At 37.5% G+C, this 246036-nt stretch overlaps 2 protein-coding genes and 1 pseudogene across 3 annotated transcripts; 1 reads left to right on the top strand and 2 right to left on the bottom strand.

Annotated features, from left to right (window-relative positions):
* Positions 1 to 20589: 20589 nt before the first annotated feature.
* On the bottom strand, positions 20590 to 218314 carry LOC107531619 (regulating synaptic membrane exocytosis protein 1-like). Of its 2 annotated transcripts, XM_087817474.1 has the most exons (4): positions 218135 to 218314; positions 147603 to 147683; positions 51052 to 51265; positions 47990 to 48599 (listed from the first exon to the last, which is right to left on the bottom strand). In XM_087817474.1, the coding sequence occupies exons 1-4, from the start codon at positions 218296 to 218298 to the stop codon at positions 48540 to 48542; spliced, it is 519 nt and encodes a 172-aa protein (XP_087673600.1). In that variant the 5' UTR covers positions 218299 to 218314; the 3' UTR covers positions 47990 to 48539. The 2 variants fall into 2 exon arrangements, 1 of the variants encoding a protein (XP_087673600.1); XR_015714567.1 differs by lacking the exons at positions 47990 to 48599; positions 147603 to 147683; positions 218135 to 218314 and adding an exon at positions 20590 to 20670 and having other exon boundaries at positions 51052 to 51119.
* Positions 36452 to 38143, bottom strand: LOC107531618 (elongation factor 1-alpha 1 pseudogene; annotated as a pseudogene).
* Positions 170411 to 180638, top strand: LOC148093070 (zinc finger protein 578-like). Its single transcript, XM_087817213.1, is given in 4 exon segments — positions 170411 to 170540; positions 179827 to 179974; positions 180060 to 180201; positions 180492 to 180638. Coding segments are annotated over 4 exon segments (567 nt in total).
* Positions 218315 to 246036: the final 27722 nt, after the last annotated feature.

The raw sequence follows: 246036 nt of genomic DNA, 5'->3' as shown, positions 1-246036 counted from the left end.
CTAGTGTCCTTTCTCCTGCTGTGAGCTTATTTGTGGAGAGGGCTAAATAAAGGATTTTTATAACAACAGAACGGCCATTAGCTCATAGGATGATTTCTTAAAACATAACTCTTCTGCTTTTGTTCAGTACTATTAAAATCAATTAAATGAGAGTTTCTTATTACTATATCTTTGATTTGTGAAGAAAAAAATATTTTGTTTCTTCCTGAAGAAATATTTGAAATTAGGTTTCTTTGTAAATATTATATATTCTTTATTATATAAACTTTTAAAGGTATATTCCCTCTTCTTATTGCTGTATTTTCCTATCAGAGGCAAATATATATATGCTATAGGATTTTTTCCTTACTTCATGTGATATGGTACAACACTACCAAAGTGTGAAGAGCTATACCTTCCTTTCAGATGGGATGCATACTCCTACTTTATGAAATAAAAAGAAAGGAATTATATTTTTTCTCTACCATACTTAGTCTTTTCACTAAAACAAACAGGTACATGCAATTTTAATTTAAGCAAATTATTCTGCAGGTAATCATTACTTTTTTAGATTTTAATACAGAGAATATTGTAAATAGTAAAAAATAATGTATATGCATATATTCCACACTTCCTAAAGCAGATTCATATGCTTCAAAACAAATCTGAGAGGGGATGAGGGTGGGTAACCTTACAAGAGAACCAGCCACTTATAGAAATGGTCATGGAGTATATATGAAGGCTGACATCCTGGAAACTAAATTCCTAAATTACCAACCTAAGGCTTCCACTCCACCAAACTATTATTTTCAAATTAAACTTCAGTACTACAGATAAAACTAATCACAATCAAATGCCAATACTATTAATGTTGGAATTTTAATCACATAGACTACGCTGGAAATTAGTTTTATTTCTTCACAGTCCTAGTCATCGATGCCAAAAAAAAAAAAAAAGGTCTGATTTCAAATCACAAACCTTTTACAAGTACACTTTGAAGTAATAATCAATACTGTATTGAATTTCTAAGTTCCATATAATAACAGCATATTAAGGAAAGAACATCGAAATATTGTACAGCAACTGTATATATTATTTCTCAACTCTCCCCAAGTACTTTCAAATGTAGGAAAAAAATCTCTATCCATCTAAAGCTAATTCGTCTATGTATTTTCCTCTGCTGCTCCCAATCCTATTATAGAGAAACAAGGTACAGTTCCACATAAACAAATATACTGAGTAATTTTAAGTAATGACAATATCTAGATTATAAACTCTTGATGGGGTATAAATAAAGCATCTGATTCCCTATGGGGCTATAGACTGAAGACTGTCCAGGTGGAAATAACACACTGCTGCTGTATGGATCGGCTCTGTCTTCATGAGCCACGCTGCATTGTATTAATGTACTGGAACTTAAGAATGGATGGCAGAACTCTGGGCATAAGAGGGTAAATATATTGTCTTTCAGTCTCTATGTGTGTAAGTCCTATATCCTCTTAGTGAAATCAAGATTCTTAATCTTTAGAACCAGTAGCAGAAATGCAAGCTCAGGTTCAGTGTAGCTCTTCTAAGACATTTTCATGGACTGAACCCAATGGTTCACATGGGTCTCTTCACTGTTTTTCATTTCCCTTGTTAGGTCTTCAAAGGAGTTATACATAGGACTTTATTCTGTAATTTTTTGTAAGTTTCACTGATTCCTACAAACATGCATTCATAATTTATTTCTTCTGGCAAAAATTCTGAACAATGAATATACTAAGCACTAAGGTAAAAAGAAGAAAGAGATAGAACAGGTCTCTGCCTTGAAGGTTTAAATGCTATTGTTATCCCCATATTACAGATGAGGAAACTGAGGCTTAGATATGATATGTGACATATCTAGTCAGTGGCAAAAGGAGAATTTGATTGAAAAACTAAAAAAAAGTCACAGCTAATCTTGTTTTAGATCCCCACATCCTTAAGTATGGGAACTAACTTTTACCTAGTATTAAGTACAATATGGTTCATGACTGCAGCAAATGAATCTACACCAAGTAAAATGCACAGGATGCAGTAGGCTAAGGTCCTTCATAAGACTAGCCTAGCTCTGCCATGTCTTGACCTCAGAATAGCAGTTTATGAAAATGTTAAAGCACCACGAGGGTCATGACCTTAGGCACAGAGATCAGTTCCAATTACCTGCTTCTTACAAGGGCAAAACTTCTTCTCATTGCTCTGGGTTGTTTAACAAACCAAACTCCCAGACATTACAAGTCTTGAATCAACCAGATGTGTTACTGAAGTATTACTTCCCATACTTAGGGGTCTGGTTTTCTCATTTCACTTCTGGCGGTTGGAGATTTCTCTCAATTATCACATATTTTTATGCCATAAATATAAGAGTACAGGATTGTTATTGCTTTAAGGTATTCCTTTAACAAATGTCTTGTAATCAAAGAATTCAGCTGGCTTCTAATTTTTATATTACAAACACTACTATAATAAGAAATATTTTCCTATGTCCATCATAAAGTGTTTATTCTGCCAAGATACACTTTGAGATGCAATCATGTTTCATAAACTAAACACAAATCAGTAAGTTAGAGGTGAGGATTCTGGCTATTCATAAATCTGCAGTTTACTCATCATGGCCACAAACAATTTCTTAAGTGGTCTCAGCTCCAAACATCTGGACTGTGTTTGAGCAATTCCAATTACTATTCCAACTCCCTTACTCAATGAAAAATGTAAGGTTTTTGATGATGATGCTTAATTTACTTCACCGTTTCCCAAAGGGTCTTAATCTTGATCCTAACTCATTGTATCCCAAAGAAACTGTTCTCTGGAAGCTCCTGAAACCTAATTTAGAGTTTTGGGAGATTATACTAATCAAATTTTCAGCCCTTTCCTTCCTGATCACTCATCTCTCAGTTCTCCCAAAATTATTTTTTGTTTTTGTTTGTTGTTGATGTAATGGCAATTCTTCACTGTAATTCACACTATACTTTCTTCTGTGGATAACTGAATTTTTTCTTTCATTAAAATGTACACTAAGTTATTTAGTGGTAGTAATATTGTGGATTCCTTTTTATAGTTCAAATAATTAATTAATGTCAAATTACTAAAAATAATCAAAGAAACAGAATTCTGAGAACAGAAAACTAAGCTGTAATCACACAAGAAACAAAGTAAATAATTTCCTATCATCCAATCTATTGACTGATGTACGAAGGGATATACCAAGAATTAGAAGACAGGAAAAATTACCCTTTCTCAAACTCAGTTATCCTTAATGGTGCCTTTGGATACATCTTTTCTCCAAACTCAAAAACATGATTTATTGTTTCTTTTTTGTAATTAGTTCCACATGTTTAAAAAAAACAGAGAAACTTCCAACAGAGTATAACTTAATCTAAGAACTATATGTCTAGGTCTACAACTGTAAACTATCACTTTATAAAGTATAAAATAGGATATAAATACAAAAACAGATCTCCACTTAAACTTACAATCAATTTCCTTTGGGAAAAGACATAAACATGCAAACATTAAAAACAGAATTATATAGTTCAGGAGAACAATAGGGGAGGAAGCAAAATTTGGTCTTAGTTTTAAATCATGGCTGGAGATAGGGTAACATTTAAAGGGGTGGAACAGCAAATGTCAAATAATTGAGATGGAAAAATCTGTGGTATGCAGGGTATAAATACTAATCAGTCAAGAAGAGCAAAGTGTCAGTGAAGATAAGTCTGTGAAGATTATAAACTGGAGCTACACTGTGAGGTCTAAAGGGCTTGGCTGAAGTTTTGGATTTCATTTTCTATGAAATGACCCAATCTGTAAGAATTTTACCACTGACTCCACTGGAATGACCAAGTGTTATGACAGTGATAATTACTCATTTATATAATACTCTAGACTCTAAGAATTACTTTCTCATTGATTGTTTCAATGTAGGAATAATTTCCAGTTTCTGTTCCAGGCATTTGCAAGGTCAGAGTCTCCTGTTCCTCAATCCCTCCCTCGTTTGTCCCCCGCCCCTCAAGCACCACAGTCATCCTCTGCGGAATACATACCTGCCAGTCAGGCCCAAAATTAATTCAAAGTACCTGGGAGGAAATCCTAAAATATACCTGGATATATATATAACTCTTTATTCTGTCTCCAAAACAGAAGTTGAGTCATTGTGGAAAATAAGCTGAATCATTTTTCCAGTCAATTGTCCCCCATATAAATAAGCAACATTTTTATAGGACGCTAAGATGATGAAAAATAAAAATTCTCATGGAAGAACCAACACTTCATAATTTACAAAGGGTCGGGGCTGGAATTTGGAAAAGTCCTTGAAGACTATCAAGCTCTAGTTCATAACCTTGACTACACATTGGGGTTACCAGAAGAGATCTTTTAAAAAAAGAGAGAGAGAGAGAGATCTGCATTGACTAAATCAGAATCCCTTTTGGTGCTCCCCAGGGAATTCTAAAGTACATCCCAAGATGAGGATCACTGATGTAATCCATCCCTGCCATTCTGTTGCCCTTGGTAACTCAGCCATCGAAAGAGCTGGGATTAAAACCATTTCTTTGATCAGTAACTCCTGGGCTCTTGTTCTTCCACAGGTCCGTAAATTTAATGTTCCCAGAACAGTGTGTATCTCCAGCATATCTCACTGTTCATGCCAGTCTCTCTGACTAGACTGCCATGCCAATTCGTCCTGCCCAAATTCTATCCCAGCTCCAACATGAAACCAGTTTTCCTCCTAGTTCTTGTAACATGTATCATCTGTACACCCTATTTGGTATCAAAGAAATAAATATATATATTGAGCACTTGCTGTGTGTCAGGTACAAGGTACACAGAGCGATAACACATTATCTCATTTAATTTTCATAATTAATCCATGGGATATGTACAATTATTATTCCCAGTTCCTAAAACAATGAAACTTGAAGCTCACAGCAATTAAGAAACATTCCCAGTGTTTTCAGTCCCCGGCTGTGAATAAAACTATCTGTGTCATCATTATCTTGTATATCAATCTTCTTCATTAAGTAACTACTCAATAATATTCTTGGTGATCTTATTTTTCCATAGATGAAAAACCATGGAGACAAATGCCAAACAGTATTTATCATGTATGTATGCAAACATGTAGAGGCCTTGGGCTCTTTCCTCCTATGAATATTATAGTTATGAACTGACTATATCCCCCTGCCAAATTTACATGTTGAAGTCCTCACTCCAAGTACCTCCTAATGTGACCATATTTAGAGAATGGGTCTTTAAAGGGGTAATTAAATCAAAATGAGGTCATTAGGATGGCCCCTAATCCAAAATGACTGGTATCCTTATCAGAGGAAGAAATTTGAACACAAACAGAGGAAAGGCAATATGAAGACTCAGGGAGAAGACGGACATCTACAAGCCAAGAGAAAGGCCTGGAACATATCCTTACCTATGGCACTCAGAGAAAAAATTCAACCTTGCAAAAATCTCGAGGGTGGAGTTCTAGCCTCCAGGACTATGAGAAAGTAAATTTCTGTTGCTTAGGCCACCCAGTCTATGGTACCTTGTTATGGCAGCCTTAGGAAACTGATACAACTGTTGTCTCATCTCATACACACCAGACTCAGAATAAGTTTACTTGAATTAAAATTAGACCTGCCCTTTGGCATGGATCAGGTGCTTTTAAAAAGACCCAACTGCAGAAATTAAACTCAATAGGTAGACAAGACACTCAAAGAAGATGGCTATAGGCAATAGCTATTACTCAAGAACAGCAGTAGGCAACAGAGATACCCCACAAATATACGAAGAAGAATGATATGGAAAGTAAACCTGGATTCCAACACAGCAGCTGGCATTAGGGAAGTCGTTGTGTAGGGATCCAGCTTCTAATTCCTGGACAGGGATTGGTGAGGACACGGCAAAGTTTTAATTCTGAGGAACTTGGGTGACAGTACTGGACTCAGTCACAAGGATCCAGGGACATGAATCTAATAACCAAAATGAAGCACAAATCTGGGGCCTGGTCTCAGGACTACATTAGAAGCCAAATTGCTAGGATTGGGCTTAGACTGCAGACAGAACAAGTAGCAGGACTAAAACTAGCCCTCGGAGGGCCTGGCTGGAACAGGGGACAGGATGAGTCCCAAGCTCTCCCAGCTGCAAAGAGAAAATGACTCCAGGGGCAGGAAATCACGCAGAAATTAACACCCATAATGTCTCGTCTCTGTTCAACAGTGTGTGAAAGGGGATATTTTTGTTTGCTTCTGAAGTCTCTCCAAGGTCTAAGGTTCTGTTATTCTGTTAAATTGAACCAAAAGTAAGAACAACCTTTTCACTCACAGGATAAAATGGGTCAAAAACACTGCAGTGTGATTCTGCATTTTAAAAGGATACTGAAGAACTTACTGAGATAAAATAGGTGGCACTGAAATTTTCAATATTTTTCTAAATGCACTTTGAAGCATAATTGTTTCCCCTTAAAATGACCTTTAGTTATACATCCTCTAGAGCATTCTATATTAAAATTGTAAGCATATATTACATGTAAAATCACATGATTATTTTTGAAAAGGCAGCCGAGATTTTAATTTAGTTTCTCCTGATCCAAAAATAGGAATCTCTTTCAGATGTAACTTAATGACTAATATTTCTAGCTATGGATTAATTTGGGAGAAATATTATTGGATATAATCATGTTAGATGTACAGGCTTAATTTCTCTTCTTTTTATAGAACTACTTTTAATCATAACTCCTGTTTTAGAAAGAACATTTTTCAGTCGTTTACATATTAGGCAGAAATTGTAACTCTGAAAAAGTCAGCTTCTCACCATGATGATGTCCAAAATTTTCTTAATGCATATTCTTACAGATTAGGAATTAGCATGTTAGCTCAGACCCCCCCCACACACACACACACAGTCATTTGTGCCCTCTCAATCTCTTCCTAAGACTTAAACTGCACAGATGATTGAAACAGCTAATGTCCACTCCATGTCCATTGTAAGAAGTTAGTTCTCCAACTCCCTCTAAGGCATTTAAACTGAAGCAGCTGAGACCCTAAGTCATGCCTATTGCTGTCGTTTGAAAGGGAGAATTAAACTTACCTTTCCCTCAGCAATTCAAAACAGTCTCTCTTCTCTTTCATGCCTATTCTCATTTCTGTCCTTTGTAATACTGAACAAAATCAGGCCAGGTAGAACTGTTGGGCATTTGTGCTAAATGTCAACCTATCCAACTGCCAGTCCAGCAATCTCTTTCCTCTTCATAGATTAAGAGAGCAAATTAAAAAAGAAACTAGAGAAATTATTTGGTTAGAGGTTAAGAGCTGGAGATAGAGGTCTATAAGTTTGTCATCAGCCTCTGTGTGAAAAGGGACAAGGCAGAAGTGCACAAAAGGAAAAAGACAAAAGAAACTGGGTGGGCTCTTCTGAGAGAGCTACTCAGGGCAGGGACTATGTTTAAATCAATATATTCGCAAGGCCTGGGTACATGCCTGTTGTAGAGCAGGAACTCAATAAAGATTAGTGTGTAAAATGCGAAAGAGAAGCCGATGCTCTTACAGTTCCATACGGAACCATCGCTGTTTTGAGGTTCTGCGGCTAAAATGAGAGCTATGACAGGGCCCAGAAGACATCAAAATAAGTTACTTGCAAGTCAATAAAACGGATGTTAAATGGCAATTTTCTGTTTTCCTATTTTAATAGATATCAAATTAATGCATGCACATGGTGAAAACTAAAAGACTTGTGATGTAGCTCCAATAACTCATTTCACCTCATGTCCTTTTTGCCCACACTACCAATTCCACTTCCTAACCTTATTTGTAAATACTTAAGAAAATAGTTCTAATAGAAAGCACTCTAATTTTTAAATAATTTACCTTTATACATAGACTGGTTTATGTGGGATGTTATCCACTGGTTTCTAATTTTAAGATATTATCTATGGTTAAAACTGATAAAAGAAAGAGACTTCAGCTCACTTTATTTACATCCTTTGCTTTCTAATGCCAACAGTTGTATCTCTCTTTTACATTTCTATATTTAAATGCACTTGATGCTCTATTTATTGTCTTAAAATTTAAACGAGATATTTTAACTCTTAAACATTTTAAATGAGAATATTCATGTGCTTGCCTCCACATCTCCCAATCCTTTTATCCCCTAATAAGTCACTTTGCACTTATTTTGACATGAACAAAATATTTATATTCAATTGTGTAAACAAATACAACTGTTCAGTGTGGAAGGGTGTTTTTCTAAAAACCGAAAATCAGTAAGTGGCATTTACAATATTATTACATGTAAATATTCCAGAGCCTAGTAAAAACCAATCATGCTAAGAGGTTAAACTTCCTTTTCTAGAGATGAACTGCCTGGGTTCCTGTTCAGTCAGAAGCAGTTGTACCTAAGGTAACAGTCAACTGGGCTGTATTAACTAATGAAATAACATCACGTTTTTCTTTGCTTCATATTTGAACCATGGTTTTCCTTAAACGTTTTTTCTCCCCCTCCTTGTTTGACTGTTACTTTGTAGTGGTGAAAAAGTGAGACAGCTTTTCTTTCCCAGGTCAGTAATGGCATGTAACTTAGTCATTAGATATTTCTTGGAATCCATGGCGTTCTGATTAGTATAAAGATGCGCTTTTGGCGCCTCCTAGAAATGACCTTCAGCTTGAATCCGGACAGACTGCTCTCCGCACACAATGGCACTCAGGGATTTCTTGGCACTGCATTCCCAGCTTAGCGCCACTATTTCTTGTTTCTCATTTGCTCCACTTTCTTGGTCATTATTCTCAGTTTTCTTGAGTACAAACATCTTTAAATAATTTTCTCAGAAGAAGATTGCTAGGTAGATTTTCTGAGAACTTGGAGTTGACTGATGGTTATATGTGCATGGAATTATAGTTTTAAATGGTTTTGCCAGAACTCAGTGGTAGTCTAGAATCCATTGCTGATTAAGTGTAAAAGCCGTTTAACTCTTACTGTTTTGTATGTGACTTGGTTTATTTTTTAACGTCCAAAAGCTTGTATATTTTCCCCTTTTCTTGACATATTTAAGGGTGTTGAAATTCCTCTATGTTTCACAACTTTGAACTCTGGATTCATCCTCTGGGCATCCCCAGTATTACATAGGCTTCCTTATAGATCAGTTTCATAGTTGCCTCCTGGACACAAAGGAATTTACAGGCTTAATATTAGCTTTTATTTTAATGTCTCAGATTAGGTTATTTTACTTCCTGATTAGGCGAATCAACTCGTGGCTGTAGGCAAGTCTGTGATCTTGAGTCTAGTCACGTGGTCTTGCATTTTGCCCAAGTATCTCTGTGCAAGCGCTTCAGTGCTACAGGTTTTGGGTACACAAACTTTCCCTTTAAGCTTTGTCATTAACCTTAATAATTCAAAACCTATTTTACACAGAATATCTGTGTACTTAGATGGGAAAGGTGCCCTGAAAATGGGGTTAGGCATCTCAGGATATACCAAACTTGACCAAGAGCCAGCCTTTTGTTCTGGTTGTTTCTAAAGCACACTTCTGCTTTGGAATTCCCTCTTCTAGTAGCAATGTGTCTACTTATATACCTAGATCCTTTTTAGTTTATTCTGCTGGCATTCTTAATTTCATGGCCTCTGTTGTTCATTCAATTTAAGATTGAGCGCTGGGTGGGTCTGTGTGTGCAGCTGGTGAGAGTTTCCACGGCAGCCTTTTTTCTAGGCTGCTCTAGTGGCCTCTAAAGCTGTTTCTAACATCTGTGAACAAAAGGGGCCTGTGAGACAGTCGCCTTTGCTTGAGGATGAATAAGGTGTGGATGGGGCTCAGCATTACGCTGGTAAGGGTGGGGGTCCCAGAATGGGAAGCGCCTGGTCTGGGATCTCTGAGTTTTCTCATGCAGTTCACTGGATTTCTTCTTGATTTTAATCTGGGAATTATGTTTGGCTGCCTTTTCTGTGTGTAAGGGGGTAAAGAGAAAGAGGGAATGGTAAAAGTGTGTTGCAATTGCTCCATCAACAAACGCTGAACAAATCTGCCAATCTGAAGCTCTCCTTCTCATCTCCAGCTCCACAAATCTGCTCACTGAGCCTGAGTCCCTGTAAGGCACCTCATGGCAGGTGAACTTCTCCCCCACCACCTGACCCCCTTTGGTTTACTTGGCAAGTTCTTATGTCCAAAAGCAGGCTACTTTCCATCTTCTAAAGACATCTCATCCACTCAGCATTCACTTCCTTTTCTCTTCACTTTTATGGAGTCTCATGGGGTAAGAAAATAAATGTTCAGGCAGCCATTTGAAGAGATAGCCCTTCTAAGTTGCAATTGTTTTAAGGTAACAATTGTTTTAAGGTAACATGATTTTATCTTAGGGCATTCTGTCTATAAAGTCCCCAATAAGAGTCTTCTGGATAGCCAACAAAAAATGTCACAGGGCAGGAACCACGGCTCTCTCTTTATCCATTTATCTATCTATCATCTATCTGTCTGTCTATCTATCTATTATCTATCTATCATCTATCATCTATCAATCATCTATCTATCATCTATCTATATGTGTGTATTTATTTATTTAACCATTGTACCTCTAAGTCTAGCACAGTGTGCCTGGAATCTAAGAGGTTCTTATAGATATTTTGTTTAATATCATGTATATTATGCAATATTTATGTAATATCATGTATAGTTATAACACAAAAATAAATAAATGTCAACCAAATTTTTAAATCTCAAACCTGCAAGAAATAGGTTACGGGAAATAAGACTATCAAAAGGATATACTATGTATTCTTTGCTCTCAAGAAACAGAAGCAAATAAACAACTTCTGAGCAGAATTCAAAGTTCTGTGTGAATAATGAGCATTGTGCTTCTGGAGCCCCAAAAGGATACTCCCAATACTTTGAGTTTAACAACTAAGGAATAATATAAAGCATTTCCTGAACAACTTACCCTAGCCACGTGATTGTTGCAAGAGTTACCAACTCTTGTTGCTGATTCCCTAATGTTTAAATTGGCAGATACCCAAACTGAACAGTCAACAGTTCACATAGCCCACAGCCTACACCCTGGCCTCTGATACTGTCTTTGTCTCTAAGAGTAGAATTCACACCTGTTATTAAGGGTTCTCAGTCGCACTCTCAACCACTCATTTTTTGATACCCTTGAGGGTATTATTTCTTACCAGGAATCCAGATCATATACTCCTAAAAGCACTGCTAAGCACCACCTAACAGTAACAGTTACAAACAAGCCAGTTAGCCCTTGCTTTACAGGTGACCCTAAGAAGCCACTCATGGAGTTCTTTCAAAGTTCAAAGGCATATAATTTGTGTTTATCTTCTCAATTTCCACAAAGTTAGCAAGAAGAACAGGATTAAAAGTGAAGGATGTCCTGTAATCCAGAGCCAGACTCCTTCCAACTTGTTTTATCTGAGAATTTATACTTTAAGTTCCTTGTAATTTTAAGTGACTTACTCCCCTGCTCAAGTAACAATATTTCTATGTTTCTTCTTATAATTGGCAGCATTTCTTTCTCTCCTCCACATTGGCACCATCTTGTGTATTCTTTCTTTTCAGCCTAATTACTCACATCCTTGGGGGCACATACTAGCTCTTGCTGAATATGTGTTATGACTCACAATGAGTATGGAATCAGACAGAATTGAATCTCAAAATTATTTACAGTAACAACACATTAAGGAAGAAAACATGACTAGTGACATGGATAATTGAAGGGATGGAGCTGGTGTAACATGAGGAACTTACTGCCTCTGCACAATGTGAATTATATTACACATTTCACTTAAAATTCAACTGCTATCTTATAAGCAAGATTAAGTTCACTGTTTTTCTTCTGTATAGAAAGATTTATATTAGTTAATATTTGTAAGCTAAGAGACAAGAGATGCTCAATTTTTTCCAGTTGGCAAAAGCAATATGAACAGCATTCACGCTGAAAACATATGGTAGTTGACCTCAATTTTTAGATAAGCCCACCAGATAGAGCTCACTCTTAATCTATGTGTGGGTGTTGTGTGCGTGTGAGTTGAATTACACCATACTTAAAAGATTATATTCACTATAAATGCTGAGGTTGTCTTTCAGATGCCATTTGATAAGCTTATCTTTTTACTGAATGGTTGGACACATAGCAAAGTTATATCAATGTATTGTGAAGACACATCCCTTTGAGGCACTTTTTTTTTTTTTATGGTCAGCACTCACTATTACAGACACCTCCTATCCCTCCCCCTTAAACTGTATTTCATTGTGTAGTTATTCTTTATTGTTTATTTCTCTCAACACAATGTCAGCTACATGACAGCACAGAGCATATTCTTTTTGTAAGCCTCAGTTTATCTACCAAAAGTACTAAATGCATATTTGCTAATATACAAACCACCCTAGCATAATAATATGAATAAGAATAGTGTATATATATACACATATGTATATATATACATATATGTGTGTGTGTATATATATACATATGTCTTACAATCTGAATGTTTGTTTCCCCCCAAACACTCATAGGTTGAAATCCTGCCACCTAAAGATGATGGTATTAAAGGTGGGGCCTTTGGTAGGTGCTTGTATTTTGAGAGTGGAGCCTTCATAAATGAGATTAGTGCTCTTAGAAAAGAGACCCCACAGAGCTCCCTAGCCACTTCCACCATGTAAGGAAATATCATGAAGGTGCAAGCTATGAACAGCAAGAGGGCTTTCAACAGAACTTGACCATGCTGGCACCCTAATCTCGGACTTCCCAGCCGGCAGAATGGTGATAATAAATTTCTGTTGTTTGTAAGCTACCCAGTCTGTGGCATTTTGTTATAGCAATTTGAACAGACTAAGAGAGGGAGACATTGTGTTAAATGTTTAACCTATATGTGTAACTGATAAATTTTAAAAAAGATGCATGGGATATAGTAAAAATGCAATTTTAATTTCTGTCTCCCACTGCTCTTTAAGTTTTATTTTATGGGAATACTCTTCCAGTGACCCTGAAACACAACATAGCATCTACTCTCTCCTAAGAAATCTCTTACAAAATCATTCTTCCCCTTTGCACCCCACTGAGGACTAGAGGATATAAAAATGATTTTTAATGTTTTCTTTGTATATTATATATATGAGTGATTATCTCATGCTCATTGTGACATTAGATATCTATTGTATAGGAACCACAGGCAAAATCAATAGAGAAAGAATGCTTTAGCATCCACTTTATATGCATCATCTCATTCAAGCCACTCACAGTTTTATGAGACTTATGGAGGTTAAGTGGCTTCTGTATGGTCAAAGATGCTAACTGTCATCTTAGGTAATGGTGGGCTTTGGTAATAAAGTCATTAATAGATATTACAGATTGATTAAAACAAAGTATGCCCTTTTTAGCTAATGTTTCATTTTGTAAATGTTGATTTGAAATTGGTCAAAATGTTAGGACAGCTACTTTGGAGTAAATTCAAGCCATTTATTAAGGAGATTAATTATAAGTTAAGAGAAAACAGGCCATCTGTATCAGATAATGGTACATATGATGCCCTGGAGTTCCCAGATGAAGGGATTTAACCCCAAGTTCAGAGGTGTATATATCCCTAGTGGTCACCCAAGTTCCCAGAAAAATAATTCCCAAGGAGGGGAGACAATGTGCAGAGGCAGTAAGTTCCTCATGTTACACCAGCTCCATCCCTTCAATTATCCATGTCACTAGTCATGTTTTCTTCCATAATATGTTGTTCTGTAAATAATTTTGAGATTCAATCTGTCTGATTCTATACTCATTGTGAGTCATAACACATATTCAGTAAGAGCTAGTACTACAGTCCTTTCTTTAAGGAATGGGAAAAAATTATATCTACATATATCTAGATATACCTATCTAGATATGTATGTCAAGAGTTTTCTGCACACCAACTGAGCACATCCATTACTTAACACTTACTTTATTACTTCAGAGGGGGAAAATATGTATTTAGAAGAATATTTAGGCACAAAACGCAGCAAGAGTCTACTCAGCATCTGACTTTTAAAAAGCCCATAGAGCCCAGCCAGCCTGGCTCAGCAGTTGAACATAAACCTATGATCCAGGAGATCACAGTTCGATTCCCAGTCAGGGCACATGCCTGGGTTTCGGGCTCGATCCCCAGTAGGGGGCATGCAGGAGGCAGCTGATCAATGATTCTCTCATCATTGATGTTTCTATCTCTCTCCCTCTCCCTTTCCCTGAAATCAACAAAGACATATTATTTAAAAAATAATAAATAAATAAAGCCCATAGACAATATGCATAAACAGAGGCATACTGACTTACCATTCAAATATAAGTTATCAGAAGAATGACATTTTTATCAATATAGCATAGACATTTTCCTATTTCAAACTGAGTTAGAAACTCCATCATCTGTAATATCTATTAATGCCTTTAATACCAAACCCCACCATTGTCTAATTAAGACTATCTTTGAACCAACCATTATAATCTCCAGCACCCTGTGACCCTGCACAAGTTACCTAACCTCCATGTTATACATATACATATTTAATTATATCTATGTATGTTTTTATATATACATATACATATACATATATATACATATGATAAATATACATGTGTGTGTGTGTGTATACATATGTGGGGGAGAGAGAGAAACATTAGTGTGTAGTTTAGAGATAGAGAAGATCAGGAAGCAAAGTGATATTGGTATAAAATTTATAATACTTAGTACATAATTTAACAACCATAAAGCAAGTCAAAACTATGTTAATAGTCATCCCAAAATATAAGTTAATTAACAAACATACAAGGACCCCAGCAGTACAATGAGAACAATGACGCCTGACCATCAAACTTAGGACTAAGGCCAGTTTAAATCTGAGTGAACATTCAAAACAAATACATTTTTGTTTTTTTAATTTATTTTTATTTTTTCCATCACCATGTATCCTCTCTATGTCCTCTTCCGCCTCCACCCGCCCCCCTCCCCTACCTGCCTAAATTGAAGTATTTTCTAAACCAGTGTTATTTAAAGGAACTTTCTCTGAGGATCGCTCTTGAGTACTTGCAATGTGACTAGTGCAAGTGGGGAACAATTTCTTTTTTAAGTTTACGTAATTTTACTTAATTTAAATGTAAATAGCTACATGCAGCTATGGTATTGTAGAGGGAAGGTTTACACAGACAAAAAGGCAGCCTATCACTCAATGTTCCAAAATCTTTTGCAATGTAATAGGTAAAATGAACTCTGTATTCCAGTTACTGTAAATCCAAAGCACAATACATAACATCTTTATGATATAATCTTTGTGAAGAAATTTGTTTACAAATTGTGAGAAAGGCACTTGAAACTTGAAAATTGCTACCTCTGTGAGTGGAGTATTACACCACTGAAGTTTTTTTTAAAAGGTACACTTCCCTTTATCAGGCATAGTTTTGGTTTTCTAGAAAAGGAGCTATTTTTTCCCAGACAAATAAATCCGCCCCAAATTAATAACTTAAAAACATAAGACATTACTGAATTTTCCAGAATAATAGCACCAAAATCATTAAGAGCTCTTGTAACCCCAATATGGAACTTGCGGCTGTTTTAAAATCCCAGCAAAACCAAACAACAACAAAACACCAGAAAAGAAAACCTATTCGCTGCAATAGAAGCTGTGAGCTTTCCAAGCCATACTTTTTTCCTTTCCACTTTAATCGAGATATTTTCCTCCACCTTTACTGAGATACGACTGACATGTAGCTCTGGCTAAGTTTAAGGTACACCACACCACGGCTTGAATACCTAGACTGAGAAATGATTGCTACCACCACGTTGGTTAACATCCATCTCATCTAATTACAAAAAAAAAAAAAAGTTTTCCCTTGGGATGTGAACTTTTAGGATATACTCTTAGCAACTCTCCAACATACCGTCCAGCAGTGATAACTGTAGTCACCACACTGCAGGACAAGACCCCGTCCTCGCCTGGACAGCTGTCCCCCAGCTCAGCGGCCAGGCCCCTGCGCCCCGCCCACCCGCGCCCGCCGCCCGCCGCCCGCCCCGCGCGGCCCCGCCCCTCACCTTTCTCGCTGACGCTCTCGCTCTCCAGCTCCACGTCCTCGCAGCTCGTGTACTCCGGCGTGGACACGCCCTCCTCCTCCGAGCTGCTCACCGACATCTGCCGCTTCTTGCCGCCCCTCTTGGGCCGGTGCGGCTTGGGCGGGGACGGCCGCACGGACTCGGACTGGTCGGAGCTCAGCGAGTCGTTCCGCAGCATGGTCTCCACCTTCTCGCGCTTGGCCTTGCGGATGAGCACGGCCGAGCCGGGCTCCAGGCGGCTCTGCTTCCTGAGGGGCTCCTGCGCCTTGGGCTCCGGGGCGGGCGCGGGGACCGGCCCATGCCGGGGCGCCGGCGGGCTGTGGTTCGTAAGCGGCTTGGCGCCCGGCGCCCTGGCCTCCGCGGTCCTCTCGGCCGCGTAGGGCCGCGGCGAGTCGGGCTGCGGGGCCCTGGCGGCGGCCGGGGCGCGCTTGCCGGCCTTGCTGTCGGGCGGCGCGGCGCCCGCCTCGGTGTGCGGGAGCGACACGTCGCTGTGGCGCCGCTCGTGCCTCGCGCGGGACACCCGGGCGTGCATGCGCATCTGCTGCTCCTCGGGCTGCGGCTTCACCGGGTACCGCGCCAGGTTCGGGTCGCTGCGGTACCGCGTCTGGTACTCCTCGCTCCTCTGCTTCTCCTCCGCCGCCGCCTTGCCCTCCTGCCGTTTGTCCGGCAGGTCGGGGTAGTCCTGGGACCGCCCTTTCTCCAGCCGCCGGCTGTCCCGCCGCTCCCGCCGCTCCCGGTCTTCCGCGGGCCCCTCTGCGGGCTGCGCCGCGGCCTTGGGCGCGCGTTTCCGCAGCTCGCTCTTCGGGGCGCCTTTGCCGTTCTGCTCGGCGAGCCCCGGGGTCTTCTTCCTGAGATACACAAAGGAACGTCAGGGACAGCGGCGTGTGCAGCCCCGGGCGAAGGCCGGGCCTTCGTATCCTGATTGAAATCCTTTCAAACAATCACTTAAAGTCCATGTCTGATTAAAAAGCGGCATGATAAGGAACCAACTTAAACCTGTGTATCTGATTAGCCTTCGAAATAAGGCTCCTTCCATTACAGTCTGCTCAGGGACTTTAGAAATTGTTTGCACATTTAAAATTCTCTCTGTATTAACCAGACCGATACATTCATTCAATAAATGAATAAGTTGTATGCTCACCACTGCTTGAGAATCAAAGACTAAAAATGTTTTAGATGAAACTAATACAGGTAGTAATGTAGGAGAAAAAGAATATAAACATCAATTCAAAACAGATATATATACTTGATATATATTTGGACTGTATTTATTGGCAATCTTTTATTGTAACTGAAACTTTTAAAGAAATGTGAATACAAGTGGGTCCATTTCACAAATCCAATCTAATAGCATTTCTTTAATAGTAGGAACAAAAGTAATTTTAACGAGATGATGTACACCCAAACATCTTTTTAGGAAGTTGGTTAGGAAAAAAAATGCCTGAACCTTAACCTTTATTTTACCTTCCATTGGCCAAAATAATAGAAATGTTGAAAAATTTGAAATTAATACTCATTTTTCCTTCCCTCTCCCTCTCCCTAATTTCAGAACATAGTGCAAAAGAAAAAAACTGTTTTGTTTTCTACTTTTCTCTCTGTCCTGTTGAAGACACTGGCAAGATGAAAGGAAAGGGGTTTGGCGTTCTTTGAATCTTATAGATGTATCAATCATTCAGTTGCTCCTTGCAGCCCAGCCCTTCTCTGCACCTGATTTTGGAAAGGTCCAGCAACTATTCCAGAAGTTACAAAAAGTAGGTGGCTTGGCTAAGCATTCTCACACTGTATGATCTATGCAATTAGAAATGAAGACAACCTAAGGCTCTCTTTGGAATCCTGACTTCCACTGAGAGGGCTTTCCAGAAGGAGCATCGTTTGGCTAGAAGTCCCAAAGCAGAAGTAATAAACAAAAATCAAGGAAAAATACAACATGAGAAAAAGTAGGGCAAATTCCATTGTGGATTACCAAAGTAGTAATTGTTGAGATAGGTTAAGTATCCGCTTGAGGAGGGGCTAGCGATGCTGAAAAGAAAGAGCCAAGGGTTTCACGTGGCGTGGGAAAGCAAAAGGAAAACATGACAAATTCTGCTTCAGATTACATTGGGCCCTTGAAGTGAAAGGGATTTTCATCAGAAGGTGGAATGGCAAGGGTGGCATTGTAAGGGGTTTAATCGAATCCATATTAATCATTATCAAATAGAGTTTTCATAAGAGCATGATGATTGTACTGCAGTCATTTAATAGCTCATTAAGGCATAGTTGATCTCATTAGAAGCTTATATTGTGTTAATTTACTGTTCCTGAAATGCCGATAAATAATGCTTACCTTGCACAATTCATATGAGGCTTAAAGGAGACACCATCTGTGAAAATGCTTTATGAAAAGAGTATTATGAAAATGGAAGGAGTTCTCCAGTCTGATTCTTTGCTGTACTGACTTTTTCTCCCCTCTACCTTTAATTGTTCCATTTCCACTAGCTCCTGATGAGTGTGTAAAATATGATCAAGAATTCGTCAATAATTTAAAACAAACAAAATGCCATTTTTTCAATCTTGCTCCTCTCCCTGAAGTTGTCACCTGCCTCTCTTTTTCTTCTGATGCACTCTCAATGTCCTTGCTCTTAAGTATTTACATAATCAGCAAGTAATTTGTATAATCACAAGGACATTTGCCCCATCAATTGTCTTCAGATTTCATCTAAAAGTTAAAATTCTTTTCTCAGTCCTCATTTTTGAATTTTTTAAACTTTTTACCACATGTCATAAACAAGATTCGTATTTTCTCTTTAGAAACTTTATAGCACCAATTTGTTATTTAAAGATACCATTTTCTGACCAGTCCCAAATTGCATCTTTGATATATTTTTTTCTTAAAACACATCAGTTTGTCACTAAAAGCTATTAATTGTCTATTAATTGAGTTACCTCTGGTGTTCTTTCTGTTTTCTTTCCACATAGTTTATGTATACTCATTTTCTCTTCCTGTAATGTCCTCCTACCTACCTTACAACTCCTGGATACCCTATGAAACTTAATTCAGAATGCACTTCCTCTTTCCTGCAGCTACCAAAATACTATACGTATTTTCTAGTTTTGATTAAATGAACCTTCTGGTACAGTTCATTGCCCTAGGATATTGTGTGGTATCTTCCCTAGGATCTGTGAGATCGTGCCCTAATCGTCTTTATACTCTCTGATTCCTGGCACAGTGTTTGCTTATAGTAAATATACAATGGCTATTGGCTTGAATAATAGCTACATTTACTGAATGTTTACCATGTGCCAGCTTCTGAACACATGTTCTCATTTAATCCTGCCACAACCCCATAAGGTGGGTTGTTGTTACTAGTGTGGCAGAGTCAGAACTGGAATCTAGATCTGTTTAACTTTGAAGTCCTTGATTTTATTTATGGGCTTCTGTTTGAAAAAGGGGAGCAAAGGCCTTCCTTGGAGCCAAAAGCAGCCAAGCCTGCCCTTAACAATAGTCAGTCCCCCAAACTACCAAGGGTGTGAAGAAAAGGGCTATGTACTCCTTGTTAACATTGTCTCCCAGTGCAAAGCTTCCTGTCTAGTCATAAATACATTGTTTGAATGAATGAATGAATGAATCCATTGAAATAAATTATCTGATCATGTTAGCCCATGCTTAAAATCCTCAGTGGCCTTCCATTGTTCCTAGGATGAAATCTATAAAATTTAACCTGGCCAAAAGGCCCAGTGTGACCCAGGACCTGATAACCTCTGCTACTCACACTCTAGCCAGTGGGCATCCTTAGGTTTTTCCATCAGCCTTTTCTTCAGACCACATGCCCTTACATATACCTGGAACCCCCATCCCACTCTTCACCTGTTTAATTCCTAGTCACTTTTCAGAGCTGAGCATGAACGAAATGTCCTCAGAGAAGGCTTTGATAATGTACCCACACGCCCTCCACTGGGTCAGGTGCCCCCATCATATTCTCTCAGAGCATACTTTCAATTAAAGGACTAATTTTATAAGTGAATAAATGATCTAAAAGCTTTGCTGAATTCAAGGTTTGAAGTTAGTAGCCCAACTGGGTGACTTGTTTATATACGTGCATACTGACAGAGAAACTTCTCAACAAAGGCCTCCGAAGACATGATACATTCTAGAGATAAACAAAGCACCTCATGCCTGTTGTCACCTTCCATGTGGGGCCTGAGAAGTATCGCCTCCACACGTCTTTCTTAGTAACTGTTAAGTTCTTGAGAATGGGTTGTCAATACAAGACCTTGCCTTTTGCTTACAGAGTTAATGAACTATTACCTCTCTCTTGGAGGTTCACTTCTAGACCTGGATGCAGCCTGCTTCTGTTCTGGCCCCACGGCTTGCTGGGAGGGCTCAGCCCCTTTGCTCCTGTCTGGCTGTGCACTGGGAGGAGCCGTGTCCTGGGAGGAGGCAGCTGCTGTGCTCAGGGGAGTCTGAGACCGTGATCGCTCTTGGAGCCGTGCTTTCTTTTCTCTGGGTACCTCAGAACCAGCACCTGTAGCTGTGTCACTTAGGGTTCCATCCTGACTGGGCTGCTGAGGGCCACTTCCAAAGAACCAGGCCCCAGATTTGGTTAAGATTTCCTGTTGCTTTCGACATAAATTGCATACCCACATAACCTATTTGAAGAAGAGAGAACAGTATAAATTTTCTATGCCATTTGGAGATAATTTATTTTCATTGAACTAAAATATCTTTTAAGGAAGAAATGGTTGTCATTGTCATATTTATCCTTGTAAATTTCTTGTGAGAAATTTGCACAAGTCACAGTCAAGTATATGAAATCACAGTGCCTCTGGGTAACCTTTTCCTTGCCATTCTAACCCTATGATTCTGAGTTTCCTTTTACCATATATCCAAAACATTTAGTATGACTAACCCTGAAGTGTCATTTAAAATACAGTAACTAAAATGTTCTAAGAGGGTAGCTGAGTGATTAGAAAAATACTGTAAGGAGCTATAGAATTAGTATTTATGTACATAAAGTTCAGTATCTCAAAGGATTTAGAAGGTATCTGTTTTTTCAAAAATCATCCATTACTAAAGCCAATATTAAAATATGTTCTTATGGACAAAAAAACAATAAAAGGAGATGCAAAAAAAGGTCAAGCTGTGTATTTATTTTCTCTAGTTTATTAGTAGAAAACTAACCTCAAGTTTATTGTATGCTATTAAATATAATTTTCCACCCACATATTTACTAAATCAGTAAATCTGGGGCCGGGTTTATTCATATGTGACACTCTGATATAGTTTCCACCAGGAGAGCTGTTTTGGAAGAGTCACTTAGAAACACATCCACTGATAAATCATAAGGTGTATGACCACTTAAAATAAATATACATGCTCTCCTCCTGGTGACATTTAAAATGAATGTAATAATGAAGACAATGATGACAATAGAAATGATAATAACAGTGAACACCCAGCAGACACAGAGCTGAGACTGGTGCCTGCAGGCCCACGAGCCTTCTCTTTAAGTATCCCCAGTACCTCTACTTCGTGGTGAGTTCATCTTGCTACCCCAGCTGATTTCCTTTGAACATACTTTCATTTTTCTTTGTATTTAAGAAATGACACCCCCCCCCCCAGGAAAAAACTGATCACCAAACTCTAGGCTCTCATTTTCACAAACACGACTTCAGTCAACATTACTCAAAAATACCACATAAGGATGAATAAATCCTAGATACATTACATGAGAAACAATGAGTAAAAGAAGCTTTGTTTATTTGGCAAAAAGAAGAAAATGTACAACTGAAACATTCAGATGGACAGGAGGAAAATTATAACTGAAGCCATAAAATTTGATAAAAGCTAAAGTGAGACTATGAAAAATAGGGAGAAAAGTAATACATTTTTAACATAGAAAATATTTCAGATAAACTGCTAAAAATTGCTGCTTTTTGTAAGTGAGGAAACACAGATGAATACAGGGTGGGGCAAAAGTATGGAAAATAAGACAATGATTAATAAATAATAAAAAATAAACTGCGTTTCACGTACTCATAACTCTAAATCTAGTTTTGCCCCGCCCTATATGGAAAAACTAAGCCTTAAAGATATTTGCAAAAGATATTTAAGATTGTTAAAGCTTAATTCATTCCTCCACATTTCCTCAGATCACAAAATGAACTAGGTTCACAAAAGTAGTTAGGTAGACATAGTATCTACATACTCTTATAATCAATATCACAGAATTACCATCTGTTAAGATGTTAACAAGATGAGCAATGCATTACATAAGCCTATATCAAAATAAAGGATTTATGGAATTCATCTTCAGTTTCCAAATAAGGCTATATTATGCTCAATGTACAATCTCATTATGTCATAGATAAGGTCCCTCAGAAGTGCTGATGGGTTGTACGTGGACATATCAAAGATTGCATCTAGGGAGCAAAGAGGATACAGAGGGAACTTACCCCAACATAATAAAACCATATATGACAAGCCCACAGCTAACATCATACTTAATGGTGAGAAGGATGCCTACTCTTGCCACTTTTACTCAATATAGTATTAGAAGTTCTAGCCAGAACAGTTAGGCATGAAAAAGCACCCAAATTAGAAGGGAAGAAGTGTCACTGTTTGCAAATATAATGATATTGTATTAGAACTCCCTAAAGACCCTACTAAAAAGTTGTTAGAATAAACAAGATCAGTAAAGTTGCAGTATACAAAATAAATATACAAAAATCTGTTGCATACACTAATAAAAAACTATAAGAGAAAAATTAAAAAACATTTCCTTTACAATTGCATCAAAAAGAATAAAATACCTGGGGATAAATTTAACCAAGGAGGTGAACAATTGTGTACGCTGAAAACTATAGGAATTAATGAAAGAAACTGAAAATGATAAAATTAAATAGATATTTTCTGCTCATGGGTTGGAAAAACAAATATTGGTAAAATTTCCATACTATTCAACGCAATCTCAGATTCAATCCCTATTAAAATTCCAATGACCTTTTCAAAGAAATAGAACAAATAATTATTAAATTTGTATGAAACCCCAAAAGACCCCAAACAGCTAAAGTGATATTAAGAGAAAAAAACAAACAAAAACCCAACAATATTGGAGGTATCACACTCCCAGATTTCAAACTATATTACTAAGCTATAAAATCAAAACAGAATGTTACTGGCATAAAAACAGACACATAGTTCAACTGAACAGTATAGAGAGCTCAGAAATGACCAAGCATATGAAGCCCATTAATATACAACAAAGGAACCAAGAATATGCAATGGGGAAAGGACAATCTCTTCAATAATAAGTGTAGGAAAAACTGGAGAAACACATGCAAAAGAGGAAAATTTGACCACTATCTTCAACATGGATTATTGACTTGAATATAAAACCTGAAACCATAATAGTCTTGGAAGAAAACAAAGGCAGTTAGTTCCTTGCCATCAGTTTTAGTGATGATTTTTTAAAAAATCTGACACCAAAAGCAAAGGCAACAGAAGCAAAATTAATAAGTGGGGATACATCAAACTAAAAAGCTTCTGCATAGCAAAGGAAACCATCAACAAAGTGAAAGGCAACCCACTGAATGGGAGAAAGTATTTGCAAATCATATATCTCATAGGGGGTTACCATCCGAAGTATATAAAGAACTCATACAACTAAAAAAAAAAAGTGATTAAAAAAATGGGTAGTTGATCTCAATAGACATTTTTCCAAAGAAGACATACAGATGGCCAACAGGCACATGAAAAGATGCTCAACATCACTAATCATCAGGGAAATCCCACTCAAAACCACACACCTGTTAGAATGGCGGTTATCAAGAAGAAGAAATGTATTGGCAAAGATGTGGAGAAAAGAGAAGCCTTGTGCTTTGTTGGTGGGAGTGTAAATTGTTGCAGTGATTCTGGAAAATGGTATGGATGTTCCTCAAAAAATTAAAAATAGAACTGTCATAAGATCCAGCAAGTTCATTTCTGGGTATTTACTCGAAGAAAAAAAAACACTAAGTAAAGAAGATATATGCATCCCCTTGTTCAAAGCAGCATTCTTTACATTAGCTAAGATACAGAAACATCGTAACTGTACACTGGTAGATGAAAATGTGAGATGTGTATATATATGTGTGTATATATATGAGTGACAATGTGATATATCACATATCAACTGAACATCCACATGGTACAACAGGCAAAATTCTGTGTTCATCAATAAGGTTTCAAATGAATGCCTTTCTCTCCCTGCCTTCAGAATCATACTCTAAGCCCACAGAAGCTGTGAAGCGGTACACATTCTACATTCCACTGTTGGCAGCCTCTTGACTCCATCAAGTTTTCCTTCTCTCTGCAATTGGCCACTCTTCTCAAACACCAGCGCCATATGGTTGAGACTCTGTCAACCCAGTATTTTGCTTTTGAATCCCTTTTTGATGCCAGATCCCATGAAGCAATTAAAACTAATCATCTTTCCTGCACAACTATGAAGTTAAACAATTTTCTGTTTGGATATGCCTTATTAATTGAAACAGAAACAGGACTAACTCCACATTCCAGTTTCCTAAAATGTCTTTCTTCCTCCAAGAAACCATTGCCAACCAGATAGAAATTATATATCTTTCTACTCCTAGTTTTGAGCTAAACATTATATTCAAGAGCATTTTATGACTGTACATGCTAGAAAAAAACTGAAACATCTTTTATTTAAAAAAACAAAAATGAAAGAAAACATAGTAACACCAATCACCATTAACACTGTGTTGTAGACACAAGTTTATAGACCACAAACCAACATATCACAACTAACATAATCACAGTCATCAAAGAACTTGAAAAAATGGCTTGTTTAATAAAACTGTACCATGGAGAAAGCTTTTAGAATAAATTCTCCTATTACTAATAAATTAACATTGTCTTAGTTTTCACCATGTACTTCATTTTTGATCCCCCCCCTAACTCCATACATATTATTCCTGGAGGCGATGTTTACTGAAACTGTCATCTATTTTCAAGGTTTTGTAAAGTTTTTGTAAAGTGTTCTCCTGCTGTTTATTTCACACCTGCTAACATAATCCTTCCTTTCTGTTGCTCTGTTTAGTTACCTTGGAAATGATATCATAACATAGCAGAAACACCTGTCACTGCAAGATGATGCCTGCTTAATTTTAAGCTGGAGTTAACCTCATTCCTGTATATATATTGAAAAAATGTCATTTGACACAGGTTTCACACTGAGAAAGTCTGCAACCACTCATAAATATATATGTATTTTTTCCTTAGTATTGTATATGATCCAGATATAAGTTCTGATGGATTTTTGAAATAAATATGAATGGTTAAGGTTTCACACATTAAAGTCTGCAACCAGTCATAAAAAACACACAGTCTTTTCCTTATTACTGCATATGATCTGGAAATGAGTTCTGATGGACTTTTAGAATAAATACAAATGGTTATCTAGTTTTGTCAGGAAACGGAAAGATGCCATTTTATAGATGAGGAATCTACTCTCTAACCTGTTTAAAAAAACATACTGATTATTTTATTGTTTTGCTACTTTCTGTCAATCACTTTAAAATAACAAAATATCTCCGATTTTGATCCAAGGAATGACAAACGTGTTTTCATTAAAATGGTACAGTGAGGGGAAAAACAGTCTTTAGAGTTAGGCATACCTCATTTACTGCTTTTTGAAATACAGTAAGTCAGTCAATTTACCTTTCTAGGCTTAAGCTTCCTCCTCTGTAAATTGAGGACAATAATACTTAACTTGCTATTTTTTCTTTTTTTTTTTTTTGGCTGAAAGAGATAATTCCTGTAAAGCGGCTAGAACATGCTTGATATTTACAGGGAGGTTGAATTAATTTCCCCTCACATACTCAGTTTACAAGTATTAAAATAATGATCTCTTCTAAGACCAAAAAATTTAAGCCCCACTAACTAAGGCAAATGCAGAATTTCATAATTGGTTTAGAAGCATGGTATAAAATATTTTATCAAAAGAATGCAAATAATAAATATTTTTATTACCAGAATGTTAGAACTTGAAAGAAGTTTATAGGTCACCTAATTCAATACCCATCCCCTCCCAGGAAAGGAAACTGCATTTAAATCACTTGCCCACAGTGACATTTGATTAACAGCTCAACTGAGCTTAGAACAGACCACTTTAATCCAACTCTAGTGATTTAGCCTTTTTACCACCAGCCTCCTTTATGCCACTGCTCTGTTAAGCACATTAAATTCTGAAAAACACATATTTGAAATAACACCAAGGAATATTTTTCACTATCTTTAAATGCTTAGTTAAAAGCTTAGAGTGTCAGTATTTACCATTCCATGAGTTATTCAAATTGTGTGGTAAAGTTTAAATAACTTTATAAAATGTCAACAAATAATTAACTAGGACCCTCTTTATTTGAAGGAAATTTTGACTCCTTTGAATACTAAGCATACTGGCCACCATTCAAGACTATCATTCTTTGGGAAAATATAACATTTTATTGATATCTTTGCCTCAAAATACAGCCTCTAATTTACTAAGTGTAACAATAATGGTTTCTAAAACCTACTAGTCAATGACTTAAATACTCATAGCTTGGAAGTATATTTAAACCTTTTTGGGACAGAGGGAATTACGAAAATTAACAACCTAGAAAGCCCCTTGGGAGCTACTCTCTGTTAACAGCATGTTGATGGCTGCCAAGCACAGCTCACCTGCACTGTGTCATTGGTGCTGGGGGGGGGCGTGAGCATTTTATTTATGTTATTCCCAGCAGAGATCTCTTAGATCAGATCGCTTCTCAGTGAACCTCTAACCAAACTCCAAAACTGTGCTGTTCAACAGTTAACTTTACAACTGTTTCAAATAATTTGTTAAACTCTCTAATAGTGAAAAATGATCTATTCATGGACAATGTGCAGAATGGTCTATCAAAATATTGTTCGCAATGTTGGAATTCACATCCACCCCAGATTATAAGACATGTAAAACCTTCTGCTCATCAATTAGGTAAATTAGTAAATTATCAAGTTCTTTCTGCCATTCTGAGGAAGGAGAGGGAACACTGCCACCCTAAGGAATGATTCTTCTCTCTTTATTCCCAAATTTCTTTTTTTATCCCCTAAACCCTTGGGAGGACTACTTACTTTTACTAAAAAGGAGATCTTTTCCTATATATTACAATAGGAAAACAGTTATACTTTATATATTATGTAAATGTTGATGTCTCTTAAGGACAGAGGTACAAATATGAACTAAGATAGTCACTTAAGTTTTGATAACCTGGACACAGGAAATACTTTAGATGCTTTAATTTCTGATCTGAACACCTCTGGGCTGGGAGAGGTCCGATGGCATGAATACACATAACCACATAACCGGTGTCTGCTCTCCTGTGGAGAAGTGAGGGTGTCCTTTCTCATACACACAAACAAAACAAAAATAACCACTATCAGGAGCTTAAGGCATTAAGTTGTAAATATAATAATCACACCAGGTAGAAATATTAAGCCATAATATATCTTATATGTAATAGGAATTATTTCCTCTAACACTTCATCACTTCTGCCAGGCATATCATAACATATCCTTTAAAAATTCTAAATGTGCTGAATTACCTTAAACCGATGTGGTATCTAGATATCCTCCCTACAGACTGTCTGTCTCTGTTTATGCATGCTATCCACATTATTTCTGATTTCATTCGCTTACTACTAGGCAGATAGGATTACACATTAACTGGAACAATAGTGTTTCTTGTTGGGAATTATAAATTTAAGAACACTACTGTAAAGTGAAGAAAAACATTTTTAAAAAAAAGTTTTTGACAAAGTGATTTTTTTGAATCAACAGGAAAGGCTGAAGTCATTACTTTTTATTGTAGATCAGGGATTAGAACAGTTTGCTCAACCAATATAGCTCCACTTGGTCACAAATCAGATACCCATGAGAACGAGGAGTGTTTTTCCTCCCGTGTAACATAAACAAGGGAGGTTGTCTTTAGTCTGTTTGGACCAAAGCCATAGTTATCCCACAAAGTTAAACACAAAATAATTAACTTGTTTCCTTCATCCCTATTCATGGAACACCTTACCTTATCTAAAAGGAAGGTCTTCAATTTAATTTAAGTTTATACTGGTTTAGGTCATTTGAAGAATGTAACTCAAGACATGCTGTTGGATTAATTTGGAAAGGTGAGAGATTGATTTGTATTTGATCAATGATTTTTTAAATAACTAAATAAAACAATATACACATTAGGGACTCCCATACATACTTTTGGAGAAGGAAAAAAAACAGTAAAAATAAATAATTAAAAATAAAGATAAAGATTAAAATTACAATCGGAAATATTCCTTTCATATAATATCAGACAACTATTATAATCTAGTTCATTCATTTCCCATTCAACAAATATTATTCGGTGTCTATTCCGTGCCAGGTATTAATCAGGAAACAAGGCCCCATTATCATGAAGCTTATATTCTCGTGGGAAGGAGCAAACAGTAAAAGATGCACTGAGCATATACACCACGTTAGGCAGCGCTGTAAGAAACATTACTTGGAATAAAGGGCAGGGATGGGCAGGAGTGGTAGGTGGGGGGGCTCTTTTAGGAGTTTTCAGGAAGGGCATCTCTAATGAGGTGCCAACTGCCAAATAACCAGAGGCACAAACTGTGGGCCAAACTGATATATGAAAGAGCATTCTAGGGAAAGGAAACTGAAGTGCAAATGCCTTGCTTGGTGTGTTTGTGAACAGCAAAGGGGTCAGTGTGCCAGTCTCTCCCCATATGTATCCTTCTAATACTAGATAGATTAGATAGATGATGATGATGATAGATAGATAGATGATAGATAAATGATAGATAGATGGGTGGGTAGGTAGGTAGGTAGATAGATAGATAGATAGATAGATAGATAGATAGATAGATAGATAGATAGATAGATAGATAGATAGAGACAGATAGATATAGATGATAGATAGATGATAGATAGATAGATAGATAGATAGACAGATAGATAGATAGATAGATAGATAGATAGAGATAGACAGATAGATGATAGAAGATATATATACACACACATATATACACATACATATATAAAGAGAGAGTTTGGGTGTATGAATTTTTATTTCATTATTACAAAATATAGCACTGCAAATCCCTGGGATTTAAAAATATGAAAGTGGGATTGCTCATGGTAATTTCATTTTAAATGTTGATAGATGCTAATGAATTGCCTTTCAAAATAGGATGTACTCATTTACTTTCCCACTAGCAAAGCTTGAGAATGGCCATTTCTCAAAATCCCCAACACTACATTTCATACTTCTGAATTTTTGTCAATCTGATAGTGGAAACGTTATTTCATTCATATTATAGTTGATTTTCCTTAATGTACTTCTATGTTGCTTGTAATACGCTGCATGTGAATTCCTGTTTATATATCACTGGGTTGGGTTATACTTCTTTTGTTTTAAAGAGCGCATATTTGGCCATTTCTGTTTTGCCTCCTCTGACCTCAACCCAATCCTCTGATTTTAACCAACGTCCAACAGCAGACGTGCGTCTTCCTCAGCTTGCTCCTTGTTCATGTAAACACATGCAAGTCTGCCTTCAATACAGATAACTGTTTGATTTTAATTTACTTGAAAAGTCCAGAAAAGGCAATTTATAGAGACAGAAAGTAGATTAGTAGTTGCCTGGAGCTGGGTCAGGAATGAGGCTTAACTGAAATGCACAAGAGGAATCTCATCAGGGGGGTAAAAATGTTCTCAAACTGATTTATGGTGACGGTTGCAACACTCTAAAGTTACCAAGAATCATTGAAAAAAATTGTACACTTGAAAGAGATGTGTTTTAGATGTATATTTTATCTCAAGTATTTTTAAAAAAAGGAGATATCCATATTGCTCAGCAACTTGCTTTTTTAAAATAATAATATATCATGGATGTCTCTATAAGTTAGCAGATATAGTCTCAAAGTCTACCTTTTTTGTACTTTTTATATACATATACACATATGCACACAGATATGATTTTGCATTACTTAGACCACATATACTTTAATTTTTGCACACATCTTTGCAGCTTAATTTTAGCACAGAAGAGCAAAACAACAAAACTCTGAAAGCAAAACAAAACAATAAATGAAACACAGATTTAAGAAAAAAAAAATTTAATGAATTTAACAGATAAAATGTGAATATATTTAATACAAAAAGAGTGCTTACAAGAAAAACAAACCAACAGGAAAATGAGCAAAGGTGATTAATAAGCAATTCTCAGAAAATCAAATTCGAATGGCCTAAAACATATGAAATAATGAATGCATAAGCATAACAGAAGTCAAAGTAATACAAATAAATTACTAATGAAATGTTAACTTATGCATTACGCTGACAAGAATAAAAAAGCATTAACATTTATTATTGGTGAAAATGTGGGGAAATGACAATCTAATTTTTATTTCATTGTATGTAAACTTTTTCCTTTTTTTTTTGAATCCTTTTAGAATTTTTATCTTCATACTGATAGTAATAAAATTTCACCAAGGGATGTCTTTATGTAAGTCTTTTCAACCTGAAGATCCTAGTCTTTCAAGAATTTAGTCATATTTTTCTATATCTTCCAGTTTCTTTTTCCTATTTTCTAGAGCTCCTATTATTTGCCATTAGATTTTTCTTGAATAAGTATCTATGACTAACACTCCTAACATAATAGAAGATTTTATCTTCTGTTCACTCAGTGAAATGTCTTTATCTCACAGATCGATTTGGTCTTCTGCTCTTTTCATCGGTTCTGTTAACTTCTAAAAATTTTTTTGCAAATGTGCTTTATTTCCTAAATCATTCTTTTCCACTCATAGCCCCTTTCCCACAGCAAAATGTTTTTTTATTTATTATATTCAAATCTTCCTTTGAGTTTTATCACATCCTGTTTAATCATCTCTGCTCATTCTTTGGTGAATTTCTTCTGCCATTCTGCAGGTCGAGGGGTTATTCCTAAAAGTCCCCAACTTACACGCAGGACAGTTTCCTGTGAGCTCAGTGTAAGGGGGCGAGTGCATTGATTCAGTGGCTTTGTTCTCACCGCTTGAGCACATAACCGATGTGGAGAATGACCACGACCACCCACCCTTATGAAACACAAAAAGACATTTCTCAATTTTTACTATGAAAACAGAGTCGCCTGTTCTCTGATGGTGGAACAGTCTTGTGAATTTCCCTCAGATATCGATGCTTCTCTTCTCCTATCCATGGCAAGTTTCTACCAAGCTGCTTCAGGCTCTGATTGCCTCTTAGACCCTGACACCTATACTAAGCACCTTTTTCAAACGGGCAATTACATTTTCTTAGAGGTAGCCTTCAAGTTCTCACCTGTTCGTGCGTTAGCCTGGGACTTGGTCACGACGCTGCGGCCTTGTTTCCTTAAGGGCACATGGTCAGGAGTGGAGCGGGGAGCTGAGGTGAACTCAGGTGTCCTTGACGTTATGAATGATTTTCTTGACTAATAGCATTGATAGTTTTCCCCTTTTTATATTTATATTGGCTACCACTGAACATAATAATTTACTCTCTAGCTTTCATTTTGGTAGTCATTTTCTATTGCTCATGTTTGGGGCTGGCATATTGTTTGCTTTTGTTAATTAACTTTTGGGGGCTTTCTATCTTTGAATAGTATCTAAGAAGTTATGGTCTGCTAACCATACCTCTTTTTACATTTTGGCTGTGTTCTGAATTTCCTTGAATTTTATTTTCTCTTATTTGAAGAAAATTTTGGTAGCTAGGGAGGGGTTTGTATGTGTGTTCTGTTCACTATTTTGATCCAGTCTTCTGCATTATGTATTATTATTATAATTTTAACAAAAACTTTTTACTTCAACTAAATAAACTGACACCAAATGTCAGTTCTTCAAAGCCTTCCTTGATCTCCCCAAGTGAAGTTAATCAGTCTCTTTCTTTCTCCAGTTTTAGCGTACACAAAACATCCACAGCATTTATGACCCTTATTAGTATTAATTTATCTACCCATTAACTGTGTTGTCTTTGAGACTAGGGACATTGTGCAATTTTTTCTTTTTAAGAACCAAATTATTGAAGTCTAAGTGATCCAATTTCATTATTATCCCTACCAAATGTGCAGTGAAATACAAAATAAGTAGATAAGGCTATTATTTATTAGGAATTTATAAATGTGTATCATGTTAAGCATGTTATAAGTGTTAGTAGTCATCCCAAAAACACCCATAGTAGGAAATATCATACCACTTTGTGAGTGGGGAATTGAGACTCAATATGGTTAAGGAGATTATCCTAAGTCACAAAACTCATGAGTAGAGAAGCCAGGTTTTAATTCTGTTATACTTCTAAGCTCAGATTCTTAACTGTACTTTTCTGGATAGTAATATCAATATGCAATTTTAGGATCTTAAATTCCCAACCCAAAATCAATCTGTATAAGCCAATGCTGTAAGAGCAATGATAGAAAGTTATGTGCAATAGTGAGAATGGGGGACAAATTAAAGTGTATATATATGTACACATATCCGTGGATATATTTATGTATATACATGTATACATATATATCACAAGAAAAACTAAAAATATTATAGTGTATATTTGTTTTTCTGTGTGAAGGTAAGGCTTAATAATAACCTATAAAGTGCAACTGTAAACAACCAAAACCATAATGAATAAATTATATTGAACTACTGGATTTGTTCTGTTTTTGTACATTTCACTTTAAGTTTTTGCCATGTAGGATATAAATCTTTCCCAAATATATAACACACTTGCAATACTGGCAGATTAGCCAATATAATCATTACATTTATCATTTACTGAAGGCCTAACATAAACCAAACACTATATGCATATTATTGATATTTCTTATACTAACCCAGAAAAAAAGATATTACTAACTCCACTTTGCAAATGGGAAAACTGAGGCACTGCCAGTTGAAATAGCCTACCTGAAGCTATCCAGATAATGAATATGCAGCCAGCATCCGAGCCCAGGTCTGGCTAGCTCCATATCCTACCCTCTCTAACTATCTTCCATGCCCTTGGAGGATGGCAGAGGAGAGACCTGGATCTCTGTTACACTTGGTATCTTGCTAGGGAACTTGCCAACCTGTTTTACTTACTCCATCTAGGGAGACGGCTGCTATGACTGCTTCAGAGATGAGAAAACTTAGGTGCAGAAAGCTGAATGTCATCCACAGCCAACACGTAGAGGAGCTTGGATTTGAAACTACTCTGACTCCAAATTCCATGTTTTGTTCATTGTAAGAAGCAGCTATATTTGTTTGTGCTGCAACCAGTGAAAATGGTAGTCAAGTCCAATTGAGATGTACAGCCAAGCTGGACTATGCATGTCATAGAACGAGCCTGCCATATATTTTAAATTCTTTTGTCTGCTGAAGATACTTCTCACCAGGGAAACTGCTAAACTGGAGTAGGCTCCTTTTTCCTTTTAATTCAATTTTACAAACTTGAAGACTAATAATAAAATCCAGTTATGAGCTATGAAGAAGCTAAGAGCACACTAGGCTCTCTTATGAATTAATAGTATGGGTTTAATTGTTTGGACATAGTTAAATTATTTATGAAATTCCACACTATCTTTTTTGCCTACTTTCTGGTTCTTACTTGTTTTCAGAAGGGTGAAACTGATAGAAGGTTGAATTTTGGATGAATGCGACGTTACTACATTACTAAACCACACTTTGTGTTGAGGATATAATATGACAGTATACCACAAGGATCAGCGCTACTCGAAGTGTGGCTCGTGGGTAGGCATCATCGAAAAATTATTAGAAATGCAGATTTTAAGGCCCCATCCCTATACTTACTGTATTACATTTTCTGGGGGTAGGGCCTATAAATCTACATTTACCTCAGCCCCTCAAGTGATTTATTGCCAAGAATTTTCATAACAGCCTTCTCCAAGTGAAGCCTGGAGTAAGGCAAGCATGACCTTGAGTAATGGTGCTGTGACTCAGTTTCCTCATCTGGAGATAATGAAGTGGTCTAAGTGATTAAATAAAGCATACGCATGTATAATACACACAAAAGACATACACCCATGCACATCAGAGAACACTAAGTGCAACAATGCTATGTGCTCAATAAACATCTTCAAAAATGTCTGCCTCCATAATTGGTGATATTTTTAAATGATATGTTTTGCAAATTAACTCTCATGATATTATTGCTGTCACTCATGCTAATTTGGTCACTTTTATGCCATCCTCTTATTTCATCTTCATGGAGAAACTAGGCCACTTTCTACTCTGCTCAGTATAGGAGGGTTCTAACTCCCTTGATTTTTGAGAATAAAGATTGAACTTCTTGCCCAGCTGGGCATGGCTCAGAGGTTGAGCGTCAACCTAGGATCCAGGCGATCAGGGTTCAATTCCCGGTCAGGGCACATGCCTGGGTTGTGGGTTCGATCAATGACTCTCTCATCATTGATGTTTCTGTCTCTCTCTCTCCCTCTCCTTTCCTCTCTCTGAAATCAATAAAGATATTAAAAAAAAAATTAAAAAAAAAAAAAAGATTGAACTTCTTGCTAATCACAATATGTATTATCAACAGATGCTGGGGATAGGTCTCCATCCACTAAAAGAAAGTAACCAAGTAAAAAAATACACTAAAACACCGTAAGTAATTAATCAATGTCTGAGAAACTAAAATGATCAATTCCTATTTCCTTCTTAGAACACTTTCTCCTTTCTAAACCATCAAATTTCTTAGAAATAATAATGTGGAAATTTTCATATGTGGGAAAGTCCTTCAGGGTTATATTTTACTATTTTTGTCAATTTCCTTGTTTGGAAAGAAATATCTGGCCTTTTTACCTGTAAATATAGGCTTGTGAATATTCTATTCCATATCTAAATTTCAATCCTTTGTCCTTTTATACAACTTCCCAAATAATCTGTGAGACACAATTTTGCCATTACAAGATAAATGGTATAAGATATGTGTTCCAAAATATGCTTAAAACAATGTGTCATTTGTGGAAGGATAAATAATAAAATAATAAAAGCACTCAGATGAAAAAAAAAAGTACAGTGACAAAATCATGTTTATGCTGTTATAAGAGAATTTAGTGGATCAAACTGTACAATATCCCCAAAACACATGTCTCTAAGAAGATTATCCATCATTATGACCTACTTCCATAATCAGGCTCTACTTTGATATTTTACTTAAAAATTGAATGTGGAATACACACAATTTATGCTTAACTATTGCAGTAGTATTGATAAAATATTGATCTAAAAATAACCAAACCTCACAGCAAAGGAATAAACATATGAATAAAGTAAAATATCCTCTTTTTGGAAAATAAGGCTAGTGTACAAAATCATAAATGTAGAAAAAAGTAGCTGGGAATGGTGTAAACCACATAAAATAAATTTCATTCAAGTGTATTAAATAATATTATGCTAAGTGAAATAAGCCAGTGAGAAAAAGACAAGTATCACATGATCTCACTCATATGTGGAATCTAATGAACAAAATAAACTGATAAACAAAATAGATCTAGAGACATAGAGCATGGAACAGACTGAGACTCTAAGAGGGAAGGGGGGGAGCACGCAGCACGAGATTAACCAAAGAATTTGCATGCACATATGCATAACCCATGGACACAGACAAGTTTGGTGAAGGCCTGGGTGGGGGACAGGTGAGCGGTGGAGGGGGTCAACGGGGAAAAAAAGAGGACATGTGTAATACTTTCAACAATAAAGATAAAATTTTTTAAATGTAGCCTGGCAGGCATGGATCAGCGGTTGAGCATTGGCATAGGATCCAGGAGATTGGGGTTCAATTCCCGGTCAAGGCACATGCCGGGGTTGCGGGCTCGATCCCCAGTCAAGGGCATGCAGGAGGCAGCCAATCAATGACTCTCTCATCATTGATATTCTCTCTCTCTCTCTCCCCCACTTCCTCTCTCTGAAATCAATAAAGATATATTTTTTAAAAAATCTTTTTAATGTATATTAAATAATAAAGTTTCTGAACTCATCACCTAGCCAGAGAGTTTGGGCTACCACAAATAATCAACATACGCAAAGAAAAAATAATTTTAAATTCAAAATAAGCAGCAAGATGAAAGAAAAAAAATAGTTTTCTAGGATAACTGAAAAATATCTGAGGAATTCCTAATAATTGAAATCAAATGGTTGAAATAGCTTTTAATTCTAATTATTTTGCAAGACTCAAAACGATCTCTTCTTGAAATAATGTAGGTAGAAGAGAATGTGTGTAAAGGAAGAATCATCGAAGAGTCATCTATTATAATACCTGAACAGGAATTATAAGTAACAATCTAGTTCTGTAGTGTGAATGTCCAGGCTACATTTTGGTTTATTACAATTCCTGGATGCTTCCTTTTTTTTTTCTTCCTCATTAAAGTTTGTTTTAATGAGTCTCAAAATTCTGTGACAGATTTTTGGTCAAGTTGTTTCCATTAAAAAGTACTGATTTTAAAAACTAATAACTTTAAAACTGCCACACACAAAAAAAAACCCCAAATGGTCCACAAAACATTCTCCTTTCCTTCTGAAGGTTTTACGATGCATTGTAACCATTAACCAGTCTTCTACTATTAAACTTAAGTGGCCAATTGAGACAAACAGTTCTGAGACCGTTCTTCCACCACTGATTAAGACTGGGGTGGCAGGTATTGGGGGTAATGTTCATTTAGCCTTCTGAGCTTTCTGGGCAGACTTGGTGACTCTGTCAGCTCCAGCTGCCTTCTTGTCCACTGCTCTGATGACACCAACAGCAACGGTCTGTTTCATGTCACAAACAGTACAACGGCCCAGAGGAGGACAGTCAGAGAAGCTCTCAACACACATGGGCTTGCCGGGCACCATATCAATGATGGCAGCATCACCAGATTTCAAAAACTCTGGGCCATCTTCCAGGTTTTCCCCAGAACCACGATCAATCTTCTTCAGCTCAGCAAACCTGCAAGCACTGTGAGCTGTGTGACAGTCCAGCACAGGTGCACACCCAGCACTGATCTGGCCTGGATGGTTCAGGATAACCACCTGAGCCGTGAAGCCAGCAGTTTACATTGGTGGGTCATTTTTGCTGTCACCAGCCACATTGCCACGAGAGACATCTTCGACAGACACATTCTTGACATTGAAGCCCACATTGTCCCCAGGAAGAGCTTCACTCAAAGCTTCATGGTGCATTTCAACAGACTTGACTTCAGTTGTGACATTGACTGGAGCAAAGGTGACCACCATGCCGGGCTTGAGAACACCAGTCTCCATTCGGCCCACAGGGACAGCACCAATACCACCAATTCTGTAGACATCCTGGAGGGGCAGACGCAGGGGCTTGTCAGCTGGACGAGTTGGTGGTAGGATGCAATCCAGAGCTTCAAGCAGTGTGGTTCCACTGGCATTGCCATCTTTACGGGTGACCTTCCATGCCTTGAACCAAGGCATATTAGCACTTGGCTCCAGCATGTTGTCACCATTCCAACCAGAAATTGGCACAAATGCTACTGTGTCAGGGTTGTAGCCAATTTTCGTAATGTAGGTGCTGACTTCTTTAACAATTTCCTCGTATCTCTTTTGGCTGTAGGGTGGCTCAGTGGAATCCACTTGTTAACACCAACAATCAGTTGTTTCACACCCAGTGTGTAAGCCAGAAGGGCATGTTCACGGGTCTGCCCATTCTTGGAGTTACCTGCTTCAAATTCACCAACACCAGCAGCTACAATAAGGACAGCACAGTCAGCCTGAGATGTGCCTGTAATCACATTTTTTATGAAGTCTCTGTGTCCCGGGGCATCAATGATGGTCACATAATACTTGCTGGTCTCGAATTTCCACAGAAAGATATCAGTGGTGAGACTACACTTACATTCAGCTTTCAGTTTATCCAAGACCCAGGCATGCCTGAAGGAGCCCTTCCCCATCTCAGCTGCCTCCTTCTCAAATTTTTCGATGGTTCTTTTGTCGATCCCACCACATTTGTAGATCAGATGGCCAGTAGTGGTAGACTTGCTGTAATTTTCATGTCCAATGATGACAATGTTGATATGAGTCTTTTCCTTTCCCATTTTGGGTTTGAATTAGTGGTGGTTTTCAAGACACCTGTGTTCTGGTGGCAAACCCGTTGCGAAAAAAGCTCCTGGATGTTTCTTGCAGCTATATGGGTAGGCAGCCATAAAGTAATGGTTGGATGCAGTTACCATTTTACTACAGATATTAGAAGCTAATAGACATGAACTATCCAGTTTTTAGTAGTTTGCAATGAATGAAAGAAAAATAGATTAATCAATTTTAACAGAAAACCAGTCAAAGAAGGGTCCAAATGCATTAATGCTTGAATGCTCACCTAGCTCTCTCTGTTCAAAACCCAAGTCTTATCTGGCCTGCGTGGCTCAGTGGTTGAGCATTGTCCTAAGATCCAAGAGATCGCGGTTCGATTCTTGGTCAGGGCACATGCCTGGGTTTGTGGGATTGATCTCCAGTGCGGGGCTTGCAGGAGGCAGCCGATCAATGACTCTCTCATCATTGATGTTTCTATCTCTCTCTCCCTTTCCCTTCCTCTCTCTGAAATCAATAAAGATATATTAAAACAAACAAACAAAAAACTCCAAGTCTTAAAGCAAAAAAAAGCATGAATAAAAAAGACATACTTGTATGTTTTTCCAATACCAGAAATTTCTTACTATTTTTATCTATTAAATATCTCTGAGCAGTTGGTAATGTGTAATAATATTATTTCTACTTTTCAAGTAGAAAACTAAGTCCAGAGAAGCTGTCCCTTTTTTCCAAGACGTAAGGCTGCCACTCAAACCAAGACGACCCAACTTCCAGTGTGTCACTGTTACCATCACCCAGACATGGCCATTTCTTACATACAGTGAAAGTTACCTGCTCTCTTACATAAGGAATAGGCCATTGTGAATACAGGTTCACATGCTACTGAGGTAGTGATGGAATACTGTAATACTTCACAGATAATATCTAGATCGCTATAAATGGTTCTTTAACCACATCTGAACTTGCCGCAGGTAAGTTAACTTTAGCACAAGGAGGGTAAATATCCATAGGTGTCCTGGAGCCTGGTGAAGTGAACAGAGAATAAGGAAAGCTCTTCTGGAGAAATTTCAAACATGGAAGAAACACCTGTAAAATTCTTCAGTGGTAGTAATGAAATGGGAGAAATAAGTATGCTAAGGTACAGACCCTAAGGAGTTAACTTGATGTCGTGAAATGAGCAGGAATCATCACATGCAATGTGGGAATATTAAAAAATAACATTATACTCATAAAGGAAATTAAGACTTCAATAATATATATAGTACTAAGGTTTAGGAGGAAGGAATATTTACACATACACACACAAATCTTGCATTAATATAATCTGGTCAGTCAGTTCACTTCAAAAATACTTAAGGAGTAAAAATAATGATAATAGTATGGTGGAAAAAATTTATTAAGCTATTAATCTGTGATTTTTGTCCCCAGATTCCATTGCCATATTCAGACCAGGCTATTCTCTTTTTTCCATATCTATACCATAGCCAAATCTATACATTTACAGAGATTTGAGTAGTGTGACAGAGACCTTAAGACCCACAAAGCCTAAAGTATTTACTATGTGGCCCTTTACATAAAAAGTTGCTGACCCTTATAGAGTAGAAAAATTCTGGAAATTAAATAATTATCTAAAATGTAATTGTAATTCTGAAACAGTAAATAATGGAGTTATGAATTCTTGGAAGTGTATTCTGTTACATCAGTATGAACAGAACACAGTGAAGCTGTCCTCAGTCGGCTCCCAGTTTCCTTGGGTCTGACAATGATCCCTTGATCAAATTCTCATTCATCTGCCTTTTATGAAACCTTAGCCTAGACTCAGAATTACAGATTCTGATGTGACAACCCCTCTTCCAACATCTGCAATGACAGATCTTAATGATTACTGTTTATAACCTAACATGGATCCTCACAGTCTAAGCTAAGCAGTAAGGAGATTGGTCTTGGGTACCGCCCATTTTCTCTGTACAAGATTTGAAGCAGAGATAGTTCAAGTGAAATTGTCAGTCCTTAGAAGATGGGTTGGATTTGCTAATAAACCCAGGCTTTCTAGTATTCACTATAGTGCTCACCATTTTAGTCCAGATTGCCTCAATGATCATCTCAGCAATGACATAGGAAATTACATTAAGTAGGAATAGAAAAAAAAATTTATACAATTCCTAAGCAAAAATATACAGCAATTATATATTTACATTCTGTCATTAAGAATTACTCCTGCTAGTCATATTTTCTATTTCTAAAATATGTTTAACTATGAAATTTTTATTTGTATCACAATTGGAAATTAAATGTTTCTTAAGTAATATAATTTTAAGGTTTTCTGTGAATGCAAATTAAAAAATTGGATCCAAAATAAAGCATGTTAATACAAACAATTAAATATATGAATGATTTTCCAACTTCAGTGATAGAAAGTTAATTACATTTGTATGCTATAAATTAAATTACTATAATCACACAGTTGAATAAGGAATAGATTATATATTTGCTATAGGTAACTACTTCAGTAGAAGAGTTAACTACAGTTTTAGCTTTCTGAAATAAAATTAAAAAGAAATAACACTGAAAAGCATCATAAAAACATGCAATAATTTTTTACAGAAGAATACATTAGACTATAGAATACTATATTATGTTTTTTAATCATATATTTTTTAATGCATTAAACAAAAATCTAAGTGGGAAAAAATAGTCTTACAGAGTACTGAAAAGTCTGTATAAAGAGAGTCCCAAATGTTTGTAACAAATACAATCACTTTGTAAATCCAACTTGTTGTTTTCTATTTTAATTGGCTTATAAATGATGGAAAAATACAATGCATTATGTATTTGGGTCATATATTTCTAAAAATAAGCTCCTTCTTACAAAGAGTGAACTGAAAGAACAAATGAAATCAGTTTCTAATAATACCATCCTTCGTCAATAACATGTTATCTATTTTATGTAAGACCAAAAAAACCTCAGTGCCTATGAGTATTTGACTTTCAACAAAAATTTTGTGACTATCAAAAATACAAATTGAAGTAAATTAATTCACTTCAGTTAATAATAAAGAACCAACCAAGAAGTGTATTAATCATACATTAAGCATTCATGAAATGGAAACTAGATTGCTTACACATCTTGAATGAATGCTCCAAACATTAAAATCTATCAGTCCCATCCTTCATGAATATACTATTCACTACTGAGGCTGGTTCATATCTGGACTTGGTTAAGCAGAATAGCTTTTGGGGAGCCTCCTTTGATTCTCCCCAACTCAAGTATCTTCCAGAGTCTTGTGTGAGAAAGAAGGGGACCAAATATTCTTTCATACCATGTAATCTGAATAAAGTGGAAAAATAAAGCCAGATGTCACTGGTTCAATGAGACAATTCCATACAATACTAAGTACAGAGCTAATTATTTTGTTTTAGAAAAGAGAGATGCTAAAACGCAAAATTACACTTTAGAGTTTCAAACATGGGAATTTCAAAAAACTTAATTAAGGAATAAAAGGCACAGAGAAGTGCCATTAATTCATTCATTCAAAGTTCACAGAGTGCTGACTTTATTTATTTGCAGCATTGTGATAAATGCTTAGCAAAGCAAGAAAAGTAAACTGTGGTCCATGTCCCCCAAGTAATTAGAGCAAAGTGAAAGAATTAGAACATGTCCACAAATAAAATATGATTTAATATTTCTTTAAAATAATTGTTAACAGTAGAGACTGTTTATAACATGATAATTTATCTTGGAAAAATTACTTAATCACATAACCTTATTTTAAATGTCACAAGTTCTGAGGAAGGCACTCTGGATTTTCAACAACATCCTATCAGCATTTTAATGTATAGAAAATCTCTAAACTTCTCTGGCCATACTTTTAATCTCTACCAAAAAAAGAATTTTGCCTGCATTAAGTAACCTAACTTTCAGTATGGATACAATTCCATGAAATAATACAAGCTGGAAACTACTTTGCAAAAAATTTTAAAAGTGCTAGATTAATTTAAAGTGAATTATAAAAGTACATTTTTGATCTATCTGTACTTACTAAATTGTTCCAAGTCAAATTCTATTGCCCTCATTTTCTCTATCATAATGCCTTACTTCACCAATGTGAAAGATGCAGTTCAACAATGAGTTCACATATCCAAATGCTTTTGTTTTCAAAATAATTTCAAGATGAATTAGAAAACAATTACTTCAATTGTTCATTTGATGTTTGATATGGTAACATTTCATTAAATATCCCCATTTAAAAACATACTACATATTACATTATTTTGTGTTTATGTATCTTATAGTGCAGTGTAAAAAGATCAACAAGTGTCTGGCATAAAGCATTTATTTATATGGCACTAACCACTAATTTGAAATTACTATGTTCAAAGAATAAAGGAACTTATGACAACAATGTCTCATCAAATAAAAAAGATAAAGAGAAATAAATTATTTTAAAAATAAAATGATTCTGGAGTTGAAAAGTACAAAAACCGAAATTAAAAATTCACTAGAGGGCTTTAAATGTAGATTTGAACTAGCAGAAGAAGAAAAAAATCATTTAATATAAAGATAAATCAATACGACTATGTAATCTGATTAAAAGAGAATAAAGAATAAAGAAAATAAGCAGAGCCTAAGAGAAATGTAGGCCACTAGCATATATGTAATAGGAGTTGCCATGAGGAGAGAGAGAAACAGACACAAAAAACGTTTTAAGCAGTAGGGGCTGAAAACTTTCCAAATTTGATGGAAAACATTACATATCCAAGGAACTCAAAGAACCTAACAGGAATACATTGAGATCTATACTCAGGCACATACACATCATAGTAAATGTTGAAAGCCACAGGCAAAGAGAAATTCTTAAAAGTAGCCAGAGAGAATAAACTCATCATGTATAAGAGAATCTCAATAAGGTTAATAGCTGACTTACAGAAAAACAATGGACCAATGGATGTCAGAGGCTATGGGATAATATATTCAAAGGGCTAAATGAAGGGGGAAAAACTATCAAATAAGAATCTTATATCCAGCAAAACTATCTACCAAAAATGAAGGTGCAATAATGACATTCCCAGATAAGCAAAAGCTGACAGAATTCATTGCTAGAAGACTCATCTTAAAGAAATACCAAAGGACGTGGGGTGATGAACACATAATACAGTTTATAGATGAATGATGTGTTGTGAATTGTGCACCTGATAAGATAAAAGAAAAAAAGAAATACCAAATGAAGTTCTTAAGGCTGCAAGTGACACTAGATATTAGTATGAATTCAGATGAAAAAACAAAGAACTTTGATAAAGATAATTATACAGGTAATTTCATATAATTTCATATTTCTTCTCCTTTATTATCTTAATAATTTAAAAACAATTAATGTAATAGTACTGTTAATCTTGTAACACACAGAAATCAAATATATTTGATAAAATAATGGGATAAAGGTGGTGGATGGAAGCAGTTTATATTGGAGGAAGGAAATGGCACCAGAGGGTAATTTGAATCCACAAGTAGAAATGAGGAAAACCAAAAACTGTAAATAAGAACATTAATATAACAGACCTTATAAATATACACTTACTCTTATTTCTTTTCTTGTTTAAGATTGTCAAGCTAGAGTTTTTTAAAAAGATCTAAGTATGTACTGTCTATATGAGACTCACTTTAGATTCAAAGATAAAAATAGGATGAAATTAAGAGAATGGAAAAAGATATATCTGGCAAACAGCAACCACAAGAGAGCTGGAGTGGCTACACTACTCTCAGAGAAAATAGGCTTTGCTCATGACAAATATATTCCTCACTAGTGGCAGAAATAATAGGGAATCTATGTACTAATGAAATCTGTTGGACGGCAGACGTAAAGGATATATTGAAAATTGGGCAGCAGAAGACAGAAAATCTGATAGTCTTTACATATGTCTATTTGTTTGCACACTACCAAAAGTTCACATCCCTCAAGAAAATGTCCCGTGCACACTAAAAGAACATCCCTTTAAAGACTGGGCTACAGTTTCTGTGTTAACTTTGGTCCTAAGGCTGAATGGAAAACTGAAGCTGCAAGTTCTCTCTGCATGTGTAAAAAACAGTCTTTTCAATTGACAATACTTTGTGTGCACCCTAGGGATAGCTAGTCTAGACAGACAGATATTAGAGTCCAGCTTATCTTAAATTTAACAGAGCTCCTGTTCTGATTGATTTGTATAGATTAATAAGTACTTACATAATTCTAACATAAGGAAAATAAAGAATCCCCAGAGAAGAAAGAAACTGAACTTCTAATACTTTGAATACGCTTGCCTTTTAAGAACAATCTATTCTCAAGATATTGCTGACTTAGAAGCATTTTTATACAAGAACCTAAATCCACACAATCACAGAGATTCCTTGGAAATATCAAACTTTGGCTTAAAATTAGCTTTATAAAAAGCAAAACGAGGTACCATTTTATGTCACATGAAACATTGATGGCTATGGGGGGAAAAAGGCAGACAAATGTTGACAAGAATGTGGAGAAACAGAAACCCTCAAACATCACTATTCAGCTGATTGGGAAAACACTTTGTCAGGTCCTCAAAATGTTAACCATAGAGCTATTATATGACCCTGCAATCCCACTTCTTGCATATAAAGAGACGTTCACACACAAAAAAACCCAGAGTTTTACCATGGTTACATTTGTCGCTTTGTGAAAACTTCCTTACCTGCCTCAGCTCCCTTAGTGCTACTATGCATTCATACTTAACATTGGTTTGTGAAATGATAATTCCAGAAACAAAATTTTTAAAGTGTATTAAACAATGATTTGGGGGTGGGGGCAAAACCAGGACTATAAACTTCCTAGTGATTACTGAATATTAGCAAACATTTCCAGAATAGTAATGCTAAATGCAAGAGATTAAAATTCCATGTCCTTGAAAAACAGTGTAGCAAATTCCTAAAACAGATTTTGAATAAAAATTTACAACTTTCTGAATTACCTAACATAAAGTTTTTACAATTTGATGTTTTACTCCCCTCCAGGACAAGCACAACAAAATGAGAAGAGACACCTTGAGAAAGCTAAACCAGTAAATCGCTTAGAGAAAGGTCTCCCCTTGATCCACCTTAGCATTTCCATATTGACATTTTTATCTATATTTATAAACTTTCCTACTTAGGCCTATATTGTATTTCTGTGAAGACCCTTTGAGTATTTTTGCAGAGAAATTCATTGTCATAACATCTAGAAAAATAAAAAGAGAACCATGAAAATGGGTCTGACAAACTCTTAGAGCTGCTTTTCTCAAAAGAATGAAGGTGGAAAATTATGATGACATTCTTCATCATGCTGTGGACTAAACATGGGTAACAGCTGAGAAGATTTTTCATAATAAGAATAAAAATTTAATGCAATCATGCAAATCATTTAAAAATGGTTATGATTCTACTGACTTTCTTGTCTTTATCTAACCCTCACAAGAGAGAAAAAATATCATAATTTTGGTATTTAAGAGCAAAGTCTGGAAGGGTGAAAAAACTTTATGCTGTTAAGAATCAATCACCGGCCCAGCTGGCATGGCTCAGCGATTGAGCATTGACCTATGATCCCGGAGACTGAGGTTCGATTCCCGGTCAGGGCGCCTGCTTCAGCTGCGGGCTCGATCCCTAGTCGGGGGCGTGCAGGAGGCAGCTGATCAATGACCCTCTCATCATGATGCTTCTCTCTCTCTCTCCTTCCCTTTCCCTTCATCTCTCTGAAATCAATAAAGATATATTAAAAAAAAACCCAATCATCCCATAGATAACACCTTATAAGATTGCCAGTTACAAACTCAGCACTGTTCCATCTCACTCGACCCTTATCTTTTATGAGCTTTTTGCATAAAACTGCATTTGCTTCATCAACATATCAGTTAGCATGATTTCTAAAAACAAACAGCAATTAAAAGCCATGAGGAACCAGTTTAAAAAAAATCATGACTCATTAGTTACTATCTTGATATTAAAAATGTATCTTTTACACATATATAAAAGGTAGGTATGTACATCTTTCACATTTTGAAGGAATAAGAAAATTAGGTAAGTTTTTATTTTTCAGAGTGTCACTGACATTTATTACAAAATTGTAATAAAAAACTGACACTTTTTTTATAAAAATAAAGATTAACTAGAAATGCAGCAAGTTCATTTTAAGTTGCTGTAATCACAAATCAATCAACCTACCTCCTTCCAAAAATACTGATGATAATCAGTAAGGGATTGAATTTGGAGGATCCAATTCAGTTGGTTTACTAACAGCAAAGTGTTAATGTTATCAAAGGAGTTATCTAAATTCAATACTCTGCCACCAAATAAGTAAAAAAAAGGAAAAGGCAATTTAAACAGGCTGGGAAGAGTTTTGCAGTATCCCTAAAAATTTAGGCAGAGGAAAGGACTTTCAATGAAGTAAATGATCATAATTTTACCTGTGAGAGTGTGCACTTGTACAAAATAATCTCCTATTATAAGCTATTACATATGTCAAATGCAAAGTGATTCTTTATGATAGCCACTTTCTTTATAAGCAAGTAATCCCATCTTCCAAGATATTATCAGGTTTTACTTAGGCTAAAGGTGGTTTTAAAATAAAATACTGCCAGGATGAAAAATATGTGAGCAATAATACTTTTTGTTGGACTTAATAAAAGGAATATGTATATGTTCATTATGCTTAGATCATATCATATACACTAGTATTTTAGTCACCTTTATTCACCAATGTAAAACCAAGTAGAATTCAGTAGTTTTATATTGATCAAAAAGGAGATTGCTTTTAGAAAAGTGTCATTCACCCTTATTCTCTTCCCTTCCTACTCATACCAACACACACACATACACACACACACACACACACACACACACTTGTAAATTATAATTTCCCTACGAAAAATAAAAGAGCTCAGAGAAACAGGGAAAGAACCAGCAATCAAGTAATTTGTTTAATACTCAGTTAACACAAGTAAGATAGGAGCTGGCTTCAGTTTCCTTGGATGAGAAAGGCAATTCATTGAACTCAATAGGTTAAAAGGTTTGTAATGAAATTATGACATATGATAAACTACTAAAAATAAATGGTTGATATATGCATTCTAATCAAGAGAAGAAAATAATTAAAAGTGAATGTATTTTACAGGTCTTTCCACCCTATTTTTTTCTGAGAACCACAAAGTCCACCTGAATTCTTATTACAATGTCAGTAATCATAATAAGCACAAATAACCTACCATTACGGGAAGTGTTGTCAAGGGGACAATGAGTCTGGCCAGCCCTGCATGAGTAGCTGAAGTCTTAACACCAAGTGTACATAATGCCAGCATTATTATTTACCTAAACTTTTACTCTTTAAAGGAATTAAAAATTATTGCTTTTAAAGTAGACTCATCCAAATTAATAATATTCATGAAACCAAAGGTGTGACATTCTAGTTGTATTTCTTCTAACACAATATATTTTACATTAAAAAATAGCCCCCCAAATGACCTCATGTTACCACTAATGGTAAAGACAAACACATTTAGTAAACAAACTACCCTATATAATTTTCAACCTGATTTCTTTTTCACAGAAAACAACTGATGAACATGTACTAGCATCAAGTTTAAAAACACACTTAATGCTCAATTTAACGTCATGCTTGCTACTTATGTACTGCAGTACATCATTTAAACTTGAAAACAGTTGAATAAAAGCAGCTGAGTTGATATATTGAACCCAAAACACTCACTGTCTCAGTCTCATACTGGGTAACCAATGAGCTATGGAGAAATTGTAATTTACACCAAATGAAAGTGTATAGTGTGCACAGAAAAGACAGGCTGACTGAAGGTTCCGCTTGGATCCTATCTTCCTGAGCACAGCCTCTCTGGTTTTTATAGCTGATAGTGTTAAAAGTGATCTTTCACTCCCCTAGGGTATGATTCCTATGCACCAGGGAGAAGAAAAGAGGATGATATGGTTTAACATGACAACTCTGCTACTCGTGTTCTATAGAAAATTCATGTTTTTGAGCTCTTGATTTTAATTATATTCATTCTCTTCACTAAATCAGCTCATTCCATTGCTTCTGCAATAAAGTTTCAAATTCTCTGCCTCTGCGTCTACTGAGTGCTGAGTAAAGGTAGAGTCCCTTAGGCTTGATTGCTCCTGACAGCGTATGGAATCATCGCCAAAACTCAGAGAGCTTAGGGGACGTTTAAGTTCATAATTATTTAAATTCTATTAAACATCACCAGTCCCATGGGGTGAAACTGCCCAGGCTTTACCCATTAATATAAACTCTGTACTGTGTCTAGATGTGCATTTTGTCATTTTCCCCAAGAGAACTGGAAATGAGCTCTTCCTGGCGTATAATTGCTTTGTGCAATCCAGGGATTAACAAGACTAGGGGAGGCATGCACTTAACAAGCTCACGACATTATATGACAGGCGATAGGAAAGAAGTCATGGGTTCTAACCACTTTCTCCTCCTTTGGGGAAGCATCCAAGGAAGCAGAGCAGAGAGGGAAGAGAGAGGAAGAGAGAAACAAAAATAAGGCATATATTAATATGTGCGCTTTTAAGAAAGACAATCATATGTCACTCTAAAGTGTTTAAACACAGGTATATCGAAGGCTAAATGTTTACTCTTCCTTACAAATAATCATTGTTCAATCTTTCATTGGAAATGCACGTAAACGGACGCTACTATAGGTAAGATACAAAAGTTGGGTGCTATAAAATCTAAAAGTTTTAGAATTTGGATTATTACATATACATTTAAACAATTCTTCAGAAAGAAAGCTTAATTTGCTACCATATTTAGCCTACCTATTATTAAAAGATATATTAAGATGCATACAGTTTGTACAAAGTTTATCAAATTACTGCTAAAATATTTATAGTTATAAATTGAAAAAAATCTAAGAATGGGAAATTTTTGTAATAAGTAAAAGTGAAGAAAATACTTTAACTATTTTAACCATAAATTATTCCACAAGCAATATTTATTGGTAATATATATTTCAACATTTAACTGTCATACAAAAAAATGACTCTTTACGTTGTTTTGTCTTATGTTCAAGATTAAGTATTTTAAGTTGTGTTTTCTTTTATTTTGTTCTTTTGAATATTTTTTCCAAAATTAGATTCGGTTTAGTAGAGATAGATGAATTACATTAGGACAGAGTGTCTGCTCCAAAGCATTACCTGCTGGCTCAATGTTTTTGAACACCACTCTTTTTTAAACATGAGTTTAACCCTAGTAATTTTAATATATCAATGATTAACTATATTTCTATTAGTTTGCCTCAAACTTATAATAGGAAGTTAAACACATTCAGCTGCTACGGGCACTCAGACAGCGTTAACACTCAGCCGATTTGCACCCCAGAATATCATTCCCAGGTCTCGTTAGTGAGAATTCATTCTAAAACAGTATGCTTAAGAATACTAAAAAAGGGAAAATTAACAAATAGGTCTTGTGCACTTTTTAGGTGCCAGACACTATTTTAACCCAAGGTTGCTCTAGAAAGGCTTTAAGGTGGCATATGAAGATTAATTAAAACGAATAACTTTTAGAAGTACAAAGAGAATTATGTGGCCATAAGAATAAAACCTAAAAAGCTATGCATTTCATAAAGACCAAATTTAAACTTTTTTAGTTGAATTCTCATAACACAGAGGGTAATTAGTACTATCCAGTTCCATAGGTAAAGGAGTTATTGTTTGGAAAATATGATTATCTTCCCAAGGCCACAAAGATAACAGCAGGCTCACCTTAAAGTACAATTTCTATTTTACTGAATGTCTTAATTCCACTGAAAAATATTTTAGAATACCTAACTTATAACTCAAATACACTACCAAAGAGTACAATGTTGACTGGGACGTTCATTTTAATTTTAACTGTGATTTTGCAAATTAGGAACATATTGAGAGTGCTTAGAGTATTCTTGTTATTTTTAAATATAACTTTGTATTAAGTTAAAGTCTATACATGATTAGATAATATGCAAAATTATTTAAACATACAATGAGTATTATTTAGGAATATGATACCTTAACTTCTACATTACATTGCAGACCTATATCAAAGAAACTCACACACACACACCCCTATAATCCACTGTGCTAATATTGGTAATATAATAAAGAACAACATTAAAATGTGTTCTAAACTAAACACTTATTAGAATTAATTTAGTATTTCACAAATTATTATATTGAGTCCTTTATATTAACACCTTAGTGCCTCAAAAATTTGAATATATCGAAAGCACTGGCATAATGAAACTGTAGCTGTTATTTAAGGAAACTACATCAAGTGAGCCTCATAGAGAAAAAGTAAAAAAAACCCACATTAAAAAAAGTCTTCATATACTCTCTAAAAATCTGAATAATTTCCATGCGATAAACTTAGCACTGTATTTCTTTAACATGATATGAAATTACTCTCCTAGAGGCTTCTCATAGATTATATATAGATAATTATCTTGGGTTGAATTTAATGCCACATAGTTTAGTTTGCATTTTACCTTCATTCAATCTGAAGCAAATGTTGCAGAAACTAAAGGAGGGTTTTGTTTCCTTTTGTGTTTTTTTACAAGAACCGGGCGTAACAACTATCAAAAATTTTACAACTCATGATCCTACATCTACTACATTCTTCAGAAAATTAACTGCTACAGATAAATCGGCTGGTTTTGAATGGGAACCGCTTCAGGCACACACATATAGAAACTCTTTTTAGGGATTCTCTTCATCACGACTCCACTACTGTGAAGTTCCGAAAAAACAAAAGAACAAAGTTGGGGGGGGGGGGGGGCGCAAAGTGCAGGGCCGCGAAGGCGCCCGGTGTCCCGCGCACGCGCCCAGCCTGCGGGCCGCCCACGCGCGGCGCGGGGCCCACGCCCCGGCTTCCCTCCGCCCCGCGGTACTCACGTTGTTGGATCGCAGCGACACGCGGCCTCCGCAGCGGGCGCAGAACTTGGTGCGGCAGTAGGAGCAGAGGTGGCCGCACCCGTCCGCGAACTTCGTTTTCCGGCAGATGCCGCAGGTGGGAGCATCGTCCTTGTGCTCGCCCTGGTAGCGCCGCGCTTCTTCCCCGATTTTCCTCACTTGTTCCTTGTAGCTTTCGAATTGCTGATGCAGCCGCCTGCGAGAGGGAGAGAGGGCGGCAGCCCGGTGAGCGAGTGACGGGAGACAAAGGGCATTTGTTTCCTAACAGACCAGAAGCCTCGCTATTTGAACTAAAGCAAAACATACAGAGCAGCTTCCCCCACTCATCTTACCTACAAAGGTAAGTGAGCACCTACTCTCTGGGTGCTGGCTTTGCTTCCTAGCGCCCAGCCACACGCATGTAAGGAGACTCTCTGTCACTGCTGGTTCCCAAGGGTGGCATTCACCCACCCTTCCCCGCCTCTGCCCCTTTTAGACAGGCTGCTTTCCAAATATTTCAACCAGGTCTCAACGCTTTCTACTCCTGTGTGCATACAACTGAAGCAAAAGTTACACAAAATACTTGGCCTAACTATATATGATGTGCTCTGATATTTTCTACCTTACTCTAAGTTTAATACTGATTACTAGTTTTTAAAAGTCTGTCACAGTACATTGATTCCATGGCCCCCTATTTTTATGCATGATCCATACTTGGGAAAAACACACACACTGTTTTAAATCACATTGCTAGGCAAGCTGTGTTCCACGAAATATCTTCCTTCACCCCCATTTCTAGAGACCATTTATTTTGCCTCAAGTAGTTGATATAATATACAGAATGATAGCTTATACATTATATTTGTGCTTGTTAGTTCTTCCAAGGCACATTAAAGGTTCTAAACCACACCTTGTCAATATTCAGATTTTTACATACCCCACTTTTACTTGGATATCTTTCAGGTTATATGTATGAGGATTACTACTACTCTTTGTTTAATTACTGGTGGTAAGTCAACCAAAGTCATTGAGGCAAATGATTTCCCATAAGAATATTTACATTTTATATGATTGAAGTCTTCTCCCCTTCCCATCAGTCCAAATCCTTCAATCTTCAAGTGCTACAAGTAGAAACCATTAGCTGTTCCCTATAGAACATTAGGACATCTGGTGACTCCCCAGTGAAAGGATGCCTTAGTTTTAGAAATGAGAACTGAGAGTCGTCCTGGGCCTAGCCGCCAGTCATTGGCTATTAACTGAAAAAGAAGCTCCTGGGAAGTGGCTAATCAAAGGTGTCTGTGTGTCTGAGCTCGTTGGCTGGATGTGAGTATTTCCTTAGACACAGTACACACATGCTATTGTTAAATTCAGGCACTTAGCTCGATGCACCACATCTAACGTAACTGGGGGCAACTGGTACTCCCTGGAAACAGAACCAAGTAAGTTAAGTTTAAGTACTGCAGTTGAAGTGCAGAGATTTAATTATATTTCCTTTTTAACATTGATAGCTTTTAAGAAGTTTACTGATCACCTTTAAAATTCTAAAATCCCTTTCCTGCTTTGCCCATCGATACCTTTTTCCTATTTAATTCCCATAATTAAAGCAAATATACTTGCATTAGCACATAAAGTAGTTTAGAACCTGAAACCTTCCCAATTTAAAGACTAGCTAATTTCAGTTCGTAGAAAGGTATAGTGATATGTTTTTAATAAATACAAGAATATTTGATCAATTTATTGACGTACTGGACACATTACATTTTTATAGTTTGAACACCATTAATCTAGGATCAAGTTGGTAAAAAAGAGCTGTGGTTATCTATTATATAAAAAGTAAGCACACAAAATAGCACTGAAAATCTTAAAGCTTCTATTAAAGAAAATAATTATTAAGGAGTGGGAGTAAGGAAATATCTCAAATCAAAGAAACAGAAATAAACTCTAAGCATATGGGGTGTCCATGAATTAGTATTTATTGTGAGAACCACCAAATCAGACTTAAGTAAGTATAAATGAGGAGAAAGATAGGCTAAAGAAAAAGTTTCCCTATAAACTTATTTTGAAATATAGAACATGATTTAGTATGGGTGTTGACAAACTTTATGGTAAGAGGCCAGATTGTAAATATTTTAGAATTTGCAGACCACATAATCTCTCTTGCAATTTCTCAACTCCACTATTGTAGCATAGAAATATGCATAATAATAAATGTGACTATATTACAATAAAACTTTATTACCAAAACAGATGGTAGGCTAGTGGAACAGTTTGACAACTCCTGAAAGTATATGCTTTATATTAAGATACATTGGTTTGAAATTCAAAGTATCTTTGCTTTGTTAAATTCAAATATAAGACATTTATCCACCCTATAGGGCCCAATCAAAAGGCCATCTATTTCAGGAAACGCTGATACAATACATGCGTGCAGGACACTGACCACTGAAATGAAATCTGACTGTATTGCCATCTCACAGCATTTTATTTGGTTCTTCATAGGCTACTTCGCTTTTGTTTTTGTTTACCATATATTATTACTATTTCTGTAAATGAAGCCTCTCTCCTACCACACAGTAAATTGAACTAGAAAGCACAGTTTAGCAAGAGAGTGAAGACATATATCTCCTTAACAGTAACCAATACATATGTCCATTTGAATAAATAAATAAACAAATAGATTTACAAACAAGTCCATACTGAGGACTAAATATCCTGAAAAATTCTACTGCCACACATATTGGAAAAAATATTTAAAAGAATAACTTTTAATTCATGTTTGAGTTGGGAAAAAGTATGGAAATCCTCAAAGGGGAAAAATGACACAGGGAAGTGATTCAGGGAGGTAACAGCTCTGAAGCCAACAGCTGCCCTAACGACATGTGCTGAGGCTCTGTTTTAACTTTTGTGTATGTGACTGAAAATAAAATTTTAAATAAGTAGCCACCAAAAGTAACTGAAATAGAGCATATAATAGCCAAACCGGTAGAGGGGAAAAACATGGAATGAGAAAAAAAAAAAATCAATCTGAAGAAGACAAAAATTGAAACAGACAGACACATACGAAGCAGGACAATTAGAGGTAGAGGCTATGGTCTGCGATGGCAGAAGCAACCCCGCGCGTCAGGAGTCACAGCGAGCAGAATGGACAGTTAGAGTCATTGAGAGACAGAGATCATCAGGTGAGATTTTTAAAATTCAGTTAAGAGAGGTTCAGGAGTTATAACCAAACTACACAGGCGCAGAATGTTTGAAATAAACGGTTGAAAAAATATCCCAGGAAAAGATTAACAATACCAATAACAAACTGGTATACTATTTAAGGTAAAAGCTTCACCAGAGCTAAAGAAGACAGCCTACTATTAAAAAGGGTTTCACTTCAAGTTGTACATGACAATTCTAAACTTGAGTGCATATATTAAGTCAAAAAATTGATAAAATTACTAGGACAGAGAAATCCACCTTCATTGTAAGATATTTTACTTACCTATCCCTCTGTAACTGACAGACCAAACATATCAAAAATGATAGAGGAGATCTGAACAACGCAATCAACAAATTCATATATGTATATATCTACCTGCCCAGGGGACTAAATTGTTAAACTTGGTAAGTACAATATTTATTGTACTCACAATGAGAGAATACATATTTTTCTTCAGGCTGATATGAACTTTTTCCAAGTCTAGCCCTCAAAGGACTGGAAATGTTTTCTTCAGCTGAGTGGTGGATGCATGATGTATGTTTTATTCTTTTCTTTATACTTTACATATATGATAGATAATACTCTTTGTACGTATAAAAATTTCATATGAAAAAGAAAATCATTTCTATCTCATCAAATATCATTGAATAACAAATCAGCGTTAGAATTGAAAAAAAAATGAACGTATGTGACAGCATTAATATATACAATAGAATTGACCACTGAGCCATCTAATTAATTTTAAGAAGATCTGCATATATTTAAACAAATAATAACTGTATGAAGTAGATAATATTATTTCCATTTTATTGATGAGGAAACTACTTTTTGTCTTGGGCCTTGCTTTTATTTTCTATCTGAATATATCATTTTAAATTCACATTCTTCACCTCTTACATTGAGTCCACATAATGTATGACAATAAAAGTGGACTTAACTTGAAAATAAAAGTATTTTCTGTACTCAGGAAAGTGTTATCTACCAGATGATGTCAATTTTTGATCATGGCTAATGAACAAAAGCTGACCATGGTGAACTCATGCCATGAAACTTCTCTAGAGCAGAGCCTCCCTCCTGCACAACAGAGGTTTACCTCATTTTATTGTGCTTCGAAGATTTTGCATTTTTCACAAATTGATTTATGACAATCTTGCATCACGCAAGTCTATTGGGGCCATTTTTTCCAACAGTGTCGTTTGCTCACTCTGTGCCACGTTTTGCTAACTTTTGCAATATTTCAAACTTTTTCATCCCTTTTGTATTTGTATGGTGATCTGTGATCAGTGATCTTTGATGCTACTGTTGTAATTACTTTGGGGTGCCACAAACCACACCCACATCAGACAGTGAACTTAATTGTTAAATGTTTCTGTGTTCTGACTGCTCCACCTACTGGCCATTCCCCCATCTCTCTCTCCTCAGGCCTCCCTATTCGCTAAAACACAACAATATTGAAATTCGGCCAATTAATAAGCTTACATTGGCCTTTAAGTGTTCAAATAAAGGAAGAGTCACACATCTCTCTTTAAATCAAAAGCTAGAAAGTAATAAGCTTAGTAAGGAAGGCATGCTGAAAGCCAAAAGAGGCTGAAAGCTAGGCCTGTTGTGCCAGTTAGCCAAGTTGTGAATGCAAAGGAAAAGTTCTTGAAGGAAATTAAAAGTGCTACTCCACTGAACATATAAATGATAAGAAAGCAAACCAGCCTTACTGCTGATATGGAGAAAGTTCTAGTGGTCTGGACAGAAAATCGAACCAGCCACAATACTCCCTTACACCAAAGCCTAATCCAGAGCAAGGCCTTAACTCTTTAATTCTATGAAGGCTGAGAGAGGTGAGGAAGCTGCGGAAGAAACACTTAAGCCAACAGAGGATGGTTCGTGAGGTTTAAGGAAAGAAGCCATCTCCGTAACAGAAGTGCAAGGTGAGGCAGCAAGGGCTGATGGAGAAGCTGCAGCGAGTTATCCAGCTAGGATAATTAATGAAGGCGGCTACACTTCATTCATTCTGGAAGAGCTGCTGCTTATGCATGAGCAGAGGAAGTGGTTAGTTGAGATGGAATCTACTCCTGGTGAAGATGATGGGACGAGTGCTGAAATGACAACCAAGGACTTAGAATATGACACAAACTTAGCAGATAGAGCAGTGGCAGGGTTTGAGAGGGTTGGCTCCAATTTTGAAAGAAGTTCTGCGGTGGGTAAAATGTTATGAAAAAGCATCACATGCGACATAGAAATCATTGGGGAAAGGAAGAGTTAATGTGGCAAACTTCATTGTTGTCTTATTTCAAGAAATTGGTACAGCCACCCCCAGGCTTCAGCAACCACCACCTTAATCATCAGCAACCACTGAGGGAAGACGCTCCACCAGCAAAAAGACGGACTTGCTGGAGGCTCAGATGATTGTTAGCATTTCTTAGCAATAGATTATTTTAAAATTAAGGCATGTACATTGTTTTTTAGAAATAATGCTATGACAAACTTAATAGACTACAGTATAGTGTAAACATAACTTTTATATGCACTGGGAAACCAAAAAGTTTGTGTGACTCATCACAATATTCGCTTTATTGGGGGGTCTGAAACCAAACCCACAATATATCTGAGGTATGCCTGAAATAACTTCCATTAATTTTCAACTCCTAAATAGTATTTACTCCCAAACTCTCTTTTGTCAAATTGACGTCAAGCTACTATGTCCTCCTGAAAGACGCAAATACTATTTTGATGATTTGTGAACCCCGTGTTGGTTCCTGAGTGTGGGTGCAGCTCAGACTATGGGGTCTCCCGTTCCTTCTCCATTAGGCCACAGCAGGACAGTGTGCAAGATGAGGCGTCCAGATTTGAGTTATGGGGGTGAGGTCTCTAGATTCTCACTTTCTCCATGGAACCAACATCTTAGAGGGGAGTTCTCTTCCAGTCTTATAAAAGTGGGAGAAAAACCCAGCCCAGCCCACAGAGCAGTTCCTGCGTATGACAGGCACCAGGGACAGTGCTCTCCTCCCAGAGGGATGAAAGGGCTTCACCCCACAATTCACAAGGCCATTCACTCACACAGCTGTCACTCCAAACTCTACCAGACCCACATCCACCCGACACTAGCCCATGGTGGCCTGCAAGTTTGTACCCTCCTCTTACATGCAGTCAAAATTCCTCCCTTGTTTTGGCAACAGGCCATGTTTATGCTACGGATTTGGAGTAAAATGAGAGAAAAGAGACTCTGCTGTTTCTCCACCCAGAACTCTCACATCTTCAAATCTTCTTCATGGGCTTCTTCCTCCACCTACAGATAGGACTCCCTTCCTCGGCACTGAAAGAAGAAGTCCAAGCCAAGTCCCTGCCAACCTGTTGAACTCATTTCCCAGTGTGCTCCTGTTTTCTTTAGCAGGAGATATTATTAAAGGAAAGAAGAAAGGGAGAAAGGCAGGGAGGGGGGGCAGAAGGGGAGGGAGGAGCTGCTTTCATTACTCCCACTTCCTGAAAATCTACTTGCTCTGCAGCCTTCTACAACGCTGTACTGAACTCTCTCTTAAAATCCAACCTTAATACCCTTTTTTCAATTTGTATTCCCCTTACATTACTCTGATATCTCACACTGTCAAGCTGCTGTCCTCACAATAAAATATGCCTTTCGAATCAGGATACTGGTAGTGAAACCATAGACAGCATATTTATTTTTTGTATCTGATTTTTTAATGCTTTAATCCATATCAAATATGTGACAGTGTTCTGTTATGAATAATAAATGGAAATTCATATTTTATTATATGCTATTACAGTAAATGCAGGACTGCAAACGTAAAATCTTTTTGTGAAATTTATTTGTACATTTCAATTTTAGAATTACAATATATTATTATTGATTAGCTAGGTGGACAAAATATATGATCACAAGTCCCAGATTTAAATCACCTACATAGAAAATGCAGAGTGTTACAAAATATGCAATGCTTTCAAAAGAAAATCATTGATATAAAACCTTGGTTTTTCTCCCTGGGTGTTTTCCCTTGTTTTACTATGTAATAATCATTGCCTTATTTTAATATCTGTGCACTCAATTCAAGAAACTCTAAGGTTCCAAATGTAAACAAGTTGGGTAATTAATGGCATATATTTGAAGAAAATAAAGATGAACACCTAAGAAGTTACATATCATTCTTCAAATGACTAAAAACCTAAATATCATCCTATAATGCCAGATAAATAATTCAAGCAGGAAATTATTAATGACATTCTTACTAATTAATAGGTACTTGTCGATCACTTACTATAAATAAGGCACTCAGAACGATGCTAAGGGACTGGTGATAGTGGAATGCAGAGAAATCTTTGTAATTGGCAGAGCCCCTCACTTATTTCTATTTTGTTTTTTTCCTTTCTCTGTTCCCAAAGTGACCAGAAGCAAGAAGAAGAGAATTCCACCTCTCTTCCCGGCTTTCCTTTGCGAAATCTAGGCTAGATTTTCTGGGAGGAGGAAGGAATGGGAGCTAGTACTTTGAAGTTTCAAAAGTTTAAGCGGCAGATCCTGAGGGAAAGTGAGAGCTTTCCCCAAAATGAAGAGAGGGGCAAAGATCAGAGTAGTTTGCACAGAACACCCTAAAATGGAGAACTGCTTTGGGATATGCATACAATGGTGGGAAGGCATGGGTACCGAAAACAATATGCATGGCCTGTGTGTCTCTTCCCAGCCTTGGCACAGACACACAGAACAGGGCACCAGCAAGGGCCCATGAAGTTAGTGACATGGAGATTAAAGGCAGGTGAGTTCTTTAGAGAATATTGGGTAAGAGTCTCCAAAAGACCAAGAGGATGTCCAGGAGAGAGCCCTAGCCTAACAGATGGGAGGCTTACTTTTAAAAATTCTCGTCTCATACTCTATTGTCAAAACATCCACACTATCCTCACCCTAAGGCATTATTCTTAACTCCAAGGAATGTACAGTCTACTTAGGAAGTAAGTTATATGTAAACGTAAGTTGGTCATTTATGGCAATGTGTACCGAGTGACAAAGAATGGGAGTACATCAGTCAGCAAAGAGTAATAACTCTGGGTTAAATGATCAGGCAGATTTCTTTCATTTCGTTGGTCAAAATCATCTTCCTAGATAACTTGGAATTTGGATCACTCCCTGAAATAATAAAAATATGGCACATATTATTGTTAACAGAAAAACTAAAGCAAAAGAGTAAGAAAGCATGCTAAGATAATAAAGTAATTGTGAATGGTCCCAAACGTCTCAGAAATGTAGATGAAATTAAATTACCTATTAAAGTCTGTGAATATCAGCAAATAAGCATCTAGTTTATATGTCGTACTGAATGACAGCTCAGTAATCACACATAAATGACTGTGAAGACATGCACTTAAAAAATAGTTTCTTGGGCCCAAAACACAACTGTCCCCTGTTTAATGAAACTGTCTCTTAAATTCTACTCTGTAACAGAGAGGAGCAGTGAATTGCACTACATTTCAGTGATGACTAATTTCTTTTAATGATAATTGGAAATAACAGGCCCTTGTATCAGAGATGAGTTGAAAATAATAAACATCACAGTCATTTAAGCAAAAATATTAGGTAATGGAATCTGGTGCTACAGAATTGTTGGAAAGAGGATAAGAACAGAGTCTTGGCTCGGTCTCTAGGAATAACATACAAACAAAAGCACAAAACCAGCTACTCAAAGTACCTCAATAAGGAAGCTGCAGAATCAGAAAGCCCCTCTCCAAATGTCTGCTGCTAGAATCCCACAACCTCAGCTGAGGTGCCCTCATCTAGAAGCCACAACCAGAGCCACACTGAGCCTGCAAGAGAGACCAGCAAGGTAAGTGCCCAGTATCTTGCCGTGGCCCTCTGCTTAACTCAGCTTCAAGTCACCTCATAAAATTACACGTGACTGTTGGAACCTAAATCACACCAGGGATTCTAGCTGCAAGAGAGTCTATCAAATATAGACTTCAGATTTCTGGTGTCTTAATAATATTCCTTAGAAGGATCTGGAACAGACATTGTGAGGCACTGTTTTCCACTGTAGCTACAGTCCTCTGATTTATCCATAATTTCTTAATTCCACTGCACCCAAGGTGAGTGATATCTAAATCTAGGATTTCCCATTCACATATTCCCTATGTCTGGGGAGAGATCCCTATAGCAAGATTAAATTTGAAAACGCAGGCATTTTTTTTTTATACATCTTTTATGTCCCTTGAAAAAATAATCTTCATCACATAACTAAATTTTAAACATAAATGACAAAACTTGGGCACTGCCTGTATGGAAATATGCTTAAAAAATATTTAATGTTATATATTTTAACCTGATATCCATCATTGTTTAAAACAAAATTTTATGAATCACAGCTACATTCAAATTAGTACTTTTAGGTTCTAAAAATAATCATAGGGAGGGAGGGCTAAATAGATGGAACACAGAGGAGTTTTAGGATGCTTAAGCTACCCTGTATGATACTAGAATGGTGGATACATGTCATTACACATTTGTCCAAATCCATAGAATGCGCAACACCACGACTGAACCCTAAAATAAACTATGGACCTTGAGTGATAATGATGTGTCCATGTCTGTTAATTAATTATAACAAATGTACCACTCTTAGCGGATGTTGATATGGAGAAGGCTATGCATTGTGGGAACAGGGAATATATAAGAAATCACTGTATCTTCCTCACAATTTTGCTGTGAGCCAAAAAATTCTCTAAAAAATAAAGTCTATTAAAAAGTTCAACCTCCAGAAGGTTTTAATATATATTATATATAGAATATATACATATTCTAAACATTTCAGTAATACAGACATTACCACAGATATTATTGAGTAATTTTTAAAAATCACTACAGTTAAAAAAATTATTTTTCAGTTTGTGTCTAAAACCATATTTAGACTTTAGTTTAAAAGGAGTATACTTTTTACTTACTGCAAATTTCCAGCAGATGGCACTAAAGATTTTTAATTTTACACTTAATTCCTTCAGAGTTATTTAAACTATTTTTCTTCAATGTGTTAAAGAAAATTAGTACAATCAGCAGGGAGTGTGATTTATTAGGGAAAAAATGTGTTTTCAGAGGTGGCTGAAAAAGAACAAAAGAGAAAATTATAACGTGCTGCAATTTCTGCTCTTTTTCTGGAGGACCCTCATTCTAACTGCCCTGTAAAAAATGATATGTTAGGGGTTTTGTTGTATATTTTTCTTTCCTTTTTTTGTACTCCACTGAGCACTGTTAAAAATGTAGTTCATCCAATCAACATCCCACAGTGTTCTGAAAGCACTGAGAGACGACACTTAGGAAAACTAAGCGCCGAACTGGTGATTAGCTATTAGTGTTTTATAGCCTGTTACTTCAGTCAGACATTTATTTTTAATTCCATCTTCAGTTTACCATAGGAGGCCACTCCTGAGTAAGCATTAAATGAAGACATCTCAGGGCAGGGAGGCCCACTGGCACACATTTAAAATTTCGCTTCACTTCATCTCCCAAGCTTTGTGCGGTAGGGCCTAGAAATATTGTTTCTAAGTGATGGAACAGTATCACCGCTTTCTAATATCTGAGACAGACCGGAGGTCTAACACTGAAAATCCGACAGGAGAGGGAGCCATTCTAATGCTCTGACAAACAGGTTATCTCATTTTCAGCACAGTGCAAGAAAAGAAAATCAAGTGAAAGGAAGAGACACCACAAGTAGCATATTAACTAGGAATTACATTTTAGAAAGGAGTCAAGTCAACGTTTAAGAAAATAACCTAACAGGTAATGTCGGTGCCTGTCATCCATATGATAAATATGTAATTCATTAATATTAAATAGATCTAATCAGGTTCCATGCGAACTTTTCCAAAATGTGTCATTTGGTCATGCTAATCTGCCTAACAGATAAAGGGCGAACTTCACGAGCTGGCAATTTCAAAGAAGGCGTTGTCCACGCATACGACAAGGCAGTGTTCAGTAATGAGTTGATGCCGGCGTCGTCTGGAGCTCCCAACACACTCTAAATCTTGTCTTGGCTGTACTTTTGACTATTTTCACCAGACTTGGTATGGTTAATTACTATAAGGAGAGAAAAAAATAAACCAACTTACCCTAACACTGGATGCTTTTTGGAAGGGATTCAGTGTAACAGCTTAGGCATAAGTCTTAGGCTGGCCTGTCGAATCAAATCTGGTTGTATTTCTTAGCTTCGTAACCATAAAGAAATTACTTAAACTCTCTATTCCTCAGTTTCCTCATTTACGAACTGGTGATAATAGCAGCATCATAGGATTGTTGGGAGGGTTAATTGAGATAATCAATGTAAAGTGCTTAGCACAGTGTCCAGCACATGGTAAGAGCTCAATAAATGAGAGCTATTATTATTAAACATAGGCATAGATAATACATGAGGGAAGAAAGTACTTTGCTTTTAAGTTTCTGAGTACACTTAGCTGATAACTTTAGGATGGAGCTACAAATGGCAGGATTTCCTGGCATAAAGGTATCATACGAGTGACTTAGATCATCTATCAATACACTGCTAATAAGGGGCAAAAAAGGTCATCTTATAAGATGAAAGTCAGAGGGAAAGGTGAGCCCACTAGTATAGTTTGTTTTGTGGAAAGTCCAAGATACAGCCACTGAAAGGGAACACACATAGTGTTGTCTGAAAAAATTTTAGCATTTTTTTTATGGTCATTATTAATTCACACAATCAGAAAAAAAAATAAAGCAGGTCCTAAAATCAGAATTTTAAGAAAGATTATCATTATCTTTTGTTAGTTTAATTTTCACCTGAGGATATGTTTTCCATTGCTTTTGGGAGGGAGGGAGGGAGGGAGGGAGGGAGGTCTCAAGCGAACCTGAAATGTGCCCTTGACAAGGAATCAAACCAGGACCATTCAGCCTGCAGGCCAACGCTCTAACCACTGAGCTAAACCAGCCAGGGCTCATTAGGTTATTTTAAATAGAGGAATTTAATTGCCCAAGTCACAATTATTCCCTATGCTCTGAAATAGTGGATGAATGAACCATATATAGAAGACTTCTAACATGTAAAAAAGTTGTTTTCCCCTTCACTTTTAATGTCTGATGAATTTATGCACACTGAATGTATCCTTATTAGTGAATTAACTACATTTTACTGCTCATTCTTTTGAGTAATAAAATATTATCTGGGATGTGGTGGCTAAGGTGGCTTTTGATGTAACCTGGACAAAGAAGCATTACCTTACATTGGTAATATTTGGTCAGAACAATTCACTTAGAATCTCAATGATCACATGCATTCTGTGAACTTCTTTGTTTCCCAGAAATCAGAGCCACAGGGAGTAAAGGACATATGCAATGTCCCCTAACTTCCAGACATCTAATACTCTGTCTCCATGGGCAAATTCTCCTGTTGGCCAAGGTTAGTGCTTACCCATTCCAGTTACACCACCTGTAAGATTTCTGACTTACTTGGACAGAGGTTCTGTATCACCTACTTACCTCTAGAGAGGGGTAAAGAAAATATGTAAACCCTACACTGGGTATAAAAGGGTAATATAGTACCCGCTTCTTGTCCCCAGGAAGAGAGTGCACCGTATTTCTTTGGTTTGGGATTTAATACACATGTGTACCAATACTTGAGACAACAGCAGAGTTCAGGGGTTCTGAGGCCAAATTTCCTGGGTTCAAATGTTTCCTGGGCTCTTCCTCTTACTAACTTTGTGTCCTGGCAAGTTATTTAAACACTCTAAGACCCCAATTCTTCATCTGTAAAATGGAGATGTTAATGCCTGCCCACTTACAGGGTGGTGGTTCTGAGGATTAAAATAGTTGATATATATAAAGCACTCAGCGAAGTGTTGGACAATTAGTAAGTACTCCATAAAATATTAGCTATTTTTATAATGCACAGAGAAAACTCTGAACAGAATGAGACAAAGCATCTGTTTTTGTTCTGTGATATCTAACATTATGCAATAGGTTACAATAAGTAAGTAGGACCTAGAACTATGAAACAGTGTCTAGGTTGAGTATAGATTTTTAAAAGCAGCACCAGCAAATAGTCTACTTTTAAAGCCTAAATTAAATATCTGAGAAAGAATAAATTTATTCCATAAAGGCTTCCACATTTTCATTTTTAAAAAAGCAGGAAAATACAAGCTTCCTGGATTTGCCTTGCACGGTGCACTGAATTAGTCAGCCATCATTAGGTACAGTATTTCCTAAGCCATTCTGAAGTGCATTTCAAGACAAGTGACAAGATATAATTTCCTTCCCATTATATTTGCTAATGGTGACATCTGTTTCCATCCTTTAATTAAAATACATCGTTAATATGCATTTAAGACCTCACTATCATCTAAATAATATAACAGGTGTCGTAAATAACTTAAGTTCTTTTATACCCGTGAAAGGGAGATCATAAAGCAGATAATTCAAATGGCTTTGTAAATGCAGAAGCTAAAATTCCAGAGGATATCAGAAGAATTTTTAATTTATACAAATGTATGTGTACTCTCTCTCTCCCGTGTGACCCAGAACCTCTACCGCTATTTAATCAGCTCCACACAACTTCTTCTATCTCCACCAGCCACTGCCTAGAAACAATCAAATCTATTTTTAAAACTTAACATCTTATGTTATATTCAGATATAAAACTGTGTCATAATCAACTTTCATTAATCACAGTGCACACAAAGCTAGAAATAGTCCATTTTACATTTCATAATGTTGCATTATCTATGAATAACTTTGAACAATATCAAGACACTCAATATTTTAACTGCATTTAATTCAGTAGAACATACCAGAACCCTAGGCAGAAAATCTAGCAATTTTTGTCACTATAATGATCAAATTAAGAATGATCTAATTGTAGCTCAACAATCTGACCAATTTTGTGCCAATCAGTCAAAAAGAGAATACTTAACTATACTTCTCTTATGACGAACACACTATTTTATACTCTGTTTTAGGGGGTATTCCTCTTGAATATTTGATTAATCTCCTCTGATAGATCATCTTAACCTTAAAACCTGTGTCCCATCCTCTCTTACCCAACTCAGTAACCCCTGCAGCAAGCCCCATAGAACAGCCAATCAGTAAATAGTCAGAGTTCAGCTGAACTGGCAGCTATTCAATGGATAGCTCAGGAAAGACACTGTCAGTCCTAAAGAGGAATCTACTCCTCCCCTTTCTCTTTAAGTTTTATTGCCCTTTTCTCTTTTTAGGGTCAAACCTAATGACATAATTGAAATTATTGTAGCTGTGCAGAGTGCTATTCATATTTTACCACCATCTGAGGATTCTGAATGCTAAGTAAGGTGATCGTTACTACTGATGTCCTGCTTTTTCAAGTACAGATGGGGAAGACAGGGAAGGCCTGCCTGTGGTGGTGAAATTTGACTAAAGGCCTGAAGGAGGTGAGCAATTCATGAAAAAGCAGATTTGAAAGAGGGAACAGCAAGGGTGAAGGCCTGAGGTTGGAGCCTGTCTAGTGAGTCTAAGGAAAAGCCAGTCAGCTGGTGTGGCCGGAGAGGACTGAGCAAGGCAGCAGGCGGATGGGGGCAGGTTATGTAAGTCTCATAGGCCAGGGTGAGTGTCCTGCTTTTACTCTGGGTGAATGGAAAGCCACTAGAAAAGTCTGAATGGAGGGATCAGATGACTGCACTGATATTTACACAAGATCTCAGTGGCTCTCATGTTTGTAATAGGAGATGGCAGGGATGGAAGCAGGCACACCAGTCAGAAGGCCTTGCAAAAATCCAAGTTAGAGACGATGGACATCTGTACCAGAGCCTCAGAGGGCAGAGGTGGTGAGACGTTCAGATGCGTCCTCCTTTTATCTTGCTTTAACCCTTCCCAGAACTTGTGCAGGTAGACATATTTTTATTTTCATGACCACAGCATAGTTTTTATTTTTTTTTAAACAAATTTTCAGGTTACATTTTCTATATCATGCTGTATATATTTTCTCACCATCAAAGGCGATTATTGCCGAATCACACCAAATGGGTATTCAGCTTTCTCAGGCTGAGTGGCCCCAAAGAAAATTGCCTCTGAAGGAACTACCACATAATCAGAAGGAGATGCAGAGGTACAATGATGTTTTATCTCATAGTTAAAAATGCCCAAATGCATCTCATGCTCTGTTGGCATCATGGATGAAGTACCCACCTAACACCTACCCAACTTCAGAAACCTGGCCATTACTAAAGCATCAAGGTGAACTCGAATTGATACATTAAATCACTTTACAATTACCAGAAATTTCATTTATATGTTCTATTAATAATGTACAAGAAATGTAAATACACAGTCATCTCATGTAAAGGAATCATAGGTCAACAGTGTTCCCTCCACCTTTTTTCATTTCTGCCTGCTCCAGTGCCAAGCCACAGTGGTCACAACTTTGTGTCCATGGCACAAATGAAAGAAAGATTACATTAAACGTTTTTTAGAATGTAGGTTCTGTGAGGGAACAAGAACAGCTTTAATTTTTAACATTTTTAAAAATATTGTTCTGTTTGCTTTTGTAATAGATTCCATCTTCCCTTAGGTATTTATTCATAGAAACCTGAACTGTGTTGCTCCGATCACAGTTAATGCTCCGATCAAAGTTAATTTCCTCAAACACACCAAATGTTGTAGTGTATAGTGTGTGTGTGTCTTTGTGTGTGAGCACAAGCATGTGTGTGGTGTGTATATTAAAACTTGTCGGATGATACAGGATATTGCAGAGCCTCGAGGTCTTTATTTTAATATGAGTTCTCATTGTGTGGTGCTATAAACATAGATACTATACAGAAGAAATGGACCTTGTTCAGCTGCAAAGGAAATGCTTCTTTGAATAATACCTTTTAGCAGCTTAGGTTTTGTTTTTTATCTTTTTTTTTAATTGTCCTAAGTCTAGGAGAAAGCTTCTAATTAATGGAGGTTCTCAGTAAATAGTGGACTACAGAAAACTCCCTGCACAGGCACTGGGGAATCTAAACAAATGTCTTTGGCTTGTTGCGTAAGGGAAGGCAAGGTCTCAGATGGTGGCACCAGGGGAGCGACGGGGGCCTCTGCATGGTGAGCTCTGGGCACGGATGCCACAGCCACCACCCGTTTTGTAAGGCCAGGCATCCTTGCCAACGTAAGAAGGATTTTCACAGTAAAAGGGCAATCAGCTGGAGAGACCATGCATGAGATAGTAGGGAATGAGACTGGCAGAGAGAGAATTAAAGAAGTCTCAGTGTGACTACAGGCAAAGAGAGGTAACATTTCATATTAATTACTCACATCTTAGACCTGGTGTGTGCAGTATGTCTCCTGCCTAAAAATAATTTAAACAGCCTGGCTGGGAGAGCCACTAATTTGTCTCTGTGGGCATCCTGCTGCTCACCTTGCTATAGGATCTGTGTAAAAAAGACATTTTAAGGGCTACTTTAAATACATCATTCCAGATTCACCAAGTGATCGGATCACAGGCTTCATGTATAAATAACCTTGGCTTTAAGGATACATGAGTTACAGTTCTTAAAAGATGCCTTTCCAAACCCAGAAGTTTCTGGGTCGTTTTAGCATTGAATACCCTCATAGTAAAGGAAGTGCAGGGCACAAAAGCAAGGTGTTTTACAAATTCTAGATACTCTGTTATCTAAAGTGGAGCCAGCGCTGGCCGGGTGGTTCCGTTGGTTGGAGAGTCGTCCCGCACACCAAAAGGTTGCGGGTTTGAGAGGCAACCAATTGATGTTTCTCTCTCACATGGATGTTTCTCTCTCTCTTGTGCGTGCTTCCTCTCTCTATAAAATCAATAAAAACATATCCTCAAGTGAGGATTAAAAATAATAATAATAATAATAATAATAATAATAATGTGAAGCCAATCTCTTTGTTTCACTCTAGAGTTAATAAGGGAACAGATAAGTGTTTTACCCAAGGTCCGGGCCAGCACCTCCAAGGTAAGGGCATTACCGCCAGGTAAAAGCCAGGGTTTGAACAAAGGTTCTGCCAGCAACGTGCTGAGTGATCTTCTATGAGAGATTTAGCCTGACTGAGTTTTATTTTCCTCATCTGTAAAGTGAGTATCATGATTGTTACCTTTTAGGTTTGCAGGAAAGATTACCTAGTGTGATACCTCTCAGTTCTCTTTAGCATCAAGGTATGCTAAAACGGTATGGTCTCTAGCTTATTCTGTGCTCCCACAGGACAGGGCAGGAGAGTGCAATGGAAAGGCCGCTAAACTGAGACCTTGGGTTCCGTGCTCACACACTCACATACGCCACTCACACACTGGGGGACTTCAGACATAGCCTTTAGCTCCTCTGAGGACCAGAATTCTTTATCTTTATAGGAGTCCTAAACTTTGACCACTTTGAGTCCTCACTTATTAATTCATAAATTCAGCATATAAGGGTAGAGCATCTACTACATGTGGGGTGCTGTTTGAGGTGCTGGGTATATAAACAAGAACACAGTTGCTCACAAGAAACTTGCATCCAATTAAGAGAGGCAGGTGTTAAAATACATCAACAAAAGAACATGTAACAGAGTAATATCAGATAGCGATGTGGGCTATGAGAGCTAATAAAAGAAGCTAAAGAATAGAGAGTCACTGGCAGGGCTGGGGAAGGTTCCAGAGATAGGGCGGTCATGGCAGACTGGTGGGGAGCAGAGTCCTGAACGATGTGGAAAAGGAGCCTGTCTGTCTAGGGAAGGGGGCTCCAGGGATAGTGGGGGAGTGGGGTGCACAGGTCAGGCAGAAAAGAACTTGGGTGAGGGCCTCAGAGCAGAGTGGGGGAGGGACTGAAGGCAAGGTCCCAGTAAAATGATCTCCGAAGGCCTTCAGAGCCATTGAGGGGACTCCCAGTTGTCTTCTAAGTTGGATGGGAGGTCACCGCAGGGCTCTGAGTGGCAAGCTGACATGGTGGGGCTGAGGACTGAAAGGATCTGTCTGTTTATTTGATAGGGAGACTGTGGTGAGGGTGGCAAGGAGAAGTTAAATTGAGATTTTTTTAAGGTCATCACCGGTTATTTTTCACAAAGAAATGTTTTACTTTTTTCTATCTGAGTAGATATCTTAAAGAGTAGTCTGAAAAGAGTATCTTTCATTGTAGAATTATGTAAAAACAATCCTTATAAATTAAAAAAAACTAATTCAGAGTTATAAGACAGATATAAACATTTAATCTGTTTGGAATTTTGTGCTAGACACCTGCAGTAAAAACTTTGAAAACTGATGAAAATTATAGATCTGGGTCTCGTGAACACCCTGTTTTTACTCTTCTATTCTTAGTTAAGCAGAATAATAATTTTTTAATCTCAATAAGCATGAGATGCCAGGATGAAATTCCTTCACACCAAGGTCCCTATAGAAGTAAAAATAAAATTCACCATTATGAGAACCTTATGTAAGTATTATCTGTTGTTCTACAGGGTAGTATGAGTTTCCTCTCAAGGTTATTTCTGAATGGACTGACTTCACCCTTCAGACGATTCTCCCCACCCCCAAGCCTCTTCCTTTCTGAGAGTACTAAAAGGAATTTACAATTGCACAGCTCCAGTCAAGCATCAGACCTCATGTATACAATTCAGTAATGAACAACTGCTTATGTTATTTACATCCAGAACTCAGTTTACACCCTTGGAAAGTGATTATTATTTACAGCCAATAGCTATCAAAACTGCAGAAACAATATACATACTTTCATTACCCTACCTACATCTTCAACATGTTGGTCTGCCTACAGACGCAATATTTCACTCCAATGATAATTTTAATGTGTCATTTTCTGTTGTTTTTGCCTAGATTTCAAACAAAAGATATACAGCAAAATAAAAATAAGTGCGAGTACCAGCTATGCTATGTGAATGACTATTGCTTTGTAAGGTACATTTTTTTACGAATCTTTTCAGGATATCCGACTAGGGCCTTGCCTCTCTCTTAAGGGGACAACATTAGCAGCCAAGGGAGCGTGGGTCAGAGGGGGTGGGGAGAACCGTGGGTCAGAGGACTTGGGGGTTAGGGACCATTTTTGCATTAGGTACCCCTTTGCAAGTCTGTGGATCCTTTTTCAGATGAATGTTTTGAAGCAAATGTCATAAAATATGTAGAATGATAAGAAAACCAATTATGTTGAAAAAGTTGTCAGATTATTGAAAAACAAATTTATAATGTAGTAATATGTATGGCCACCTTAAGTTCTTGGACACATAAAGGCAAATACTTTTTATAATATAATACACTAATGTTTATTTTACAGGTCAAAGCCAGTGCTTGAAGAGGGATGTCCATAGGCCCACAGGGTTAACATAGGAGGAAACTGTAGGCCAGGGCAGTCAATTACTACACAGAGAAAGGCAGAGCTGAACAAAACCCAGGCCATCTGCACTCACTACTGGGTAGAATACTGGGTTCTGTTTGGTGACCAGGGAAGCTATTCCCTTTGAACAGTCATTTGACCCGGACACCAGAGTTAACTCGCTTTCCTTTGTGAAATTTAATATGATATTTTTCAAAAGTGAGAAGCAATCAGATGCTCAATATTAAATTTCATGTGAAAGAAAAATAGCTGAGAAATAAGTCTGATATCTGGCTCTGGATATCAAAATCCATCATTTGGCATGAGAAGTATTTTTATCTCTACTGAATTTTTGGCTTAAATTTTGAATTCATTGCAGTGGAAAATTCATGTTGCATTCAGTGTTTTTCTCTTTATTCTGCTAAGCAATGAATCTCAGTTTTAACCTTCAAGTATTTGTTCTGATTTCACTGAGATAAGTGTTTAGCTCTGGCAAGAATACGATTTGCATTTTATTTGTAGGAAGAGCCAATACTGATTCGCACAACAAGAGACGTTTAGAGTGACAAAAGCTGAGACACAAAGGATGAAATTTCCAGTTTAAGTTTTGCAGGTGCTAAAAAAACAAAAACAAAAACAAAAACTAAATGGAATGATTGGGAAAAATACAATTGCTGGCCAAGAAAGAAATATAGGTTTAAAGAGACACTGTTGAGTATTTCATATCATTTTCTTCATAGGCAGGGCTCTAAATATCCTTCTGACAGCGACACTTCATTATTAACTATGCCAAGTTTGTCAAACAATAAATAATGTTTTACATTTCTTGAAGGGCCAGGGAATAATAACAAAAAAGAGTTTAGATTATATCTGATGGGCATGAGGTCTCTGTTTTGTTCATCGATATATCCCAAACAGCTAGAACAATGCCAAAGTGCAATAAATATCTGTTGAATGAGTGTTGCTGAGGTTTTTAAGCTGGTACAAGGAATTTCCAGTAACTCACCATCTGAATCGTCCAGGAATGAAGCTAGTGTACAGAGGCGCTGACACTGATTTTTCTTTTGTTGGTCTGGGGGCCCCTTGAGAGCAGGAATCTCTACTTTATTCATTTTTGTAACCTCTTGTATTGCACTATGATTTTTCTGTCACAGGTGCTCAGTCAGTGTTATGAATGATAGAGGAATGCTGTTCCAGCAAACATTTTTTCTCCCCACTATACATATCTCCTACCTTCCCCCTCCTCACCTCACATTTGCTCACTCTGGTCTCATCACCAGGAGCTTCTGTGTTTTCACCACTGCCTGTCCAAATTAAAACCAATCTTCAAGCTCTGTTCAGAGCCCTCCACCTTCCTGAAGTCTTCACTGATCCCACCCTCTTTGAATGACTATAGAATTTTAGTGATACATTTAGTCTATGTATCATTCATCTGATGTTTTATGTGTTTTTGCCTTGTTTGCAAATGTCCTTTGTCTTCTCCAAGACACATCAAGGATTTCCTTTGTATCCTTCACAATAAACAGACTACTCTGTAAATAGTCAACGCTCAATGAATGCACAAGAAATATCAAAATGCATGCATAACATACCAGGATTATTCTCTGTGACCATGTTGACAGAGATCTTACATGTAATTTAATCTAAATTCCCTACTGGCCTTTGACCTCATCAACAATATCCCAACTCAGAGTTCTTCCAGGGAGATAAAGGAATCACCTTCTGAGGCATATACTATTTCATATTTGAACGGTAATTGGTGTATTTATTTATATTGAGCCTAATATGCCTGCAGTTTCCACCTCCATAACTGGCTTTACTCTTTTGGCTCAAACGGAAGAAATCTAAATAAATATTTCCCACATGGCATTCATCTAAATATTTAAAGACTGTCATCAGTTATGTCCCCTCAGATTTTTCTTTCCTCAGGCTAAATCATTTATCACTTGGCATGATTTTGTAACCCTTCGTCATTCTAATAGCTCCCCTTGAAAGTACTTCAGATATCTATTCCATTCTGAAACTCGGACACTTCAAAATGGAATCAATCATTAGGTATAATCTTATTTTATAAACTATGCTTTTTTATAGTCCATATCACATCATTTTTTTAATGGTCATAATCACACAATCGACATCTATTTGAACTTACTGTCAACTAAAACTCCTATGTAATTTTATATGTTCAAAAGATAAATTGCTCACGATTTTTGGTTGCTGCATTTAGGGCAACATGTAGGACCTTACTGTCTTACCACCTGCGCGTTGTCTTGCTTGATTCGGCCCATCGCTCCACAGTAAAAAGAACCCTTTGGGCTGTAAGTATCACATCTAATTTTCTATTTATCTCACATTCATACTTTGTGAAATATGTAAAAATATTATCTTCCCATCACAGAGGTAGGCAAACTTTCTATAAAGGGCAAGACAGTAAATGTTTAGGCTTTGCAGGCCATAGTGTCTATTTTCACTTCAGTCTTGCTTTTGTAGTGGAAAACCAGCCATAGAAAATACGAAACAAGTGAGGGCAACTATGATCTAATAAAATTCATTTATACACACTAAAATATAAATTTATGTAATTGACGTGTTACAAAGTATTCTTCTTTTTATTTTCTTCAATTATTTTAAAATGTAACAGCCATTCTTAAGACCTGGCTTTGTAGCTCAGTTGGTTAGAGCATCGTCCTGATACACCAAGGGTGCGGGTTCAGTCTCCAGTCAGGGCACATACAAACAGCAACCAATGTATCCATGCCTCTGTTTCTGTTTTGTTCATCAGTTTATTTTGTGCATGCTCACTACACTTATCATTACTTAATATATTTCTGGTTGCACTTTCCAGTGTCATTTGTCAAAATGAAAATAAAGGAGCATTACAATTTAAAAAGAATATAAAAGCAACCAATGAATATATAAATAAATGGAACAACAAATCTCTCTCTCTCTCTCTCTCTCTCTCTCTCTCTCACACACACACACACAATCAATAAATAAAAATAAGAAATAAAGCCCATTCTTGCTTCACAGGCCATACAAACACAGGTGGTGGACTGGATTTGACTCATGGGCCATAGCTTGCTGTTCCTGATCTAAATCATTACTAAAAGCGATGTGAATGAAAGCCCCTTGACATGAGCCGAGAAACCCACTTCCTTCATAACTAGGGCTAAGCAATAAACTTGACTTAAAGATCATTTAGAAATACAAAAGCTGAGCGTGTACCCTTCACACAAATATGGGTCAGCATCTCAGAAGAGAGGCTTAGAAATGTGTATTTTAAAACTGCTCCCTGGATATTTCTTATCCACAGCACAGGTTCTAAAAGTGGAATTTGTTGTTGTTAACAACAGGTTTCAATTTTCTTTTTCAAAATACTTTGATTGTTTTTACAATGAAATACTGAGACTATCATGGTAAGCGAGACAGGTACTGTACCTGCCCTCACAGACTTCATTGCAGAGTTACATTTTGTCAGAACCATTTATTACAGTGCCTTTTCCCCAATCAACTAAAAGCTCCTTAGGGCTTATACCACTGGATCATTCATAATCAGGGATCAATTCCATTAATGAATAAAATGGTATTAAAAATAATACATATGCCTCTTCATTTTATCTATGCTAAAGTGGCAGGTTACAACTTATTTCATAAAACGATACGAGGTTGGTTTGTGTGAATTTTCACATGCTATCTTGCTATTTTACTCACCATTATATTATCAGCACCAAGAACTTCACCTAGCACGTAGTGGCTACTCAAGTTGTTAATTGAATAATTAAATTCACATAAGAGAATTATATGCAAGGCGCTAAAGGAGAAAATGGGAAAGTATAATAAATGATTATGTCAAACTAAAACTTATACTGAAATTTTGAAAACATGGTTAAAGCACATTGCACATTTTCCGGTGAGCAGTAATTCACATAGTTATTCTGAGCACCAATCTGTGCCCCACCACCTCCACCCCTTGACACACAGAAATGAAATCAAGTAAAACCAACTATCAAAAACAAACCCCCAAAAAGACAATAAAGCTTGGAGGGAGAGGACAAGTCCTCACTGCTCTACTGGTCTCAGATAAACTTTTCAATCTCATATTCCATTTACTAGTGAAAAGTAGAAATCATGTTCATGTGGCTGCCCCCATGCCCCAAATACTGTGATAGGAAAAGAGACAGCTTCTTCTCTCAGGAGCACCAGGGAGAATGAAGGTTCCAAGCAGCAACCAGAGGGTGCATATCATAAAGGGGACTCTATCAATGCGTGCACTGAGGAAGTAAAGCGACGGTCTGCATATTCAAAAGAAACAAACAATTTCATCCTTTTGAGAAATCCTGGAACCCCTATCTTTCACTTTACCTTTGCGATAGAACTAACCTGCAGAGTTATAGCTTCCTCGTAATTTCAATCTGTGCCGGTTTTTCTCCCCACAAGCACTTTTAGTTTGTCCTTCAGGTTCAATAAACCACCAGAGACCTCAATTAGAGAAAGAAGGGCCAGTGGGCTTGGTTGGTGAGCTTCGTGGCTTTCAGGGTCTTCAGCCGCCTCGCCCCTTTGCAGGGCCGCAGCAGAAGCTGAGCCACTCCACACCCCTGCACACCCAGCGGCCGGAGCAGCGGCTGAGCGCCTGATGCCACTGGCGTCCCTTAGAGCAGCAAAATCAGCAGCCAGGAAAATTAGATGGAGCTCCCCGTTTCTCCCCCAACTCAGAACAGCCTTAAGTTCCTGCCTTAAGTAACTGCATTATTCCCAAACATCCCACCATGTACCGTAGCCTGGACTACTCTCTATATCAGTCATTATTTCTGGAGCTTTCTTCGTCCTCTGCCTGCCTCAGTTCCTTTCCTTCCAGCACTCCTCATAAATTTGTCACAGGGACTGCCTCTTTCCTGTTCATCGCTGCAGATCCGGCCACCTCCCTTCAATCTTGTCATTCCTCCCAAGGGTTTCCTTCTCCTTTACTGCCCCAGCCCTTCACTTCTGCCGGCTTTACTGCGATGTGCTTTCTCTCCCACATCTGTCTTCTGCCTTTGAGGATGACATCAGCAGATCCACAGTTAAGAACAAAGGGAAAATGTCATCTACTAGGGCTTAGCATGGTGAATTGCTGTGAGCAAAACCATTTCAAATCACCTGGTAAAACAACCACCCATACCATATAGATCAAAAATTAGTAAAAAACTAATTAATTAAAATCCAGTAAAAAATCAAAAGAAAAATAAAAGTTGAAATTTGGCAGTGATTTGAAAGGCAGATGAAACATAGTAGAATAACTCCAGGTGTTAGAACATGTCTGATTCTAGCATGTTAAATACCATGGGTCCAAAAATGATCTCCTGCCCTCTGGGATGTTTTATCTTCTTTCAGACATGAACATATGCAGTGAAAGAAGCAGCTCTTGCCTACCAGTGATATTATCCAAATCAAATCCTGCTATCAAGAGTGGTGACCTTTCATTTAAATCATCTTCTACTGTGTGATTAATGGACACAGAAGTAAGAATTTGGGTCAACTCTGAACTTCAAAGGATTAGTAAATGTAATTGAAAGTGCCGGATCCGTATTAATGACAAATGTAACAGGTGTAACATTTTCCTAATGGGTATTGTTAGGAAAGGCAAAGGGATAACAGCTAACATTTATGATGACTCAGTGTGCTCGAGGCTGTTACATGCTTTCTATTCATTTATTCATTTTTTTGGACAAATCTATGTTGAAAATCTACCATGTGCCAGGTCTGTTGTGGGCACTGGAGACATAGTGCTTACTAAGACATGTTTAGATGGGGGAGAAACATATAAAAAACACATCCCATGCTAAGTAATAGGTGCTATGGTCCCGGAGTAAGAAGTTAGAGAGTGACTAGGGGTATGGGAGGGATATTTTAGGTAAATCGCCCTAAAATGGCTTGCCCTAGTCCCTCCAAGAGGAAATTAATTTGAACAGAGATGTAAATAAGGCGAAAAAGCAAGTCATGCCAATATCTAAGGGAGAATATTCAAGACAGAGGAAATAGCAAGTACAAAGGCACAGAGGCAGACCGATGTACCTGAGTAGCAACAGCAGGAAGGCCGTGAGGCAGAGGCGGCATGAACAAGGCAGATGAGTATGTGGCCAGAACCAGATGCTGTAAGGTCAGCTCACTGATGGGAAATTGAGTAGATTTTATTCTTAGTAGGATTAAAGTATTTTGAGCAGGGGAGAACATCATCTAACTTAAAGACTTACAGAATCGCTCTGGCTGCTGTTAGGAAGAACAAAGAAATCTGTAGTCACCCTAGTCAGGATGGTGGCTAGGGAGACCAGTGAGGGAGTTATTGCAACTGCTCTGGTGAGAAGCACGCTGGCTTGGACTGGGGTGATAGCAAGGAAGGTACTGAAAAGGGTCAGGCGCAGGACATGGTTCAGGTACAGCTCACAGAATCTGCTAATGGGTTGGCTGGAAGGTGTAAGTGAATGAGAAGATTCACAGGTGAGTCCTAAGTTAAGACCTGTGGAAATGGAAGAATTACACAAATTAGAAAGTCAGGAAAGGAGCTTATTTGAGGGGGAAATTTCAAGAGGAGTGCCTAGGTCATGTTAAACTTGAGAAGCCTACTAGGCATCTGAGTGAAGATGTTAAGTAAGCAAATATTTATGAGTTTCTAGACCTCAGGAAAGTGGTTTAGGCTAGAGATAAAAATATACAGTTTTATTTAACGCTCACCTAGTTCTAAGATATAAGAGCTATTTATTATTATCTCCATTTTAAAGAAGAGCAAACAGATTTGAAGAAACTAGGTAATTTGCTTCTGATCATAGAGAAAGATTATGATGAAAACAAAAGAGAGGAAGGATCTAAATAGTTTATAAATAGCTGGACTCCTATCTGGGTTAGTTGAGGGGATAAATCTAAGTAGAGTGAATAGGAATGAAGAGGCATGAGGTCAAATAAACTTGGTCAGTGGCTGAGATTCAAGGATAGCGTTAATTATAATACAGAATAACCTAAAAAAAAAAGGCTCCAGGTTTACAGTGAGTGAAAATGCAAGAAGATATTTCATTAAGTCATAGATATATAATAGGCTCAGTCTGCCAAGGATATACCTGGAAAGCAATGAATAAAATTTAAAAAGCCAAATATTTTATCTTGGCGAACTACAGATTTAAAGGGAACATTAAAATCTATGAATATGTAAGAAGATAATGATGAATCATTTATCACACTTGTGTGTCTCTAAGCTGCACCTAAATAGCTCAAGAAAGGAGGCTGTCTAAACTCACACTGTAATCTGAGTTCCCACGTGGCATTTAACAGCATATATACAGTCACCCTCGAGAACGAGTTGAATGGAACAGAAAATTCCCTTCTTCCTGTACATAATCTTGGAGTATTCTCAAATCAATATAAATTCAGTTGTATTACCAATCTCCAACATTCACTTTCCTCCGCTTCTAATTTTAATGTTTCAAATCCAGAAAGCTTGGATTTGAATCTCAGCTCCACTACTTACCAGGTATGTGTCCAAGGGCAAGTCACAGCAGCCTCTCTGTGCCTTACGAAAACTGTCCCCTCTAAAGCAGAGATAATAATCGCATCTTCCTCATGAGGTTATTATTAGAAGTAAATGAAATAATATAGGTAAAATCATTGATAACCTGGTATAGGGTAAGGAAGCAATGAAAGATTTACCATATTGCTGCTGTTATTATTATTACCATTATTTTTACATGTACTTATAATTCCATGTGTCCCTTGACTTTTTTTCTCTAGGAGGGGAAAAAGCAGTTAAAAAGCTACACATTTCTAGAAAGTAAGATTACCAAAGATGGTCACTTTCTAAATTTTAACATTTAGAAAGATTTATTCTTTAGAAATCTTTTGCAATTTCTACCAGCAATACTAGGTGGATTATTCTTTCATATATGTCTTCAGAAGATCTCAGTTGGACATTATGATTCAATATCACATACAATGATTCCTCCTGTCAATTCACTGGTATTCCTGGGTTCAGAGGAGAGATGTGAACCTTGGGAAGAGTGTGGTAGCCATTAGGCACCGCAGAATAACTGTCAGGCTTGGGTATGAAATAAGACCTGTCCAGCTGTAAATATTCCTTCCTTCTCCATGCTAATACACAGAAGAATTTCCTGGACCTTTTCACCAGGGGGTGTTCCTCAATCACAGATGATTAATAATGGATGATATCAGCGTAATTCAGATTAACAGATATTTTAAACAGACTTCAAATAAATGTCTTCATACCATTGCTCCCCCTGATCTACTGAACATGAATAACAATGTTTACGTTCCTAAGAAGGTGACTGTGGTATAAGATGACATACACCATGCCTATGTTACAGCTAACACATGTCTTTAAAAGGCATATACTGGTACAAACAGGAATGTAATGCAGGCATTAAATTTCCAAACCATAACCCCAAACCAAATTAATCATTTTAGCTTTCTTTCAAATAGAACCTCCCACCTGTATTTATACAAGAGGCTCCTAGGTGGTCTCGCAGAGCCCAGCCCACCCAACTCACATCTGAAACCCACTCTCTGCTGCTGAAAAAAAGACAGCCACCTACAAACCAAGGAAGAGGCCTGGAACAGATTCCTTGCTCTTGGTTCAGAAGGAACCAAGCTTGCCAATACCTTGACTTCTAGGCTCCAGAACTGTGAGAAACTAAATTTCTGTTGTTTAAGCCATCCAGCCTGTAGTATTTTATTATGGCAACCCTAGGAAACTGAAAACAATTTTAGTTTTTGTAGATAAACCTAATACCAACTAACACCTAAATGAGATTTGAGAAGCCCACAATGGCCAAATCATTAAAAATCACATTATGAAATGTGGACTTTCACCTAAAGCAAAATCAGGTCACCTATTCAAATGAGACACCATGGTAGACATCCTTTGATCTGTCACTTACAAGCTACATCTTATTTTATCAACTCTTTGGGTTTTGTTTCCTTGCTCAGCTTCTCACTAGCTGACAACATTCATTGGGTCCTTCAGGAACTGAAGGTAGGCTCAAAGTCCTGCTCTGGTTAAGAATAGCTACTCCAGTTGGTAACTTGCTTTGTATTTCCTTAGTACAGTTTGGGTCACATGCTTTTCTACTTGTTTCAGGTATTGTCCCAGATACTGTTGGTGTCCCTCCCATAATTCCTCTTTCTTACCACTTCAATGTGGGCCACAATTTCCAACTCCAAGCACCTGTATTTCTTTGCCCACGGGCTTTCTCTGACCACTGAAGTCTGTTTTGCCTGAAGTGCAGAACAGTCCTGAAGTTAAGAGCCATTACTTCCTTCCCCGCGACTGACAGGGGTTTGTAAATATAGACCCCTGCTCCCTTGTCCCATGTAGTGAGATAAGTCTCAGGCTTGTGTTTTCACACTTGATACGGGTGTTTGTTTACTAGAATTAAGTCCACCCTTTGTCTTCCTTTCTCTTACTTGCTGTGGACTGAATTGAGTCCCCAAATAGCCATGTTGGAATGCTAACCACAGTATCTCGGAATGTGATCTTTTCTGGAAATAAGGTCTCTACAGAGTAATCAAGTTAAAATGAGGTCATTATAGTGGGCCCTGATCCAATATGACTTATAAGAAAGGGGAAATTTGGTCATAGAGACAGACATATACAGACGTAAGATGATGTGAAGACACACAGGGAAAAGGCCACACGGAGACAGAGGGTTGGAGTGATGCACCTCCAAGCCAAGGAACACCTGAGGCTACCGGAAGCTAAGTGAAAGGCATGAAGCAGTTCTTTCCTTCGCATCTTCAAGGGGGACGTGGCCCTCTCAACACCTCGATTTCCAACTTCTGGTCTCCAGAACTATAGACAATAAATTTCTGTTCCTGTAAGCCACCTGGTCTTTGGTACTTTGTTAGGGCAGCCCTAAGAAACCAATACACTTGTCTTCTCACTTCAGCACTCCTCACTCCTTTATACCCCAAATTAACTACATGTACTAGAATTTTTATCTCAAGATCTTTTTAACTAAGATGTAGTTCCCCAATTAGACTGTGAAATCCTTTTGGGAAGATATTCAACATTCTGCTGTTTCTAACATTTCTGATAACTAGTCAAATATTCTCCCTATAGTTAGTGCTTAATAAAAGTTTGAAAGGAAGAAACAACCTAGGTGTCTGTTAACAGAAGAACGGGTAATGAAAATGCCACACACACACACATAAACACACACCGGGGGAGGGGATATTATTCAGCCATAGGAAAGAAGGAAATCCTGACATTTGAGACAAGATAGATTAAGGGCATTATGCTAAATATCGTAAGTCAGACAGAGAAAGACAAATATTGTATGATCTCACTTATATATGGAATCTAAAAAAACCAAACTCATAAATACAGAGAAGAGATTGGTGTTTGCCAAAGACAAAGGAAGAGAGGTGCGTGAGATGAATGAAGGTGGAAATAAAGAACATAAAGCAAAGAAGAGGAAGAGAGAAAAGGGGGGAAAGGAGAAAGAGGATGGGGGGAGGGAGCAAGAACAAGGTTGTCAGAACCCAAGAAGTTGCAGATTTTGCATGTAAACTTTGATAAATGAAAAAATCATTAAACAAGTGGGACTAATGTTTGGAAGATTCTCATGCACAGTCGTGTCACGTGGCAGAATTGTCATCTTCAGTCACCTCATTACTCCTTTAAAATGAGAAATATTAAGAAATGAACAAAAAATAAGTCCTTAATGAAAAAAATTTCTGGACACTTCAAAGTACTTTGTTAGATACCGCATAAGTTTTAAAGCTACTTATTTTAGGCCACTCCTCCACTGCAGTGGTCCAGTGAGAGACTTAAAGTGCCCACATAAAATGTTTACTTTTCTACTCTGATTAAAGGTCAAGCACAAGTTATCCTTATAGCTCTTGCTGACACAGCCATGCTGAATAATTATATTTGTGCATACTGTAATGAATATATTTATGAGAATGCAATTGTTTCTGTCTTTCAAAACAATTAAAAGAGCTCCTCTGGGGGAAAATTTTTTTAAAAAATGTTGTGTTGTAAATCTTTTCTAGAATTATTGGTAACAGATTTAAAATATTAAAAGAGCAATTATTTTACTTGGACTTTACGAATGCATATGTTGACTGACATTGGCAGCTCTTTCCATTCTGCAGCCGGCTTCTCTCCGAGACGCTGAGCCAGGCTTACAGGAAACCTAGAGGAAGATCCGGGAGAAAAGGGGGTCCTCTCCACGCTTTCCCTCTACCACCACCTTATGTATATTTGCACTCTCCTTAAAGCACCTGGGAAAGAATGGGGAGAGCCCCAGGCTTCTGGGAGAAAGAGAAACAGAGTGAAAAGAGGCTCAGATGTCTGAAAGCTGGGAATGTATGAAGCTAAGTGAGTGCTTAGCACATGAGACAAAACAGAGGTATCTATCAATGAGATTGTCAACGCATGCTTTATATGCAGCATATTTTAAGTGCAAGCACATGCTTTGGGGTCAGTAACAATGAGTAATGACTACTCTAATAAACTGTGCAACCTAAAGGAATATTAAAATAGTATCATAATATTTTAAAAGACTTCTATGAGTCACAAATTCCCAGTCAACTTTACATTTAATCCTGCTAACCTAAACTTTAACACACATTATAGTTTAGAAATAACAGTTTTTCATATCATTTTGACACAATACTATTATAATGCCAAGAAAGATATATGATTGGTATTCCATAATGCTTTCTGAATTATTCTAGTAGGTAAAACCTATAGAGAACCAAGCTACATCATGGTAATTACTAGGAGGGAAAAAGATTAAACAGAAAGGGCAAATATTTTATTAGACAAAAGGCTCTAGAGCTCTAAATAATCACAGGCCTCACAAAAATCAATATTTTAAATATACAAACCTATCAGGGACCTAATGAAAATGCAAATATAAATATCAACATCTGTCTCAGAGGATGCTGGTTACATAAAAACTATCGGAAGAAGAAAATTTTCTCATTCAACAAATAGCTATTGAGTGTCAAGTAAATATAAGAAATTGTGCCAAGTATATGTGGGATTCAAACTGAACAAGATTTAGATCCTACCTGGTAGTTGAGATAAGCCTTGACCACACATGATCTCAACATAAAGTTTATATATTCCAAAATTTGAAAGTCAGACCAATCAGTGTTATGTGTGCAGAGGAAGGAAGACTCATGGCCCATCCTGGCTATTCAAGGAAGACATCATTGAGATACAACCTTTTGACTGGATCTAAAAAATGGATTTGGTGTTCATGCATGAATATAGATGAAAAAGAATTTGAGAGGGAAAAACATTAGAAGAGTCAAAAAGTATAAAAGCAAAAGCTGTGATCTGGTAACAAGTGCCCCCACTTGACCAGAATGGTACCTCGTGTTAAATATCAGAATATAAAATCAGAATGGGAAGGCTTTGAAATCCACGTGACAGAGTCAATGGAAGGAGCCCGGGAAGGTTTGTAAGGGGGCTCAGCACATTTATCGTGATGCACTCAGAAGTTTAATCTGGAGGCAGAGCGTAGGATGCACTGAAACAGTAAGTGTCTAGATTAGGAGTTGCAAACTCAAGTACACATCAAGGCCAGGAAGAAACTGTAAAAAGTAGCTTTAAGAATGACCTACTTAATTCTCTAGCCCATAAGAAATTTGGCAGGTCCAATTTTGCCAAATATTCCAGTTCTTCTAAAAGAAGATGGAAATGCAGATTTTGATGTGAACTTTTCTAATTCATAGATGTCAAATAATTTAAATGGATTTTCTAATTGGTTGAAAGCTGAACTCAGTCCATGTGCTGACAGGACCACCAGTAACAAGGACACTAGAACTATTGTGGCATGAATTAAAAAGGCCCTAAATTGGATAGCGGCAAGTATTATTATGTGTTTGACTATTAGTTTAATCAACTAATAAAGAGTTAACAAATCTAAGTTAATATAATTTAGAAAGAACTTTAAAATACCCAGTGGAAACATCACAAGTATATAAAATTATGAAATCTACAGTTTGCCTGAAAAAAACACTAAATACATCACAGATTTGTCACAAATGATGTGTGAAGTTAAAATTAAGAACAATACATTGAGAAGTCCATATTAGTAAGTATGTTGTCCCTAAATAAGATTCTACTTACTATGACTATAAATATGTTAAAGTGGCTGATTGAATCAGTAGCTCCATTTTAACCCTTTAACATCCAGTCAGGAGACTGTTTTTCTGTCACAGCTAGTCTTAATAATGCTAATATTTTCAATACTTATTGTATAGCAAGAAAAGTCAGCTGGTACTGTTTTAATAATATTTTCAGACCAAGGGGACTACTTCCATGGATTATATGAAGCAAAAGGATCTTCCTGCAATTCTCCGTGTGCCACTTAAGTTCCTGTTACGTTTTAAATAAGGTATGCCCATAAAATTAGGGACGCCTTTGGCAAGAGGTAAGGAAAGGGAACTTCTGAATGGGTCAACATTCCTGTTGTCGATAATCCAGGAAAGAAATTTTTAGGGAGAATCCAGAACCCAGAAGAGAATAGTGAAGCAGGAGAAAAGAAGACCTTTCTCGCTGGGCCGCCCTCCTTTCTGACTGGGTTCCTAGTAGGGTGAACTCACCGAAAGAAACCCCAAGGCAAGGATGGAACAAGACTGGCTCCATGAGGTGAAAATGCACCAAGAACCTGGCAGGCAGCCCAAGCCCAGAAGGGCATCCAAATGAAGGTGAGCAAATTCTGTTCTGTAAACCAGGCTATCAACGCGCGTGTCACTTTGCATGTATTATTCATCTGTAATCTCTGAATGTTCCGAAAATTTTGTTTAAATGCTAAAGATGGAGATCACCTCTGAAAGGAGGACTCATGCAGAACGTCAGCCCTTACAGAGCCTCTCTGGGGCAAGTCTGAGGGTCTCGGTGGTGAAAATGAGAAATCCCCACAGAGAAGTGACTCAGGAATAAGAGTTAAAGTCAGAAAGCCATGCTCTGAAAATTTTTTTCTCTTCATAAATTTTACAAGTTCAGGGTTTGATTTTTTTAAAAAATTTTAAAAAGAGAACCAGTGGGTTTCCCTAACAACTTGATATCCAACGTCATGGGAATGTCCATGAGATGACTGGAAATATTTTGTAAGGAAGTCTTGATTTATTTCTAGGCATCCATGCAGCTGTGTAAGCCTCTGTTTGGCTGAGAACTCAAGTATGGTCTTCACCAGTCCCAGTGAACACTCTGGAGCCTGGTATCTACTTTTATCCAGGGTTATCCTAGTCCCAGAGTGCTGGGACAGTCTGTTGGCATTTCTTGTTTTGGTATAATGATTACTGGTTCTCCTCTTCCTCTCAAAAGTGTCCCAGTTTAGATAGTAAATTATATAAACACAACAACTTTAACTAATAGCTGAAGTTATCTGCATAACAGCCATGTCACTGAATCTGAAACTGAATGTACTATATCCAAGGCACTGCTAAAGATTCCTCTAACTCAGTGATACTTTCAACAGTCTTTTTGGCATGGTAGTTTCTCTTTTCCTATATTCAGCATGTTTATTTGCTCCGTGGCTAAAGGTACAGAAAGCAGGGAATTCAAATCATGTCACTTCAGCACCAAGTGAAATCTACCACTTCAGGAGGCCATACCTGAATGTGTGCATATGAAAATTCTTTCTTATGTTTAGCTTTAAAAAAAATCTACAGATTATTTTGCTGCTTTTGTTATTAGAAAAGGTAATGTAGATTATAAATTGTGTTTTCCTTATTTTATTGCCATTAACCAGGTATATAAATCAGTTTTTCTTATGTATACTTCACTACCTACTCTACATGTTTTAGGTGACTTATTTCCTTGTTTATTTTCTTATTTTCTCTTATGTTTAACTTACAAACCACTTCAATGCCTTTTGTAAATTTTAAAATGCTAAATATTAAAATTAAAAATTAAAATTCTAAGCCCTCCTCTCATTCTAGAAATAATTATCATATTTGTGACTAGAGGGCAAATGTTAGAGCTCATAAGCGTGGCATGGTGGAATTAAGTTTATAAGCAAAATATTCATTAATTTTCTAAAGTCAAAATATGAAAGGAAAAAAGCCACTTGTCTTGCAGGTTTGGCTTAGAAAAATCACAGCAACTGTTTCAATTTTTACATAATAATGCATAAAGCATCCCTTTACAATACTTTTGAAAATGACTGTGCTGTTCGTGGAAATTCAAACTGTGCGACTGTGGACAAGATAATTGACTTCCCTAACTCTCAGTTCTTCATCTTTAAAATAGGGTTAACATTTCCTTCATACACTTGTGAGAACTAAACATAATATATAAGGAGCACCTAGGAGTGTGCCCTGCCTGCAGCAGATGCAAATTAAATGGCAACTATTGTCCTTATTTTAAGAAGAAACAAAGCAGCTCTCTAAGAATCACAACGGCTACATCCCAAGACCTCTATGAACTCCCCAATTCTCAAATATCCCTCTATTACATCATCCAGAAAATTAAAGTCAGGGACTAGTTATAAGATTTGCTGAAACACTCATAAATCACCACTGCTTCATTGCACATTGCACGTAAAGAATGTGGTAAACTTATTCATGTCACACATACTAACCACTGTGAGATCCGATATCCTCTTCTAAGTTTTTGCAAACCTGAATTTATTTCTTGGTTCAGAAGCATTATTTTTTTATGCCTCTTCATGTTATTTTTTCTTCCAACACCAGACATTAGAATTTGCTTGATTTCCAAGACTATTCTTCACAAATGAATGAAATGTACCCCACTTTAGGAAAGTAATCATAAATGTCTTCATGAGCAAAAGTTGTGAATTCCCAGTAAGATGCTAAGAAGAGTCTGGGAAGATGGTAACGCTCCCTCACTCAGTTTAATGTTTACTCAGGTCCATCTTATTTGCAAGCAATCAAAATCTGTATCTACACAGTGACAAATTACTACAGGAACTGGGCTAGTTGGGTGGCTCATAAAGAGTGAAACTAATGAACATTTAGCCATAAAAGCCAAGGGTCAACTGATCCTGTTTTTCCTTAGAAATTTCATAAACACAGGAAGAAAGGCAACACAGATATGATATCTAGCATATCAGATGGAAGGAGACTACAGTGCAAAGATTTCATAGGAACCGGAGTTACAAATATGTAACTTTCCCATGCGGGGAAGAGGGGTGGAGCCTAAAGAGTCCCCACTCATGCTGAGGATCAGAGATTGGGCAATTTAGAGAGAGGAGCCAGACCTGTGCTAAGGCTGATTAGGCTTCAGGCTAGATCCTAAAAGAAATTTTTGTAAAAAGAGCCCTGGTTCCCAAACCTAATTAAACTCGGAGCATTCTCTTTGGGAAGTAGGAGGCTCTCCCTGAGGAAGAGCATAGCCAGTGGACCATCAGAAATGGGCTAAATCAGATTTACCCTCTGGTCTAACATAGTAGGCCTGGTATAAATGCAGTGGCATTCTCACAGAAGAAAATTCCCCCCAGCCTGTGGATACAACCTCGCAGTTTCCCTTTTCATAGCAGGAGCGGCCGTCTACAAGCACCTGAGTGAATAAAATGTCACGCACGGCTACGCTGGTGCTACATTATTAGTCGAGCAAGCATTTAATCAACAATGAAGAGAATAGCACATGTTCAAAAAGTACAGATGCTTTACATAGAGAATCTGATTCAGTTCCCCCCGAAACTCAATAAATTGCACATTACATAAGGAAACTAAGGTTAAATGATTCATCCAAAGTGGTATAACCAGCAAGCGGCAACATTGAACTACAAAACTAGGTCAGTCAGATTTCAAAGTCTACAGTCTTTACAGTACACCATTGTTACCCTCCAGAGAAATCTAAATGATAAATATTTTCTAATTTTAACGGATGAAAAGGAAGTGAAAGCAGGAAATCAATGATTGGCCAGCAAAGAAAGTAGGTCTGCAGAGACAAAAGGCTAGACGTAGAAGTTTCCAGCATTCCCTTGGGGACCAGTCACTTTTTCTCGCTGTTACTCTGGCCTTCTTCATCTTTCTCTCTGGAATTCTCCAAGATATTCCAACATATCTTAAGCAACACAGCCTGGCTTCTCTGACTCATAGTGGAGAACATGCTACTACACACATGTGCTCCTGAGGCAGCAGGCTCCTAACTGGTGGCCCAGCTAGATGGAGGAGCTCCCAAGGGCTCTGATGTTGTAAGCACCACACTCTCATCTCAGTGAGACAGACCAACTTTCCATTTGAGACGATGCAGCTGAGTTGGAGAGCAACTCAGCACAGTTTTAACCACTTGAAACTTAACTATGTGCACCACTGTCTTGCCAAGAAGCAGTGTAGAATTTCTAAGTGGTTTTCTATAAATTGTGAAATTGTAGCAATGCATAATAGATCATGAAGAATGCATAAAAATTATTCATTTGTTTTCCTCTTGCTTGTATCTACCACTAATTTTTCAGCATCATTTTTTAAAACTTCTTTCATCATCTAATAAATCTACTGTTGATCACCTCGGGGCACATTAGATGAAAAAAAAAATCAGCTAAATGGCCAGTAAATTACACAATACTTGCAAAATAAAATGTTAATTAGACTATAAAAAGAGTGTGCACTTAAATCATTATAATTTGTTTCAATAAGCTTTCCATTTGGACAGAAAGTAAATTTAAATGTACTGGGTCTTACCATCCCTGGGGTCAGTGACTGCTACTGGCCTATAGTTGACACCAGGCTTTCATGAGGCTTCACAGAATAATGACTCGAAATCTTCACTGTCAGGGGAGTGGTCCCAGGTTTATCTTCTGAGGTCCATGGCCAACTGTCTCAGGATCCTACCTCCGCAAACCCACCAACCGTGGCATCACATCTTACAAGCCTCAAGAGGCAGTGGGTGGAACACAGCCTCTGTCTCCAGACAGCCCAAATGTAAATTCTGCCCTGCCACTTACTAGCTATGTGATCTCTCTCCAGTTACTTAACTTTTCTGGGCCTCGGTTTCAAATGAGTTAAGACGGTACCCCCCAAACTCATAGTAAACATTCAATATTACTATAAGGATGGTGCAAAGTCTTTCCTTTTCTCCCCACTCCTTAAAAACTGGAACAAGATTACTGAAAATATGCTGCCTTGTTGAGAAAAGAAACTAAAATCTCCAGGGTCAAGATCAAAGCGGGTCCTATTCTTCCTACTCTCAAAGATAAAAGAAACTAAACCAGTTTCTGGCCTTTGTCAGAGTGAAATAGTGAAGAGGCCTGGGGGCAAGAAAAAAGGTATCTTTGGGAGGAATCACTGCACTGACATAGTGGTCGCTTTCTCCCTCCCTTCCTCTCCTCTTTGCCTTCTCTGTTTATAAGATCAGAGAACCTGATGCTTTCATCCACCAAGTTGGAGACTGGTAATTGTCTCTTGTCTCAAAAGTGGACCTGATGTCATTGGTGTTGGAATAGGGGCAGTAGAAAGAGTGCTGACAGACTACATGCCCATTGTTTGGCAAGGAAAGTAAGGCTACATATGCAGGTCCCCTTAGAACCTACTAAAAGCCCACCACAGGAGCCTGTGAGGAGCCATGTGTCTGGACATCTACCCCAGAGAGGAAAACCAAGGCTAGTCAATCTGAGTCAGAGACACAGTGAGGACTCACCAGGCGAGCTCAGACAAATCAGAAATGCCACTGGAGAATTCTTTCCCTCTCTTACCTCCAAATCCCAACCTCAGAAGGCGAGAGCAGAAAAGAGAGAGGCAAGTGTGTGAGAAAAGACCATGTCCTTTGCCTAAAGTCCACGCTGTCCACTGCAGATTCAAACCACACGTGCCCTACACCGAGCAGGGAGGGAAAAGCAAGGTGTGGAAGGAAGAAACTTTGAGTTAAATGTGAGATTGAAATGTTACAGAGGGTGGATAATCTGACTCCTAACACCAGTTTATTCTTATTAAGTAAAAAGTGACTGAAAAGTGCCAGAACTGGACAGAGGTGGCTCTAAGAGAGATGGACTCACAACAGGAAAGACAGAACCTGGCTGGGCCTAAAGGAGGCAGTTTTTACTGAAATCAGAAAGTTAATTTGATGCCTACTCGTCATGAGTTGAATCTTCTCAATCAAAACAGTTTAAAAAAACACACAAAACAGATATTGCAATACTGCACAAAACCAGGCTCAGAATCTGCGCCTCAGCACAGCCAGGGGAATTTTACAAACTCTTTATCACCATTTAACCTTTGAGCCTCTTAAAACATCACTTTTTCTTTACTTTTACTGATTCTCTAGTCATTGGACTCTCTTTAATTTCTCTGACCATTCCTTCAGCATAAATTTTTCAATTTTACACTGAAAAATGTTCCTGCATTCAAATAAGCAAAGTAACTGTCATGTAAGCAATATTTACTTATGCATGGAGTTTAGGTTTATATCTATGATATTAAATACGTGCTTTTTCTAAAAAAATATTGAAATGTTAGAATAAATGCTAAAACAGATAGCAAGGATCAATAATGGAAGTGCTAAGACATGTAACACACGTATGCTTTTCCCTACGTTACCCTTACTATTTCTCTCCAAACACAGGCCATGCGTCCACATAGCAAAAATTATACCCAAGGTCTTTTTAGAGGTTGCAGATGAGGCAATACCATGTTTCCTTCTGATGTTGGTTGATCTTACCTTGCGTCTCAGTATTATACAGATTTAAGCAATTTGGGGGACTGCTTTTTGTTGCTTAGGTTGTGCAGTGACACTTATCTCTCCCACATTCTGACTTCCTGATACTACATTAAACATTATCAGGATGCCTGTCTTACTGCCACTGAACTTGGCTTTATAACTACAATGAGATGAACTAGGCTGTATACACGACAATTAGACATCACAACCTGTGAACTGTTCTATAATAAAAAGTTTTCATTCAGTCCTTCGCCTTCACTGCCCAATGGTCAGAAGCGGTGAGTTCCCAGATTACAACTCTGAACTCTCCAGGCTGGTTTCCACCTGATCAGCAAACATATAAGGAAAAGCCCATTGCCCCAGGGCAAGAGAGCAGTTTCGGTCCGGTTCCGATGTCCTTCACTGGGGCCAGGGTGCCAGCATCCAGGTACCTTTGCTTCCTCCATGGTTTATCTCTCCCCTGGGTCTCCTGCACTTGCCCTTGATGTCCACCATATCTAGTTCTCTGACACTGTCCTCTTCAGTCTTTCGTGCATGGCTGGTCTACTCTGAACTCAGCACCAAGGCAGCCCCGCTTCCAACCACACCCTCAGTCTTCTATAGCAGCTGAGCTCCATCTGCTCCCCTAGGTCCGGTGTCCCATCTTTGCCCAGTATTTCCTTGCAGCCCTGCCTTCCTTCCCTGGATCATGCCCACAGTTAGGGCAGGATGATGACAGTGAGTCATGGGCTAAAAGCCAACATATGGATGGGTTTATACAGACTGCTGTCAGCTCCTCACTCAAGTATTTTAACTCCACTAAGAATTCCAGTAGCTTAATCTCAGGCAAGAGTAAGGAACTCTCTATTCCCAATCTGTTTCTCCATTAAAGTTAAAAGGTAAGAAAATAACTTTTGATGTGATAATGGCCTCTTTCATTAACATTTTTATATTTAATCCCATTTCTCAGCAGGCTGCTGATGAAACATTTCATCCCCCAGGCCCAGTTCCTTCATTAGGAACTGTTGTAAATATAGGTTTGTTCTTTCTCAAACTTTTTTATTTCTATGTTATTTTGTTTTCTACATCTTAAATACATAGGCAAATACAATCTATCATGTAACCCTTGAGAAAACAACATTTAGGCCACATTTTGTTGAAAGTCCCTGATGAATGAAAAAGCATTACTGCTGACAATAAAGGGCAATATGCCGTGGGCTCAGGGCTCTGGAGAAGGCTGGGACCTCAGGCAGAAACAAAGAGAGGCTGTGTTGGCTAAGCCCCAGCCCAGTGCCCTGAGAGGAAAGAAAGCTCTCAGACACCAACAGAGCTGGTTATTTTTAAACGTTTTGTTGGGAAATCCTTTCACTTAAAATGCAAGTGCCTCTGAACCACTGGTACAGGGCTAGACTCTTAGGCCTTGAGCCCAAATAGCTGTTGCTGAAATATGGGTATTTTTAGCATTTATTTTGTGCCTCACTGTCCACCATTTCTTAGGCAACACTATCTTGCCTAAGAACGTGCATATACATATGCACATATTTCACTACAGTAGGTGGATCATCTCAGATTTTAGGTGTTTTGACAAATATGCTATTTTAACCAAAGGGTGACGGACAAAAGCTTCCTGACCAATCTTCCCTAACCATAAGAGGATCATAAGACAAGTCCTGAGAGAATTCAGGTCACATTCAAGGCCAACAGAGATCATTTTTTTCCTCCTTGGGAATCCCTTTGATCCAAAGAAAGTAACCCAAAGAAAGGATTATAATTTCATTTAAGTAACATACCAGTGATATTTTAGATATATAGAATTTACATAACTTTTCCCTTGAAGCTCAGAATTTCTTATAAGTTTAACTCTGAATTTTACCCTATTCTAAAAGAATATTAAAAGATTTTAGAAGGCAACCTTAAGTTTTAAAAAAGCAGCTTTTAAATAAGAGGACTATAACCCATACCTGAAAATATCATTTCTCCTCCCTCTATTCCTGCTTTCTGAAACTAGAATTTGTATCACTGGTACCATAATACAAATCTATTTTTTTCCAAGCCTATCTTTTTACATTTTACTCCTGATTTCCTAAGGCCTCAAAGCTGATTCTTGAAAATAGTATTGAAAAGAAATATATCCTGAAACAGAAAATTTAAGTTTTTCTGAAACTTGAGGTGACTTCATCATGTTTTCAGAGAGCCTTTCAGCCAAGCAGAAGTTTGAAATAATTGGCAGCTTAGAAGGTAGAAAAGAGAATTGGCCCGCGGTGCCCTGAATAATATCTTAGGGGCCCTTCTAGTGCCTGGGAACCGTAGCCTTCATAGGAAGCCCATTGTGAAATGATACGAGAAAACTAACAATCAAGAATTTCATTCTTTTGTAAAAGGAGGCAGAACAGAGGTAGTTCTGGTGGTTCTCTTTCAGGTATCTGTATTGGCACAGATCCTCTGTATGCTGCTTGGAACCTGCAACCAAGAATCAAAATATGCCTGTCAGAACTGCTCTTCTTTTATAGGCAACTGCCACTTTAGGATCCTCACAGTACACTTACTGGTTAACTTTCACTAAAACATATGGGTCAGTTCTGGTTTCAAGAACTAAATTTGATTCTGAGGCACTGGGCAAGGAATTAAAAAACTCAAGCTGACCAGGATGAGTATAAGACTACAGTAAATTAAAGCCACTGTATTAAATATAAATGGTAAAAATTCATATTGAGACACATTGCATTTTCTAAGTAATTTCACATTTTATAGTGTAACTTCTCTCTTCGTATTTCCTAAAATAGATGCTTATACTTTCAACATTCTAATTTTACTGCTGAAAATCAAGTCATCGTTTCCATGAAGGAAAGCAGAAGTCTAATTTTACAAATAAATTCCAATATGTTAATGCATGATTCAGTTACCACTTATTAAGTCTACATTATAGTGTTTCACATCAATGGTTTAGAAATATAGCTACGAAGTCCATTACCATTCTTTCCTCATAACCTACCACTCTCCTCACTTTCTCCTTTCCAGCCACATTGGCCCCTGCTATTTTTAGAACTCACTGGGAATATCCTGGCTTCAGGGATTTTCACCTGTTGTTCCACCTGCCTCAGACCTTCTCTTGCTTATAGATACACATATGTTTGGCTCACTCTCACATCCCTTTCAAGTACTTGCTCCAATGTCAATTTCTCATTAAGGCTTGCCCAACCATCCTATTTGAATATACAAATACATCCTTCCCTGTGAGACTTCTGATTCTACTTGTTTTTCCTTGCCTTGCCATTTATCATCTTCTAATAAAATATAATTTGATTATTTATTTTTTGTCTCTCCACAATAGAATGTAAGCTCTATGGGGGGTGGGGGTTAGTTTGTTTTATTCAGACTGTATCTCAAACACCTAGAAGAATTGTTGAGTGAATAAGTTGTTGTGCTAGTAATAGTAATGGGTTTGAATACACGATTGCTGCTTGTTTGCTACTTGGGATAATGGAAATGACAAAGAAATCAAAATTAAATGCCCAGTAAACCCAAAGACTTAGGCTAACAGTTTCAAACAGTACCCAAATGAATTTATCCCTCATAGATCACACAAAGTACACAGAATTAACAAACGCTTTCTTATTAAGAAGATGATGTTAAAGTCACCTAAGGCAGCAATGTAATTAATACTAACTTGTTTCTTTAGAGGCTTAGTGTAAATTTTATGGAAAGAGAATTTGGATTAAGTTTGCATCTCCTAATTTACTCCCTCCTACATTGCCAGCTAGGTCAGAATAAATGTAAACTAGTCCCCAACGCAGGGGTGGGGAACATCCAGCTCGTGGGTCTCATTTGGTCTGGCCCTGCAAAGGCCTCACCAAAAAGAAGCAGTTCTGGCAATCACATTAAGGGTGAGTTAATTAAATGTTTGACCAAACACAGCAGGCTAATTTTTAAGTTGATAATTTCGTATGGCCCATGAATAATGTTATTAACATCCAAATGGCCCTTGGCAGAAAAAAGGTTCCCCATCCTTGCCGCAAAGCTTATAGACCTGATAGGCAAACTTTTTGAAAGCTTTTTGTTGTTGTTCCATTAGTTTCCTGTCTTTCATATATGATGTTCACCTGTTTAGATTTGGGACTGCAAGGTATTTAACTCAGGCAGGTTAACAAAATGTTTAAGGCTGGTCAATAGAAATTAAAATAAGGTTCCCAGCAATGTCTCACATGACCATCATTTCTAGAATTACTCCATCATAGAATCCCTCCTCCATAGTATATACCAGGCCTTCAAAGAAACTGTAAAGCTGAAAATTCCATGGATTGCATTTAGATTTAATTTGGAATTGTTGTGTCACAATGTTGCTTCTCAGAAATAAAGCTCTCGTAAGTAGTTATGTCTGATGAGCTTATTCAGAGAAGCTCAAAACTGCAACGGGGAGCACAAATAGAAAATCAGTCTCTGCAGTGGGCAGGGCTGCACAAGACGGCAATGAGCATCTAAAACTAGAAACCTGGAGTTGCTTTAAAAAAATATCTGCCACTTCTTTACACAGGTCACTTCAAATTACAAAGCATACCATTCTATACTATATAAAAACAGATTGTTTGGTAACTGCATATCATAATCTTTCTATAATGAACAGAGGTATCTGAGTAATTCATATAATAAACAATATTTACTTTCCTCAGTCATGACTTTAAGATTTACGTCCTAAATCTAAAGTCGTCTTTAAAAATATCTATTGTGTACAAAGAATCAAGGAGGATAACCGAAAAGCACAGCTTAAATTAAAGAACAAATGTCATAGCCGAAATTGTTAAAATGATCTAAAATATCTATTTTACATGGTCTATTGATCTGAAGCAAATATTCAAAGTAAATGTTCTACAAAAACAAAATATGTTTCCCCGGAATTCCATGTTTATAAAAATAAAATCTAAAATTTCAGTTCTCAGTATGAATTTTCAAAAGCATTCCTTTGCCAACTGTCTCCTGAACCCAATTTTTAGCAAATGACGTTGCTTAAAAGAATACATTAAAACAATAAAGCAAAATAATAGTGCCCATTGGGGTAGGATTCACCTCAAAGTCTTTCATCTTGTTTGTAAATATTTCTTTCCCTGTTCCCATCCTTCCTTCTAGCTTCAGCAGGCAATTATTTCCCTCTAATCAAGGCTAATCTCTCCTAGGTGTAGATATGGGCCCCTGCAGCATTCTCAGGAATTCTAGTTCATCTGCCACCCTCATCTTTAACTTCAAACTGTTCCGTAACTATCGACTCTAGTGTCTAAACATGGTCAAGTTCCTTCCATGTCAACACCCTCCCCCAACAATAAAACCTCCACCCTATCCCATTTTCCAACCCACTCCCTGACTCACACACTCACAAAGATGACTGGAATAGCATCAGACAGAACTTGCCGAACATTCTTGATGGTTATGTAAATACAGAACCCAAATCTAAGGTCGGTACCCTCCCAGCCTGGTCTCTGGAGTTCACCAAGTCCTTGAGGATTCCGAAGAGTCAGGTGACCACTGCTCAGTCACTATTGGCCCAATTATTAAATCACTTAATGTGAAGCAAAATATTTCATTTTGCTTCCACGTTAGCAGCAATAATCTTTTAAAAAAAGAAAATCATGTCCTTAAAATGATTCCAAGAACAGACACAATAAAGGAAAATTTTTACTTTCCAAACTTTAAAAATAAATGTATTTCAAAAAAATTGAAATTGAAAAACAATATATTAAATTATATGATTTTTATTTTAAAAAATTCTTAACCATCAATAAATAACACAAAGACCTAAGTGTGGAGGGGGTGGGAAGAACTAAGAATGTGTATGGAAAATTCAAAATAGAAACATTATAAATGGCCAATAAACCTCTGGAAAATACTCATATTCATTATAGTAAAACAAATGTAAATTTTAAAAAACACTTAGCAATATTTATGTATAAAAATAAAAAAGATTCAAACAACATACAGCAAATATCTTGTGCAGCCATGGAAATAGTTATTCTCATAAACTTGAAAATTGTCACAGCCTTTCTAGAGACATTTGTCAATATATAGCAAAAGCTTTAAATTTTTACAAATGTATTTAAATTTGTTTTAATAAAACAGCATTCAGTTACTTTATAATTGCAAAAACTGAAAGTATTTTAAATAAGGTACAACATATTTTATCCATGAGATAGAATATTTGGATTTGCCAGGTTGTTAAAGTTAAACAAAAATTATTTCTCTCTGCCTTAGAGCTTTTAAAATATGAATATGCTTTTTAAATCTCCAAGAGGGAGCTAGAGTTTTACAGTCATTTTTTTCTTTTATAAGTCAAGTTGACTGAAATACAATTTAATACAATACAATTCATCATTTCTTTAGTGTACAGCTTGATGCATTTGACAGTCGAGGCATAGAACATTATCATAACCTCTACAAGGACCCTCAGGTCCCTTTGCAGTAAATCTCTGCCTCCCCCTCCCCCCCAACTCCTGTTCCCTGGCAACTACTACTCTTTCCAACCTTAGCATTTTTTCCTTTTTCTAGAATTTCATAAAAATGGAAATCTACAGAATGTAGCCTGTTGAGTCTGGTTTCTGTTCATTCACATGTTCTTTGAAAGACAAGTCCATGTTTGTATGTATTGCTAGTTTGCTCTTTTTTACTGCTGAGTAGTTTTCCACTGTGTAGATTTACCACATTTACCACATTTTGTATATTCATCTACCAGCTGATGGATATTTGAGTTGTTTCCAAATCTGTGCTATTGTGAATAAAACCTCTGTGAACACTGGCGTGTAGGTCTTTGTGAGGACATGAGTTTTTATTCCTCTTGGTTAAGTATCTAGGTATTTGATTTCTAAGTAATATATTAAATACGTATTTCATGTAGTAATGTAATAAGAAGTTGCCAAACTGTTTTCCAAAGTGTTTTATCATTTTAAATTCCCAACATCAATGCAGGAGAGTTTCAGTTGTACCAAGTCTGGTCCACAAGTGTTATATTCTTTTTAATTTTAGCCATTCTGGTGGGTGTGAAAAAGTACATCATTGTGGTTTTCATCTGCATTTCCCTGACAACTAAAGATGTTGTACATATTTTCAGATCTTTATTTGACTTTTGTTTCTCTTCTTTGATAAAGTGTCTATTCAAATATTTTGTACATTATGAGGAGTTCACCATGTTCTTAATTTAGTTATTCTTGGTACACATCTTTTATTAAAAATGTGTTTTATAAATTTTTCTCCAAGTCTATGATTTGGAGTCATTTTCTTAATAGTGTCTTTCAAAGAACAGAAGTTTTAATTTTGATAAAATCCAATTTATCAATTTTTACTGTTATGTTTCATGCTTTTGTGTCCATTCAAAGAATTCTTTGCTTAATAAGAAGTACAAATATTTTCTATGATTTCTTCCAATATTTTCCTAGCTTTAGCTCTTACACGTAAGTATATGTCCCACTTTAAGTTAATTTTTATAGAGAGAGTGAGGTAAACAGCTAAATTATTTTTTATTTGCATGTGGGCACCCAATTGTTTCAGCACCATTAGTTATTTACCACTCAATTACTCTGGCACCTTTGAAAAGTTTTCCAGACTTATTTAATGCAAAACCTATTTATTTTTGAGCATTAAATATTATGTCAAAGAAATAGAGACTATCTTTTTTGGTAAATGCTTTTATAAAAGATTATTTACAAATATATTTAAATGTTAATTACATGTTTTCTGAAGGGAAAAAAAACAAACTGGAAAAGCAAAAGTATATGTACATATCAGGAGTGTTATGTACCAAAATATATACACAGTGGTTATTGGATTTTGGTTATATTATGGGTTATTTTACTTTTCTATGTTTAATTGATTTTTTTCCTTTTTAAATGTACATATAAACTATACTATATAATTCTGAAATTTTATCTTTTTTTTTTTTATGGTTCCTCAAATTTACATCTTTATTTAAGCTATAATTAGCAGAAATAATCACACCAGGAAATAATATTGAGGTGTAGTAAATCAGACGGAAAGGAGAAAAATCCTAGTTAATAGTATCTTACCATTTTCTAAAAGCAACGTCAGATTATATTTGACAATTTCATTGTTAAATTGAATGTTCTCAAAGGAACAGACAGAATTTTAGAGTTAAACCAAATGTTCTCCACAGAATCCTTAAAAAAAAAAAAAAATCAAAAAAAAAATCAATGAATGACTTAGATGTAAATTTCTATTGTGCAACCACACCCAATTTTAATGTTCATCAATTTTTATGTTGACATTTCATTCACTCCCACAGGTCATCAGGAACTTAATGTCTAATAGTGCATGCAAAACACCGGGGATAACAATTTAACTTTTTTTAAAGATTTTTTCCTAGATTTTAAGGGAGAAAGATATAAATGACAACTTTTCACACTTCTATTTCTTATTACTTCCTTTTCTCTCTTCTTTTATAACAGTGATAGTTTTGGCAGAATGGAACTTGCCTTTTCAGGAATTTCTTATTTGCATTCACAATATCAGTGATGCAAAAAGGTCTTATGCATGCCTGTGTTCTATGACTGTGGCATTACACACCACAGAGTCTAAGATAAATTGAAACATGGCAAAAATTATAATTAGTACCAAGTGGGTGTAGTGTAAAAGCTAAAAAAGCAAAGTAGAGATTCATTTTCATATTCAATTCAGGTGTTGTCTGAAGTTTGCTTGGGGGTGATTTCTGATGGTTAGAACACTTGTCTCCAAATTTTCCAAATGATTAATGAAATGATTAATGAATATGAAAGTAATTTCAAATTTACTACTTTGCTCTTACATGAGACCCACTTGGCTCTCAAATACCACTTGGAGAAATCCGTGAATCCATTTTTAAGAATTTTACTACGTTTTGCTTGCTAAGAACCTTTATAATATGAAAGGGAAAGGCAGCTCCATTAGAAATACCTTTTGAGATAGATTACATAAGTGTGTTATCTATTTGTAATCCCTAAACACACCATATTAACCTGAATTAAGAAAGATAAAATGTGCAACATATAGAGGAAGTACAAAAGTGTTTTAAATAACATTGTTAATCACTTAGGAAAACTGGAGACAACTTAAGTGTATATTGATAAAAAATTATTGAAATAAATTATAGCACACGTATACAGTGACATACTCTCCAAACTTTAACTATAATGTGGTAGAAGAATATTTATTGAATACTGAATGTATATTGTATACACATACATATATTTTAAGACTTAAATATATGTGGGTAGTAAGATTAGGAGTAATTTTTTAAAATTTTCTTTTAAAAGGATTTTTAATTCTTTTAAGAAGATTTTTTTTTTTAATTTTAAGTCTGTGTTCTGTGGAGAACATTTGGTTTAACTCTAAAATTCTGTCAAAAAGTTTTTCTTAAAATTAAAAAAAAATTTCTTATTTAGCCCGGCCCAGCGTGACTCAGTGGTTGAGCATTGATCTAGGATCCAGGAGATGGTTCGATTCCCGGTCAGGCCACATGCCCGGGTTGTGGGCTCGATCCCCAGTCGGGGGCGTGCAGGAGGCAGCCGATCAATGACTCTCTCATCATTGACGTTTCTTTCTCTCTCTCCCTCTCCCTTCTTCTCTCTGAAATCAATAAAGATATATTTTTAAAAAAATTTTTTATCTTATTTACCTAGAGTTTTAAAAACTTTTTTGTAGGCAATATCAGTAGGAACTCATCAGAATCTTAAGCCAAGACTACTAGAATGATCCTTCTGTAAAAATACATTCCCACAGTCTTTCTCCATAAGAGAGCAGCTTCTGATTCTCAGGATTTCTCTTCTAAGCTACAGGGAATGAGTAGAGAAGACTAACCAAAATAGACTTCTTTCTACCAGGTTAAGACAACTGATCTTTATATAGTATCTGATCTGGACTGATAGGGTGAGAGTTTAGTAAATTTTTGATGAAACTAATGACAATATTATGTATGCTATTGTCATAGCATATGCTCATTTAGAAAGGGTTTTTATGATACCCAGAAACACTGTAACTACAAGACAAAATATAATTTAAAGCAACACCTGGGAATTTGAGTTATAAGTGCTATAAAAGATATTTTCTTATCATGGGGAAAGTAGAATAGCAGAGTAGGTTAGAGCTGGACTTTGGGGTAAGGTGAGCCTCAGTGCGAAACCTTGCTCTGCCATTTTTCAGTTTTGTTTATACGAGTACTTACTTAACCTTGACAAGCGTCAGTTTCCTCATCTGTTAACATTAATGGAGTTTCCCTACAGGACTGTTTTAAAGATTTAATGGCTAAAAACAAGAAAGAGTGCATAGCACTCAGTATATGCTCAGTAAGAAATAAAAATATGTAAATTCCAAGAATCCACACTCCCTGAAAATTCATGCATGAGCTGCAGCTAATTTTGGCCAATGTATGCTTGGGTGTGTACAAGGGGAACAAGCTTACAGGGAGTGGAACCATGTATTATAAGACAGGAAAAATTAATAACATAACAATGTAATTTAAAATGCATTAGTAAAACAGACATCACACACATATCAGTGAAGTTCCAAGCCATAAAGTTGAGGTACCACCTAACAGAAAGACGAGCTGGATCTTATTCCTCTGATTTTTAATAAATAAGCATTCCTCCTTCATTTTAAGTCATTAACACAAAAACTATTACTTTTGATACTATTTGGAATATATATCCAAACAGCTTTTCAAGATTTGAAATTATGCTACTCTCTTATGAAGTCAGATACATTTTTAAAATCTCTCTGAATTACCCTAAAATGAACAAAAATCTAGGAAGACTGGCTGGCATCAATATGTACAAAAAAATTAATGTAAATGTAAAATGTGTGTCTGAATGGTTGCACACACATGCCTAAGTATGAAGTTAGACAGTATGCTCTAGAAGGGTCTATTAGGGCTCAATTTGTACTTTCTATACAAGGTGAGCAGGACAATAAAAAATGCCTGAAATGATCATCAGATAACAAACAGGCTTTCAAGGGGAGGGGGCATGAAGATTTTAAAAAGAGTATTATTATTAATAAAATTAATCATATACTCTCAACTCCTAAAAAGAACTTCTAAAATTAAAGGTAACATTTAAATTAATAATTTTGTTGGCAAAATTATGAGTATAAAAAATAAGGTGAGGTAATAAAAAGTTTTTACCGAACAATTCACCCATCCAGAGTTGCAAAAAGGCTGAAATTTTTAGGTCCCAAGGCTGCATCTATTATTGGATATATAGTAAACTGCATTGCTACTAGGCTATGAGCAAGAACCATGAAGAACAAGTCCAATTGCCTAACTTTAAAACATATATAATTGAACCAAAATTACTATTTAATGAAATAAATGGGCTAAAAGGCAGTAACAAACATAAAGAATGGGTCAGTGGAAAGAAAAAACATATATTCTTTACATGGTAGAGTCTGCATTTTGCTGAAACATACCATCTCAAAAGTACCCATATATTTTATATAGAAGTAATAATAATACACAAAAGAGTGCAAACTTCATTTTTTAAGTGTTACCCATTTCCCCAAAATATACTTACTAGCCAAGAGTTCTAAATTTTAGTTCAATAAATTCTCTCACTTGACTCTAAGCATAGCTTTCAGGGCTTCGTATTTCTAATCTGCAAAATATGAGCATTGGCCTTGATGCTAGGGATCAAAATCGAAACAAGCTTTGCTAAACATCACGCTGCTGTCATGTTGCCCAGAAAAGTCTGTGACTATTATTCATTAAGTCTTGTTATTGCTCTCATTTAGCTCCAAATAACAGATGGTTGGAAACAGTCACTGGACACCAGGGTCTATCTTCACTAGTCTTGCAGTGGAATAACCACATGAACGGGAAAGTGAGGTATGAGAAAAGAATGCAACGTATAAAACTGAAGACACGACAAAATAATACTAAAATTCAGATATTAAGCACCATCCCATATCACAGAGCGTGTCACTAGGAAAATCCGAAATACTATTTTGAAATAAACCCTGTGTTCGTATTGAAAGCTATGTGTTCTGAGCAATGCGAATTTGCAGGCCCTGTGACTATAAAATTAACAATCTTGGCTTATATTCTTTGGTTATACAAAAAAGAATGAAGATGTTAGGGGAAGTATGGTGGTAACTTTATGATAAAATATTTCTTCCCCTTCCCTTACTAGTGGCTTTATTAAGTTTGCCAACCAGAAAATGCCTTATTAGTTAGACCAGTGTTTTAAAGTACTAGTAATGCTTTGAATCACTGGACTTATATTCAACAAATTTATTTGACACAATATATACATTGGGTTAAAACTTTATTTGGGTTATTAAAATTAATCATGATCCACTGGTAAAATGCAAGCTAATAACTGCTCAAAACACACAACTGGGTAGGCTGTCTGACATAAAGTTATATTGCCCTCAACTCCTTTCGGGGCTGGGTCACAGAGGGCCCTGGGCCTGGGAGGCAGGGGCACTCTGGGGGCACTCAGTGGGAGAATCTTTTTCCTAGTGGCTTGGAAGTGTTACAAGATGTTCACAGTATGGCTCACTTGCAAATGAAGCCATTAGCTCTGCCTGAAGAGCAAGGATCATTTGAAGCCCGCTAAAATGTCAATATACTTGACAATATACATGATCAGTCCATTCGCACTTTCTTCATACTGTCAAAATGAATGTCAGGCAGAAAGAGAAATCCACTTTAGAAAAAAAAAAATGACATTTTCTCTCTGAATTTGTAAGATTAAAAGAAATGTGCCTCATATTTTTTGCTTTTCACTGCTGAAAAATATCTAAGAATCATTAAATTGATTTCTGTATGACTTATGCTAGTAGTATAATGTTTAGCAATACACAACCAAAATAGGTACTTGGCTAACACATACTAATATTTCTAAAAAATAGTGGTATTTCTTCTTGTTGGAAGGCATCTCATGAATGGTGATTTCTGAGGAAGAAAGGCTTACAAACCAAAGAGCTGCCCTAAACCACGTGGAAACTGTTAAGACAAGTCAAATCAAGGTTATTTGCATGTTGGATTCTCAGTGAAATGCTGTTTCAAATTCTTTTTGAATATTACTGCTAATTAAAGGAAACCATTATTTTTTTTTTTTAAGGTGTGAGACTGTTTATTAATACTGAGGAGGTTCCAAATCAAAAGACGGCCAACAGAAATGCACACAACTATCTCAAAAACACACGAAACATACTGGTTTGCTGCCATCCGGAACACACTTGATCCGGTCTGATCTTAGAAGCTAAGCAGGGTCAGGCCCGGTGAGGTTAGTCCTTAGATGGGAGGAAACCATTATTTCAAGTTATAAAATATAAATATATTAGGAGACACCTAAAAGACAGACACTTTAAAACAATCATTGCATAAAAACTCTCTTATAACCCATCCAGCTCCAGGCAATAGGAAAAAAACCTCATTATGGTAACTTGAAGGAATCCCAACACAAATGACATCAGAGCCTTCTCCACCCCTTCCCAGGAGATTCCTGCAAAACCCAGAGCAGCAGGAGATGCCCTTGTTATTTCCAATGCACGCGTACTCGGAATGCTGCACCTCTGAGGACAAAATATGCAGGAAGGGCTCTCTCCTACCACCACTGCTCACCACACAGCTGTTGATTTACCACTGACCTTGATTCTTTCCCCTTTCACAGCCATGATTAATAAATGTCTAAGTAAACACTTATTTTAAATCCCCATTTGTCCTGTTTCAACATGAGTTTGTAAATGTACAATGTTTCAACTTATAAATTTAAGGTGTTTAGGCTTTATCATATCCTTAAAGTGACTTGGGCATTTAAAGGATATTCTTTCTTATCTTTAAACATTACACTGAATTCTGAAAAACTGTTTTCCCAAAGGTTTTGAATGCTGTTTTATTTATGCTTCTCAGGTGACAGTGTTTACAAATGACCACAGCTTATCAGAGCCTAATTGAAGAAGAGACCATTCATTTTTAGAAATATCTTTGTAATGCCATTGTGGTTAATGTATCGAGGTTTTTTCATATCTCTGTTGTTTAACCTTCCTCACTGAAGATTTCCATGGTGTCTTTTCGGAAATTGAGAGGGAAGAATTTAATATTTGTTTGTTCAACGGAGAACTGAATCAAAACTTATTCTCTCCATGTCCCCAAAGAGGCTGGGATCCTGCTGGTCACATCAATCACAGAAGAAGCTCTTCTTCTATGCGAGTCAGAGTGCCCAGATTCCTTGAAATGCACAACTTAGGTGCAGGCCAGCAGCTGTATGCCATGTGATGCCATGTGATGCCATGTGATGCCATGTGATGTCACGTAATGCCATGTGCTAAAGGTAGCCACCTGGTGATGTGGCTCGAATCAAATGCTGAAACAGTCTCATTTCATTTGAGGCAACTGAGGTCTCTCAAATCGACCAACAATAGAAACACCAAGGTTGAAGTTGTTTCCCCTCTAAGAAAACAGGAACATAAAAAGGCCTACTATTGAACTGCTGAAGCACTGCTTCAAAACTCAAGTGATCATGCAGGTCTTGTTAATACACTATGCAAAATCGGGTACTGCTCTAATGTAACTTTAACTCTTTGGGCTCTGTTCCTAAAACTCTGCCCAGAATGACACATTGAAATGCTTTTGACACACCAAAAGCCCTGGATTACATTTCTCATCATGAGAATACCGAAGTGTTTTTAGAACACCCAACACTTTTTTATGCCTGCCTATACACGCCCCCAAATGCCACCAAATCCTGACAGTCACTTCCTTCTCCCAATGCCACCTGCTCCCCCGAACACCAACCCACGAGCTGCTAAAATCCTCCTGTCACCTCAGCCACTTGCCAACATAGAATGCTGCCTGCCACCCCCAACCCCCAACTCCAAACTCCGCTGGAAAAGGAAACAAATATACATAACTCGGATCACACAGGGACTTATGACGGCAGAGTTATGGGCCAGATAGCTGCGAAGCACTTCATCATCTTAACACGCCACTTCATGTGACTCACGGCTGCTGTTTCTGATCTGTGACACTTATTCCGAGACACTGGTTGCTAGGAGAAAGTTCAGGCTACGATGTGTTGATTGATCTAAAAGCAGACACAGAGGTTATACCGGTCCCCTACCCCATTAGAAATTCCCATGTTGGCCACTTCAATTTCTAGCTTGAGGAAAGCTTTTTATAGGAGTAACAACTTTCGATGGTTTTAGCCTGTTTGAACCTAAATGACACAATCCTTTTTGAAGGCTATATCTAGGTATTACTGCACTCTTTAAACTACTCACCTGCCCTGCATTGTGCACTGTGCTAGGCACCATGGGTATAGAGCAGGGGTGGGGAACGTCGGGCCCACAGGCCCTATATAGCCCATGAAATCATTTGCTCTGGCCCTGCCAAGGCCTCACCAAAGAGAAGCAGTTCCAGCCATCACATCAGGGGTAAGTTAATTATATGTTTGACCAAAATAGCAGGCTAACTTTTAAGTTGATAATTTTGTATGGCCCTCGAATGATGTTATAAATATCCAAATGGCCCTTGGCAGAAAAGAGGCTCCCCACCCCTTATATAGAATGTTGAAGGTGTGGTTACTGCTAATATGGAAGTTATCATTTGCTCTGATGCCCAATTATCAGGTGATAACACTTTCCAACATTTTATTGGATTTCTTTCAGGACCAGACTTGCAGAACTGACACTGGAACCATACCTGATTATTTTGTAGGCTCTAGTGCAAGTTGTAATCAGAGGCCAGCAGTTCAGGAGTTATACTTACCTGCTTTTGTCTTTCTGATACCTAGCATAGAGTGTGTAGTCCTCAATTCATGCATGATCCATGAATGGATGCATGGATAAGCTCAGGAATGCATAAGTGAACACACAAACAGATCTGTGAACAAATGAATGGGTGGAATTTTCCACAGAAGACATGTTTGACATCAGTGCACACCAAGAAGCCGCTGCCTTCCTCAACTCTTCCATTTGAATCCTCTTTATCAACAACTTTTGAGAAAGTAAGGAAATTCTTACTTAATTCAAGCTCTTAAATTGACAAGTAATAAACCTTCCTAAATGTGAACTTGGGCCTTCACAGTCTGAAACTCCTTCTGATGCTCAGGAATGGACCATGGGTTTCACAGAAGGCCAGGGACACATAACCCTTCAGTCTTTTTGCCACAGCTGCCCTAAAAGACCAGCACAGCACGAAAGAAATTCATCTGGAACTTGTTGCCATAAACTGTTGACAGAATTTTGTGAATTTGAGTAATTCAGGAACACATATCAAAGCTCTTCTGTGACTTTCAGGGTATTATATTGGGTTTGAAACTACAGAATAACAGCTGTCTACTTATTTCACTAAATTTAAAGGAGGTGAGGTCTTGCTTTATTTTAAAAAATGACCTTTTCTACCCAAAAGTATTCCTTAGTCTCTTCTACCCAAAAGTGTTGAACTAAATATTGGCAGTTTCCCCTGTGGCTCTTCTGGAATTTAACACATTGCAGCCACTAAATTTGGAAACATATCCCAAGCTTTTCTGGTTATAAACCTCTAATTGGAATTATCAGAACCATAGTGGGAAGCCACTCTTGTTCTTCTTCCCATGAGTGAATAAATTGAGTCTCTTGGGAAGTCACGGAAGGAGCCTGAATGCTTAAAATATTTTATTTTGAATCTCTAAAAGGATTGCATAACCTCACAAATTCAAATACTAATTTTCCATTGTGGGCGAAGTTTTCTAATTAATCTTAAGAAGATGAAAAGAAAATTTGGGCAGAGTTTCAGATGTATCACTGAAGGCAACAGGAAAGGAACTTGGATATCACCTTTGGTTAGTAAAATTGGAGGAGGGAGTCCATTGCATTTTACAAATTATTACAGCAACAACTTAGAAGATAAAATACTGACTGTGAGAACCATAAACCTACCATAAAATTACTAAAAATCTATATCTAACTTAAAGCTTTTTATCACATTCTTCATCACATTTACTCTGACAGAGGTTAGGAAGTTAACCTCACCATTTGTAGGTATCTGATGTGTTAACAATACCAACAATGATAACCAGGTAACCCTTTTGACACCCTCACCAGTGTGAGGTACAGTTTAGAAGTCCTTTACAGGTATTATGTAATTCTTACCATCATTTCGGACATAGCTACCATTATCGTAATCCCTTTTAACAGATAAAGACACTGAGGTATGGAAAAGTTACTTGGCTAAAGAAACAGAGCTAATTCGTGATGAGGCAAAGATTTAAACTAAGCAGTGTGGCTCTTGGCTCTTAAACTCTGGCAATGGAAGATTGGTGGAGTGTAGTAACCAATTAGTGCTATTGGAAGTTGTTAGTTATGGTTGATAACGCCAAATCAATGCATTTTAAAAAGATATTACATTCAATTAATTTCTTCCTTTTAGTTACTTAACATTACACATCTTAACTGCCTTGCAGGAGAGAAAGCATACACCTTCCTATTTGCACATCTCATAGCATAGGACCAAGAGCTGGAAGATTTGGAATCAGTCTCAGCTTCTTAACCTATTAACTTATTAATAAGTCCATTAACATCAAAAGCTGTGGCTCTATTCATTGAGTATAATAAAATTATTTGAACGAAGTGATCTTTAATATTCCTTGAGCTCCAAATTCCTTAAATTCTCTAGTCTCTTGATACTGTTCTGTTTAATAATGAGTCAGATAATAAAGAGTAATTTTACAGAGATAGTTTCTAGTTTGAAGGAGTGTTTTTAAATCTTGAGTCAAGAGCAGACACCTAGAAACCTGTTCAAGGAAAAAGTAATCTCTGAGAGCCAACCAAGTTATTTCCACAGTTACCCAGTCTGAGAAACAAAGACTCAAAAAACCCAAGTCTGTACTATGAAAATGGCTTTTAATTATGAATCATCCCTGAAAAGAGAAATTTAATTTTTATTACTAATAAATGGAGTTGCCAGATTTAACAAATAAATATAGAGGACAGCCAGTTAAATTGGAATTTCAGATACACAATGAGTAACTTTTTAGTATGTCCTATGAGGGACATGAGTTTTAGTATAAGTATGGACCTTACTTAAATTTGTAGGCATGTAATAAAATCTAGGGACATACTAACAAACTATTCATTCTTTATCAGAAATTTAAATTAAACTGGGCACCTTTACTTTATCTGGAAACTCTACTGGTAAATGAATCATTCAACTGAGGTAAAAAAACAAAACCAGAAGAAAGTAATTAGAACTCATGAACCATTGAGCATGCATGAGAAGTACTAGCCTAAGGTATCATTTTACTGTTCTCCCTCCTCAGACATTTGCCTACCCCACACCAAATTATCATCTATATAGAGAAAGACTAAATTGCATTTCTGGTTACTATGCAAACATGCTACGGGCAGTAAAATCTTTCTTAAAATCTTTTTCCATAAATCAGCCCTCACAGAGCTGCTGTGCTTTAATCCCCTGAAGGGTTTTCTTTATGATTAGAATACTATTACAAATAACTATCTATGAAAAACAAAAGCAAGAGCATCTGGCCATTTCAGAGGTAAGAGACAATCCATGGGATTTCTTATTGAAAAGAGACCCGTGATACAAGGTCCAAAATACCTAAAGATAGACTTGAATGATAGTTAGATCATATAATTAGGTAATTTACACAAAACAATACCTGCCTAGGGTAAAGCAAGCCCAGTATGAAATAAGAGCCCAGAATTCATGCAAAGTCTAGTACCGCCCACTGAAGTCAGCATTAAACACACAGCTTGTCACCAGGACTTTAATCCGGATGGTTAGTGAATGGAAGGTAACAAGGCACCGGTGACAAAAAAGCTGTGACTCTAAGGTAGATGGGAAAAAAGCAACAGAATAGAAAAAAAAACAACAGCCTGGAACAAGCAAGAGCCAGTTACCAAAAAACAGGAGAGTCAGGCAAACCTGGAGTGTTGCCTTTCTTTCTTCACTTTGGCGAAAATGTCTACTTGCCTCTTAGGACCCAAACCCTGTGTCTCCCCTCCGGAAATCGTTCTTAGCCTTTGTCAGCCCAACTGTACAAATCCCCAGAGACTGGTCAGTTGCTTCTTCTTTAGGACTCCATAGTGCTTTTTATTTACCCTGGAATGCTCTCCCCTAACCAGCATCTTATTACATTGAGCTGGGAATCGACATGCCTGCTTTCCCCTAAAGGGCAAAGACAGCCTGTGACCAGGAATGGAGCCATTCACCACTCACAAGCATCCCCAAGCCCCCTCTGAATGAATGCCTGAGGACACGAGTGGTCGTGGGGGACAGAAGAGAGAGATAATCGGACACAGACCATAGATACACATTTGCTACACAAGATGTTTCATTCAGACTCTACTCCTCTGCGGCTTCATGTTATAAATTTATTTTACACATTTTATTTTTAAATATCCTAAGTTTCTTCTTAAGGAGTTGGGGAGGGGCAATCTGAGTAAAAATGCAATTAAGCATTTCCATCTAACAGAGTATTTATACAAATAAAACTCTTCTTAAACCCTCATGAAAACATATAAAGCCACGATGTTCCAAGGGTGCCCTGTCTTCTCTTCCAAGACACCATTTCCAGCTAAAACGAAAGAGCCCAGGGCCCTAGGACAAGCCAGGCCCCAAACCCCCCCTGAGAGAGCTCTAAGACGCTAGAGTCTGTTGCAGGAGTCTGGAAAGTCAGCGTATGAAACAACTGAGGGAGACCGTGAATAACCATAAAGTGCTTCTAGGCTTTCCTTTCAGTCCTCCCATACAGTCCATTCTTTCTGGTTAATTCAGGATGACCCATTGTTTTTAAGACCAGAAATACCTAACACGTATTTTCATGCACACAGACCTCCACACAAACACACACCCTGTACACAGGCATCTCCCTCCCCCTCCCTGCTTCTCTGTCGTGGCACCTTTGGGTCCGTGTTCTCTATACCTTAGATTTCTTCCCACTTCCTCTCCCCCAATACACATGCATTAATGGTTTCCAATAGGATCCTTTACAAGAGACTTCCTTGAGCATATCCCTTGTTTTCTCCTAAAGCCAATGTTTTAGACTGTATTCTCAAACCTTTGCTTATGTATTCTAATTACCGTATGTATGCTTCTTTCCATCTCTATTGTTATAACTTCAAAGGCAAAGTCTTTCTCTTGTGCTGTGCTTTTTCACTCCCTTAAGAACAGACTATATTTCTGTACACCTAATAAATGCTCAAGTAATAAGCATTTAAGCAATAAATGACTGAACTGAAATGAATACATGCTGAAGTTTAAGGATCTCACCACAAATGCACTGTCTTGACATTCAAAGCTGGTTTCCCCTTTCTCTAGCAATAACCACGCCATACCTAGGAAGCCAGACCATCCTGCTGGAGATTTGTTTTTATTGCTTCCTGAATATTTACCCATGTGAAGCTTTTGCCCATCCAATTATTTCCCCCAGGTTTTAGTTTACATCAATTCAACAGAATCAGAATTCTGTAATTACTTTTCCCTATTGAGGAACATTTTCTATATTTTTAATCCCAGTTACAAGAATAACACTTGCTTATTTAGAATCACTGGCAAAGTATACTTGCATACAGATAAACTGCTATTGTAAGCCATAAATTAAAATACTTTGTTGGATGGATAAGTTGAGGAATAAAGAATGGGTTATGGGCTCAGACAGAGTATCATTTAATCATTTATAAACTGCTAAAGATATAGAGGAAGTGGTAGAACTAAAATTCCCACATTTCTACCAGACAGAAAATCAGAGGTGATAGCTCTCCTTTTAGCACTTCTTTTCATGTAGCCTCAAGCTGTCATCTTGTAATTTGTTCTTATTACTATTTATGGTCATCTGTGTGATCTTGGGTCACATGGGAGTGATCACAGGTAAACTGAAGGTTTGCAAGGGAAAGTTCTATAATCACAAGATATAAAGTTCCTAAAATTATCATGCCATGCACTGTTATTATTTTACTTATTTGCTTCCATTCCAACAAGATCTCAAAGCCTATATATGAGATTAGAAAGGATAGTAGATAAATAATAGAACCAAAGCTGAAAATCAACAAAAAGTATATTTAAAATGTTTCTGTGCTTTTTACTTTGTATGCCCTCTTTCTCAGCAACAGAACAGTTAGAGGAGAGTTTGAACTAAATCTTTCTTTGATCTGTGATGGTGAAAATAAGAATGGAAACAAAGGCAAGAAAGTAACAACTAATTTTGTTTTTCAAGCTATAAGATGTAATAAATCCTGTTTAAACAGATCATATGTATTTTGGATTCAAAGGCTTCCTTACATCATCTATGATACTAAGAAAAAATGAATAAACCATATTATAGGATGTCAAAATATATAGAAATTATAGCAAAAAATAATCTATGAAAAATGTAATTGCAATTGTAAATATTTACATAACATGTTTAATTTACACTTCTTCCATTACTTTTTGATACATTAGTTTTAAATATATTATTAAATATCTTTTAAATACCTTATTACATAACAGGTTAAGTAAAATTTAAAAGTTACAAGTGTATTCTGCTGAAATTGTAATCAGTTTCTGTAGAAACTAATAGAGAGAAAAGTCTTTTGGGGTCAAGTAAAATCATTTTAATAATCTAACAACTCCATTTTCAGTTTTCTTCAATACCACTATGATCTGTTTCTGAACACAAATAAGCCAGTCTTCACTTGGTTCTGCTGATTCTAAGGGATGGGCTTATAAAAGGTGAATAATACATGGATGCTTATTGAATCTCCACTTTTACAGACTCTTCTTTCAGAATCCAGATGTCTCTAAAGAGTCTATATGTTTGGTGAAAGAAATACGTATTCTACATACTTTTAATCTCTAAAATGTTTTAAGGAGTATCCTATTTTAATATATGCAGATTCAACTAAAATAACTGAAAGATATTCATGCTTTCATTTATCTTGTTAGGAGGGGATTTGGTAAAAAGTTGTGTTGACTCATCACCAATGTGATAATGTAGAAGTTGAGAAAGGAAGCATTTCATTTCCCATCATGTTGAAAATGATACTGATTTTGGGCAAGCCTGTCAAACATTGCTCAGCTTCCATCATTGGCCTATCCAGAAGATTGTACAGACCCCAACATTATATATAAAATTCTAAATCACAAATTATATTTTCATCACTCTCTGTAGGTACAATATTAAAATAAGACATTTTAAAGAAATTTGTGCATTGTTAAGGTATAGCAATCAAATAATTATATAGACATTTTTGGTCAATATATTTAATAGTTTGACAAACATCTGAATATCTACTTCTTATTAAATGTATTTTTAGAAATATTGCAGTAGAAATATTATAGTCAATAAGTTAAGAATTGCACTGGTCTACAAGTTTCTGTTTGCTAAATTGATGTTGCATAGCTAGATAAGATCAATTATCGGTGACTACTTAGCTAAATTAAATAATCACTGTACTTAACACATCCAGTAAGAATCCATAATATGTTTTCCTACGTTTTATAATTTGATAGCCTATACAACCTGGTGTGTATCTGTTTGATTATTTAATCTTTTCTTTAATGATAATTTCTTGCTCTTTTAGGATGTCAAATTGTTTTCTAAATAATAATTTAAATAACACTGAAAATCTCCCTAGATAAGATTAAACTATTGTTTTCTTTTCTTTGTTGAATTTCTCTGTAGAAAACAAAATAATGCAAAATCATTCCAAACTCAGAGCTGTAATAGATATGTACATAATATATTGGAATTTGTTAGAAAGACTGGCCACCCACTTTCCTCACAAGCTTTTCCATTTCCACATAAGCATTTACATGTAACAGTTTGGGGCAGATAATAATGATAATGCCCAACAAGTTTAAACAAGGTAAACACAGGACTCCATCCTACTGGGAGAGCAGCAAGCTCCACACCCTTCCAGCTTTACCTGCAAGCAACTTAAATGTTTTACTGTCAGTGGCTGCAAATTTGTTACATGGGTTTTCAAATAGACCAAACTTCCTTTAAATATGGTTTTGAAAGTCAATATAACTTATAAGTTAAAACATCACATACTAAAAATATTATTTTAATAACTGTTGATGCCCAGGTTTTATAACAGAATTGCTAGTTGTCCCCTACCATCCATTCTTTCTCTCTTCTATTGTAGATTGTTGTGCTCGCGGGACGGGAAGAAAACTCGAGACACAGAGAATGTAGAATTAGGTGGAGATGCAGAGGGTTGAGGCTCTGGAGGCGCTGCGACAACCCTCCTCACCATCCAGTGATTTTTATTGTGAGCCACAGAAAGGCCGGTGTGAGAGACAGTGATCAGTAGGAACTATAAAATGCGCATGAACAAGTGCCTTTGTTCTGTGCTAATGCTCCACATTTTTCCTTAAGGCCATAACCCTCCTGGGGGCAAGCTTTCCAGATCATAAGGATCTGTTTCCAGTTCCTGTCAGAAATGTCTCCCTCGTTTTCAAGGGGACATCTGCGATTCTGAGGGAGCTTGCTACCCAACTCCTTCAGAGTTAGTTTGTTGTTTGCTGGCCTTTTCCTACAGTAGACACCTATCATTTTACCTGGGCACATAATGGGCTAGAATAGAAATATCTCCAAATCCCCACTGCATATAGGTGTGGCCATGTAGCTTTTGGTCAAGGGGAAGCGTATGTGTGCGCCTGGGGGTAACTTCTGGGAATTACACTTCGAAGATGAGGTTAAGTCCTGCATTCTCCTCTTCCCCCTTCCTGCTGTCCCGAGGCAGACTCAGTCACAACAGCAGCAGCTCACCTGACCCATGAATGACCTTGGGAAAGAAGCTGCACCCAGAGGAGTAACAGGATGAGAGAGGCCTGAGCTCCTGACATGGGGAAGGACCATACATCTCCAAGACTGATTACTGCATCCTTTTTGGACTTGAAAGAGAAATAAATTTTGATCTTGTTATTTGGGATATATATATTTTTTATTACTTTCAGACTATTCTAACCCTAAATGACATTGTGTCTCCTTTCTTTGCTCACCAGACATCCTGGGCTTAAGCTTAACATAGAGCTCACTGCATACTATTGTGATTATCTATTTGTCTGGATAAGTACCTTAAGGGCAGGGACTCTGTCGCCTTTGAATCCCCCAAGTACACCTGAAAAATAGTGCAGACTTAATAACTGTTTTAAAAGCCTGTTATTGTATTGAGTATATCACTGGCAACTCCTGATCACTAAAACCTGTCAGTTTCAACACCAGAAGTCCCTACAACAGCACTCTGAGAGCTTCTAATATATTTTTTAAAAATATATCTTTATTGATTTCATAGAGGGGAAAGGAGAGGGAGAGAGAGATAGAAACATCAATGATGAGAGAGTCATTGATTGGCTGCCTTCTGGCTGGGGATTGAGCCCACAACCCGGGCATGTGCCCTGACTGGGCATCGAACCCCAATCGCCTGGATCCTGGGTTGACGCTCAACTGCTGAGCCACGCCTGGCCGGGCTCTAATATATTTTTTTACAATATATTTTCTTTATAATGTAAGATGGAGCAAGATCATTAACCTTTATGTATCTATGGATATGCTTTTACAAGTGTAGCCAAATTAGAGGGGACTAAATCATCTACTCTATCATATTCACTACAGTTTTAATTAGGAAATGGATCTAGAATAGCTTGAAATGAAGAGAAAACAGTAGCGTGACAAAACAGTATCACACTACTGCTTATTCAGTGCTTATCCCATGTCAAGCACTATTCTAGGAGCTTTACATAAAACGATCTCATTTAATTTCAACAAGACCCACATGACATATGCCTCGTCCTCATGAGATGTGAAAATGAGAGCGTGAGGTTAAGTACCTTTGCACAAGTTCATTCTGTTAGTGTGTTTCTGAGCACTTACTATGTGCTAGGCACTCTTCTAAAGGTTTACGTGTATTAACTCATTTAAACATCTAGCAACACTATTAGACAATGTTATTGCCCTCACTTTACAGATGAGGAAATGAAGGCACAGTGAAGCTAAACAACATGCCCAACATTACACAATTAATAAGTGGCAGAGTTGGGATTAAAACTAACTCAACAGTAGCCCTGGCCAGTGTGGATCAGTTGGTTAGAGTGTCATCCCTTGCACAGAAGGGCTGCAGGTTCGATTCCTGGTCAGGGCATATACTCAGGTTGTGGGTTCAATCCCCAGCTGGGGTACATACGTGAGGCAATCAATCAATATTTCTCTTTCACATTGATGTTTCTCTCTCTCTCTCCTTTCCTCTCTCTAATAATCAATAAAAACATATCCTCAAGTGAGGGTAAAAAAACACACATATGGAAAATATCACATCTAGAGAGGCACTGTATACCACCTCAAGAAGCAAAGTGTAGGTTTAGCAGTCAACCATAATGACAACTGTGCACCACTCAATCACAGAAAAACAAATTATCACTGCAACCCTTCTGTGTAAGGGATGACCACTACTGTTCCCATCAGGAAATAGATCTCATCCTTAATGTGTTCCCATTAGAATAAAATTAAGTGTTAATAATTGAATCAAAATATTTTAATATTAACACAGAGAGCGTCTAAAAATGGGTGATACACACTAACATAAGGAGTTGGTAGCCTGCTCTCTTGTAACAGTCATGGTGATACATTTTGTCTCTACCCATGTCTATACTGCAGGCCACCATAACAGTACCTAGAAAGTGTGTTGGCATGTGAATTTTTCTCAAAGGCATTTTTTTACAGATTTAATGGATTCAACTCAGTTAATAAAATGAAATATTTTAGTTAAGTCCATGAACACATTAGAATTTCCTCATTAGAGCAAAACTAATCAGAACTCCCACTGTATGACAATTGTCAGGGTCCCACATTATTGGCGCATACTCAGTGACTGTCAAGAATGTTTGATTTCCCCCATAACAGACATTTGAAAAAGATCGTAATGACTATCTACATCATATCATCATCTACACTGTGTTCACATAAATGTACAACCAATGCCTCTCTAAAGTTTTGTGGATCATTTTCCTTCTTTCAAATTCCATTAAAGAAACATAGCAGAAAGAAGCAGTTATAGAATGTAAGAGATAGGACCATCAAAAATTATATCATCCATTAAAGCAATGAGAACACTGGCAAACTTGTCAAAAATAATTTTTTCAGAATTCTGAAAATTAACACAGCTTACAACGACAGAAGTAAATACTCAATAAAAATGACTAAGTCTTGGCATTTATGGTACTTTATGGTATTTTCACTTGCCCTATTCCCATTCTTCTTTTCCTAGCTTCACAGTAGCCTTCAAAACCAACTGCCTCAGAACCAAAGTATTTGTGAAAACAAGGAGCCTGGGAGGTTAGTTTCTTTTTTTAAATTTTTTTAATATGCTTTATTGATTTCAAAGAGAGGAAGAGAGAGGGAGGGAGAGAGATAGAAGCATCAATGATGAGAGAGTCATTGATTGGATGCCTCCTGCATGCCCCCTACTGGGGATTGAGCCCACAACCTGGGCATGTGCCCTGACTGGGAATCAAACCGAGATCTTCTGGATCATAGGTCAATGCTCAACTGCTCAACCATGCCGGCTGGGCTAGTTTCTTAATTAGAAAAAGAGGCATTAACTAAACTGAGAGCAAGTAGAAGAAAAGAAATAATAAAAACAAGAGCAGAAAGAGAGTGCATTAAAACATTATTTCCCTGACAGCAAAAGCAAGACAAAGACATGATCTCAAAAGAGAAAACTTCAGACCAAAATCCCTTATAATTATATATGCAAAAGTCATCATCATATTACTAACAAATTGAATCCAGCAGCATATACAAAGGATTATACACCATGACTAGTGTAATATTACAAAAATGCAAGGTTGGTTTAACATCTAAAAGTCAATTAATGTAATATACTAAACTAACAGAATAAAAAACAAAACCCTCATGATCAAAAATAATATCTGCAGAAATAATGCAGATAAAGCAACTGACAAAATCCAAAAACTTTCATGATTAAAAAAAACTCAGTAAACTAGAATAAAACAGAACTTTCTCAATCTGATGTCATCTATGAAAAACCCACAGCTAATACCACACTTAATGGAGAAAGACTGAGTTCTTCTCCCAAGATATGAATATGATAAGGATGTCTACTCTTATCACATCTGTTCAAAACTGTTCTAGAGGATCTATTCCAGGCAATTAGACAAGAAAATCATTTTAAAAGGCATCTGGAAACAATGAAAAGAAATATGCAAAACTATTCCTATTTGCAGGTGATATGATGTTCTGTACAAAAAATTCTGAGAAAGCCATAAAAAAATTTGTTAGAACTAACAAATGAGCTCAGCAAGGGTTCAGGATACAAAAATCCTTAGGCAAATTGCTTCCCTCTCTTCTAGATTCTCAGGATACTCAGTTCCCACTATAACATAACAATGACATTACATCATCATCATATGCTCCTATGTCTGTCTTCCCCACTATTCTAGATACTTGTGAGGGTCACATACTCTGCCTTGTTCTATATATTATAACCATTACAGTTCACATGCACATTGGACACTCAATAGGTAGTTGGTGAATAAAAAGAATTAGGTTAAAATAATCAGAAGTAAAGTAAAAGTACTCTAAATACTGCAGTTATAAATCCTGTGCTTAGTATGAGATAATATTTATAAATTACATTGCTGCTTTTCTCAAGCAAAGGTAAGTGTTCAAAGATTTGTTACCTGTCTCCATATAGGAACCAATAACACTGGGATTATTTTCTAGATATTCTACAAATAGATCTACTTGGCCCAATGTATGTGTTACTGCTATACCAACATATGAATGGATTTACATATCTGTAGTGCCTGAAGAGACTTTAAGAACCATTGGGATAAAACTATCTTAGTAATGTTTAAGAAACTAACAACTAAAGTAGTGGTTTTTACAACATCACCTATGCAGGCAGAGAGAGGTATAATTGAAACACAGCTGTCTTGATTTCCAATCCAGTGTTACCTTTGCAAAACATGTCCCAAACCAAATAACCCCAGAATGCACACTTTCATAAAATGTATGCTCACAACATACAATTTAACCTAAACACTTTTAATAATTCATCCCTTTAGCCCATAATACCAAAATTCAACAAAGCAATCTTTTCTTAGACAATTTGGATCGTGGGACTCCCTAGCTTAAAAGATCTCAAAGGGCTTCATATGACATTACAGACAGAATCCAGATTCTTTACCAATGCCAAGGAGCTTTATTTTAATTTTGCTGCACGTATCTCTCCAACCTCAACTAGCAGCACTATTCCTCTTGAGCAGTATACATTAAATAAACCAACTTCCTCCCAGGTCCTAGTACACATGGGACTCTCTTGCATACCTCAGAATGGACACTTGGATTGCTTCCTTTACACAAGGCTTCACTTCTGTTTTTTATCTGTTTGTTTGTTTGTTTTTAATGGCTAGTTATTCATCCTTCAAGACTCAACGTAAATGTTACCTTCTCGAATAGGTACTACTTGACAACTCTACCTCAGCCTTTCCATTTATGTATCCTGTGTTCTTTACCTTCATAGAACTGGACTTTTAAAGTTTTCTCATTGACTCATATTCTTAACTTTTTTACCTCCCACTAATCGACATGTACTATCAGCAGAGACCAAATCTATGTTTAATTTACTATTTTATCCCTGGTATGAAGCTCAGAGTAGACATTCAACAAATGTTTTTAAATGAAGAATTAAATGTTGATTAAAAGAGCCTTGCTCAGCGCACAAGAGGCCGTAAGTTCCAGGGGTGCCTGTAACAGAGGCAAGCAATGGAAGGGTATTACCCTCTGCCTTCTTTGCACCCAGTGACTGTTCTATCTACTGACTTGCCTGAATTTAAGAAAAAAATAAGTAAAATTTTCTCAAATGGTAAATGAGTTTTTTAAAAGCTAGAAGCAATAAACTGTCACCTAGCAAATGATTAATCAGCAAAAACTCACTAATGAGCGCAGTATTCGTTCCTGAGGAGTACAGAGAAGAAGGATGAGCTGTGGCGCTACTCTTCAAATCACTTAAGAGAACCGCCACTGTGGACAGTTAATTAAAAGTACAAGGCTGTGCAGAATGAGTGGAAATATCTAATTAATATTTGACCACTTTTGTTAGAGGCACACGTTTGAGTCATAGTATAGCGGCAATTATTTAGGTAGAGAGCCCAGATGAATTCTCATGACGCACACTCATACATTTATACCCACAAGCAAAGTGGTATATCTCATAATTTTAGCAGGCTCAAAATTAGGAGTCAGTGGAAATAGAAATAGTCAGGAAGATGGCTGAACTGTTTCATTCACTCATCCTTTTATTTATCTACACAGGCAAGCAGGCAAGCATTCTGTGAAATGCTAGAGGGAGTAAAACAGCTATGACCAGTACCCTTAAGGAACTTACAGTCTGATGCCATAGAATATAAGAAAGGAGATGTTGTGAAGAAAGAAAAGTTTAGGTGAGGGGGCTGAGTGTTCCCCATATATTAAGGAAAACTAAGAAAATCAAAGGGCTGAGCACATGGGGTATTGCTGGATCATTCTCTCCACATCCAACCCACAGGACAGTCACCCCCATAATCACCTTAGGAGCTATTTTTGAGTCCTCCCCCATCCCTGCCCCTACTTCAGTCACTGAGTCGTGCTAATTCTCTTATGATCTGCCCACCAAGTAGGCAGACTGCCGTGGAGAAGCCTTAAAAGCAGATGTCTCATTAGGTGCTAGAAATCACACCTGTGACCCTGTTTCTGCAGGAGATGGAGACACAAGTGAGGAGGCCAGGAGTCTCAGGCACACAGGCTCTGCTATGACCAAGGACAATTACTCCCCTGAGTCTTTATTCCTTTGTGGTATTTCTGATCTGCGTTTAGCTTTTCTCTGTCATTGGATGAAAGGGTAAACAGCAGTCCAGGTGAGTTCTATTTTCTTTCCTGCACTCTTGACTTTCAACTTCTTCATCTGCCAACCACTGTTATCTTGCCCAATCCTATTTTTGTTGCACCCTGCCTGATTCTGCCCAGGTTACCTGTTCACACAGCGCTGTGGGGTCCACAGGCGTTATTAGCGATCTCGTTTCTGAATGCACAAGCTTTTTGCTTTGCTCAGTGAAATCCGACCCTATCACTGCCTCCTCCTCAGGCTTCCACGCAGGCTTCCCTGCCTGAGGTGATGAGCTTGCTTATATATGAGTGCCGCAGGAGCTCCTGTGCACTCCCTCCCCGTGCAACTTTGGTCTTTTGTTCTCACCACTGCCCACTGAGGTATTTTTAAACATTTTCTCTTTATGACGTTATTTTCAACCTACTTTTTAAAAAATTTCCTTTCTAGACTTTGAGGGTACTGTTGCTAAGTTTGATTATAAAGGTGCCAGGGGTGCTATATCACCCTTCATATTCTATACATTTTTAAACATTTCTTTGCTAATAACATATTTCTTCCTCTTGTTGGAGACTCAGCAACAGCTGCTTTTAGGAAGGAGTTCAAACAACTTTTTAAGATGTCAAATCCTGGCAACTGGACTTACGATGTTAATCACTTTGTAATATATACAAGTATCAGACTATAACACTATATACCCAAAACTTACAAAATGGTATATACCAATTTTACTTCAATTAAAAATTGTCCTGATGATGCTAATTTCTTGAATTTTTTCTCTGTTTTTAACCTACTCAGATTTGTAGGAAAGTTTACAAGTTATAACTGAGACTGCATGTAGAGCAAGGTGAACCAGGAAGGGTCAGAAGATGAAGTGTTATATCTAGTCCCCAGGTCTATTGCTGACACATTGGGAAACTTTAACAAATTTCTCCCCTACTATGTCTTCAGTTTTAACTTTTAGTGATTTTTAAATGATATGACCGGCTTACATAATAGGAATATGAAGATAATAAAATGAGTGTTTCGAGCTCTTTTGAGGACTTCCATGACCTCCTTTCCATTCAGTTATTAAAACTATTTATATTAGAGTTTCTATCAAAATATATGAGTTTCTTATACAACACTTTGTGCAGAATAAGATCCTTCTACCATCCAGTATACCAGAGGGACGACCCCGGTTACTGACTGTCATGAAACCTCGAAGGCTACAAATCCATATAATGTAACCTGAGAAAACTATTTATATTAGAGTTTCTATCAAAATATATGATAGAATTGAGCATTAGATTCGTCAAAGTATTGGGCTGTATTCATCCATGGAAACTGACATAGTAAGAAACGAGGGACCATTTGCTTTCTTAACTGTGAAAGTATATTTTAAAGTTATAGTAATTAAAACAATATGGTACAAGCAGAAAAACAACCTGAAATAAAAATAAACCCTAAAAAACTATCAACATACAGACAGATATGTCATAAATGTGATATTATGAACTAATGGGAAAATACAGGTTTATTTATTTAGCATTTCCTTCAGCAAAAATGTATTAAACAATGGCCATTTACCAAGATTAGTCTAGGTATGAGGGAGACAGCAGTGAAGAGATTGGAGTTCCTGGCTCTCCCGGAGTTTACATTCTAATGCGGGAGACAGACCATAAACAAACCACAAATAAACAAACACTCCAGTGAAGGCAGTGATGCGTGCCATAGGAATAACAACAGCGCAGAGAGGGAGAGGAAGAAAGACCGCTGATCTAGATGAAGGCGCCGAGCAAAGTGAGCTGCACACAAAACTGAACAGGAAAGGGGCAGCCTGCGTTCAGGGGAGTGGGAAATAAATGGCCAGACCACTAAAGCCTGGACCACAATAAATATTATAATTTTTTAAACAGTCTGTTGATTTTTAGGGAGAGAGGAAGTGAGAGAGGGAAACATTGATGTGAGAGCACAACATTGACTGGCTGCCTCCTGCAAGCCTCCCACTGGGGACAGAGCAGGCAAGCTGGGCATGTGAAACGTGGGCATGTGTCCTGACAGGAATCGAACCAGCAACCTCCCGATGCACTGGACAACAGCCAACCAACTGGGCCACACTGGTCAGGGCAAAATATTCTAAATTTAAGAAACAGAAGTATTAAACATCCAAACAATCCAGATGAATGTCTCTAAATAACACAGTAGAGCATTCAAAGCATTAACATCAAATTGAAAAGGGGGGCCAGGAAACCTAAAAGCAGCCTCTCTAAATTCTCAGCCATCATTACGCACTGTAGGTGTCATATTTTTCACCCATAATTCTGAACATGAACAAGTGGCATCTTCTTTCAATTCCTATACATTTTAAAATTATTCCACCATTAGAAGTTTACAAGAAGAGCAACTGTTTTACTTGTTTTCTGGAGAAGTTTGGTACAGTACTAACTATAAAAGATAGATTAAAAAAAAAGCAACTTAGATATGTTTTACTCCTTTTGAATTCCTATTAAGTTTCAGTTAGCATTTTAAAAACCCTGAGGTTCTAAAATAGTAGCCTCATTAGTTTCTCTCATGCATATTTGTAAGGGCTCTGCTGCCAATAATTATTTTAAAATTTCCCTCTCCTCTTTTCACCCATCTCACATAGAAAGCACACCCTGATTTCGGTGATGAGATAAAATTATTTTTATGTTTGCAGCTCTTATGCAATAACACCTTCTTGAAACACCTCATTCCCTAAAGTGCTATTTAAGTTCTGCCATGATTTTAAAATTCCAGCCTAATTGTTCAGGTTTCAGAGAAGAAATTAATGAAAGGGACAACCATTTAAAGCACAAGAGCTTTGTTCACACTTCATTAAATATTTTAAATGGCTATTTTGTTTTATGGCTTTTGCATTCCTTTTGAATTTTAGCTGGCTTGCTTTTTATAACCAGGAATTTTGAATATCTCCACAAAGAAACCTTGCTGCACATAAGTATCTCCTGGCTTATAAATATATATTATCCTTATTTCTATTTTCTCTTATCCCAAAATGAAGCTAAAACTGAAAATGTATGTCAAGGTTTAATTGTTTTAGTGGCATGTAATGGAACTCTTCATTTATATGAAAAAGTTTATTTTATCACTTTTCTAAAATTGTATGTAAGTGAACTATGCCTCCTCCCAAAAGTAATTAATTTGCTTCAGTATTATACTTTCTGTGCAGAGCAGTCTTTGGGAAGTGTTTCAGACAAATTGTTACTGCTCTAGGGAAAAAGTGATTTATCAAAACGAATCTAAAATTCCAATAGAACCACATTGATGCAAATGGATCTGTCATTCCCTATGCAAACTTTAACTTTATTAATGAGGATAGACCAGTTACTACCTCTGATAGGTTATTGCCTATCAATTGTTAGATCTATATTTTCATGATTAATTTGAACTTTGTATAATTAAACCCAGTACAGTTTTATTAGGCTGGTTAGAAGTAGCTTTGCAGCGACATTCCTTCTTTTCCCCTTAGGAACTGCCCCTCCAACAGCATGGTGGGTCTTCAAAATCACTTTGTCCCTGTTATATCACCACAGTCCCTCTGTAGGGGGATGCTAGTCATCAGCCAGGTGATCAGGGGCTCTACGGCTGGGAGGTGAGGCATGGTCATGGACGAATATGTCATTTTCTGCCACCTTTATCCACAGTGGCAGAAGAAACACACCATTGAATGAGAAGAGAATAAAGCACAGTTATGAAGGAGAGCCTTGGCTCCTGGTGGTATTTCTTGAGGTATCCCTGAATCCCCCTAATATATGCTCTTTTTTTAACTGGTCTAAGTTTGATTCTGCTAGTTGCAAGTTTTAAAAACATAATAATAAAAGTATAGAACCTAAAGTTATAAAATGTAAGCACTTAGCATTAGTGGGGAAGCAAGATTTTAATATTTTTAATACGGTTTTGGACTTAGACGTGAATGTTATTTATAGCCAACCTTATTAAATTGAGATTGACTTAAACATCATAGTATATGAAAACAGAATTTTAGGTTTGAAGGTGTTATGAAATGAATGTTTGTGTCCCCTCCAAATTCATATGTTGAAGCTCTTATTCCCAAATACAGTGTAGCTGTATTTGGACATAAGTCCTCTAAGAAAGTAAATATGGTTAAATGAGGTCATAAGATTGGGGTCTGATCCAATAGGCTTAGTATTCTTATAAGAAGAGACATCAGAGAGCTTGTTCTCTTTCTCTTATGCACATGCACCAAGGGAAGGCCATGTGAGGACACAGTGAGAAAGTAGCCTTTTACAAGCCAGGAAAAGTGCCTTTACCAGGAACAGAGCATGCTGAAAACCCTAATCTGGAATTTCCAGCCTGCAGAACTGTGAGAAAATAACTTGCTGTTACCTCCAGTTGTGAAACAAATAGGTCCTAGGGATGTGGTGTGCAGCATGGTAACTACAGTCAATGATAAAGTAGTGTGTATTTGAAGGTTTCTGGGAGAGTGCATCTTAAAAGTTCTCATGGCTAGAAAACAGTATTTTTGTAATTTTTTTATGGTGATGGTGACTAGACATATTATCGTAATCATTTCACAGTGTATACAGTGTTATACCACTGAAACTAATATAATGTTGTATGTCAGTTATCCCTCAAATAAATGACTTCTGTTGTTTCAGCCACCCAGACTACGGTATTTTACTATGGCAGTGCAAGCTAATTAATACAGGAGATCATCTGGTAAAAATGCACACCCCCAAATTACATAACAGAAAACTGAGAACCAAAGATACAGTAGTCTGGCTAAGTTCATTCTGTCTTACTGTAAGAGGAGTTAATACTTTCATCCTTACGGGTACAGTGAAAATGCAGTCTGAGGCAGAAATGGTTAAAGAACCAACTTTACATCTGGAAATTCAATTTAGAAATGCTCATTTATAAATTAAATCATTTTCTCTTTAATTTTCAGCAGTGCCTCTTATGTCTAAGCTCAGTCTTTCAGAGTTGTTCCTCATCTTCTTTCTCTCTTTATAAAAATAATACCTGGGGAGTAGCTCAGTGGGTTTCCCCTACATCACATGTCCTTTCTTTCCCAAGGAGCAGGGAGCCATGGCTTAACCTTCATGAAAGAAAGAGTATTAGTTTTACACAATGAAGAAAATTCTATGATCTTAACTTAGTTTTTGATATATTAATGAACCTGACATAATTCAGAAAATCTATTTCTTTCTAACAAAGCCTCTATTTCAAAGGTGTTTCTTTGCTGAAGATAATAATAAAAGTGTCAGCTCTGAGGCAGAAAAATGAAATGTTTGTAGTAGCTGCATACCCACAGCCTCCTTTCCTGGGCACTAAGGGTCATGGTTCAGCTTCGGAGACAGAGGAATGCAAGGAACATAATTTAAGGGAGAAATTATAATAAGTCATTAAGATACGTCTGAAATACAATCTCCATTCATCCCACTGGCAAAAACTGGAACTGCTGTTTCCAAGTCATTTTACTTTCCATTGTTCAAAGAATAGTCGGGGACACTGACAAGGTCCTGAGGGTGGTTATCATGGCACAGTAGTGGATGATGGAGCAGCTAAGTCCAAAAGAAATACATTTGGCTAAAGCTCAGGAATGGAGTGAGGGTATCTGTTAAGCTCATTCCTTGATGAGCAATTAAAGATCTGTATTTACACTATAGCCAAATACCCCATGACTTCATGGGATGGCCTGTCTAAAGCCCATTAGACTGTTCACATCAATACCACGCTGCATCTTCTGTTGTAAACTTCTTGAGGGCAGGCACGTGCCATCAGCACGTGTACCATCCAGCAGTTCCAGGGCCTTATTTGAGCTGTTGATTTATTTGGCGTGTCAACAAATGGCAGAGTAAAGAGCGAAGATAGTTTCTGCTACATGTATTCCTGGAAACACTTTTCTCTTTCTCTCTAATAAAATGTTTTACCAAACCCCAGGTGGTTTGGATTTATCTTTTTGAAGATCAAGTTTAAAGTTGTAACACTGAATTCCCCACATAAATCCTGTATATTAGAAATGACAAGGGAGGTGAAAAGAAACAAAAGTAGTTGGGAGGATTCCAGTTGCAATCTTCTTTCACAAGCTGTACTGGTAAAATTAACTTACCCCTCACTAATCATTCTCCATCTGACTTAGGGTTTAATGCCTTTAAATAGAGTCACTTGGAGAATCATTTTTTAGAAAATAAAGCACTTACTAAAATCATAATGGAAATGCTGACTATCAAAATTTCTTGAACAGTGTTCATCTAACTAATGACAATGTAAAAAATTTAATCTGTGACCATTTAACTTAAATAATATATAATGAGTGTATCTAAGCCATAATTTTCATAAGAAATCCAGTTTTAAAAACTATAAGGAAATAGCCTCCATCCCACCATTATATGAAAACTTAGACAGAATCCCCTATGTACCAAACTGTATAAAGTTTATAATTTGAAAACAATTATAAACCTGAAAAAGAATATTTATATAGATTCAATCTCCAACTTATTCAAAGCTTTCACTCCAGAAGCTCCAAGTGGACATGCCAGCTAGACTAATCTGTGATTGCTTTGTTATTTTTTACCAAAGAGAGGAAGAAGAAACAGAGACCTTTTACATGGTGATTGATTTCTAAGCAGGAAGTCTCCTCATTTAAGAAATATTCAACCAGAAGATGCCAATCACATCAAAATAACGCACTCCTGTTTATGTTTCTATTCTGCGTGTCATGAACTTTGGGCTTGAGAACAGACATCAGCACAGATTCCACCTGGAGCTTTCCCTCTCCTCATAACGCTGAGAACAAAGATGACAGAAATGTAAACAAAGTCACAGAACAAAGACGCCTTGAGAGGCCTTGTGGCAAGTTCATATCTGAGACCTGTAGGCAGAACTGTCTTTTTTTCTCTACTTTTAAAACATTGGGGATTAAGGCTCAGAAACCTCTCTTTACAGGGCCCTCTGGTGCTGTACCCACCTGAACATCACGAAGCAGCTTTACATGTGACTAATCGACATCTCAACTGATTTTATTAAATCCAATTTCTCCTTAACCATCTTCTGTGTATTTAGATAAGAACAATCTGATTAAAGTGCACTTGCTCATTTAAATTCCAATTAGCAGTCCAATGAAAATAAAATGTCATTATTTCAAAATCAAAAAGGAATAAAGCGCATTCTCTGGATAAGCCTTGGTTCCTACACATAACATGGCTGTTGCGAACTGGCACCTACAGTCCCTCTAAGGTGAAAAGCACGTGGCTCTGCGGGTCAGGGAAACCTCGAGCTTTCAGCACAGTGTCCCTGGGTAACACTGGGCAGTATTCTAATTTGACCTCGCTGAATCTCCATGTCACCTCTTAAGCAAGGAGGCTGGATTGGATAATCCTTTAAACTTCTTTATTTAATATCCTGTTAGGAGTAGCGAGTAATGAACAGGTTAACTTACCTTTGTTTGTGGTTTGGTGGCTAGAAGTAATTGCTTCATTCTGTAAATTCCCATTACAATTTACTCCACTTGATCTGTGGCTTCCCTAAATTCCGACGTTGCTTTGTTTGCCCCTTTTTTTGGTAGGTAAAATATTATAGGCTCTACTTTTCACTTGAGTACCAGACTGAAACTCTGCTACTAAACTGAACATCCTGGCAGGTAGGGACCGGGTATCTGATGTCACCTCTGACTCCTTTACCCCTTACTAATGCCTAGTGCTTGGTACACAGCATGGGCTCATCTTTGGTGAGAAAATGAATGCTGAATGACTACACTCGACTTTGGGGATATTCATTATAGACGCAGTCATTTGTACGGCCTAAAAAAAGTACAAAGGATTTGGGTTTTAGGATGTACTACTAAAAAAAGACATAGTCAAATAAATAAGAAAGTAAATGGAACAACATTACACATTTTTAAAACACGTTCAGATGTTCTGGGTAAATTGACATAAAATTCTGTTAGAAATTTAAAAGTTTCTTTCTAATATAAAAAGACAAGTGACTCACGTAGTCTTGAGGCAGTCTCAAAAATAAAGTCTGCAATTTAAAGGAAGTCATTTATAAAAATAAAGCAGTTACTATATTCTTTTCAGTATGGCTTGAAAAAAAGAGCTCCGGATAAAAGAAACGGAATTTTGTTGAGGGTGGTAATTTTGACCTTGTAAGAGACCCACTGTGGGCTTTTTTTTTTGTATTCATTTTAGTTCCTAGAATATTATTTATGATCAACATGTAAGATTTTGTACAGAAATATATTTTAAAGTATTCTTAGATGTGATAGCACTCTGTGTTATCTTAACTGTTTTAAAGTACATTTCATGGAGCCTTATAAGAATATGGCCTAATATTATTAATACATGTTATTATCCTTAGAGCATCACCATCAAACTTGGAACAAGCCCAGCCCTTATATTGTGTCCTGCAAGACCTGGCCTAGGTCTGCTCTTCCAACCTCACTTTAGGCCTCTGTAACTCCACTAGAGTGCCATGGTCGCCCTGGACCACAGAACCCGTTCCTTCCCACTTGGGAGCTTGCTGCCCCTCCTGCTGGGGACAGCCAGGTCCCAGCTTTTCAGACTGCTTCTCCCATTTGTCAGCTTCTAGGTCTCTCATGGAGGTCCTCTCTGATCTCTGTATTTAAAGTAGGCCCCTCTGTTATTTTCTATCATAGCACCCTATTCATTAAATTCCTAGCTCTCATCACCTCCTCTAATGATTTTATCTATTTATTTATATATATATATATACACAAATGTATATTTATATAAGTTTGAGTGTCACCCCCTCTAGAAACAAAATCATGACAGCACACGCCTTCTCTATATGTTCACTGTTGAATTCCTCGACCCTGGCATAGGTGACTGGTAATCAGCCGATGCTCCACATGTATCTGCTGAATGAATTAATCAATCAGTGATCGCCACCAAATGTAATTAAGAACCCATGGCTCGAATTCTTATTCATTTGGAATAAACTGATTACAATTTGTTTTGTTTGTAATAAATTTCTGATACTATGTGAAGTTAAGTATAAAGTGTGACTCTATTTTTAAAAATACTATACTTTTGGAACATAACAAAATTTTCATGCAGACAAGGCCTTAGAGAACAAAGCCTCTTACATGGATTTAAATGTACTGTAAATAAGAGGTACGTATCAGTTTCAGTGGTCCAAAGGATATGGTAGATGTCGTCAGGGAAGATTTCTAGATCTAATGAACTTGAGGCAGTTATAATGAGGGCAATAATAGTTACCAAATATCAAGCACCTGTTGTGCGCTAGTCACTGTTCTAGAGAAGTATTCTTTTTCACGTCAGTCATTGTAATTACAAAAGTAACACATGCTTATTATGACAATTCAAACAAGAGCAATGCTCAAGTAGAATAGGCTTCTCCTCCACTCCAGTGCCACTTATACAATGAACCACCATTGACAATTATGAGTGTATTCTTCAGTGCTTCTTCCATTGTTTGTACACACACTTAAGTACAGGGTTCATATTGAGCTGTTAGAAAATCAGCTGCTCAGATTCAGGACCCCTTTTGCTAGACTCGCATCTATGCTTTACAAGTAGTTCAATAATTGTAATAATTTGTTTAGGCACATATATAAGATAATGTATTAACAGCTGGATCCTATATGTAGATGGTAACACAGAAAATACTTTATTCACTTAAAATGTATTTTTGATATGCTTTCTAATAACAGATATAATAGTGGTAGTAATAGCTAATTTTCTTTTTAAGTTTGTTGTAGGCCAATCATAGTGTTAAGTTTATTTATCAAGGTTCCCCCATGGGGCAGGTGAAGACGTTGATTCCTTTTAATAGCTGCAAACAATTAAAAGGATTCCACAGTAGGGCAGTACCATAATTTACTCCATCATTTTCCTACCGGTGAATATTCCAACTTGTTGCAGTATATATCCTTGTACACAATATCGCTACATATTGCCACCGAATTTCTATTAGAAATACTCCCATAAATAGGATAACTAAGTCAATGGGTGTACACAGATTTTTTTAAATGTTCTAAGAAACTGGATGGAATTTTGAGGATAAAAATAAGATAAAGGCATGGCAGCACAAAACGTGATGTGCCCATGTTACAATCAGGGACTTAGACCCAGTAAAGCTAGTGTAATTATTTGGGGGGTTATTGCAGGCAGGCTAGTGTGGATCTTGATGTCAGGTGGAAGAATTTAGATTTTCTGCTGCAGGAAGCAAAGAACCATTTATAACTATTATTGTAACATTTGCAATAACGAGACAAATGATTAAGCAACCTTTCAGAATTGGAAGAAAAAAACCCCAGCGGTCTGCTGACCCACACAGATTTGAGCTTGAGCGTGGTGTTCTTTTCCAGACCATATGGACTCTGGCAGTCTTAGTTTCCTCAGGAACTCCTTGAGTAACAGAACTAGAACAACCCACTGTTCAAATGCAAATGCTTTCTCATCAACTCAAAATTGCTCCTTTCATCAAGTTTGAGAAATATAACAGCAAAAGCCCTCTAAGGACACAATCAATGACACACCACAGGCAACTTCCTATTTCCAGCCCTTCCTTCTCTAGTCACAGGCTGAAGCCAGAGAGGCTGCTGGGGCAATCAACTTGGAGACCCTGATTAATAAGCATACAAGTCTTCCTTCCTGAATATCTTTGTTGTCAGTCCTAGCAGATCTTCCTGGAGTGATAAAAACATTCTGTACCCCCTGTCAATCAATAGGTCCAACCAAGGGTGATCTTACCATAGCACAAAAGGTCAAGCCTCCAAATCTCTGTGGTGCTTGGTATTGCACATAGGCTCCTTGATTTATACAACTTCAGTTCTAACATAAAAATTGGCCCATCAGATAAAATGTGGAAGCAAGATAATCTATCATCTCTACCATACATAAAATCTAAACACTCCATCTTTTTCTTTTTTACTACTTTTACGACTTCTGTCCGCCCTGTAAATATTAATATACTCTATGGATCCATCTTTTGCCCTCTTCTTCAAATATTTTATAGGTGATCATATCTACTCCAGAGCATTACTATCCCTTTTTAAAAAAAATCCTCAACTGACGGTATGTTTACTGATTTTAGAGAGGAAGGGGGAGAGAGAGAGACAGACACACAGAAAGACAGAGACAGAGACAGAGAGAGAAAGAGAGAAATAGTGATGTAAGAGAAACATCAATCAGTTGCCTCTCCTATGCTCCCCAACCAAGGACCAAACCTGCAACCCAGGTATGTGCCCCAACTGGGAATTGAACCTCAGACCCTTTGGTGTACAGGACAATGCTCCAACAAATGGAGCCACACTGGCAAGGGCCAATACCACTTTTGAGTCAAAGGCTCCAAAATCTCCAGGCCCAAATTCTCTTCTGAGTTCTAGACACCACACTTATGATTCCCTATTGGACACCCCACAGTAGCACTGCATTATGGTTCATGGAAATTGTCCATTCCGATTGGTTGGTGCCCCATTTTAACTGTCAGTGCCCATTCTGTACAGTGGCTAAGATTATTTTCATATCATGCCTGGCCACAGCATTTCAAACTTAGCATGTCCCAAACTGAACTTCTCAATTATTCTTACTGCTCCCAATCTGCTATACATCTAAATTTCTCTCTCAGTTAATGGCACCACCATCATCTCCACCGCTCAAGGGAAAACTTCAGAGTCATTTCTATTTTCTCCTCATTTAACATCTATATCCAGTGATCATGTCTAGTTGTTCTCTCTCCAGACTGTTATTTATATCCATGCTCTCCTCCCTACTGCGAGGCACTGTCAGTTCCTTGGTTCACACACTGTCATCCCTCATCTGGCCCAGTGCTTTAGCTTCCTATCCAGTTTCCTTAATTCCAACATTTCCACTTTCTAAACCATTTCCCACCTGACACCTAAAGTTATGTTATAAAACACAAATCTTACCATGTCATTTCAAATTCCACATTTCCTGATTTCATCCAACAGGAACATGTGAGAATAATACACGTTAGGTAGGGAATAAGATAGGAGAGCAGTTCAGATACTATTTGATTAAAAAAAAACACAACTTTCTTATTATGATCCATTCTTAGTGTTAAACACTATGGATAGCATGGAATAAAAATCTGGTACCTCTCTACTAAAAAGATTAAACATTAAATTAAAAAACAAACTGTTGTAGTTAGGGTTAACAGACACCTAGTTAAATTTGAACTGATGAATAACAAATACTTTTTAAGTAAAAGTATGTCCCAAGTATTGCATGGGACACACACTAAAAAAAAAAAAAAAAAAAATTCTGTATCTGATACTCAAATTTTTATTTGCTAAATCTAACAATCCTAAATTTAACAAATGATGAAATGTGCTAAAATAAAAGCATCCTCACTACAGAACTACTGCAAAGGAGAAATACAAACTCTGTCTGTGAGACCCAGGAAGTCTTTGGGAAGGAGTCACACCAGTTAAAAAAGATTAAGAGGAGTTTACTGAGTGTATAATGTGTGTGTGTGTGTGTGTGTCATATGCTGTGCGTCAGACAGTGTAAGGGACATTCCAGGCTCAGAAGCGAGCATTTACCAACACAAGAAAAAGAACAAACAGAAAGTGTTTGCAGTGCTTTGTTGATAAATGCACTACAGTTTCTCCAAAACAAACAAACAACAACAAAAGTGCTGATTTATAGAGTTTGCTGATTTCCATTGTATAAATACTCCCGCCATGGCAAATAACAAATGCCATGTCACTTTAACGTGAGGCGGTAAAATAAGCGCTACTGCAATATGCTCATCATATAGTATTTCCATTATGCAGATACACTGCATGTGAACAACTCGAGAGCATAGTCACATGTAGCAAAATAATTAGGAAATGTGATTTACTACATTTTTTTCTTTTTTATTGAATCTATTGGGGTGACACTGGTTAATAAAATTATTTAGGTTTCAGGAATATAATTCTATAATACATCATCTGTATATTGTATTGTGTGTTCACCACCTCAAAGTACCTAAGGTAAGTTTATATAATTTATTTTAAATAGCTTGCAACATTTTTGAAAATTTAACAGTCGGCTTTCAGGAACTGGTATGGGCCACCTCTACGCACCCCACTGTGCGTTGGTCAACTTTAAGTCTGCATTGGTGGAGTATAAGTGTCTGTGTAAAGGAGGGTGAGGGTGGGAATGTGGATGATTAGAGACATGGTGGGGAGCAATGGGGGGGGTTGGGATCCCTTTATACAACCCCCGTCAGCTTACATATTGATAGATGGATGATAGGTAGATGATGATGATGAAGACAGAGAGACAGACACTGAAAGTTTCCCACCCGAACGTATGGGGTTCAACTTACAGAGTGTCCTACTCACCCTGTGCAATAAAGTGAAAGGACAACTGGAGTCAAAGTTCTGAGCAATAATTCCATCATTTACTGGAAACCAGTTTGAGTATCAGTTTTCCCAAAGTAAAAAAGTAGGAGATAATGCCTTCCTCCTGGGAGAGAAAATTAACTGAGGTTTAATGAAGTGAGGGCTTTATAAATCAACAACTGCCAGATAAAAGTCCTCGTTAGTGTCACTGTGGATCCCACTTATCTTTCCAGGAGCATGTGCATTTGTTGTTTCTGTACAAGGTAGAGACACACCCTTATCTCTTATGGTGAAACTCCAACAATAGTTTTTCTTTCTTTTCTCCTCCTAGTCCCTCAAATATCATTGCTCTTTACATCGGCTTTGAATCCTTCTGGGCATATTCGCAACATTTGCCTCCTATTTTCCTTTCGGTGTCTCCATGTCATCCAAGAATTACTTAAGGTTTCAGAATAGAGATGTTTTTCAAGCCCTTTTGCCTTCTCAAGCTCAGATATAAACACATTGCAGAAATCTAATGTTACATTATAAATACAGTCTCCTTGTCTCTAATAGATTCTAATCAGAGCTGCTTAAAATGACCAACAGCTATTTATAATTAATTAACTAATAAGTAAAATTAAGATGTTTTATGAGTTTTGACATGTTACTAAAAGCATGAAGAAACCTGTGAGCAAGAGAGACATAATAGAAATGAATAAAGATGAGGAAATGCCACGATGGATTTTAGGCTTACCTTGATCTGCAAGAGCAAAGCAAAATATATTTTTGAATCAGAAAGTAAAATAATGAAAATGGAATTTAAGAAGATCTTAAAAGAATACACAGAATAATTTGCTATGTGATTAGAAGCTTCATATCTGTCCTTAAACTTTATATATAGTTAACCGCACAAAAACTTGGGGTAGTAAATATAAAATTTATGCAGCAAATGTTTCTTTTATTGTTGACACTATTACAGATGTCCCCCGTGTTCCCCACCCTTTACTACCTCCACCCAGCCCCGCCTACCCCGACCCCCTCTGGCCATCACCACACCGTTGTCTGTGTACATGTACTTGGCCTATGCATATATGTTCTTTGGCTAATTTCTTCATCTTCTTTCAGTTCATGCCAGCAAAAGCCCTTTTGTTCTGACCATATAATACTGAGCCTTTCCCTGTAAAATGTAACCTCCAAATTTAATATTTTATTAAAAGATAGAAAGAGAGAGGGGGACCATGAGCATGCTGCGTGTGGTTTCATTTTGGCTCCAATCCCACTTAAGAACCATTGACTCTCTTCTACAAAAATTAAAGGAAAATGAATGAAAATGGAACTCATAAAAATCACAGCAGATCTAAAACATATATACAAATAAGAGGTGGAAACTGCTATGTCCTTCAAGTAAGGCAGATATAACAAAAGTTCAGAGAAATAAATTCTGGTGGGATTGTTGATCAGGCAAGTTTTGAAGAAAATTACATGTGAGCAGAGACTTGAAAGTGGGGTGGGTGAGAAAATTAGATCCTGAAACCAGTAGGGGCAAAAGCTCCAGATGGAAAAAAGAGTGGAGAACATCTTTAGTGAGTGAGGAATAATGCAGTTTTGTAAAACATATGACTGGAAGAAGGTGTTGTGGGAGATAAGACAGCCAGGCACTGGACAGTAATTTATTCATGGGCCATTAAGCCTGAAGGCCTCTGAGAGAGCAGCTGCTCGGACCAGAGCTGGGCAGGCCGGTTTAGACTGGTGAGTGGATACTAGACAGAGGCCAATGGGGTGTCCAACTCCAAGTAAAAGAGAAAGAGTCTGAAATAAGAGTATGGCAGTGAGACTAGAAAGAAGGAACAGATGTGAGAGAGGATTCAGAAATAGAGCTGACAGGACACAGTGACATCACATGTAGGAAGCACAAGGAAGGGAGGGGTTGAAAATGACTCAGGGGTTTCCCATCTGGATAACTGGAAGAACTGAAGTGGCACAATAGCAAGAGAAGGTGAAGAAGGATGGGTGTGTGTGACTGTCCCTGTGTTGGTGGGTTGTGATGTAGAAGACAGGGAACTCAGGTCTGTCTTATTCAGAACCAAACGTGTACTTGAGTGCCTTATGTAGAAGATAACTGTGCTGGCTGCTGTGGACAGTAACAGTGGTAAATGAGATCCCCCTTTGTTAAAAGCAAAAAATTAGCTGGGCTGGAGTGGCTCAGTAGTGGAGTGACCCATGAACCAAGTGGTCACGGTTCAATTCCCGATCAGGGCACACGCCCAGGTTGGGGGCTCAATCCCCAGTAGGAAGCGTGCAGGAGACAAGGTGATTGATGATGTTTCTCTCATCAGTGTTTCTCTCTATCCCTCTCCCTTCCTCTCTCTCTAAAAATCAATAAGAACATATTTTTTAAAAAAGAAAAATTAAGTGCCCACTAAACACAGTTGCAAAAAAACTTAAATTTTATTTTCACTCACACACACACACACAATATATATATATATATATATATATATCCATCCCAAAGTCACACTTTTTCCAAGCCTGAACTTTTCTCATAATATGGTCCAAGACTATCCCTTGAGCTATCACAGTAAATGACACTAGAAAGGACCAGCTCAACTCTTCTAACACTTTTAAGGCTTCAAAGGATAACAGATGGTGGAGATAGCTCTCTGGTCTTGTATGGAAAGGTAGAGTTAGAAAAACTTAAGGGACAAATGAAGGAGGCTTTCATTCTCCAACCTGATTCTCCACATTCTCCATTTCGTAATGTTCATCAGCTCAGTTTACCATTCATGAAAAAGGGAATAACAGAATCTGTCTTGGAATCATTTGCCAATTGGTACTCATTATTCAAATTAAATCAAAGCATAGTTCAAATCAAAAGAAAGCAAATTATATCAAGTTCCAATGGTATAGTATAGTATTACAAGTTACAGTAGACTAATGACTTTCATAAAATACAGTCTCTACCTTCAAGTAGTGAACACTGCAGGTGAGGAATCAAGATACAATTTTTTTTAACGTATTGAAGCTTTTCTTTTTAAATCAACTAAAGCAATCAAAGAAAACATGTCCCAAGCGCAGCAGACAATTTATTGACAAATAACTAGTATACTTTTAAAGTGTTGCAAGAGTTCATCTTTAAATTAAATATCAACCCCCCTTTCTGCAAGCAAAACAAAGAAGAGCCTGCTTATTTCATACATAAGGAAATTACATGCAAGAGGTCACTGATAGCCATTTTGTACATTCTTCTACTTCTATAACATTTTATATCCTCCATGCATTGTCCCAATTTATGGTGAATCCCATGAAGAGTGTGACTTTACTACTCACTAGTTACTTATCATGCCCACCATGCTCCCAACTAGAGTGAATCTTTGGCTCAAGAACCCTTTGGCGTTCTTGTCTTCCAGCCCTTCTAGAGCGTAGCCCAGGATTGAGCAAGAAGTTAAACATCAATGGACCCTCACTTGGATCACTGAGGTCTGGAGCATAGGCTTGAGGGTCAGATCGCCTGGTTTCAAATCCTGGCTTCACTATTAGTGGGTGTATGTGCATAAGCAAGTAATTTACGTCTCTGGGCCTCAGTTTCCTTATTTGTAAAATGAAGATAATAATGGTATTTTATAAAGTTTTGTGAGAGTTAAATGCACATGAAGTGCCTAAAACGAAATAGGATATAATTACAGTTATATAGTTACCACAGTTGAAAGAGAACTGTAAAGAGCTAAAACCAGACACTCTTCCAACCTTCTGTACAATAAAAGTTGGTGAGAGGTTAGAAAATGTCAATGTGTGCTCTTTTCCTTTTTGATGCTCCAACATGAAACAGTTCTCTGCATTGTGCCAGGGTCTTCTTTCCTGTGATCTCTCTACGGCATCAGAAAAGATGTGCATACTTTAGGGAATATAACCCCTAGAGCTACATGCCTTTTCCACTTCCTTATTTTTTCATTAACTTGCCCAGGCTCAAATACTTGGACATTTTTTCTTTAAGTCTTTCTATGCTGCATTCGCTTTGCTATAGTCACTAAAGCCTGCTGCTTTCTCCTTCCAGGTGCCTCTCTCATCCATTTCTTCTGTAACCACTATCATTATTCTTACTATTATTAACTATGTCTGGTCTATTTTAGTCACCTACTAATTGGCCTCTTTCTCTCCAGGAATGCCCTATTATCATCCATCATGCAAACTTCTGAAAATGTATCATCCTGAAATACTGCTCTCAACTGGGGAGCTCCATGTCCAGGTACTTCCTTGTCTTCCTTCAGAGTAAAAACAGCTTCCTGAGCCTGGATTGCAAGGATATTTATGTACTAACTGGTCCCAGCCTTCCTTTGTAGGTTTATATTCCCCAACTCTCTTGCAAGATATGCTGCTCAAACCAGGTTATATATATTCAATGCCTCCTTTGCCTGACTGCTTCATTTTCACTCTGAACTTTTTTACCCAAGTCATTTTCTCAGTCAGGAATGTCCTAAACTGTGCTTTCTAATTACAACTCATTCTTGAAGAAAAGATAAAGTTCTTCTTTTCCTTCTGTAGCTTTTCCTGACTGCATACCACGCCAGCCACAATTATTTATATATCTATTACCCCCCTTTGAGGAAATTTCACATATATTTTTAAGTAATTCACTTAACTTTTATTATTTATTTGATTGTAAGCTATCTTTCATACTTACATAGCCACCAACTTATCCAATCTACACACCCACTCACTCATCCACTCACTCATCCATCCATCCACCGCTCGTCTTCCACAATTAAACTATAAACTGCTTGAGGGCAGATCCTATACCTAACATTATTGGAGGGTAGGAGGAGAGGGCTTCCGTCCCTTATCCTCTCATTTAGTACAGTATCTGGTGCATGGTTTAGGCTCAGTAAATATTTTTTAAAGAATTGCAGAAAAATATCAGGTAGCATATAATTGTTAACATAAATATGATAAAATGCCAAGCATTACTGGTTATAACAACTTTTCCTGACCTCCAATTTTAAGTTAGATGTCTCCATTCTTTCATGGCAATCTCTAAGTTCTTTCATAGCCTTATCATCATAACTTTGTTGTAGTTATCTGTTTACTGTATGTCAGCTTAACTAAGCTATATCCTCTTAAATGTTTTCAAAGTCTCTAATATTTGTTGAATACATGAGTAAAAATGAATGAATGAATGTCATATATATATATGTCATTTAAAAATAATGGAAATCTTATTTAATATTACCCAGAGTTAAATATGACTTAAAAGGTCTGCTTCAGTATGTCATGTTCTAAAAATGTCTAACCAATGACCTCAATTATATATTACTAGTGATGCTATCTAAAATCACTGAAGATATCCTAGGCACATTCACAAGGCTTAATATTTGCTATATGCATTATAAATGAGTGCATTCACTTACCTACCAAAATCATGTTTTACTAAACAAACATTTATTCACTGCATAGATTGCCCAACGTCCTGGGCATGATCTTTTCTTTTGACTTAATACCTTCCTTCTAATACCAGTGCAGAAGTAGCCAGTGGGTACAGATTTTCCCTTGGCTATAAGCTTCCTGTTTTGGCACAACAATCATCAATTTTCCTAGCACAGACAGACCATTCTCATCCTGAACCAAAGACTGTAGAAGAGCAGAGGCAATAGCAGTGATTCACAGAGTCACCAAGCTGGGCCCCAAGGCACAGCAACTTTCTAATAATAATATTGCCAATATTTTCCTTTGCATCCACTCTACATGAGTTTTGGAAAAGAAGTCCATTTCAGTGCTGATATTAATTTTGATTTATGAAATTATCACTCACCCGAGCTAATCATTTTTATCGTGCATCTCAGTGGTACATACCTGTGGTTCTAAATTAGGAGGGAATGTCAAGATAACTTGGGGAAATTTTCCAAATATACATTTCCTGGCCTCTCTACTCAAGCACAGTATGGAGCATTTGATATATGATGGGGTTGTGTGTGGTGGGGTTTATCATTTTTAAACATGTGCCAATGCCTTTTTACACCACTTCTTTCAATAAGAAATAGTAATAGATAAGAAAAGATGCCGTTATATGTTTTGACTAAATTGGCCAAAAAAGGTCTTTTAAATTATGCCAATATGAGCATACTGTAAGAGCTCGGTAAATATTTGTTAAATGGGTGAAATAATAAATAATGCAGAGATTGTTCACTGTTACTTTAGCAGCACATGGGAATATTTTATAGTACCTATACATAACTTATGTATTTTCTCTCCTTTCATCCCTAAAAACTCCCAAAGAGATAACTAGAAACGATATTGTTCCTATTTTCCACATGAGAAAACTAAGATTTAAGAAGGTAAAACACCTGGGCAGATATCAACCCAGTGAGTGAGTACCAGAGCAAGGACTAAAAATGCATGGTTCAACCCTTAAAGCTAGAGTTTATCCATTACTCCCTAAGAAATTGCAAAGTTCTTCTCGATAATAGTATAGATTAGCTGCATATTTTGAATCCATCCTGTACTATGAATCCAGATACCTGAATTCCAGACCTAGGTATGCCTCTTTCCTGCCAAGTGACCATGGGGCAAGTCACTACCAGGATTCATGTCTTGTCTGCCATATGTAGGCCAAATGCACCCACATCATCAAAGCTCAGCTGTTGCCCATGTTGTGTGTCTTCATGAAAGTTGCCATTAAATGAACTCAATTGAAAGTCTGCTGGGCTGGTAAAACCTTAGTTTTTTCAGCATATCTTTTTGAAAATACTTAGTTCCTATGGGTAAATGTGGATAAATATTAGTCTTAAGATCAGCCCAAGGAATCTGAAAAAATGGAGATCCATTGAGCTGGTTGCTTGGGGCTGGTCCCAGGCTTAAGATAAAAGTGACCTTTAGGCCTTCTGACAGAATCAACAAGGTAATAAAAAATAGGATTCAAGTCAGATGCTCTCCACAGGAAGGGAAAAAACTACATTTGGCTAACACATCTTCTAATCACAAGAACAAAAGACACGGCTGTATAGAAAGGACACAGTCCTCCAATGTCAGAGTCACCAACATAGGAACTGCTCAGAGGATCATTAACAGAGGACCTAATTTAGACAACAAGGGGCACTTGGTTAAATTAATAACTAGTCAAGTTCCATAGGACAGAACTGTTACATGTAAAATTATCACAGTTCTACTCTTACAGATCTAAACTCTTTTAGCTCCCAAGAAGTTAAAGAAAGCACCTTCTCTTCTGAGCACTCAGACAGAAAAACATACAATATTATCTTAAAATAGTTACAGCAGAAATAGGGGCTTTGTAAGATTTGTGAACTGGCATTGAATGATTTGCGTAAAACAGCAAATCACATTTTAAAAAAATGAAGACTTGCAAAAACCACACAATTTTTTAAAATTCTGACACTTCCTAATTGTAACCATAAATTGGAAATGTCAGCATTCCTAGTGTTATCTATTTTTAAGTTACTGTCTGTACTTACTTAATTCTAAAAGATAAAAACATATATTTTTACTTGGATCTTTTCTTTTTTCTATTATTCCTGCTCAATATGATCCCTACCACAGGTGATAATAAATCTATATTGAACAACACCTCTTATTGTTGGACGAAGACAAATGTTAAACTTAACAAAAAAATAAAACTAATAGCAATTTTGAAATAAACATGTGCCTAAAAATAGTATAGAAAAGGCTGCTTGTCTCTGAATAATATCCTCATTCATAATCAAATATATGGCTAAAAGAGCCTTTGCCTATGAAAACATGTTCACTTTCTTCTTGGCTGAATTTTACTCAGTAAATGAGACATCTTTCAAAAAGGAGCAATTTTTTTGTCTAGTATATTTTTTTAAATTTACTTCTTCTAGTGTATTCAAACACCTACAAGATTATTAAATCTTATATCTTAACAGAAAATCAGAGTAAAAAAATCACAAAAAATTATTTTAAATGGCAAAATCTAATGTTTCAATTTTTACTTACTTTTACTTTTCATAATTTTCCCCTTCTATATTTAAAGTTCTATACAATTACCTAGAGTAATACAACTGAGATTTCTAAAAATTTTACTTACATATGCCACTGAAGAAACATTTGTGTACACAGTAAGTTGCGTAATACTTTGTGGGAAAACATACCTGCACATTAGGTATTCAGTGAACAGAAGACCTATTAAGCATATTAAAGATTTACACACGTGACTTGGACTCTCCTCCCTTCATTATGCACCAAAGCTCCTCTTATCTTTAGTTGCTTCCAAAACTTCATGACCACCTTCCACTTGCTCCATCTCTATTGCCACCAGCAGAGTCCAAGCCACCGTAATGTTTTGCCTAAACCATTTGCCTCACTACATTGGATTACGATTCCCCCTTCTTTGAACTGCTTCAAGGGCTTCTTAATGGTCTTGCATAAAATCCAAAGGCCAGAAAGGATTCTACGATGGAGCCCTTGTTTACCTCATCAGCCCTGTCCATTGCTCTCCTCCTCCTCACTCTTTTCTGACCTTCTTTTAGTTCCCCACACAGCTTACATTGGTTTTCCTATAAAGACCACTGCACATACCATCCTGCCTGGTATCTCCTTTTGATGGCTCTTTACAAGGCCCAGTTCTCATCTTTCAAGTCTTTCCTTAATGTCACCTCTTCTCAGAGCCTTACTTAAGCATGCTCTATAAACAGCTTCCCCTGAATAGTTTTCTATCACTGCACTCAGTTTAGGTCCTTGGATTAAATTTATTTCTAATAATGTCACCTTCCACAGTATTATAAATATTATTTGTATAAACACAGTTTTTCCTTGCTTATATATTCTTTTTTGGATTTTCACTTTCGAATGTCAAATTTACCAGTTCTAGTGTGACCTACCATTCCAGTTTTCCCAGGACTAAGGGGGGGTTCCCAGGACATGGGATTGTCAGTATTAAAACATATAAAGTTCCAAGAAAACTGAGACAAATTTGTTCTTGCATGATATTGCAGAATTTACTTAATTTCTTCCTCTGCTCTTTAAGTACTGGTGAGACCCTTTATACTGCCTTTTACACTCTTTCCTTCTAACTCTATACCTCCCTATGATATTTCATTTGTCTTAATGGTTTTTATCACAAAGTAATTGCTCACAAGTTAGTATATCTCATCTAAGTTTCTCCTGAGTTTAAGATATAGCCAACTGTCTCTAGATATTTTAACTGGCCACTAACACACAAGTCTAATGCTAAATTTAAACTTTTTTTTTAATTGGGGTGACACTGGTTAACAAAATTTTACAGGTTTCAGGAGCACAATTCTACAGCACATCATCTGTACACTGTATTGTGTGTTCATCACCCCAAGTCAAGTGTCGGTCCATCACCATTTATCCCCTATACCCTCCTCCACCTCCACCCACCCATCCCCCAACAATCACCACACTGTTGTCCTTGTCCATGAGTTTTCTCTTTTTTTTCTTTTTTGCTCAATCCCTCCATTCCCCTCACCCAGAGCCCCCACTTCCCACATCTGTCAGCCTGCAATTTGTTCATTAGATTTCACATATGAGTGAAATCATGGTACTTGTCTTTCTCTGACTGGTTTATATCATTTAGCATAATGCTAGTACCTAAATTAATTCTCTTAATTTTATCACATCCATTTAATCTCTTGAGCTAAAGTGAGTTATTTCTTCTCTTCTTTCCTCTATTATCACATCTAATGAATCACAATACTCTAATTATACCACCTGCAAGACTTTCTCACATCTGCCCGGCCTCCTACCTCTCCGACCTGTTCCCACTAACATCCATGACTGAGACTGATGAGTAGACAACTGTTTCTGACTTTAAAGTCCAAGGTCACTTTGAAAAACACAAACCCAACAATGTTAAGCCAAATTTCAAAATACAGTAGTCAAAGTCAAGTCACGTGTTGCTTCTTTTCTCCAAATTCCACGTGTCCTGTTCTTGGGGGATTCTGATGCAGTATTTCCACTTCCCGTCTCCTTTCTTCCCCTTTCTCTTTCACACTCTACACCCATTCTCATCCCCCAAACCCACATGAACTCCCACCCCACACATAACGCCCCCCCCCCCACACACACACACACACACGCTCACAGGCCCCAGCCTTGAGTACACAGTTTAAATGACACCAGCACAACCTGATATTTTGGGCCCCAGGGCAACTGTTCTCTCCTTCTGGAACTCTGTATCCCAAACCTGCCTACCTCCTGAACTATTCATACTTTAAATTTCATATTAATTATTGAAAGGTCTATAAATGCTTCCCTGACCACACCAACCTCAAACAGAATACATCATTGTCTCTTTTTCTAATATACTTCCAGCATTGCACTTATCAAGTAGTATTATAACGTATCTGATTATATGACTCCTGCCCCCAACTTGAGAGGGGACCTGTATGATGGGAATTCTCTTTTATTTGTCCATGCAGAGTAGACCTCAGGAATAGCAGGCACAAGACTCCACTTGTTGAACTCCACTAATATTTTTGATATATTTATTACTTTAAGTGATGACGACTTATACAGCATGCTTAAAATATGACTGAGAGACATTTTCATAACTAAAAATAACCTTTGGATGTTTTATATACACAGTTATCAAAAATATAAATTATATTGACATGTGTATCCGTCAACCTAGACTTGCAAAATAGAATGTACCAAGTAACACAAGTACAGTCACCCTACCGCTCGCTCGCTCTCTACTCAGTCAATTGTGTCAAAGAAGGCAGGTGCAATCATAGTCTCTTTTTCTGACTTCTCCTTTCCTCCTCACACCCATAGTATTTTCACCCACTTATACAGGGGTAGACAGAAGTAGGTTTACAGTCGCAAGTACATGAAACACATTTTATTCTTGTTTACTTATTATTATATTTTTTATTTGTTATAACTGTAAGCCTATTTTTGCCCATCCTTGTATATTAAAACTGCTATGACAAATGTCCCCCTTGACCTCTGATGGCAAAACCCAAAAGTCATTTTAATCTCTGAAATTATTTATTGATTTTCTGCTGAGTGTGATACTATTGGGAGTTCAGGTCCCCTTAGGTCCCACTGCTACCTTGGCTTCCGGTTCTCCCACTTCTTTAACCATTAGTTCTCATTTGAGCTGTGGGATCATCTTCCTTTACCCATTCCTTAAGCATCGTTTTTACCTAGGATTCTCTCTGGTATTTTTTTTCTAAGTATACTTCCTTTGGTGATGTCATCTACTTTTGCAGTTAACTGAGAGCTTCAGATTCATACACCCAACTACTGCTTGGACTTATACCCTTGAATAAAGGACAGGTGCCAGAAAGCCATCCTACCAAAATCTGAACTCCTCACTGCCCACCTCTCCCTGGGTCTGTTTTGATTCCCTTATTCTGCCTCTCAGGTGATGTTTCTTAATCACCCAAGCCATTGATACAACAGTCCCCCCAAACATTTTCCTTACAAACCATATTAAGTGGACAATCAAGCACCGCCCATTTGCCTTCTTACTCAGCTCTTGAAATGTTACCTTCTCATATTCTCTGCTGCTCCTACAGGTTCTGACCTTATTATATTTCTCTGGACTATTACAATAGTCTATTAACTGATTTGCTTATCTCTAGTTTCGTCCACATCACATTCATACACCATTTTTCCATCTCCACCAAAGTAAAGTAATACGTGTTATATATTCACACATATACATAGAATAAAAATCTGACTAAGCCACTCTCTTAATTAAAACTTATTACTACAATCTTATAACTAAATGTAGTATTTATTTACATTTTGACCCAGTTATCATATACAGAAATCTAAACTTATCCTACCAATACCAATCTGAGATGCATTCTTATATTTTCTAATCTATTCCATTCAAAAATAAAAACAAGCAAAAAACTAGCCCCTATTGATTTTCAGACCCATGAAAAGGTTATGACTTACAAATTTAAAACAATGAGCTAAAGCTGGAGCTCATGCTTAAGCACCCCCACCTTCAACTTATTGTTGCCTTTTCATATCAAACTAGAAGGCACATATGTGGCATACCCACTCTCTAAAAGGAATCAGTAGAAATGAGGAATGAGTTGTAAATTTTAAATTCTTCAAGTCACATAAAGAGAGGCTTACTATTTTTGTTGGAAAAGTATAATGAGCAAAGGGATTGTCAGAAAGGAGAATCCAAAGACACTCTTTACTCTCAGCCAGGAAAGTTCCACCAAGTAAAAGGTAAGTTACAACAGATTTCCACAACTATAAGTCCATGGAAAATAAAAATAAAAAAATAAGAAAAAAATTCTAAAGTCTTGTTGGGAGGGATGACAATTTAAAATGTTTTGGGGTTTTTTGGGGGTTTGTTTTTTTTTAATTTTTAATTTTTATTTTTGTTTAAAATATTACAGATGTCCCTTTTTCTCCCCAGTGATTCCACTCCTAGGAATGTATCCTAAGAATCCTGAAACACTAATCAGAAAGAATATATATACCCCGATGTTCATAGCAGCACAGTTTACAGTAGCTAAGATCTGGAAACAGCCCAAGTGCCCATCAGTAGATGAGTGGATAAAAAGCTGTGGGACATTTACGCCATGGAATACTACGAAGCTGTAAAGAAGAAGAATCTTGTACCCTTTGTGACAGTATGGATGGACCTAGAGAAAATTATGCTAAGTGAAATAAGCCAGGCAGAGAAAGACAAACATCACATGATCTCGCTTATACGTGGAAACTAAAATGTTTTTTTGAATGAGTGGGACCAATTTAAATGGAACCTCAATAAGTGGAATATTTTGAAATAAATGTGAATTCCTCAAAATACTTTCCCAGAAATTGTTTTAATCCTGATGTAAGTAAAATATTTTCTATGACCTAGAGCATAAGATAGAAAGTGAGGATCACAAGTTTTCCACCATCAGGAAAATGGCTTGAAGTAAGAAGATTTATAGAAAAAAATGGCAAAATCATTAAGAGTACTTTAAGTTTTGCATTTTTTTTTCAATGTAATTACATATCATTTTTACTATGGTTAAATCAAAATTATTTTTATTCCTTAAAGAATACTGATTAAAAGTAGAATGCTATTCAGTGATATTCAAGTATACTTATTGAGATAAAATCTAAAACCTTTGATGGAGCCTCTTAAAATTTACTTAATAAGATGTTATATCCTAAAGTGTAAATAATTTTAAATTATTTGTGACTGTATATAATATACAAAATATAAGCATTTAAATGTTTAATTTCAGCCTTCTATTTAATTTCTAGTGTTAGTAAATATTACTTGTCATAGCAAAAATGTTACAAAAATTTAGATTTTTTTTCTCATAGCTTTTTTACAATTTTATCATTTTATTTTGGTTTTGTTTCAAAGCATTTTCAGATAGCTAAAGAAATTTATTTAAAAATAACTGCCCGGCCAGGCGTGGCTCGGTCGGTGGTTGAGCATCGACCTAGGATCCAGGAGATCACAGTTTGATTCCTGGTCAGGGCACATGCCCGGGCTGTGGGCTCGATCCCCAGTCAGGGGCATGCAGGAGGCAGCTGATCAATGACTTTCTCATCATTGATGTTTCTATCTCTCTCTCACCCTCTCTCCCTTCCTCTCTCTGAAATCAGTAAAGATATATTTAAAAAAATAACAACTCTTAGGACACATTTCTTCAAAGGCTTTTGCTAAAAACCTAGGAAGGAGGCATTTCCCCAGTAGTAACTACTAGGTTATAATAGTTATGCCAAGAGTACTGCTGCTGCTGCTGCTGCATTTTAAAGGAATGTTTAATTTTTCTTACCAGAAGATTGAATATATCCTGCCACTATGCAGAATTTTAAAGGTCTTTACATTTTATCTCATCAAAATCTGCATTCAAAACCCAGAGTTTACTTAGTTTCTTCTCTACTTCCTGCTTTCCCCTTTGGTTGGTGTTTAACTGTTCATTAGTATCTACACTTGAGGTTGCAATAATAAAAATAAAACTAGATGAGCAATCCGCTCTTTCAGGCTGTCCATTACCTTTAAACAACTGGTGTGAAGGTGGGTAATGGACTGCCTACGCATTTCCCTTATCCACCGGCCTCTCTACTTTCCTGGAGTCTTAGTCTCCAGCCCACATACATTCCAAATCCAAAAGGTATAGAATTTCTGCCACCCTAAAGTCCCCCCAAAATGTGTCCCTTTTCTCTAGTTTTATGCTTCTAATATGGCATTAGAAACATCACTTAACAAAGATACTTAATACAGAGCTAGTGTTTACAGATAATTTTATCTAATTCAATAGTAGCCTTTTTATTACACATACACCAGAGTATCTATGCCCACATGCAATGTGAATTAATAAATTCTGTAACCAGAGATCTGTGTAAAAGACCACATTTTCAGTCAATAAAACCAATGCCATACTCACGGTGAAGGTTGGTGGGGCTGGTTTTCAGCATTTCTTGGTGTTTTGCAGGCAGCAGGCTTCGCCATGTCCCTGACAACACACCTGGGGCGCATGATAGACAGCACAATGTACTATTAATTATAAAAAGGGTAGAACAAATCTGGAAATTAAACATGGTACTAAAAACACAGTCTAGGGAAAAATCTTTGCAAGCCCCTTAAATATTAAACTGGAGGCCCTGGAAAAGTCCTTAATGCTGGAAATCCTTGACTTGGGCTTCCAAGAGCTCTATTATGCCTGAACAAAATCCTAGCTAGCTTCTGTATTTGACTTCCCTTTTAGCACCAATAAAATGATGGTCAGCAGCTCTCCCCATAAAAGAAAGGCTACTAAAAGCTATGGCATCACCATATGAAGACATCTGAAAGCTTTAAAAATAGAAACAGCTGTTGTGTTGATATGTTAAAACAGTAGCAGGATTTTCTGTAACTTTGGCTATTTTACTAAAAGATATGGGCTCCTGTTTCATACCATTCATCACAACACAGGTCTTTCTCTAATGAAAAAAGAGATCTGAGAGGCCTCTAGGCAGCCTCATGTTCAAAATCCCCTTCAAGCCAAGGAATGAGGAAGAGTTAGAAGAAAATAATTCATATATAAAGTATGTGTGTGCGTGTGTGTGTAAAATAAATAGAGAATATACATCCACAATGTGAAAAAGCAGTAAAAGGTCTTTGTGTCTTAAGACCTCCATCACAGGATAATAAATGCAGAGGGTGGACGGTACCACAGAGCTCCAAAGCAGCAGGGGGGCACACTCTTATCCTCACGTCAACAGGGCTTACAGAGCATTGGAGAGATTCACTGGCAGAAATCGGAAAACACCCCCATCTGAGGCTGTACCTGGATAGCTCAGATATTCCTTCACCTCAGAAGCTTTAAAACAAACATTGCTTTAAATAGGGAAGCCTTGGTTATAAAGCTGAGAGCCCCCACATCTTCAACGTGGCTAAATGGAAACACCTCTTGGGACCCAGGATTCTCAAACATACATCTGGTTCTTAACTTTCCCAGAGGTTTCTTGGAGGTCTGACTACACTACTTATATTTAGGGCCAGTCATGTTATTCCAGAAGCAGATTACTGGTGAGGTAGTGGCAGATAAACTTGTCCAAGAGCTAAAAGCTGCATGGCTAAATTCTCCACTTCTGAAAGAAATGATACAGGAAAACATGGACACGACGCACAGGAACGTGCACACACACACACTGCCCATTCCAAACAAGGTCAAGTAAGACTTAAAAATCGGTATGCAATGTGATGAAAAAGAAAACGGCTATTTCAAAGCCTGGACACACGTCCCTCCTGGGGTAAAATGAAAGAAAAAAAAAAACAGTGACTTGTCAAGAGCTAATGCTAAACTCTTAACAGAATGACCAAGAGACGTGAGTCAAGAACATCTACAAGAACCACAAGACCTTCAGTTTTGTTCCAGTTTCATGGGAGGAGAGGGCCACCCTGGCTGCAGGGCTAAGAGAACATTCAAGGAGGCAGTTCGTAGGGAGAAGTAGTATCCTAGGATTACTGAACTCTGAAATTTTAATCTAACTTATACAAATTACAATGCCCAGGAAGTTAAATTTCACAGCACTGGAAAATCTTTAGCAATTCTCACCCAACTAAAAATAGAACATACAGCATGTTTAATCTAAATGTACTGGATTGTAAAAATACCAGAAATATCACCCACTTCGGAAAAGTTTTTGAAGAACTATATCTGTAAGAAACCATATGCAACCTTCTATCTTAGTTCATTTGTTTTCCCCATAAAGTTTCAGGTATTTAATAACAAAGCTTTGAAATAAACCTTCTACTTAATTAGTTTTCCTTAAATATGCTTGTAAGCAATTCTTTTCTAATTAATGTGGAATATCAGCCAGTATTAGGGTAGATTTCTAAGCAAAACATTATTTTGAGTGAAGGACTATGTCTCTGGAAGAAAACTCTCATCTAATCTCAAGTATCCAGGTTTTGGTTTAAAATTACAATAGGTGACATACTGTTTCTGTCTACACATACTATATAGAAATCTTTCAAGTGAAAACTTTATTTAAATTTCTGAATTCTAAAGTTCTATTAGATAATTAAAATAAACACATACTCAAAAGCAATATATTTAGATTTAATTTATATATACTTAACTTAAAATATATTTATTTAAATTAATTAATCTGCTTTAATTAATTTTTAAAAGCAGAAAAACAACATATTTTTCATACTAACATATATCCTGACCACAGAACTAAAGTGATATAGCTAGCAACTGACTCTGAGTTTTTAGGGGGGGAAACTATTTGTTCCAGATTGTTAATTGTTCAACCAATTTAAGGGAGCTCTAAAATATGGTAATATATATTCTAATATATTTTCCTACATTTTCTAATGTTCTTTTTAGCTGAAATTTCTTCTAGATATAAGAAAGCCAGACACTTAGATACATAGATATATAAAGAAACATAATATACTCATAAGATTTTTGTTACCCTGCGTGCGTAGATTAACACATCTCTAAAATTATAATTGATTGTTGTTCCTGGCATATCACAGTTTGAAAGAATAAAATGTAGTAGTTTTGACAGTTCTAATGTATAGAAATTGTTTAGCCCCGGCACTTTCCATTATTTCCCATGCATTAAAGTTATTATAGTAAGATAGGCCCCACATACTCTAAGAAACACAACAATGATATTTCAGCATGTTGTGGCCATTAAGGATCTTTCCCTACGTTTGATTTATTCCTTCAGCCAGACAGGAGGCCACAAGCAACGCCGCAGTGCTGGCTTCCCAGACTTGCTATGGGTTGAGAGACTAGGAGTTAAGGGTTTTAACCTCTTACACTTTGTAAAGGTTTTAATTACTCAGGGACTTACCAGACTTGTACTCTTAGCAGTCTTCCAACTGCATGTGAGCATTCCCTCATCACTGAGGCATCACTGAAGATTTATGCAAATGAGACATTCTGCAACCACCTCGGGGAACGATCCTGTCTCCGCCCTCGGCGCTGCTGGGTTTTATGAATGACTGCAATCAATGCGATGAATGGCTGCCAACTGCCCACTCAGCCACTTCCACTCTTCCCTGCACTCACACACAGGAGAAGCTAGCATTGCCACAGCCTGCCAATGAGGCTATGGTAAGGCTTTCATCTCTCCAAACAGGAACTAAGTGTGCTTCCAGATACAGTATGTAAATTAAAAATCCTAAAGGCCTCCCCAAAATTACAATTTACATAATTACTTTCCTCTCTTTTGAGTTTCCATTTTTGTGCCTGCAATCACTATGAGCCCCACCTTCTGCTGGCTCCCTCACCTGCAAAAAAAGAAAAACTCTCACTATTTTATGAAACTTTATCTCAATTTGAACTTTATCAAAATTGTTTTCTCCTTCATGACTAATGCCAGGAAACTAGATACTGTACATTAAAGCTGCCAAATAGATTGTGGCAGGTTTACATTTTTTTCTCAATCTTTTGGTTTTAGAATTTTACCAGGTTTCCCCTATCATCAGTGGAGACAATTACATCCAAATAGTGCTAGGAAAAAAAGCTTACTCCCAAATGTTACTGTACTAGTCTGCATTTGTCATAAGAGACCTTAGGGGCAGCTAAAGCAACATCAGATTAAAAGAATGAAACATTTTTCAAATATATAATCTTCTGACTTGCTGATCACTGATTAAAAATACACAGAAACAAGAAAAAATAGACAAGAAGAGACCTCACCGGGGCTGAGGCCCACCATTTTATTCTAAACCTCAGATTCAATGTTTCAAACCCCTCTGCCACACGTTATAAGCCAAAAGTACCTAAAATACATGCAAAAGTCTTATCTCCAGCTCGATCCCCTCGTAACTCCAGACATCCAACTGCCTCCTCAATGTTTTCACTTGGATTTCTAATGGACCACTCAAAATCAACGTTTCCAAAATGGAATTCTTCATCTGCCCCCCACTTCCAGCAGCCATCTCCATCTTGGCTGAATTGCAAATTTCTTTTGCTGTTCAGCCTAAAAACATTCCATCATTATAAAGTATTTCCTGCCATGAATACTTGAAAAATGAACAAAAAGTAGTAATAATCAATCATGAAGTTACAGAGTCCAGTATCTCCAGATATGTTTCAATACCTTTGATTTCATGATATAGGTACATTGTTGAAACTATTCAAATAATCCCAGATAACTGAGGATTCTTTAAATATTGTTCTAGTATCACAAGACAGTATTCTCCAAGTGTAACGGCAGAACAGTGGTGAAAGCAGGGTGTCACATTGGTTCAATCAGAAATGGAGAGTAACTGTAAGGCCAATGGGAATTCTGCAAAATGCAAAATGCGAGGCAGGTCATCAGGTATAAATAAAGAGTTTATTTAAGAAAAAGAACCATGAAAGCTAAAAGGATTTTTTAAATTCATTTGCAAGACAAATATAATACAATTGACACAAAGCTCCTCAAATATATTTTTCAAAGGAAATTTTCAAAAGTGATCTTCTCATTTCCATTTATAAATACTAAAAGAGAAAAGGCTGAAAGTATTAATTTAAAATATTAGTTCTTTTAAATTGCATATTCATGCCATTTCACAGTGAATAAATGAGTACGGTGACTATTACCCATAAGATGAAGATGGAACAGTGAAAATTCTACACCCAAAGGAGAAAGTGGACTTTGGTATTTTGAAAGCCAGATGTGCTAATCACAAATCACCAGGGCCTGCCATACCTCCGATGTGCATTTTGGAATCCTCAGAGGCTACCTAAGACTAATTATTATTTTAAAAATGCATTGAGGACAGGAGAAGTAGGTTCCTAATTACAAGAAAAGAGAAGCCAGCTGGCTATTTTTCACAGTGAATGATAAGCCCTGCTGAACCTCCCCTAAAGAAGCCAGGGAGTTATTCACAAAACCAGGCAAAATAAAGGTGATGCATGATCAAGATTCACTACAGAGATTAATGGGTGATTTTAAATTGTGGAAAAACAAATTTTTCAGGTTGATAAGAAAGAAAATAATAGGTAAGATGTGGAGTCCCTGGTCTTTTGGATTGTTCACATCTGCCCCGCTTACCATCCCTTACGTCTCCGGAATGCTAACAGGCTTGGTTCGAAAAGGCTCTATGATCTCGCTTATACGTGAAATATAAAGAACTTAATAAACAGATGAACAGAATAGATTCAATGACATGGAAGCATAGATGAGACTGATGAATGTCAGAGAGATGGAGGAGGGCGGGTGGGGGGAGGGGGAGAGAGTAACCAAAGAATTTATATGCACATATGCACAACCCAAGGACAGGGACAATGGTGGGGAGAGGGACTGGGGAGGGGAGTGGGACGGGATGAAACGGGTCACTGGGGAGAAAAAGGGACATCTGTAATATTTTAAAATTAAATTTAAAAAAAAACAACGAAGAAAAGGCTCTAGCATTACTCCAACATTTCAGCGATAGGACCAATCAACCTCTTCTTATCCAAGCTACTATTTTCTGTTAGCACAACTAGCTTCTTTCACCATTCACCAATTCTTGATATATTTAACATGCCTAAGGATTTATATCTTCTACCATCCCCCACACACTGTCCCTTTAACATTTTGCTACTTACTAACCTGTATGCATTCTCCAAAAGCCACCAGCTGCCTGCAAAACACAGCACAGCTTTAGCAAAATCAAGAAGACCAAAAAGTTCCTGCCACTAAACCTGCAAAAGAGAACTTCTGTTCATCCCATAGAGGATGAAATATCTATCTAGTAAAAGGTAAGACATTTCCAGAGGGAGGAAGCAATCAATACAGTCAGTGCAGCAGAGGCATCAAATAAGATGAGGCCTGAAATCACGGTGTGAACTCTCCAGGAGTAAAAAGAGAAGGGGTTCAGGAGGAGCTGCAGTGGGGGGGTGGGAAAAGCGTGATGTGAAAACAGGGACAGAGAATGCAGACAACTGCTGCAAATGTGGACAAAAGCTGGATTGAGAAAAGAGGAGTGATGAAGGGAAGATGGTTTTTTAATACTTAGAGCACAATTCCAGGTGAGGGAATTAGCCCTGGGAAAAAAAGTTAAAGGTTCGGGGAGGGAGGAGAGAGGAGAAGGGCAGGGAGGAGGGCAAAGCTAATGGGATTAAGAAAAAACCCCAAAACTCACAGACACAGACAACGGCATGGTGATTACCAGAGGGAGAGGGTTGAGGGGGGCGGTAGAAGAGAGTATAGGGGGGATAAATGGTGACGGAAGGAGACTTGACTTGGGGTGGGGAACACACAGTACAATATATAGATGATGTGTCATAGAACTGTACACCTGAAACCTATATAATTTTATTAACCAATGTCACCCCAATAAATTCAATAAAAAAGGAGGAAAAAAAGCAATTGAGGAAAACAAGATAAATTTCAAGAAATGTAAACGTATTTAGACATAAAAACTATACAATCACAAAACAGAAAAATAAAAGTGAATAGTATCAGCTAAGATTTCTAGTGCCCACAGTGAGCCAGGAGCTGTGCTAAAAACCCTACATGCCTTTAGTCATGGCATCTGCTCATATGTCCTATATTGCACTTGGTGCTACTTAAGTTACAATTTTATTTGTGAAATACTACAATATCTTCTTAGAAACACAATTCATCATTTTAAAAATGGTATCGATGAAACACTGTTTTCAGCAAATAAATTATTTCATTTTCATTCAAGTTTTAGCAAGAAGCACACAATTATAATTGAATATTTCCAGTTTAAACACCTCACATCCCCTTGCCACATTTCACTGTTGTAGAATAATAATAGATAGTTGTTAGATAATGATTACCTACAGTATAAATATCCAGGGTACAAAATGTAATTTGGTAGTAGAGAGGGATGAATGGTATCTGTAAAGATTATCGACAGAGCTTTTTAACAACTAACAATTTTTCTGCTTTTTATTTGTAACACAAAACCACAGCTCTTTGAGTAATGATTTTAGGGTAGTTTTATGTATCTAAATAAGCTTTTTCTCCACAAGCATTCTCTCTCCTTTCTCATCGGGGAGCCCGACAGCTAAATAAATATCTACTAGAGATCCATAATAGTTCCTTGGTGGGATTTAAGTGAATTTTAAATAGATAAAATAAAATGGGAAAATGGAACATAGAAAAGCATTAATGAAATTTCAGACATTGCTTTCAATTAATTGTAACTATTTTCTCAATTCACCTGCCTAGAAAATGACAGAAAAACTACAGCCAATCAGATATGAAAATATATTGTATGTGGATTACTATATGTGCATAAATATTAAAATAGCATACAAGAATCATACACTATTCATTTTTTAATTATAAATGAGGTATCTGTTTTATCAAGAGGTCACAATGCTTCTTTTACCTAAAATATGACAAGAGAATGAAACCAAGTCATTTTGACACTTTAATGGAAACTTTAATACCTGAATATGATCACTTCTTTGTTTTAATTTTTTGTGTATTTGGAGAAAAAAATATCATAAATAAATTTTTTTATCCCCTTCATTCAAACTGATTAAAATATGTACAGATAATTAGAAATATACTGATGAAAGATATGACATTTGGAAAGAGTCCAATAAACAGGACTTCCTTCCCACTGACAAAGGTAAAAATTGTCCAAGCCCTCTACTCTCTCTTGATTTGATAAGACTGTCTTTCTTGTGCCCTCAAATGGGCTGCTGGTTCCTGAATTGTCATTTCCAGACTTCACCTCCCATACCTATCAGATCTTAAGTCTGTATCTACCTTAAATCTCTACCAAATGAGCTTGAACAGACCAAAATACTGAACTCAATATTCCTCCCCCTCTCAAACTTAAACACCTCTCAAATTCTACATAGTAGTCAAGTAAACCTTCCCCTTACTAATATTCACAATCTTGATGCCACTATGACCTCTCACTCTCCTTAATGGCCAGTAAGTCATTGAGTCCTTTGGCTGTTCCTTTGAAGGGTCTTAAAATTGCCCTTATTTATGTCTACTATTTCCAAATTCATTTTCTCTCTTGAATGAATTACTCAAGTATTCTTCCTCAACCTCCAATTTCCCTGATTCACAGATTCTACAAAAAGGCTTCACATTCTCCACCATATCAAATACAAACACTAGTTTCAAGCTCTCCCATTCCAGGATATTTCGACAAATTCCCTTACGAATCTCTCCCTCTTAATTCATAAAGTAGCCCATTTTCCAAGTCAGGCAAATATCTCTCAAATTGTTACAACATCATTTTCATCTCCATTCCATATGCCATTTTTCTTATTTTAAATTATCTGCCTCTTTTCCCCTCTCCATTAATTTTTAGTCCTTTCAAAATCCAACTCAAATGTACTAAACTCCAGGAGGCTTTCTAGGCTAAGGACTCTCATTAATCCTTCACCAGTATCTTCTGAAAAATTGGTCCTTATATAGACATGAGAGACTTTGTTTAACAGCTGCAGCTCAAGTACCAGGAAGAAGTTCACGACATGTCTGCTTTGGAAATAAGACATGAAAGAGAAGCATGTTCCAAAGCCCTGACTGGGAAGCCCTGATAATATGGATGTCTTTGTGGTCAATGAATAAATACAGGACACCTGCTCTGTGCCATGTCCCATGCTAAGTGCTATGATCACAACCTAAAAGTCAGCCAGTTCATCAACACTAGTAGTAATAATAACTTACATTTATTGAGCATTTGTTACACATGGACTTTTTTAAGCTCTTTATATGCATTGACTCATTTGATCCTCAAGAAAACTCCATTTGGTAGGCAGGTTAAATAACCATTTGATGTAGCATTTACAAAGCCCTGTTCTGTGTAAATTTATTTCCTTGAAATTGCTTAAATTATTCCTTAATATAAAAAATTAACTAACTTCAAACACAGATAAAAACAATAAGATTAAGTGTAGGACTCTAAATTAATGATCCAATAAAAACTGCCTCTTTCCCCCCAAAAAAATGTTAAAGTATATTTATTTTGAAGAATAAAATTCTAGTCTATTATACTTTTATTGTATGTGTATACTGCCATGTCACTTAGTATTTTCAAAGGTAATAAAATAATTCAAATTACATTATCATATATAACTAATGTTTGCCTTGCTCTTCAGCACCACTTCCAGAATTCCAGCTAGTCAATCAGGTCTGGGCTTTACTTCTTATTTACAAATCCATGGATGTAGGAAAACATTCTGGGTCTCCAAATTTGAAGGCAGAAATTTGTCACATCTTCTATCCAAGTCATTATCTCCTTCTATAGCATTTATGCTTCTGGTGTAAGAAAACCTAAAGCCACAAAGAACTCGCCAGCCTTGAGACAGCTAATTCTATTGTTAAAGATTTCAGACTACTGCAATATTCTTTTTTTTTTTTTAATATGTCTTTATTGATTTCAGAGAGAGAGAGGGAGAGAGAGAAACATCAATGATGAGAGAGTCATTGATCTGCTGCCTCCTGCACACCCCGACTCACAACCCGGGCATGTGCCCTGACAGGGAATTGAACCGCAATCTCCTGGATCCTACGTCAGTGCTCAACTGCTGAGCCACACTGGCCGGGCAGGAATAGTCTTTTAAAATGTTTACTGAAATCTGCCTCTACGTAACTTCCACACATAGGTCCTAATTCAGCCCTTGAAAAGCTGTATGAAACAAATGGGCTGACTTTTAAAGAGACCATCTTTCCATATATTCAAAGTCAGTGGTCCTGTGTCCCCTTCAGCCTCTCTTCACTTCTCTTGCTCACCGGTCCCTCCGTCACCTCTCATTAAGCATCTGTTCCAGAGACCTGCCCACTCTAACTACACTTCTTTGGATTAACATCTCTCTTAAAAGTTGACTCCCTTTGTATACAATGTTTTCATTCTAGGTCCACAGGAAGGAACACACATTCAAATTTTATAACTCTCTCTAATATCCAGGTCATATAAAAAGGCCAACTGACAGAAGTGATAGGGGAAATTGTCCAAATGTGGCTTCCAAACCTAATCGTATATCAGAATCATCTAAAGGGGTTTTTAAAGGGACAAATTCCTTGCATCCCAGCCCAGACCTACACAAAGCTGGATTGTGGGCCCATGGGGTTTTCATATGATTAGCTCCTCAGGGTGATTCTAACATGTCCAGGCAGGTGTTTGGGAACAGCTAATGAAGAAAAAGCCATTCATTCATTCGCCCCACTGGGCAGTCTGAGTCCTTTCCTTAGAGGAAACTAAACCACAAGAAGTCTCCATAGCTTTGACCGCATTATCATAGTCCCTCACAAAATAGCTTTCCCTGAACTGCATTTTAATGTTTAACTGCCCTCAGCTTTTATGACAGGTCGATACAAGAAATAGCGGTATGAAGTTGGTTTCTGCCTTTACTGTAAAATACTGTGAGGTCACCATTTTTTACATCAGTTTGAGTTCTTTCTATAAAACTCCACATTCATTTCATAGCTTGTCTTAACATAGCACTAAGAAAAATGTCATTCCTTGTCTATTACAAATACTGGTCATGATTTCTTTTAATCAGTGTTCCAGGGAAGTTCAGAGAAAAGTTAAAGCTGATCATAAGGACTCTGTTGACATGGTAAACATGTTTATAATCTCATTTGTTCCTTGGTTATAAGTTTAAATTTCTATTTCACCAATGTTTTATGCTGAAATCTTCTTGAGAAAAGCAAGCCAAAAATCATGTAAAAAGTTAAAATGTTACAGGAAAAAATTAAAAGATGCAACTTTTCCTAAGTTTGAAAAGTTTAATATGTTTTACAGAGCATACCTTGGCATCTAGTATACATATAGTCAATAATAATCATTATGATGATAACATCTCACTAAATTTGAAATGTTATATAAAATTAAGATTTCAGAAAGACTGTTTCATGGAAACATTCTATAAAAATTAAGTGTTATCACACAAAAAGGAAGTGGTTTCACAGTGAAATAAATTAGAGAAATATTAAGTTAAACAGGTTAAATAGGGTTTTTACTGCATAAATTTTTATAATCTTCAAAATGCTAGTGCTCATTGTTCATCTCTAAAACAGAAGTATGATATGTAGCATTTTCCAAGGAATAGTATTTAGTTTGGGAAATGATAAAGTGACACTTAGTAACTGAAACATGAGAAATATGCATTCTCTGAAGGGTATAATCGATGCTTGGTAATTTAGTCCAGGTGATATCCTAGAATAGCAAATATAGCACTTAACTTCAGTATGGAATATTTTCAATTGGCCGCCTCTTAGTCTAAAAGCATTACTATGTTTCTCTGAACATAGGCAACTGCCTTACATTTTGGTCCATTGAATAAATATATCACCAAACTCCTAGAAAGTTCATCATTAAAGTAAGACAATGTAGTTATAAATATTTTTCTCCATTTTTATATATTAATTTCACAGACAGATGACACACAGAAGTTACTTAATACTTTCGTGAATAAGCTTTCTATTTAAACTCATCCAATTGGACAGACTGTGACCTAAACTAACCATTCTGTGCAAAGCCTACAGTCTTTGTTTGCTGGTTGGTTGATTTTTACACAAGTAGCAATCAATATACTTAAGTAAACTTTAAGAGAAATAACTAAAAAAGCATGGAAACCTTAGCATCCTTCTTTGTAATTCCTAAATTACATTAATTCCTAAATGTTGAACAAAGAAGCCAGGCAGAAGAGTTCTTACTGTATAATTCAATTTTTATAAAGTTCAAGAAAAGGTAAAAAGTAATCAATGGTGAAAAGAATCAGAAAGCAGTTGCCTCTGTTTGGGGGTGGAGGTAGGAGGTGGGTAAAGGGAATGTTTTATATACTGTTTTAAGATGTGGTAACAGAAGTATATACAATTGCTGACATTCATCAAACTTAACACTTCAATCAGTAAATTTTATTGTATATAAATTATATCAATAAAAAGTAAAAAACTAAATAAGAAAACTAACTGGTAGCTCAAAGAAAGAAGGCAAAAGTCATAATGTAAGGATATGTTGTATTTCATGCAAGTACAGTACAATTCAGTGTGCTTTGGAAAACAATAATTCCAATAAAATGACTATGGAAGTCACACAATTAATAAACTTTTCAAAATGAACAATTCATTCCTTTATACCTTGTCAGAATCAGAAGGATAAATATAAAAACAGTTAAAGCTAAGACATTTGTCTTTTGTAGAAATATTTTTCATAAAGATGAATTATTACATATACATAAAGAACTTCAAGTATTTCAGAAAAGGGGTTCAGAAAAAGGGCAAAACATGGTACATATGTTTAAACATATAGCAAATGCCATAAATTATATGTAGATCATCTAAAAGGTAAATTTGCCTCCAGTATTTCTCACAAATATTACTTAAGAATTATACTTGCGCCCAGCCGGGCGTGGCTCAGCAGTTGAGCATCGACCTGGGATCCAGGCGATCGGGGTTCGATTCCCGGTCAGGGCGCATGCCCAGGTTGCGGGCTCGATCAATGATTCTCTCATCATTGATGTTTCTCTCTCTCTCTCCCCCTCTCCTTTCCTCTCTCTGAAATCAATAAAGATATATTAAAAAGAATTATACTTGCATTTATGTCTTAAAAAATCTTAACATTGGTATTCTGAAGTACTTAGTCTACATTTTATATAGAACTGAAAATATATTTTATACCATATTCCTTATAACAAATGACATTTATTTTCTAAGAAATTCTGAGCATTAGTTGCAATTTCTAAGAGCAACATCTTATATAACAGATTTTTAAAATTATTTCTGTTAGAAAAATACTGAAAACTGCAAAAAAATCATTCCTATTACTTTAAAAAGTATATTAATAAGTGAAAGTTAAGCATCACTAGATTCTAAATGTCTTTAATCTCTCTGTTCTATAGCCATAAATATTTTAGGACTCTAAAGGCAATACTGTAAAAAGCACACTCTTATAACTCCAGTCTGTTTAGCTGAGGAGAAGCATGAAGAAAGTCTCAGAGCCGTAATTCTTGAGTCCTTACTGGAGCTGCTGTAACTCAAAGGTCTCAATGGAAGAGCAGGTGCACTTTTTTCTTTGGCTTTCTTCCCCATACACTGAAAACTCAGCCTAAGTGCTTCAAGAATCCTGGAGAGTCAGCTGGTCGTCACTAAGTTAAGCTATTTCAATGTACCTTTATTCTAAGAGGTAAGTTTATTTTTATATTAAGGAAAGAAACTAATTTTGAAAAGGAAAAGAACAGTTGTAATGGGAGAGTATGAAATCATAAAAAAGTAATGAGAAATAAGTCAGAATGTTAACATGCTTTCATAGACAATTTTATATCAGTGAATCTACTTCTCTGCCTTTAAAGTTATTTTCTCCTATGGCTGATTAAATTATTTTTCAAAACGACTCACTCTCTCACTTCCACAGCATTTCTCCACTTCTTTTCTTAGGGTTTAGCTGTGCCACTTGCTCCAGCATCATTGGCAGCCAGAGTATACTTCTTGCTCCCTGATTCTGGGCTCGGGCATGTGGCTTGCTTTGGCCAATAACATGTTAGCCGATTGACAAGATGGGACAGGAAGGGGCTTGAAATGTGTGTGTGCATTGGTACATTGGGGCTTGCCCTCTTAAACTGCCATTATCATGACACAAACCCAAGACATGTGGAGAAAATCTGGGCCGTCTAGAGCTTGAAGCCAACTCCTTTTGAAGACCAATCTTCATCACCTCCACCCTTCCAACCTTAAGAAGAATCAGTAAATTCAGCCTAACACTGGCCGCAGCACCCCCACCCCCCATCCCACAGATATTTGAGAAGTAAACGCTTATGCACTGAGAGAGTTATGGCTAATTTCTCCTCTTTCCTCTAGAAAGACTGCTGGGCGCGATGGGAGATGTGGTATACAGTTTTAAAACAGACTTTTCTTCTTACTATAGCAGGTCCGCCCTCTGCCTCGCATGTTCTCACGATATCCAAGTCCCGGGCGTCTAGGTATTTCCTAGGAGGCACCTTACCTGAGGCCTCATCTCTGAGGATGGGACCCCACCTTCCCTCATCGACTACTTATACTCATTCAGTATGATTTCCCAAAGCTCTCAAAAACTTCCTGATTTCAGCTGAAATTAGTTAATTAGTAGTGAGTTATAATTACTAATTAGTAATATCACTGAGCATGATCAAAATCTCCGTGAAACAGAGCTATGTTCATTTTATTCATTTCCGTATCTCTAGTTCCTAGAAAACTGTGAGGTACATAAGAGGTGCTAAATACATTTTTGTTGAGTAATAAATGTGTTAGAAATTTTTTTCCATATAGATAAAGGCTATATATTAGTACATTCACTCAAAAAGCAGAATTACTAGAGAATTTTGCGAGACAATGGAGGGAAAACCTGTAGGATTACAAAGCTTTGCTTGGAATTTCGTAAATCATCCCACTTATGTCTGTCACCAAATCCACAGAACAGTATGTAACACTGTACACTGTCATTACGACATGTAAGTCACGGTCAGGCCTGGACACAATGGAACTGCCAGGAGGCTACCAATCTGGATTTGTCTTTAACATTCCGTCTCATTTCACCCTACAAGGCCTGGGTGGAAGAACATAATGACTATACACCCAAATACAGCTGCCCAATGTTCATGTTACTAGGGAGGGAGAACATTATCTTGGAAAGACAGTACGGCAGAGCAGCAGGGCAGAGAGCGAGAAGCACTCAGTTCTAGGCGCGGCTGGCCACTTACTGCTGGAAAATGCTAGGCAAACAACTTTGCCTCATTATTACTGAACACAGTGAGCATAATAACATATTTCTGGACCCAACCTGGGAGAGTTCTTGGCAGTAGCAAATGCAGTGCTGTGCATAAAATTTATTGAAGACACTCAAGCATTATTAAATTGTACAGTATTGTTTTTTTAAAAAGTATTCTGTTGGCACACTTGAAATATTACATTCAAAATAGAAGCCCTCCAAAATTGTTTGTTGTGTAAATATAGTTGAATAAATATTGTCATCATTACTTGTAAGGTTGTGTGGCCAGTGGCATAGTCTGAGAGCAAGGGGAAAAAACAAACTCCTGCAATAAGGAGTTAACCAAGCTGAAGCTGACATAAGACTTAGGTTAAAATAATAATAATAATAATAATGAAAAAAGTCTCCATTTACCTTGTTATCGATCCACTAAAGGGAACATGATCTAAAATAATCCATCCCAGAACAGGACAGAGAACAAGTACAAAAACAGCATCCTAATCTTCAAGTATGCTTAATTTCATTCCTCATGTCTTCCAATCTTCCCACAGTTGATGAACCAACAGTATATTTGATTTTTGTATTCTGATTTTAAGAAAGAATTTAAATGCCAAGTTTTACAGCTACTTACAGTATGATTCTTCATTTTAAATGTTATCTTATCTTAGACTTCTGCCTTCCTTTGTAAAGGCAGACCAATAAACTATGTAAACATGAAAAACAGGCATTTACAAAAGGCATGCTCCAGGCAGTCTTCCTTTTAAGTTTTCTTCCATTTTAAAAGGAAGTTTGTGTTTTATCACTTTGAATGAAAATGCATCAGACTACAGCACTTAAAAACTAGCTTTAAAGGTAGATACTGTCTTAGTAGGAAAAAATTATTTTGGAGGAAAGCTTAGATAGCAAGGTATTTTTTTTTAAATGTCTTGAAACTTGAAAAGTCACAGCTCTCAAATGCTCATACACGAGTTATGAAAGGGACTTCTAAAATTAGTCTAATAAACTTGGCACTGCAGGTTTCCTATGAGGCTGTTATTTTTAATTCACGTTTTGATTTCCTCACTATCACCAAATTCTAATGATAGGCTCGAACACACAGTCTCCATTTTTGGGAGGCTAAATATTCCATATCCAAGCTCCTGGTTTCAGTTTTCTAGAATAATTTTCTGGGTCGCAAATTCTTGACTGGTATCTGATGTTTTCCCTACCGAGAGGTCTCCGTTGTAGCTACTTCCTTAAGTGTTGTTGGCTGAGATATCTACATAAAATAAAATTCACTCATTTGAAGTGTCCACTTTCCATGCGCTTTGCCGAATGTCTAGTTTGTAAACACCCTCCCCCCAGTCAAAACACAGACCATTTCTATTAACCGAAAAAGTTCTCTTGGTAGTCAATATCCTCCCACCCCACGCCATGACAACCGCTGATGTCTTTTTTATCTCTGTAATTTGTCCTTTCTAGAATGTTAAATAAATAGAATCATCCTACATGCAGTCTTTTTTGTCTGACTTTTTCACTTAACATATTTTTGGGACTCCTTTATGTTGTTGCGTGATAAGCAATTTAGTCCTTTATAGCTAAGTGGCAGTCCAGCTAATGGATGTATCACAGCTTGTTCACCCACCCATTGCTTGATGGTCATTTTACTGTGTCCGGTTTGGGCCTTTTATGAATAAAACTGCTATGAATATTGAGGATAGGCCTCTATGAAGGTATACGTCTTGATTTCTCCTGCGTACATACCTAGAAGTGGAACTGCTGAGCTATATAGCAAATGTATGTGAATTTTATAAGAAACTGCCAAACTGTTCTCCAAACTGATTACACCATTTTACACTCCTGCCAGCAATGCGAGTTCCACTCGATCCTTAACTATTCAATGAAAAATTATGATTAACATTTTATATACTACCACATGATGACTTGATGGTTCATAACCATTTGAGTGAAGTTAGTTTAACATCTATAGAAATCATAAGTTTGCCTATCTCATTTATCCTTCCAGGATCTCTCTGAGGAGAGTAAGTTAATCTCCTTGTGTTTTAGGTAAGAACACCGAAGCTTAGAGTGGCTACTTTGCCCTCAAAACAAGTGACAAATTTGTTATGCTATCTGAGGCAGTCTAACTCTAAAGCCCACTTACAGTGTGTAGGAAGCAACTGGCGGTTGCCAACAAAGATATATTTAATGATACTTGGAAAGCAGAGTGGCTCTCTCTCACTCTTCTTTTTTTCCTGATCATCGGAGAAAGAAGAAGGCATGCAGTATAACTTAAAAGGCCTTTCCTGTTAAACCTTCTATGCCCAGACGCAGGGCTCTGGGAGGTGACATTCCCAAGGAAACTTACATCCTAATGTAGAATACTGAGACCAAAGTTGCAAGTCACATCCACGCTTCCATTCCTATTCCACATATACTCTGAATCTGCAATAAGATATTGCATTGAAAGACCAAAAGTACACCCATAAGCGCTTAGAGGGACAAATTCTCATACTACAGAAATGTCTTCAGCACAATTTGAAATGCACTTGTCTAGTCACCAGGGACAAGGCAGGTCACCAGGGACCCCATGATGGATATACCCAGGGCCCAGCTGGATGTCCCTTGCCTCTGCTTTGCAGGCCTGACTTAGCTTACGACCTTACTTTATTTATAGGTTTGATGAGTAAACTTAGATTCTTCTAATGTATAAAGACTAAAAATATAACTGTGTATGATTTGGCAAGGTCAGCAGTCTAGTATCTTTACACGTCCCCAAGGCATCCTTGCTCTGACAGCCCAGAGTCCCCAAGTCACTTCAGCCTGCAGTGTTCATTCCTATCTTCTTTAGGTCAGTGCTGCTTGGCCTTACTGCCCAACCTTCTCTCATCACCATCCATGACATTATTTTGGCTCACAAACATTCCTAGTAATAATTATGAAAATCACACTGTGCACACTTATTATGTGTCAAGCAATTTGTAAACTGGATCAAAAATATCATTTCATTTAATCTTCACAGCATCCTTGTCTCTAACTTACGTAAGGAACACCTGAGTCTTGGGAAGCTATATAGCATGCCTAAAATGACACCTACCAAATTTGGGTTCAAATCCAGATAATCTTATTCCAGAGGCTGTGTTCTCCACTGCTTCACTATACCGTGCTGAAGTGCTCCAAATCTGATCCAAGTGTCTCTTGTGGATATAAATACATGAGGGAAAGTCAGGGCTTTTTGCAAACTTGCCATGCCTCATGATTACTCTTTTCCGACTTATAATCCTTCAAATTTTTCTTCTAGACCACATTCTAGTATCACCTCTTCTTGAATCCTTCCCTAATTCATGTAGAAGTTTCATGTGTTCATGTTCTTGCAGTCCCTGACACCTGTAGTTAGCACTTCCTAAGTGGCTTTATAATAAGATGCTTTCAGACTATCCCCTTCATTAAATTATGAGATGCCTGAGAACCAAAATTTAATCTCATTTACCTCACTGTACCATTCCAAATCAACTAAGATGTGCTGCAAGACAAACAGCTCCTAAATTTTAGGGGTTTAACTAACAAACGTTTATTTGTCCCATTGATTTGGTAAGTTCATTCCAGCTAGGTGGGGGCTCTGCCCCACACTGCTCTCATTCCACTAGTATCATCATGAACCACCAGGGCAGAGAGAGGAAAAACCGAACACTGGCCCTCAGGTTATTGTACTCAGAAGTGTTACATGCCATTTCTCTTCATATTTCATTGACCAAAGCTAGTTGCATGAACATGCCTAGCCGACGAGAATGGGGAAGTATAATCCTAGCAAATGCCTAGAAAAAGGAAACCCAGAAACATGTGAACATTGAGGATCACTTCATTTGATGTTCTCCAGGCTTAGCAATACATTTGTGGTCTATTTGACAAATACTGAATAAATGAACTAAATGGATATTTATAACCTACGATATATTTAAAAAAACACAAGTTGTGACCACAAGCTGATTTCAACTGATGTCTTATGAAATTAATCCTATCAACTATGATATCATGAATACATTTATTTATCCATCTTGAATATATTCACTTATAACCCTTCAATAAGCTTTTAATGAGAAGCTACTTTATGGAGATTAATGTGTTAGATGCTATTTAGGCTAAAACTATTATAAAGCATAACACTTGTCAACTAAAAAATTTTGAGTTACTTATATAGCATATATACTATGCATATATATAACCAACAAATTTTTATATTATGTATAAGTGTGTATGCACATGAGTGTGCTGTTTAAAACATGATTACCCCTCTATTCAGTCAACAAATAACAGCTTCCACCACAGGAAATGAACAGCCCTGAGAACTAGAGGCAGGTGGGAGAATCAGACTGAGGGGCAAAGAGAGAATGGAAAGTAAGCAGAGAATGGGCACATGAGTAAGATAATTTTAGGTGATATGTACCAAGATGAAAATATTAAAACTGGGTTTTGGAGACAAGTGACTGGTGGGGGTATGGCTGTGTGCCAGGCGTCTTCTGTCCGTCCCTTGAGATCCTGTGCTTATCCCCCTGTCTACACTGGCCTGCGAGGTTCAGCTATTCCAACCGCATTCACTCCCCTCTGCAGCTAGGTTGGTTTTGCCCCTGGAAGGCACCTGCAGGAGATGGGAAGGTGGAGAGTGAACTTGGATGAGGCATTTATCTCCCCAGTGATCTCCCCAGTGACCTCCCCGTCAGAGAGCCTGCCTGCGGCCCTACAGTAAGTGCCACAGCCCCCAACATCTGTCCACTTCCACATCGCTCCCTGCCTCTGGCCTTCTCCTTACTCCTTCAGGCCTGGGGCGGCACAGCCCCTGCTGTTACTGGCTTTGCCTTACTTCACCATCTCTTGCTGCCTGTCCTAAACACAGCCTGCATCTTTGTAGTGAGTCCCTTTATTAAATTCTTTCCAAAGTATCCATTTTTTCATAACAGCTGTTATAGAACACAATTTAGGTAAAAGTCTTGACAATATATATATACTACAGTAAGATATATAAAGAAAACACAGGTGTTAGCTTTTTCCAAAAGTGATCAAATCTTCCGCAGGACCCTTTCCCTACAGGTGGCAACAAGTCACCTCTCAATAAATCACTAGAAGTCAGTGGAGGATTGCTGAGAAAGAACTTTATTTATAGTCTCAGGACTTGAATTCCAGTTCAGACTTGATAATATTTTATCTGAGTGTCTCTAGGCCAGACATCTCACATGATTTCTGTGTAGAACAAAGAGAAAAAGTCCACAGGCAATTTTAGGTATGATTTTAATGGCTATTGTAGCTAAACCTTCAGCCTGTTTTTCAGAGAAACTTCCCAGCCTTATTTCCCATGATTCTCTCCATTTGAAGCCCTTCTCATTGGTCTTATTACTCTTCTGCCTCATAAAATGATTGTGGCCTGCCTTTCTCCCCTTCCCTCTAACACCCACCTCACACCAATGCCACATTTTCTAAAACTAGACCTTCCATAACCTCTTCACACTCTTCCCTTCCCACATCAAAACTAAGCAGGGCTTCCTAATATAGTTGCGCAGGTGGGGTGCGCCCTGCCTGAAGTTCTGGTCATGGGAGAGACGGCAGATAAAGCCTGGCTTGCTCTCCGCACTCACACTGCACACCAGGTGAGAGCGGAGCCCACAGGACGAGGGGAAGGCGTGCCTCTTCTGGTCTGTCCAGGTCTCTATTTATACACCTATTTTCTACTAAACTGTTCTTTTTAAAAATATATACACAGCTCGGCTGGGCGTGGTTCAGCGGTTGACCATCAACCTGGGACCCAGGTGATAGGGGTTCGATTCCCGGTCAGGGCACATGCCCAGGCTGCGGGCTTGATCAGTGACTCTCTCATCATTGATGTTTCTATCTCTCTCTCTCCCTCTCCTTTCCTCTCTTTGAAATCAATAAAGATATATTTTTAAAAAAATAAAAATATATACACAGTACACTTAAAAGTCTTAAACAACGCAGAATCACACATACACATATAATCTATTTTAAATATTAAATTCTCATTAGGTACATTTTTTAAAATAAGACACATAGTGAATATGAAAATAAACCCTAATGCCTCTCCAAATTTGTATTCATAAGATTTTTACCAAGTAATATAAGACAGGCATCATTTATCATATGCCTTGTATTTACACAGACATGTGTTCAAGAAAATTAAGGAAAAAAAGTTAATTAAAGTGTTTTAAAGGAATTTGTTTTCTTATAACATATATTAAAACTAGTAACAAAATAATCTACTTGCATGTGTTGAGTAATATAAAATATCTTCAGTCTATTAGTTTATAACTTCCTAACATTTAATAGGCTCAAGCAATTTAGGAATTTGGATGGGCAATTTTACAATTGAGGGTTGCAACTCAGAATGGATCACAACTTTCATGTTCAAATACTTCATGAGAAAGTAACATGTCCAAACAATTTGGGAGCAAAATAACCATGGCAGCTACAAATATTGACATTTATGATAATTAACTGCTGCTTTTGAGAAGGAAAAATTGCTTATTGCATATATTATATTGTACACGCTCAACAAAGTTGAACTGCCTTAAGTAACCAGCTTGCATTATACTGCTCCACATTAAGAGCCAGTCTTTGATGTGTAGAGAATCACTGGACAGTTTGAATTACTAAAGCAGTGCTAATTTTGAGCACAGGTAAAATTTAACAAATTAAAGAGGAAAGTTTGTTCTTTTCAAATAGTGGCTGGTTCCAAATCCTTGTGAAACATTTTTTCACAGAAATTGTAAACTCGTACCCTTCCAAGAGGGCTGAGTATGTGGGCAATATATATTACACACTCACACACACACACACACACACATGTGTGTGTGTGTGTGTATGTGTATCTGAAATAATCCAGTGGCAAATGTATAAAGTTTTCCCTGCTACTAACCTTAAAATGAACACAAATTAACAATATTGTTCTTAAAGGAATCTTGTTCTGCTTGGTCACAAATATCACAGGTTTCATGTAGCTAAGTATAGCCAGAAAATATAATCAAATTCAAAATATAAAGTTAAAATTTGCAGTGAAATTCACATCTAAATAGCTCAGACTGTAAATGAAGAATATTTATGACAGAGGTAGGTAAACGTGTTTGTTTTTTAATACAGACACGTCAGCACTAATTCGGGTGTAATTGCAGTATGTGAGAACAAGTAACCTACAGTTCATCTTGACTCTGAAATACTATACGTACTTTTTGAATCAAGATTTGAACTCACCTCTAATCTTAATACACATGTATTTTCCTTTCAGTACCCATTTTCTCTTTTCAATACTTGTCTTTAAATATCTATGGTAACTTTTAATATTTACATAAATTTACATTTAATATTTGAAAGTAGTGTTCTAAATTAGTGGGAGTACGTTTAAACAAATTGTCCATGGATAATTATTAATATTCAGACATTTAGAAAAATTATAATTTATAAGCATCTAAATGTTGATTTAGTATTCTATTACTATCTTTGATTCTAAGCTATATATTTTTTGTTACTTTTGATGTCTCTTTACAAAATACCAGGTAATTTCTGATAATATAGCAAAAGATAATACATTAAAAAGAAAATCCCTCCGCAATTCTAGAACAGCTACCTGTACATCTCTGTTGTTCGATAACTATTACAATTAAATGTAGCATAAAACTATAACTATAAAATACATAACACATACAGAAATATGTTACAAAAAATAACAAAGTTTTTTACTATTTAAGTTTAAATACTTTGACATTCAAGTAAAAACTTCCAGTTGCCAGAATACATGTACAATGTATGTAACTAAGGATAATGACATCTATTAAAAATGATATGCAATCAAGCTTAGAGTAATCAATTTCAGGTGTTATTTACAATCTGCGTACGGGGTCTAGTCAAGAGAGTGTTTAGAAGTTCACTTTTAATCCTCACATTAATGAGAGAACAATAAACACATTCAGTTGCCTATATGACTCAGTGTTGAACAAAAGTGAGTTACCTGTGCTGGCCTTGCACAGAGTAGACGACGGCCATGTGCTGTGGCTACAGCTGCAACAAGGAATGTCACAACCTGCATAATAAAAGAAATGTGTCCAACCTATCACCATGGCGGTGCAGACTGTCACTTCTCTACATTCTAAAGTATTGTCCCAGAAACCATCTAAGGAAAAGAATGGAAAAGAACTTGACAAACCATTGTCTGCACAGAAATCTACCGAGGATCCATTTTTAAAAGGTAAGGTAAGGTGTCAACTGGCAGAAAGGATGGTCTTAGAGAACTGAAATCACATTTAGGAGAGTAGTGATGGGACGTTAGTGTGAATTTCCTCCTGGACCTGGGGCCCTTCTTCCAGATCCGGAAGTCTGGCCTTGCTTGAAATTGGGGCAGGAGATACTGTGGAAGCAAGAAATCAAAAAGCTGACTTCTGTGCAGCAAAAAAACCCCAAACCAAAAAAACCCAAAAAACTACAGGAAAGAATGAGGGAGCTAAAAAGAGTGATACTGTTGTAATTAACTAGTTATTATAGGCATGTTCCCTACGAAACACTGGGGGAGGGAACCACAAAGGGAAGATAGATGCATGCCCAGTAAAGTTGGGATGACATAGGGAAGATATCTGCCTGTCAGTCACACCTGGGAACAAAGGTATTGGCCAGAATGGGTGTAGCCACTGCAATCTTTAGAAGATTTGGGATACTTAATCCCTTGAACAAAGAAGTTCACTCTCTTGGTTCCTCTTGGCAGGCTTGGCTCATGACTCATGTTTGGCTCCCTGGCATTCCCCCCTGTGGCCTACTGCTATGAGGACCCCACACACAACGCTGCATTGGACCCGGCTGCAACATGGGACAAAAACTCTGGAGAGTGGCCCTGGTTCTAGCTCTACTGAAACCCAGGCTACATTTCTCCTATGACTGGACTAAGAAAAATGGGAATTTGGAAACCTAAAGGTGTAATTCCACGCAAATAAAGCTTTCTAGTATATCTCATTCTCCTGTGGGGGCCTCTGGAAATGCTTATTCCAGTGGTACCCCAAGAACCGTACCCCCAGTAGCAACCAAAGGAGACTAGGCACACTTCCCTTCAATATCAAGAGGACTTAACAACAAACAAACAACAACAAAGAAACAAACCAGCAAATCAAATCCTCCTACCTTGTAAAACAAAAATAATAAATTTGTAATCATTCTTTGTTCCCAACCTGAGAATGTCAACTTAAATCTGGAAATTTGTGGCTTCTAACTTATAGAAAGACTACAATCTTCCTTTACTGTGAGCCATTGGACCTGTGATACTGTGGCTCATAATAAGAAATCTATATCTGGTCTCTGACCCCTTTCTGGCACAGAGCTCCTAAAACCTGGGAATTTCTTATATTAAGAGAAAGAAAAAGTATCCATTGTTATGTTAATACGGTAACTTTTACAATGCACCAGGAATGGGAACTATGGCCAGGAGATCCTGATATACCAGGAAAAATGTGAACAAGTACCCAGCTGTGACCCCGGGCTGTAGGAACTGGCTGGACTTCATATATTACAGATATGAGCTCTCCTTGAAGTAATGCTTCATTATGAGCATCAAAAAATCACAAAATAAAGTATGAAATATTGAAAAGTTACCTATGGTTGTTTATGCTGGAAATCTACTGGTAAACACCTCTAGTTCACATCCCAGAAAGAAAATACTGAGAAATCCCAGTGACAGTATTCTTTGGGCTCCAATGGAACAAATCCCAAACTTGAAGGAAAGGAAATTGTGAGGCATAGTTATAAGAAGGCTAAGTATGAGTGGAAGAATCCTGCTTGTATAAATTAACCAGCTGCCTACCTAGGCCACCTAAAGCAAAATTAATCAACAAGAAGGGCAATCAAATGCCCACACAAAGCAGGATATTTAGCTCAGTTCTTCCCTTTGAAAACAGTAGGCTGGAACAATGAGCAGAATTATCCTGACAAGAAAGTAGAGCTTCCTCTATGGAACCTGCCCTAGATTTTGTAGTTGGCATTAAACTCATGAACAGCTGAATTTAGAGAATTTTCTGGTACATGAGAAAAGTTCTGGAATGGGGTCTTTGATTTTGGGAAATAAAATGCCTCCCAGGAGCTGTTTTTCTATCCAGTGTTTTGTTCATTTCACCAGACTGACTTTAAATAGGAAGCCCTCCCAGAGCCCACCTTTGATGAAGAACTTAGAAGTTACTCCCTAACCCCTTTTCCAGTTCCCTTACCCCCCACCTGAGCAGCAGTGTGGTCCTACAGCATTCTGCCCCCAGTTCCAACATGTGGGAGGGTTTTCCACACACATCCAAGCAATGCTCCCACACCAATTGCGTATTCCACAAACAATTCTAAAGCTACCTACCCAGAGATAGCCTCAGATCCCACGGACTAAGGGCTAAGTTTTACAAGACTCCCACCCTAACAGACGGCCAATCCCAAGTCTAAGTTTTCACCTGGGCTTTTGACCAACCTGCTATAGATCGTAAGTTCCAATTACCTCTCCTCGGGTTCCATTAATTTGCTAGAGGGGCTCGTGGAACTCAGAGAAATGTGTTACTTACTAGAGCACTGGTTTATTATGAAAGGATTTAACTCAGGAACAACCAGATGGAAGATGCATAGATCAAGGTGTGGGAAAGGGAGTGGAGCTTCCATTCCCTCTCCAGTCATCACTTGGCCCTCATTTCCCTGTTTTCACCAACCTGGAAGCTCTCAGAACACTGTCCTTTTCAGTTTTTATGAAGGTTTCATTAAAAGGCGTGATTAATTAAGTCAATCATGACCACTGGGGGTTGATTCCACTTCTAGCCCTTCTCCCCTCCCCAGAGGTCAGGGGGGTAGGTCAGAAAGTTCCACTTTACCTTGTGATTCCTTGATGCTCACAATGAAGGATTACTTCAAGGAGAGCTCATATCTGTATATTTAAGAGGAAAGGGCAGAAATCACGAGAAGGAGATTTCAACATTGTGTTCACAGAATCTACTTTAAACTTTGAAAATCACGGTTTTGACAAAAGAAAGTCCAGCCAGTTCCTGCAGCCCTGGGTCACAACCTATACTTGTTCACATTTTAAGGGTGTAATGGGTGGATTTCAGTCTGAGAGGATGGCTGTAGCAATCAATTGGGAGACAGGCAAAAACAAATGGGCCAGAATGATAACCTGTAGGCTGTCAATTGGCTCCTCTTGCTCCCCAGCAAGGGCAAGCATTTTTCTCTTATAGTTCACTCACCTACCATGTATGTTTCGACTAAAACGCATTTCAGGGACATAACCCTATGCTGTGTAAAACAAATTTTTTCCAGAGGTGTGATTGACTATACATTTTTCTTGTGTGTTTTTTTATCAAAATGATGACAGCATATATGGGAAAATATATGGTATCAGAATAACCCACAGCCTCTAAATCAGGTAAGATTGTGTCCCAACACATTTTTAATTGGTACATAAATTACCTTTCCTGGTACAGAGTAAGACGTGGAGTTGGTAGAGAGGAAAGCCATTTGGACTTAATAAAATACTCATCCCTTGCCTCTGTTTGAAGACTTTTCAGTATAACACCAAATTATTTATCTGAAATTTGAGGAGAAAAGGCTAATTCTTTAGGTTATTCTCTGGTCTCACCCAGAACAGCAAGCAAACCTCCCAGGAAACCAACACATCTGGCCATCTTCTGCTTTTTCTCTGTATATCCCTTTCTCTCTTCTTCCCGCCCCACTCTAACATCACTAACTTTATTCTGACTTTTAATTCAATATGCTTACTTTACCATTGGTCTCAGTGTTAACAATAATTTTAAAGAGATCTACCTCACCCATTTTGTTTAGCACAAACAAGCATGTGCACACACACATTAATTCTGGAAGGGAAAGTGGTCTTACTACAAATAAATTCAGGCCCATTGTGGATAAGCATAATATTGGCAGAGGCTTTCTCATTCCAATAATCAGGCAGGTGTGCTAGTAAAACAACACTATGTTTGGGATGTTTAATATTAAATAGCAGGAATCCGATGCCATTTGACAGCTCTCCCTCGGACTCAGAATCCAGGATCAAAGTCTGTATTAATTTTTTTCTCTCTTCAATTAGTAGCACTGATATAATCCAACTAACATCAACTTCCTCTCCTCCCCACAATGATTAATCTATAAATCCCAGCAATGCTACCAATGCCCACCAACAATTAGTGTGATTAGTGTGATACTATATTTATCTCAAAAGAAAAATATATAGCAATTAAGAGATAATTGGTAAGTGAAAAAATATTGAAGAATGTCAATATTCAGCCTAAAAACAAACATGCAACAGCACTAGAAGTTTTTCAAGTGGCAAGCAAGGCAAACAGCTAGGGACAGTGACTGAGTACAGTAGAGTATTTTTAGGTAGATAATTGTAATACTTGAAAGCTGACAAACTGTGATTCATCACAACCTATATTCAGTGTTAATAGGCTCCATTTTCATCTCTGGTTCTTATGTTCTGTGCCAATAGTTTTCAAACCACTCTGACTATAAACTTGAAACCAAAGACAACAGTTATGTATTTTAAATCATTTGCTGAAGCAAATACCACAGGTAATGCTGGGTCAGGTTGATAAGAAGTTCTTCCTAGGGAATTCTTGGAATTTAATCTTAACTGTTTGAACTAAGCATACACTGACGCTCACCCTTTTACTCCCACATCCCAGATCTTTTGCACAGAGCTGAGAGAGAGCTTAAAACGGTACTTATGGAAACTTGAGGAGGTGGGAAGAGTTCTCCAGGCACTAATTCAAGTACATTTTCACTTGCAATACACTTGAAGGGATGGATTTCCTTTTGGTGTCTAGTAAGGCCCACAAAGTGAGAGGTTTACATTGGGGTTTTGTTCTGCAGATTGTTTTTATAAAATTATTAAAAGGTATGTTAAAGTGTTCCTAAGATCTGAAGTTGTTTTCAATGGCTAGCAACTTGATGACAGCAGTTCTGGAATGACTATATTAAAAAGAATTAAGAAAAAAAACCCTCCTAGACACAGATAATAGCATGGTGATTACCAGCGAAGAAGGGAGGTGGGAGAGGTAGAAGAGGGTATATGAGGGATAAATGGTGGTGGAAGGAGACTTGACTTGGGGTAGTGAACACACAATATAATATACAGTTGGTGTATTATAGAATTGTACACCTGAAACTTATATAACTTTATTAAACCAATGTCACCCCAATAAACTCAATTAAAAAATAAAAGAAGATAAAAATGGAAATCTGATTGGAAGATATGCTTATGGACCTGTTTTGAAGCTAAATTCACATTGTGTTTTTATCCAATTTTGTTTATTTGTGATTTGAAGAAGAGCTGATAGACATTATTTGGAGGAAGTAGGGCAGCTAAAACTCCTTTACAATAAGTAAGTAACTCTTCTCCCTGCCACTGGTATTTGGTCTTAGAAATTTCAAGGAAAAGATATTTTCAATCACCATTTTTCAGTCCAAAAAGTCCATTTCAGTTTTGAATGTAATGCAGATAGTAAAACACAGAGATGCAGATCTCCACAACAAATCTGAATATTTTGTCAGATAACTGCTATTACTACACACTAAACAAACACTACAGAGCACCCACTATGTGCCAGACACTGTAGTTGGTTCTGGGATACAAAGATTAGAGCTTAGAGCAGCTCAGAGTCAAGAGGAGAGAAAAGGCAAGAAAACGTACAGGAAACAGAGTGAGATATGATTACTGCAGAGGTGAAAACAGACAGGCCTACTGGGCACATGAGGGGACACTTCATGTAGAGTGGAGTCAGAAAAGCTACACAGTGGAGAAAGCCCCAGAACTTAGTCTACCATTTTCACAAGTTTTCTGCCCTTCACAGCCCCCCCTTCTAGCCTCTGTCTCTCCACGCCCACCTTACCCCCCACTACCCCGCTCTTTGTAAGTATTCAGAGCAATGACAGCATGCCTTTGGCAGAAAGAAGTGCGTATCGTTAGAATGTAAGTTCCCTGGGCGCAGGGATTTTTGTCCATTTGGGTCATTTATTATATGCTCCAATGAGTAGGGCAGTGCGTGCCACATAAGTATACATGTGATAAATATTTGTAAAATTATATATATATATACATATACATGTATATATAAAGAAACCAATAAATAATCTTTCTGTTCCATTCCTCTGCCTTTTTTTTTTTTAATCCTTCCCCAAGGATATTGGGTATTTTTTCCGTTGCTTTTTCAGAGAGAGAAACATCTGTGTGAGAGAGACACATCGCCTGGATGACTCGTGCACTCTAAGCCTGAAACCGAGGTATGTGCCCTTCGCCAGAACTGAACCTGGGACCCTTCAGTCCACAGGTCGACACTCTAACCTCTGAGCAGCCGGCTAGGGCCCTCTATCTTTTTACATAATTTTATTCAAATATTTAACTTCTATCAAGTTTATTCCCCCAAATTAACATACTTGACAATCACACTCTATAAAATTTTATTCTAGGGATCTTTCCATCTATCAATGATTTTTAAAAATTCAAGGCACATTGTAAAACATTTATATGTCAAGATATGTATCCTAGAATGACATCGACTAATCATCGTTAATGATAGATTCATCGTTATTATTAAAAGATCACAGATTATCCAATTTGTCTGTGAATGGCTAAATATGTGGCCAATCGTTGCTTTATTTTTTTAGTGGATGTTGGTCTTGGTGTTCACACTGGGTTTTCTTTTAATCCACTCTGACTTTCCCAATCCTGACCTTTACTTTCATATAATCTAAATACACCAGGCATCTTCCGGTGTGGGCTGTGCTAACATCATTTCCATTTGTACATCTTCAGGCCAGCTTTAAAGTGGAAGAAGGGGATAATTTTTATTTTCATGATGAAAAAAGAATTCTGAATTTGCTAACAAATAGGGGGATGGATGGTGAAGGGCAAATACTTGGTTGGGCCTTATCCACTTAAAAATCAGTAAAAACATGACACGAAAGAGCAGCAGACCAGGAATCCAGAGAGCCTGGACACTTCTCATGGCTCATAGTTACCTAAGTAACTACCTGTTGGGTCATGGTTTCTCACCTATAAAACAGGGTAACGGACTGAGTAATCTGTATGGTCTTTCCACCAGCAATATAATTCTGATTCTATGAAATGTTTCATAGATCCTAAAATCTGGGAGATGATTATATCAAACATGATACAAGTTTCACTGGATTTCAGGTTTTATTATAATAATCTCATATGTCGACCATAAGTTTGTTTTTTTCTCTTAATTTACAAAATACTCTAAAATAAATTAAGAAGAAAGCTATCATATTTAAATAGTCTTGGAGTGTATCTCTAAATACGAATAAGAACTTTTGTTAATGCCATCACTTAACATTATTAAAATACTACTCTATCATCTTCTCAGTAAGCACAGAGTAATAAATAGTATTATTAGAAGTGAAAACACTAGAAAATAATGAACTACATACATTTCAATATGCTTATTTTCTTTTATTAAGACAATTACTTTTAACAAACCAGTGTTGCCCTTAAATTCTGTTTCAGGGTGGCCATTTGAAACCACAAATGCTGGATCCCTTTGTCTTGAGAAAAGACATTTGTTGTGAGGCCTATATATAATATTAATAATGATTAAAAAGTGAAACACAAGGACAACTGAAGATGTTCATAATAAACTGCAGAATAAAACTTAACTGTATAAAAGTGGTCTGGTTTTGTGGGAAAAAATGGGCATGATAAAATTATAAAAATAAGCTCACTTCACTATTACATTCCTTCTGGTGAAAAATCTGAAACTGTTCTGGAAGTATGGACACAAAAGTATAAAAAATAAATACAGAGAATAAATGATTGATTGAAAATAATTACGATTGTAAACATGACAAAAAATACTATTCTTTTTTATATATCCACATCTTTATGTACTTAGACCTTTATTCCCATACATTTTTCCTACTTTCTAAATTTACACAGCAGTGAAATCAAGCCTATCTTAATTTGCCAATACTTACCATCATCTATATAATGCCTTTATAAAAATATTATTCATAATTTCCTCAAATATGCAAACAAAACTTAACAAAGGTAAGGTGAAATAGTCTGTTCTCTCTCCGATGACTGAATTACATATTTCATGGCAAGTTTTGCAGAGACCTGGAGAACATTAGAACCATTCTTATTCTTTCCAGTGCCATGCCTGTCCCATTAATTTTCGTTTTAGTCATGAAACATAATCACTTTCATATCTTTAGTTGTCTCAATTGAACTTTTAGAATATTTTAGTATAATTTAGCTTCAAAACCAGCCTCCAGCACTGAACTGACCCTCCCAGGTTCCTTTAGATGTCATCATCATTCCACACCAAATCTTCTCTCTTCTGACAAAAATGGACTTCCATGGAAACCAGTTTCCTTTCAATTATTTCTTGCTTAAATACAAGACAAGCTTTTTGCAAAAGTCCATAGCCTTCCTGAAGAATGTATTCACTACGATGTTAAATAAAATGTCTTTTTTCTTCCTAATAATCTTCTGTTATCATTTTCTCACACTTTTCCCCATTTTTATATGCAAAATCACCTCCCCCCTGAAAAAAAAAAAAAAACATTTTTCTTATAGAAAACTCATTTGTAAGTGAAATACATTCTGATATCTCTCCAAATAAAATGCACCTTGTTCTCTATCTGGCATACAAGAGTATTAAAAAAGTGAAAACAAAAGCAATCTGCTCCCATGGCAGCTAATCTGTTCTCTGACTACCTTTTACCCCTGTTTGATGATCCAAAGTGCTCATCATTAATTCATGGAGCCACTACCGATCAAGTGCCAACTGTGTCAGCGCTACACCAGCACCTAGGCATGTAGCCCTGAACAGAAACAGCCTAGAGCCCTGTTCTCAAGAAGAATACCCTTTACCAGGGAGAGAAGTAGGAATTAAACAGTGATGAAGAAAGTAGAAAATATAAAATGCACCCCAAACAAGCGCTACGAAGAAGAGGTGCCAAGAGCAATTACAGTTGGTAATAGGACCAGCCCCGTGCACAGTAAGATGCTGCAATTTCTCTCCATACATCCACTAACCAAATTAAAACAGCAAATGGAGCCTTTCGGTCCCTTGCAAGAAAGGAAAAGATAGCATTATATGGGCATCTTTTTCACATATATTAAATTCTTGCTATCAGGCCGATTTATTGAAATTTTTCCCTTGCTTCCTCTCTGTTTCTCTCTTTCAAGACAAGCTACTCTTTCTGAGTTATTATTTTTCGCCACTGGCTGTATACTGGAATCACAGGGTGGGGTTTGCAAAGCCCAGGTCCCACCCTAAAGATTTAATTGGTGCAGCACGGAAAAGATTTTAAAAATATAATGTGCAGCCAAGATTAACAGGCAGTGTTCTAAGCAGTAGTTTCAAAATTTAAGGACTTGACGAAGAAAAAAAGTATATTAGCTGGTTTATTGTATATGATTTGTTAATAAAGAATAAAGAGGGAAGGCCACACTGCCAAGGGTTGATTTCTAAAGACCCTTGTTGCCTGAGAAAGGGGATGGCTGACATTCAAAGATGTGGTCACTGAATTCTCTGAGGAGGAATGGAAATACCTGAACTCAGCTCAGGGGGCCTTATACGGCCAGAAGCTTTGGGACTTTTCTTCCTAGCACAGAATCCCTGGGCAGGAAGGCCTGGTGTAGGTCTGGGAATCCTCGTTCCTCAGGACAGACTCCATAGATATCTGTTTTCCACATGTGATCAAAACACTAAAACCATACAAGAGAACTCTGCCAAACCATGATGTCTGAAGGGTGTGAAAACCGTGAAAGCAAAGATTTTTACTTCAGGGAAATCCAGGAAAATATGCATGACTTTGCATGTCAGCAGAGTGATGATAAAAGACATGACAAAGGGCCCGGCCTGGTGTGGCTCAGCAGTTGAGTGTCGACCTAGGTTCCAGGAGATCACCGTTCGATTCCCCAGTTAGCGCACATGCCCGGGTCGTGGCCTCAAGCCCCAGTTGGGTCTGTGCAGGAGGCAGCCGATCAGTGACGACTCTCTCATCATTGATGTTTCTATCTGTTTCTCTCCCTCTCCCTCCGTCTCTCTGAAATCAATAAATATATTAAAAAAAAAAAAAAAAAAAAAGAAATGACAAAGGGATGCCTGTAACTCATGAAAATTATCTTACTGATGGACGACTACATGGTCAGAGGCATGTAGGACACAAGCCTCTTGGAAGCAGTCTTGGACTAAGCTTTCGGTCACATCTAACTGATGTGGAGATTTTTCAAACGGAAGGAAATTTTTATAAATATAGCCTAGTCAAGAAGTGTATAATAATACTTCCTCAGTTTTAACTCTTCAAAAGTGACTGCTATTGGTGAAGATAACATTTAAATATGTATGGGAATGATTTTAGGCATCCTTCAATACTGACAAAAGACCATACAGCATGCAGGAACAATTTTGCAAATATAATGACCATGGCAAAGCCACTAGTGCGTATTCACACCTAACTAGACACTAGGTAACCCACAGCAAAGAGAAACCTTATCAATGTTATGAGTGTGGCAAGTTCTTTTGTAACAAATCAGAACTTTCATGTCATCAGAGAACTCATACTGGAGAAAAACTTTACAAATGTGATGAGTGTGGCAAAGGCTTTAGTGAGCATTCAAACCTAACTAGACATCAGGTAACCCAAAGTAAAGAGAAACTTTATCAATGTAAAAAAAGAAGAAGAAGAAGAAGAAATAGATATAACTGTTATTCCTGGGTTCCTGGGTAAAGTTCTAGTTTAGACATGTCCTTTCTCCTAATTTTCCATAATTCAGTGATTCATAAAGATTTTGATGAAATAAAGTCAATTCAAATTTAATCATTTCAGGGCTATATTTTGAAAAGATGTTCTTTGAGAACTATTTCAAATAATGAAAAGGAGAAATTATCAATAAAGAATTGGTTAAGTAACATTAAAATAATACTGTACATTCTAAATGGAAAGATGTCCAGGACATACTTTATCAGATTGCAAAACAGTTCAAATGAAATGAGTTCTCTGTTGTAATTGGATGTGTATGAAATGTTTATATACATAGCTGCAAATTGGTTTACATGTACAAAGAATGATGCCTGAACCATCACATTCTGCAGAATGTGGTTAGGGTGGAGGGAAGAGTTCCCCTTTTCATTCATCCACTCACATTTGCTTAGCTTTTAAAAAAGAATAATCGTGCATTCTTTTATTTGAAAATTTTAGGGTTCTGATTCCCACAATTTCTACAAAGCACACTGACTTGTCAGCTTCTAAATAATATACTCTTCTTTGACTCCAATCATAAAACAACTGTAGAATTTTATATAAGATTGTGCAATTTCGGAAAGGAAATTGGTCAAGTGGCAGTCTACTTTCCTGGCAATTTAACCTGATTTCTCTAGCAATTAAATAATATCTTTCAATACCATCCAATAATGTATTTCCCTACTATGTGATCAAAGAAGAAACCTACCAGATATTTAAACACCCAAGTTCATAGTCATATACTCCATACTGCAGGCCCTTAAGAATTTTTCTGAATGTTATCTAATCAGTCAATAACATCTGCCTTTATTCAGCCAAAACTAGCCTTTCAATTCTAATTCACTGTGACTCTTTACTCATCACAGGATACACTAATACATATTCAACACTGTTTGAGTTTATTATGTTATGCAGTTAGCTGTAATAATTTTACAATCCATTGCACAGAATTGCACAATAACAAGTAAGAAAATTGTGAATCAGTCAGGTCTAAATACTCCAAATGTCTTTATCCAGCAGAGTAACTCTTCTAGGGTCATATATAAGTAGCCATGCTGTGTCAGTTTAAGAGGTAAAAGTAGAGCAGTGCACAAGCAAGTGAGAGATATTTCTGTCTTCTCCCCATTGCCCATGTTACAGTAGAAATATATGGAGAATACAAATTATTAATTGCCATTCATTCATTTTCAAGTTCCTTCTGCCTTCTTTCTCTACCTCTAATCAGTTCAGATAAAGTTCATCTTGGAATGGGAGTATCCTGGAGTGGCAATAAGGCAAAAGAAGCAGAATGTAGGATTTGAATCTAAACAGACTTAGAATATATCTTGGTTTCTAATGGGTGAGGTGAATTTAATAATAACACCTTATTCATCATATCATTGCATCATACAGCCATCTATGATGTCACAATGTCTATGACCTGTGGTGACCTGTGGTAATTAGTTAATATTAATACAGTATACTGCTTTCATAAAGTGATGCCACAGAATGTATCTACGTGAAGTTCACATCATGATGAATATAAAAGCTACTAGGTTGATGTTAACAAGTAGAAGTGTTTGGGCTACTGCTATACCTCAACTTCTATAAAAGTTTACTCATTAACTTAGGAGGAATATCAACTATCCCCTTAAAGTGCTACCAATATTTGATTTGCTTCTGCTAATGACATGAGAAAATGTTTCAGATTTGTTTGTTCAGTGCTGAGCAGAGATTGATGTGGACATCTAAAGACTGCATTAGCTTTATGTACATGATTTTACGGCTGTGTTTTAATGTGTGTTATATCCTTTCATATTTGATGATATTGGATCTTTAAATCTGAATCTACATTATTAATGTGAAAATGAGATAAAAGGTATTTGTATCAATATGCATAGAAAAGTTTCTTAGAGGAGAAATATATTTTGATTTGAACAACCCAAAGTTCATGCCTCAGGTGGTTGAATTACTGAACACTTTTACCAATTCTCCACCTATCTGATTAAACATATAATGTTGTCTATGATTTCTATAAAGAAGCACCAAAAACATCAGCTTTAAAACCACAGGGACAAACTCAGTAAAGTAATATAGTAGGTGTGACAATAACATGGCTGACCAAAGTCATTCTTAGTTTTGAGTGTTTTTACAAAGTCCTAACTTTATTTTGATGTCTAAATTTTTCTCCATTTCTTCAAATTAGATGATCTAGAAATGCAGTTATTATATTTAATAGCTGGGTTAGTTTATACCTTTGCATCATTCACAAATTCTGTTGTAGGATGTTGTAATTTATAACATCAACGAACATTGTTGTTAAGTATTTCATTTAAGTAATCATTTTTCACATTCCATGTCAAACAAATATTCCAACTTAATAGAATACCAGTTTTCTATTAAATCACTTTTCTCAATAGTATTTAGACTTAACTTCCTGCTTTCCAGCCTTTTAACAACTATTTATCCCATCTTTCTCTCCCCACAACTTCCTATTCAAACAAGAGTGAAAATAATTAATCAGATGCCTGACCCTCTCCTGATTTCTTTACTCATCAAAACACTTTATAAAGTCTTATTACCTCCATTTTACAAACAATAAATTGAGCTCTGACTTGGACACCATCATACTGATTTCACTATACTACTGCGAGGGAGGCAAGGCGAGGGTTGGGTAAGCTCAAGCAGAGGGACATTTAGTTGTCCAAGGTGACAAATCCAGTTATTGAAAGGTGTTATAATCCCCAAATGAAAGATGACAACATGGACAGACCTTGAAAACATTATGCTTGGTGAAATAAGCCAGACAGAGGGACAAATATTGTATGATTCTACTTATAATGAGGTACCTAAGATAGGTGACTTCATAAAGACAAAAAATAGAAGAGGGAACTTGCTTAATGGGTATAGATTTTTGTTAGTGATGATACAGGCTTGAATACGGATAGTGGTGATGACTACATAGCATTGTGAACATATTTAATGTTACTGAATTGTACATTTACATACGGTTAGAACGATAAATTTTAAGTTATGTACATTTTACCACAATAAAAAAATTTGAGGACACAGAAGTGTGTACAACAGTGTGTGTATGTGTGTGTGTGTGCATGTGTGTGTGAAAACTGGAACTAAGTAAAAGAATGGGAAAAGAGGTTGAAATTTGGTAAAAATATATAACGTATGCCATTAGATCCAGCATAGTTACAGTTGTTAAAGGGAAGATGCAAATTTCGTTCTGATTTTCTTAACAGCCAAAACAGAAATATACAGTATCCATAAAATAACAAACAAAACAACTGCTTGGGATAAGTACTGGTTTAAAAAAACAACCAAAAACAGAAAAGTATCACCAGGGATTCTCATCAAGGAAATCTATTTAGGTTATAGATCTAAAAGTCAACTACAAAAAGTAGTGACTTGAAAGATATTTTATGGAATGTTATAATTCAATCTCAGAACAATAATGCCTCATTTATATTAAAAACACCTGTGGAGTGAGTTATTTTCATAATTAAAATTTTCATTAACTAAAATTTACCTATGTAAGCACTAAGAGTTTATTCATTTAAGTAACTGGGTTGAAAATCTTTTTATATTACATATACCACTGGATTTTTGGGGTCATATTTTTTAAAAAGAAACTTTTTAATTTGGAACAAATTTAAATTTACAAAGAGCTCCAAATATAGTGGAAAGTTTCCATTACTATTCACCCAGTCTCCCCGATGTCCCATTGTACCTGAATTATCATACTAAGAGATTAACATTAGTGCATGACTATTAACTACAGACTTTATTTGCATTTCATCAGTTTTTCCACAAATATTCTTTTACTGCTCCAAGATCCAATTCAGTATTTCACATTGCATTTAACATTACTGATTTAAAACCAAACATTTTTAAGGTAAATGGATCTTTTCTTAAAGACTCATGTTTCAATATTATGAACACCAATTCTATTATACCATAATTTACGGATTCCATCAGGGTTGGCAGAAATGAGTTACACTCTTTGAATCTTATATTAATTGGCTCCATCATCTACAGATTAGAATATATTCTCATTTTTACGTTTTTTAGTGTCTGTTTTCTCCTCTGATGGTAAAGTGTTACTGTCGTATTGGTCATAGTCAAAGTTGAAGGTGTGGTGTTGGTTACTTACTGTTATTGATATTTTCCTATGTCCACCAATTGTGATTTTTTTAGTTACAATATCTGACAGCATATTTTCAATCTTGTTCTTAACCTCTTTGAATCCCTTGATAAAATTAAATAACTTCCATTCTTTAAAAAAATATTTTTCCCCCTTGGATTCAGGGACATTCCAGTCTCTTAAGCTTGCTCTGTGGCTGACCTCACTAGCCCTCCTCTGTCCCAGTCTCTGCCTATTTCCCCTCATTCTTCTCTATCATGGATATTTTTTGATTCTTTCTTAGGCCTACCTTTTCCTTGGCATTCTTACCTGGTACCGTGACTTCCAGTATCAGCAGTGCACTGACTCCTAAGTTTAAATTGCCTGCTAGATAATGTCATCTGGAGGCTAGCTTGCATCTCAAACTCATATCCCAAAAGCGAACTGATGATCTTCAGACAAAGTCAAAATCTTGTCATTTTCTTGACTTTCTTCTCTCCTCCTCTCAATACTATGTCCAATCAGTTGTCAACATTTACTGACTGAATTTCTATTAGATTTCATTAATCCCATCAATCCATTTCCAATGCCACCGGCACTATTAGCTCCAACCACAGCAGGTGTTTATATATAAATTGTAAAACAGATATAAATTACTCCTTCCCTGTGCTACTAACTTGTCTCTTCCTCTACCACTGGACACCGAGTTGCATAATTTCTCTTCCTCAAGTCCACATCCGACCGCATCATTCTTTTGCTCAAAAACGTGTGGTGCACCTTTGCACCTTGCTCCACTCTTCCCCCAGTGAAATGAAAGGCCTTTATTTGGTATTAGACTCCTGTTATCTGGCCCCAGGCAGACTCTCCAGCTCCCTCTTTTTCATCCCCTTCATGCATCCTGGAAGCCAAAAAGGAACTATTTGCTGCTCCCTGGAAATTCTTATTTCCACATCCTTGCTCACATTCTTCCCCACGGGTGAAGCTCCCTCTTCCCTATCTCTATGCTCAAAGATTCGCCATCCTCCAATAGCCACTCGAAAGTCACTTCTTATGAAATGCTTCCCCTGGATCCCACATCGGAAAGTAGATTCTCCTGCTAAACCCCTTTGTGTTTTAGCTATACCTCCAGTGTTTCTCATACCACATTTTAGCCTGCTTTTAAATTACTCACGCAGGTTTCTCAGCTCCCCTCCAAAATGACTTCAAACTCCTTAGGACGACTGTCTGATGCATCTTTTGATCCCTCTAAGTGTCTGAATATCACAGGTGCTAAACTCTCTCCTCTTTGGAAAAATTCAAAAAGATGTCAAGCACATGCCATGAATCTACATAACTACCAATCTCCTTTGTTGCTTCTTGGAAACAAACCCGCAGTCACTGAAGATTTTTGCAGTAACATTTCTCTTCACCACCACTCCAGGCACCAGTGGCAATGGACTGAATGTGTGTGTCCTCACTCTTCCCCAAATTCATCTGTTATAATCCTAACCCTCAATGTAATGGGATTAGGAGGTGGCACCTTGGGGGATAATTAGGTGACCAGGGTTCTACCCACATAAATAGGATTAGTGCCTTTATAAAAGGGACTCCAGAGAGCTCTAGTCCTTTGTGCCACGTGAGGATGCAATGAAAAAATGGCAGTTTGCATCCTGGAAAAGGGCCCTCACCAGAACCTTGATCTCAGGCTTCCAGCCTTCAGAATTGTGAGAAATAAACTTTTGCTGTTTATCAGCCACCCAGTCTATGGTATTTTGTTATAGCAGCCCAAACTGACACCAGGATTAGTCATTTCAATGCACATGTAAATGATTCATCCAACCACTGACTCTCAGAGCTCAGTCTCTCTTTCCAGTGATCTAGTTCACTGCCACAATTCAGCTTCCCATTGCCACACCACATGCTGGAACTTGCTATTACCCAATATCAACTTTAAACATTCTACTCCCTCAACATCACTTTCTCTTCTTCTGCTCACTCACTCTAGAAATCCCTCTTCACAATTCTTTAGCCCAGACGTACATACAATTCACTGACTCTGTCCCCTGATCCACTTAGATTTCATGGACCATGGCTCACTATAATCACAGTGTGGCATACAGCCTCAGTACATATGCTCTTTTACTGAGTGTTCATACTCACTTGGCAAAACTCTAACCTTGGTTAAATCCAACTCTCCACTTACCTCCTGCTTACAACCAAATAGCTGAACATGGCTGAAGGAAAAACCACACAGCCATGTGAACTGAATTCAAATTAAGTATGATCCCAAACCTCAAATAAATCCTCAATATTACTGGCAACTCTCTATATTTTTTCTGGTTAATTTATTCACCCATTCTCTGTGGCTACTGTTTTGCATTTTATCTTTTCTCCTCGAACACCCCTTGCCTTCTCTTTGCTCTCAGTGATCAAAATATTTCTTGGAAGGTAATCAAAACAGAATTTCCACATTTTCCCATAACTTTCCGATCTACCAGCTTCTGGGTCTATGCCTTTTTAATATACCTCTTCTCAGTTACAATGGATGAACTGTCCTCACTCATATCTATACCCTCTTCCTTTACTTATTTCTGCTCACACTCATCCTTCCTAGCTTATTCAAGGACTTTCATTCTATAATTGTCCCTTCTCTCCTCTACATCATTAAGATTTTTCTTTTAAACTAGTAATTGACTCATTCTCAGTCACACATAGACTTGTGATACATCTCCCTCTAAAAAAGAAAAACTTAACACCACAGGCCTCCAAATAACACCCCATCTCTCTGTCCTTTTTGTGTCAAAACTCCTCAAAGAGCTATCTGTGCAGTAACCCATTCTATCTTTAATCCACTCACATTATGCGTTGGTCTTAACTATTCCAAGGTGCATACTCTTGAAAAGGATACCAGTGACCTCCAATGGGCAACTCTCAGGCTTCATTGTTACCCTGTCCTCCTCACAAGCATTCAGCAAGATTTGTTCACTCCCCCTTCTTAAAGCTGTTTCTTCACATGGTTTCTATTTCATAGTTTTCCTATCTCACTCATCACCTCTTTTCTGTCTCCTTTATAGGCTCCAATTTCTCTCCTCTACATTGAAAATTAGCAACCCCACAGCACAATCTTTAGTCTGCCTCTCTTCACTGTCTATCCTTGGTCTTGGTGATCAAATCCAAGCTCCATTTCTTTCTAAAGTATCTGTAATCTGACCACTCCAAAGTTATATCCCTGGCTCCAACATTTCCCTGTACTCCAAACTTGAATATTCAACTACTTGCTCAGTATCTCCCAAGTGAATCTCTAATCAGCATCTCAAAGTTACGCCCCACACTGAATCTGAATCCAACTGGACCTCTTCTCCAATTATGCACCATAGTAAGTGGCACTTCAATCATTTGGATGTTCAGGCATAAAAGTGGACTCATTCTTGCCTCCTCACACCCAATCAAATCCGTAAGACTCTCTTGTCAACTCCACATTTGGTACATACCTTGTACTCAATCTCCACTCAACCCCGCCTTACTACTGCTCTAGTTCCAGCTATAATAATCTCTTACCTGAATGTCTGCAATAGACTGCTGAATAGTCTCCTTTACCCTGTTTCTCTCCCATCCCATTTATATCCTTGATTCAATGTTATATAACTACTTGATAAAAACAAATATTTACATAGCACTTATGTTCCAGGCATTGTTTTAAGCACACTTAATCTTCAAAACATAAGTAAAAATTTTATTATTCCCACTTTACATATAGAGAAGGTAAAGTAAAAAGAGGTTAAAAAACTTGGCATGGTGCCTTGACCAGTGTGGCTCAGTTGGTTGGAGCGCCATCCATAAACTGAAAGGTGAAGTGTTTGATTTCTGGTCAGGGCGCATGCCCAGGTTGCAGGTTCGATCCTGGTTGGGGCACATGCAATAGGCAACCAGCCGATGTTTCTCTCTCACATCGATATCCCCCCCCCCCCATCAATAAATGTAAATAAGCATATTCTCAGGTGAGGATTAAAAAAAAACTTGGCATGGTCACATAGTAAGTAGCAGAATGATAATGTAAGACTTTACTGAACCAGTAGAATACAAATGCCTCCAACTCCACCATACAGTAGTGTACAGCATGTCCCAAAAAAATGTATACACACTTTAACAGCTATTTCTATTATATTTTGAAAATAAAATGTATTTTAATAAACTGCATTTATAATTATTCAAAATGTGTATGCATCTTTCTGCAACACCCTATATTTGCTCCCCTGGAATGTAAGCTCCATGAAGGAAGGAACTTTGGCTGTCACTGTATTGTAATATTCCCTAACAGTAGGCGCTCAGTAAATAAGTATTGAATGGATGAATAAATGAATATGTCTACCCCTGGCTGTCGCCCTTCCCCTCTTAATTCATAATAAGTAATTGAATGAATTAGTTAAATCACAACCTAAACAAGTTAAAATAAACAGGCTCAGTGTGAGACCACAAAGGGTTTGCTGATGAATAAAGTCCTTGAGATACAACTTGCTAACTGAGTAGCAACCCTTTTGGATTCTTAAGACTTTTTAAAAATATATTCCTGGCTCCTTATTGAGCTAGAAATGAATGACTTCCAGATTAACAAATTAATAATATAATCAGAAATCTAGAACAACAGTAATTTTATAAGGTTAATTTTAAAATCAGCTTACAATTACACAAAAATAGAATGAATTCTTAGAAGTACAAATACAAGCTGATTCAGGTGACTCATCAACTACCAAAAGAAGAGCAAACAGTGAAATTTTAAAAGTAATATGAAAAAGTAAAATTTCATTACTGTTCAGTGGGACGATGGGTTCAAGTAAGGAGTCTGCTAGAAAATGTTCTGTATCCTTGGAAACCGCTTATAAACTCTCCCTCATACACACTAATCCATGAAATGATCTTTTTGAATGCTAGTTACCCTGGTTGGCTTTTACAGGAAATGACTTGACCTATTAGGTTAAAAAGCTTTCCCTGGTGCACATTGCAGCCTCTTCAAGCACTAACCCACAGTACTTCAAAATCCTTTGCATTAGAAATTCCTACTCCACTTCTCAAACATCACTAATTATCTTCCATAGCCATTTTCATTTATTTTATTTATCAAATAATTTAGTGTTTACTATGGGCTTGGAAATGTTTTAAGTGCTTTATAAATAGTAACTCATTTAATGTTCCAGACAATCCTGTGAGAAGAAACTGAGGCGCAGATAAGTTAAGTGACTTGCCCAAGCTCTGACATTCTCAGTAACCACACCCTGTTCTAATAGGTGAGGGAGAAGAAACATCCGGGGACCAAAAGATAGGGGCTATTCTTGAGCGAGAAAGAAACACAGGTGTTTGAAAAGAAGGTATGTGAACAATTGGAAAATAGCCAGGACCACCTACACAGAGCAAACATACTCCATGATGCTGGCATTTTACATTCAGAATTGTTTTTTATAGAAAGGCAGATTATCTCATATGTCACTAGACTGATTTCTTCTGGATCAGCCTGACCAGACTTGGAAAGAAAGTGGAGGCAAAGATGAAAAACATGTGACAAGATTGAGGAAAGATAAAGAATAAGACCTGGGAAGGAAAAAAACACATGTACGTATGTAACATTAGTCAGAATATCTTGTAAATAGGAAGTTGTCAATATACAGATGGACAGGGGTTCAGGGTGATAGGAAAACACTAAATAATCCCCACATGTAAGAATAGAAAGCCTTGGGTTTGTATGTATAATTTAGCAATATCTTTGGTGGTTTTTGGTATTATCATCATAAAAATCTAGCTTCTCAAACAGGATTAAATCAAAGTAGTGCAAGTGGTTATACACTTCATTCAGCTGGACATTTATTTGCTGAGTGGCCACTGTATTTAGGGTATTCCGATAGTGCCGTAGGAAGCACAAAGGTTATCCATTTAGGATGACCCTGATCTTGATACAACCTAAATCCAGCAAAAGAGGCCTTACATTTGTAGCATATTTTGTTTCTTAATATTTTATTTGTTTGGATTTCAGAGGCTAGCGATCTGAGGCCATTTTACCCTAAAGAATTAGGTTTTTTCCCTAAAGAGCAAATAATGAATCATGGTGCTTTGGATAGATCTCAAAGCTTTTTGACAAAGTGAGATGGAGACTATAACAATTTCCCACTTGATTTTGGTGGTTTGATAGAACAAGAAGTCTGAATTTTATAGTCAATAAACATGACCTAGCATTGATATATGAACATTTCTATTTAGCTCTTTAAATAAAAATATCTAAGGATAAATTGTTAAAGTTTTATATTTAATTTCACTTTAGTTTGACCATCAATTTTTCAATAAATTTTTATTGAGAATAAATATTGAAATTATTCTTTTTATTAAAGTAGAGTTTATATACAATATTATATGAGCATCAGGTGTACAAAATAGTGATTCACCATTTATAAATTGTACAAAGTGATCACCATAAGTCTAGTAACCATCTGTCACTAAACAAAGTTATTATAATATCGATTATATTCCCTACACAAGACATTACATCCTGTGACTTACTTATTTTGTAACTGGAAGTTTGTACTTCTTAATCCCCTTCATCTTTTTTCACCCATCACCCCACTCCCTTCCCCTCTGGAAACCATCAGTCTGCGCTCTGTGTCTATGAGCACCTTTAGCTTTGAGAACTAATTCACCCTAGCCTTTCTTTGGCTCTAAAATCTCTAGCCATGTTTTGATTTTAAAAAGCCCTTTGATCCATTCTTAAATGTTTTGTAGGCAAAGAAATTGCTTACTTTCTGTTTGTCAGAAGAAATGTCTAGTTGGGCATTCAAAGTTCCCTTTTATAAGCTCCTGAATATTTGCAAATGGAAAAAAATTAATGACAATATTTATAGCAGAAGCATATCCCACCTGATCTATGGCAAGGCCTGCAGCCCATATTTTCCTAGTCACAAAGTAATATAAAAATCACTCTTACAGGTGAAGGGGAAAATATATAGTACATTCATCCTGAAACAACAAAAACAGAGTACCATAAAATAGGCCTCCATGTTTCCTAGAATGGGCATTAGGGAACTGAGCACAGTGGTCAGTCAGCTTGCTTTAATTGTTACCTTACTCCCAGTAACTACTCTTACTTCCTCTTTTGAAGGAGTCGGTGAGTAGAGACACGGATCAAAACTCTAGTTATCATTTTCTACCACACCTCAGTTTTACAGAAAGGAAGTATCATCTTACCCCAAACTCAGCAGTGCAAATTTATTTTCTCCATGGGAGTCCTCAAGAGCACAGGACACCAGCATGGTAGGAGGAGGTCCAGGGCCCCACGGAAGGCCCAGAACTTCACAGATTAGGAAATGATTCCTACACCTTAAGCACCAGAAATCACATGACAAATCCCATATGTCAAAATTCTTTCTATAAATTTTCTTTACTTTTTTTCCTTTACTCCTTAAAGACAGATCTTGAGTCATTTTTAAGTTCCTATGAATAGTCCCTTAGCAACCATTTTAAATAGGATTCGATGCAACTGTTCTCTATTTAAGGGTGTTACATTATGGAAATCCCAGTAGAGATAGAAATAGACTGGGGGTGGGGGGACATGGAATAGATTCTTCAAGCACATTTAAGAAGATTACAAAATTTATTTTTTAAAAACTGATTTCCCAAAAACAAAATCATAGTATAAAAAAATCAGTGTGGTCAAACTACAGTGGGGCAAAAGTAGGTTTACAGTTGTGAGTATGCAAAACAGAGTTTATTCTTGTATTATTAGCTATTAATTTTTGTATTATTTTTATATAGGAACAACTGTAAACCTACTTTACTCCCACCTTGTATAATTGATGGTCTAGCAACTAACCTGTCTTTCCACCCTTCCAGCCTCTCCGTAAGCATCCATTTATCCATTTGTCCTACTGATTGATGAACCAAGCCTAACTATCTCCCAGGGACATATTATAAGACCCTTGCTTACAAATATTTTGTATTATAAAATTATATTACTAATCTATTAAATGACAAAAATATTTCACATATTTCATATAAGTATGTCTTTTAATGTAAAATAGACAATACAGAGTTCAGAAAGTGTGGTTATATTAAGGCATTAGCACATAGATTTAATAATTAAGTCAAAGTACCTTTTGGTTAAAGAAAGAAAAAGTGAGTCTGAGTTTGTTTCCTTTAAAAAGTTCAAACCATATCTGATTAAAGTCAGTTGTTTCAGAACAAAAGATAGTGTGTGAAATTCAAGAAGCTTGCATGAAGTTCATTTTTCACATTTGTTTTTTACCTAGGATTTTGTAATAAACATATTTGTCTTCCATTTGCAAAATAATACTGAAACATCAAATCCTTCTTTCCCATGCCATTGGGTTTACAAAAGACAGCAAATAATTTTCTCCTTAAAATTCTATTTATTTTACTAATAGATTTTTCTTTGGGGCAATATGATTCAGCACCTGACACATAATACTTACTCAATAAATATTTGTTCAATTAAACTGAATGTTTAAGCTTGTGTTCATTTCTAAGGGCTAATATTTGCCAAATGTTTCACCCAGACCTCCTGCGCACTTTCTTTACCATTAAAGAGGTTCCTCGTCATTGCAACAAGTCACTGTTTGGAGAAGATTATGGGACCACCCTTGGGAACAATGTTATGATATGTTAAATAAGTACATTAGCATATAAAAGAAGAGTCATTAAAATAAGAGTCACTATGAATAAACAAATATATTTATAACAATACAATTGTGATTAACAGTAATAAAAAGGTAGAACAAATTATATTTTAATATTTTACATATCAGTGTTTTTATATTTGCTTTATTAGAAACACAATGGTGTAAGAAATAAAGAACCTGGGGAAGGATGGGATGGTGAAGACGTAAAGAATTAATTTGAGTGTCAGAGATTCTGTTTCCAAATATTTTAATAATAAAACATATTTGGATTAAGTGAAAAATGTATTACCTAGAACAACAGAAGAACTGTCCTTGCCTCTTTAAAACATATTCTTGTATTCCCTTCTGATACACCGTTATAGACTACAGAAAAGACAGGGTTGAGCACAGGTTTCTAAGCCTACTTCCTCATCTTCAGATTTTTTTTATACCTACTTCCAAATTCTCCTCTGGACTTGAATGACTAGTTTCAGGATATGAGCTTATGGATTTAATAAAAATATGACATTACATCTAAGGGAGGGCAGCAAAAGTTTGAGAAAATAAGGCCACTCTTTTGGAAACTGAACACTAGAGTTGTGGCACTGGTGAGAACAGAAAATTTGTCCATTCAGTACAAGCACCATTGGTGGAAGGAAGTCTATGCCCAGAGGTTTTAAATGGAGATTTACTAAAGTCAAATATAAGAGATATCAAATGTCAGAGAAGCACTATAGCCAATACTACATGTGAATTCTATAGGGCCTGAAACGTGAGCACCAGGGCTAGATGGTGTCTTCCACTTTGTAAGCACCTATAGATTTTTGAAAAATAAGTGCCCTTCAATCCTCTGCCTTTAGATTGACGTGTACTACGGAAGCAAAGGTCTTAAAAGTTTTGCATGTTTCAAAGCTTTGGTAAAAGTGATTTTGTGAGAACAAGTTTAGCCTATTTCTGTGGAAGTAATATAACTAGATGAGAGAAATCTTTAGCAGTGGATATTTTTATTTCCAGTGCTAAATCAACCAAGAAACAGAGTATGAGAATCTAGGGGAAACTTCTTTCCTTTGCTTTTGCCAGTTCACCACAAAAATAGCGCATTTACATAGTGGACAGAAATCCATTCGACATTCTGATTCTCTCTATAAGGATTTACCCTGAGTGAGCAAGGGAATCTCCCACCCAAGGGCAGTCTCAGTTTCTGTATGGCTCTCATCCACAGAAGACCTCTCTATGAGTGAGACTGTGGTATCCAATGAATTCAACGACACAAGGACACATATTTTTTATCCAACTACTTAATCTGGTGCTCAACAGAGCTGCCTTATCCAATGCCAGAAGATACACCAGCTATGTGGGACATAACAGAGATGATGTGTTTGCTTTCACTGTGGCTCCTTCCAAAGAAGTTTACAAAAGTAATTTCAACAATACTCACTCTTTACCTTACCTACTGCACTACCTTTAGAGCCTAATGCCCCAATTATATTGGATTCCACTGTGATCATCCTCCTTGAAGAGATTTAGTGAAAAATTCTCACCCTGCTCTCTCTTCTAATCTAGTCATCCTCCAGGAGTCAGACTAATAGAATCAGGCCATCTTTTGGAGCTGCTAGCTCTCCCCAAGTTCTTTGCTGTTTATGAGACCAAACGATGGTAAGAAATAATTTAACCTGAAGACACCTTTCACACACTTTCCCTGGAATATCCAGGTTCACTTACAAATAATCCCAACTAACTTCCTCTGTTTCATGTGTCTGCACTCTCCCTAAGGCACAGAGTATATATGCAAAGGGACTCCAAAAATAACATAGTGTGTTCCACACACCACACAAAAACATATATAAAGTATCTCTGAAAGCAAACCTGAGCACAAAGGATACAAACCGGAGTGGAAGGGTAAGTACCTTGATAAGACCAAGAAAGTGAGCAGGAAAGAATGAGTTCAAGCCCTTGCCAGTTTGGCCCAGCGGTTAGAGCTACAGACTGAAGGATCGCTTCATGGATTCGATTCTAGTCAAGGGCACATACCTCTATTGCAGGCTCGATCCCCAGGCTGGTCGGGGGCATGTGCAGGAGGCAACCAATCCATGTGTCTTTCTCACATGGTTGTTTCTCTCTGTGCGTCTCGTCCTCTCTTCCATTCTCTCTGAAAAATCATTGGAAGGAATATCCTCGGGTGATGATTAACAACGACAACAAAAAATGAGCTCAAGTCATAAAATTTGGGTATAAATTCCAAGTGGCAGAAGCCGACATTTAATTGAATTTTGCCAACATGGCCCTAATAAATATAAATCCTTCACTCTACAGTCTTAAAAATATGTTTTTAAAAAACTCCAAATACATCAGAAAACTACCTAACATTGATGATTGCATATTATCAATACAGAATATGAGACTTCATGACCAGTTAAAAAATCATGATAAGTATTCTAAGAGTTGGGTAAGCATAATGTGGCCCAGTGTGTATTCAGACTGGACATTGTGCACCAACTGTCCACCGGCGACGGTGCCAGACCCTGTTGTCAGCTCGGGGATCTCACAGCCAGAATATTGACTAAAATATGTTCAGTCCAAAAATGCACAATATTTCACTGTGTTCCAAAGCTTCCACAGTCAAATACTCTGAAACTTTTGTTTTACTTTTTTCTCTATCCTTCTAAAATTACGCATTTTAAAAATATGGAGTGCTCGTATCTCCCCTTAGGCCTTGGTCTGTCAGCTTAAAGTTTATCAAATGGGCAGGTATTTTTAATTTTCTCCTGATCAAAGAAAAAGTGTGAGCAGAGAGATGCCTCACTCTGCCTGATTTTCACAGCCTTCTACTAAACATTCTTTCCTGGGTGTAAATTCACTCTCCTCTGCTGTAGTTTAGATATATCAACAGAGGGACAGCCAGGCTGAAATCCTCTGACCACACAGTTAGAGCAAATAATCAGCCTTAGAAAGAGGTGGGCTGACTCCTCCCCAGGCTGCTTTTGTGTTCTTTGAGAGAAGGGCAGAAAACAGAACATCTACAATATGGGAAGTGCCAGGAAGGACATTTTAGAGTCCAAATTGCATTTAATCACTGGCTTAGTCTATACTAATATTTTTTTTCTGATCCAAACAGTATAAATTTTATTATCAGCATTACCAATAATTACAAACCACTTCAGATAAATTAAAAACTAGCTCTGACACATACATAAAAAAACAGAGCTTCCTGAAAGTTTAATAAGCTCAGCAGTAACTTAAAGAATCACATAACATAACTGTTGTTAATTTCAATGCACCTCTGTATTTCCTGATGCAAGCCAGAGCCAAAATACTATTTTAATTAAGCAATTAATTAATTAACATGAATGAAACATTCTTGAAAACTCAGAAGCCCTAGAGGATTAGATTACAAAAAGTAGAATCAAGGCTGGTATCCAGGAATTCCTAAGCTAACTTGTGATTGGGATGTCAGTTTACACTACAGATTTCACACACTCTTCATGTATATCAAAATGCATGCCATGAAAGGTATGTCACTAAGCTCACTCAGTGGTTGTATCTATTACTTAGTGTTTGTAAAGGACAATTCCAGAAACATTTTTTAAAAATATAAGTATGAAATAAACAACAAAGACAGTCAAATCAAATATTTATACATGGGAAAATCAAAAAAGTTGAGATTAAATAATTTTTTTATTTCTTTTCCCTTTTACTGAATTTATGGGGTGACACTAGTTAACAAAATTATACAGGTTTCAGGTGCACAATTTTACAACAACACACCATCTGTACACTGTATTGTGTGTTCACCACCCCAAGTCAAGTCTCCATCCATCACCATTTATCCCCACTATACTCTCCTCCATCCCCACTCCCCTGATTAAATAATTTTTAACTTTCTCATTTTACCCTCTAATCATCTCTTATGGGTTTAAACATATACTCTTTGTAAAACAAACATTTGACTCATTGCCTCTGGCTCTGGGTCTTAATTTTCTAAACAAAAATATATGGTGGTACGAAAAACACTGTAAAATGTTAATTACCAGATGAAAAGGTTCATTTAGGCTTGAACAAAACATATTGTAACATCATGCTGAAGGGAAAATAATAGGGGGTGCTCAACCTTCCCAATGACTGTGCAGCCAACACAGCCTCCTCTTCGTTTCTAAATGCACTGTTCTACCAGTTCTACAGTAACTCCTCAGAGCCTAAAAGTGAATTAAATATCTTTTGCAGCCACCCATGTATTTGGAGATGCTGACTTCGCCCGGAGAGGCTGTCTCTCTTAGCAGAGGTCAGACAGAGGAAGCTCATAGGAACAGTCCCCCTTCCTATCTGCCCAGGTCCTTTCCTCCGGGTCTTCTGAGGAAATGCGCAAAGAGGCAGATTTACCCAGCACGGGAGAGCCCAAGGGTCAGACAGGAAAAATCCCTCCTCCCCGGAAATGGCTGGCATTACAGAGGACTGGCTGCTTCGTCTTTCTCTTCTGGGAAAATTCCCCGCTGAGGCTCTCATGTTTCCCTCTCCTGTAATGAGGAGTGAGAGCAGAGAAGGAGGAAAGAAGATACAGTGCCTACATTTCTGCCCAAATTACCATTATTCCTTCCTGAAAGAAATAAAAACAGAAACTAAAAGCCAAAAAGTGCCCTCTCAGGAGGGGTGGGGGGAAAGAACACCAGGCCCACCTCAACCAAGAGTCCAAAAGGGTAAAAGGAAAGATAACTTCATCTTTCCTATCACCAAGCCCTCTTACCAACCACGGGGTATGAAAGATTTGGCAAAACCTGCTCTGATAAAGGCAAATACATCAACCTCTTAATTTCACATTTGAAGAAAACAAAATTAAGGACTAATTCTCAGTTACACTCATCCCTGTAAGCCATTTGCCAGATTAAGGACAAATAAAATTCTGAAAGAAACTTTATCTTTTAGAAAATCTGCATTAAATCCTATGGAATATAGATCCAAATTATCAGAGTTTCACCTATAAAACATAAGCCTTTCTTATATACACTTCCTTGATTTTCTCATGAATTAAAGGAAGAAATTCTGATAACAGAAGGAATACATGCTAGGAGCTAGAACTCGGTGGTGAGGATTAGATGTTTTTATTATACTTTTATTTTTTGATAATTTCATTACACCTTAATCTCAGCAAAGGTGCTGAACCGTGGTGTACATGTCTTTTCATACATTGGAAATTTATCCTCATATTGGAAAATTATTCTCATCACCCTTAATTTTGTATTAAAATATCAGCATTATATCAACTGTTCATCAGTGTAAGTCCACACTAACCTTACATTTAAACAATATTTTCAAAGATCATCTTTTAGATTTACCCAGCAATTGTTATAAGTATTTATTCAGGAACGTCAGTGATTCAATGTGAAAATCTGTCCATTTTTTAAATAAGGCATCCTGTACAAAGAGAGTCTTTCCAGTTAGTGAGCAGTATTCCTCCACACGCTAAAACCCAAGACAGGGGATTCTTTCCCACTGAATGCAGACCACATGAATTATGTATGTAAATCCCTACTCATTCATCTGAGGTTATAAATTAAATAGGTTAGTCAAAATGTTTCCTTAGTAAAACAACAAATATGAAGAATTAAATCTGTAAGCTGAATGCCAGGTAAATCTATTCCAATGTGCTGTTAAAATAAGGGGTATTACTCGAGTTTGACAGTAAAATGCACTCAACTTCTGTGTGTTCCTAAAGCTCAGGTAACAGCATTGTGCTAAAATCACTACAATGAATAGGAGTTTTCTAGCTTAGCACAATGTCAGAACTAAAGCTCCAACTGAGATTCAAAATTCCTTTATACAGTATCAGCACAGTGAGTACTGTACTTTTGAGCTAGAACAGTGCTCACCCGGTATAGTTGCAGCTGTCTACATGCTCAAAGAGATGTAAATACTGGGTGCATAGTATTACTTAAATGTAGACTATTATAAAATAACAATTATTGTAGCCAAAAGCTGTTAATGCTGCCCATGTATGAAGAGCTATGCCAAATGCATTACATAACCACTGTTATCTTGTCTACTCCTCCCACCCATTCCTATTTCACAGATGAGATAACTGGGGAAATAAACAACTTCATCAAGATCGCACAGTAAGAGGTGGAGCCCCCAATTCAAACCCAGGCTTCTTTGGATTCTGAAATCCGCACACTCAGGCACTCCCTTCCCAGCATCCCATAATAACTATTACTACTACTAGTGGTAAGAGTGTACATTAGAGAAACACTTGTTTATTACCTGCATTTAGTATCTGATTGTAACAGCAGTTAACTTTACTTACCAGTTCCATTAAAACATTTAATACTTGTACGGTGTAATCTTGACCTAAGTAATTTTTTCTATTTCTTTTTATGTAGAGTGGGGATAGTAGTTGTAATCGTCTTACTGACTTCATAGAGGCATAGTAAGAATAAACAAGGAGTGTGCCTATGAGCACTTTTTGCTATAGAAGCAAATGTTAGTTGTTGATGAGAATACTCTGCCATAAAGGAAACATACTGTACTCTGAGAGGAGAAGTTGTTGGCCAATTAGATGTTAAAGTGAGAAAGAAGGGAAACCCCAACAATGCCCATATTTTGAAGTTAAAATAACTTCAAGGAGGTTTGTGTTCTTACTCCAAGATAGAAGCCATTCTCTGTGGGAAGTGTGGACACTCCCTAGCCATTTCCTCACCAGTAGTTTCTAGAGCTCTTCAGAATATTCTGTTAGCAGCCTTATTGTCATTACAAGCAGGACTAAGAGCTGGGCAAATAAGTTCTAGATTTTATTCTGATGCTGGAAATCACTGGGGCTCTCTGGGCCACAGCGGAGTGGAAGCTTTAGGAGGACGGGGACTCTGTTCCTACAGTCTAAATCAGGGCTACGTAACAGCTGCTCAAAAATATTGGTTAAATGGATGAATAAACCTCTACAGCTATAAAAGGGAGGTATGGGAATAGATGAGTAATTTTCAGATATTTCCTTTTGTTGCAGAACTCTTTTTATCCCAATAAGATCCCCAAATCACGAAATATAAAACAGATAAAGGCAGTAGCAGCAGTTTAGCACCTAGATGCGTAGGCCCTGGTACCAGGCCTTCCTTTTGCCCAGTTAACATTACTCTCCAACACTTGGGGATAACTCCACCAGACACAGTGTGGAGGAAACCACTTCTCCAGATGCTAAAGCCCCTTTGATTCAAATTCCATGGGTCTAAATAATGATTTCTACCATCAACAAGTCAATTAGTTCTATCGCAAGAAAAGCAAACAGGCTCCTTTTTGGAAACATGTAGCTTAATTAATAAAATATTTACTTTTAAATTATTCCGAATTGCTCACGAAATATCCTGTGTGTTTTCCTACATTTCCCATCCTCTTCTGCAGTTGCCTGGGCCTGGTCAGTGGTCCATGAGCAATAGTGATGTAGGTTGATTCTACCTCCTTCATCCCTCTCTACCGGCTGTGGCCACATGTTCCAGGAATCAGGACTTCCAGATGGAAGAGAGCCACCCAACCCACATGGAACTATGCAAGTAGGAAATAAAATTTTATTGTGGTAAGCCACAAAGATTTGAAAGTTGATTATGTTAATTTTTCTGGCAAATAAATACTTTTAATGTAACAGGGATATTTAGCCTGAACACTGAGTAGATATTTTATGAATTACACTATTTTCCTATACAACAAGGAGTCTCAGGGTTTAGCACTTCCTCAAGGCACACACTCCAGGAGAAAAGATAAGGATTTTGTTGGGAACAATGGCCTAAATGGGAGGAGGGGATTTTCCAAACATATGTCATTGAATTAAAATCCCATTATTGCATATCTTCGATCTTGTCTGAAGTTCCCAGTAGACTGTCTTATTTACAAAAAGTTGGTGGGAAGATATCTTATAGAGACAAAGGTTTCATGAATGAACACCTTTCCGATCACCCGCAGAAAAAAGACAAAGTTTCCAAGTTAATTCACTACCCTCCACAGATTTTATCCATTGCCTCACAGGCATTTGCAAATGTTCTATAGACAGATTTATAATTTAGAATTTGGGTGATATTATCAATCCCCACAATCTGGACACTCTTAACAATTGATTTAAAGGTTCAATTTTGTTCACAAATCTTAGGTTTATCTTCATTCTATTGGCTTCATATTTAACCTGTGACTTCCTTTAATTTTTAGGTAGTTAAGAAATACTTAACTTTTCCAAATTTCTTAATTTGATTTTCAGCTAAAATTAATATGTGGGTGCTGTGTTAAGCTGCCCAGGTGCTCCTTCCAAGACTGAGGGACTTGCTCCTCCACGCGTCTGGGTTGCTCTTAGCTGTCAACCCTTCCTTTGAAACTGCCCTCTGCTGAAGAAAGTCACCTCTCCCAAGGCTAAGTCCTATTCCCCAGGCGGCATGAATCCAATACCTGTTCAATGCAAGACCACTGTAACTAGTTTCACAGCTCCCAAGGGGCTGACTCAGGCCTCACTGTACCAGCACTGCAGCCCAACTTCTCCCACTTTCCAACTTCTCCGCTTCCTTTCCCACTCAGCTGTTCATCTTGAAAATACTCTCTAAAACCCTCTTGTACAATAATCTCCACCTGAGCGTCTGCATCTGAGGGACGTGACCTACAACAAATCTAAATTACTGTACAGCCAGAGGATGGGAAACAAGTCAATCCAAAGTGGTTAGAGCTTTTCCTATTACATTGTGAGTCCCAAACTGTCCCTCATGGTAAAGGCTCTGAAGCAAATCATGTCACTCTTTATTCTGCATCCCCAACTGCTTTCAAGCTAAAATAAAAAAGGGCATCCTGGGACAGAGGACAAAAAAAAAAAAAAGAACTGAAAAGATGTATGTAGAGAAAAGGAAGGACAATTTACCTTGATAACAGAGTGCTCATTTATGGAGATTTCATTTGTGTGCGTGCCTGTGTACATGTATACACATATACACAAATATGCACGCATGGACATAACATAAGAATATAGGTAGTCATTATTGATTAAAAATATTTCCTCTTTCTGAACATGAAAACTCAAGATGCAGACTTGATAATACCTATCTAATGTGTAGAAAAAGAACAACTACAAAGTTCTAATCAGGGATCTCTTTTGGTTGGGGAAAAAAAAAAAGAAAGAAAAAAAAAGAAACCTACTCAAACTAGCTCAGATCAAAGTTACACAGCAAAGTTACACAGCCTGGCCTCACAGTGACTCAGCCTGGGGGTCAGGATCAAAGACTCTTCTCTTGGTGTCTCAGGGGCCAAATGGTCTCTCTTCTCCTCATGTCTTTGTTGGTCTCTCCCTCTCTGTTGACTCATCCTGCACATGGCCCAACATGCCTTCCTCTGCAGGGCAGTGTCATCTCTTTCTCTGGTAAATCCACACTCCTGCTTTCCACTTCAACAATCTCAAACTTTCTTCCACATCTCTAACTTCTATCACTCTCAGAAGATGATTCAACTCCTACTTCGCAGAAAAAAAACAGAAACCATCAAATATTTGGTCCCTCATCTTTCCAGTGACAAACTTACACCCTTTCTCTCCTATTTAAACCATCTTGTTCACTGTATTTTTCCCATCAACCTTCAATCATCCTTATATTTATTCTATTTAAATTCAATTTAAAAGAGGCCCACATGGGATGCACATTTAAATTCTACTTAAAAAAGCCCCCTCAGTTCCCTCCAGGTATCCCCTCATATCTCTTTTTTCAAACTTCTTGAAAGATGTGCCCATATGAACTGTATATATTTATTCTCCTTCCCCTCACTCTGATCATTCCAATCTAGTTTTGGCCCCATCACTTCATAGAAAAGGCTTTTTCTGAAGTCACCAATGATCCCCTTGTTACTGAATCCAATAGCTATTTACCAGTTTTCATTGTACTTGCTGTCTCAGCAGAATACCTGTTTTATTAATTCAGATATAATTTATACACAGTGAAATTCACAGATCTTAAGTGTACAATTTGATCAATCTGACAAATGCATAACATGTATAATATATGTCCCTATCAAAATATACACCACTCCATCCCTCCAAAAAATTGCCTCTTACCCTTTTTCTGTCAACCCCTCACCCCTGCTACCATAAAGAGAACACAGTGTGATTTATAGCACCATGGATTAGCTTTGCCTAGAGCTTTATGTAAACAGAATCCTAAGGTCTGCACTATTTGTGTCTGTGACTTTTTAAATTCAGCATGAAGATTTTGAGATTCCTCTATATTGCTCATGTATCAGAAGTTTATTCCTTTTTATTGCCGGGTAGATTTTCACTGGATGAATATACCACCGTCATTTCTAGTTTAGGGCTATTATAAAGAAGGCTGCTACAAACATCCTCATACAAGAGCTTTTGTAAATACGTGTCTTCGTTTTTTTTTCTATAAATATCTACATATCAGGTTCCTAGGTCAAACATAGATGCATGTTTGGCATTTTAAGAAATTACTAAAGTTTCTTAAAATATTTGTGCCATACTATGCTCCCACAAACAATATGTAAGAACTCTAGTTGCTCATTACTTTCACCAATATTTGATGTTGCCAGACTTTTTTTTATTTGAATCATCCCTAGGGGGATAAAATATTCTTTCTTTTTATTTGGTGTAACAAGGGTTTCTTGGCTTTATCTTACCTTTCTTCTTTAATGTATTTGCAAGGTCAACTTTTAAAGGTGAAGTCTCCTTAAGGCTCATTCCTAGGCTTTCTCTTTCTCTGAATCTAGTCACTCATCCTAATCTGCAACCTCATTGTCACCTGTTTATAGATGATCCATAAATTTGCATTTTCAACCCATTCTATCCACCTACAAAAGCCAAACAACCAAAACTAAACTTAGGATCTCCCTTCAATTCCTCCAGATACCCCCAAAACTTGGTGGCACAAGTCAGATGTCAACTCATAGCTAATCATTTTTTTTTTTTAAAGGTGGCTTTGGCCCTGGCCAGGTGGCTCAGTTGGTTGGAGCATCATACCAAACAGTTGTGGGTTCAATTCACAGTCAAAGGATATGCCTAGGTGGAAGGTTGGATCCCCTGTCGGATGCGTATGGGAGGCAACCAATCAATGTTTCTCTCTCACATCGATGTTTCTTTCTCTCCCTTCCTCTATAAAATCAGTGGAAACATCTTTTGGTGAGGATTAAAATGTTTTTAAAAGGTGGATTTTGCTTGCCAAATCTCTCTCAAATATTAACATTTTGCCATCACCACCAAAGTCCTTGCATCTAACATCTCTCACCCGGACTTGTGCAATAGCCCTCCAGCTGTTTCATACACATACATGCTCTAGGCCTTCATCAATTGGTTCTTGATACTGTAGCCAGAATAAACTTTTTAAAATACTCATAGGATTATATTATATCTTTCTTCAAAACTTTTTGATTCTTCAGATAAAGATAAAAGTTTATTCCATAACTTGAGGACTATTACATTGTCAGCCTTCTGCGTACCTCTCCAAATTCCTCTCAAACCACATCCTTGTTGGCTTCCTCTGGACTTTCTCTCCTTCCACAATGCTGGCTTCCTTCCACTCCTTCAGAATCATCATTCCCCCTCCCACCAGAGACTCTGTTCTTCCTGTCTACAAGGTCTATATTCCGTATTTGCCTAATTAACTTCTACTCATCCTCAGATCTTAGTTTAGTCCTCTCTCTCATCTATGAAGAGCCATCCTTGGCAAGCCTGATCTTAGCCAAAATTCCTAGTTTATATTATCTTACCAAAATATTATATATTGTCCTGTGCTGCATCTTTAAGTAAAATGTATCTCCTCCTACAAAGGGAGGGGGAGAGATGGTTCTATTAATTCTAGCATAATGTCTGGCATATCATAAATGCTCAATCCATTTTTGTTTCAAGAAAAAAATGAATGGGTATCAATCATTTTCTTGACCCTCTGAGTGCTTCTTATTTTCCATTTGAAGGAGAATCTCATTAGTTCTTGGCCAGTATATGAATCATCTGGACTTGGGTCAAGTACCCATCTTTTAGTTCAATCAGCCATGGCCACGGTAGGATCATATGGATACAAAGAAAGGGCCTTTTCAAGAAAGGGCCATGGTTACAAAGACTAATGAGAGGTATGTCTAAGTCATGCAAATTCTGTAAATAAATAAAATTAACTTCCTTAAAAAATACTTCATAGAAAGAATGTTTTAAGTTTTCAGGTATGTGGGTGTGAGAATTTATACATGCAGGTGCATGAGTGAGATGTGAGTGTTCATGGATGTATATGTGAGTTTGTATTCCCTTCCCACCCACTAATTCTTTCTTTGGGTCACTGACCAACAGTCTAGCTGAAGCCAAAGTTCCAAATGAGAAGGAACCAAAGAAAGCTCTCCTCACAGTGAACAAAAGCCAACTGGCTTTTCTAAGTGAAAAAACAAAACATGATTTAAATATGTACATAATTTAAAAACATAGTAGGAAAAGCTATTTGAAATCATAAATAAATTACTGCATATTGAAAACACTGTATCTTTCAGAGAAGTTATAAAATTTTAAAATAAAATGATCACAATTAAGAAGTATTGATATAGCTTAAATATAATTGCAGCAAATATCATTGCAAAGATGATCTCCAAATAAAATATTTCTTAGTTACTGGCAATCACCCACTTTTTTGGAATAATACTCACCATAACCAAATTCTAAATCAACAAAGTAATTAGAGGTTCCCTTGGAGTTTTCTATAACAGGATATAATCCTAGAGAGCAGGTAAATCAAACCAAATTTGAAAAATAAACTAACTGTTTGGATTTGATGGTCAATAGAAACCATGTGGAGAGAGTGTGATAGTGGGAAAAAACCCTGGACCAGGAGAAAAAGTCGTATACCTAGTTGACTCACTACTTAATAATGAAATCCTAAAAGCGTCTCTGGGCCTCAGTTTTATTGTCTTAAAAGTGAAGTTGGAATAAACGTTCAGTGGTTAAAATATTTCTGTTTGATTGCCAGTTCTCATCAGTTGATAGCCTGGACATTCAGAAATGATCTGAGGTCTCCAACATTTATCAGGGATGCTGCTGTTGTAGGATAAGAAGCTGCCTGTATGCGACGTGCCAGCACAGGACTAGGCAATCTCTCAGCTCCCATCTATACTTCAACTGTCAGGCTGTGTTATGTCAAAGGCCAGTGCTTTTGTGTCCTGACACACAGGCTGTATGATATCAGTTCAACAAGCACTTATTGAGGGCCTACGATGCATCAGCCACAGGAGGATGCAACAAAAATACAAAGATGATTAAGAGAAGATGCCTGCTTCCAAAGAGTTTAAGTCTAGGAGATGACTTAACTAAGGGGCATTTTTATAATTAAAAATATAATCAGGATAACACTTTATGGTCATGGGCATCTAATCTAATTCTAAATATTAAATTAGAGAACATATAGTATAAACTGTTACTGAAGTTAGTGATGTTTTAATTCAAAGGAAATGTTTCCATTAAGCATGTCTGTCTAGAAGATTTTTTTAATGTATTATTTACATCTTCCCATGATGACATTCAAACACCACAAGAACGCTGCCCTTCAAAAACACATGAATGATAAATTAAGAGTAAAGCAGAAAATCTGAAAATTATATTTCACTTTAACCTTGTAATATCCAGTACCTAGTAGATTCTCCTCGTAAATTCTGGCCAACCTGGTTCTCTCAATAGCCAAAACCACTCAGCTCATTCTCCGCTTTCAGAATTTGCTATTAGAATTCCCAGGGTTAAAATAACCTTCCCACTCTGTCCACCTACTCACACTTAACTAATCCATCCAGCAGCCTTAGGTGACTCCTCCATTCCACATCCTCTACATCCACTCATTCATTCACACACACAGTTTTAAAACTTCAGGCACCTATTACATGCCAGGCTCCTGCTTGTATGAGGGATACATGTAAGAATGAACCTGCTTATGCTGTACTGAGGTGAGACTGTCACATAAAAGAGGTTATGACAGAGATGTGCACAGAGGACAAATATTAAAATTAACTGGGAAAGTCTGAGATGAGGTATCCTGAGCTAATCTGAAATGTTACATAAAAATTATGTAGATGAAGAAGGAAATTCCTGGCAGAGAGGAAACACAAGTGAAGTCGCCATGCTGTGAACAGCAATGACACTTTCAGAACCAGGGCAGGAAGGCTGCAGCAGGGAGGTGTGCACAAACCAGTGAAAGGAGAAAGCAAGCAGGCTACAGGTTAGGGAGTTTAAACTTACTCTCAAAGTGAAGGGGTCTTGCTGGAGGGACGTGATCAGACGAATTTTAGAAAGATTCCTCTGACTTCAGTTTGAACATCAGATGGGAGAAGGTCTGACCGGGGGCAGGGAAATGAATAAAGTGGTTCCTGCAGGCATCCAGGTCAGTCGTGATGAGCACTGACATTAAGGTAAAGGCAATGGGATTCGAAAATAAATGAGAAATTCAAAGTATTCTAAGAAGATGAAATCTGTAGGATCTGTCAGTGGCTGAACAAGGAGTTGTAATGGTGCTGCTACCATAATGACAGGAATTACAGAAAAGCATCAAGTTTAGGCAGAAAATCAACAAATTTATGACGGATCACAATAACTTTGAAGTGCCTATGAGACATCCGGGTAGAGATATTTAGGAGGTGGTTAGGTGCACCAATCCAGAATTTGGAAGACAATTCTAATGTAATAATATAGATTTGGGAATCATTAACATAGAAGTATGACTAAAGCCAGGGGTGTGCTTAAGATTGACCAGACATTGCACACAAAATGGGAGGACTAGAAGGTCGAGAGGGACCAAAGGGAAAGCCAACATCTAAGAGTCAAGAGAAGACTGAGTAGGAACATATAGGAAATTAGAAGGCAAATCAGAAGGAAATGGAATTATAGAAGGAAGGGCAAAAGAGAGCTCCATGAAGTCCTTTGGCTCTTATTATAACTACCACTTTTTCATTTTGCACTATTTTGTATTACAAAATATGTAGAATTTTCCCAAAGTATATGTAATGTAATTTTTTTTTAATTTACACTACCTTAACAGATAAAGTACCTGCTCCTTGTAACCTGAGACTATGTTTTTGCTTTGCTTTATTTTGTTTTGTTTAATAATTGCACGTGGGCCTCCAAGTATCTTAAACTATGCTGCCTTTGAGAAGGCAGGGACTAAATAGCCACCTGACTAACTAGCAATCATAGTTCTACTCAGTAATGACTATTATAGCTTAGACCTTTGGAGCTCCAAATATCATGCCATCCTTTTCTAATGAATGTGTCTAGAACAATACTCAGACGACAGTACAGGTGATAGTACCTTTTTCAGACCAGTATCAAGCTTTTACTCCAGATTGGTACATATTAAGTAGCTAGATTTGCCTTAGGGTACATACACTTCTGTAAACTGAAATATCTAGCTTAATTACAAGAATACTTTACTATATTTTCTCAAATTATGTTTTTATGACAATTTTCATGATGATCATGACGAATGTCAAAGTAGAATCTCTGTACAATTTTTACTCTTACCAAAATTTTAATATCCAAAATAAATGAGCCAGCTCATTTCAATATCCCTTTATTTCAGATACCAGGATGTAAAAATATATCCATTTTTTCCCAGAAAAGAAAGGTTAAGTAAGGAGACTTAAGCCCCAATATATTACAAGACAGAGATAGCTAAGGAAGATAAAGCTGCTAAGCTGTGTGAAATATAAAAGGAAAAGCCATTCGATTAACTTTACTATTGTTTTCATCTCTTTCTACTAATACACTAAGTAATCTTTCTGACCTGGATAGAATGCCTGTGTGTGGATATGTACACTACCTTATATTTGAAGAAACCTGATACTTTGATTTATACATTCCTGAGATATTTCAGATACCATCTACCTAGTTTTCTAAAATGTAAACCCCATAGATTGAAAACAAAATAACTAGTGACCTGAATAAAGACCTCTCTGTTGCATTTGTTAAGAGCTATGTTTAAATGGCCAAAACAATAACGGGGCACATGATGCTTGTGTACTTATCACTTATAACTTTAAAATAACTTGGTATTTTTGAGAGAACACTTCTCAAATATCAATCAAAATGCTTCAAGCACAGAAAGTTGGGAGCTAATTAAATAGATGTAAAGTCTAACAAATATAGCCATAAAACTTCATCAATAACTACTACTGTAGTGCTTCCCTTTTATAAATACACATATCATGCATGAGAGCCCATTTAAAAAAGCTAAGCTGTGTGAGACATTTATATCACAGTACAGATCCCTTAATTGGTTTTCAATTCACATACTTTCTCTATGTAAATATAATGGCATCTTCCAGGCAATAATTACCTAGTATAATAGTGGGGAATAAAAAAAATGTATATACTAAATAATATATAAATCATTAGTAAGATATTATCCTTTATATCATATAAAGATATCTGTTTGGTTCATTATGGTTCTTTAAAGGAGCTACTATCTAATTAAGCACATTAATTACTTTCAAATTACACAAAATTACTTCCTATAACGTTACCTTATTTTACTATCTAAACTTCAAAAGAGTTATCAAAATACTGCATTCTAAAAATCTATTTGTCTAAAAATCTAAAAGTCTTTTCCAAACCGCAGGTTGCTTTTTTGCAAGGCCCAAAGGGGAATTTTCACAGAGAGTCCTGTATGCAGTTGCAATTCAGTGCTACTGTTACTTGAAAATGTTTTGAAATTTTACTTTGCCATAAAAGGTAGCATTCCACTGAGGCTCCATCAAAGATAACACCTCCTTCTCAGCAAAAGCCTTTCCATTTACCAAACAATGAGTGTCAAGGCTCTATGTGTACAACTTGTTTGCATTACTTATTGATAAGATATATTTTATCACTGTTAATTGCTTTTCTGAAATTGTAAACGAATAATTTGGGCCAGGGAAGGCAAAATTTATAAGGAAGAAAACCATATAATTTATCATCTACATTGAAACCGAGAGAAAGAGGTACTATCCATAATTATAGCATGAAATAGGCATAAACAGATACTGTCCTGGCCAAACCAACTTGTACAGTCAATTTCCTTTTAAACAATTCTACTTTGTCTTTAAATAAAGGTTTGTGTGTACAGGAAATTTTTACAAGATTGCAATAGAGGTAGGAATATCTAACATCAGCTCTGCAGTATATTCCCCTCTTGCCATCCAAAGGAAACTGACCTAAATCAAAATAAGTATAAATAAGCTTGATATAAGAGTGTGAAAATATACGTACAGAAAACCTAAAACATCCAGAACAAAATCTTCAAAAATTCTTAAAACATACAATCCATTATATGCATCACCCAACAGTAAACCCTCATGAAAGAGAAACTACTAAAGTATATGGCCCTTCATTCAGCTAATTCAGAAAATGAATAATTTATTAAATTCAGTGACACTAAAATCATCAGTCTTTTTCTCTAATTTTTTTTCTAGTAAAAGATGAGGAAATTACCTACAGCTAATTTCTCTTCCCGTGTTTGAATTAGGATTGTTGCCTTTTAGGTATTTCAAAATTTATCATTTTGCCCACATTGCTTTTTGTGCTAAAGACATTTATGAGCTATTTAATGAGAAGGGAAGAAGAATGTAAAGAAGGTAAATGGTCCAGATCACATCCTGGACTCATTTTACCTTTTGTCTCCTTGCCAAGTCCTCACACCGGTAGCTGCAGCCCTGGCCAAACTGCACTGCTAGCATGACACAGAGGGTGGATTATTCTACAAGAACCCATCTCCACAGGACCCTTAGTAGCCGCAATAATCACAGGAACGGATGATCTTAGGATTCTTCTACAAAGCCTCATAAAGTTAGAAGGGCAGGCATTAACAATTCCACTTCGCACATAAAGAAACGGAGGCCAATATCTAGTCATTGCTCTATCCAACTATCTGATGCTCACCTCCCTTTCTGGGCTGTGACAGTTTTAAAACCTACCAATTAAAATATAGTAGGAACTACACCAACATCAGGCTATCAGCAGATTACTATTCTACCCAAACAGCCCCAACGTCTGACCCAATTCTAATACCTGAAATGAAGGTCTTAATGTTAAATTGAATATGATACGATACTTTGTTAGAAATAGCCTACCTAATAATACAATTCAGAACAACAGTAGGGAGAAGAGATAACCTCCTGGTGGAGAAGTATGGTGGAAAATTGCTAAGGTGTTAGAGAATATAAGCAAGGAGATCAGAAAAGCCCCAGGTGCATATGCGGTTAGTGAGTCACCTGCGGCCGGATCTAGAGGGTGGAGGCAGGGGGACTTGGAAAAAGGGTAGAAAATGGCATTTAGCCACATTAAATTCTTCTCTTGCTCCTTTTAATTTTATTCTCTAGACTCTAGTTCAAATGTCATGAGCAAAAGTTCAGGAAGGTACCTAGGTAGTTCTGGGAATTTCAATAATAGTAGAAAACTGCACAGAGTATTGGCAGGATGAGCCTCTCATCAGGAGATGAGCACAAGGCAGAGTGAAATAAGTAAAGTATCCAGCCAAGTGCCTGACACACAGAAGGCACTAAGATGTGGTAGTCTCCTCCCCCATCAGAAGAGGGAAACCAACCATAATGCCCACAGCTTGTTGCACTTATAAAAAGACTTAAAAGAACACTAAAGACTTAGAGTCCATGTACATGGTTGTAGGTTCTATTACTCTAGTTGCCATGTGTCTTGGACAAATTTACTTCAACTCCCAGGACCAGCTCTACATTAGCTAACTCATATCAAAGGCAAAATGTAAAAAGTTGCTTAAAAATATAAAACAGCCCATAAAGATAAAATGAAATGCAACACAATGGACTTCATAATCCATGGTACAAAAACTTATCCATCTGCATTTTACAGATATGGGAGAAAAACAATATTATTTCAGGAATTCCCATATTTGCTATCTTTCCAGGAAGCTTACTATACACGCTGAACGCAAACTGCTCTCCCCATTGAACAAGTTGAGCAAATAACACTCCCAAGATGCAGTATTTCTATTCAAGTATTTCTATTCAAGTCAGCAGCAGCACATATAGCCCACACAGGTTTCCATATCCTACTTCCAATTTAGCAACCTATTTGCTTAAACAACGGTCCCCCTCAGTTCTGGTTGAGAAGGAACACATACAACTTGAAAGAAAGTCAAGACAGGTTGGCAAAACTGTGAACTAATGGTTATTTCTCTTGTCCTCCATTCCCTTTAACACCTCACTTCTTTCATTTTTTTAGGCTTCCCTTTTCTATATTTCCTCTGTGAGTATTGGAGAGCTCAGTACTGAGCATGCACATTTGCTAAGATAGGTTTTTGTTGAAAGTGGAAAACTCCAGAAGATTTCAGGATTAACCTTCCCTCAGTGTAACCATATCCATTCATGGTGTGAAGGAGACTAGAATGAGTGAAAGGTTGTTTGTTTTTTGTTTGTTTTTTTTAATATATCTTTATTGATTTCAGAGAGAGGAAAGGAGAGGGAGAGAGAGCTGAAACATCAATGATGAGAGAGTCATTGATCGGCCGCCTCCTGCACACCCCTGACTGGGGATCGAGCCCACAACCCGGGCATATGCCCTGACTGGGAATCGAACCCCAATCGCCGGGATCCTAGGTCAACGCTCAACAGCTGAGCCACGCCCGGCGGGCCTGAGTGCAAGGTTCTAAGTTTTCTCCCACAGTGGTCTTCTACTTAACATAGCATCTCCTCAGCAGAGTTAGACCCCTGCCCATGGTTGAGTCATCTTTCCCTCCTTACTGTCACCTTTTCCCTTTTCGTTCTTACCCACCCTGCCTCGGCAATATGCTAGAATATTTTTGGGCATACAACATGAAAATCTTTGCAAACCTCCAGGAAAACATGATGCCTGCATCCTTGGGTACTGTAGCCTTACCCTCCCCAGCTGCTCAGTCTCCTTTTCCTACCCTGCCCAGTTGTTGACTGGGGCCTCTCATATTGAGCCTTATGGATACATTTCAGGCCCCAGTAATATCATTTCTGGGAGGGAGAAATAGAGCAAAGAAAAGCTGAAATTATCCGAGTTCTGCTCTTTCTACTTTCTTTCTCCTCTCATGAGGGAAGTGGTTAGATAGTAGGGATGTCTGAAAAGTTAGTGTTTGGTTCCCTGCTAAGAAGAGAGGGAGAAGTCCAAAGTCAATACTCTTTATATAAATCAATTCACACCATGAATTGCAGGATTCGTAAGAAAAACAGAACTTCGTGGAATCCGTTTAATTTTCTTGCCCACATTTACACAAGCAAGTGGCATAACTAGATTTAGAACCCAAAAATGCTTGGGTCCAAGATTAATGGTCTTTCCAGGATAGCACTACGGTGCTTTTTGTTAATTTTGAACTGGAGACTATTCCCCTGCCCTCTATCCACATGAAATAGAGTGTGGGTAAAGTTGCAGACCCTCTTAGAATCAGCAGCTGGACTTCTGAATCAACCTAACCTTTTGCCAAACCACATCTCTGAAACTAAGGAAAGAGAGGAAATTAATTTAAGGAAAAGGTAGGCGAAATACAAGCTTCTTCCTGGTAAGATGGTGTAGTGTGGGGGAAAATACTTGGGATTTAGAATAAAAGGTCTGCACTGTACATCAACTGTAATTTTAAAAAGCACACGTTTTTTTTAAAAAGACCTGGGTTTGGATCCTGATTGGGCCATGTTATATGAGTCAACTGAGGTTATTACTGGAACTCTCTGAGTGTAAGAGGAGGATTTGAGGATCATATGACCTAACTTACCTTCGGCACAGGCTGTTGTGAAAATTCAAATATACAAATATTAAGCTTGAACATAGTTCAACTATCTGCATGTGAGTCAATAACCACTTAGAATAATGGCCAGTGTGAGATAAATGCTCAATAAATGTTAGTAGTTTTATTAAATATTCCAGTATGGTTCTCACTCTCTTCTCAAACCATCCCTTTATTTCTACTTTTTCTCTTCTCTACTATTCTGTAGCTCCTTTCTCTATGGAGCCTTTATAAAAAAGGAATAAGACTTTAGATCTTAATGAGGTTTTCTCTGATTTAGGTCCCAGATACTGCAGTTTTCAACCCATGTACTAGATTGGCTCATGGTGTCTGATGACAGTTACTTAAAGGAGTATTCACTGAGGAAGTTAGGTTTCAAAAAGTCTCCAGAACACACACACACACACACACACACACACACACACGCACCCCCCCCAAAAAAAAACTCTATTAAGATTGACAAAAGACCTTTATTTTCAGATAATTAAATCAATCATTAAAAATTACTTGCAGGAGTCAACTATTTCTTGTAATATACCAATGGTATTTAAAATTAGTTCACTTTGCCAACAAAATGAATTATTTTTATGATAAAATACTTACAATTTCAAATAAAATTTTTCTGAAATCTTGAGGTGAAAGTAGCTTGATTATTCTATTTATACATATTTAAAGACATTATCAAGACCAAATTCAAGTAGTAATTTACTCAAGGCTGATGAAACTATATAACTATATTTTAATTGATATTTTGTAATGTTTCTTTGGCATATTTACCCACCCCTCTTCTGTCTTCTCTGTATTAATGCCTATTTTTATACATCGTGAAGAGGCAGAACATGCACAGTAGGTAGCTCAAGGTGATGGTCCGGCAGTGGTAACAAAAGTGAATTTTAAGTCTAATTGCTCTGTTACCAGAACTTTAGCTTTGTCTGATCTGGTTGTAAATTTCTCAGATATGTGATATGAGGGACCAAGCATTACCACAGAAACTTATCTCTGATTTAACAACTATTTTAAGGCCCGGTGGAAAGCATCCTGTTTTCCAATCCATTGTTATGCAAAGTTTGGAAAAGGTCACTACCTTTGACTATGTGTCATCTGAATAGCCCCTATGGTCCCCAGTTTTTAAGACATAAAGTGTGCTCTAGAAAAATGTACACTGTTCCACTAATTGCAGTCCATTTGACACACTTATGTGGCAGCAAACTGGTATTCCAAACGCTCACTGATCTGCCACTGCACAAAAGGCGAAGACGCTAGCAGTGGAGGCTGATTGATAAAGTTAATGCAGAGGTCCGGAATTGTAGAGAGCTGTTGTGTAACAGCATCACATACTGCAATATTTTGTGAATCCCTGCTATAAAGGAACAATATTTGCAAGCCAGTGGGCAGCACCCACAGGAACAGCAGCGGGAAAGATGTTTTAGACATGAATCGCTAGACAGTGATCCATACTCTTGTCTGTCTATATAAGCCCATACAGTCTTATCATTGCTGTCCTTAGGCAGTTAGCCAGTTTGAGATTCTGTCCTAAAACTCACTGTCTCCCGCTTAAAATCCCACACTCTCTGCCATCCCTGAAACAGCCAATGACTGAGCGTGATGGCCACTACTTGCACTGTGCCTTCCCCTTCCTATCCGGACCCTGTCAAGCAGCAGCAGTCCATGGTTTTCACTGGCTGCTGGAGGCCTCCATCCACCTGCTGTCTGCAGCAAACACCAAGAGGAACAGTAGCAAACCTGTAAATCCTGACCAGCAGAAAAGGTGCCCAGGACAAGTGGCAGGGGCTGCAACCAGTGAGGACAGACAGACTGACAACCAGACAGACAAACAGCAGCACCACCAGACACCATCCACTACTTCCAATCTCAGAAGAGGGGAAGCCTGCAGCACCAGGGACATCATTGTTCCACTAGAGACAGGCAGCAGATTGACGAGGGTTCTGCCTCCCTCAAGCCAGCAGGCTTAAAGTATTTTTTTGGTTTGTTTTTATTTTTGGGATGCGAAGGAGCAGGGAATTCAGAAACCTGCTGCTCTTTAAAGAACCAGGCCAGCTCTGGCCTTCCAAGTTAATGGCCCTTTTCTGAGTCGATAATGAAAGGGCAGGAATGACTGGATTTCTACTCTTTTGCTGTGACCGGACACCCACAGCTCTGCCTCAATATTCCCCTCTCCCATCTGGGTAGCAGTTCCACCAGTGGGGACCCATCAGCCTGTGAAGACAGCCTCCTGGATTCCTGTCCGGTGAGGCATTGCTGCACTGAGAGGAAGCGGAAAAAACCTTTGGTGGCAGCATCTTCACTTCAGGAGGCAATTCTGGGGGCTGGGGGAGAGTCATGCTGGGTGTGCTCCGTGCCTGGCTGTCACCCCTGTTTCCTCCCTGCCCCTTCTTTGCTATCAGCTAATGTAAGATGCAACAGGTTCCCTTTGGCTCCTCATGCCAATCCTGTGCCCCCAGATACACTTCTGGCCTAACCAGGGGACACCAAGCAATTAGTCCCAGGCAGGGTCTCCAAATTCCCTCACCCCTGAGTTGAAAACTTTCCTGAATACATGAAGAGCTCCCGAGGGAAGGGAGGGTTGAAGTCCCCTTCAGCTCCACTCTAGCTGTGATGCTAAGGAGCAAGGAAAACCAACTCTGGATGGCAGGACCTTGTAAGCAGCACAGTGTCACACACTCCTGCACCACCAGCAACGGGCCCCATTCCCTCCCCAGACACAGGACAACGGGTCGCTGGACAGCCGTCCCTTGAAAGGTTGATGGGCTTTAAAGAAGGGGAGATGCGTGCAAATATCCAATCCCCTATTGTACTCTGCTTGCACCAGGAACTCAGCAGGCCCTGGAGGTCTCTTGGAAACCAGCAAAGAGGAACCTCTGTTGTATTCACACCAGACTCCCCATCAGCTTCTCCCATTATTAAGAACTTTGCATTGCCAACGGCATCATGTATAGGTAAGAAAATGTGTCTGCACACAGGTATTCTGTGTAAAAGACTGAATAAAAGGTTAAAGAGAGACTAGGGAGGCAGGTTACCAAAGATGGCAACTGCCCCCCTCCCCCAAAAAAAAGACCCAACCTTGATCTGTGAGGTGAACGAGTACCAAAAGGAACACTAAAAATAAGCATTTTTCTTCGGTAAATGCTGGCACCCTTCGCTGGGGTAACCCCAACCTGCTAAACAACTCCAAGAAGAGAAGAGGAGCTATGCTCAGCACCTCTCTTCCCACCTGCCCTTCCTCCCGCTCCTCCCTGCCCCCTGACCTGCTCCAGCCCAGGGCCCTTCCCCTCGGGTGGGACCGGCTCTTCCCAGCTTCCGCGTTTCCCAGCCCCGGGGGGTGTCCGCGCACCCGACCCTCCTCTGCACCCCAGGCGCCAGCCACGCTCTCCCGGCTGCGGGGCTGGGCGGCATGCCTCCTTCCTCCGGTGCCCCAGCCTCCTCCCTGCCCGAGACCAGCGCCCCCGGCCCGGGCGGGCGCCTCCGCCGCCCCTCCCCCACACCCGGCGGAGCCGCGGGGAGCGCGGCGAAGGGGCCGGCGGAGGCGCGGCGCGGGGTGGCGCGGGGCGGCGCGGGGCGGGGGGCTTACTTGAGCATGGCTTCTTCCTTCTCCTCCTCCTCCTTCTGCCGGTCCATCACTGCCATGATGATGTTCCTCTCCTCCTCGGTCAGGTGGCTCAGGTCGGGCAGCTCTTGCATCGGGGGAGGCACCGTGGGTGGGCGAGCACCGCGGGGCCCCACGGCCGAGGACATTTTCGTGGCCTGCCCGCCCCCTCCTCGGGCTCCCGGGCTCTCAGCTGTCGGCTTCACGCCCAGCGGCAGCGGCGCCCCTGCCTCCCCTCACCGCGGAGCCCTCCCGGCGGCGGCGGCGGCGGCGGCGGCGGCTGCGGGAGCGGCGGCGGCGGAGCCGGGGAGGCGGCGAGCCCCGTCTTTCATGGTTGTTTGCCTCCACCCAGCCCCGGATGCTGCCTTTGTTTTGGTCGCCCTAGCGAGGCTCGGGGCTGCCCGGCCGCCTCCCGCAGCCCAGCCTCGGCCGGCGGGGGCGGGCGGACAGGGGCGCGGCGGGCGCGGCGAGGGGGCGAGGGCGCGCGCCGGGCTCCGCGGATCCGGGCGCCGCGGGCTGGGCGCGCGGGGCGGGGGCGGGGCCGGGGCGGCCGCCGAGGCTGCTCCCGGGCGCCGCTGCCTCCCGCGCGGGGCTGCGGGAGGGAGAGGGAGAGTTTGGGTGTCAGTTAGGCGGAGTCTCGGCGGCTCCGCTCCCGGGTGAGGCTGCTGCTCTCGCAGACGCAGCTGCCCGCCGCTCAGTCCCGGAGCCGCTCCGCCCACGGGCGCCCACCCGCCCACTCCCCGGGTCCGAGCCGCGCGTGCCCCAGCCGCTCCCCCTGCGCTCGCCGGCGTGCACCCCACATCGCTCTATCCCCAGGCACCCCTCGCCGTGAGTCACCCTCCTTTCCTGGTCCCTGGTCTATGTCATCCTCGCCAGCCCTGTATTTTCCTGGGTTGCGTTCATCTTCACTCTCGTTACCATCTTCATCGTGGAGCATCCGTATTATCTGAGCACCCACAGTGTTCCGAGCAGCAGGATGGAACACCTCTGGCTGTGTGTCCCCCCCCCCCCCCCCCGACCATATCTTTCTCATGACTAGTCAAGTGTGTATAGCCACAACAATGTAATTTTTAAAAATAATTTTGATATACACACACCTCCAGCAGCCTGGGTTTTCCGGGTGCATTGCATGCAGTGTCTTTCTTGACCCATCCTCAGTAGGACTGTTCCGCAATTTATCCTAATGTATCCTCAAGATTCCCCGCAACACTGCAACTCTTCAATTTGTCATTTTGGGGCTGTGGGTAGCCCTATCACATCGTATTAACCACACTCCTCCGGTGCTTGCAAATGAATGATCTACTCTAATTTTTCTAACGATGCTCGCTATCATCACGGACTCACTTCTTAGCCTCTGTGGGTGCTTCTCAAGACACACTGATCCCAGATAAGAAAAACACTCAGCGTATCATAACGTGAGAAGCTTCTGCTCAACACCTGGCCCAGCGGTAGGCATTAAGGATGAGCTTCTCTGGTTGATAAAGGCAAACATAAACAGACAATCTTTCCAACACAGGTAATGATATCAGTTTTGAAACCTGGAGAGTGAATTTTCTTAATAATAAAAGAATCAATATAGAGAAGGGTTCAAACTGAATGACAATTTTTAAAAAAAAAATTTTTAAATCAATAGTAAGGAGAGAATTGGTATGCTTCCCTCCTGGGGAATTCTTTCTGAGTTCCAGGAGGAATCTAGTGCTAATATTTTCCCCCTCCAAGCCTAATTTTGTTAATAAAGAGGAAGATGATGATGGTATTTATGGATCCTAAAGATCCTAAAATCTTCAAGTTTAGGGTATTTAAGGTTTTAACCACTTGATCTACCATTGAATACAGGTGTTGCTTCTACATGGACACATCTGTTTGAATACTTTCAGTAATGGGAGGCTTACAACCTCTTAAATGGATTCCTATGTCTAAACCCTTCTTCTACCTCAAAACCTTTCAGCTATTCGAGTTGTCTATTATGTCATCTTCAATTTTCTCCAGAGCAAACCTTCCAATTTATTCAACCAGTAATGGCGTAGCATAATTTTAAAGCTGGCCGTTGTAGTCACCAGCCTTTGGACTTACTTGTGTTTTTTCACTAGCCTTCCTGAGCAGTGGTATCAAGAATAAATGTAAAGAACCAAAATCAGTGTCTGGCACTTACTATTGCTTTATAATCATTATTTTAAATTGCACAACTGAACCTTGGACTAACTTTTTGGTAGTCATGTCAGTTATGAGGATATCACTGAAATAAACACATAGGCCACTAAAATGTCCAGTTATTTTGCATAAGTTTTGCAGCCTGAAAAGATTTCTTCTTTCCTCTAATTAAGCAATGGATGAAATCACTCTAATCGGCATCTTGCCTTCATTTTTAAAAAATTTAACCTGTTTCCCTCAGATCAGCATATATTCAGGGGGCTGGGGGGAATAGTTTGAATTCTGACTCTACCAGTGATTTTATTAGTACACTTTTTCTTATTTCTTGCTCTTTCTGGGCAATGTATTAGGTTACCTCTCAATTATTAATGTACAAAGGGGAGTAGAAATGTAGATGATACAGTCATTCTACCAGATGCCTGTGTCTGCTAGTCAATGTGGAGATGCAACAGACCAAGGCCTTGTCCTCAGGAGGTTTCCAATCAAGTTGGTCCTCCTGAAATTCCTCTAAGATACAAATAAAGGAATAAACCCTCAATAGACATTAGAATGAGCTGAATAAAGCCTTTGAAGGCAGGGGCTTGATGAGCATTTAACAGTGGTCTTTTTATTTTAGGGCTGCGATAACAAAATTCTACAGACTGGGTGACTTAAACAACAGAAATTTATTCTCTCACCGTTATGGAGGCTAGAAATCCAAGATCAAGATGTTGGCAGGATTGATTTCTTCTGAGGCCTCTCTCCTTGGGTTGTAGGCAGCCACCTTTTTTCTTTGTCCTCACATGACCTTTTCTCTGTGCTCACCCTCCCTGGTACCTCTGCTTCTACTTATAAGGGCATTATTCCTACTGGATTAAGGCTCCACCCTTATCACCTCATTTAACTTTACCTCTTTAAAGGTCTTATCTCCAAATATAGTCAAATCTTAAGGTACTAGGGATTAGGGCTTCAATGCTTGAATTTTATGGGGGCACAATTCAGTCCATTGCAAGTGGTTTCCATTTATTAAAATTATTTTGGAAAATGGTGATTGATGTGTATTATCTGGATGACTTAATGAAAAGAAGTCTGGTCTCGATCATCTTATGTCCATGGCTGCTTTCTTGGGCACCATAAGCATTTATGAAATCAGTATGTGAATAAAGGAAAAATGAGTGAATGAACTGACCAATAAGTTAGTAGTTGCCATGGTGTAAACCATCAGGGTTTCCCCTTTGGTCAGAAACTAATGTCATTCATTATGGAAGGGTTCAAAACAAATTTCTAAAATCCAAGAGACATAAACTTTATACATATTGAACTCCAGAAAAGCAGAACTTACCTGAACTTAGATAAGCAAGCAAACACCCAAAGTAAGTGCACCAAAGTATGTGCCACACATGATTACTTCCTAAATAGACTCTACAGAAAAGGTTCAATAAACCTAGAAACATATGTACAATACCTCCCTCCTAGAAATTTACAAGTCACCTTAACAAGTAAAAAGTGTTAAGAAGCAATTATTTACTTCAGTAAAGAAATCTCTTTTACTTGGTTTGGCCTGGCATTTCCCAAGTGTGTTTGAGCTGCAATAGAACTTCATTCTCCCCTAAAGGAGAAAACATGCTTCAGACAAGCTTTGGAAAGAATCCTGACTTACAAAGCTGGTAATCAAAGATGTTATCGAGAGATCATGAAACTTTCAATATGATTCTCTTTGCCCAACCAATAATATCTGTAGAAAAACGTCTTAAATCTCTATTCATAAGATATGTATGTGGTACCCTTAAGGTCAAAACTAATATTATGTTTAGGGTACTAGTCAAAAACGATGACTTAGACAGACTCGTTTAAAGTAAGTTTGTTAACTCTCCACTGATACTATCAAATCATCATTTCTCAAAATAACTCTAAAATTGAACGCCACCGTTAACTGTTAACTTAATAGCTGAGATTATAACTTCAGAGTGGAAAATCATTAAAATGGAGTCAAGTTGAAATCCTTACTCTACTGTTTGAAAGTTGTAGTTGGCTTAATCCTGTCTTCCCCCAAAATTCATGTCCACTCAGAACTTCAGAATGTGACCTTATTTGGAAAAGGGCCTTTACAGATGAAATTCATTAAAATGAGATTATATTGTATTAGAATGAGTGCTAAATCCAGTGACTACCATCTCTATAAGAGGAGAGAATGCTCAGATAGACATACAGGGAAGAAGGGCGTGTGAAGAATAGAGAGACCCACAGAGAGGAAGGCCGTGTGAAACAGGCGCAGAGAATGGAGCTCTGCTGCCCCAAACCAAAGAATTCCAGAAGCACCAAAAGCTGGAAGAGGGAAGGGAAGATCCTCCTCTAGAGGCTTCAGAGGAAGCATGGGTCTGCGAACGGCTTGATTTTGGATTTGTAGCCTCCACACTGTCTGTGGGAGAATAAATTTCCGTTGTTTTGAGTAGTCTGTGCAGTTTGTAGTACTTTGTTACGGCAGCCCTAAGAAACAAATACAATAGTTCTGTGAGTTTGGGTAGATTAGTAAACCTCATTTAGCCTTATTTGCTCTTCTATAAAATGCAGATAACAATATCCACCTTCCAGGGTTTTGTCAAGGATTAAAGGCTGTGAATATGTGCTGCACCTGCTTTGTGCTGGGCACTGTGAATACGAATATGAGAGGGAATGATGCATATAGAGTAATGGCCCTGGAGGGAATTGGCAATCTACAGACTATGAGCCCAAAGCAGCCAATAGCTTGTATTTGTGAATAAAGTTTTATTGGAACACAGCCACACCCACTGATTTATGTATTATCTATAGCTACTTTCATATTACAATCACAGAGTGCATGCAGCAGAGACCATGTGTCCTGCAAAGTCTAAAATATTTACTATCTGCCTTTTTACAGAAAAAAGAGTTTGCTGACCTCTGCTTTAGATGCTTACAATGCAGTTGGAAGAGAGAGACATAAATAAATAAACACATAAGAACAGTTGGATCATGATAATTGCTCTAGAAAATAACTTGCCAGATATCATAGGGAGTAAACTGTGGGAAAAATAGGTAGTAATGGAAGTCCTAAGAAGGGGTCCCTTGAGCAGAGATTTGAAGGAAAGAAGGAACTAGCCTAAGAAGACTGGGCACAGAGTGTTATAAGCTGAGGAAAGTGCGAGAGACAAGCCTCTGAGTCAGGAAAGGGCAGCGCTCTGGAGGGACAGAAAGTAGGCCAGTGAGACAGGATCATTGTGGGAAGAAGAGAAAATGGCAACAGATGAGCCGATAGCGGGCCCAGCCGCCACAACAAGAAGTGCTGTTTTATTCTTGTGCAATGGGAAGCCGCTGAAGAGCTTAAACGGGGAGTTAAATGATATGATTTCTATTTTTTAAAAGATTACTCTGCCGGTGGCGGCAGGAGAACGGGTGGCAGCGAGGAGTGGGAGCAGGAAGCCCGCGCAGGGGCGATTCGAGTGGCTTGGCCGGTGTGGTGCAGTGGGAGCGGAGAGACGTGGACCCGCTCAGACTCGCTTCTCAGGCGGGACCTAGAGACCCGCCGGCGGAGGGGCGAGGGTTTGTGAAGGGCAGACCTGAGGACGATTCCTGCTTGGGGCTGAACAGTGGGTGCATGGGTGGTGGCTCCGTAGGCCGAGACAGGGAGTGTGTGTGCACGAGTGTGTGCATGTGTGTGTGTGCGTGTGTGTGTGTCTGTGTGTGTGTGCGTGCGTGTGTGTCTGTGTGTGTGTGCGTGTGTGTGTGTCTGTGTGTGTGTGTCTGTGTGTGTGCGTGTGTGTGCCTGTGTGTGTGTGCGTGTGTGTGTCTGTGTGTGTGTGTTGTTTTCTGGGAGAGGGATAAGTGGTGTGGGAGGAAGAGCAAGAAACTTTCATCATCGTTGTCATCATCATCATCATCATCTAAACTCTCAAAAAGAGAAATATATTTGAATTAATTTGCTAATTGATCCCTCTGACCCAAATGTGTGTTTTTTAAAACTAAAGTTTTTATTTTTTAAATATAATGTTTTTGAAGATGGCTTCTATGGAAGATTCGCTTGAGGGCCAAAGGGGCCTTTGTTGCTCTGTTCACAATGAGAAAATTGAAGAAGCCACTAACGCGTAATCAACAAAACTTTACATACACATGGAAATCCAGGTAAGCAATAAGAACAAAGTGTTAGTTAATTTCTACTCCAAGGAGGAAGCAAGTGGTATTTTTGATTTCAGGATTCTGTATATTCAAGTTATAGTTATTTAAGTGTTCTTAATTTCTAGAAAATTTTGAAATAAATTAGTTAGGAATATCTTTACCTGACACCTGCTGAGATGCAATCTTTACTAACCACTGAACTATAACCCGAGAGTTTTGGCTTGTTATCACCACATCCACCGATATCTTTTTCACCACCATTTTCATGAGTACCACCATAATCTATCACACGAGAATGGTTTATATATAAGGTGATTATATATCCGGGTTTGTTCAGGACCACCTGAGTTTGTATCTGTTGTATAGGTATTATTATCAACAGCATCTCCTTCCACTTAAAAATATCCTAGTTTGGACGATAAACTATATGGTCACCCTATTGATACATAGAGTAATTTGCAAAAAATATAGTCTTTCTGGCTTCAAAGAACATTTGGCTCTCAAGAGATTTTACTGAAAGTATTTGGCTGACACTGGATATCAAATTTTGGCTCAAATTCAGTCAAATACCTATATTAATCTGATTTTTGGTAAGTTTCCACAATTGTTGTTTATTTCATGAGGAATTCAATGTGTGGGAATGTATTTGTCCTTGGACCTGGAAGAAGGGACCTCATTTATTCTCTTCTGGTGGATCATACCAGCCTTGGACATGCTTCTTCCAAGTAAGTAAGAATCTTAGCTGCTCTTTCTTTGAGTTATTTCCTCTCAATGCTGCTTGCCTCCTGATGTGCAATCAGAGGTCCTGGCCTCTTTTTTTTTTTTTTTTTTTTGCATTCCTCTGAGACTGTTTGTCTTCCATATTAGTCAAACTTAGAATGTATAATTGGCAATGTTTGCAGATAATTTCTCCACATTCTGTTCTCTTCCAATTTCCTTCTTTGCATTGAGTAACTTCTGGAGAATTCTTCATTTTTTATTTTAGGTAATATGAAAAGTCTCCATCTTAGATGCCTTAACTACTTATTAGCTTCGTTCTTCTGAGAGTGCCTTCTGAGAATTTACAGTGGTTAAAATGAAGTGCCTAAGTAATTTTTGTTGTTGCTATTGTTAACCCTTACCCAAGGAGATTATATGTGTGTGTGTGTGTGTGTGTGTGTGTGTGTATTTTTAGAGAGAATGGAAGGGAGGGGGAGAGACGGAGAGAGAAACATCAATGTGAGAAAGACACATCAGTTGGTTGCCTCCTGCACAAGCCCCAACGAGGGCCAAAGATCGAGCCTGCAACTGAGGCACATGCCCTTGACCAGAATCTAACCAGGACCCTTCAGTCTGAGGACCAATGCTCTAACCACTGAGAAAACCAGCTAGGACAAAGTGCCTAGCCCTTAATGCCATCTTCCCAGCTCTGTGAGTGATTAACCCTTTCTCTTAAAGAGTATGACAAATTGAATTGACTTAGAAATAAATGTTAACTTTTCCCTACTCACAAAGCTAAAAGAACACCCTTGGATAATAATGACTTGGATAATAATTTCTAAGACTAGATTATTTTATAAGCACTAAATTTTTTAATAAGCTGGAAAACACCTTTACTAAATGTAACATTTAATAATTATATTTATGTTAAAATAGTATTTTATTAAAAGAGAGAGAAAGACTTCAACTATCAGATTTAAGCAGTCCTTCCTAAAATAATACTCTGACTGAACCCAACCCCTGAGACTGTTTTCTGGCAAGTCTTTGCCTAATTTCCTATCTTCTACTTCCAAGTTTGAGATGAGCAATTCAACCCTACACAGGCCAGCCCTGGATAAGACACTTGCTTCTATTCATAGTGCCACGAGACCCACAGGCAAGTGGGAAAACTGATAGAATATAAGGACTCAACTCTTTATTCTGGCACTAATTAGCCCTACTTAATTTTCCTGAGCCTGACTCTCCTTATCTTTAAAATGGAGATAATTATATCTTCTTTAATTACCCTCAGCATTTTTTTATAATAGGAATAATATTTACAGAGCATATTATGTGGCCTGTGCTGGATGTTCTACATATTTACTCCTTTCAACAGTAGGTAGGTACTTTAACATTATTTAGCATGACCAGTGTAGATCATTGATTATCTTTTCTCATTTTCTATGTTCTTCAGAACCAGAGGTAGAGCCAGTATTTTTCTTGATCCTTCAATGCAGAATCCAGATTAATATTCTCCCTCCAATTTGTAAACTTTCTTCTACATTTTTCCTTATACTACTTTCTTTTTTCCTTAAGATTACTCTACCAACCTCTTAATCATTCACTCTCACCTACCTAAGACTTTAGCTCACACTCTTCCTCTCTACCCCAAGATCCACTCTCATGAAAAATATCTTTAGCATCCCCACAGATGATCCACCCAACACCTTAAGATCTTTCCGTATTTCAGTCTTCTCAAATCCACTCCATTCAGCATCCACTTTCATGACTAAGCCTTAGAATTTTATATCCACAAACTGTATCATTTCCAAAAATCACAAATTCAAACTCCTCCTTATTGATTACAATGACTACAATTCCTACAACTCTTTGACAATTTGGAAACCTACAATCACTGGTGCCTCATTTTTCTCCACTTTAATTTGATTTACCTTCATCTTTAGCTGATATTCCATAATTTTTTCCTAAGTAATGTAAGTCAGATTTCTCCCCATCCACATGGTTGTCTCCCTCTAGTATGTCTGGGAAGGGAAGCAGGCAGAGCATCTCAATTTAACTGCCTACTCCATGCTCCTCTGAGTATCTTTATCTTCTCTCTGCCATGGCCAACTGTACACTTTCCTCAAAGTCAATGGAACTCAGATATTACAGGCACTCATTATCTTGGTTTATAATGCTTGAGAAGCATCACAGTGCCGAGGGTTGCACAGGCAGGACAGTTTTTACCCATCCAGCTAGATGGACCTTGAAATGCTTTGAAAAGTTAAAGCATAATATATAATGTCTTATTGTCCTTTGGTTAAGGCTAAAGGATGTCCTGGGTACTAGAGAAAGTAGTAAACTTAAAAGCATTCATCAGTCACACACACGTGTACATACACACCCACCCTTGGGGTGCAGAATTTAACTGGAGTGAAAATAAAGCAAGAGATGGGCATTTGAAATGGCCAAAAGCAGGTTCGAAAATGAAGCTGGAGGAGAAATTTTTGTAACTCTCATTGTATGAATAAATAAATAGCCATATTTTGAACACTTGTTATATTCAGGGGAATATGCTTGATGCAGAAAGAGGTCAAAAAGACACACACACACATCCAATTTAGTTGGGGAGGCCAAAAAAAGACATAATTGTGTTTAAAAGGGGTGCTGAACCAAGACACTGCTCATCTGGAGTCTGGCTCCAGCTCTAATGGTGTAGTCAGTCTTCAACAAGTTACTGAATATCTCTATATTTCAATTTTCTACTATTTAAAAGTAAGAATTCCACCAGTATTTTTAAGTCTAATTATCTCTAACATTATAAAGTAGAAAAAGGCAATAAATAATACATAGTAGAGAGCATCTAATGAATAGTTGAAGATTTTTGTGTATGTGAAATAAAAGTATCATTATAATAAAAAAGATGTATGCAGTAAAATAAGAAATATTGATGTAACCAATTTACTTCAGTCATACCTGTCAATTTATCAATATTATTAGTCATTAGGGAAATGCAAGTTAAAACCACAATGAGATATATCTACATACCTACTAGTAGAGCTAAAATAAAAATAGTGATGATGTGATAGCCAAGACATGGAAACCACCTAAGTTGATGGATGACTGGACAAACAAGGTGTGGTACATATACAATGGAATACTACTCAGCCATAAGAAAAGAAATATTACTGCCATGGGTGGATCTTGAGAGTATCATGCTAAGTGAAATAACTCAGCCAAAAAAGGACAAGAACCGTATGATTTCACTCAGATGTGGGATACAAAGCAGAAAGCAACAAACGAACAAACAAGACAAACAAACTCATAGACAGATAATAGCATGGTGGTTACCGGAGGGGAAAGGGGTGTGAGAAAGATAAAGAGAGTAAAGGGGGTCAAATATGTGGTGACAGAGGACACTAAGCTGGGTAATGAGCACACAATGCAATATACAGATAGTTTATTATAGACATGTACACTGGAAACCTATATAATGTTATTAAACCAATGTCACCTCAATAAATTTAATTAAAAATAGTGGTAATACTAAATGCTGGAAAGGATGCAGAGAAAATGGATCTCTCATATATTGCTGGTGGGAATGTAAAATGTTATAGCCGCTTTGGAAAATGGTTTAGCAGTTTCTTATAAAACTTCACATTCATTCACCAAATAATCCAGTACTCACAATTACTCCCAGAGACATAAAAACATATGTTCATACAAAAACCTATATAAATGTTTATGGCAGCTTTATTAATAATAGCAAAAAATGAGAAACAGCCCAAAGCTCTCCTCTGGGTGAATGGTTAAAGAAATCTGGTTCATCCATACCTAGAGAATTCTACTAAGCAAAAATAAAAAGTTAACTATTGGTACATGCAACAACTTGGATAGGTCTTGAGGGAATTGTGTTGAGTGAAATGAGATACAGGCAGACCTTAGAGATGCTGTGGGTTTGGTTCCTGACTACCACAGTAAAGTAAATGTCACAATAAAGTGAGTCACACAAACTTTTTTGTTTCCCAGTGCATATAAAAGTTATGTTTACACTCTAACTGTAGTCTATTAGATGTGCAATAGCATTATGTCTATAAAAAAACCAATGTGCATATCTTAATTTAAAATATTTTATTGCAAAAAATACTAACCATAATCTGAGGCTTTGGGAAAAATGGTGCCAATAAACCTCTTCTACACAGGGTTGACACAAACCTTCAACTATTATAAAAATCTCTGTTTCCGAGAATGCAAGAAAATGAAGTGCAATAAAATGAGGTATGCCTCTACTTCCAAAAGGTCACATGAGATATAGTTCCATTTACATAACATTCTGGAAATTATAAAATTATAGAGATAGTGAGTAGATTAGTTTTTGCAGGGTATACGGATGAGGGAATAGAATGGGTGTGAACTGCACACACACATGCACATGTACATGAATGTATGTGCAAAAAATGGTAAAAATGGAATAAGGTCTAGTTAACAATATTGGACTGATGTCAATTTCTTGTTTTGATATTTTATTAAAGTTATACAAGATGTCACCCCTGAGGGAAGCTGGGTGATGGTACATAGAACTGTATCTTCTGTGACTCTATAAATATTAAAAAATAAAAGCTTAGAAAGCTGGTGATAACATTTATCTTATTTCTTACTTACCCCAAATGGTGCTCTCATCTACATCTTCTTCATCCGCACAGGACTGTGGCTTTGGGGACTGATCCCTGCTTCTGGGTTGAGGCGTGGTTGCCTAAGCCAATGGGTAAACATCCTTTCTCCTCGCCACAGTGCGCATCATTACCTTGGCCACGTGGACTGATGTAGGTGTTGGCATGTGGTTCTGAATAGGTAGACAAAATTTTATTGAGTTAGTGTTGAAAATAGGACAACATTTTATTCTACATTGAAACACACTCCATCCAAACAATGTTTAAACTATATATTTTATCCCTTCTCTGTTATAGTACTATAACATATGCAGAGAGTATAGTCTGAAGATAATGATCTTACTTCAAAATAAAGATGAGTGTAATAAAATTATGGAATCATTGAGTCATGAAATCACTGGTCTTATTAAGTCCCAAGGAATTCTACCACCCATGACAACAATATCATTCCCATTCCCTTCGTCTTAAGTTCCTACATGATTTTCTCAATTCACCAATATTCTTATTTTTTCAGTTGACTCTACTTCAGAGATCTTGAATGCAGTACTCCCTGTTATTAAAAAATGAAATCTAAATGTTGTCAAGTTTCACTGAGATCTCCCTTCAGAACTGAGGTACTTATTACCCCTCATGCCAGGAGTTTGGCTGCTTATAGAACACAGCTGTGTCTTTAGGCTAAAAAAGCTGCCTCACCTATGCATTCCCATCCTAAAAGAAGCCTGCATTCAACGACTGGCCTGTGCTGTAAAAGTACAAAATTCCATTCTGTTTATTTGGTGTAAAGAGAGGGGAGCATTTCAACTTTAGAGGTCCTTGTGCAGTTGGTAGCATTCACTGTTGCAACTGTGTGGCAGTTCAAATTTTCTCCCTTCCTTACTCCCTCACAGGTGTTCTCAAAAGTACAGCACAGTAAACCTCTCTCGCATGTTAATCATAGAGTTTTTTAATCTGTTTCCCTGGGAACCTGAATCACAACATTTGCTATCAGGAGTGGTCCAAAGAAGCAAACTCAAAAATGGGATTTTGGAGCTGAATCACCTGCTGGCCAGCTGGCAATAAAGAGCCCATCAGTGGTGGGGAGAATATGTATAGACCTTATTACTCAGAAATAATACAATTGTTAAAACTTTTACTGGTAGTGAGCTCATTTGGGACACCAATAGATAAGATTGCTCTAATGAGTACAATATTCCAGGCATTTGAGAGATATGATAGAAGTATAATTATAAAGACTATGGAATTGGATGGCTACTGCTGGGTGTGACTGATGCATTGGATAAAGACATTGAAAGACCGAGGGTGATTTATCATCAATTAAAGTGTAAGTATAAAAGTCAAAGGTCCTCCTTGGGAGCATATATAAAGAGTCTCATCTCCTCCAGCTGGAAAATAGAAAAAAGATGATATTCAGAATCAGAGCTTAATTATAAGAGTAGTAGAAATTCAGAGCTGGTAGAATTCTCAACTTCTGCAAGTCTGCTATACCAAGATTAAAGCCTGGATGAGGAAGGCTTGGACCCCTGAGACATGAGATGAGAACATCTGGGTCTATGTACACAAAAAGACTGAATTCCCAGAGGACCTTGAACTCTCTGAACCACACAAAGTGTTAAGTGCTGGGGCTTCCTCTCACTTGAAGACAGATGCAGTATCTCCCTTAAGATGTTACTTTGCTCCCCTTCTTGGCCACCATATTAAAAGTAACTAGGCTCACGATATAACTCAGCCAAGGTCATGCTGCGCCTGCTAAGAGAGAACACAGTTTATATCCTGAGGGTGCTGTAAGAACTAGCCTCATGTACCAGTAAAAGCTGAGGAAGTACATATGGGACTGGCTCCTGAATGTGCTGGATCGAACAGGGCTAGAAATACAGTTAGATCACGGAGAGTTTATTGACATGAATATGGAAGCACTTCATCATGATATAGGATTTGGGGAGACAGTGTTGACATATTTCTGGCTTTTGGAAACATAGAGAAAGTGAAAGACCAACTAAATGAATTAGAAATGCCAGAACTGCTGGGGCACAGTGGAAGAAAGGAGCAAAAGGCTCAGAAAAAGGATCATGCTAGTGTGGATATACCATGTAAGGTCATAAAAACCAACAGTCAAATAACTTCTGAACAAAAACTTAGAGGACACTCCATTTATCAAAGAACTAACCAATAAGTCTGGTGAAAAGGGCTCTAGCATCTTTTAAAAGTTCATTGGTGGCTGTCCTGTCTAGGTCAGAGATGACAGTAGGAGATGCTATTATAGGACTCGGCTTCCAGTCCTATTATAGATATGAGTATACTAGGATCCCAAAGTTATAGAGGTCAGGTGGTATTTAACCATCAGAAACAAGGCAGATACATATGTGCAGAGGGAAAGAATGGCATGTGCCACCTTCTGATAGGAGAATCACAACATTCACCTCTATGGTTCTAGACCAAGGCCATGCTATCTGAAGCAGCAAATTATACACTGAAGAAAAGCAGCTCTTAGCATGACACAGCCCTGGTAGGGATGGAGCACACTGACCATGGGATACCAAGTGACCATGAGGCCCAAACTGCCCATCACAATCTGACTTATACCAGCCAGCTCCATTATGTCATAGGTAGTAGATCCAGAAGTGATACTTCTAAGATGTAAATTATCTGTTACTAGGCATAAGTAGGGCCAGAGGGCATAAATATGCTATATAAGCAGGTGGCCTAAATCCTTGTTATCTACCAGCACGTGACTGTGGCTGCGTGAGAAGTCCCTTATGTCCAGCTGACTGAGAAGAAAAAAGACTCGACGTGGTTCATGTGTAGGTGTTCCTTGCAAATGTGTGGGTCTCAAGGGTGATCCTGAGAGACAGCAGTGAGGGAAAATGCTGTCAGTAGGCAGAGATTTGGGCAGTACAATCGGTCATTCACTTTGCATGGAAAAAGATTGGCCTAAGGTAAGAATACATGGAGTCTTATGGATAGGTGAATGCCTTAACTTTTTGATTGATATACCTGGAAAGAGAACTATTGAAAAATTTGGGACAAGGAAATCTGGATAAGAAGCATATAGATGGAGGTATAAAAGTGGGCACAAAGTATGAAGGTTTTTGTATCACATGTTAATGCCCACCCAGAGAGCACCAACCAGATAAAAGGTACTAAACAACTGAGTAGACAAAATGATTCAGCCAGTTGATGTCCATCTCCCTTTGTCCCTGGTCATCCCAAGGCTGGTATAATGAGCTCATGAGCAGAGTAATCATGGGCTTTAGATGACCAGTATGCATAAAACCCAACAGTAGTTAAGCTTCTACTCAACAAGCCTGATCTGGCCTGCCTGCTGCCAAATATCTAAGCTACCAGAAAGAGAGACAAGTGCTGAGTCCCTAATATAGCACCATCCTTTGTGGAGACCAACCAGCCACAGTTGATGCAAATGATTAAACCAATACACTTATTCTGGAAAGTGCATCACCATTGCCTTGTGCATAAATTATTTGCTATTGAATAGTTGATATTCAAGATACACACCACTATAGCAAATGAGTTAAATAAAGTCTAAATGCGCAATGTAAGACTATGTGTAATAGTAAGAAAATATAAGTAACATGGGAAAATGCAAGGATATTTTGGAGGAAAAAAAGCTATGCACAGATATATATTTTTGTTTGTTTATGGAGCAAATAATAAACTTTTTCTTAAAATGTTTCTGTAATGACAATCATCTGATCATACAAGAAGAGAAAAGGCATCAAATTATTGTGAATTCCATTAAATAAACCTTAGAAATGCTATTTGAAATGATCACAATTTATTTAAAGCTGGTAAAGTAAGTGGTTGCACAGCTAAGCAGGATGCAATACTCTGTGTGTAGCTTTTTGTCCTAGCAAATTCTGCACATAAATGTAGCCAACCATCAGCAAGTCTGTGAAGTCCATGAATTTTGTCTTAAGAGTCACCTATTTAGAGGCCCTGCCTGATTTCTCATTTGTTTCTATTTGCATAATGAACACTTTATAGCATTTACTGTGGGCCAGGCACTAAGTAATTTTCGGTGATGATGATGGTGTGGTGGTGATAACAATAATGACTACTGTTATAGATGACTGTTTAAGAACCAGACAGTATGCTTCATTGATCTGCTTAGCAACTCCATGAGCTAAGTAGCAACAGTTCCTCATTTTTCAGATGAAGACACTAAAATTTAAATATGTTGTGTCACTTGCCTACCATGACATTTGAAAAGGAGTAAAAGCAATATGCAAAACTAGTTCTGTCTAATCATTGCAATCACACATGAGAAACCAAAGTAAAAAGATACTTATAGAACCAAGGGGGCACTTAATTTATTTTAGGTAAGACCTGTTCTGAAGATAAAGTGGAATAGCCATCATGGGGCTGGGAAAAGAGAGAGCAAAGAGATGTGGAATGCTGGAGATTCAGAGCTCTGCCAGTACAACTCAGGCCCTGACTCAAGCTCAGTTGCTGGCCGACGGTTTCCAGGATCTCTTTCAGAAGCCACTTAGTTTAGGAGTTGCCCAGCATTACCTTTCAGTAGGCCAAACTCCTTTCCCTTTCCCATTATGGTAAGCTTCTATGTATTAGTTTCTTATTGCTGTTTTAAGAAATTACCAAAAAGTTAGTGGCTTATAGTGCTGGAGGTCAGAAATCCAAAGAGATTGCACTTGGCTCAAATCATTGTCGTGAGTCAGTGTTCCTACTGGAGGCTCTAGGGGACAATCCATGTCCTTGCTTGGTCCGTGGTTCTGCAGGACTCTGACATTTACGTCCATTGTCACATTTCTCAATCTCCTACCTCCCTCTTTCCCTTTTAAGGACCCGTTGTGATTGCAGCAGGTTTATCTGATAATCCAGAATAATCTCATCGCAAGAGTCTTAATTTAATCACATCTGTCAAATTCATTCTGCCAGAAAAGATAACATATCCACAGATTCTGGGGTTAAGGGGGTGCACATCTTTTCTGTTTAATCCTCATTTGAGGATATTTCTTCCATCACTTTTCAGAGAGAGTGGAAGGGAGAGAGAGAGAAAAAGAAACATCAGTGTGAGAGAAGCACATCTATTGGCTGCCTCCCGCATGAGCCCCGACGGGGGCCAGGGATCTAGCCTGCAACCGAGGTGCATGCTTTTGGCCAGGATCAAACCCTGGACCCTCAGTCCGCAGGCCCACGCTCCAACCACTGAGCCAAACCAGCTAGGGCGAGGCGCACATCTTAGGGGCCATGATACTGCTCCCACACTCCGCCTCAGCTCTATTCTCAGCTTTTGTTTCGGGAAACGTTTTACATTTTGTTTGACATTTAATATTATTTCCAAAAATCATCCCTTCCCCTCAGACATCCTAGAACACAATCTGGGCCGCCTACTGTTTGGTTACAAGGTTTTAGTCAACTGAACTCCAATAAGTTTGCATTTAAGTGCTCTTGACTGATCGCTTTTCAAAAGATGACTTCTCTTAAAAAAATGTTTGTGTCTCCTGACTTCTTACCTTGGAAAGTGAAACCCATGGCTAATTGTCAGCAAAATGACTGTAATTAGGTTAAAGTTTCAAGTCAGACAAATACATATTGTCCTTTGATCAACCATTTTTAGATTTAGCACAGCCATGTTATCACTGAAATGTTCATCTAACAAAAAAGGAATGCAGGAAGAAATTGTGTGTATTCTAACTGGGAAGAACTGAGAAATTCTTAGGCACTAAACTGGATCTATGTATTAAAATAAAGGTCACTAACCACACATCCTAGAATATAAGAGGCATGTGAGCACTCAGCCAAAAACCCAACACCAACCCTGTGCACTGGATAATGACGCACATCAGAAGCTTCTTAGTAAAATTATCTGGAGACATGTGCATGATCTTGATAAATAAACAGCCAATTGTGGAATTTAAAAACTTTAAAAGTCCAATGTGGAAGGAAGTATTGATGCAGGAAGAACATGGATGAGCCTCAGAAGCATTATGCATAGTGAAAGAAGCCAAACACACAAGAACACATACTATATGATTCTATTTATATGAAATGTCTAAAAAAGGCAAATCTATAGAGATAAGAAAGTAGATTAGTATTTCTTTAAGGCTTGAGGTGGGGATGGGGAATGACTGTAAATGAGCACAAGAATTCTTTTTGGAGTGATGAAATTGTTTTAAAATTGGATTGTGGTGATGGTTGCCTAGCTCTGCAAATATACTAAAAATCATTGAATTTTGTATTTAATTTACATTGGTTGTATCTTATAATATATAAATTATACCTCAATGAAGCTATTAATAACACTTAAGTCCTATATATTGCTTGTCTACTCAACATATATTTCTAAATACAATTCATTAAAAATACCTACTGTATAATAATGCTTGGTGTGATGTATTTTGTAATAGAGATGAGTAATAAGCAGCTTATCTGTTCAACAATAGGGATTATGGTAGAGCTATGTGAAGATGATAAAAATCATGTTTAAAAAAACAAGATGAGCAAATGCTCCTGGCATATTAAAAAAAACCCAGATATCAAATTCCTTATGCTTTACGACATAACTATAACATGTGTGTTTACTCACATAGTGTATGTTGTTAATTCCTTGGATTATCTCTATTAAAACTCTGATCTGGACAATAGGAAAAATCCGTTGTAGGAACTGGTAAAATTATTCTAATTCTACGCAAATTGACACAGGCCACCAAGAAAAAACATCCTGCCATTTCCTAGTACAAAGTCTTCTATGCAGCAATGGCAGTAAGTAGAACAGATGAAAGTATGTGAGTTTTTAATTGCCAGGGTTATTGGCAGTGGTTGAGACAAACCACTGGGAGAAACAAATGCATGCCATAGTCAGAAGTTCTCTCACATGCAGGTCTAGTCAAACCAATTTTCATGTAATGCAAAATCTTCCCCCAAAGATCTCGCCTTCTGACTGGAGCACAGACTCTTCCCAGTCAGCCAAGATGTTGTCTGCCTCTTCTATTTTTTTCATTTGTTTTTTTTTGGTTTGTTTTTATTTCCTTATTAAGCACTTTTATATGGTACTAGCTCCATTGCTAGCACCATAGTAGGGCATGCATGTTTTAGTCACTACAGACACTTAACTCTACTCAAGTCTTTAAAGTATGATCTTGACCACCTCTCTCTTTTTGTTTGTCTCTTCATAAGTTCTCATTAACCTGTACATTTCTGCTTCAAATTTACTAACTTCTCTCATGTTATTTTTGCCAATTAACGTTGCTAGCTTACCCTCCTATGCAGCAGCTTGTCCATCTGATTAATAATGTCTTTTGAACCTATATGCCCCAAAATTACTAGAAATAAATTTAAAATTTTAATAGTGGTTACCTCTGGATGTTAGGACTAAAAATTTTTTTTCATTTTTTTTCTTTATATTGTTTTGCATACGCCAAATTTTCTATACTGTACAACTTCTAAAACTAAGCTTTGCATTCATATATAATCTAAAAGGTAATGCCAATTCATGGTTTACCCATATTTCTTGTGCTTTTTAACATTCAAAAGAAATCTGCAATCAATAATGTTCTAGTGCAGAGTTTCTTAATCTCAGCACTATTGAAGTTTGGGGCCAGATGATTGTTTGTTGTGGGGCTGTCCTGTGCATTATAGGATGTTTAGCAGCATCCCTGGCTTCTACCCACTAAATGCCAGTAGCATCCTTCACTTGTGAAAACTAAAAATATCTCCAGACATTACCAAATAATCCTTGGGGTGGGATGGAGGCAGGGAACAAAATCACCTCTGGTTGAGAACCACTGTTCCTGTGGTTCCTTCTATGACCCTTCTACACTATTTCCATTGTATATCTTTGTCTCTTTAGTTTCTCCATAGATGTAGGAAGTGGAATCCTCTGGGAAGTTCCAGGCATCTCTGGAATTAAATTTTCCTGTGGACCCCATGCTATGTTCCTGCAGAAGCCTGAGAACCTGCAAACAATGTGGGTAAATATGCGAGCACAGGAAATGTTCATAATTTCTGTCTCCTGTGCCTCCTCCCCAGTCCATTTATTAGCCACACTTGACAGTGATGAGTATCATATTATATTGATAATGTGGACAATCCCTAAGTAATGTGATTCTTGTTTCAAATTATAATTTCACTACATATAACTGTGAAATTTTGATAAATATACCGGGTGCTGTGTATAGTATATTTGATTAATAACACGTACTCTTATAGTACTTGGTTTGGGCTGCTATAACAAAATCCCATAAACTGTACAGCTTATAAACAACAGAAATTTGTTTCTCACAGTTTTGGAGCCTGGAAGTTCAAGATCAAGGAGCAGGGAGATAGATGGCATCTTCTTGCTGTGTCCTCACTTGGCGGACTGGGCGAGGAAGCCCTCTCAGATCTTTTTTATAACGGTACTAATCACTTCCCAAAGACCCCTTCTAATAACATCCTAAACTTGTAATTCCAATCTCAACATATGAACTTGGGGGGCCACAAACATTCAGACCACAGCAGTAGTACCTTTAAGACTAGTTTATATGCCATTGGCTTCTTTGACACCACTGTCATTCTGATCCTTTTTCATAGTAAAAATTTTACCTAATGGCTCTGAGGGCATCATGAACTTTAGGGCATTTGATGGAGAAGTTTCCATTGCTACTTGAACATTTGATTAATAACAAAATTTGTTTTCCTTTCAAATATAAATAACTGGTCTGTATACTCAGATGCATGAGTCATAAAAAATAAAATGCTTATAAATTTAGTTTTAGCCGTTTTAAAACCCAATTGCTTGCTAAATCAATAATTCACAGTACATCTGTAATAATCATTGCATAATGATCCACACAAAAAAATCTGTCTTCAAGTTATGCATTGATTTTAAAAATACTTTCCTCATCCAATAATACAAATGTTAGGCTAAACTCATTTCCTTTGTAAATACTGAAATACCAGATGCTTTCTATAACTAAACAAAAGCATAAAACTTGAATAATTTATCACATGAGCTACCTAATTTTCATCGTTATTTTTGAGTATTGCAGAATGATAATGATGACTTCAGATCTACTATTTTCTCTGCCCAGCACATCCTTCCCCCTCATCTCTGCCTGGCAAAAATCTCTTCTCTCTTCAAAATGCAGCTTTATGCCTCCTCTGCCTTTATGAAATTTTCTATGACTCCCTGGAACAGAGTTAGTAATTCCCACTGATGTCCCTACAACTTTTCGAATCTATCATAACTCTTATTACATTATATTTTCATCACTTCTTCCTATGTTGCTTTTCTCCCTTTGAACCTAGAGTGTATCAGAGGGCAGAGATCCTTAATATTTTTATTCTGTAATAAACAATTATTAAACACCATTTTGGTGCAGGCACCATGCTAGTGGCTAGAGATACAAAAAAAATAAAAAATAAAAAGCTTCTACTTATAAGATGCTTACCATCCAGAAAAGACACAGGAAAACAATTACAATACAATCGGAAAGGGCCATGACACAGAGTAACATAGGATGTATGGGAGCATATGGGTTGAGCATCTCTTTCCAGACACAGATGCAGGGAAGGTTTACTGAAAGAAGTGACATCTGAATTGAGTTGTGACAAATGAGGAGGCATCATCTGAACTGAGGGAGAGTGGCTGCGAAGAAAGGTTGGAGTGGAATCAGGGACAAAGGCTGGGAGCAGATGTTTTAGGCATGGAGCTCTGAATATGAGGAGGGATGCTGGGGGTCTTGGAACTCTCTTACTTCATCTGAATACTTGCATGCATAAAATTAATTCCAAGTTTTATAAGGGATCAGAGCTCTGATTTAACAATGTGACCTGTTTCATGTCAAAATTGAAGAAAAGCAAATAATGATTAGTTTTAGAGATTTAGTACACGTTGGAGGTGGACACTGAGGAAGTTTCTGTTTGATAATAGGAGGTGAAGATAATCCTTTAAAAGTATCTCATGAGAGGAGAAAAGTCATAAAGTTGCACAATAACTCTTATGGAAATGGGAAATGAGTATGACTGGAGATATGGACAAGGGTTCTAGGAAACCATGGCCAAAGCTGCAGAAAAGTCATGAGTGTCTGGTGCTTCCAGTCTGCCCTGGGTTTTCTCCAGCACTATGAAGCAGCCGGGGTGCAGGAGCAGAAAACACAGAGGGCTGCTGAGCCAGGGCTGGAGACATTCCACCTCAGTGTAGGTGTCCGTATCCTGTAAAGGTAAGAGACTAGAAAGCAGTAATGATGAACATTAGAAACCGAGGCCAATTTATTCTTTGTGCTCTCTTCACCCCTGCCAATCCATTGATGTGAAATATAAACACAGATTTCTGGTTGTGGACAAACAGTGCTATCTTTAATATATGGAGGGGACAATAAAGGATGGGAACAAGAATGTTCCATCTTCTCTCGTCATTTAACAGAACATTAACCAATGACCTTCTGCATTGAAAGGAAATGACAAAGTCTTTTAAAGTTATTATAAGTATGTGTGGATGTCCTCATAAATAATACATGCATTCTCAAAAGATCATGGGCAAGCTTAAGTTTTATCAGGAAACCCTGTAAATTCATCAGAAATGCCTAAGACATTCATATGTGAACATCAAAGCCAGAAGTCAGCATACTTTCTCTGTAAAGACTTAGATAGTAAAAACTTCAGGCTTTGCAGGCTATATGGTCTCTGTTGCAACTACTTAACTCTACCCTTGTATCAGGAAAGTAGCCTTAGACAAGGTATAAATGAGTGGGAATGGCTATGTTCCAATAGAACTTTATTTACAAAAACAGGCGGTAGGCTGGATTTAGTTTACAGGTGATGGTATGCCAATCCCTGATCTAAGCTAAGGTTCTGTTTATTTCTTTTCTGTAAAATAAGTAGTCACCCTCTGATTTATTCTTAAATAAATCTTTATTTTTATGTTTGCTTAAAGTAAGACTTACCTGTATTTTTAAGTTATGTATTTCTTCAAGCAATTATAAAATTAAAAGACAGAAATGGCATGATTCAGTAACACATAATGAACAGAAATGTTCATAGTGAATCATTAGCAAATGCTTTTGGAATCCCTAAAATTGTATCTGGAAGGCCTATACCATAATAATTAGCAGATCTACTGAATCTGAAATGACTAGGTTTCCAGATGGTGTACTACTTCTTGGATCTATGGAGAAATGTTTTGTGGAAGGAGCATAATTACAGATAGATAGCACAACATTCCCTCAATTTTTAGGGAAATGGTCCTTAGCATATAATGACAGCTTGAATATGCTCCTTTTCAGAAGAAAGTGGAAGTTATTATGGCTTAGAGTTAACTGCCATCATTTTTGCATTTAATGTGGGGATAATTTAAACAACAGTTTAGTAATGGTTATATTATTACAGGTTTTTTTTAAAAAGTTCATATTTATTAGCATGCTTTACCTTGATTTATTCCATTATATCTTACAGTCACAGTAAGAGTGACCAAATGTCAAGGCAAGAGCAAGGCCTGTTTTTTAAAGAGATGGCCCAGCTCCGGTTCTGGCGAGCCTGCTGCTGAAGGTAGGTGTGTGCTCCTTGGGGAGTCTCCTCACAGAGGCAGCGAGAGCCGCAGAGCCCTGGCAGCAAAACAGGAGCCCCTGGGGCTACAGCCGTCACCAGCTAGGAGAAGGTGGAGGGGACTCCTCAGGGAAGGCTTTGAAAGGCAATATTCTCAGAAGAGCCAGTACCGAGAGTCAAGCGTCTAAAGGCTTGCCCAGAAGTGCTAGTTGAAAGGCTAGTTGTTTTAAAGCTCCAGCTCAGAATTGCCCTGATGCCAAACTATTCATCATGAATTGTATCATCATGGGATTTAATGTATTAAAATAACTCACATTTCATTCATGTACTGAATTCTTAATCTCAATTATGATCTTTTCTTTTTTTTGAACAAGCTATACCTATAAAAAGAGCAGTTATAAGTAATACTTTTAAAAAAGAAAAGAGATGGAAACACATTAAGACCATATCTGACGTTACAGCTATGTTTCCTTTCTTTTGCATCTTAGCTATTTATTTCTTTTATATAATGATATACACAATATTGTCATGCTGGTTAAAAAAAGAAAGCCTACTATCATAAAATTGTCATGCAGGACCATGAGCAGGTATTAAGCCACACTGCTTGAAATTCTGAACTGGGCCAATAAATCTGACATCTACACTCAGCTTGTTTTCCAATCACAACACCACTGCTAATATAGGCTGTGTCGCAGTTCACATGAGATGATGCTATTTATGAGGAATCATTGTTTTAACATCCTGCACGTTTATAAGCTTTAAAAAGTGGGATATTCTAAAGAAGTGTTAGTGTGACAACTTGTTCTCAGGGAGATGGGGGGGGTGAGTCAGTTACAAGAAACTAGAAGGTTAGGAGAGAACTGTTGCAAGAAAAGCCTTGATATGCTTCCGCGGGACAGTGAGGAGAGAAGAGGAAGGTGGGGACAGGGGTGGGAGGAATCTAGTTCTTTAATAGCAAACCACACTTCAAAGTCCTTTGTAATACTACTGATTAGGCAAAAATTGTCATAGGATAAAAATGACTATGTAAGAAAGAAATTGGATTTATTTTTAAAGATTGAGATAAGTAATTTCAGATATCTAATGAAATATCCACAGCTTGCATGATACTTAAGAAATCATGAGAAGCCAGAAGCTTTCCTGCTAGGCTTAGGAAGACAGTGAGGATGTCCTCTCTCTTTATTTCCTTTCAACAGTATACTGTTAGTCCTATCTGATGCAATAAGAGGAGGAAAGAAAAGTTATACAGATTGAAAAGAAAGATATAAAACTATCTTAGTTTGCAGATAGCATCATTTTCTATGTAGAAAGTCTGAAAGAATTGATAAAAACAAAACAAGCAAACAAAACACCTCCTGGAACTAATAAGAAGTCATAGCAAGTTTGCATGATAAAGTTAACATACAAAAGTCAGTCACTTTCTTATATACTATTAATGAACAAGTGGAATTTGAAATTAAAAACACAATACCATTTACATTAGCACTCCCCAAAATGAAGCACACATATAAATATAAATCTAATAAAATATGTGTAAGGCCCTGGCCAGGCAGCTCAGTTGGTTAGAGCATTGTCCCAGTATGCCAAGGTTGTAGGTTTGATGCCCTGCCAGGGCACATACAAGAATCAACAAATGAATGTATAAATAAGTGGAACAACAAATAGGTGCTTCTCTCTCTCTCTCTCTCTCTTTCCCCCGTCTCTCATCAATAAGTACAATTTAAAAAATATATATATGTGTAAGATCTGTATGGGAAAATTTTATTTCCTACTTGTGGAAAAGAGAAATGGTATATCCACTTTGGAACACTAAATATACTCGGATCATATGATCAAGTAATTGTGCTTCTTGATATTTACCCAAAGGAGTTGAAAACATATGTCTGCACAAAACAAGCACACTAACGTTTACAGGTATGCCCCCACTTTCTGAAAGCTTGCATAACTTCACTCCATTTTTACCAAAGACCTACATTAGTACCTGTTTTCATTAACCAAAATAAATCTGAAGAGGATTTTCACTTTTATGAAAAACGCCGTTACTACATTAAGGGAGGTCTTTGGTAGAAGTAAAGTGATATAAGGCAAAGTTGGAAAGCAGGAGACATGCCATGCTTTTCACCATCTTGACTTATAAAAGGTTTCATAGGAACTCTCTACTTTCAGAGAGTGAGAGAAGTCTGTGTAGGAATTTTATTCATAATTGTTAAACTTGGAAGCAACCAAGATGTCCTTCTGTAGGTGAATGAATAAACTGTGTATATCCAGACAATCAAATATTCAGTGCTAAAAGGAAATGAGCTATCAACCCAAGAAAAGACATGGAGGAACCTTACATACATATTACTAAGTGAAAGGAACCAATGCGAAAAGGCTACATACTATATGAGTCCAACTGTATAATATTCTGGAAGAGGCAAAACTACGGAGACAGTAAAAATATCTGTGGTTGTCAGGGGGAAGGGAGAGATAAATAGGGGGAGCACAGAGGACTTTTAAGGCAGTGAAACTATTCTGTATATTATAGTGGTGGATAAATGTCATTATACAATTATCAAAACCCATAGAATGTACAACACCTAATGTAAACAAGTAACTGTGTGTGATAAGGATGTGTTAATGTAGGATCATTGATTGCAGCAAATGCACCACTTTGCTGTGAAATTTTGATAGGGAGGGAGGCTGTGTATTTGTGGGAGTAAGGGGCATATGAGACATTTCTGTACCTTCTTTTCCATTTTTCTATGAACCTAAAATTGCTCTGAATAATAAAGTCCATTTTTTGTAAATGGGCAAAGGACCTGAATAGACATTTGTCCAAAGAAGATACACAGTTAGCTAACAGGCACATGAAAACATGCTCAATATCATCAGTCACTAGAGAAATGCAATTAAAAACCATGAGGTACAACTTCACACCTACTGGGATGGCCTTAATGAAAACAAAACAAAACCAAAAGAAATGGAAAATAAGTGTTGGTGGAGATGTGAAGACATTAAAATCCATGTTCGTTGCTGGTGAGAATGTAAATGGGTGCAGATAGTGTAGAAAGTACTTTGGCAGTTCCTCAAAAAGTTTAACATAGAATTAGCTTATGAACAAACTATTCCTCTTCTGAGTGTATATTCAAAGAACAAAGTACAGAGACTCCAACGGATACCTTTACATCAATATTCATTGCAGTGTTACAATAGTCAAAAGATAGAAACAGCCCAGTGTCTGTCAACACACAAATGGATAAACACAATTTGGTGTATATTATCTTTTGGTGAATATTATTCAGCTATAAAAAGGAAGGAAGTTCAGATTCCTGCTACAACATGGCTAAACCGTGAAACATTATTACTAAGTGAAATAAACCAGTAAAAACAGGACATGTATTGTATGATTCCACTTACATGAAATATCTAATATAGGAAAATTAATAAAGGTGGAAAGTAGATCAGAGGTTATCAGGGGCTGGGAGCAGAGGGAGATTTTGCTCACAGAGTTCTGCTCAGGGTGATAAAAAAGTTTTGAGACAGATATTAGTGATGGTTTTACAATGTTATGAATATACTTAAAACCACTGAATTGTACACTTAAAATTACCAATTTATATACTTATATTTTACCAAAATAAAAATTTAAGAAAGAAAGGGAAACGAGGAGGGGCTATTTTTCTTCCTTTCCTAAAAAAATTGTGCATATCTTATTTGAAGGAAAGGGAGTTCTCAGAAACAGATGACTCAAGGAAAATTTTCTGAGAACTACACAGTAAAAGACTTCAAAGATTTTTTTTTATAAATTAGGCAAAGGGAGAAATTCCCAGTACAAAAAATTCTTCTAAATCTTGAAGTAGTTTTAATGCTAATTTGCCTTCCCTTATCTGTAGAGGACTTAATAGTAAAGCTAATATTCAATTACATGAAGTTTATTTTTTTAATATGGCTCTGATTGTGTACAGTGATAAGACTTTATAATCAGCAGCATTCAAGATGCTATTTTTTGAAGGATCATCTGATTGAAAAAATATTTGTAAAGGTGTAAAAATTATTTTTAAAATTAAAATTAACAATCCCTGCCCAATTTATCTGAGAGGAAACAAAATCACTTAGCAAAGCAAGTAGGAGAACTTAACCACCCTGAGGCAGTGTTCGTATCTGAGGAAAGGTAGTTTTTTATCATTTGATATATTACTGTTTATATTTTTTCACCTCCATTTTCCCTTCCAGAAGTTGCCAGCTGCTCATGTTCTCAGGAAGCTGTATGACAGGGTGAAAAGCTGAAATAACCTGCAAGGCTATGGCTTCCACTTTCCAAAAGTCTAAGCTATCAGAAGAACTGAGAACATTTTTAAGGGGTGAAAAAGGGAGAAACAAACTGGCAGACATAGACAGAATGTCTAAGATACATGAAAACTTTTTAAAAAAGATTTCTCTAGTTTGACAGATAGAAGCAAGACAGAGGCCTGAAGGTAAGAGAGAGCTCCTATACCCTTCTCAAGCAGTGCTTCTGGCCACAGGTATTCATGCAGGAGATCCTTGGGTCCCAGTAGACAGCCATTGAACTTGAAGAAGAGAGGGAGATATGGGAGATGAGGTCTCTGTGGTCACCTCCTGGACCTACAATGGAGGACTAGATACTGTCCTTCAGCCCACTCCCCATAATGTCTTGGCTGAATATGAGATCCCAGAACTATCCCTAGAAGGACAGATGTTCAGTTTCCTACTAGTTTAGTAAAATGGTAGCTTCAGTTCAGATATTAATTTGAGTTATGGAAAATAAAAATGACTTTC

Source organism: Miniopterus natalensis, chromosome 5, assembly GCF_054644295.1.
Source record: "Miniopterus natalensis isolate mMinNat1 chromosome 5, mMinNat1.hap1, whole genome shotgun sequence".
Taxonomy (NCBI): domain Eukaryota; kingdom Metazoa; phylum Chordata; class Mammalia; order Chiroptera; family Miniopteridae; genus Miniopterus; species Miniopterus natalensis.
Note: the sequence above shows the minus strand (reverse complement) of the source record. Positions and strands in the feature narration are given on the sequence as shown.

What these genes read in the sequence shown, in the direction of transcription:
- LOC107531619 (XM_087817474.1), bottom strand. Translation starts at nt 218,298, where the DNA reads ATGTCCTCGGCCGTGGGGCCCCGCGGTGCTCGCCCACCCACGGTGCCT. An exon ending in AAGGAAGAAGCCATGCTCAA is followed by an intron (nt 147,684 to 218,134) that starts GTAAGCCCCCCG and finishes CATGCGCCCCAG; the next exon opens with GTGTGTTGTCAGGGACATGG. An exon ending in TGTCGCTGCGATCCAACAAC is followed by an intron (nt 48,600 to 51,051) that starts GTGAGTACCGCG and finishes GCTTCCCCAAAG; the next exon opens with GAGGAGAAAGTGGTTAGAAC.